Source organism: Hydractinia symbiolongicarpus, chromosome 4 (genome assembly GCF_029227915.1).
Source record: "Hydractinia symbiolongicarpus strain clone_291-10 chromosome 4, HSymV2.1, whole genome shotgun sequence".
NCBI classification, from domain to species: Eukaryota; Metazoa; Cnidaria; class Hydrozoa; order Anthoathecata; family Hydractiniidae; genus Hydractinia; species Hydractinia symbiolongicarpus.
The window spans coordinates 1,930,009-2,218,366 of NC_079878.1; the positions used below are offsets into that span (position 1 = coordinate 1,930,009).

The 288,358-nt window shown below is 34.6% G+C and overlaps 21 protein-coding genes and 1 long non-coding RNA gene across 32 annotated transcripts; 6 read left to right on the top strand and 16 right to left on the bottom strand.

The window, feature by feature from the left end:
- Positions 1–9,705: 9,705 nt before the first annotated feature.
- Positions 9,706–14,383, bottom strand: LOC130640817 (protein-L-isoaspartate(D-aspartate) O-methyltransferase-like). Its single transcript, XM_057447378.1, has 8 exons — positions 13,546–14,383; positions 13,142–13,246; positions 12,478–12,509; positions 12,127–12,231; positions 11,706–11,826; positions 11,355–11,440; positions 10,646–10,814; positions 9,706–9,901 (listed from the first exon to the last, which is right to left on the bottom strand). The coding sequence occupies exons 1-8, from the start codon at positions 13,646–13,648 to the stop codon at positions 9,894–9,896; spliced, it is 729 nt and encodes a 242-aa protein (XP_057303361.1). The 5' UTR covers positions 13,649–14,383; the 3' UTR covers positions 9,706–9,893.
- Positions 14,384–14,687: 304 nt separating this feature from the next.
- Positions 14,688–19,024, bottom strand: LOC130640818 (protein phosphatase 1 regulatory subunit 14C-like). Its single transcript, XM_057447379.1, has 6 exons — positions 17,912–19,024; positions 17,334–17,573; positions 16,647–16,730; positions 16,526–16,558; positions 15,736–15,773; positions 14,688–15,545 (listed from the first exon to the last, which is right to left on the bottom strand). Exons 1-6 carry the CDS (start codon positions 17,942–17,944, stop codon positions 15,488–15,490), a joined length of 486 nt encoding a protein of 161 aa, XP_057303362.1. The 5' UTR covers positions 17,945–19,024; the 3' UTR covers positions 14,688–15,487.
- Positions 19,025–24,070: 5,046 nt separating this feature from the next.
- Positions 24,071–26,713, bottom strand: LOC130642426 (kelch-like protein diablo). Its single transcript, XM_057449516.1, has 4 exons — positions 26,619–26,713; positions 26,240–26,508; positions 24,929–25,247; positions 24,071–24,360 (listed from the first exon to the last, which is right to left on the bottom strand). The coding sequence occupies exons 2-4, from the start codon at positions 26,502–26,504 to the stop codon at positions 24,210–24,212; spliced, it is 735 nt and encodes a 244-aa protein (XP_057305499.1). The 5' UTR covers positions 26,505–26,508; positions 26,619–26,713; the 3' UTR covers positions 24,071–24,209.
- Positions 26,714–30,535: 3,822 nt separating this feature from the next.
- Positions 30,536–46,020, bottom strand: LOC130640819 (uncharacterized). Of its 2 annotated transcripts, none has more exons than XM_057447381.1 (27): positions 45,507–46,020; positions 45,326–45,411; positions 44,763–44,997; positions 44,301–44,423; positions 43,804–43,910; positions 42,973–43,047; positions 42,717–42,770; positions 42,015–42,136; positions 41,641–41,744; positions 41,397–41,554; positions 41,042–41,148; positions 40,703–40,786; positions 40,470–40,580; positions 40,170–40,317; positions 39,838–39,887; positions 39,573–39,621; positions 39,421–39,483; positions 38,517–38,836; positions 38,178–38,259; positions 37,546–37,746; positions 37,150–37,257; positions 34,774–34,810; positions 34,378–34,495; positions 34,052–34,169; positions 33,700–33,738; positions 32,768–32,853; positions 30,536–31,858 (listed from the first exon to the last, which is right to left on the bottom strand). In XM_057447381.1, exons 1-27 carry the CDS (start codon positions 45,836–45,838, stop codon positions 31,817–31,819), a joined length of 3,159 nt encoding a protein of 1,052 aa, XP_057303364.1. In that variant the 5' UTR covers positions 45,839–46,020; the 3' UTR covers positions 30,536–31,816. The 2 variants fall into 2 exon arrangements, with proteins under 2 accessions (XP_057303364.1, XP_057303365.1); XM_057447382.1 differs by lacking the exon at positions 30,536–31,858 and adding an exon at positions 32,497–32,540.
- A 3,843-nt stretch (positions 46,021–49,863) lies between these two features.
- Positions 49,864–50,412, bottom strand: LOC130640820 (NADH dehydrogenase [ubiquinone] 1 alpha subcomplex subunit 12-like). Its single transcript, XM_057447383.1, has one exon. It carries the CDS (start codon positions 50,377–50,379, stop codon positions 49,966–49,968), a length of 414 nt encoding a protein of 137 aa, XP_057303366.1. The 5' UTR covers positions 50,380–50,412; the 3' UTR covers positions 49,864–49,965.
- Positions 50,413–56,406: 5,994 nt separating this feature from the next.
- Positions 56,407–62,868, top strand: LOC130640821 (uncharacterized). The gene is made up of 5 exons (XM_057447384.1): positions 56,407–57,304; positions 57,826–58,494; positions 59,293–59,448; positions 60,853–61,517; positions 62,093–62,868. The coding sequence occupies exons 1-5, from the start codon at positions 56,746–56,748 to the stop codon at positions 62,387–62,389; spliced, it is 2,346 nt and encodes a 781-aa protein (XP_057303367.1). The 5' UTR covers positions 56,407–56,745; the 3' UTR covers positions 62,390–62,868.
- A 4,582-nt stretch (positions 62,869–67,450) lies between these two features.
- On the top strand, positions 67,451–68,330 carry LOC130640824 (myosin-2 essential light chain-like). The gene has a single exon (XM_057447389.1). It carries the CDS (start codon positions 67,728–67,730, stop codon positions 68,184–68,186), a length of 459 nt encoding a protein of 152 aa, XP_057303372.1. The 5' UTR covers positions 67,451–67,727; the 3' UTR covers positions 68,187–68,330.
- Positions 68,331–70,854: 2,524 nt separating this feature from the next.
- On the bottom strand, positions 70,855–82,498 carry LOC130640822 (F-box only protein 11-like). Of its 4 annotated transcripts, none has more exons than XM_057447385.1 (15): positions 81,990–82,498; positions 79,208–79,332; positions 79,058–79,130; positions 77,146–77,323; positions 76,742–76,946; positions 76,518–76,632; positions 76,226–76,438; positions 75,900–76,144; positions 75,575–75,792; positions 74,933–75,236; positions 74,667–74,752; positions 73,918–74,273; positions 73,466–73,549; positions 71,830–72,037; positions 70,855–71,431 (listed from the first exon to the last, which is right to left on the bottom strand). In XM_057447385.1, exons 1-15 carry the CDS (start codon positions 82,066–82,068, stop codon positions 71,170–71,172), a joined length of 2,751 nt encoding a protein of 916 aa, XP_057303368.1. In that variant the 5' UTR covers positions 82,069–82,498; the 3' UTR covers positions 70,855–71,169. The 4 variants fall into 4 exon arrangements, with proteins under 4 accessions (XP_057303368.1, XP_057303369.1, XP_057303370.1 ...); XM_057447386.1 differs by having other exon boundaries at positions 81,837–82,497; XM_057447387.1 differs by lacking the exons at positions 79,058–79,130; positions 79,208–79,332; positions 81,990–82,498 and adding an exon at positions 78,480–78,877.
- Positions 82,499–84,433: 1,935 nt separating this feature from the next.
- On the bottom strand, positions 84,434–102,008 carry LOC130640826 (glycerol-3-phosphate dehydrogenase, mitochondrial-like). Its single transcript, XM_057447393.1, has 16 exons — positions 101,890–102,008; positions 95,941–96,045; positions 95,772–95,842; positions 95,583–95,689; positions 94,551–94,675; positions 94,148–94,245; positions 93,269–93,432; positions 90,196–90,312; positions 89,723–89,915; positions 87,973–88,166; positions 87,270–87,583; positions 86,787–86,939; positions 85,887–86,027; positions 85,483–85,624; positions 84,835–84,974; positions 84,434–84,545 (listed from the first exon to the last, which is right to left on the bottom strand). The coding sequence occupies exons 2-16, from the start codon at positions 96,022–96,024 to the stop codon at positions 84,456–84,458; spliced, it is 2,133 nt and encodes a 710-aa protein (XP_057303376.1). The 5' UTR covers positions 96,025–96,045; positions 101,890–102,008; the 3' UTR covers positions 84,434–84,455.
- Positions 102,009–102,955: 947 nt separating this feature from the next.
- Positions 102,956–126,334, top strand: LOC130640825 (golgin subfamily A member 6-like protein 25). 2 transcript variants are annotated; one of them, XM_057447390.1, is made up of 15 exons: positions 102,956–103,945; positions 116,135–116,153; positions 117,713–118,281; positions 118,920–119,004; positions 120,092–120,168; positions 120,372–120,469; positions 120,810–120,912; positions 121,273–122,015; positions 122,091–122,338; positions 122,976–123,008; positions 123,659–123,781; positions 123,905–123,967; positions 124,688–124,873; positions 125,004–125,291; positions 125,407–126,334. In XM_057447390.1, exons 1-15 carry the CDS (start codon positions 103,763–103,765, stop codon positions 125,412–125,414), a joined length of 2,826 nt encoding a protein of 941 aa, XP_057303373.1. In that variant the 5' UTR covers positions 102,956–103,762; the 3' UTR covers positions 125,415–126,334. The 2 variants fall into 2 exon arrangements, with proteins under 2 accessions (XP_057303373.1, XP_057303374.1); XM_057447391.1 differs by lacking the exon at positions 102,956–103,945 and adding an exon at positions 106,666–106,781.
- LOC130640832 (uncharacterized) lies at positions 110,002–156,001 on the bottom strand. Its single transcript, XM_057447402.1, has 2 exons — positions 155,199–156,001; positions 110,002–110,162 (listed from the first exon to the last, which is right to left on the bottom strand). The coding sequence occupies exons 1-2, from the start codon at positions 155,716–155,718 to the stop codon at positions 110,128–110,130; spliced, it is 555 nt and encodes a 184-aa protein (XP_057303385.1). The 5' UTR covers positions 155,719–156,001; the 3' UTR covers positions 110,002–110,127.
- On the top strand, positions 150,097–156,985 carry LOC130640830 (proline-rich transmembrane protein 1-like). The gene is made up of 4 exons (XM_057447401.1): positions 150,097–150,256; positions 152,064–152,344; positions 156,529–156,666; positions 156,752–156,985. Exons 1-4 carry the CDS (start codon positions 150,244–150,246, stop codon positions 156,929–156,931), a joined length of 612 nt encoding a protein of 203 aa, XP_057303384.1. The 5' UTR covers positions 150,097–150,243; the 3' UTR covers positions 156,932–156,985.
- A 15,809-nt stretch (positions 156,986–172,794) lies between these two features.
- Positions 172,795–173,876, bottom strand: LOC130640833 (uncharacterized). Its single transcript, XM_057447403.1, has 3 exons — positions 173,460–173,876; positions 173,188–173,238; positions 172,795–172,927 (listed from the first exon to the last, which is right to left on the bottom strand). Exons 1-3 carry the CDS (start codon positions 173,694–173,696, stop codon positions 172,841–172,843), a joined length of 375 nt encoding a protein of 124 aa, XP_057303386.1. The 5' UTR covers positions 173,697–173,876; the 3' UTR covers positions 172,795–172,840.
- A 556-nt stretch (positions 173,877–174,432) lies between these two features.
- Positions 174,433–197,410, bottom strand: LOC130640829 (steroid hormone receptor ERR2-like). 5 transcript variants are annotated; one of them, XM_057447397.1, is made up of 4 exons: positions 193,821–197,410; positions 176,438–176,817; positions 175,756–176,301; positions 174,433–175,292 (listed from the first exon to the last, which is right to left on the bottom strand). In XM_057447397.1, exons 2-4 carry the CDS (start codon positions 176,802–176,804, stop codon positions 175,036–175,038), a joined length of 1,170 nt encoding a protein of 389 aa, XP_057303380.1. In that variant the 5' UTR covers positions 176,805–176,817; positions 193,821–197,410; the 3' UTR covers positions 174,433–175,035. The 5 variants fall into 5 exon arrangements, with proteins under 5 accessions (XP_057303380.1, XP_057303379.1, XP_057303383.1 ...); XM_057447396.1 differs by lacking the exon at positions 193,821–197,410 and adding an exon at positions 187,448–187,466; XM_057447400.1 differs by lacking the exon at positions 193,821–197,410 and adding an exon at positions 186,082–186,148.
- Positions 197,411–199,562: 2,152 nt separating this feature from the next.
- On the bottom strand, positions 199,563–204,624 carry LOC130640828 (mitochondrial potassium channel-like). Its single transcript, XM_057447395.1, has 4 exons — positions 204,304–204,624; positions 201,697–201,895; positions 200,954–201,115; positions 199,563–200,694 (listed from the first exon to the last, which is right to left on the bottom strand). The coding sequence occupies exons 1-4, from the start codon at positions 204,484–204,486 to the stop codon at positions 200,051–200,053; spliced, it is 1,188 nt and encodes a 395-aa protein (XP_057303378.1). The 5' UTR covers positions 204,487–204,624; the 3' UTR covers positions 199,563–200,050.
- An 80-nt stretch (positions 204,625–204,704) lies between these two features.
- On the bottom strand, positions 204,705–206,372 carry LOC130640827 (histone deacetylase 8-like). The gene has a single exon (XM_057447394.1). It carries the CDS (start codon positions 206,255–206,257, stop codon positions 204,962–204,964), a length of 1,296 nt encoding a protein of 431 aa, XP_057303377.1. The 5' UTR covers positions 206,258–206,372; the 3' UTR covers positions 204,705–204,961.
- A 3,637-nt stretch (positions 206,373–210,009) lies between these two features.
- On the top strand, positions 210,010–211,710 carry LOC130640834 (uncharacterized). Its single transcript, XR_008982391.1, has 2 exons — positions 210,010–210,090; positions 210,174–211,710. It is a non-coding gene; the product is annotated as an uncharacterized LOC130640834 (long non-coding RNA).
- Positions 211,711–231,096: 19,386 nt separating this feature from the next.
- On the bottom strand, positions 231,097–253,130 carry LOC130640835 (SOSS complex subunit B1-like). The gene is made up of 5 exons (XM_057447405.1): positions 252,984–253,130; positions 244,752–244,890; positions 241,933–242,004; positions 234,537–234,609; positions 231,097–231,925 (listed from the first exon to the last, which is right to left on the bottom strand). Exons 1-5 carry the CDS (start codon positions 253,066–253,068, stop codon positions 231,602–231,604), a joined length of 693 nt encoding a protein of 230 aa, XP_057303388.1. The 5' UTR covers positions 253,069–253,130; the 3' UTR covers positions 231,097–231,601.
- A 2,512-nt stretch (positions 253,131–255,642) lies between these two features.
- On the bottom strand, positions 255,643–261,408 carry LOC130640836 (serine/threonine-protein kinase Nek2-like). The gene is made up of 8 exons (XM_057447406.1): positions 261,267–261,408; positions 259,689–259,906; positions 258,199–258,439; positions 257,900–258,109; positions 257,651–257,751; positions 257,054–257,136; positions 256,867–256,921; positions 255,643–256,008 (listed from the first exon to the last, which is right to left on the bottom strand). Exons 1-8 carry the CDS (start codon positions 261,363–261,365, stop codon positions 255,801–255,803), a joined length of 1,215 nt encoding a protein of 404 aa, XP_057303389.1. The 5' UTR covers positions 261,366–261,408; the 3' UTR covers positions 255,643–255,800.
- Positions 261,409–266,925: 5,517 nt separating this feature from the next.
- Positions 266,926–277,784, top strand: LOC130640837 (serine/threonine-protein phosphatase 4 regulatory subunit 4-like). Of its 2 annotated transcripts, XM_057447407.1 has the most exons (22): positions 266,926–267,150; positions 267,429–267,502; positions 267,579–267,823; positions 268,264–268,337; positions 268,441–268,547; positions 269,128–269,235; positions 269,416–269,537; positions 269,946–270,074; positions 271,209–271,315; positions 271,657–271,728; positions 271,911–272,030; positions 272,191–272,268; positions 272,433–272,501; positions 272,804–272,983; positions 273,133–273,238; positions 273,336–273,463; positions 273,589–273,753; positions 274,565–274,606; positions 274,681–274,746; positions 275,600–275,738; positions 276,236–276,317; positions 276,833–277,784. In XM_057447407.1, exons 1-22 carry the CDS (start codon positions 267,046–267,048, stop codon positions 276,873–276,875), a joined length of 2,361 nt encoding a protein of 786 aa, XP_057303390.1. In that variant the 5' UTR covers positions 266,926–267,045; the 3' UTR covers positions 276,876–277,784. The 2 variants fall into 2 exon arrangements, with proteins under 2 accessions (XP_057303390.1, XP_057303391.1); XM_057447408.1 differs by lacking the exon at positions 276,236–276,317.
- Positions 277,785–281,751: 3,967 nt separating this feature from the next.
- LOC130642167 (uncharacterized) lies at positions 281,752–282,891 on the bottom strand. The gene is made up of 2 exons (XM_057449252.1): positions 282,822–282,891; positions 281,752–282,715 (listed from the first exon to the last, which is right to left on the bottom strand). The coding sequence occupies exons 1-2, from the start codon at positions 282,889–282,891 to the stop codon at positions 282,099–282,101; spliced, it is 687 nt and encodes a 228-aa protein (XP_057305235.1). The 3' UTR covers positions 281,752–282,098.
- A 248-nt stretch (positions 282,892–283,139) lies between these two features.
- LOC130642427 (zinc metalloproteinase nas-4-like) lies at positions 283,140–286,436 on the bottom strand. Its single transcript, XM_057449517.1, has 8 exons — positions 286,126–286,436; positions 285,395–285,541; positions 285,006–285,129; positions 284,646–284,821; positions 284,131–284,349; positions 283,777–283,827; positions 283,585–283,701; positions 283,140–283,255 (listed from the first exon to the last, which is right to left on the bottom strand). Exons 1-8 carry the CDS (start codon positions 286,184–286,186, stop codon positions 283,251–283,253), a joined length of 900 nt encoding a protein of 299 aa, XP_057305500.1. The 5' UTR covers positions 286,187–286,436; the 3' UTR covers positions 283,140–283,250.
- Positions 286,437–288,358: the final 1,922 nt, after the last annotated feature.

Genomic DNA, 288,358 nt, shown 5'->3' on the forward strand with positions numbered 1-288,358 from the left:
AAATACACACAACGTTTTTCTCTTTACTTAAGAAAGTTGAAGTTGCAAACGTTTTGAAATTTATTTGTCCAAACGACGTTTTATATGTGTCAGTTTCTTTCGCGCTAAAATCGTTGTGTGTTAATTTCAAGTATTTGTTGGTGGTACAGTATTATGGACTCTATTTTTACGAAGATATAGAAGAAAAGAAAGAAAGTGGAAATATTTCAAAATATAATCAGAATGATTAGTAAGTTTTCTTAATTCCCTGTGTTACCCTGAATATTTATATGAAATACAATGTATACATATTTAAAGTTTATTTAGGTCATTATTTCGTATAAGCTATGGAAAAATGTCTTTATTTTAGGTTGATGAAAAAAGCGACAAAAAGGAATTGAGAAGATTCCCGTTTTGATAAGAGTAATTCTAGTTACTTTACAACTAACTTTTATATCCAGGCACATCAATTGAAAACTGTACAATCTGTTAATATATATTTCTTTGAACATCTAGCTTTACAATTACACATCTTGTCATTTCCGAGAAATGTTCTTATATAAAAACTGTGTATTTTCGCTATATGACTGCAATTTATATCACTAGTTAGATCATATTTCAATACCTTTACTTTCTTTCTATAGCAAACAGAAAAAATGTTGATGAACAATCGTTTCAATCCTGAAGACACACGTGAAAAATGCAGTGGTGATGAAAATGGTTTATGCTTGAGAACATAAAGTTATTGTAAAAAATATGAGTTATCAAGTGTCTTCTGATACTAGTGTAATTTTACGAATGTGAGTACTAGTTGATTTATAAAAAAAAATTTTAAAAATCACTTTTTGTTTTAAAGAGCCTCTTTGTTACGTCTGTTAACATCGCAGCTAAGTCGATGCAACGTCGGTTAACTTCGCAGTTATACGTCTGTAAAAGGTCGGCGGACGTCTTACAACTTAGGCACGACGTCGATAGGACGTTGTGCTCTGACGTCGTACAGACGTCGCAGTCCGATGTCTGCGCGACTTTCCATTCTGATGGTGAGCGGACGTCGCACCGGTGTAAAACTCGACGTCGCTACGACGTCTCTGCGACGTTGGTGTGCCGGCTGGGACGTGACCCTTGAAAAACATAGACGGCCAAAAAGGCGCTTTAAATAGCGCATGTTATTCAATTATTCGGTTTAGCGTTAAGAAGAAAAATGTCATATTTTGCTCCTATTTTACCTAGCAACGGGTAACCATGGCAACCGATCAACTAAATTTTGGACTTAATTTTGTCGTACTGTTGCGTACTATGATATCCTCATCAAGTAACTTTCAAAAAGACAATCCTCTGCGATATAGGTTATTTGTTGGTAAGCCACTTTAAATCAAATCAAGATTTTAATCTTGCCAGCATGTTTACTATCCTTTTTTTGTTCACTGTGAGAAATTTTACAGCAAAAGGACATTCTGAGACCAAGAACTGAAAATATCAAAATATTTTGATTACGATTGACAGTTCCTACAACGTCAAAATAGTAGCATTAATAATTTTACAGAAATGGTTAACTGCAGAATAAGGTTTGGCCAACATAGCAAGTTCTGTGTGGACAACCTTGAAGAAAAGACTTTCTTATAGCTACACACCAATGCGCCTAAGCACACCTTCAATCAATGATACATTTGAAATATTCTTCGGCAAAAAAAGGTGTATAGTCAGGGTGTGTAACATTTTAAAATTCCAATTGAAGGGACCGTTCCGAAATTTATTCACAGCACTGCAAATAGTATTATGCTGACGTTAAATATTTTATTAAGTAGTTGGTATAAAAGCGACCAAGGTACAATTTATGCGCATAACAACAAGCAAAGGAAAAAGAAAAAGACGGACAGGAAAGCTAAATACATTACTGTACACAAGCAAAAGAGGACCGGTTACCTCCTAACAATTTCTCTTTACGTCATATTGCTTAAGTGATTCCTTTTGCTTAGAGAGTTTTCTGGCGTGGTCAATTAAAGAACTAAAATGGGAAATTGCGAATTCCACGATTAATAATTACCTTGTGCTCTAAACTAGACAATCTAAGATTTTAATTTCAATAAGAAATCGTAAAATTTCAATAAACTTGTTTGGTGCAAGAACAAGAAACGTAAGATTAACAACAATTTACATAATTTTTTTTACCAAACAACTATAGCGGCATCTAACGTATAGTATAATATAAAATATAGTATAAAATAGCCCTTTAATTGTCACTTATTTCTATAAAGATTTATATACATAATTTCCAACTTCACCTTAAACGGTTAAACATTGACCAATTAAATCCTCGCAGAATTAGGGGCGAGGTAGCATTTATTTATTTTTTAGATAATTGATTTTTTAGAAAATTATTGTCTCTTTGTGCGGGCCTTTCTTCTTTTAGGACTTTAGCTAGAAGTCACTCTATCAAAGTAAGTTTACCCAATTTTTATGCTTTTTCATTTAAAGTAAGTCCAAAAGTATTAACAATCCAAATTTGGGCGAGTCATGCGCTCCAATTTACATCGAAGATAATGTTATTGTTTTTGTCTCTCTTTCTGATTTTTTGTCAAATAATTTGGAAATATATTTTTTAAAATCATGGGAAATCACCATGTAGATAAATGGATTAAATATGAAGTTCACAAAAGCCAAAGTAAAAAACACATACTTCACGTCTAGTGTGTTTCCACCCATCCAGCACACTTATTAATGCAAATGTAATCGCGGTCAAATAATGCAATGAAAAAACAGGTTCTTTTCGACCAACCTAGTGTACTCCTGCACAGAGTTCTTTTGTTAGAAGCGTTTCATAAGGAACTGAGATTCGTGTCCAAAGTTTACAGGAAGTCCTGAGACTGACTATATTCTTTTTTGTTACAAATACCGTTTCAATTGACTTTTGTTTGATATGCGTCAATCATATTTCCTTGGATTTCTTTTGTTCAAAAAGATCTGGAAATAAACGTTTATGCTAATCTTAGGAATGTTTGAGATCAAGTATTTACGGACTTTGATAGGAGAAAATTAGGAAACGTAACTGCACCAATCAGGAGCAATATTAATGTTCATTCTTCTTAAATCTTCTTTTTGGTTCAGAAAATCTGTTGACATTCATCGTGAGTCTATTATAGAACACATTAAAAAGAGTTTATTATTGGTATAAAATTACAAATCTCCAATTAACATTCGGGTGTAATAAAATTTGACCTAGAAGGGCCGGCTTGATATGAATCCCAATACAAGTACATAAGACGCCCGGGGAGGACTAGTTTGACGTAATGAAACTAAAAATTGAAAAGCAAAATTTTAATTTGAGTTTTCAATTTTTTTTTTTGATCTTTTCTTAGTTTTAAATTTTTGTTTTTTCAATTTCCAATTTTTAAATTAAATTAAAAATCAAAATCATCCGCTAATTTTAATTTTTGACTAAAATAATTTTGATTCTTGATTTTCAATTTAAATTAAAAATCAACATTAGCAACTAATTATGATTTTTAACTTTTAGTTAAGTTGAAAATCAAATGGCCCTAGGGCTACATGCATTTTAGAGGATTTGTAGTTGCAGCAGCCAAGATGTTGTATTTTTTAAGGAGCAATAGGAAAGGAAAATAACAAGGAAAATTCTTACGTAGATAAACATAATCATTCAAATCAATTTAAAATTGCATCAATATACAGCATAGGTTGTTTTTTTAATTCATCCTTTTGAAGAAATTAATTACAATTTACCCTTTTGTATCCATAATCTGGGCCAGGTGATCATAAAGCGTAATACTGGCCATTTTATAAAAGCGTGACATAAAATCCTTTTTAAATTTAATACGAATTTATTTCCTTGTTTTGTTTTGTCTTGTCTGAAGAAAAGAATAATTATCTTTTCTTAATAAAACTTAGAAAAATCAGGTTGTTTTATTAAAGGTTGTGGTGCAAATTTTTTCCTGGTACATATTACAATAAATAAAAAAATACGATAATGAAAGAGGAAGTATTCTATGAATTTTTTTTATTACGGTTATGATGCAATGATAATACATGGATTGAGATTATAACAAAAGTTATTACCTCAATCGTAAAACTTATTTTATTTATTTATGAAGATAAAAGAATTACAGAGGAAAAAGATGTGTTTTTTTTCACGATTTCCATCGTGTAAACGAATAACAAATCTGATAACAAAAAACGGTTGTATCAACGAACGGCTGGTTTAAGAAAAAGACGTTGGATTTAATTTTGTTTGTGACATTTCGGGCAAATTGCTTTAAAAAATATTATAAGGCTTTGATAAAAACTAGGTCAGACCATATACATATAATGGAAGAGAAAGAGACACAACACGATAATTTCCCTATTATTCAAAAGAACAATGCGGAGGAGGCTTGTCACTGGGTTCCACTAATGACCGATTCTTTCAGTGTAGAATGCTGATATTTTTACTTGTAAAAGATTAGGAAACAACCATAATTCCTCTTTTTAGTCCCCAGGGGAGGCTTAATAAATTCTGAAGGTTTCAAACAGGGGCTTTATAGAAGGGGAGGGATAAATAAACGGAGGGGGCTAAATAAAAAATAGAATTTTAAACACAATATCTATTTTTCAAATTATTACATTGTGTTAACTTCATCTGTTTCATCATTATCTTTATCTAACAAAAGAAGTTCTACGTCTGTAGCACGTGGACATCATATTTACAAGAATAAGCTCTTCTTCACGATGATTAAGCCGTTGGAATATATAAACATGATCAAGATAATTCGTTGCCAGTTGGGAATATACCAATCGAACTTTCATTTCTAATTTGCAAGTTCTTATCACAAGAAGAATCGACAGGTTTTCCACTGAATTAAAGTTTATTGTTTACATAGCTCTCACCTCAGGGGTTTATCCTTGCCCTTGAAAATTTTAGCTGCATAATTTGAAAGAGAATTATTTGGAGAAAAAGCTTGAAGGTCAAGCAACCATATTTGTTGTTGTCGTATGTATATAAAAAACAAATGTATTTTTTGTAAGAAATACTGAACGGAATATGAATCCTTCATAGATGCAGGAGGGTAAGGATTTATTCTTCATTTTAGTAATAACCTTTTAATGAAGAGCGATGGCTAGTGAAAGTTTAAGGACAAGATTCAACTGTTAATTTTTGGTGTTGATAAAGTGAAATCTCGTTGCTTTACAAACTTAATAGGTTTTGTAAAAAAACGAGTTGTGGCTAGTTATCTAATTTAAATGTTATATAAAACAGTTTTAGCAATATTCTATCTAATTTCTATTTAAGTTTAGGAGCTGCTCTAAATATGTAAAATAGATGGATTGCAATGAACCTGGTAGCTAAATAGCTAGCTTGTACCCTCGATGAGGGGTAACGGAATTGAATTTAAATCGCTACTGGTAGCCATATGAAGGGTTTCAATCACAGCTATCAGTTTTGACGTGCTAGTATTTAGACCACATTTAAGTGATGCAAGCTATGAATTCAACTGCTTTCAAAGCAGACACCTAAAATACGCACTGAAAATTAAATAAAATTCCACAAAACTCATTTTAAACACACGTTTTTCGAAAACCTTGATCAGTATTCGAAAACCAGATCAGCATTACCAGGAACGTTGCATGGAAGTGTCGAATCACGGTATAATTAACACAAACATGTATATGGGAGGCAAGTTACTTATAAAAAAAAATCCACAAGTCATACCAAATGAAAATATCGGTTCCATATATCGATCGAGTACAACTACTTATCGATATACGTTAGACCTATTGAATTTATTGTGTTGCACAAAAGTATTGTCTTGAAAGATCCATTTTTGATCAGTAATAACTAAATTGAGCTATGCAAACACTTTCAAAACATATGGAAAATACTGACACATAAACGGTTATAAATTGACATTGATTTGGATTGACAATATTTAAAAAAAAAGAAAATGAACAATCTGATACCCAGAAAGTTAAAAAGGTTTTGGTTTAACATAGTTTAATGAGCATATAATGCTAATGTTGTTACTAGCATAGTCATGGAGGACAATTGAAATGCGCTAGTCCGTTATGTCCGCATTGTGGAACAATTAACGTGCCCGCCCGCGAAAGTCCAGGAAACTGAGAAAACAGGATATGCTGACGTCAACAAGAATAATCGTAGTTCAAGGTATCAGATTTAACCAAGTATGCTGTAAACATTTGATAAATTTAAGGTGTATAATATTGAACCGTCGTGAAGGCTGATCTCCATTAAGCGAATTTTGGTTGCTCTAGCTCTAGCGATTGGTGTGTGAGCGTTCGCTTAAGGTTTGTCACATAATATTGCGTACCATGGGCTGTTTGCTGAGATTGTCAAAAGAGTTCAAACAATTTGAACTTTTTCAGCGATTGTTTGATTTTAAAAATGTTTAAGAGCCAATCAGAATCAAAATTATAAACATTATGCTAAAAAAATGAGCAAATATTTTTTTTGCATAATAAAATAAAATCCACGTTTTTACTTCAAACTTTTGTCGTTTACTTACTTCGTTATGGCATATGGAGATTTATTAGGCGCTTGCCATTTGGATCGCTGAAGCCAGGGCGACTGAAATTTGCCTAATGGGGATCAACCTTAAATCAATGCTCGTTGGTTTAAATTTTAAAACTAAGGTGCTACGAAACCGCTATCAGTTTACGACTTTATTTACTTACACGAAGGTCAAGCTAATGGCAGTTAAAATGTTTATGATCAATAAGGACAAAGCAGCATTCAAAATCATCTTAAAATCTAAATATCAAAATGACAGAAAAGTTTCCTACATATATTTTATATCCATGATTTTTTCGACATAAACACTTACCAATTGTTTTATTTTAACCAGCTAACTAGCTATATCCGAATTTTACATAGTGACATACGAGTTTATTCACATAAATCCAGTCGAAACAACAACACTGATTTTTGTTTTGTATCGACAAACTTGTCCGGAGCCGCTTTAGCTGTAAATTTTAGGTTGAAATAGTAATTTTTTTTCGAACTAATCAATCTTTTTTAGAAGTAAAAATAAGTTTGTTTACTCAAGTTAAAAGCACAAATCCAAACCGTGCATGTAAATCTTACATTAGTCACACGCGTGTTGTTGCAATAAGACCTACTTTAGCGAGCAGAAACCTTTTGATGTAGAAGGTTTGGTACAGAAAAAAGAAATTTAAGACTTTGATGTCACATCACAAAGGACCAAATTCAGATTGTTCACATTCACTTCACTTTTCACGGTATCGATGAAAGGATCATTAAAAGAAATGACGCGAATGTTCAATTCAAGCTTTATTGGATGCGATACTTGAAGGTTCTCACTTTTGAATTTTTTATTACCTTTACAAGTCTTAGCCGAACTAACTTTTTTCTTTTAAAACTCAAACGTGCACTAAGAACAGATTGCAGTCAAGATGTTTGAGAGAAAGGTGAGGGATTTATAAAATCATCAAGTTTTAGAGTGCGAGAGATTAAAAATATTTAACAGGGGCAGAAAAACTGTAAAAAAAAATTTGCGAGCACGAGATCTGTATTTTAGTTTTCGCATTTTTTTTTAATTTAGAGTTTTTTAAAACATAAACCTTTATACTATCCAAAAAACATTATCTAGAAAATAGAAATAATAACAAAACTTCAAGGAGCTATGGAGAATTTTGCCAATTTTTTTTTATTAAAAATGCTGTACCTTATCATTGCATACGAATCATGGCAAAAAAAAAATACGTCTTGTTGTGACGCGTCAGATTTTAGCGGAAATTTGAGTTACACGGGACGTATACTAAAAGTGATTTCTTTTCACAAAATCGATGACATCAACACAAGTTTTCAGGTATATTTGTGACTCCAAGGGTGAAGAAGGATGTCAGTTAATTATAGGGATTTTACCGTCTGGTCTGTTAAAGAAAAGAAGTGCTGAGCAATTTTTCTTCCATTGATAAATATTGCTAAGTTAGAAAGTAAAAAAATCTAGCTTACAATAACTTTTTAGGGCATAAAAAATAGAATACTTAGGTGGACAGTTTTAACTGTTCACTACTCTCCAAAGCGAAAAAGACCCTGGAAACGAGGCTCCCTGCTCGTAAACAGATACTAACACAAACTTTTACCTTCGATACGGTTTGATGTTTATATAGAAGAATCTGTAATTGATTTTTTTTGTATATACTTTATATTTTATAAATTAAACGTTTCCAAAAATTAATTAAAACCGTTAAGAAATAAAAACATATCAACACACAAATCATAGAGTATTTACACTACGTTCTTATAAGGTTACTTAAACATAAAAACTTACGTTACAATCATAAAATACTATAAAATAATTAATCAGACTTTGACGGTTAATGTGTGGGTTATTCCTCTGGCTTAATGTCTTTAATCCAGAGCGTTTCCAAAGTCATCAAGTGTTACACAGATTTAATATTATCCATCGTAAGGGCACAAGTGCCAAAGTAACTGCCCACTGGTGTTCTCTTACGTGGTTTAGTTAATGACGACTAGTTTGGCCGATATAGCACGATGTAGATCGTAAACAAGAAATTTTATACACTATACATATTCTGGAGGCTTTATCCACTGAAGGCTTCAAAGATCGTTTTCAACTTTCTCAACGTTGAAATAACTTTGAATGGATCGTTAATTAGTTTAGGTGAGGTTTAAAATTTGTAAATAAGGATATTAATATTATAATATTGTTTAAGCTTACAAATCCTGAGCTGCAAAGAGTCCGTTTGTTATGTTTTTAACATTTTTTTCGCCCTAACGCACCTTTCTCTTCGTAGACAACTTAAGGATAAGAGCGGAGAAGATCGACTGATTATTTTCTGAACAGCTCGTTATTTCCATTCGAGGAGATATCATCCTCCTTTAAATATATTTGGGCAGCTTGAGAGCCAGTGTGAAAAAATAAATGCGTGATATCCACCCATTGTTCATTACATACCCCCATTTCTAAAAGATTTTAATCCGCCCAAGTCTGTTTGCAAGATTTAGAAAACATTTCCTAAATTTACAGAAAGATTTCATCAGAGATTTTCGCTGATTTTTGACAATTCCAAAAGGCGAATTAATAAAGTTCGCACTTTTCTACTATAATAAACCATTCAGCTTTTGCGACATAGATCATCAAAGATAAAGAATTTTTACACTTTTTTTCAACATTAGAATACAATTTCATTAACTAACAAACGTCCCCTATTCTTAGAATTGTGACAAAATTTAAAAAGATTCTCTGATTTTTCATGAGCAGATTTGAAGCTGCTTCGATTTCTCCAAATTCCGTGATTTTGCTGAAACCCACAACTACATTTGCAAATTCTTTTTTTCGAAGAGAAATACAGGAAATGCAAACTGAAGTTGCACATCGAGGTTTTCTGTGGTCTCAAAATTCAAGCCTAAAAATTTTTAGCTCTGGATTCATATATATCACAAAGCATGCATCTCCCCCTACAATTTGTATCTCTCATCTAAGCCAAAAAATTTCGCTTCCCATTTCTGTGAAATTTGACATTTCAACATAATTTTTAAATCCAACATTAAAAGGAATTTATTTATTTTCAGATCACAAAGCTATAAAAAAATCTAAAAGGAAACTCGAACAGTATGTCTTCCGAATAATCGCGTCAGAGTGGTTATTCCATGTTTGTAGTAAGCGCAGTAAGTGCAATGAGCTGTGACTAATAAGTGGGGGACTAACGGCGTTTTTAAATGAACAAAATAAATAAATAAAAGCATCTTTTATAATCAGTAAGATATAGATACAAACCAGTTGTATCACGAAAAGTTTATAGTAAACTACGCCAACATGGATTCAACTGTAAAGACTATCAGATTTTTGTCTTGTTACTCTTCCGATAGGTAGTTTATTCTCTTCTTTAAACCGTCATTCTCTGATACATCTTTGCAGATGTTATGGTCCTAAATACAAGAGAGTCAATCAACTGTCAGGAAACGGTTTACTTAGTTTAGGGTCACAAGCTGTCGCAAAAACTTACCTAGTTTAAGAAAAAGTAGGCGCATACAGTAAAAAAAAAGTTCAAAGTCCTGAGCTTGTTGCTTCGTAAAACCTGAGTTTTCTTAGCCGTAAAATAAGTTTTCTGCTTGCATTGTATAAAACCTTTCTCAAACTTTATTTTTCATTGAGAAAGTACAAAAATAATTACTTTAGATCTATAACCATGTGCGAAAGATAGTGGGGCAAGCTTGCAACAAATTATATAAAATGTTTCTATACAAGGTTGACGCAATTGAGTTTGCAGCGGCGAACTCAGGTCTTAGGATTTTAGGTTATTTGGTTAGATAATAACTCCTAAAATGTGCTAATTGTTGCCGACATATTTTTTCTTAAATTCCTGAGCCTTTCTTGACTGTGACAGAAAGTTTTTGTACGACAATCGTGTTAGAAAGAGCGACTTGCGCATTTAAAAAGGCTGTTTACGTAACCTACGCATGTGCAAAAATAGCACTTCGACGACAGGATGCTTTTTTCAAGTTCGTGAAATGGCCGAAAAAAGTACCGTTGTTTTTATATTTTGTTGTTGTTTTTCAGGAGGGGGTGGGGGTTAGCTATGCGCTTGCGGAATTTTTTTTTTTAGATTTGCAGAAGCCTGTCGCCTACGAAACCTTCTAGTTCACAAACGTATTGTATTATAATATCTGCACCTCTCCACTGGCGGTTTTTATCAGTAAGCGGAACGTAGATAACACCCATGAGAACTTGCTTTTTAATCGAACCGTCTGCTTGCTTGTCATACTGGACCAACTCTTGGTTTCCACCTTCTGGTCCAACAGGTATTATCAAACGTCCTCCTCTTTTCAATTGGTCTATTAACTACAGAAAAATACTGTCAGCAAATATAAAGAGTATACTGTATCTTACTGAGACTGTATTAAGACAAACTTATTCTATATAAACGTAGATCAGGTGCGTGCGCTGAACACACTAAATGCTACTTCTTAAAACCTAAATGGAAATTTGTATTAAAAATGGTTGCCTTTAACAGGTTAGAGTCCTATCACCATGGTAATGAATAGCAATTTATTCCGCCAAAATTTTCTTTCGGCCAAAAGCTTTTCATCTTAAAGTGATACAAGTCTTGAGACCCTCTTACTTTTTTGCATTATAAAGCCTAAATAAATTCCAGAATGTTCCCAACTCATTGAAAATTTCTAATCAATAAAAACCTTTTGAGGTTAATGGATTATCAACTAACAGAAACTTTTAGTTCGTCATCAAATTTTTTTTGATCACTTATTGATTCGGAAATCAATATTTTGTTACTTTGAAAAATTTTTCTTTTGTGAAAAGTCACAATGAAAAATACACATTGGACTAAATATTGAAGAACAGAAACAAAATTTAAAAACATACAGCTTGTGGAAGAGTGGGTGCTGCTGCTCCGACGTGTATTGCGTCATATGGTGCACCTGGTTCATACCCCTGTCGACCATCACCAGCTAAAAGATAGACAGGATGTGTAGATTAAAAAATTCACCAAAAGCATAATACACCTTCTAAAGATCCACAGAGCCTGCCTCTATGTTCAGGACACATTTTCAAATGGTGGTCGGTTTGTTAATATAATTTGATATTAAATTTTTCAGCGATTGGGCCAGGAATTAATTTTCGAGAGAATTAAATGTCGCAGAGCTGGTAAGTTCTATTATTTGGTTAGAATATAGTTCGCGAATTTAGCGATAGAAAAAATTGATGGCTACTTACTATGAAGCTCCACGATACCACTGGATAACAGATCTTTATTCCCTTTCTCAACATTAGCTATTGATTCTTCAACAAGTTCTGAAATATGATCAATTCCATGAACCTTTCCTGTTGAACCAACCTGTAGATCGCATAAAAAAAAACAATCTTTTTGTACTAAAGCAATTTTACTTTTTACTAAAATAATTCGTTTAGATCGACCATGAGTTAAAACTGCTACACAGAATTTACCTTACGTCACAAAAAACGCTGTTGCAGATTTAAAAGGCAAATCAAATTCCAGGTAAATTTCAGGAGATTTTGAAAAGGCCGGTTAATCTGTTGCCAATACATTAATAGTATAGTTAAAAGTTTTAATCACACCAACAAAAACGACTAAACAAATAACAAATAATTAACGTTTTTTGAGAAACCACTTTACCATATAACCCATACAAGCAGTAAGATAACCGCTACCAGAACCAACATCCAACGCAGACATTCCTTCTTTTAGATGATTTTCCAAATGCTGCAGAGCATGAACATGCTAAAGACATTTGCAGTATTTCATTGGTAGTACTAACAGTGACATAACATCGAAAAAATTCAGATGTCTATCAACACGTCTTGAGACATAAATTGCTGGCACTCACTATTTAACAACAACAGCAATGTTTTGAACACAATGAGAATCTTTTTGGCAAGAGCTTTAATTTAAACATCAAGAAATTGTAAAAAAAATGTAAGTAAAACTAAAAAAAACTGATAAAGTTAAAAAACTCAAAACTCTTACCATATGTGGAGCACTGATAGTCACAGAGTAACCTAAAATTGAGAAAGCGTTGTTTATAAGGCCTAGGGAAGTTGATATCTGTTTTGCATACAAACATAATGCGTTTTATTCTGCTTGACATTGCAAACACGCTCGTACTGTAAAAAGTAAAAAATCAAAGGTCATAGTCAATTTTTTTTTGTTTTAAAATGAGGCAGAAAAATAGCTACTTTAAATAAAACAAGAACGTTGAATGCGCACCATAAACAACAATAACTAAAATAATAAATCCAAACAAACAATTCAACTTAAAAATATTGCTAAATTTGTTATGGAGGGATTTACAAACAGTGAAGTATGCTTGAAAGATGAAATGGAATGGGAAATGATGGAAAATAACGAAATTAGGTTCCTCTGAGTATCAAATCAAGAAGTAAGGTAAAAAAAACGGTAGGGGGGTCAACCAAAACCGTTAATCAACTTTCTTTGGCCAACAGCTTGAACAAGGTCATAGCTACGATTTAAGCTACGAGGAGTAGGAAGGAATGTGATCCAGCCCCTTGACTCCATAGGGATACATACTGTTTATAAAGACCAAAAAATTTTGATTCTTGAAAATCGGAAGTTTTCTCTGAAAATTTAAAAACACAAAAAATTGTACATAATAAATATATGAGCCACTCACCTATTGGCTGTGGTGAGTCCACAAATGGATTTCGATGACTATAATGTTCCCGATTTACTTTTCTCATTGCATCCTCCACTCTCTTTGATGTCAACACGTCGTACTCTAGGTAATATAGATAATAAGCCATGACTTAGGTGCTCGGGATTTAAGTTGCCAAAGAAAGCTTGAAAAAGGCTCATTCAGTACCTATATAACATGGCAATCATTTTCCCTTAACTGAAAAAGTCTCCAAACTTTAAACTGTTTAACAATATCAGTGCAATGCAGAGAACAAGAAACAAGAAACTGAATTGAACCTTCATGATTGTTTTTTTATTTTTCATATTATTTATTGAGCTGTAAACGAACTAACCAAATTTCTGCAATTAATAAATACAATAAATATGCAAATCCCAACTTACTCCTCAATTGATTAATCAAGTCATTGTTGTCTCTTCCATGGGAACGCCAAGCCATTGTTCGAATGAAAACACAAAAAGCAAAGTAACTCTGGACTGCTTTCATGGAATAAATAATATAATTTATTCACTAAATGTCCATGTATATATATTTGACATTGTTAATATAAACTGAGGAATAACATTTTCTCATGTGCAATAATTACACCAGTGCTTTTAAGTTGATAGGGTAAAGAAAAAATCAAGCAAAAAATCATTTTATATCCGATTTTCAATCCTTCCCGAAGGTGTGGCAAAAGGAAGGTAATTTTTTATAAATTTCGGAACTGGACTTTTTATAATCCTTAAGATTAACTATAACACAAACCAATGTAACCACATATACATTTTTACACCCTAATGTTCCCAGTTTTTATTTGATAACTGTCATGAAAACAATTTTTCAGGTTGTTTTAACAACTTTTTGGCGCGGTCTCAAAAAAAATTTTAATTTTTAGCATTGTTTTAACTCTGTATTGCTTCAAAAGATAATATCATAAAGAGTAAATTATAAAATTAACCTTCAGTAAACAAAATTTACATGATAGTCACCAGTGAGAATACGTGTTCTTGGAATAACGATGGCATCATAACAACTGGCTGACGTCAGCAAACACACTAATCAATTTCTTTTATGGCAAGTTTCATTAATATGGCTTGAAAAACTCAAAAGTTGTATGAGGTGATTAAATCCATGGTACCAAGAATCCCAAAATAAATAAGGTAAAACGATAACATTTTAGCCTTGTTGGACATTTTAGCAGTTCTATAAAAAAAAGTGATTAAGTGGTGGAATACAGCACAGCCCACCCTACCCCCACCACACCCCCTAACAGAGTATCATTTCACAATAAATAGGGTTATATAATGTTCTTTGCTTCCATATTTAAAAGTAAATTACAAACTTAAATTTTTTTTTGATATTTTGTCTTAGTTCCAAAAATATCCCTTTGTTTGTTTGTTATTAACAGCATAATTGTAGATTATTCGAAACAGAACATTCATTTTTTCCTGTTAGCAATGTAATTTACAGTGTTGGCAGTGAAAGACAACTTAAATACACACTCGGATGGATGGACTAAAAAATCAAAAAAAAATTAAATCAGTACATAAATTTTCGTTTACATTTTTAACTAATTTTTGTACAATTTTATAAATTTGGAAGCATAATATATTAATGATTTATGTTACTCATATATCAAAACTGACTAAATAGGTACTAATGAACATATTTAATAAGATTTCTAAAAAGAATATAATATATAAACATAATTAATTAGGTTAAAAATTCAAGATTATAAATATTGCATAAATTATATGGTAAATAATTTATGCACATAAAAATGGTTAATGTTATTTCATTCAATATCACCCAGTATGAAAAATACAAATGTGAAAATATACAAAGATATTAAATATTTTTAGAAAATGCTGTCATATTTTTTTACATATCTCAGAGGTTTTCTTATTTTATTTTTTCTGAATATAATTAAAATGACCAGGTCAACTTTCCTATGAATAGCAAAATCAAAGGAATAATAAAAATTTAATGAGCAAAATAACACAAGAAAATTGAATAACATCTTTTTGCTAAAAAACATAAGTGCATCCCGAGTAAATTTATTTGCTTCAGTAGATATAATATTTTTTATAGAATGCTGATTGCTAAATATTGGGCTGGTTAAATCTTTTGGTAGCGAAGTTAAATATTATGCTAACAACTGCGATTTTTTTTTATTTATAAGCTATAAAATCACCCGCTTATACATATGCTATATGTCTCACTAAAATTGGGCTTGGTCATCAAAAAAGTTGTTGTTGACACTTGTAGTGAATTTCAAAGTTATCACTTGCACTATGCTTTGCCAAAAAAAAATAATAAAAAGTCAATAAATTTACACTTTAGTTAACAGCTAATTGATGGCTCCTTTGTATCAACAGCTGTACCTCGGATATTCTTGTCTCTATAATAAGTTTATGTATAAAAAACAAAAACATGTATTATATATAGGGACTTTTATTTAAAACATTACCATAGGAACAAATTATTACACAATTGTATTTTGTTTTTTAACACAGAATATTTATATAGGTAAAATAGTATAATCTCTATGTTATACTGTATATGAATAGGAAGGAATAAAGTCTACTTACAACTCTTGCATCCTGATCAACAGCTCCTTTATAAATTCCTGTAAAAATGTCAAACTTGATAAGAACTTTGATTTTAAAAAAATCAAAAGAAAAAAAAACAAATACTAACAATATAATCAATATATTAGTTAGCAATACCATCTAGTATAAAACCTTATATATTTTAATACTTTTAGCCTAAAGTCCTGCAAGATGTGTTTTCAAAAATGAATTAACGCAAAATAATTGAAGTCAATCAATTTGCAAAAATAAATCCTCATGAAATCCACAAAATTTCACAAACCACAAGCTTTGTGAAAATTTACATAATATGATAGCTTTATGTTACCATATTTACTATTATTTCCAGCAGCAGGTAAGGTTGGGTTTACTAGAGAGGCAGGTTTTTTTCTTACCAAAGCATAGAAATTTGGTTAATATTATTTCATTATTTCCGACAAAACATAAATCCGCAATTTTTTAAGTCACAGACTTCTGATGTGTGAAAAGCAAAAAGCACATACAAATTTAAGACAAATATGCTCCATGCAATAAAAAAACAACTTTTACATCCTTAACATTCAAAATTTAGGCCCATAGTGAAGTATATATGGTACAAACTCAACAGAAATTACAGCAATGCTGCATGCAGATTAACGGAGGGACAGGATTATTTTTTCAAACTATATATACATATATACCAAAAATGCGAGTTTTTTAAAGAGAGGGTAATAGTATAGATGCAGGAAAAACAGAGTAAATACGTATATAATAGAGTGAATACATTTTTTATGTAATAAAATTAACATACTTCTACTGGGTTTTTTGCATCCTTTAATAGCTTCTAAAGAAAGAAAAACAAGCCTGCACTATAACTGATTTAACTTACATATATAGTAAGGACATAAAGCAAGCCCATATTAGTTTAATACCTGCAGCATATTTGTACATGTTTCATTATCTTCTTGTTCTAACAGGATGTCAATGTCAATCTCTACATCATATGATTCATCATCCTAAACACATTGATATGTTATATTATTTCAGATCACCCTCTAAAAAAAGTTTCCTTTTCAATGATGGCAAAAAATATATATTGGAGACTGCAGTCATTTTTAGGCACCTTAAGCATCATAATGTTTTTTAAATCTATCAAAAAGCTCGAAGTCTAAATATTGACATATTTTATCGTCAGAGTATTTAAAGTAAAAATGACTTTGCTGGTTTCCAGTGCAGGAATGTTATAAAGATCAGGCAAAAAGAAAATTATTTGCATACCTACTGTAGCTATATCTATTAAGGTTTGCAGATTTTTGTACATGCACACATATTCTTGAATGTATGAAAAAAGCAGCATATGGGCTGAAATGGCTATTATTGAAAGAAATTCATACATATTCTTTGGAAGCACAACATCTGAAACACACTGAAATTAATTTATTTTATGTATGCTCTTTTTCAAAAGAACATTTGCCAATCTTGATAACCAAATATATTTTTTTAAATTAATTTTTTATGGTCTGATTTTTATAATTTATCTTTACAGGAATAAGTGCACATGTCGATTGTTTAAAACAAAACTACATATCAAGTGCAAAAATATCTATAACTAAGCTTACTTTACAGTGAAAAAGTCTTCGTAACTCAGAGTCAATCCATCCTTCCAGGGAAATCCTTTTGTTTAAAGCTGTGCGGTTATATTTTCCAGTAAACTGATATTTTGCTTTGTTGGATGCTGTATGTGTTGGACTAGATGTATCAGCATTGAATCGTAGAATTTTTCCTTGAGAATTTTCTGCCTCGCTCATTTTTTTTATTGTTTTATATTTCAAAGCATGAATTGGTCCTAAATCATTACACTAAAACATAAAAGCATATGTAAAATTAGTTGGCTAGCTAATTTGACCAATATATACATAAATATTGACCAACAAACTGGCTTTAATGTTTAGAGGTAAACCTTGGTTGTCTAAAACGCAGTTATAACTAAGGCAGAAGGAAGTCACATATAAGTTTCCTGTTGAATGCCTGCATAGTATTGAAACATTGCTTTAAAATATTCATTATATATATACATATATATGCATTTTATAAAAATTCATTATTTTGTAAAAAAATCGAAACCTGGAGGAAACAGCATGCAATAAAGTGTTCTGTCTTGCATTATTTATGCAAAATACTAACACTCGAATAGTACCTGCTTAATCATACCACCACTGACCCTGAACATCTTTATACATCTGCCATTTTACTGATGACTTTGGCCTGTGCATCATGAACCAAAGAATAATCTTGTTCCTATAGGAATTATTGCCTTGTAAAAAAAGAGAGTGCTGGATTCCAATGAGTCATATTATAATTGTAAACTTGTTGATTTAAAACTTGATATATAATATAATAAAAATGTAAAATAGTTATATTTTTTATCTTATATATATATACTTTTTTATTGTTAATTATGTGTGCATGTTTTCTAACTTAAAACATTAAATAGTGTTATATTAAAAGTTTAGCATTTGTTACTTGGGGTTAAAGATGTACAGGTGTGTCTGTACTGACTCCCAGTATGAGATTAACCTGGTTCACTAGTCTTGTTTGGCATCCAACATTATTAGTTTTACTGATGTGATGGTGGCCTAACAACACTACACTGACTAAATCAAAACAATAGACTATAACTTAAGACCGTAGCTTTATAACAACAAGCATGGTGGGTATAAATAAGGAGTGGAACACAATAAACCTCTTGCTCTTGAACGGTTCACACATTTATTTGAAGCCGGCGTGACATATGGTATGCACATGCACTTATTAATCTGATATTATTTCTGTTTAGTTCGTGTGGTTTGGTTAGCTAAAGTATATATCTTCCTAGATTTAACCATATCAAATCTGATGTTTTATAGTTAGATTGGCTGAAACTTGGATCTACCTTGGTTCACATATATATATTTAAAATAGTCAACCAATACATTAAACTTGACAGAAATTTTGACGTTTGGGATACGTTGTTTTGCCTGTTAGCTATATGCAGATTATTTATTGTAACCAATGTTGGCTGTGGATTCTGAATACAAGAACTACAAGATATTTATGACAGGCGAGCTTAATTGAAACTGGTATATGTATAGCAGGAGCATTTCTTGATTGTGGTAAACAAATATGGTGGAATAAAATAATCCAAATCACAGAAGAATCCATTTTGTGTATGAATAGCTAGAGCAAGAAGCAGCAGACAAAAAGGGGCCTTGCTTTACCTATCTCTTATATCTTATTGCCTGCCTATAAAACCAAATGTGGTTAGATAATTAAATAATTAGATAACTCAAAACCTAAAAGATATTTTCATGCATGAAATAATAAAGTAGCTAGAACTAGCTAGATAAAGCTCCCTGCTAGAAAGCTTTAGTAGCTTAGCTCTATTCAAACTAGCAACATTATTTTGACCTTAAAATTTGTTTCAAGCTAAATAGTATATATGCATATAGCTAGACGAAGATAAAAAATGCGAATTCTGCAACAACGAAATAAAAATATCTTCATGCATAAAACAACGTATCCAATCCAAAACCACAGGACGTTTGTTTATTTTCTTTTTCTAATATTCTCGATTAATTTTTCAGCTAATCGAGGCGGTTATGGAAGGAAAGGGGGTCGAGTAAGAGGGGCGGAGTGTTTAAGGGGTAGGCTACACGTACTCAGATTTGCCAAATTCTGATAAAATTTTGTGTTCAAATGTAAGTTTAAGTTGAAATAAAACTTTGCTTCAATTAGATTCAAAGAGTTAACTGCGTTTAAAAGAGTTAAACCCTTTTACAGTTTTGAATAAATTATCAGGGATGACTCACAATTCAAAAAGTGTATGCAGTAACGTATCCGACGTTTATAGATTTCCATTTGACTGCATTTTCTTTAATAGCGCGAAAAACTTACAAGCTTTTTTGTTAATGCATGCGCACTTAGACTAAAACTTATAACACTTATTCTACCTTTCTTTTAAAACTAAAACAAGCTCAAGACTGGACAAAAAACATTGAGATATTGCTTGACTTTGCGAAGACAATTTAATACCTTCCACATCAATGACTTTTGAAATTACCCAAACTAGAGTTTCTTAATTTTGTTTCATTGAAAAATTTAGCAATTTTTCCACTCTAGAGAGATCAGTTCCAAGGTTAATTTCAGTTGGGACCTTGAAATGATGTCCGTTATATAGAGGTGTCCGGTATAAAGTGTCCGTTTTATCCGTTCCCAAGTAAAGTGCTCGTTGTGGAGAGGTGTCCACTGCAAAGGATGTCCACTATAAGGTGGTTCACTGTACTCACACACATGCGCTCCATTATTTCATGTGTACAGTGTCTATGCCTGGTATTGTAATTGACCATTTGTTGATAAAAAGATACAAACATATGGTTGAAACACTTTACATGGAACTGAGGAATTTTGACTTCCTATACTGGGAGTTTAAATAAAAAGACAACCTCTGAAATGTTTTTTAAAATTAATCTTGCTGAACAAATTATGGAAACAATCTTCCTGAAAAACATAAAAATAACTACTTCTTCGGTGAACATTTGTATTTTGCACTGTCAGAAATCAGAAGTCCTGATATCCGTAATGTACAAGTACGAGTAATACAAGTAAAGTTTACAACGAGAACATCGACGTGATGTCATTGCACAAAGAATATTACTTTTATTGTAATCGCTTCCTACTCTAGGATAACAACCACCGTATTCTGTAATAGCCAAACTAATAGCTCTGATGCTTTTTTCGGTTGGGAAAGCTTTTAAGATTGTTTTTCAATGACGACGTAAGAAATTACTAACATAATTCCTTATTTAATAATGTTTAGACAGATTAATAAATATTAAACTATCGTTGATAGTTGCATCATTCTTTATCTCCAAGGTTTATTTTGGGAGATGTTTCATGCTTTTGAATTGATTGGGGCTTCTTGCTTTCGTCGAGGTCGACATAATATAAAAAAGAAAGAAAACAGCTGTTAAGTACGTCTTATTTATAAAGTTAACGATAACAGCTTGTTGTGAGAGGGAAAGAACAGTATTGAACCATTGAATTTATATTAGACGCGCTTTTAACAGCGCATGCGCGAAATTTACGCACTGATTGCAGCGCAAAATCCGAAAAGAACCCTTGTTTCCCGAAATCTTCGAAATCGGGAAACATCGCTTGCTGATGGAGTTTGGCATTGATAACACTATCATTCCGTACTTGAATAGTTGCACTGTGTAAATTTAGCGTCATCCTAAAATTGCTTCCTTGACATGTTATGCATTGTTTTTGAGAAATGTAAGAAAGGCTTACCTAGAAATAAATATTATTTCGCCTCGGTATTTACTTATTGTCAACTCCTTCTGCTTAGTGTACAGCCCTTCAACCCTGTGTGAGAAAGGAAAACTATGACATGTGACAGCAAATACAACATATTTGTACTTTGCAAGTTGAATATAACATAATGCTCTCATATTGCATGATAATCGCAAAATGTTGTAGTAGATTATTTGCTCGTTAAGCGATTATGGCTATGCTTTACATGGATTTTGTTCTACCTGGATTTTTTTCTTAACTTATATAGATTTTTGTAAAATTGGTGGATCCTAAACCCTGTTTCATATAACTTCAAAATGCCTTTAACAAGAGCCATTTCAATAAAATAATTTAACCCCAAATCTATATTATAATACCCGTATACGTCCGTCCGTCCGTCCGTCCGTCCGTCTGTCTGTCACGCAAAATGGTAGCTAAGCTGCGCAGGTAGCGAGACGCACGCAATGCGGTATAAAAAGGACGGGCGAACTCTTGGATTTTCCCACGGACTAACGACTAGTTTTAACGACAAATTTGACAAGTTTGGAGTTTGAATTATCTATAATCTGGCCCACCTGCCTTTTTCAAGACATTTGTTAGAACTGTAAATTTTTTTAAAAATTTTAAAAAAGGCCTTTCTTTTTTTAAAATTCCTGAAATTTTATTTTAAATTAACAGACGCAACCCCAGCGTTCAATGGTATTGCGTCCCATTCTAACCGTCCCAATTTCTTATATCGCATAGTCTCTTATATTGCGAATATCACAAAAAATAAAGAGCTCTTTATCAACTGAGATTTGGTTAATGTCTTCGTGCATCTTGTAAATATTTCCTATTAATCATTGGATACAAAGTCGTTCCTTGATCCTGATATTTTTTGCATTCATTACTTCGGCACCTCAGTTTTTAGCCAATGAAATTGTTTTTCTCTTTAGATCAAAAGATATTGGACGACAAGACATGCGCAGATGAATAATTGTAGCACTTGATAAAGAGATTACTTTAGATAGATTTGATTGTTTGTAAAAAAATATGAAGAAAGTAAAGTTATATATAGGTCAGTTCTTTAATACTTCACATTCGTGAAATGTGCAATGATAACAAATGACCTATATATAAGCTATCCCGATAAAATATCTACATGCATCACTAACATATTGCAGCACGTAGTATAGTGGGTTCATCTGCGGCTCCCAGTTCTGGGTACCGTGTAAGTTGAAATACAAGGTGCTACAAGACGAATTTAAAAACAGAAAAACTTAAGTGTGTTGAAAACGCAAGAAAAGATTGCGCATCTTATGTCAATTATGATCAAAAAGAAATTTGCTGAATGTTCCATGATGAAATTGCACACACTTATAACTGCCTGATTTAAGTTTTTCAAACGACTAACTAACTAACTAGCTAGCTAACTAACTTACTTACTAACTAACTAACTAACTAACTAACTAACTTTTCTACAAAGTGGCGAATTTGTTACCCAAAAACATTTCTCTGCCATGTCTTGTGTCTCCCAAAAATGCAGTGTAACTTGAACACACACAGTTCTGGAATTGGAGAGGCATTAGCGGCGGCATCCTGCGGCATACCCGTAACGGCTATGAAAATTCTAGGAAGTTGGTCTAGCGACTGTTATCGCAAATTTATTCACTTAAGTGACAATGTTTTAAAAAACTTGTGTAGTAACATTGCTGATGTTAATAAAAGTCACTATGCTATGGGATGTGTTGGCTCTGTAGTGTAATATATTGGGTGTAATTTGTTGGAACATCTCATTTGTCTTGACTCTCCTTCGCCAGCTGTTTAGGAAAGTAATCTGTAGATACAAGTCATTATAGTCATGGTAACGTACCTGACTCTCAGTTCATCACAATCAGCAGCACTATTATAGAAAACATGCGCCTTACCCTCAGGGCATGTCGATTCGCTGACGCTCAGAGCATGTCGATACGCGTAAGGCTCACAGCATCTGAATTGTCTCATACACCTGACTCTTAGGGTATGAATGAAAGTACCAGTAATTAGCATGTGCCTGACGCTCAAGGAATGTTGATGTGCCTGACGCTCAAGACATCTCATCTGTCCCAAATGCATGATGCTCAAAATATGAATTATATTTGGGTGCATGTGTGTGAAGGAGGCAGTGGAAGCAGAACATGTTGTATCGATTTTTTCTAATTCCAATACATTGTTTTAGATCAATTTTATGTCATTACTCAGGAACCCAAACCAATTAAATGGAGTGCAACTGCAAGTTGTGCTTAGGTTAATTGTGGTGACAGGGAGGATAATAAGCACTGTGGTCAGTATACATTTGGTTTACCGTGGCTATTGATAATGCCCAGTAGAGCCTTGTGGAGGTGGTTTCTAGCTATATACAAGGTCTTAAAAGTTACAAGGACTATCAGTCCCACTTGCCTGCAGAAGACATGAACCATACTCAGGTCTTCAGGAATAATTTGCATTACGCAGATGTATCTTGAGCTGAACATTTACATTTCGCAGCAAATTTCAAAATGTTTTAACGATCACCTGCCTGTTGCTTCTTGATTTGTAAAAATGTTCTTGATTTGTAAAAATGTTCGTGTTCGTGTTTTTGTATAACACGGGATGGTTTCTGGATAACTAGGTTGTATTCTGTATTTTGCAGACCAGAATTTATGAAAATTAACTCCGTTCGATAATTCGAAAGTCACTTTTTCAAAAAACTACTTGTACCAAATTTGCTTCTTGCGTTATAGAGTTATGGTTTGCAAAGTGTCAAAAACTCTAAATTATCTTTTTTGCTGATGTCAGCAATTCTGTGTTACGTTTTTTAACTAAATGGAATCATTGGAAAGAGAAAGTGTTTTGAAAAAGTATGGCTTTATCTATCACGATTGGTCGTTGAGTCAATGTCTTACTTGGCCAGGATAGTTTTCTGAATTTAATTTTTTTTTTCCAAAATTTCCTTGAACACTCTGAAATTTCCGAAATGTATAACACATTTAGAACAAGGTCAAGTATGAGAAACAAGAAACACACATATACGGATATATGATCATAAAAAATAATTTATTTTACAATAAAAATATATAAAATTACTTAAAATATACAAATAAATAGAGTTTATTTTCAGCATGTACAAAGATGGAACTGTAAAGATTTATTGACAATTGATTGATTTATTTACTTTTGTCTTGCCCTAATTTCCAGCTCTCTTCTTTGATGAAGCTCCTAAGAGTGGAAGCTTTGCAAACTTGACATATAAAGTGTGGATTGTTGCAATTTTTCGGTTTGTGTCCACAGTGAATATGTGTTATGATGGGCATAAACCTAACAGTTAAGAAAAGGAAAAGTTACAACGGATTACATTTGCTTCCTTGTTGATTCTTGCTTAAGATAATGCTCGTTTTCTAAGTTTTTTGCTACAACTCATAGAAATTTTCAGAGATGCTTTGATGAAATGTCAAATATTAACATTTACTGTATGGCATCTAAATTTTATATTCAGATCCTCCTATCTCAGGAACAAAACTGGGAAAAACAATTGGCCGGGGAAACAATTAGTGGAATAACCTAAGAAATCTGTAGCGAGAAGTACCTTTTGAACCCGATTTACTGACCGCTTTAGATGTCAAAAGCATCCATGCCTTGGCTTACAAATCATCCTCACTGCACCAAACCTTCGTCGGTCAAAGTTTATCAACATGCCTTTTTCGTCACCTCTTCATAATTTAGTAGTTTGGGGACGACGGAATTTAGACCGAGAGGTATTTTTAGTATCTTATTAGGAAAAAAGGAGCAGTTCATTCTCTCCCCCTGAGCTCCTTGAGATTGGAAACCTCGAAAGTAGGTTTATAAAGAGCTCTGTGGTCGAGAATGGGAACAGCTCTTTATATACCTCATATCGGATGCTTGCGCAATCTGCGAAATCTTCTTGCAGTAAACTTGCAACTTCTTTAATTGTTGTTCCATTATAAGTATGCGATTTTTATCATTGATTTCACTGAATCGAGGATGATCTTGCAAGCCATTTAAAGCTTTGTCAGAAAGTTGCTTCAAACATTTATCTTTAAGAAGCGGCAAGTCGTACTCTTGTGCTATAATGAGTTGATCAATCGTGGGTACTTTTCGAAGTAAGTACGCTTCACACAGGTCTTTGATTTTCTTTATTTGGTATTCTCTGGATAAGTTTAACAAGCTTTCAACATCGGTGTTTTCTGAAATTAAAATAAAAACATTGAATCTCGGGCCTTGCTACTGTTTTAAATAATTAAATGAATCTTATCAATTTGTTTGGAACGCGTTCACTAATTAACTAACTAGTGACTAATTAACAAAAATTAATACAGCGTTGTACTGTTTTTTTTTTAAATGCGAGGCTACGCTCGCTCACTGTGACAAAATGGTAAACACTTTACAAAAAAAAAATGTTCATTCAAAGTCTACGCTTATGATATTCTGACGGGACTGCCGTCACAAAAGAGTCCTGGGGACGAGGTTGATGTGCTTTTAAGCCGAAACTCGCTCTATTGACAAGTTCCCTATCGCAGGAGGGATTTGATGGTGCATATAAGGATCACAGTAATTCGGTTAACAGTTTAAGACTAAGCAAGAATAATCATCAATCAGAACGACATAACTAGTCAACCTTGTCCCTAGGGCATTTTGTATCTTCTGACAGTGGACGGCGATACGTCTCGCCGTACCGGTTAGAGAAAAGAGAAACTGACGCTGGGGACGAGTGCGAACTAGTGGAAAACCTGAATGAGTTCTATAACAGCTAAAATATTATTTATGTGTTTTATGTTATAAAATGATTACCGTTGATGAAATAATTTTTTGCGGTTATTTTGCACAAGTTTAAAGCGCTAAGCAAAAAATGTTAAAGTTTACCTATTGCCCAGAGTAGTTTCGGGTAATGGTCAAAATCTAAGGCTCTGAAAAGTACAGGACCCTAAACATTTAGCAAGCGCATAGATAAATATTAAAACTCAGCAACAATGATAGCTAACTATTATTAGAAAATCTAGCAAGAGGAGGATGAAGCAGCGCCCCTTGAATTGAACAGAGTTAGACAACCTCATGACAAGAATTGCTTTATAAACCATTGTTGGGCCTGTTTGCTGTAAAAAGGTAAGGGGGGGGGTCGTTTTTGATTTGGAGAAAAGTGTCAGATCTGCAAAAAAGAGACTTTACATGGAAGTGGTACCTGTAATTTGATGACCAAAAGGATAAATGAAGTTGAGCAGCTGTTGAATATCTGCAGAGTTTTTGTCAGGAAACGTTATACTTGTTTGGTGTTTCTCGATGAAGTGGTCCGATTCTAACATCACTTGAAACACAGGTGAGCAATGAGACAAGATAGAACGGTGAACATAAAATTTCCTTCCTTCTACCTGCAAAACCAAATCTGCGGACTGAGTGAAATCCCAAAATTGTCTGTTGGTTTTGTACGGTGAACGAAATACACTCATGTTTCTAAAACAAAAAACAAATATGGGGTAATTCTCGTTTGTTACTGCGGTTTCTTGTAACACTAACTTCCCATTCAAATGTTTTTATAGCTACAAAAAAGTTTATCTCCTCACCAATTTTATTGATAATTCACTGCTGCTGCAACTTTCTCAGCATTCAAGATGATGCGAACCACTTACAAAACGTGGAAAGTAAATTTATCGGTTAACCTTCGTCCCTCGGGTAAAATTTTACTTTTTATTTTACTTAGTGGTAATTTTGGGATTACTGAACCGTATCTTAAGGCTGGTTTCCATCAGCGCTTTCATATGCAGCTTCCAGCGTTTGGGTGTCGACGCTTAAGATGCTTGATTTCTATCATCTAAAGAAATGACGGCGTTTTCTGATTTTATTTATTCCTTAAAGAAATTTCTGCTATAAAAGTGTTGGGAAATGACTCGTCTCAACTTCCAAAGTCTCTAAAATACATGCGCCATAGCCGGAAAATGCATATGCACGGAACACTAAGTTGCACGAAAATGGTTGGTCAAAAAATGGTGTTACAAAATTAAGAACGTAAATAAACTTTGTGGCATCTCAGAGCAACGACGTCCAGAAACAGCTGACAAGCTGTTCTGTTGGCACATAAAGGTGCAGAAATAAGCCTACAACTTCAAGACACTCCTAACCGACAATCTAGGATTGTGTAAACTGGGATATTGGTCTTTTGCAACACAAATCTTATTCTGCCACAGTTTTTGTCCCCCCGAAACAGTTTTGGAAGGTCCCGACGTCGTGCTCAATCAACACTGTTCGTGGGGAAAGGGGGGATTGGCAGGGGGAGGAGGCCGTAATTATTTTAAATCCCATTAACACTGTCCGAGATAGCCATTTCCAACTGTGTAAAGAAAAAGGGGGGATGAGAAGACTTTTTTCTTCTTCTCACTTAAATTGTAGTTGGGCGTGTCGTTTCCTCTAACTCTTGGGTGTCTTGGGGTCTGACAATTTTGCTTTCTTAAACAAAAATTTTCTTTGATGTTGTATCTTTTTTCGCCCGCCATTTCTAAACTTGCTAAGGCGAGCGCCAAATTTGCATCTCATTATCTTTGGAATTTCAAAAATGCTCAGTATAACTGGGCATTTTTGTATCAAGTGACCAGCCTGTTCCAGGGTCATTGTTGCCCACTCCGTAATAGCGGCTTAAACCACAAGACCCTGGGGACGACGTTGTTTCCGAAGTGCTATTGTTTTCACGGTACATTTTGCCGCATTTGGCTGATTTTGTTGCTTTCGATTCCTTTGTTTTCATTCGACTTCGGTTGCCGCAAAAGTGTGGACTTTTGGACCCTCTTAAAACAAAAAAATTATGACGTCAAGAACAATCCAGCCGACTTTTGGAACTTCCTTAAAACAAAAGAATTTGTGACGTCAAGAAGAATCTCGCCGAAGTCGTCGAAATTTACGGTAAAAGAAAGATTGATATTACGGGATGGGTGCCAGGAAAATTTTAATCTTTCTATTGCTTCTGACTCGTGGTAGCCGGTCTGTTTGATGGGTTCGGCCAACTTCGGCGAGCTGCAATTCCGAAGTTTCCTTTCAATTCAACATGTCTACTAAAAGGAATCGTTTTGTATTGACTTGTAGCAAGTAAATGGAAGTTTTGAATATATGATTGCGGCATGAAAATCGAGCAATGGTGGAAAGACGGAACATTACTGGAAAACATTTATTCTCTGTGCCGCTTGTGATTGCAGAAGGAAACAGTTTCGCAGAAAAGCAGGTTTTCACTTAACAAAAAATCATAGCTTCAACTCAATGACTTCGCTTTCAGGTACATCTGTTTACTTTTAATTCCATTGATCTTAGAGAAAGATACACAATTGCTTATCATTTCTGTGTCAGCAAGTGTGAACATAAAACTGTTTCTAGTTTCACTTTCAACAAGTTTGAAAAAGCGGAGCGAGTTTAGAATACTTCCTGCAATATTTAAGAATTCTAAATAACGCGACCAACGCGTGCTATGTATTGTTAACATGGAAATCCTGCAATAGTAACCAACGTGACGAACGCGTGCTATGTATTGTGACGATGGAATTCCTACAAAAGTACACTACGTGACCAACGCGTGCTATGTATTGCGACCATGGAATTCCTACAACAGTAACCAACGTGACGAACGCGTGCTATATATTGTGACGATGGAATTCCTACAAAAGTAAACTACGTGACCAACGCGTGCTATGTATTGCGACCATGGAATTCCTAAAACTGTAAACTACGCGACCAACGCGTGCTATGTATTGTGACGATGGAATTTCTACAAAAGTAACCAACGTGACTAACGCATGCTATGTATTGTGACGGTGAAGTTCCTACAAAAGTAACCAACGTGACGAACGTGTGCTATGTATTGCGACCATGGAATTCCTACAAAAGGAACCAACGTGACCAACACGTGCTATGTATTGCGACCATGGAATTCTTACAAAAGTAAACTACGTGACCAACGCGTGCTATGTGTTGTGACGATAGAATTCCTACAAAAGTAGCCAACGTGACCAACGCTTTATATTCGTATCGGGAATTGCTACAAAGGTACCCTAACCCTAACCCTGACAGACGTGATTGCAATGCATTTCTTTATGCGCGACTTACGTAGGTTCATATAATTGTAAAGTTAACATTAGAGGTGGTATTCTTAAGTCATGTCGAAATAATTTTGTGTCGAATTCAAAAGAGCTTTGTGTTGTCTTGGGTTTCATTTTTAGTTAATAACAAGACATTTTATAACAGCACAAACCGAATAGCTGGCCAGCTGGTTATTTTTTGTAGCTGGTAAATGTGTAAGGTATAACAATTTGTTGACTTCATAATAACTTTGTATGTTAACTTTTGTAGATTCAAAACTTCTGGCAGTAGACACTTTACAAACGATTTTTTCACATGCCACAAGGCCAATAAAGAGAACACTAGTTTTGGGAGGAAGACTTTGACAAGACTAGGTGATGTTTTGGTTTAAAATCTCTAGCATCATACCAAAAGAATTCCTGGAAATAGTGCTAATTACATACATTTGGAAGAAGATGGGCATAGAAATGTGTAATAATGTAGTTAAAGATATCTGTTCTTGAATAATTTTGTTTTGTTAAAAATTTCAAGTATTTATAGTAATTATCGCATTTATGCGATAATTACTATAACTTGACAGCTACAAGGTATTTTCAGCTACAAGGTATTTTCAAGTTTGATTCTACATTCTAAAGGTTTGTGCCAGAAACGCTTGCTGAAAAAAAAAGTCTTTTTCTTGTTATTAGGCTAATAGGGCTAAATATTTTATGATTGAATGTTGTGCTGAATTAGTGTTCATTCTTTCGTTTTTGTAGGTTGTTGTGTTGTAAACTTGTTTCTATTTCTACTTGAAAACTAACTTTCAAGTAGCTGTCTTTACCTATACAAAATCCTGACATAATCTTGCCATTTTTATTTTATTGTATTTATCTGTTGTTGTTTATGTTGTTGTTACTATGATCTAATAAAACAAACAAAGCCTATTCACATAAGTATTTTTGTGTTGTTGTTTTTTGCTTATTTTTCTCTCAGGCCTCCTTTTTCATGTTATTAAATGTTTTGAATGGATTAAATGTCAAACGTTTTTATTAGTAATAAATACCGTTTTGCATTACTTAATTATAAGAATTTTGTACGTCTTTTTACTGAAACTAGTTTCCGAGATCTTAGCCTCAAGATTAGCTATTATATTCACCCATAACCTGCAAAAACGAAGTTTACCTTTTGCAAAAATTATTAGAAGAGAATGGTGTTTACATAAGGTTTACTTTCAGAGTGTTTGGTAATAATGTAGCAATGTAAAAACTTTCTATTTGGATATGTTGTCATCTAATCTTAAACAAAATGATTTTTCGCAATGTTGCAATGTAAAATCCAAATTTTTTTCTTCATTGAATGACTTTTTTTGGAAAATACTGTTTTCGTCATACGGCAACTCACAACAAATTTAGCAATGCAACAAGCCAGGGATTGCACTAAGATAAAGAAAATTTTTAGTTTTTCTTTACGAAGAATTAACAACATATAAATTCAACACAAATTACAAAATAATTTATTCTTACAAAATAACTATTCTAAAAAATTCTTGTATTAACAACATCTGAGTGCAAAAAAAAAAAGAATAGAAAATAAAATCGAACTAAAAATTTATTATTGAAGGGAAGAACAATGTAAAGGAACAAATATATTTGTAAGTATGAGTTGGAGAGGGTACGACCAGTTGTCATTAAATTCATTAAAAATGTTGAAATTTTACTAGAATTTTTAAATACGTTTTAAAATGCATCTTTGTGCTTATTGCTAGTCTTGTTAATAAAAATCTACGTTGAAAAGAAACAAATAAATTTATAGGTATGAGATGGAGAGGGTACGACCAGTTTTAATTAAATTCATTAAAAATGTTGAAATTTTACCTTAAAATTCCCTAAACTGATGATTCCCTAAAATGACTGATTTTACGCCTCTTATTTATAAACCCATTAAAAAAATAATTCCTAATAAACGCCCCTTTTAAACAACCCCAAAATTTATCAGCTAAATAAGATAAAAGCCCAAATTTATCACCTAAACAAGATAAACGCCCATTCATTGTTACTTGCGACACAAAAGAATTACAATGGTTTTCCTACTTCTTAAAATATTTTTTATTGCTATTTCGTATTATTGGCCCTCCAAAGTAGATATCCACAGACGCCTAATTTTAGCGCCTAGTTTTTTTGAGGATCATTTACATTATCAAATTTTTTCCTCCGATTATTCACCTATTTTGGAAAAGCGAATTTCAAGTTTATTTTCAGAGTTTTCTTACCTTTTCCTAGAAGTAAAATGGTTCGAAACAAACAGAAATTTCATTGAGAAAAAAACTTTACAATTCCCATGGGTAAAAAAAAAACAAGTTAACCAAAACATATGCAGAAAAATTATTTAAAATTGTTTCCAACTTTCAAGGACCTTTTTCAATAAGCATATTCAATTTCCAGGTGTTTCCAGTTGCGGTGACTCCCCTGACTTGAGAAAATATAGACTGCACGTGACAATGCATGAAAAAGTACGATAGATCTCTGTAAGCAAAATTTATAACAACAAAATGCTATAAAAATATTAAAGATTAGATAATGCGTTAACAAAACTGAATTGTTCAAGACATTTGAACTAATAAATTAAACCTTCTATACATAAAATGTCGAAATTCCTCACAGAAGTAAGCTGAAGCATAGAGATATAGTCCATTCAAGTGCAGAGATGGAGAGCGTTGAAATTTTGACTATGGTGCACTCTCCTCTTTGGCTAACGAACGGCTTTTTCTCTAAAAACAAACATGTGAATAAGACCGTGGACATTCTTTACACCTAAGGCGGAGAGAAAAATGAAGCCGTAATTTTTTTTCACTGAGAACACCCGAGAATCAAAACAATAGAAAATTTTAAAAGAACTTCTAAGCAAAACATGAATTTTCTGAGTCAACGAAAATATTTTCTGATCGTTGCAAAAGATATAGAGGTGATGGTTATTGGTTTTGCAGTTGCTAAGGGACGATTCACAAATCAAAAATTGAACGTTTAACGCCAGTTAGGGTCGGAGCGGTTAAATAGGTTGACGATTGATTTATTTGTCTACGTGTCGTAAAGCGTATAATCGAGTGCGCTTAATTTGAGAGATCGATGATCTCGATTACTACATCTTTTTTATTCTGACGATCAGGGAGGGTGGGCGTCAACTCTAAACGTCGGGTTGACGTCCAATATAAGCTTTTGAGTCATTTCTCAAACAACTAAAAAACCATTTTCAGGCTTCAAATTATGAAAAAAGTAACAAAGCCCTAAAGCATTTCTGAAACTCCTTGCAATGTGTACAAAACCGTGCATGGACCAGATGTTTTGTGAATGCTACATGAAGGTATGTGCATGCTGGGTACGACATAAACAAAAAAACGTGACGGCTTACTTGTATGTGCGTTAGTTGGTTTTCTAAATATATACCTTTGGAACCTGTAGAACAAAATAAAACTCCATCAACTAACCCAGCCGAAACTTACCATTCATAACGACGGTATTAAATCCATCGGTTAAAAATGACGATTTTTTTGTTAGGTAACGAAACATTTTTTTACCGACAAAATTAGTGACGGACGAATATTACTGGCAGACGAACATTTTTATCCGACGAATTTAATCCTCAAAGAAGGAAATCAAGCAAATTTAGTAAGCCTTCATACCGAAGAAAAACGGCGAAATCTTTTTCGGAATATATTGTTATTATCTTCTTCCACGACATGATGCAACATCAGTTTCATTTTGCCGCCTAAACGAAAAAAATAAACAAAATAAAAATAGCATACGTATACAAACTCAATGATTTATACTTTCTACTGCAGGCCTTTTATAAAAATACGAGAGGTAGATGTTTGCAGTGAAAATATTATTGCAAATTTCAAAGCAGTGGTTCGGAATATAGCACAGGCGTGTTTACCAAGTGATGTTACGAAAGCTAAATGTCCCGTAAAAATGAGAAATAAAAAACTGTTAGACCGTGGAAAGATGTGTTCGTCTTTCAGTAAATAATTTACTTTGTGGAAGGTTTGTATAAAGCTGCGATTTTGAATATACAGTATAGGTATATTATTATAAATCTGTTTCATAAAAAACACACTATAATGGCTTGATTAAGCGCATGGTACTAGACTGGTCGCTTCTTAAGGGAAAGGGGAGGGTTTTTTTATTTTTCCTACTAAACTTGATTAAGTGTTAAGTCGCAGTATTCAGGAGGGAAGGGCGTATTTTAAATTTTGAGCCAAGAACAGGCGTAAATTCCTGCTCCAGGCACCTCTTCAAGTGTGCTTTTAATCGAGGTTAATAGTAAGTGATTATGATACAGTATGTCATTTGGCATAATGACAAAATTTTTAAAAAGTCGGCGAATTTTAAAAAGATTAAGTAAGTCATTAAAAATGGCCTGGTAATAAATTTTATTGCAGACCATTTTTAAAACATGTAACATGTGACATTGCCAAAATGTCAATTTTTATTGGCAAATGATTCTAAACCAATTCATCCTTCCTGAATTTAATTCATATCATTTAAAGTAACGAACATTCTCCAGAATAGTATTTTTAACAACTGTTTATGATTTCGTAGAAATTCGTCATACCGTTATCCAATTCAACAACCCTTGTCACTGGGTTTTGTCCTAAAAATGAAAATAAGCGTCAAGATAGTTACGTGGGTCTGCTATTCTAATGTGCTGAAAAGATGTCATGATTTTGTCGTATAGGTTTCAAATTTATAATACGTTGGAACAGTGTAGTAAACTATTATCTTTTCGTCAACCTTTTTTGTCAACTTTTTGATTTACGGGGACAGGATTTCCTTAGTTCGACGACGAGAAAAAACTGATAAATGCTAATTTAAACTATGCTAGGCATTCATTTTTAGTTATCCATGAAGTTCGTCCCTGATTTATGCAAACATAAACGGTGATGTGAACGTGGAATCACACATACCTCTGAAGAAGTTTCGTAGTAACATAGAACGTGAATCAATCACATCTTTTCCTTTCTTATCGCTTTTGACTTCCAACACTAAGTACAAACACGGGGAAACACCGACGTCGCTTTTCGTCTGCAAAGAAAAATGGTGACACAAATTGCAAAGATTAATCACTAATGCGATTTTAATACCACCGACTTGCAAACATCGCTAAGGTAACGATGGCAACGCTGATGTAACGATGGCAACGCCGACGTAAACAATAACATCTCTGATACAACACAGCTGACGAAACGACAACACAACGACATTACAAAGCTTTACTGTAAACACAACAAACCTGAAAAGATTCGTCGACGATTATTTTTTTCCCAACTTTTAAATTTGTAGTTCGACATAACATTCGATCGCTTCGATTCAATATGCTTCTCCTTGCTGGTTGCTCAAATTTTGCATGCCTAAAAAAGGTAATAAAGAAGTTTAAACAGATCCTACATTAACAGGGAATGGTGCTTTGAGTTTCAACGGTGGTGGTGGTGAGGGAAGGGCAATTTTCAATTGTTTATGATAGATTTGGTTCGAATCAAGCATTACAGAAACCGCCCTTAGATAACACCTTATTTTAAATCAGCATTGTAATTCATACTACAACGTTTTTTCGAGGAAGGTACAGAAATGTAGTGTGGTGTTATCGAATAACCACAGAAAGTTTTTACAGAAAAATAAAGAATTATACCGATCTAATTTTACTTTGACGTATACTTCATCAATGTCTAAAAAATAGAAAGTAAAATTTCTGTTGAGAATGAAATACGGATGTACTATGATAAATATTCACCTATAAGTAAAATTTTTGTTTATAACATCAATTAAAAATAACCACAATAAAAATAATATGAATGTTTAATAAGACTGACTCTTGTGATCATTATAAATATATGAGACTTTGAGTAGAAACCTAAATTTTGGAAAAATGATTTTAGTCCTCAACTCGAGCACTTTCTGTAATAAATACAAATCTGTCATTCTTGAGAATTGCAACTTATTTATGATTATATGCTATTTTATACTTAGATTATATGATATTTTATACTTAGAATTTATGATATTTTATACTTAGATTATATGATATTTTATACTTAGATTATATGATATTTTATACTTAGATTATATGATATTTTATACTTAGATTATATGATATTTTATACTTAGATTATATGATATTTTATACTTAGATTATATGCTATTTTATACTTAGATTATATGATATTTTATACTTAGATTGTATGATATTTTATACTTAGATTGTATGATATTTTATACTTGGATTAGATGATATTATATACTTAGATTACATGCTATTTTATACTTAGATTGTATGATATTTTATACTTGGATTATATGATATTATATACTTAGATTATATGCTATTTTATACTTAGATTATATGCTATTTTATACTTAGATTGTATGATATTTTATACTTAGATTATATGATATTTTATACTTAGATTATATGCTATTTTATACTTAGATTATATGATATTTTATACTTAGATTATATGGTATTTTATACTTAGATTATATGCTATTTTATACTTAGATTATATGATATTTTATACTTAGATTATATGATATTTTATACTTAGATTATATGCTATTTTATACTTAGATTATATGATATTTTATACTTAGATTATATGGTATTTTATACTTAGATTATATGATATTTTATACTTAGATTATATGATATTTTATACTTAGATTATATGATATTTTATACTTAGATTATATGCTATTTTATACTTAGATTATATGATATTTTATACTTAGATTGTATGATATTTTATACTTAGATTGTATGATATTTTATACTTGGATTAGATGATATTATATACTTAGATTACATGCTATTTTATACTTAGATTGTATGATATTTTATACTTGGATTATATGATATTATATACTTAGATTATATGCTATTTTATACTTAGATTATATGCTATTTTATACTTAGATTGTATGATATTTTATACTTAGATTATATGATATTTTATACTTAGATTATATGCTATTTTATACTTAGATTATATGATATTTTATACTTAGATTATATGGTATTTTATACTTAGATTATATGATATTTTATACTTAGATTATATGATATTTTATACTTAGATTGTATGATATTTTATACTTAGATTATATGCTATTTTATACTTAGATTATATGATATTTTATACTTAGATTGTATGATATTTTATACTTAGATTGTATGATATTTTATACTTGGATTAGATGATATTATATACTTAGATTACATGCTATTTTATACTTAGATTGTATGATATTTTATACTTGGATTATATGATATTATATACTTAGATTATATGCTATTTTATACTTAGATTATATGCTATTTTATACTTAGATTGTATGATATTTTATACTTAGATTATATGATATTTTATACTTAGATTATATGCTATTTTATACTTAGATTATATGATATTTTATACTTAGATTATATGGTATTTTATACTTAGATTGTATGATATTTTATACTTAGATTATAGGATATTTTATACTTAGATTATATGCTATTTTATACTTAGATTATATGCTATTTTATACTTAGATTATATGATATTTTATACTTAGATTATATGCTATTTTATACTTAGATTATATGCTATTTTATGCTTCAGAGCTAATCGAAGATAACAATTTCCAACACAAATTTAGAATTATGGAGAAAAAGGTGACTCTCTAAGCGGTGAAGCCAACTCAAAATTAACAACAGGGAACCTGGATAAAAATATCAATCAGTTTTTATATCGAAAAATAAAACAATAATAAACTTGGTTAGAAATTTCATGATATTTTATGATTTTGACCTAGTATCTGGAACCGTTATCCTTTTTTAAAATTGTATATAGATAGAGAATCTTAGAAAATATTTGCTTGTTTTTGCGAGATTAAAACTGCTTGTCCAGTCGGTTCGCACAAACAAATAATACACGCTAAAAGCAAGTAAAGCGGATCCAGTTCTTTACTGTGAGAATATGCTCAGAATCTCTTCATCAATGAAATAAAAAGAATGAGAAAATACCTTCGTGTACGTACAAGCCAGTTACTTCAATGATTTTTCCATTGATTCCAAAATATTTGGACGGTTCACCAGAGAAGTCTACATGATCATCTGCTTGTTCCGTACTTACTGAAAAATAAGTTGCATACAAAGTATAAGTACCCCAGAGCACCGATTACCTCCCCCACATACTTTTTTATTTACAAACCCAAAATGATATTTTTTTTCACCCATCCTGTAGGCTATTAATAATCCTCCATACATTTTTTAATTTTCCATTTCTCCGTTACTCGAGAGATTGTGTAGACAGAATCAGACAGAATAATTTATCCTGAGCTAAAGCAAAATCTTGGAGCCAATAAGTTATTGTTGCAACAAGAACTAAACCAGACCATAACAAATTAAATATCGCTTCACCTGCCAATTCTTCGTTTTCTTCGCTTAGTGAAGCTAAATCTACGGATTTTGATTTTTGCGGCGGTTGATATTCCGGCGATAGTGATGCATGATCGACTTGCATTGACTGTGTTTTCAACAACTTGTTTCTATTTCCGACACTTGATTTTTTATTTCTTTTGTCAATAGTGTCAACAGGACTTTCATTTAGGACCAAATATTCTTAAAAAAAATAAAAAATAAACATGATTAAAATACATTTATACATTTTTTAACCTTAATAATTTTTCGGGAGCCATCTTTGCAAAGGGTGGCTACATATTTAAAAATTTATAATTTTAGGAGATTCAAAGAATCTTAGAAAGTAGAAAAAACTAAAAAGTGGAAAAATAATAAGCAAGCCTTTCCTTGTTCGAATAACAGAGAGGCTGTTGATTTCAAATAGAGGTAATACGTATCATTTATCAGTTCTATTACAAGATAATGCTCAATTTTCTGTAAGATAAAACGGAACAGCAAAAACTTAATTTTTAAAGGAAAATGGAGTCGGTATAAACAGTGTTAGGAGATTTGAGGCTAATCATTTTAAGATTTGAAAATGCGCACAAGATTTTTTATAGATACCAAAACAATTTCATAATGCTTACACATACCTTCGCTATTATCACTACCATAAGAAAATGAATTGACCAGCTCTCCACCCTCTGTAACAACTTGTAAACCTTGGCTCTTATCCTGCAACAACAACAAAAAACAACGGTAACCACAGAAAACACACAAGTTTCGTCCCTAACCGCAGAGCTAAAGTTATTCAAAATACAACAGTGACATAAAAAGGACACAAGTGACTGAAGATGACCTTTGCTTGACATTAGACGGCACGTAATGTATTATATTATATTCTTGTAATGATTTTAAAGGCTAAATTTACTTTTTCTGTTCTGGTACACGTTTTCTGTTAAAGTTGTAATTCAAAGACCAAATACAGATACCTCATCTGGTAGGACAGTTTTAAAAGCCAACTGCAATTCACCAGACTTGGCTTGTTCCAAATCAAACCAATGCTTGTCGGTAAGCCCACCTTCACCAAGACTGATCAAGTCATCAAAATGAAATCTAACCACGCCCATTTTCTCTTGACGAAAAGGATCCTTGTCCCAGACCTCGATGGATATTCGCTGATGTTTCTGTGGCATGGCTAAAGTGACTTGCTCGTTCCAGACAGGGTTTAAAGTTCGATATACTATTTTCGTTTTATATTTTTCTTGTTTCGCATCTCCAACACGCACGATAACAAATGGATCGCTCCTTCCTGTAAGCAGAAATGTAAAGATAACTATTAAAACCTTATTTGTATTCAGTTTTAATGAAGAAAATGTCTGTTCAAGGACATTCAATAACAGTGCTTATCGCAGTGACGTCACTATACATGTGCTAAGAACAGGTCAATTTTATGTCCAACTGTTTCCCAAATCTTTGTCCTTTTTAAGTCTTTTTAAGCCACTGTTAGGCATGCTTCCCTTAAACACAAGGACAAAAGAAAAGTCAAAATCATGGCAAATGTAAGAAGCACCTAAAAATGATAGAACAATTTGATTTAACGGAGAGCAACGTAATTAACTGGGTGTTTGCCGTTTTCCCCAGTGAAATGATTGATAAAGGGACCTGATTGAAATAGTTTTGAACTTCCGCGTAATAATTGTGATAAACTGCAAACACAAATAAACATCTTTGTCAAATTTGGGACAGAGACACCAAAATAGACTAATAGTTCTTCGCTATATTCAACCTATGCCTTGGTAATTTTTGATTTTCCTGATTGAGGAAAAAAAAGTGATTTCTCTTAAGCTAAAGAAAAATGCCAGCAAATGAAACTAGAGTTTGATATTCCCTTACCATTCAAATCGCAGGCAACAAGATTTCTTGCACGAAGAATGCAGATAGTCAGGCTTCCTCTTTCTACAAAAAAATACAATGGAGGAAAGGTATGACTGCAAAAAAATAACATGTTTCCAACATATCCTTTCTTTATAAGTCTCGGCAATTACCTGATTGTAATATAGCCTCCATGGTTACCGAATCTATCTTGTTTCGTTTCTAAACAAAAAACACAGAATAGCAATAATAAAGTACAGAATCGAGCGCAAGGGTGCATGTCCCAGGTGTTCTATTCATTGGCAAGGAACACTATTTACACTGACGATGTGTATAAAAACCTGTATTTGGACAATCTTAACAGCCAAACAAAGAAAATGTAGAATTTTATCAAGAAATACATTGAATACAAAATTAATAATGTGTCAAACATTTTACCTGGTGCAGTGGTTCTCCTTCATTCATACCTTGGTTTATGGTCGGTCGCACTAAATTAAAATAAAAAATGATTTAAACATTAATGAAAATTGCCACTAATATGGAAATTTTGCATCAACATTTTTCATTTTTTGAATCATAGATTTCCACTCGTAATAATTTTAGAAGTAATATTTTCTAGGCAATAGCAGCTGCTCTAACAGCTTGTTCTATTAAGACAAATCTTTTCAGTAGTAAATTAGTCACTTAACAAAGGTCAGAATAAAAGAAAAACAGATCCAATCAATTTACTTTTTTCAAAACGTGAATTTCAAAACGAAAACATGACATACCAGATGCTTTAATTGACGAGATTGGTCTGAAGATCACTGACACAACTATTTTGCCCACTTTTTTCAAGCATTCTTGTCTCCCTTTCTTCAAATCACCTTTAAATTTGAAAAATAGATCCAATTCTTTTTTAAATGTACACCAATCCGGCTAAAAAATTGAAAGTCTGGAAATTTGCACTAAATTTCTAACACAGTTAACATGTACACCAATCTGGCTAAAAAATTGAAAGTCTGGAAATTTGCACTAAATTTCTAATACGGTTAACAGTATATATAACACTAGGTGAAATGATATCCTACCTTGGATAAGGGAAAATTACAGGAGCCCATAAAATCATCATTATCATCAGCCAATAGTACATTGGGTAAAACCATTGGATTTCTGTCATGGACAATGAATGATAATGTTGTCTGGAATATTAAAATAATTATTAACAATGTCCCAGAAAAAGTTGTGGTGTAAAGACATACGCCATAACCAAAACTGGTAAATAATTTTCTTTTTAGCATTTTAAGTATCTTTAGAAGCTTACTTGGGTGTAATCCAGTGTAAAAAATTCAATCATGGTATCCCACTCTGGATTCAAACTTTCCTCAACTACTTGTCCAACTTGAACCTAAAACAAACAAAATTGATATATGCAATTTTTAGACAATAAATTTACCCGCAGGCCATCACCAAAAAAGGTAAATAAATAGTTAATTCTAAATGGCTGATAAAAAGTGCAAAATACGCACGATTTATGAATATGGTCTAATAATTGTAATGTAGGCCAAGCACAGTCAACATTTTCAAAGCAAGAAGAGTGTCAAAAAATGATTTAACAAAACATTATGCATCTTATGTATAGCAAAAATGATAAATAACTTACCAGTTCTTTGTTTGAAAATATCATCACATATGGATCACTTGTACCGCTACTATCCATTGGGATTAAATTAATACCTTTGTGCACACGGACATATAACATACCACATACTAATAAAATGAAAATACAATCAAGATTAAGAAACCACCAGTAAGAATTGAGCCTTAGACTTACAATAAACCATTGACAATACACTAAGTTTAACACAGATAACATAAGCCTTATTGTATACATAACTTTGTAGCTATGTTCACATAGAATTAGTAAAAGTTATCCCAGGGGACGAATACACCCACTACTTCCATTAAGTCTGAAGATTTTCACTTTTATTTGCAAGCACTATACAAACCACACATACACTCATCTGGTTCTTCTTGTGCGTTTTTCTCAAGGTATTGTGCATGAAATGTTTCTTCATCTGTTTCATTTGAAACATCGAGTAAAGGAAGTTCTGAATAGTTCAACAACAATTGCAAGGTGGATCCTTCAATATTGTCATCTTGCAGGTCCAACTTTCTAAAAAATCACAGTGAATAAAAAGTGAGAACATTTTACGATACAGTCTAAAAGCAACTGTCATGCAGGTTGGGTTTTTCACTTACTGTTCACTGTTTTGTTCTAGATTCATTCGGACTAGTGGTAAAACATATTCCACCACGGTATAATTTGGACCAAATCGTCTTTTACCTTTGATTTTAATTCGCAACTAAAATTGAAGGTTCTTAAATTAAGAAGTTAATAATGCCAATGTCTTTATACTCAGATAACAGTGATAAAGAAAAGGCCTGTAGGTAAATAAAATGAGTAATTCCAATTTCAAATAATTTGTGCAAAAAAATTGCCTACCGCAGAATATTATCAACAATTAAAATCAGAGCAGAGAGATATATATCCAAAACAAATTTCGCAGATAGTCAGGTGCTTTAAATGCAAGAGCTCTGAACAGTGTATAATTTTCATACGCATCATTGCTAACCTTATCAAACTGAAGACTTCGAACAACTAATGATACTTGTTCTTGCCAAAGCACATCTGAAGTTATTTCTTTCGTTCGAATCTTTTGTTTATCAAGTGTCACAGTACACCACTGCTCATCAGCTATTTATAAAAAAAGCAATACAAATATAAAACTTGATAAAATTTAGGTTAATCTATCTTAGCTGGTATGTAATCTAGAATACCCAGCTGTTTTAAACCTCAATTTTATTTTACATCTACAAAAAACTGTTGAAGTGAAATGCTGTTTACAACCACTTCAGCAAACTGTTTCATGTCCGCAATTTATAATTTGTTTCATAAATGCATGCTTCCATAAACGAACAACAGGTAAATTTCTAAAACAAGGCTTTGTAAATCAAAGTTATATCTGGCATAAAAAAATCACGTTGGCAACAAAATTTTGAATATCCAGGTAAAAAAGAGGCTGAATATCCTAGCTCTAGAATTTTTAATTTAATTGAAGTTTTTAATTTAAGTGTTGTTATCCCCGACTAACTCAAGACTACCTGAGATCAACACTGAAAACATCTATTTGGGGGGGCAAACCAGTTTGTGGCCAATAAATTTTTAACACCAACATCTCCTTTTATTGAAAAAGCATAACCCTATACATTATTTTGATCAGGGTTTTTAAAGCTCTGTACAGTAGAGATATCTTTTTTTATATATGGATACTCACAAGTAGCTTTTCCATGCATTCCTCCCTTTAATGTTATTGTCAAAACACCAGCAGCTAAAGATAAAAGTTTCATGTTGGTTATGTGACCTCACATTTTTCCACTACGATGGGGAATCCTCACAGAGTAACAAACTTTCCTATGTTTGTTAACTTTTTAAGCCCATGCAGACCCTTTATCACATCAAAGTATATGATTAAGACTTTTGAATTAAAAATTATATAGTTATATAAATTATTTAAAAACATTCTAACATACCATATCCACTTTGCCTTCCCATCAACTCAGGGTCATTGCATAGAGGAACAGTGACGTGACCAGGATCAACAAGACCTAGAAAAAGAATTATCAAATAGTAATTAATTCAAATACTTATAATAACTAATACAACATACATTCTCCATTAAATAAGAGAGTGTGTCACGCCAGGGTGTTCAGAAAAAAGAGTTGACAACTTAATCAAAGTAATAATAATAAGACATCTTCGTGCTTGAAAAACAAATAATTTGCCAAATGGAATTAACAGCAAGAACAGCTATATTAAACCACAACATCTGCACAATGTTGATAAAAACTTTGAAATTCATTAAAAATTATATTTCAGTTAAACATGCAAGTAAATCTGAGATATAGTTTGACATAACAATTTATTTAATTTGATGCTTTAGTTGTCAGCTATATGACTAGGCTTTAAAAATAACGTTTTTCCTTAACTATCCTCTAATGCAAAACATGATACGAAAAAGTAAGAAAAAGTAAGAAAAAGTAAAGCACTCACAGACAACATCGAAAATCGTTTGGCAAGAAGATAAAAAAATTTGTCTGCAAGGATTGAGAAAAGTAAATGTGCCTTAAGTGAATAAAAAGGAATCTACAGTAGTTTCTACAGTACTAAGAAGAAATTCATAGAAAGTTACCGACATTAATGTGCGAAAACAACATGATTCATTAGTTCTGGATTAATTAACCATTAAAAATAACTCTATAAAATAAACTAAATGCATTTTTTCAGCTCTTTTATTATGAAGTTAATTTCCGGTTAAAAGGTAATCATAAATACATATAAATAAGTAAGTATCGTAAACTTACTTATTTTTAAAGAATCATTAACAAGTTCTGCAATCCATTCACGAATGAGAGGAAACTCCATCAACTGAATTTTTTTTAACAAACGAATCTCAAAATCAACTTTTGGTCTAAATAAAATATATTTTGTGAATTATATTAAATTATCAATTAAAAAAAACAAATTATGTCACGATTTGGATTATCCGATTACAATTTGCAAGTCACTTAAATGTTTTTTGCAGAGTGAACCTACTTGTACTAAACATAAAATTTCAGAATGTAAGATAATACACCACTATTGCAGATTCTTTGTAAAAACAAACAATTTTATAACAACATGGGGCAATGTTTGAGCTGTGTAGAAGAGCTCTATGTGACCACGTTTAAACTTAGTTAAAAGATATTCGCAACAATTAAGCCTTTGCTCATTCTTCTAGCTTTAGAAGAAGAAAAAGTAGAAATTTTTGGTTTTATATTTGCAGATAACTTTTAACATTTCCTTTAAATGAAATACTTACGGACTTAAAAAGCTGATTGAAAATGCTGCCAAATGTGGGAATGGTATATTTTGATTAAACATGAGGACAAGTTGTATCTGTCCACGAATCTTAAACTTCTCAATCACAACATCAGTGTCCCCCCTAAGAAAAAAAGAGGATTAACCGATATGAATTTTTGTCATTGCTAGGTTAGGATTACTGGAACATGAAAAAAAAATTAAAAAGGTTTTTATAATTTTGAAGTTTCTTAGACCTAGCAGAATTCGGCAGATGGGGTAAAGCTTCAGAACTAAAAACTGTGTAGCTTTAGCAGAATTAAAGTATTTTTTTTTTATGTTTCTCATGTATATTCTTCATTTTAAAAATATTGTAAAAGTGCAAATGCAAACTTAAAATTACAAGGGGCTCATCTGAACCTACAACAACAGTTGTTAAATGCTTTCCAACTGAAATTAGAAAGGCTGCTTTCAAAATACATACATTCTACTATTTAGCTTTAGCTGAATGATCATCTGTGACTCTGGAGCATCGAGGCCCATATCAGCTTCTAGTACAACTTGATACTTTGGCCTGACAGGAAGGTCTTTTGGTGGATTACGATAAGTCACTTCAGATGCTAGGAGCTTTCTTAAATCATCTGACATGTCAAAGACGCGTAGGTATTTCAGATAAGGTGTACGATGACCCAATGTGAACTTGGCAAGTTCAATGTTATCTATAATGAAATTGAAAAACATTTTTTTTTTATTTACAAGTTACAAACAGAAATAAATTATTGAAAAGGAACCGAGAATGGTTTTTCTTATCTCTTTTTAAAAACAGCTTTTAATTATTTCAGTGCAGGTTGTTGTTTTTAGCTTGATTTATTTGATTGTTCAGTCTGTTATTTTGCCTGTCTATGTACACATGTTCATTGTTCTTGACACTATTAGAACATCACGTCAGGTTGAAACTTGTCTATACATGTACCTACCTCCCTGATTAAAAAATCTAGAAATAGATTTCTTGAATTTCAACTATGGCATATATATAACAATTATTACCTATAATCTTTGGCTTGCAAGATTCTAATACTGGATCTAACGAACGCTTTAAAATGTCATTAATAGTCTGATCGCTAAAGTACCACCTAAATATAAATCGATAAAGCGAAAAGTTTAGTTTAGGTTAAAAAATATTTAACATAAAAAAATTTGTTAAACTATATACAGAAAAAAACTTTACCATCGATTCAAAAGATAGTTTAGCCATTCAACTGTTTCAGATTGATTTAAAGCTCTTCTCCGATGCTCTCTCATTTCGTGTTCATTGAAAAACCAATCATGAATGCGATTTGTTTTTATTTTCCATACCCATAAGGCATAACCACAGAGAACGATTGGCACAAGACATGATGTTTGAAAGTAGCCTAATACATACGAAATCACAATAAGAATGCATATGGTTACTGTCAACCTGTAGAGCTCTTTTTCTGCATACTTTTTAACAATTTTATCATCAACATCAATTGTTTTCTCTTCCTCTGTGTTCATAGATTTCTTTGTTTTCGTATCCATGTTTTATAGAAATTGTTTTTTACCAGGTTTGTGTCATAGACAATTAACTGTATAAGCATCGCGCTTTTGGCAATTTTGGATAGGATTCATCAGGAGTTGTAAGAAAATAGAAATACACTTCCAGCATCCAAATAATATGCTCTTTTTGCTTTCTTAGCCTAAAGAAAAGCATAAATTATGAATCTCCTTGTTCAACTTTGTTACCAATGTTTGTTACCATCACTAAAAATAAAGCATATAAAGTATTGTATATATATATATATATATATATAGTTCCAAAACTTCGTAGCAACACAAGATTGCAAAGTATTTTCATAAAAATTACGACACGTTTTATTTTTAACATGTTTCGACTTTACCAAAGTCATCTTCAGAATATTATACAAAAGTTGATACATACACTCTTTATACAAAAATTTTTTCGAAAGTTATTTAAATATTTCCCAAAAGTACAATTTTATATGAATTATACACAAGCTAATCCATGTTGACAAAATAATATTAGATAAACTAACAAAAGTTAGTTAAATAAAATTTATATACACAATTTGTTTAAGACAATTAAATATTTCCCAAAAGTACAATTTTTTAATTTTATTAAATGAATTTACACATGCTAAATCAATATCTAAGTAACAAAAACGATATTGAACAAGCGGCTAATACAAAACATAAAATTAAACGGATAAATTGATGATGCAATGCTTAACTTGTTTATTGAGGTCTGGTTTCAACCAAGAAATATGCATACCCTCTTTGAGTTTCCTCTGCCAATCCGTGTCTGCATGATCCAAAATAGAAAAACAATTTTTGTTACATAGTAATTTACAGTTAAGATTTGACTGCATATGCTTAAATATTTGTGAGTTTTTATCAGTTTTCAAATGTTCTTTAACTCTACTAGAAATGTGTCTGGTGGTTTCACCCACATAGCTAGCATTACAACTAGCACAAACAAATTTATACACAAGTCCAGATTTAAAAGATTCAGGAACTCGGTCCTTGCAAGAAAAATAATCTTTAATTTTACACGACTTAAAAACGAGGCACACATTGATTTCTTTACACATCTTATTGACAAGTTGATTGACTTTTTCTTTGGCAGTATTAGAGTACTTGCCAATAAAAGGCAATTTAAAATACCTTTTTTCTAATACATTAGTTGTCTCTGTACTGACAGCTGTAGAAAAATTCTTATCAAGGTAATTTGAAATATGGCGGTTTACTAGTTTTGTAGGAAAAAAGTTTTTTCTCAAAATTTCAGTCAGAGCCTTAATATTAATGTCAAAGTGTTTCCAACTGTTGTTAATTTTGAAAGTCCTGTCAATTTTATTTAACTAACTTTTGTTAGTTTATCTAATATTATTTTGTCAACATGGATTAGCTTGTGTATAATTCATATAAAATTGTACTTTTGGGAAATATTTAAATAACTTTCGAAAAAATTTTTGTATAAAGAGTGTATGTATCAACTTTTGTATAATATTCTGAAGATGACTTTGGTAAAGTCGAAACATGTTAAAAATAAAACGTGTCGTAATTTTTATGAAAATATATATATAGATATTTAAAGCATAAAATAAAGGTAATGTGTAATATATTCATAACTTTATAAAAATTTTAAGCATTTGACGCAAGCTAATTCTACTAAAAGAAACAAAAATAAATTTCGAAATTGCACACGACACAACAATTCTGCAATATCCTCATAGCCATTCATTAATTTTTCAAGCAATTAAGACAGGTCTACTCATTCAGGAAGTAAAAATTTAGTTAAGGTCAATTGCAATTAATTAAAGAAATTTAAGTAAAACCACTATACAAGAGAGTTTAAACTTTCCTGTTTTAATGTGAATACAATACTTTTAAAGAGAGTTAGTTGCAAAAAAAAAACAATAATTGTGCTTGTACTGACAAGTAAAACCAAATAACATGTAAAAACATAAGTTAATAATGTCATAAGATCTTTGGATATGAAAAGCTTAGTTAAGAATAAAAAAGTGTTCTCTTTTGTAAAAAATGTTGTTGTTTTTTCATAAAGGCATTCTGTTTCATTTCAGGTTTTCTATGAAAACAAAATATGAAACTGTAGTATTGCTCACACATAAAAAAAGATAAAAATATTTCATTCTAGAAGTAGTTATAAATTAACATACATGTAATGAATAAGCTGACTTAAAAATATAAAAACTGTAAAATAAATCAATTTTAAATTTTTTTTTACTAAAAGTTTGTTTTCATGCCATTGTGTACTGTTAAAAACAACACACACAGCAACGTCCATCACAGCATATCTAACTGGTGCAACTTGTTTCATCCGTACCACATCTTTATACTTGCATTTCTTCTTCTGAAACTTTCTGATACATTGATCTGATACAACAAGAGTGTGAATTACTTAACATTGTTTCAATGACCCATTCATAAAGGCTAAATGCATTATTATACAATCTATGTCATTGAGCTTATTATACATAATAAATTATTTTAAGAAGAATCTATGTGCAAAGATACAAGTAAAAATATTTCACAAAGAAGGAACAGATAGCCCACAAACAAAGATTTCAATTATGAAATTATTTTTATGGTAAATAAAAAGAGGAAGAAATAAACTCTAACGTACATTTGACCCACTTAGGAAGAAAAATAAATTCTAGACAAGAGATTATTAAGCAAAAACACACAAATACACTAACACTAATTGTTATTTGTATATAACTGTAAAACCTCCTCCTTTGTGTTCTTTTAAGAAACAATTTTTTTATAACCAAACCTTAAATGGAAGAAAAATTGGCTCTAGACATTGTAAATTTAACAAGTTCAGACAGTTACGAGTTAATTGTTTCTATGAATCTTGAATTGACCTGCGTCACAGGCTTATACATTTAAAATTTATTGTTTGTGTGTTTCACACTATGATTTTTTATATATTCCACATGTTATTAGTTTATTACAAACATAGATGATAGGTTGTAACTCTTGATGTGTTGACTATATCTTGCAGTAAAGTGAACTCCACCTTTTATTATATTGTCACTATCATGTTTTATCTTCCTAAATCCCTTTTTATATTATATTTACTTCGATTATGTAAGTAAATTTTAAACGTTTGAAGAAAGAATTAAAACACAATTAAATCTTGGCTATACAAGTCAAAATGGTTCAAACTCAGTCCTACCTAGAAATGAAAAAAATTTTCTTAGCAGAATTACAGATCAAAACAATTGCAATAACATAAAATTCTTAAATTATATTTAATAAAAACTACACTCCATTTGCAAAAAAAGTTATAAAGACGTTCCCATATTCCCATTAAATAGGCGTTCCTTTGAAGGGTAAAAATGGCCCTACTATCAAAGACCGAAGCTATCAATGACCTAAGCTATCAATGGTCTAAGCTATGTGGAAAACATCCAACTTTAGAAAGGCCCAACAGGGCTAGGATTTTGCTAACCAAATAGTTATTCTTAACAGGCTTAGATATATCACAATGGCAATTTTTGCAAGCCCTTATTTATGTGGTGGAACTTTGCTGGGAAAATGGTCTCTTGGTTTTTGTTGGGAAAATGGTCCTTTGATTCAGTAAAATTTTAGAGAAAATCAGATTTACATTTCAGATTGCCTATTATTAAATATGAGATCATTGCATATACCATAACTTCTGTGATACATTGTAGAAATCTGCAGAAAATGCAATTACCTTTGCCAGTCACAGACATATGCACTCGGAAATAAATTATTATATTAGATAGAGTGTAAATTTTAGAAGAGATAAGGTAAAAACCCTAATAAAAATAAACTATATAATGCAAAACAAAGATAAAAATATGTATTTTTTGTGTTCCTTGATGGTATAGTGATAACATCAAAATTGCTTCTGTTCAGATTAAGAAAGAATAAATATGCTTGGATGCAACTAAAATTAAGTTCAACAAAGTGAATCTCAAAAAATTTAAGCACCCTTTAATGCAAGCTAATGCTTTAGCTGCATATGTGTGTCTATAACATCATAAAAAAAGACAAAATGTTTTTGATTTGTTTTCTTTCACCAACACACTCAGAACAGAAAAGAATACATCACACAGATTTTAATATACAAATAATCTAAGATACACATGTAATAATTGTTATTTTAATAAAGGTTTCCATGCTTCAATTTTTGGTTTTGTTGTTGAATAAGGTACATAAGCATCTTTAGAGCCAGATAAATTCCTCTCGTGGTCTAGAAAAAACTTCCTTGGAGTTGGTGGGTGTGTTGAGGGTGGCTGATCTGTAGAGTGTTGCATCCAACGATGCCATTCAGGAGGAATCTGGGAACCATCATATTCCATTCTTCCCTCATATGGAAAAACAACAAATCTGTTTCTTCCAACAATGTAGCTATCATTTTCATAGTATTTATTTCCATATTTGTCCTCTCCAACTAGAGTGCCTACCCTTACATTACATTCTCGTAGCAAACGACGAAATGCATTTGAGTATCCACCAACATGCTTCAACACATTTTGCTGCTCTCTTATCCACTGTACAAGTTTAGACATTGTATCTTTAATAACAAGAGAAGGAAGTTATATAAGAGATGCAATGTGTTATTAAATGTACACACAGTACCTACAACCCATTTTAAGATTTTAGGTAGGCGTGTAATGAATTGCACATCTCGTGTGTGGTGTGCATGCAATGTTAAACAAATAAAATTTCAAGATGCAAAAGTAAGAACAAAACAGGGCTATTGTTTGGACGTGAGGAGCACATACGCAGAGTAAGTTCCATTAAGTTCACGACTAGGAATTTAAATCCATGTACCAAAAATAACTAGTGAAGTCATTGATTAAACTTTGTAAATACTTGTGGAATAAACAATATTTTATTGTAAATTAAAGCATGGAAAGTTGAACAGCAGCTCATAACGATATTATTACAATGCTAAGAACGCTAAACGATGGATCCTTACTTACTTACTTAAAATAATATTCCGTTGTTGTCAAAAAAAAAATTTTATTTCTTAATTCCATCTGTGTGAAACGGAGTATGGTTTTATCTCAGCTCTCGATCTCATCGTACGATTTTGATTTCTTTTCAGTCCCTTAAAGTTGGATTTCAATTTGGCCGGGGCATCCACGCGATCCGCCAACTAAATTTTGTTAGCTGCACAGGGTAATGTTGGCTGTTTCCTGTGTTTTTATTTAAACCGTTGTGATAAAGTTTTATGAAAAGTGGTATTACCCCTATCACTCAGGTGTGACACGGTTTACCTGTAATAAACGTTCAACCTGGTGTTAACAACGGGCTGTTTTGTGTATATTTTATTTAAGCTGAGATAAGTTTTTTTATGAAAAGGCCATTACGCCTATAGACATGTGTGGCACAGTTTAGCTGTAGTAAATGCTCAGTCCAGTGTCATGAATAATTTGATATTTACTAAAACTTATTATGCAAAATAAAATAATATTGACTCTTTTTTTTGCTATGACGGGGTAACAACAGGTTGTAAAATGTGCTAAAAGGGTATTAAGCATAAACCGTGTGCAACTCCGTTTATTGTACCAAGAGCTCAGTGCAGTGTTAACGACAGACAGTTTCCTGTGTTTCTGTTTAACCAAAGTTGCGTTAAAGTTTTCGAAAAAGGTTATTACACCTATATGGATGTGCAACATAGTTTATTCAAACTAAGCGCTCAGCCTGAAGTAAAATTCATTATTGAATTTTAATCGGGAACATTCTCCGAAAAATAAAAAAGAATGGTGGACTGTTTGTGCTGTGACGGGGTATCAATGAGTTGTAAACTGTGTTTTTATTTCAGCTTAAGTTATATTTTAAAAAATACATTAACACTAAATGAATGTGTGACACTGGTTGAGGTTCTTATTAGGCGCTGCACTGGGTGTTAAATTTTGTTAAATTTTTTTATTAGGTGCAAATGGTAACTTTAAAAATTGGACAATCAGATAAGCTGGCCTGTCCATGATATTTCTATGTAGATTTTTATAGTTGTTCCTTTTTTACTATTGTTATTAGGCCTACATAATACAAGGGAGAGAATAACATATCTCTGGCTATGTGCTTTAAAAAGTTTGACGTTCATCATTTTTCTTATATTATTTTACTAATATTTTTTTATTCTATAATGTTTTCATTGTTAATAAAAAATAAACTATTTTTAACCTATGTTTAAAAATTATCTTCAGTGGCCCCCAAAGCAAAGAAGTAATTGCTGCCTAAAAGTAAAGTGATTTTTCTGGGCATGCCACTAAAAATATTCGTTATTATTATTATTATTATTATTATTATTATTACTATTACTATTACTATTACTATTACTATTACTATTACTATTACTATTACTATTACTATTACTATTACTATTACTATTACTATTACTATTACTATTACTATTACTATTACTATTACTATTACTATTACTATTACTATTACTATTACTATTACTATTACTATTACTATTACTATTACTATTACTATTACTATTATTATTATTACCTGAAACTGATGTACTTGGACCCGCACACTACCGTCTAATACGAAAGTTTATGGTCCATGAGAAGTCGCAGAGAAACATTTATGGATAGGTTATGTTGTTTTATTTTATTTACATGGGGCATGCATGTGAGTTTGAGTGTCAGCACTGCTTATTTCAAGACCAGAAGATCGCCAAAAAGCGCAAAAAATTCTATATTTGTTGCGATGCGTTTTTAGCAAAGATGAAAGAAAAGCTTGTTCAAACGAAGCCAAATGGAAGCTAACGGGGGAGGGGGAGACGAAATGTAGACATTATTTATGTGTGTTTTTGCTGAAGAACAAAGACAATGAACTAACTATAGTGGCGCCGTAGATTAGTGGTTATAGCTCTCGTACTCTGTGCGGGAGACCGGGGTTCGATTCCTCTTGACGGCGATTCAACATGGGCGAGTGAATGTTACTATAACCCCGGGTTAACCCAAGCCATGTGAGGGAAATTGGGAAGATGGCACACTGTGTGGGCCGTTGGATGTTGCCGGGAGTTGTCTAGTAGAGCGCGGGCTCTAATTGGGTCTGCGTAGCTCAAAATGAGCATTAAATACTCTAGGACTCTCCATCTACGCCATGGCCCCTCCTGGAAATAATAGACAGGGTATATCCCTCGATATTTGTGAGGCTAGCCATGTAAAAATATGCACATCTACATCTCCCGTCATATATAATTGTTGCTGATAAATCCAAATATGCCACTCAATTTCCTCAAAAGTTCTTTCTCTCTTTTAAAATTTGATGATGTTAACCTTCATCCAAGAGAATAGCATAAACAGTTATAGGCTCAACCTACAAACGAGAGATCATTTGGTACAGGCATCAGATGCACCGAACCATGTTTCTTGATTAGAGGTAGTTTGTTGTATAGTTTGAATCAGCTATAAAGTATCTATGCAGATTTAACCTTAGCCTAATCAGTTGTTCTGCAGTCAGATTGGCTGAAACTAGCATTCACTTTGGTTGACATGTATTTGAAATAATTAACAAAAACATTTAGCTTGACAAACATTATGTCACACAGAATTCATTGTTTTGTTACGCCAATTATTGTTTTGTTAGGCCAATTATTTATTGTAATCAATGCTGGCTGTGCATTCCAAATACCAGAACATATATACTCATTCTCAGGGTCGGAATGTCTTTCCATTGAGAAAAAAACAGGGACATTTCATGATCGAACTCTCACAAAAGAAGCTTGGATTAAACAAGAACTACAAGTACCTAAATTAAACTAAAGTTAACAGGTATATAAAAACTCTCTGAAACCTCCACAATGTCAGGTTTAGAGTTAGATTGGATAAAAAAAACATCCCCTCTTAAATGAAGAGGTAACCAGGGGTGAATTGTGCATTCCCTCAAATTATAATGGCTACCATGAAAAATACCAACCTGTAATTGGTTTAAAAGTATCATGTACTATTTGTCGACCGGGAGAATGACGAATAAGCTTGGTTTGAGCTGGTATATTATAGCACAAGCATCACTTAATTGTAGTAAACAAATATGACAGAACAAAAAATCCCTAGAACACAGGATTGTTTGTAAGTTGAGCCTAACTCAAAACTGCTTATGATCCCTTCCAGAAAAAATTGACGGGTATTTTCCTCAAAATTAGTAAGGCTAACAACATTAAATATAAATCACTACTACTGCGCACCAGGTAGCCACAAAAACCTGCAAAGTTCCGTAAACTTTTGTAAACATTGCTGGCAACAAGTAATCTAATAATTAGCTTATAGCTAGCTAGCTAGCTAGCTAGCTATACACAACATCTTCAGATGACAGGGAGTGAAGTTATTTGTTCCAAAATTCAAAATATAGACTGTGGCTAAACATTAGGAGACATAAAGCAGATAAAAAAATAAAAGTTCGAGGAAGAGAGGAGGTAGGTTAAATTGTGCTACTTCTGTCGCCATTATTGTTTTAATTTTTTTATAAATACAGGACCCAGGACCCCAAAAAACATTTCTAGTCTATTTATATGGCGTAAATAAAACGCATTGCTTTATAGATACTAATAGGTTTATGCGATTTACCTAGATTGGATGTGTGCAATTTAAAAGTATTAATATCGCTAAAGGAGTCATAAACACTTATGGGTATTTGCGCTAAAGGACAACGTTACACCCACAATTCTTTTAGAACACATTACATTTGCACGTGTTAGTTAAATTTATTAGGAATTCCAGAGCAAAGAAAGATAGCAATAAAATCGCAGACCAATCTCGTTCCTCAGGATGTTTGCTTCTGGGATTCACATTAAAAGTTCTAAGTTAATCGCAAAAACAAAAAATAATTAACAGAGAGTTAATCATGTATAACGTAAAAAAATTATTTGAAATTCCTTCACACTGTCTACAGTGTGCTTGGTGCAACCTCGATCCCAGGGCTCTTTGTCTCTTTTTATAACGGGTTTCACCGCCTCGTTATAAAAAAGACTAAGAGACCTGGTATCAAAGTTGGGCTGGGTGTACAACTTTTGAAGAAGTGAAAAACACTACTATTTTTGTGTTTTCAACGCAAAAACTTCATCTCCATTTATCGCAAATAGCTCTCAGTAGAAGAATGGCAAACTATTCGAGCAACCGTCCTAAAATCTACAAAATGCGACTTTGACATAAGAAATATTGAATATATACAGCAAAAATAGCATCGATAGGAGTATATATGTTTTGCAAAGGTGATTTAAAGAATTCATTATATCAAAGCAATGACAAAAGTGCTCAAATGTTCCGTTTTTTTCACGAAAAATTTACAGGCTTGTATTAAACACTTCTTTTCCATTTTCTGCCTTAAAACTGGATTATCATTTGCAAATTTTCTGTATCGAAACCTAATTTATAAGACCTATGAAACTTGGATTTTTCCAAAGAAAAAAGAACCTTATTAAGAACGTACTGCATTCTCTGGTAGATTATTAAAAAAAAATAATGAGAGTCTAAAATTAATATGTAACATTCTTTCTTCTATTTTACTGTTATGTTAGTAACTTTAACATATGAATTTCTTTTAATCCTTAATCTGACATTTATATTTCCCTATCTTTGGAAAGAACATAAAGAACACAGGTTGAAAAAGCTTTATAAATGAGCACATCCATCATCAGTAAAAAACGTATAGAGTGATTTAATGTATGCAAAAATTTTAGTAATCTCGCCTCCCCTAAACTTTATTTGTCATATTTCCCTAAGATTAGTCACCTATAGGAAAGTAGGTAGTATGGTGTAGAAGCGTGTATAGTGGGGGAGAGAGTATAGTCAATTGTTGGCAGCAGTCTGGTATTATTTTTGTTCTTTTCCAACCTCGTCCCCAAGGTATTTTTTTCTTTTTGATTAATTTGATCGCTCCGTAATAACGGCTCAGGAGCGACAAGGCTCTAAGTATGGGGTTAGTTCTTTTCCTGGTTTTAAGAGTAGCGTTTAGCAGATGTTGAAACTTATAAACTCTATTCTGCAGTTTATAATTTAATGAGAAAAATATTATCTTAATAAGACAATATTATCTTCCCGGGCTTATCGTGCCTATCTCACAATCCGGTAATTTTAAAAGGGTTTGAAAGTTTTTAATGGATTTTTATTGAGACAAAAACTAGGAATTTTCAAAATTTGACAAATGAACGTTTACATTTAGGGTCTGAAATACCCCCAATTCCCGTCACCGCAAGGCCGAAACACCGACATGCAATCTAAGTATAAGCTTTTTCTCTGATAAGAATATGCTTTATAAGAATATCAGGCTGGGATTTCAGTTTAAAAACAATAAGCCTATTGCTAAGAACAATACTGAAATAAGAATATTGATCAGTTTGGTTATAATATTGATATGCTTATAAAAGTGTGTATCAATTAACTCAATGATTCAAGAACTAAATACTCGAGTTTCAGACCTTTTAAATTTATTGCGAAGTAAATAAACGTCTAATTCGTCATCTAAATAACAAAGTTTATATTCTGTGAATTAACAATTCATTCTTTTATAATTAATTCGTTAGTAGGGTATCTATAGCAACCATTTTCAACTTTAAAAATGGTAGCAGATAATAACAGATCTTTTTTATGAATGTAAACATTAATTTCTCTTGGAGCAATTAAAACGTAATGAAAGTAAAGTAGAAGTTGCCATGGGGGAAATAAATGTTAGTAAAATGGTAGCGCTGTGGCAAAACAACATGTTTGTTATCTGTTATGTGAAAGTAGGTAAGGTAGAGAAAAGTTGCCAAAAGTTTCAGTTCTAGAGATATTGTGGCTACCAACGATAAAGCCGCGTTCATTGTTTAAGTGTATAGTATATAAAACCTTAAGCAAACACTTCTAAATTCAACCAGTGGTTGCGCAAAGTGTCTCTTCCACAAATTTATTAGCAAAGCACATATAGTAAAAATGGGATGTGGAGCAAGTCGGGTGAAATGTCCGAAGTGTGAAAAATTTGAATCAAAAGACGGAGAAAGTTTGTTAAATCACGTCGAAAAAGAACATACTATAATATGTAGCACTTGTGGACTCAAAGGATTCTCGTCAATGGATGCGCTGTCGAACCATTTCCAAAAATTACACATCGGTATTGACGATTCTTATGAAGACGGAGATATAAATACGGATGTCGTCGACGTAGTTAATGGTTCTTATAATGAAGCATCAATAATGTGCCCTAAATGCAACGATGTTAGTTTTAATGATGGTGAAACGTTTTTGGAACATTTGCAAACTAGCCATGAGCTTGCATTACATTCTGTTTGCGAAATTGCTAACAACAACAATAACAACAACAACAACAACAACAACATGTCGGCACCGAAACTTAATAAAAACTTAAAAGTCGGCGACAAAATTCTTGCTATGTGGTCTCGGTCGAAGTGGCAATATTTTCACGCTACAATAGTCAGATGCATTCCAAGTGAATTGAAATATGAGATTGACTGGGATGATGGAGATACCACAGGTGTGTGTAAATCTTTGTGTATTTTTTTCGTTAAGTAAAAACATAAGAAGAGGGGGTCGATTTAAATAATCACACGTACGTCCAAGGATAATGTCTATTAGGCGCTTGGACTCATCTTTTTTCTTAAAACTGTCTGTGCAAAATAAAAATCGGATTCCTGTTACTTTCTAATCGTAATGGTGCACAACCTCGCACCCAGAGATTCTTGCTTTTTTAATATTGAGGCCTTTTCAGGCCGGGATTTGTGGGGCTCTAAAAAGCCGGGGGCGGGGGCTTAAAAAAACCTTGTTTCCAAAAGCGATGGAGAAAAGTTAAAATAAAATTGGGTAACATTATCCAGAATGTCTAGAATGACGTCATCATAAGTTACTATGACAACAACCGTGGTTTTACACGAAAATATTTATATCATATTTTAATCCAGAAGCTAAGTAAGTATGATGAAAAGTCACCCCATTTCAACCCCTGATACAGTATGCTTCCGCAGTTGTTACATCATATTATTAAATTTTCTTTCGTAGGTCGCATTGTAGACTATTATAACGTAGCCGTTGATAAAGTCCCAGATGTAAAAAATGTGGGCATTGGAAGTATCATTCTGTTCCCACAAGGACAATACCAAGCGAGCGGCACTCAATTAACCGGCGGTAAGAGATGGCACCAGGGAAAGATAACCAACATATACAAACGAGACAACACAACGTACTATGATGGCGTACATACGAAAGGTACCGAAGATGGAAAATGGGTGACGCATAAAGGATTTTCAAAACATTTTACAAGATACCAACTAGAGGATTTCCGAGTGGGTCCAAATGTTTTTGATATAATAGAAGACACGAGTGATGCTACTAAAACTGAAGATATTGATATCTATTTTTCATTTTCTGGTAGCGACGGCGGATTTACGAAGGTTGATAGCAATATTTGCGATCCGGCTGATATTGTTGCTGATTTGAAAGTAAAAGGGTTGAATGTAGTGAATGGTTCTAAGGATAATAAAAATGAGGAGTTGAAAGTAAAACTGCAGAAAATGAAAAATTCTAAGGTTTTTGTAGCGTGCATTACAGACGAGTACGCTTTAAACGATGATTGTCGAATGGAGTTTCAATATGCTAAATCAACGTTGAAAAAACCGGTTGTGCCTTTAGTTTTCGGCGACGGAATGGAATGGATGATGACCGTAGTAGGTAGAGAGTCAGTTTTTTGTTAATAATACGTGCACTGTTTTTTTACTGCTTATGTGAATTGTTTATGGTCTTAAGAAAGAACTGAGCTTTTAGTAATGAAAAGCTTATTTGGGTTTTTTTTAAATGCCATACAAGTTTAGTGTCTCACTTCTCCAATTGCTTACAAAATAAACAAAGAAATCCATAATGGCTGCAGAAACCAAGTTGTCAATGAAACAACTTTTTTCATTGTTATTATAAAACTTCTTTATATAAAGTTTTTACATTCCTACAAACCTCCTCTCCGCGGTATTCAATCTGTTCAAAATAAAACCACTGCTGAGTAATTTATTGCTGCTTGCAGACGGAATCGTGGGTTTACCACAGATTAAGAACTAGTTTAACTTTAATGCTCCTTGCTGTTTTTAAACTGGTACCGAAGAATTGTGTTTAAATGATGATAAATTGGAACCATGTTTTTAATCCATTCTTTTTTGTAACCTATCAACATTTCAATTCTTACTACTAGTGTTTATCCTGTAAAAAAACAGCGGGTATTCACAACAACTGGGTTCGATGTTGAGGTATTCATTCACCCGCTGTATATATATGACTATGTATAGGACTACTTCGTGCAGTTTTAGCAAAGAGTGGCGTTTTAGCACAATCTCGTCCCCAGGGACTATTTTGCGCCAGAATGCATACTAGAAAGCAACAAAGCAGCTCTGGAGACGAGGTTGTGATTTATCAGTCATTTCAGACAGGGAACGTGTATTAGTATAACAGATTATACTTTTTATAACTATGATTATTCTTTAGGTATGTTGTTGGCAGGAGAACTGTACATACATTTTAAGGACAAGAGTGTTCAAAAGCTAAAATTTGAGGAAATGCTAAAGTCACTGTCACAGCATATATCGAAAAATATTGATTCGACTGTTGACGAAGACGAAAAGCATTCAAATCTGCCCCCGGGTATGTACTTCATAACATAATGATTAGCTGAAGTTTATATATGAAATCACATAGGGTTCTTTTTAATATCGAAACGGCGAATTGTTTAGTTAATTTTAAAAAATGACGTAATTCTCCATTAGTATTCCGCCAACAAATTTTAACTCGCTGGTAAAAGCCGGAAATGCAAACATTGCGCAATAATATAACTGCGCATGTGCATTTGCTGAATTTTGTTGCGTCTTGCTTTTATGGAAATTCGCTTCTAGAGTGAAATGAATTGATTATATAAATTTATCTGCTATTATCTTCCCCAGGGGTTCTTGCCTCTTTTAGTATTCAGACCGGCGGCAAGGTAAGCGCTGGCGGCTTTAACATCAGGCAACAAAGCCTGTAGACGAGGATGCTATTATTTGCTTGATATATACAAGATAAAGGTATATGCGCGGAAGTGGCTTAATTTGTGTATATAAGTGTACCTTGCTGGACATATTTTGTGATTTAGTGAAAAATGTTTTACGCTTTGAGGGATTTATTTTTTGCGAGCACGCCAGAAATATATTTGCAGATTCGTATTTTTGCAAATTCGAGGCCTTCAATATTTCTGATATGTCTAATTTTTCAACCTCGACTTCCGGGATCTTTGTCTCGTTTTTATAACGGGAAGGCGAGACGGAATAGACCTTAAAGCCTGATTATATAAGGCGAGTTGGCTCGGTGTTGAATCGCCGCGTGCTAAGCATGATAAAATTAAACAGCTCCGCATAATGGCAGATTGCTACTAAAAAAGATTTGAAATTATATGAGGTGAGTCAACCTGCCTAGGCGGACTGGCTCGTTTTTTTAACCCGGAACGGGTTGATTAGGCGCGTTGACTTGGTTCATATAATATCACTTTGCCGAGCCAGGGCCGGGTTAAAAAGAAGAGCATGCGCATTGTGATTTAAAACAGAAAAAGCACGATAATGGCGAGCGAAGCAGCAGACAAGAAGCTTAAGTGGACTTCAGAACTTGTGGAGCAGCTTACGCGGATTTTCTTGTTTGTGCTGTAAACGTTTTAAAAGTTCGTCTTGTTAAAAAATATGTCAATGACAAATACAGAACACCTTGGATTTGGAATAACAAACTATTGGCGGCCCAAATACTTAATGGTAACTTCCCTTGTTTGTTTACATCTTGCATCCGCCATCTTCAAAAAAATACGCACATTTTTTTTTTAACCCGGCAGCAGTGTAGGCTTGACCCGGGTTTTTCAAACGGGCTGGCCCGCCAACCGGGTCAACACCTAGCCAACTCGCCTCATATAATCAGGCTTTTAAATAAAAAAAAATTTTCTTGACGTCCCTTATATTAAAAAGAGAAAAAAAAGAAACCCTAGGATCGAGGTTGCTAATTTTTATTAATTTGTTTTATATTTTTGCATAGGTGACGTTTTTATATCATACTGCTGGTCAAATTCGTACCTAGCCCAGCAAAACAAACAAATAAATACATTCTCAGGTACAGAATTTTCAGATCCGAGGTTGATATCATCTCATCTAAATGAAGAAGGTATAGTCACCTGGCTTGATATTGAACGCTTAAAATCAGCGGACAAAAATGCAGGTCTATTTGAACAACTGACAAAAGCCTTAAGAGAGGCTAAAGTTTTCGTGCCGTTTATTAGTGACGAATACGCGAAAAGCGCGAATTGTAGGATGGAATTGCAATTTTCTTTGAAATATCTTGGCAAAAGAGTTATTCCAGTTGTTGTTGGGAAAGGAAGTATGTGGAAAGAAACAGCAGTTGGAATGCTTCTGGAATCGAACGATGTGAAAATCATAAACTTGCAAAATGAGGATAATGAAACAAGCTTCAGGATAAAATTAAAAGAAATAATCAAAGCAATAAAGAAGAATTTAAATGTCAAAACAAGTCCAAGAAAACAAAAGCTTTCTCGCGCTCCGACAATGGGTGATCATGTTATATGCCATCACGTTAATTATTGCTATTACACTGCTACTGTGATCGGTTATAATATCTCCACGATGGAGTACACTGTCAACTGGGATGATGGAGATCCTTCAGGAAGAGTACAAATGTATAATCAAGTAAGCTAAGATATTATCTCCCAACTTCGACCACAGGCCTTTTTTCTCCTTTCGTCCCGTTATAAAAAAAATAAAAAAACCGTGTGGTCAAGGTTGCTTATTTCTTTTGTCAAACTCCTTCTCAGATCCCAAAGATATTTATCTTTGCGAATCTGATGTCAAAGCTGATCTTATTTTTTTGCAAAGTTGCAGTTTTCTGGAGAAGCATTTGCAAGGAATAAAGCTTCTGTTCATACTTCGCAGTATTTATTTTTGCATGTTGGGTCACAAAGAAAAACATTTGTGTACATACTGCCCAAAATCGCAAAGATAAACCTAGGATAACATCAGCAAAATTAACCCCTGTTGATACATCAATTCTGGATTTTTTAACAACCTTATTCCTAAAGCCCTTTATTGCTTATTTGGAGCCTAAGAGCATAAAGGTAAAAGTTTAATCGAGATCATTTCCATCGCCTGCTCCCATTTCTTTATTAGGACAGCGCCGATGTCAAAATAGATTCAAGATGCCCTGGGGACAAGGTTGTGCAACATCTTTTTAATATAATTTTTATAATACCTTTTTTCAATTTTAGGTGGCACTAGATGTTGTACCAGATCCAGATGACGTGGGAGTTGACTCAATTATATTCTTTCCGCAAGGTTCTTATGGTGCAACCGTTGGCAACAATGATGGGGGTATCCGTTACCATGAAGGGATTATCACCAAGGTGACCAAAACAGCAAATGATATATTATTTAACGGACATCACACACGTGGCGTAGAAGATGGTAAGTCCTGTAGGTATAGAGGATACGAATATGAATTTCTAAATATTAGCATTCAAGAAATCAGAATAGCGCCATCAGCATTAGACGCCGTTGCAAGATAGTTGGAATTTTGGGAGAAATAAAGATCCTACAAAACGAGTCAGCTACATGGTGGATGCCATAAAGAGAGAAAATGAAGCGAAGCTGTCTTATTAGAATAGGAAAATACTTTTTCAAACATAGCTATAGGAGACTTGGGACAAATCCGTTCATGCAAAGAGATCCCTATAAAACAAAGAAAAATTCAAGGAAGAATTTTTAAACGCATATGGATTGCGGTATTCCAAACCATTCGCTCTGCTCAAAAGATTATGACATGTGCTATGAACTGTGTGTATTCTAAAATTAGTAGTGATAGATACTTATTACAAGTCATATTAGGTAACTTGTAGTTTGCATCTTATGAATATTAATATAACCAATCAACAGAATATACACATCTATATACACAAGAAATCCATTTTGCTATCATATTTGTTTTCCATGGTAGCTAGTATGTGTTCAATGCTTAAGACTTTATTTTAATACACACACTGCGCAAGTTTATTTGTTTTTGTTTCATATCTTTTAAAAAAAGTTTTTTACCTTTAGTGAAGATCTAGTCTCTCATCTTCAAGAACAGCTTGGTCATTATGAAAATAAAATAGATTTTTTATATGAACAGGTGTGATCTATATAGTACTTCTTCATACATCGTTCCTTAAAAATTTAAAGCAGGGTAGAAATTTTTTCTAAGGCAACTCCAATCAAAATGGCCTCTCCTAGGTGACCATTTATTGCTCTCTTAACTGTCAAAACCAAATCGTTGGCAGTGTTTAGTTTTCTGCACACATTTTATATTAGTTATTTAGCTGGGGGATAGGGCTTTGTGCCTGGGGGATAGGTCTTCCCTTTTGGTATCGCACGGCCTACAAAGACGAAAATTATTATAATAAATCACGAGGCCCAGGAGCTTGAAGATTTCCGCCATGAAGTTTCATAATTTCTATGACAATTGCATAAAATACAAGTGAATAGATAAAAAAATTACATATATTTTCTAAAAAAGTTTAAAAATTTAATGCACAATAGCTCTCTGAGTACTCCTTTAATTAAGATAACAGAGTTTTTTGGCTCAGCCAGGATGTCTCTTACTTTAATGGAGATTTTCTGAACATTTCTTAAAATTCATTTCAGCAAGATCTCTGTCAATCTATTTGCGATTTAGTAGTGACTACCTATAATCACAGCCTTATGTTAATAACTGTGTTTTTTATATAAAAAAGACGTGCATTATTAGCATTTATAAAGCAGACAAATCCGTTAACATAAATTTTATTCAAAAAGTCGCCTAAATTCACTTAGATACTCGGATTCTCCCTTCCTTAGGGTGTTAGGGTTAGAACCAATCTCGTTCCCAAGACTTTTTGTTTCTCATTAGCGTTGCGCTTATTGATAGGTCTGACTTCGTCTGATATCCAGAAAGAGACAACGTGTCCTGGGATCGTGGTTGGGCTAGAAATTTATTGGGGGAGTGGGATAACTTACAAATACCCAATCTTATAATATGAATATTTCACAAAATTGTAAGTTAAGAAAAATTCTTTTAATCCAAGATTTGTGAGTTCTGTTGGCTACTCGCTACTACAAAAAACTTTAACCTGACAAGTCTAGGTTGAATTAGTATTCACTTTTGTTTCAATGGATTGGTTGAAAATGAAACGATGGAAATTACCATGGCCTATGTTTAGCCTAGGTAACACTAATTTTGCGGTGTTCGGGTTCCCATTGTCCTCCTTCTTTTCATTTATCGTCCATAGGCACATTTAGTTGCGCAACGGAAAGGTTTATACGGAACGAAACGAAAATGAAAATATTCTGTGGAAAAAAATCTTGTACGGAAAAAAAAGCATAAAAATAAAAGTGAGTAAATAAGAATAAACAGACTTGGCTTCCTTGGGGATGTGAGCGTTGATTTTGACTTTAAGTCAAAGTGTGCGTATGCTTTATTTGCCTAGAAAATTCCCTAAGATGAAAGTCCTTAATCCGCCCCTGTTGACAACTATATACTCCAAAAGACGCAATAAAAATAACGATAGTAGCTAATAATTAAATGAAACAAAAAGCATCCAGTCCAGGATGCGTGAAAGGCGAATTTTATCTAGCTATTAATTGACGATTTTAAAACTTTGACGGCCAATACTTTTTCAAGCATTCCTGAATGCTGCTACTACCAACCTTATTCTATCCTCTAGCACCACCTGAAGAAAAATGGAATTAAATAGCTCTGGAGTACGAGGATAAATGAAATTTTCCCTGATATATGTAGTATCAAGGATATAATCAGGGAGGTTTGTACAATAGATGGAAACATGTGGTGATTCGGGCTCCATCTCGGTTTGGTTCTTCTTTGTCTTCAACTGCTATAACTGAACTGCAAGAATACAGGTTTTGATGGCAATCTGGGAGATTTTAACTATTTATTTTCTTCAATTAGGATGGTTAAGCGAATTTTAATCTTGGATGCGCCATTTAAATGACAAATCCGCAAAATTTATCTAAATTATTTATTTATTTATTTAAAAAAAAAAACGTAATTGAAAAAATACATTTTGAGGATAAAACTTTTTACACTTTCAAATAGGTAGAAAATACTAAAAAATAAGAACAAGTTCTGTCGGAGCATGCCTAATCAGAAGAAAACCTCTCTGGAAGCATTTTTTATGGTTGCGACTAGAAGTTTCAAGATATGCCTATATAAGCAAACCGGAAAATCAACATTAGCCAAGATACTTTAGTTAAATTTTTACGTCATGGCAAGTCCAACGTAGCCTTGTTAACTAAGCTTTCTTCCAGGATATCATATTCAGGTTTTAACCGAAAGCTTAGACGCAAACAAATGTCAGAGCAAATCCCTAAAATTTAAATCCACCTCATAGAACCCCGAATTACAATCAATCGATCAGCACAAAATTGGCGTGACCACGTCTTACCCTCTTAAACAATTCAAGAATTCAATATATTTATGCGGGTGAGCGAGGCCATTTCCGCTCTAAACAAATGATTTCCTGATAGTGAGCAAAGAATAATAGCATTAACCAATCAGGAAGTGCGGTCAGTTTTCTGGCCGCAAAAAAATCGTTTGAGAAACTCAGCATAATTTTTCTAACCTTTAACTATTCTGATTTTCTGTTGGTAAGAAAAAATTATGTTTTTGGCTAAGTCGAACGTGTCTTCGGTGGCTAATCTAATATTAGTAACAGGTGTTTGCAACTGTTTAGCGTGAATTCGACATTATATAAGTTAAATTACATGATGGTTAATACGATGGACCCTCTGGCTCACGTTTCTTCTTAAAAAAAACACTTCTCTTTTTTTCTCTGCAATCTTCTCTTCTGTTCGAAACACTTCTCTTCCAAAGTGAAAAAAAAACACATCTCTTTCAAATATATTGATTAGGCTAGATTTATGATAACTCACGTTCTTAAATAAATAACCACCCTCGTCCCCAGGAATTTTTGCCTTTTTAAAATATAAAGAGATGACGGCGAAAATTCCTGGGGTAAATGACATCCGGTCCCCAGACAAGAAAAAGATCAAGTGTTCTTACTAATTAGTGAATCTCCAAAAATTTTATGTGTAGTGGACTATTCACCTTAGATAAAAATGTGGTATTGCATTGGAGACATTTTTTTTCAATACACACTTTTTTTCTAGGAATAAATTGCTGGTCATTATTCTATTTTTTTATTGCTCTATACAAAATAACTTTTGTTTTTAACCTAAAATTAACATTCATTATAAAGAAAAAGCATGTGATTTGCTTGGTGGACATTACCATGATTTTGAGGACTATGGACAGCCATTTAATTTATTTTGTCATTTATTGTGTGTCTATTAATATAAATTCGGCCACTGATCTGATTTGATTCGTGATATTATTTTATTTATGTTCATTTTAAAAGACCTGCTACAATAAGCTGTTGGGAAATAGAGCACGTGTTAACAAAGTATAGTTCTTGCGAAAAGTGACAAAAGTAAATGTCAGGAAGTTTCGCGGATTGAAAAAACCGCTAAATTTTTGCATTTCGCGGGAAAAAACTTTCGCGGGTGGCCTATTTTCAGATATTTCCCGGGAAAAAAGTTTCGCGGAGAGAGAGAAAAATCAAGACAACTCTTTGATTTATATATCCATTTTTTTTCTTCATTTTTTAATCAATTTTTACAAGTTCTTTTTTTTTCTTCTTGTCGTTTGTTTCTTGAGACATTTCGTTATTTCTAGCGACAGGATTAAAAAATTACAAATTTATTTTTATAGAAAAATTTCGCAGGAAAAAGCTTTTGCGGTTGAACCATTTTGAAATATTTCGCGGGAAAAAACTTTTGCAAAAAGGCCGCAAACCGCGAAACTTTCCTCTCGCAAAAATTGCGAACCAGATTTTAAATTTGGTTGCGAAGAGAAAGTAAGGAGCCACATGTAGAGAAGTGTTAAGTGTAGAAGAGAAGTGTCAAAAAAGCAGAAGAGGAGCGTGAGAATACAGAAAAGGGCTGCTTGAATCATATAAAGAGAAGTGAGCCATAAGGGGCATCGTAGATTAAGAGATAGTTTTCGAGACAGGTTAAATATACGGAAACTTGATTTTTGTAACTTATTTGCTGAAGTCACACTCATATTTTAGATTAGTTAAAATTAGTAGTTAATCTATTCGTTCAACTGAATTAGAATAGCTGACGTTATAATAACAAATCTGAAAGTAAATGATGAAGTATACCGAAATCACACATGGAGCAGTTAATTTATGACGCAGAGACTTTAAACAACTATTTAGTTTTACCTAATCAAAACTAATCTCAGTGGGACTTCGGCTGTTATTAAAAAATCATATACAAGCATTTTTTCACCTGTAGTCTTATTAACGTCCGCAGACCAAAATCATAACAGGGTCTGGGAACTAAGTTGGAAGGCATCACGATTCACCGTTTTGAGTTATTTAATTATAACGGGAATTGAAAAACAACATAAAAGGACAAAATCAGGTATAGAAATCAGATATAATCTATTTTTTACAATGCAAAGATAACAGCACGATGCTAAATACTTTATGAAAACGATTTTTACTTCAATATATCCCTTTGACAACGAGTTTATTGAAGCCATACCATTGCATTTATGAATTCTCATGGGAGCCTATTATGATGAAAACATCAGCCATCGAATACGTGAAAGAAATGTTTTATTTATAAGTTTTCTGTATTGAAATGTGCAGGCTATGAGTAGCGTTCAAAACATCTGGCGGTTCAAAAACAAGCAGAGGAGAGCAAGATAAAAGTTTATAAATAAAGTTTCTCGTTTTTAATTTAATTTATTTCAAGAGACATTTAAACACGTATTATATTTAGGACGCAAAAAATTGACAGAGAATGGATTCGATGACTCAACGCGATCGCGATTTATTGGAGGAATCGTTTAGCCTTTACGACACTGTTGGCGATTCTAAAATCGACATAGGAATTTTGGGTGAAGCACTTCGAGGACTCGGTTTAAACCCTACAGAGGGAGATGTACAAAAAATCGTAAAAGAATTAGATTCTACTGGTTCACGACGTGTCAGTTTCGAAGAGTTTTTACCAATGTACCTGTCGTTATCAGCGAAAGCTAGCGACCGACACAAGAAAAATGTAACCGATTTTATTGAGTGCTTTCGTGTTTTTGACAAGGAACAAAATGGCACGGTATCAGCGGGAGAGTTACAACATGTCATGACCACTTTAGGCGAGCCGCTTACTCCAGCCCAAGTTGATTTGCTCACAAGTGGAATTGAAGATAAAAATGGCATGGTTAACATTGAAGAATTTGTTGCCATCGTGATGCAGGGTTGAATCTTCATCGTGGATGATTCGTAAATAGTGTAGATATTGTCAATTTCGTACGGTTTTAGTTTTTTTTTGTGTGTATTTTTTAATTTATAGCTAGCTACAATAGCTATTGTACGTGTTTTAGCTGCATACGCTGTTCAACTTGTCCTTTTATTGTTCTATAATGTTCTATCCAAATTTTACTTCCTGTGTGTGTTGTTAGATAATACTGAAGGCTTAAAGTCATACATCACAACAACCTGATAAAGTTTTCAAACTTCCTGTTCGCGCTCACAACGCTTTTAAGGAACAATATTGTAAGTATTCGAGGATAAGCCTGACCAGCCGATAGCCCTATCTGCGGTTAAACTCACTCTGCACTGGTAGGCAAGGGGGCGGAGGGATCAAACTTCAAAATTTTCACAATCTTTCGGGGGTGCCGGTAAAAAATTACAGAAACGTCGTATGGGGCGCGGATAATATTTTTTTCGTACGTAGACACAGGGTTTTTGTTTTTCATTTATTTTATTTATCTAACTTAGTTTTAAAGTAATGTCAATCCAGGGTTCTTGTCTTTTTTTACATTTGGGGCCTTCGGCTAAGAAACTTGTTAGCTGTCAAGTAAGCGCTAGCGGCGTTAATATTAAGCAACGAACCCTAGGAATGGGAATGAGAGTATTGTAAGAGGGAACAAGTTTTGGTTGTTGTCTATCGTTATCAACACAAAGAGCAAAGTGTATTGCAAGCAAAGCAACGTTGTTGTATCAACCTTAACTGCAGTTGCAAGATACCTTGGCTATGGTACCACAAAAAATCCAATATGCACATGGCAAAATGCTGAAAGCAGAATATTATTATTATGTACAAACGGAAGTGTAATATTTCTAAAATTTTTCTATTTTAGCATAGAAAAACAGAACAACAAAGTCTGTGACCTATGTGCCTTCGTCCCGAGGCTCTCCAAGTTTTCTAACCACACACAAAACAAGTTGCATCCTCTCTGAAGTTCAATGTTTTGCGGAAAAGCAAGACTGCATATAATAAGATCCGTTAATTACGTAATGCCAGTTAATAATTTTCTAACTTTTAGCAAACTAATTGCATCTACCTAAGTTTGCGTCATGACATTTGACATTCTTCCTTAACCGTGAACATGACAAGTGAGAACGGAAATGAGGGCTTTCACAAAAGACATTGTTTTGCGACGTGCTTTGATTTTTCCTGAAAAAAACAATTAGAGAGTGCCACTAAACCTAACCTCCTGAAAATGGTAGCTCAGGATGTCATTGCATTCTATGTCGTGAAGAAATATATTACAGATTCAATAAATACCAAACAATGTTAGATGGCAGTGCAAAACGAAAGTCGTGTATCAAACATGGTGAAGAAAGAATGGATTAATACAGTTTATCCATCCAAATAAACAACTTGATTTATTCGTAGACTTCTTGTGTCATAAATTTCTTACAATGCAACTCATTTCAACTCTTTTACAAACATTCTTTCTCTTGTTAGGCTGGTTAACTAACCTTTGTCTGAGGCTACTAAAATTGAGTTCAACACCACCGTATTATTCCGATTTCCGATGGTAAGTGTAATCTGGGAACTCATGGCCTAAAAAACTCCGCTCTAAGCATTTTATTGGAATGAAGTCGTCACATGAACAGGATAAAATGCATTTAATTGTAGTATTGGTCGCTACGCAAAGTTAAAGTGGATACACGCCCCAAATAGAACAACTGGTCTTGCCATTCTCATATCGCAAAATATTATTCTGGTCTTGGATAAATTTAGGTACATTGCAGTATAGGTACATTTTATCAATTTAAGCACCTTAATAAAGTTATTCCACATTGTAAGGATGTAACAAGCAACAACGGATCACATAAGAAAAATGATGTTTCCTCATTCATTTTCTGTTGTAATTCCCTTTATTCGTAATGAAAGATGAGAAAGGTATAAATACCAATGTAATGTTCTCAAGTTAAACATATGTTTTTGTCATTAGAATAATTTACAACGTTGAAAATCTATTTTTTTACACAGTAGAAATAAATAACATTTGATATGAAAATCTAATATACTCTAACTATATGATAACTGAATAATTTGATTTTCAGACCCTTTTTGTGTAGATCTACAAACCTTGTAGATCTACAAAGCTAAGTATAGATCTTCTATTGGGAGTTAGAAAATCAACTTTGTCAGATTTTCGACAGGGGCTTCAAGAAAGAAAGTGGAATAACATTTATATCGCAACCACGTAAACTCCTTGGGCAACTTTGATCCCATTTTTGCCTGGTCCACAAGATATTGAACCGAAAAGAGACCTGGGAAATAAATGTGAAATAGTACTACTACCTCATAAATAAAATGCTACATATATTATATACATTTAAATAGTAACCCGATGGTATATTTAAGAGGACCTACTAAGAATAGTTATAGAGTATTGAAGTGACCAGATCATTTTTTTCATATTTCACATATTTTAATGACACAAAAACGTAAAGCCTGGTAACAAGGTTGGCGTGTCAAAATAATTTAAATATGCGTAAAAATAAATTAATTGTATAAATTAAAATTTGTCTATTATTTTTATATATATATATAATTATAATAATCCCTTAAAGAAATTTTTTATGTACGAATCTGAATCGAGCTCCCCAATAACTCTTTCTAACGTGAAAAATTTTGGAAAAAATTAAAAGAGAGAATTTTGAAACAAAGCGCATATATAATACGGCTAAGAGGCCGTTTACACGAAACCAAAGTGAAATTAAGGCGAAGTATAATTGGACACCGCAGTAAAAAGTACGACTGTGTTTACATGTTTCACTTCTGGTTGCATTTAATTTCGGTTACCCGTGAGTGCCGAATTTTTTTGTGACTTTCAAGCATGCGCACTGAAGGAAAACCGCTTTTCACTCCTGGATAGTGCTAACATGGACCTCGCACTGGTTTAAAATTTCACTTGGCTCAATATAAAAAGTAATGTCACAATAAACTATAGTGACCTAGTAGGCGAGGTTTCTACTTCCATATTGTGTTGTTGTCTCTGCTCCTCCTCTTCTTCCATTTGTTCTAACCTCCTCTGGTTTCGCGTTCTAGATCGACTACATCGTAACGTCCCGCCACGCCTTTTGGGCGCGCGAGGAGAACGGCCCGCGCGTGGCGATTTGGATTTTGTTATTTGTCCAATCGTGTCGTTTGACGAAGTGAGCTTGCAAGGATTTGAGGTCGTACCTGCTCCACAGTCGCAAAAGAATCTAAATAAACAATAAACTTTGATTTATTCTGTGGAAAAATATTAAATCTACAAAGAACAATTGAAAGAAGAATAGGTTTTTTATAAGCACCAATTTTTAGACGCAAACTATTCAAAAAACAAAACAACAAAAAAGAAATATGAGCCTTGGCTAAAGTTGCGTATAAAAAAGTTGATGTACAGCCGTTTGCAGCAAATTTTTCATTTCTTAAGGGCTTTTAGAATTCTTGTATAAATTCTTGTATAAATACTTTTTAATAAGCCACAGGTTAATTTTTTACTAGTGCCACGTTGAAACATAATATCTAAATAAAGTTTCGAAAACTAACCAAACAACAATAAAAAAAAACGGCAGACGAATCTTAAAGCATGACAGACGAATCTTAAAAGCTGACAAACCTGTCATGTCGGACAAATTCAACGTCGTGGCCTCCATGACAATTCTTGATGCAGTTTACACAAATGGCGAAATTTTCGGTTGAGGAACACGTTATACATCGATAGAAATCATGCATAGGATAGCACACACTCCCAGAAACTTGATACAAACATTTGCCAGCTTCAATCGCCTCGCTAAGTGCTCTTTTGTTGTCATGGCAATTATTGTCTAAAAAAAATTAACATTAACATATAATTAATATTTTCAAATGGTGCGGATTTGGCGAAATCGTTCGCGAAATATGGGAGTAGCTACTCATATATGTATAAATTCCAGATTTTTTTATTTCCAAATCTACTGGATTACTAAGCGATTGTATGTATCTACCCGTACGACCCTAAAGTTTCATTTTGTCGGTACGACTTTACGCTAAAAGATGCCTTATTTGCAGGCTGCGGTAATGGAAGAGTAAAATCATAAGTTTGGAATTGCTTTAATTTCATCCATATAAAAAAGATATCGGATGGTGAGATTATGGTGAGATTATTCTATTATTACTTTACTCAGAGTGCGTTTAAAAAAACCTCATTGTTATTCTTAAACACGTTTTATCTTTTGCAGTAATAACACCAGCAGAAAATGTAAAGCAAGCTGCAGATTTGTATAAAAAAAAAATGAAAATGAATGTTTGTAAATAAAGTAACAGGACACGTGTTTGGTACCTATTCATAACACTTTTATGTAGTCGATGTCACAATAAATATTTAAAGTTATTATTAAAAAGGGTTATTTTTTACGCCTAACAACACATGGCGGTGAACAACAAAGAAATAAAAACCAGTTTGTTATTACAAGTTACAATCACTCTCTCTACGTGTCTTTACATTCATTCTTACTATTCTACACTGGCATATTGCTTCATATTTTCTGGTGGTGGTATTGTTGATAAAGTTGAAGGGTGTTTAAGAATAACCACGAGGTTATTTTTAAATACAGTTTAAAACAAACGGGTGCCGAAAATGATCAAGTGAAATTATCACAAGATATATATTACCCATGCATGGCAGCGGGTTATTTATTTGCAGTGTGATTTTAAATTTTAACCAATAATCAAGATTTGCTAAAATCAATTCCAATAGCAGTTTAAAAAGAACTCTTCACTTTCAGAATAATTTCAAAAAAAATGAGATAACATTTTTTAATTATAGTATTTGAAATAATGTAAACCAATTTACTCGAAATTGCGTGGCAGCCGCAACATTTGCCCATTTTGTTATACTCTGATGGCTAGCCAGCCATTTCCATCAAAACACCAATACGTATCATAATTTTAAAGAAAATGAAACTTTTTTAGGGCTTGGTGGTGTCAACCGCATGCCATGTCGACCGCAAAATCTGCCCACACTTTGAAGTACAATAAAAAAAAGAATTAGGTACCAAAATGGACCTATGTCCCAGCTTTTACTCATAATTATGTGATATGAACGACAGTGTAAACCACATTTTGGTACAAAGCGATTTCACAATTAAGTGTTTAATTTTTGAACGCGACCACAAATATATCCATCTTTACTAATTTTTTTGTCAAAGTTGCGGCAAATTAAAGAAAAATGGTACGGTTTATTCGCCTCTGTTAAGGAAATTTTTATAACTCACCTAACATCTTGGGATTAACACCAGTTGCAAGACATATCCCATCAAAACGATTGTTGAACACTTCATTGCGTTCGAAGATGCCTCCTATAAAGAAAATTAAGAATGAAATTTGAATAAACCTGTTAAACTTTATAAAAAGAGGTGTCGACAACCCAAAGATAAAAATTTTAGTGGGCGACATAATAACTTATTTTATTAAAACAATGGCAAATTTAGACAATCACTGCCAAAATTTTAAACAAGTAAAACGAAAAAATGATAAATAATAGTATAACTGGTATAAATAAAATAAATGCTTTAAAAATAAACAATCTACCCCGTATAATCTTACAATTTTAATTTTTTTGGCCATATTTCCTAAGCACCTAAACAATGTTTGGGATGGAGTGTCAGAATATTTTTTTTATAAAATGGGTGTAACATAAAGCAGAAGAAACATTGCACATCCTTACCTGCTCCGTTCGTTATTTCGATGCCAGCAGCTCCTCCTTCAAAGATACGATTTCTCCGAAGCACCGGCATACTTGAAGTACTTATTAAAACACCTGTGAGTGAGTTTCTAAATATATCATTTTCCTCTAGCAAACCTTTTCCATTGTTAAAAATACACACTCCTCCTTCGTGTCCATCGTGGATTTTATTACGTCGCAATATTGGATTACTTTCAGTTTTAATCCATACACCAGCCATAGCGTTATCAAATATTTCGTTGTCCTCCAATATACCTTGTCCACCATTATAAATTAAAACACCGCCATTCTTACCGCCCCAAATCTTGTTTTGGCGTATGACAGGATTACTGCCACTTCTGGAAAATGAAATTAAAAAAAATAGTCTTTAGACTTGTGTTCGAATCGAACACAAGTGCACAAAATTAGTTGTGCGCAAATTTAAAAGATTTTATCAACACTTAAATTCAAAATTGAGCGGTACATTGTGTTCACGAAGTTCCTTTTTTATAATTATCGGTAAGAAGTTCGCAAAAATCAAGCGTGCGCTTAATCTCAGAGCGCGAAAATTAAATGAACGCTAAAAAAAGATGCGCGAAAATTTCATGAATTAAGCTATTCCAGATATTTCAACGCGGACGTACATCAATCAGCTGTAAGGTTCAGTTAAGAAAGATGTTCTACATGAATGCACACACTGCTTTCCACCCTATTGAAATCAACAAGGTTGCCAACAAATATAAACTACATACCTTATTTGAATTCCTGAATATTTATGGTTGTAAATTTCATTATTCTCCAGGGTACCACAACCTTTATCATAAAAATACACTCCGACCTATACAGTATAAAGAAGATATAATATCTTTATTAAAACTAACTTCAATAGTATATCATATACAAGTCATTTGAGTTACAATGGAAACAATGGAGATTGACTAATGGTACGGTTACTTTTTTGACGGTTAGTCGCTAATGGTTAGTCAACTAAAAATAATTTTATGAGATATAATTGTACCTGTTTTCCACTGTGTATGCGATTGTGTCTTAAAATTGGCGCACTTCCTGTGGTTATCCATATCCCAGCTAGAGTGTTTGCATAGATTTCATTATCTTCAATAAGTCCCATTCCACCTTCATGAATGTATATGCCACCATGTAAACCATGATGGATTCTATTCTTACGAACAATTGGATTACTGTTTGAACGAATTTGTATGCCAGCCAAAGCATTGCCGTGAATGTCGTTGTTTTCAACTAAACCACGACCGTCACCGAATACGTAAATTCCACCTTGTTGGCCATGATATATTTCGTTATCTCTATAAGAGGAAAACATAATGCTTGTAAGGCAAGAAAAATACACTATCAGGGCACAGCTAAGAAAAATATGCTGACTTGCGGAATATCACCTGGGTGTCTAAATACGAATCTCCACGGGACGATTTTTACGACAATCGTCATCAATACTCGAATTTGATTGGTCGCAATTTTTGCCACGACGAAAAGTTAAATTGGTTTCTACTTTTCATCACAAAAATCGTCCCGAATATCGTCCAGTGAAGATTCGGCTTAAAGGCCGTCTTTAACTTAATGAAATGCAGTAAGTTTAATCAAAACCAATAGTTTTACTAACTTGGGTATCAAGGAATAGACTTACTTAATTGTTGGGTTACTCCCCGATGTAACCCACACACCAGCAAAAGTGTTAGTATGAATTCGATTGCACATAAATTCCCCTCGTCCATCGTCGTGAACATAGATACCACCGGTAAAGCCATGATGGATGTGACATCGAACAACAGTTGGGTTCGCTCCAGAACGAACTTCGATTCCTGCAATTCTATTACTATGGACATCATTTTCTTCGTAATAACCCTAAATATAGATACCAAGACATTTTAAATTGAGTTAGGACGAACAGCAGCAAATGACATTGACAAGTAACAACAATAAAAAAAACCATTCAGATAAACACTGCTTACCATTCCGCCATCAAAGATAAAAAATCCTGCATCTTTCCCATGATGAACTTCATTTCTTTTCATAATTGGATTTGCCCCTGACTTCACCCAGATACCTGCTAGTCTATTCGCGCATATGTCATTGTCTTCATAGGTACCTTGGGCACCTTCGCTGATAAACAGACCCACATTTTCACATTCAGTTATTTTACAGCGCAAAATTTTTGGCGAACTTCCAGCACCATGAATGTGCACTGCTGCAGCACCTAAAGTAACAAGTGAATAATTTAGAACTCCCATTTTTTTGACATATTTAAGTAATTATTTTATAATCTAACGCATCTTACAGCTGCTTTTTGATGTGATGTGACAATCTTGAATAGTTGGTGAGCTATCATTACAAATTTCGATACAGTTACATCTTGCTGAAGTATTTGGCTCAGTTCGTTGTACTGAGAACCTTACAAAGGCAATATGACTTTTCGAACCACCTTGAGAAAATTTCATTATTGTTTCATTGGTATGTGTGAGATGAACTTCATGTTTACCACCTGGTACTCCTAAAAAAATAAAAATATTACTTCACACTTTTGACAAAATATGATTTGCAACTTTACACAACTAGAAAGCTATGTTTACCTGCACCAAGTAAGGTAACGGGTTTATTAATTTCCAAACTTTCCTTGTAAGTTCCTGAATGAATGATAACAAGCCCACTTGAATTGTCCACAGCTTCTTGTATGGATTGATAACACTGTAAAGAAAACACTTATTGGATCACCCATTAACCATAAACATGCAAATATTCTTATTTCCACAGGCCTCGAAGCTACCGAGTACTACTACTTTCTAATAAACTGTACCTTTCGTCCTAAATTTTGCAAGCAAAGTACCAGCCTTTCATCTTGACAAACATGTTCAGCTTTATTGAGAAGAGGATAGTATTTTCTCCAAGAAATCTCTGGCCTACCAGGGCCACTAATTATATTAACTAGTTCATATAAATTATTTGTAGGGGATTTTTGTAAAGGATATTCAAGTTGATATGATAAGTGATATAACCTCTTCCTAAGAATAAAAAAATAAATATTTTTACAAAAAAAATATATTGTAAGGAAGAAGCATGATAAAAATATGTTGCAAAACACAAAATCTGGTGCAGGGCCTATACATGGTGATGCATATTTTTAATTCAAGCTTTAACATTTGTCTTCTTAAAGAATTTTAATAATTTACTGTATAAAAACTTTGGTTAACTTCTACATACCATAATGATTCATCGCGACACAATTCTTGTAAACGTTTACATGTGCATGCCAGATGAGCGAGATCTTTAGCAGCAGAAAATGAACAAATTTTTAATAGCACTTCATCTGGTATAAGTCTTTGCATATAGCCAGTTGAATCCTTGGGTTTAACCAAAGACTTTGACTGTGTAATTGAATCTGAAAATAAATTAAGTATCTAGCTATATATTTAAAATAGTAAAAAAAAAAATTGACCAAAAAATAATAAACTAAATTCTTACAAAAGATTATTGGATGATTCATCTTACAAAATACACACAACTTAAATAATCTATTTTTTTAAAGTTCCCACCATTTTGAAACATTTTTAGCACCATCATCATTTGAGCCATGATTACATTCAGAAGTTAGTATGCTGTATACAGGTATGACACCCAGTGTTGTATGCAGAATACAGGTCCTGTTTCACATACACAACTGTTCCTTCACTTTGTGTATTGTAGAAAACATACAGTATGAAATTTTTATAAAACGTATGAAGAAAAATTCTTCTTTTTCCTCATTCTTCTAAGCATAAATAAATAAATAGTCAAACTGAAGACTAGTATAAAAAACTATATACTTATTTTAAATGTATAATATAAAATCAAGTTGCTTTGTAGATGTTTACCAACAGCCATATGTTTCAGGTAGAAATAGAACTTTTTGACACTTTCATCTGTATAAAAACTGTTTTGAATAACAGGGAAAAGAATATCACAAGAGAACAGCATAAAGAAATAAAATGCTGTAAAATTTTAAAACCATTTAAATTTTCAAATTCATAATATCATTGTGATTTTAGTATTAGCTCACACTATAGAAACAATGTAAAGCTTCAAAAAGTGAAATTATTTTATTTTTATTTTTAGAGCAATATTGTTTTCTTAGCTTAGTCTCAATATGCCTAACAAGAATTTATTTCATAAGCTGAAACAAACAACATCCTTAACATATATAAACTTTCATGTAATTTATTTGTGCTTTCTTCAAGTATAACACCAAACTAGCTAATAAATTTATTTTTGTAATATATAAACCTTCAAGAACTATTTTAAGTATAATTTAGGGCTAAGGATATGTTTAAATCATCTCGAAAAAAAATTCAATGTTCAACTATATACGCAAGTATTTTGTTATATCCTAGAAATATTTATTCCTTTGTCCCTGAAAAAAAAGCCTCTCTGGGTTTCATTTACATCTATCCTATTATTTTGCAGTTCACATTGATTTTTACATATAATGACTCTCCTTGTATTTTGTTGCTGTAGTCAAGAAAAAAGCGAACAAAAGATTGATGAAATAAATTACTTACTTCTGCTTAACCTGCCCTTTTTCATATCGAAGGCCAATTTATATAAATAATTGCCAATCCCTTATCCCCTTTATCATGAGCTTTTTATGCAAGCATTTCACAAAGAACTTTTATATATAAAAAAGTTTGAAGTTTAAATTTATTCACAAAATATTTCCTTGGTTAAAGAACTAATTGGTGTTCATTGATCTCCAGCACCATAACTCATATTGGGCATGCTTTTCAATAAGCAGGTAAGAAAATTCACTGAACTTAATGCCATAGACTTATATAGGCTAGATGTTTAGTTAACAATCACAGCCTTGTGTTAGATCACATAGAAAAAAAAGCAATTAAGTCAATCATTCAACTGTAAAAATGCATTTCATATCTGAAGCATAACACTAAAAAGGTATACCAATTTGAGTAGAGAAACACATATGTCACCTGCATAAAGTTTTTTACATGCAACACACAAGGTGTTTGAATAAAAGGTTTATATCTTTAAGGACGGTTTATTTTTGACAGACTTACTATATTCACTTTGTTTCTTGTGGCTTATATTCTATTTCAAAAAAATTACTAAAATATGAACTAACCTATATTTGACGTATTATCTTTCACATTACATGGTGGTTTACTGTAAAGCTTATTACAGTTAACAGCAAGGACCTAAATGAGTAGAAGTGTTGTACAAAAACAATATAAGTATTAAAAAGTATTAAATACAAATAGAAGTGTTTACTGACCTCTTGTGTCTTTAAAAGTGTAAATGAGAAGCAATGTGCTGTAGTAAATGATAAAGTTGATGATTCTTTAGAAAAAAATTTGCTAGCAGGTGAAGTTGACTCTACACATACTTCCATGTCCATTTCTAGGAGTAATCACAAAAAGAAAATAAATTTAATGAAGATCGTAATAACAGTTATTAGATGTTGAACGATATTTCATATAAACATTGTCATGACAGTACTGTGAAGAAGTGTGATGACAAAAAGCCAATATAGTTTCATCGTAGTTCAGAAGCTAATAATATTATAATATAATATAATTTTTGAACAACAGTTATTTGCCATGGATTCTCTTGGATGAGTTTTCACATGATACTGTTTAAGGCAATCAAGGGTCAGTATACAGATTATTTGTTATTGCAGCTGCCATTATGACCTGGGGTAAGCATGTCGTAAGCATGCTGTTTATATAGTAAATCCTTCTTAAATTCAAGACTGGATGATTCAAAAATATCTTATACTGTATATAATACTGTTTATTCTTTACCAATTGGCTACATTTTAAAGTGCATTTTCCTGTAATTTTCTTTTTAATTAATTTTTTAACTGTAAAGATTTGACCATGAAAAGTCCTTGTTTTACCCCATCTGGAACATCATGTGACTATGTGTCTGCAAGAATTAGAAATAAAAAATATCCAAATCATTTTTGATAAATCTCTTTCCAAGTATAATCGTTATTTGATCCAAACCAGGTAAAAGTATTATGTCACCAGTTGGCAAAAATTTCTTGTTGTAGTCCCACCTTAGCGCCCAAAGTATTTGCATCAAGTCATTGGTTTTATATTTAACTTTTTAGTTGCTTATTTCTTACAGGGAACCCGAGGTATAAAATGATGTTGAACTTATATATAGAGCTTAAAAAGTTGATTAACAAGTCTTTAAAATTTTTTTAAAAAGCTCTTTTCGTTATCAAGATATTTACATTTAAAGAATTTCAGATTTAATTATGCTGAATAAATTATAACGTCATATTTAAGTAATAGCAAACTTTGACATTTTCTGTCATTAGTAATTTTAGACCTGTTAAGAAATGTGCATTCAAACTTATTAATGAATACATAATATATGGGTGAATTGACTGACATAAAATTTTTTGCCAAAGTGACACTCGTTTGCGTCTCACATCCAATATCATTTTATACCTCAGGTTTCCTTTAACTTAAACTTGGTCAGCAGTCACGTAATCAGTTGCTCAAACAAGTCCAATAAAAAAATCTTACACATAACAAGCAATGGCACTTAAAATACTGAACGAGAAGTCTTTTTCATTATTAAAACAAATTAATGACACTAAAGGCACATTTCACATTTCATGTGGGGTAGTAGTTCAAATTTTTGTGTGTATTAAGTATTTTTTGTAAATTTAGAACGGTTGCAAATTCATGCCATAAAAAATTACATTGCACAGAGAATTAAAGAAGTGCATTAAAAAATTCCATATGATAAAAAATATCACTTTCATTGCAGGAAGTTTTGTTACTCTTGGGAAAATATTGCTGGTTTATTGCTCTAAGTACAAAGTTAACTTCAGACATAGGCAAATGTGCCATAACATAAAAGGTGCAGTAGATTTAGACTAGATCGAGTAGCCCAGCCAACCCGCTATCATGAATAGGGTGCTGATAAACTGTAAACGCCTGCATATACAGGGGCGAGTTAAGGTGCCTTTTTGAATTAAATTGGTGGTTGTCCTCTGCAACCGCCCTCACTATCCCGAATTTGCCTGGAGCATTCCCGAAAAGCAATTTGTTGTGCCATACCATGCGGACAGTTGGAAAAAGGCACTTGAAGAAGAAGGAGTAAAAAAAGTTATATATACATAAGTTTTTTATAAGTACATTGTATCAAAGTTATTTTAAGAACTTCACTACCACATGGGAAGTTTATTCTAATTTTTTACCCGTGAGGAATCTTTGAGTGTTTTTTGTGGTGAATCTCTAAGTGTTTTTTTTTTGTGCCATCTGTATTTTTGTTGCTTGTTATAACTATCAACTAAAGCTAGCAAACTATCAAGTTAAATATTACCTTTTTCAGGGATTGATCTGGGTCTATGCTGGTTTTTCAGTAATGTAATGCTTACACTTTTTATGGTGTATGACCTTATCAGCCCTCCGTACTTTCACATAAATTCTGCAAGGTCAAATTATACCCTCCACTCTAATTTGACGGTCAATAATATAGGCTGTAACTGCAATAGGAACGCACTTCTTTAATTCAGAATTTAGCTTCAGTAATTCAGAATTTAGCTCAGCATTCTCAATGGCAAAAGATGAAAAAAGGTAAAAAATAATAAAAATAGTTTTTTCAAACAGCTAATTTTGGTCTCAATTAGCCATAATATTTAGTGATTTTTCACATGGTCGTTAAAAATTGTGGTGATATTTTTACAACCAAAACAGCATTCTTGAGTGCTACAACGTGTTTTCAAACGAATTATTTACAAATATAATTGACTATCAAAACTTATTATGTTGAAACAAACACAAACTAAGCATGAATACAAAATATTATATATTTGATATATATACATGGTCAGCTCATATAAAGTCACCTATTCCATACTTAAATACTTAATTCATGCCTACCTCTAGTTAGGTATTGTTGTAAAAAATACGTAGCTAAATTGTAACAAGCCAGCTAGGTAGATATGTGACCTCAGACAGCTTTGTTTGGTTTGGCATTTGGTGCAGCCACAAATTATTAAAACTTTGAAATAAAATAAAAAATAAACCATATACCACTTTTAAAACGATTTCTCTCCACTAAGTCTTTTATTTGACATGCTGTTAAATCAACGATATTTCTTCGATCCCACATTTCATAGTAATATAAAAAAAATACTGCTTTTTGAAGTATGGCCAAACTGGTTGTTTTTGTTTATACTTCACTTCTCAGCTGTCCTGTTCGATTACGATAGACCATCTTTGTTTACAAATGTTATGATCTTTTGACCAATCATATTCATTTGCATAATTTACTATTTGATCAGCAAACCAATCAAAACAATGAAATTAGTTTGGTCACGGCTATTGAGCAGGATCTAAAGAAACAAACACCTGAGCACATTGACAACAAAATATCGCAAGTACTTTTATTATGACGACAACACGCTGCTATAATAATTTCAATCGACCACGCGCGCATCTGAATTCGGCTACCTAATTTACAAAATAATAATTCTATGCCCTGTCCACGCGCCAATTTTTCCCTTTAATTGTCATAAAATCTCACCAGGTTAAGGTACCTGTCTATTAGGAATTAGAAAGGAACCAGACAAGTTGTTTTTGATTTGAAAATATAACGAAAACCAGTATACTTGACACCATATTCACAAGAAAGAGATAATACACTTTTTTGAGCCTAAAACTCTGGTTATTTACAACAAGACAAAAAATGATCTGAGAGACGAAAAGTATAAAGCGGCAGGAGAGGGTGTCAAAAACAATCCGTGCCACTTTGAACTGACGCTTAACTTTTTGCACGTGACACAAAAAAATCCCTGGAAACCAAAATTTATCCACGATTCCGTAGTTTTTCCAATGTTGGAAGTAGCAGAACAGGCCATGGCTTAATTAAAAGTAATCATCATAAAATTTTGGGCACATCCTTACCTACATATCGGTTTTCTAAGCAGTAACTTTTATGAAAACACTTCGAGTAATGTTTTATTGGTATTTTTATTAGTTTTACCGATACTTGGTCATTATGTTTTCACAACTGGTTTGTAAAATACACATTTTTATCACGTGATAATCTTTCAGAAAAATTTTGGACACATCTTTTATTTACTATATTGATTTTCTAAGCAGTAACTTTCATGAAAACACTCCGAGGAATGTTTTATTGGTATTTTTACGAGTTTAATCATATTTGGTCAGTTCCATAATGGCAGAGTTGTGACGTCATATTTTAATTATTAAAAATGATGATATAAAAAATATAAGTGTTTATTAAATTTAAAGTTATTCCTAATTTTAAAACAAAAGATATAAGAATGTCAGTTCACGCGATTTTGTCGTTAAAACGGGCTTATTTTACCCTGTGTATTGTGCCATTTTGTTTCCGCTTTTCCTGCAGTATATTTTCGCAAGATTCAAAAATTTACGATAACTAGTTTTGTATAAATTTCAGCGCATTAGATTCGACAAAATTAGCGCCTTACTGCAAATAATTACAAATCTGATCATTTTATCATCAAACCTACGCCAAATTAAGTCTGATAATTTGATTTAAAGCAAACTTTCTTTTAAAATTTTATTTTTCACTCAAACTAAGATAACCACGGGTTGTCTTTTCTGCCCTATCCCCTGATAAAATTTCAGTCAGTCTATTTTTAGCCTAGAAATCTTAAAAAATCACATGTGAAAAAAGGAGCTCTGCCAAATTAAATTCACAACAAATTTAATTTTTTTTCCTCCATCGCTAAATTAAATTCACACTAAAAAAAAAACATTTTACCCTATCGCAAAATCAAATCCGCGCCAAAAATTGTACGAATGAGCCTGAGGTGCATCATCAACTATGATTTTATAAGATCAGATTATAAAATCTTTAGAACTAAATACCTCAAAAACAAAGAAATTTTTTAAAAAAGAATTATCAACTTTTTATCCTGTAACATAAAAATCATTTTTCGTTGTCAAAGCAAGGTTAGTGCAATAAATAAACGGCGTAACGTACGGAAAAACAAGTTATTGTTACCAAAATTTATTCCACCCAATAAGTTACAACTGGTCTAATAAAAATATTTTTATATACATTTTTCAGATATTAATAAAAATTCATTAAAAAAAAGAATGTTAGTTTTGTTTGTTGGTAAAGATATGGTCAATTATTTGAAGTTATACACGGTTTCAAGCAACTTTTTTTTAATCTCACCCAAGTATAACATAGAAATTATCCGGGAGATAAAACACTCCGCAATGTGCCAAAAGCACCGACTATTATGTCCAGCTTCTTCATCAAGTGAAAAAACAACTCTGGTTTACCTAGGTTTTTTCGTTTACACGATGTCGTTGTAGCATCGGAGCAAAATCACTCTACACATCGGAACGAAACAATTTCGTTTTGTAAAACAGATGGGTTTGGTTTGGTATGAACAGACACCAGATCTGGTATATCATTTTGGAACGATCCCTATCCGCAACAAGTAAACGTGGTTGGTAAAATGTTGCTTATAGTCAAATGTTAAGATATACATTACATTACAATACAATGTTTTCTTTCTCTTTTCTGTTTACAAGTATTCCTAATGCATTATTAGAAATTACACCCGTCTTCATGCACATCATCAGCTAAAAAAGTAAGCAATTCTTAACACGTACGGGTGTTATAATTTACATGGGCATTACTGTTTAAGTGTTAACGATCTGATAGTTACACTATATACGTTGTGTTTTAAAGAGTAGGGGGAATGAATCTGCGTTCTTAACAATAGAGGAATCCAGGACAGGGGGTATAAAAAATCGATCATGTTATTTTGGCGGGTATATACTTCGCCGTCCTGATTTTAGATTTGCGGGAGTTCAGAAATTTGGTTTTGGAAGGGCATTAGGTGTGTTGGCCACAAATTAAAAGACATACGTGTAAAAATTCATTAAATTCTATCGTTGAGCTTGCATCTAGATCAATTTCTTTTAGGATTCTTTCTACTTCCGTGTCTGATACTTTGGTTTTACCAAGACGTTTGAGTATCGTCGACAATTCTGATCGTGTAATATGTCCTATGTAAAACACATGAAAAGAATTTCAAGTTAACGTTGCACAGAGACAAATTCTAACAAAGGGCAATTAAAGTAACCTGGTTTATAACTTTCACAAACACCTACTATGTATAGAAATTGTATAGGATAAAAACTTTGGTAAGATTTTTTGTCAAATTCGAAGAGTATCATTTCGCGACAGTTAATATTCGCGACAAAAAAGATCACTCAAGTTATACTTTGATATTAAATAAATACCACGAATATCGCGAAACATAATTTCTGGAATTTTCCCATTGGCGAAGAGTTTCTACACTTAAGGTGTATAACAACCATTCGTTAACATACCGTTTAGCTTAAAGGATAAAAAAAAGAGAAGCAAATGTTAAGACAACCCTGACCAAATTTTTCTTAACATTGTCAAAGAAGTCGAGAAAGGTCCAGACATATTGTGTACATTTGATATTTGCTTTCCTGATATGTAAACTACAAATATATTAAAAGTAGTTTATATGAGTTAAAGTTTCACCTTTTTTCCTAGAATCAAAGTCCTGAAACACTTTAGCATATTTCTCCATGTCTTCTTTATCTACGTTATAGACAGCAGTTTGAGCTGGATGGTGGTTAGAAGCCATGGTTAACAAAAATTTGTTCGCTTCTTCTATTTCTTTCTAAAAAAAATAGCTAAAATCTATCGAGAGCTACTCATTTTTCGTTTAACCTAATGGCTACTTTGGTGTTTTTGATGCTTACGTTATTGCTGACTGTCATAATCTAAATCACTAACAGAATCTGTTCCACAGAAAGGAGAGGGTGGGGTCCCACCCACTACCCCTTCCTTCCCTACCCCACCCTTTCCTATTTTTCACCAAATAAATACTTTGCGATGAGAAAAAGAGAATTTTGATCACGATTTAACATTAACAGACGTACCTTTCTTCTTTTGTTATCCCACTTGAGTTCATCACCCATTATCTGCACAATAGTGGGAAGGATGCTCTCAGCTGCTTGCGTGTCCAAGAAAGCAACACGTAAACGCCTAGCAATCATATCAGTCGCGGTACAAGCGTATTCCTAGCAAGTAAATTAAAAAAGTAAAAACAATGTACATGAAGCGTACATACAGCGGTCGGATGCAGACAATACTCCAACTGGGTATTGTCTCTTAGTGGATTTTAAATTCCATGGAAAATGTAGAAATTTTCTCAGAGAATTCTTTCTAACTCGGTAATATCATAAATTAAAGTAGCTGAGCTACCTTTCGTTGACTAGCATTGGCAAACACACAATCCATTTAGCAAATTTCGAAAAAGGTTAGGAGTTTAAATAACCTAAAAAGGAATCCGAGGTATAAAATGATGTCTTGGTTTGCAATAAAAATTTCTTGGTACACATATAGATCCTACATGTTTACTCACAAAATTTGATTGTAAACCGACATGCAGAACCCAAGTTATGGGATCATCAGCAAAAAAATAAGAAGCCTGGGGCGAGCAAACGAGTCTCACTTTGACAAAAAAATTTATGTTAATTAATTCACCTTTACAATATCAATGCATTGATAAAGTTTGAATGTCTATCCTTTATCAGGTCGAAAATTACTGAGGACAGAAAATGTCAAAATTTGCTATCACTTAAATGACATAATAATTTTGCACCATATTTAAATCTGAAATTAAGATTGAAAATGTGAATATCTTAAGAACGAAAAGGGTATTTTACAAAATTTAAAAAGACTTTGAGCTCTATAATATAAGTCCAACATCATTTTATACCTCGGATTCCCTTTAAGCTATGCACGCTGTACAATATTACAAACATTGAAATACATACCCGTCGAACACTATGCAGAACTTCTGCTTCTATGTAAGGATGATCGTCACATAATTTCCTACCAATCACAGGCCAGCGATTTCCAGTTAAGGCAGCGACTCTTGCCACTTGTGGCGCATTCACGCCATATGCATGCGACAAATGAATCGCAACCTAAAAAGAGAATCTAGATGAGTTGGAGTTATATTTTTCACGATCTACATACTTTATTATCTTAAAAGCGTTAATTGCAGCCTCCTAAATTTCCCACGACGGCATTGCTGGGCATTGTTGGGCGTAATGCAAACAATCTGCTTTTATCAGGTTAGTTATTTTAAATGGTGACCACCACTTTTTTATGGTTAACACACTGATTGGATGTGAGCATAAAACAATTCATTACTGATACTTTTAAAGATGAAACTTTCTAACTGTTTCATAGTTCTTGCAGTCATCAAAATTTAGAAAACATTTAGAAGATTTGGCATTTCCAATTAATTTTACCTCAGGATCGAATCCATAATCTTGGACCAGTCGCAAATAATACGTCGGTGTCCAGCCTTCGGCACCTTCGAGTAAAGCACCATCAGTGGCGCTTTCTCCACTTGGATTTAAATTACAAGCTTTCACTGCGGTATCAACCGTGTCTTGAGCCATTGATCGGTAAGTTGTCCATTTACCACCGGCAATTGTTACTAATTTGCTGTCACTCACATTGATCATATGATTACGAGATATTGACTGTGTATCAGCAGATGATGGATCTACAACTAAAGGTCGGATACCACTCCAAGCTGACAAAACGTCACCACGACGAACTGAAGTGAATGAAAGAAACGCTGCTTAAACGCGGTGGACGGAAGTAAAGAAACGCTAATTTTAAATTTATTTCACACGAAAATAAAAAAATGACTGAATGAAAAGTTGTCATAACATCTGAAAGCAACTAACAATAGGGTTATCGAGTTTCACGAAAATTGAGTTTTACCATTATCGAACTTTTAAGTTTATTAAGATTTAAGGTTATAGACTTTTAGGTTTATCGTGTTTTAAGTATGGAATTTTTAGGTGTATCGAGTTTTAAAGATCATCAAATTTCTAAACTTATCGAGTTTTTGAGTTTTTAATTTTATCGCGATCTAAGGTGATCGAAATTTAAGGTGATTGAGTTTACGTGGAAGCTTACGAAGCAACAACAATTTTATACCTTGTATATCAGGATTGACATATCGTTTGACTTCATTCAAAATGAACTGTATTTCTTCTTCAGACGGTTCTGGATTATACGTGACGTCACATTTTTTGTCAGTGGTTCCAACAATGGTTTTACCTTCCCATGGCAAAAAAAATATAACACGCCCATCGCTTGTTGATGGGTCAAGCAATCCCATGTCTTTTGGGCTAAATAAAATATATTTGCAATACACATAAAACGAAATCTTCAGCGACTTTTAAGATTATTATGCGATTTTTAAGTGTTATAAATTACCCAGGAATGAACGTTACGTTTGTATAATCGCTCACCCTTTTACCATAAGCTTTCAATGAGCACCCATTAATCAATCAGGGAGTCGACTTAAGCGCTTACTTCAAAAGCGCCAAACAAAAACACGTTATTTTCAAATATTATGTCACAACATAGCATTTTGTTAGTGTTTGTAATGACTCATTAATTGTTGTCTTATTTAATAACAATGACGTTTTTCAAGCTACACCGGGCTCATGGTATAATCTGACGATGTCGAAGGCGTTTGTATGTTTTGTGTTTTCTATTATTATAGTCGGTGGCCCGTAGAAAAATCGCCTGTCCTTTTTATACCGCATTACGCGCGTCTCGTTACTTGAGATAACAATTTTAGTGACAGATAGACGTATGGGTATTATAATATAGACTCTTACGTTATAACTATTAATTTGTTACCATTTGTGTTACTTTTAATCTCGGAAGTTGTTGTTAAGCACTCAGAGACAAAATAAGAAGCCAGTTAGAGTCCCTGGTACATTGATCGAAAATTTCATAAGTGCACAGGGCGATTAATTACTGTTAAGTTATATTTAACTTTTTATTCTTGCTTAACTAACTTATTACACCGAAAATAATTAGTGAACTTAATAAGCGGGATTAATTATGATACATGAAATTAACAAAAAATTATAAATTTCGCTATTTAGGTGTGTGGTAATTAACACTAATTTTAAAAAACAAATATTTAAACCGCATTATATAACGCGAATTTTTAGCCATTAAAAAATTCCTTTTCTTAAGATTAAATTAATTTATTCATTGAAATAGAGCCATGCCGTATCCATTTGTTCAAGGTGGATTAGAAATCCCAATTAGGGTCACAGTAACCTGGAGTGACCCTGAAAAACTGTCAATTTTAGCTGACTGGGAATATGTAGATGACTCTAAAAAAATCTTGCAAATGTTAGGGATGGAAAAAGACGAGGATGACGAAAATGACGATGAAGAAGATGAGATTGAAGATGTGGAATTTTTATCTTAATATACTTGAAGTATCACTTGTAAGGACTTTTGTTAGAAATAAGAAAAGAACACTCCATCTCTCTGTTTTATATTTTTTTGACCACTTTCTAGATTAAAAAAATGATCTTGAAATCATATATTTTTGAAAGGTATTTTGCAAAATATACATATAAAAAAGATGCGTTGGAACATACAAATGTTTTTTTTTAACGCGAACCATTAATTAACGGAGAACAAATATATGTAGGTATTAAATTAACATGCTTTTAACTAACTCGAAATTTTCAAATTAGCGTCAATTAGTTGACTAGTTATTTTCGTGTGATAAGGTATGATGTTAAAAATTAAGTTCTTCCAATGACATCCTCTTGTTATTCCCTTTCAGAATTTACATTTCTCAGGGTCAAAAAAAAGAAGTACTAGCTAACAAAAACTGTCACCACTCAAACGATGGTTGACCAAGACTTACCAATAGTAATCTGGTAAGACAACATGCACACCAGAAGCAGGCTGACAAATATTCATCGATTCTTTGTTATCTAATTTTCTGATAGCGTCGGTGAAAGGTCCAGTAGCGTTCACAACACATTTTGCTTTCACATCCCATTCCTCACCAGTAAGCGTATCTCGTATATGCGCACCACAAACCGTTTCTGTATGATCTACATAAGCAAAAGGTAAAACAACCTAGCAATTTCTAAAGAGCTAGGTAATTATTCATTTTTTGGAACGATATTAAAACCAACATCCTGTAACTCTTCTTTAGGCTATTTTTAAAAGTGACAATTTTGGCTTTTTTTAAAAACTGATTAAAACCGATGGTCTTATAACAACTGCAGTTTAGCAAAAGATAAGATCTAAAGTTTCACTGCTTTTTTACTAAAAACATACATTGACTAAACTTTTAAGCTTAATTAAAAATTAACTTAAGCAAAATCATACTGTTATCATCTTTCTTGAATAGTAATCTTGTTACTTCAACATGATTGACGCAAGTTGCACCTTTTCGAATTGCAGTCATTGCAATCGCTAAATTCATTCTTGAATCATCTTGTTGACCTAAAAAAAACCCACAAACAGTGATTGCTTTTCTACAGTTGCAACAGTACATAATGTTATATATTAATTCCCTTGCGTGAGTAAAACTGTGAGTCCACGACACGGAAATCACGGGTCACTTTCTTATGACGTGGCTGTACGCTAAAATTTAACTAAAAAGATTAGGGATGTACTTCATAGAAATCGAACATAAACATACAAAAAACTCTATGTTAGCATATATATATAGGTATCGCTACATATGAAACGGTATTAGATATTCACAAAGCATACGGACTGTTAAATGAAGTTCTAAATGAAGTTCCTAGCATAAAACGGAAATTGTGTTTACGAAAAAGATGGCTGTTCTTTTTGAGTATTCTCTACTCTTTCATTCAAAATAAATCTTCAAAAAAACATTTGAAGAAGAGCATGGTTTTATAAATTAATCATAGCAAGGTTCTGTAAGGTTTTTTCATGTTTTATTTTCAGTTTTGATTATATTATTGTTGCCAGACATGTTTTATAGCTAGCATCATAAAAAGCCAACCACCACCAACAACTAGCTAGCTAGCTAGGAATATATATATATATATATGTAGCCATGTTCTTTATACCTAGCTAAGTCTCCAGTTTATATTTAAGTGACTAGCTATTAGCTGCTGTAGCTAGCTAATGCTAGCTTTAAACTAAAGATTCCCAGTATATATATTCCCACAAAACACATCAAACGTTATTAACCCTGAAAATTTTATACATTTTCCTGGGTTTTTTTTGGTTTGCGAAGTTCTTTTCCTCCAGATATTCTGAAAATAAAGTTCAGAAATTTCTTATTTTTAAAATGTAAATTTAATTTGTTTCAAATTGTGGGCAAAAACCTTAATCAGCATGCTAAAAGAACTGACTTTTCTTAATTTAAAATTACTAAACACAACCATTTTCTTACATTTAGTGTAAAGTTTTGCGCGTATGGCTTATATTTAATACACCAAAAGAGCTACTTTGTTGATTTCAATTTTATACTCTTTGTAAGCTATTTTTTTCTTCTTTTTGACATTTCTGTTTTACCACTCAATTTTTACATTTTATAAGTTATTTGGAACAGAATGGTATGAAATAGACCAAAATACCTGATCTTAGTTGTTTTTAATTTACAGGCTGTGTCTGTGAAACTTTAAGGGGAACATTTGGTGGAAGACAATGGCATGACATATACTGATAGAACTGATTTGTGTTGTGTTAGATGTTATATCTGAACCTTTTTGACATTTTATGTTAATTTTGCGAGGAAGGACCATATATATATACACAGAAGAAGAATTCAATTTTACACCTTGCAAGCTTTGTTTTTTTATATTTTGTATAAATTTTTACTGGGGAGGACTCCGTGCAATATATCGAAATGACTGATCCTTCTCGATTTAAATTTGATGTGTTCTAAATCGTATATAGTTTTGGAAATTTTGTGTAAGATTTAATGGGTAAGGGCTAGATGCAATATGTCAAAAAAACTTTTTTTGTTGAATCAGAAGCACTCCCTACAACCATTCTTTTTTTTACAGTTTGTGAAGCTTTTGTGAGGAAAGAGTGTATGCAATATTATCGAAATAACTGATTTTTGTTGCAAACTGTTTTTCTTTGGCATTTTGGATTAAAATATTGTTTTAGAGGGCATATGCAGTAGATATATGTACTGAAATAGTTAAATTTTGCAAACTTTGATTTTGTCGTTACCTCTCATTTTCTACATTTTGATTAAACTTTTGTGGGAGACCGTCGGTATGCGAAGGACCAAAATAAGAGATTTTAGTATTATTTAGAATTTGTATTTTGTGTTGCAAAATTGGTGCAAAAATTGACATAAAATGAACTTATATACAGATTGATTGCTGTTGTTTAACATGACTCATTATGACTTATATATATATTTTATGAAAATTTGTGACAGAATACTATGTGAGATTTGAAATTTTGTTTACTTTATTGATGGTAAAACAGCATGCAAATTGCTAAAAGGACTTTATTAATTTTAGATTTAAAAACCGTTATTTTGTTGGCATTTTGTCTAAAGTTTGGTGAGGAAGGACTGTATGCAATATATCAAATAATGTTTTATTGCATTATAATTTGTCCTTGCAAATCCCTTTTTTTACACCTTAGATAAAAAATTCTGTCAGAGGCACAATTTATTGTTTATTTTTCACATTGTGTGTCAACCTTTGGCAGGGTTTGCAATAAACTAACTGATTTTAACATATACAATGAGAGAGATTTGTGTTTGACATTGATCAGCTTTTTTGTATATATGTGGCGTTTTGAGTGATTTGAATTTTATGGGTGAGATGTATGTTGAAATGCTTTTGGAAACTTCTTTCCGAATAATTTTCGCATTTGTCAGATGGTCAGAGCAAGTAATTTTAGTAGATTTAGATTTTAAATGTCACATAAATACTGCAGTTGTTGAAAACCTTTAATTGTTTTGGTCATTTATATAATAATGCAGATGTAAGATGCGCACTGCTGTATTGTTTGTTTTTTGATGGACATATATCTGCTACATAAATTAAATGGAATACAGTGGATTCTTCCACCGGAAACAGCTAGTATATGTATTAAATAAATTAAATTGTATGAATTAAATTTTGTAGTCTTCGTTTTTAAAATATTTTTTCACTAATTATTAAAACTAATTTATTAAATTCACACGGAATAAAATTATAATAATTTGTTAATTTCATTTAAAAAGCAGTAATAGAACAGGCAACAGTATACAAAAAAAAAATTAGAAAAAGAAACAAGTTATCGTCTACTGATTGTGTTCTTACTTGTTATATGAAAAAAAGAGCACTTTGTGGTGAAAATTTACAATTCGAATTTTTTTATTAGTGGAACTTTTTCCTAGCAAAAACTCTTCAATTACAATATTAGTCATGGAATTAGTGCTTCAAAGCATAAAGTGATAGCTTTTATCACTCACCGTCATAATAAATTATAGCCCCACACAGATTTTCTGATTTTAACATTGGAAAACTTTCAAGAGCTTTTCTTTTTCCCATAAAGTAACTGCTTTTGACCTGCTGTCTTCCCGCTACAAGATCATACATTTTTATACCAACCCAAAAGTAAGGAACTTGCCACCACCTACACAGATGTTAAATAAAAACAAATATAAAAATACCACGAATAACAGATGGGCTTGTTGCTCGTTGTTCCAAAAAAGTCTTCAAAAAATGCTGACTTCTACATTTTTTATGGCAGCAAAAAACTGTTGGCAAGAAATTGTGAAAACTGAATTCACATAGCCAAAGTATTAAATCCCAGCAACAATTTTTTTTTCTGCCTTTTATTAACTTTACTTGTACGCTAATTAAATCTCTATATACAATAGAGATTTAATTAGCATACACCACATAAAGAACATCAATGAACACAAAAGACCTTTCAATGTTATGTAGACAGGTGGAGAATAAAACGACATTCGTTTTGACGCATTTAGGGTGTCAACACCTAACTATTTTGGCTCACGGGAATAAACCTTTTGACCTGGAATTAAAAGAAAGCCTTCTCATTATGCGTGATATAAACATTTTTAAAACATACGTTCTATGACGCTACTGTTTTTCGACATAACATAACTTGCAATTAATACTTTCACGCTTTATTGAAGGTCATACTATATAACTTTCAAATTGTAATCATTAGTTATTCTTGATAATGGGTGTTGACAGCCGAAAGGCATCAATAATCTATGTTAAAAAGTTAATATAGATTGTTGATCACAATTTGCTATTCATATGGTTTCAGTTAATAAATTCATCTCTGAAACAGTTACACCAACACAGAAATAAATGCCTACTTGTATACTGGCAACATGATTGGAAGAGGGGTTGCTATGTGTGGTGCGATAGCCAGTAAATTTGCTCTCTCGTGTAAAGCTTCTTTCACCATACGGTACTAAACAAAAGTGATATGATAAAGTTTTAGAACAATCCTTACAATGATAAAGATTCTTGTCTTCAGAGCAAAATTTGCAGGACATAATCTTCCACAAAAAATTCGGCCAGGACATTGTGAGGATATAGTAACATTCCATAGCCAGTCTTTAGTATAAGTAAAATATCTAAGGCCAGAAAAATTATCAACACTAATATAAACTTGATTTTCATTTTTCGTATTCAAATAAATATTTTTGTGAAGAAATAAGCATATTTATGTAAAGACTTTTATTAAAAATGACTGAGATTTGTATTAAAGCTTACTTGTTCTCTGTCCAGTTTCATGATTGCTTTTTGCAAGTATCTTACTCCGCCATGAATGAGTTTTGTGCTTCGGCTACTTGTGCCTGCTGAGTAATCATATTTCTCAACTAACGCTGTTTTTAAACCTATGGTATTAAATTATCTCAAATACAATAAGTTACTGTAACTCAACCAGCCAGTCCAAAGGCATGAAATACGTTTAGGCCAGTGGGAGTTTAAATATTTTTTTTCGGAGAGATCAAAAACTGCCTTGTTGAAAATTAATGACAATGCACTTTAAAAATGTAGTTATGCAAGTGCCTTGAAATTTCAGTTAACCATCAAAACAATTTCAGTTTTGTAAATTATTATTACTAACAAAAGAAACGTTTCCATTATCTCTACAGATTTAACAAGGAATAAAAACAGTGTAACAACCAGTGTTCACAGAATGACCAGAGAACCACCAGTTAACAACGAGTTAAACAGCAATCTACCCAGAATGACTAGAGGGTGATCATAGAACCAACAGTATAGCAGCAGAACAGGCAGCCTAATTAATCACTATTAGAGAAAAAGCAATGGGGAGAAATTGGCAAAAATAAAAATCATTTCTAAAAGATTCACATTGTCCAAGAGCAAGGTTTCTAAATGTAAAGTAAAGGGAAATAAAATGTAGGAAAGCCAATTTTTCACAGAAGCTAAAAGACACAAAATAGTTATTAAATTACTGTGTTTATATGCATACTGCTGGTTTTCTGGTCGTGCAGTATACACTGCAGTCATTTTTTCTTCTGTTGGGTTAATAAAAGAAGTGAACAAAATCAAAAGTTTTATTTCTCATTTGCAATGATATTAATCAGGGTTAAAAACACAATACAACAATGGAGGCCGAACTATACTTAGAACCAACTTTATGTCACTAAAAAAATATAATTATAGAAAATCATACTTAAAAAGAGCAACAAAAGCTGCTTAAGTTGAAGTAAAATAATAAAAAGAACAAAATGTTTTAAAAAGAACTATGAACTTTGCTAATAAAAAACAACATACCTCGTGAACATGCATCCAGAGCTACACCACACCCTGTAGCACCACCACCAATGACAAGGACATCATACTCTGTTTCTCTATCTTTTAATGATGTTAACAGATCTGACCTAAATTTAAAGACCTAAAATAACTGCAATATACAATATAAATAAAAATAAAAACATATTTTCATGATGTTTGTCACAATACCTTGATGGTAGAGGGGTTTGATATGGGTTTATTGATACATCAGGAGATGCTTTGACATGCTGTAGTTGACCCTGAAAAATTTGATTTTACAGAGCACCAATATACACATGTAAAACATTGTGCGAAGAAATATTAGCTCAAAAAACAAGCCATTACTTAAAAAATCTACCTGGTCTAATAAATATGATTTGACTGTCCAAGCACTGATTACACAAATTCCCAAACCAATACCTTTAGCAGCAACTCGATTCATTGTTTATTGTTTTAATATACACTAACAAAAATCAGGAGAAAATAACTGGGTGCTAAACTATAACAAAAAATTTATTTACTAACTCTTTCTTTAACTTTGAGGATGGTGAAGAGGGATTTTATATAATATGCATTAGACACAACTGAATTCAAAATAAAAACAAAGCAAAGATATTAGGTAAAAACAAAACAGGTGGAAATCCCAAAAAACCATTAAAATTGCACCTAAAATAAGAGCAGTAACACCTGTCCAAGTATAATTCACTACTTCATCTCAACAGACAATCAAGGATGCACAAAATGACAATGTGGGTAAATAAGATATGCCCACATGGCCACATGGAATTTTCAAAGTAGTGCAAAATTTAGATGTACGAAAAAATTCATAAAGAAAATAATAACATGGAAAAGGTTATGTAGGAATTTGGGCTATCTAGTTTAAATGGAAAAAATAAATTTGGTAGCCCACTAATTCTCAAGTATTTGCTATTGCAATGAAGACCTATTATTGATGGTAACTTCAAAATTAGCTTGTTTTTTGGAAATAGAAGTGTCATATGGGGTTGGTAACAATCGTGAGACTTACATATTAAATTTTAAGTAAATAGAGCAAGATGTTTTCTATTTGATGCCAAAACCCTAAAAAACCTCGTTTTGGCACTTTCAAAAAATGTCACACTATTTTTGAAACTGATCTCAGGCATTGCTTCTATTGTGCAAAGATTAAAACACTGGTGAAAAGAATCATGTGTATTGATAAACAGTTCAGGATATAAAGTACCGCCTGAATGTAACTTTACATGTACGTAAGTTTTAGGAAGTCATGTAACGATCTTATGTCTACAAAAAGAACCTTCATATATCTTTTGTTTATACACGAACTTAATTGCTTTCTATTGCATCGTTGTGCACCAGTCATAATAATAAGATTTGATGAATTCTTTTTTTGTCACATGTAACATGCATGTTATTTTTTAAAAGTGGTAAAGATTGAGAAGGTGATTGAAATATATTAATTTAGAAAACTGAACGAACATAACTAATTAAATCATTAAATTGATTTTGTGTTTTTGAAATCCAATGGTCTTACTATTTAAAAAAAATATAAACTAATGCTGCTACTTTTTAAAACTTGGTAATATTTCTTTATCATCGAAACATACTTTTTATCATGCAAAACTTTTAAAAGTTCTTCTTATAAAAGGTAACGCTTAACAATACAAATGGAAAAACCCTACGTTCAGGACTTTTCTGTTCATGATAAGATTTAAAAAACAAATTAAATTTCGTTCTTAAACTTTTAAAATACAATCTAATAAAGCATTTCCATCACTACTTTTTGTTTAGAATGCAATCTTAAAAAGGTTTTCTGTCGCCATTCCTTATTCTTAAATTTTTAAAACGTGATGAAAAAAAGCATTTCTGTCACTACTTTTCGTTTTTACACTTTTACAATGCGATCTAATGAAGCTTTTCTATCACTGTTCTTCGTCCTTAAATTTTTAAACAAGACTTAATTGTCTTGGTAACTCAGTAAAAACACACTCATTAAGAGAGAATACTGTATTATGACACAATTTTTTGCAAATAAAATCATTCTCATGGAACGCAATTTGTAAATTTATCCCTAAAAATTAGCGTCGGCAAAATAATTAAATTCGATTTTTAGTAATTTAAGTCATTGTCACTAACTAAAATCACTCAGGCTACTGAAATACTGTGGTACCATTTGATTCGTAATAATAATTGAAAAAAATTGTAACAAAAAGATGTCCAGAAGTTCTTTCTCCCACACAACACAATAAGTCAAGCCGGCAATATTTTGGATTGAAATATTTCGGGAAATATTAATATACCAAGTAATTCAAGTTTTTATATTTTTCTTTTATGTGTTTTTATCTATTAATTTCTTATATTATGAGTATAACCTTTGGACTGAATAGCTGATTTTGTATGACTTAACGAAAAATGTTGGATTTTTTTTAATGTTTGGTATCCCTTTTTTCCCTGGTGTACTTCTGGAATGGCAAAGCAATTATATAGTTTTAGCGTATTTCCCTTTTCACGTAATGGTTGTTAGACACCTTATATTATTTTTGGACATTTTCCATTTTTATTTTATAATTTTTTTTGTTGTACATTTTTAGACGTTTTGTTTCAGCGGTTCTAAACATAGAAAAATGCAGATTGTGAGCAACCTCGATCCCAGGGATTTTTTCTCTTTTTGCCATCCTGTTATAAGAGACAGGGAGGGGTTGAGGATAAAATGTGTGTTTTGAAAATTCAAATTACTATGTTGTATGTTTTTGTTTGGTATCCCTTGCATCGGTTTAATGAGAGATTTAATGGATTTTTTCTTTTTCACGGGAATTCAGATAACTGTTAATTTCTTATATTTTGTTTAAAACTTTGAAAGTGTTGCTGTATCCTAGTATTTCTTATTTATTAATAAAATAATTAGTGTCTAGGCAAAAAATTTAATATATATATGTTATTGCCACTTAAAACATAGCTATGTAATGTTAGGAATTGCAACTTTTCTTTTCAAAATATTTTACTTGGACGTTGATATTCTGCCGGTGCCAGTGGAATAAGTGAGGGTATTTATTCCGCCGACACTAACCAACTACTGATATTAGCCTGCCATTACTATATAGAATAAATCTGCCGGCATTAATAGCGAAAACACGATAAATACACCAAAAAGGTATTATTTTCCAAAAAGTAAATATTGTACATAATTGTGGCATAAATACAAAAAAACTTAAAACATTTATTCCTATCAGGATCATTTGACTCTTGCACAATATCCATAAAACTTACGTCATGTGCCATTTTTCCTAACAGTGGCCGCCAATGACAAAACCACCTTTCTTGTTCTTTTTTTTTCCATACAACTGCATTTTCCACTCAAACGTGGAAAGCTTGGTAGCATTTTGCTCTTGAGCTTGAACTTCATGGAAATCAATTTCCCGCTTGAGAGAAAAGATGTTCAGAATAAAATGGCTGCTGAAACAGAAAAAACCTTTGGCTACAGGTACTTAGCCGTTTTTTGACACGCCTGTATTCGAAACAGAGCCTCGATGGTGGCCCGCCCCAGCAACATGTAACTGAATTATCCTCAAAAAATGCAGACACCAGCAATGCCTCTGGTGAGGAAAATCCTTTGCTTCACAAATCTACCTTTAAAAGTTCAGAATAAACGAGTCGTGTTCAAACGCAAAAATAAAACTTTTGGCAATTTAAAAAAGGACTCATTGGATTTTGTCTGCACAGAAATTAGAAGCCAAGTACAGGCTAACCAAGTAAATAACTTGAATTTACTGGAACAAACCATGTGATTAAGGAACCATTATTTCATGCCATCTTTGTTTTCCTTGCGCTCTTGTGTTTGGATTGCTGGCTCTTTGGACCCATTTCTTGTTCAAGATGACGCGAATGCTACTTTGGGTGTTTTGGACCCAGTGCTGTTTTGGATAAAATCAAGCCTTTGGAGTATGTTTACTAAGAACTACTCCCACTATCCTTAAATTCGTCATTTGTCCCAGACACAGAGGGTAATTACGATCTTAATGTCGAACTATAGACAGCGTCCCACGACTTTCCTTAAGTAGGAATGTCTCGGATAGATCTAAGATTAAGGACTTCGCCTTTTTGTGCCTGGAATGAAGCAACTATCTGTTTTGCCTCCTTTATTTTTATCCACATCATGCCACACAGCTGGTCACCTATCAAACTCTAGTCACCCAGTTTGCTAACAATGACGTCTTCTCTGCTGTGTGTGCCTTTGACTAACTGCATATACTGCAGTTAGCTAACATTTCTTTGCGCCAATGAGACCAACTTATGATTTTCTTGTTACCCAACACTGAAGAGGGGCTCCCTTGTTACCTAAGTCGTATGCTTTTTCCAACCCTGTATCGACACATCTTCGTATGCATGTTTCAATTGTGGTCAGCGAGGACATTTTGCCACCAATTGCACTAGGCTTCCCAGTTTAGGTGGTTGTGGCCAGAGTCTCGGAGTGCTTTTCCAGTTTCCTCCAGACAGCACTTCTAGCAGGTCAGATTTCCATCCACTTCAGGGTTTGTTGGCGGTTTAATAAAGGTATGACCTGCTCCAATAGATACGTGACCTGCTCCAATAGATGCCCTTTTCCACACCTGTTCCCGTTGTTTAAAAAACCATCCGGCACACTATTGCTCATTTAGGCTCTCTAAGCCAAGTGCCCTATAATTTTTCCCTATTCAAACCTTTTTTTATGACATGCCTAAGCTCTGGGACATTCGATCCATATTAATTTAAAAAGTGATTTGTGTTATTTACTGTAGTCATAATTGCTAGACTAGGTCCTGTGGTTACGTACACACTTTGTGTTGTAATATGGATTTTATATATGTCAAATATTTGACCTTGTGTTTATTTTGGCTGTAATAACTATCATAAATTAGTTTGTATGTGTATCTAGGCTTCTTTGCATGTATGTATATCGTTGACGCATATAAGCTGGTACTCCTGATGACTAACTTTTTCATACAAAATACCCACACTAATTTGGGGAAATATGGAGATGTTGAGATTCCTATGTCAGCCATAAAAAATTTGGACAGATGCGTGTGTGAGGTGTGTGTATGTTATTATTGCTTGATATTATTATCACTTATTATCATTACAGTGAGGCACACCCTTTTATAAATCCTGATATTATTATTATTATTATTATTATGTGGTAACACACGCTAGGCCAATACTGGGCCAGCTTGTGCATACCACCTTTAGCTCCTGATTATTGATAACGCATGTTTATTGGGTGCAGAAGACACCATATGCGATTATCTGTTTATAGTGAAGTGAAAGTGTACCTTCATGATTGAAGAAGAAAGAAAAATAAATATCCTTTATGCATGAAAATAAATGAAATAAGCAAATAATTTACAAAGTAAATAATAATGAAGTTAACAATTACTAGTAATAGATAAATGAATGTATTAGTAGTGTAATGTACCTCGTGAATGGAAGAAATGAGAATGTAATTCCTGCATAAAGAGATATGGGTAATTCCTTTGAAACCATCCACAATATATGATCAATGAGGACATTATTGTGAGGAGCAACCATTACATGCATACTCCTGGGTAATTATCCTCTTTGCTTTGGGCAAACATTTTGGTGTGATTACCTTGTTATGATTGTGGGCAGCATCCCGATCCATTCTCCAAATTTATAGTCCTTAAAATTAGAATTTTTTTACGTCGGCAGTTTTATTGCCAACGTAAAAAAATTCTAATGAGAAAATATTTTTTGTAGTAAAATTTTTCAGCTGGCAATAACTTTCGTCATTCACTTTTCATTAGGGCTAGACCTCTCATAAATTCGATGCATTGATCTCCTGAGACGATGACAAATGGGAATAGATTACAAGTCTTATTGACATCCCTGCCTACCTTTCGTTGGGTTAATAGTTCACTGCCAACTGGCTTTTTATATTTCAAGGTGAACTCATTAGGTTAGGGCAAGGTTGTATATGTATATAAGGCTCTATATCGCAGAAGTTGCCGGTGTCATGCTTCAAAAAAATGTACAAGAGACTTAATTGTTAGAGTCTTCGCAGAACAACTCTTGTAACAAAACCGAGACCCTGGTAATGCAAATGCAAACCGGGTTATCCACATTGAAGCCAGGTATGAAAAAAATGATGTGGCTTCAATGTGGTTTATTTCTGGCTTTATAATTTTTGAAAATATATAAACTGGCTTCAAATTAGATTCTTCTGGCTTCAAAAGATTGAAAAATGTATGAACTGGCTTCAAGGTGGATTCTTAAGGTTTTAAGAATCTTTAGGAATAATAAAATTTAAAAGGACAACCTTCTGAATATTCATAGCCTTGGAGGTGTAAAAGTAGCACCATCATCTTGAGTGGGACGAGGTTGATTTTCCTCCCCAAATCACGTTCTTGTGGATTTTGTTTAATTAAATCTCCTGTTATATTTATTTATCATATATGCATGTTGAACATCCTATTTATGGCGCCGTAGATTAGTGGTTATGTTCTGCCCAGATTGCGAAAACGACCTGTTTACAACCGGGACAGCCGGATTATGTACGCACGGTCCGATTATGTTTTTTTGCACTGTTATGTCGTGGTGACCGGATTATGAACGCTGATATAAATAGCTGGGAGACAGGCTGTGATTGGCATTTTCTTCAAGCTTTTGTAAATTAAACATTCTCTGGAAGATAGAACACCCCTAAAAACTAGACATGGCGAAACAAAAAAGTGTCGACGTAATTCTTAGTATAAACTACCCTTGTAGTAAATACATTTCAACATAATATACTTTGAAGCAACTAAATTTCACGGAACCTAAATTATTCTTTTTGCGGGAATTAATTTTGGTGAAAAGTTATTAAACTTGCGAATCCCAAAATTTAGTATTTGCCACGAATGATATAAAAGCAGTCAGCCCCAATTATATTTGTTTTATTTAAGTCCTATAATTGTCGAATAATATTTGACTGTCATACATAAGTCGGCCTGCCCCAATTATGTTCGTTCTATAATAAGTGAGAAATAATATTACACTGTCGTATATAAACTGCCCTGATTATGTTCCTTTTATAAGTGCCAAATAATATTTTTTGAGTAATAAGCCGGCCTGTCCCGATTATGTTGCCCTGATTATGTATTTTCTGCCCTGTTCTTAACCGGGGCAAGCTGCCGTACTTAATCAGGCCAATGTTCATTATCCGGGCAGAACAGTTATAGCTCTCATACTACTTTGTGCAGGAGACCGCGGTTCGATTCCTAATGACGGCAATTTATCATGGAAGAGTGAATGTTACCATAGCCCCGGGTTAACCCAAGCCATGTGAGGGAAATTGGGGAGATGGCACACATGTGGACCGTTGTCTAGTAGAGCGCGAGCCCTAATCGGGTCTGCGTAGCTCCAAAAGAGCATCAAATACTCTAGGACTCTCCGTCTAAGCCATGGCCCCTCCTGGAAATAATAGCCATGTAAAATATGCACATCTATCTATCTATCTATTACACATGACGTATCGGGAAAAATACATTCCAGGAGATTTAACCCCACTTCCTTTTTTATTTTAATTCTGAAAACGCTGATGTCATTTTATCAATGGTGGTTAGTGAGCGAGTTGGCAAAAAAAATTTTTTTTCTTTGTGACTAACAATAGATATACTTCAGTCTTCTCTGGTTGATTAAAGAGGGCATAGCAAAGCAAATTTGTTTGTTCGTAGGTCGTAAGGTGAGAACCACTCTCCACACATACATTAACATGCACGTTGAACAAAATTAAGTAGATTAATCTTTAAATATGATATATAAAAACTCATGATATTTCTTATTTTATGCACATTAATCATTATTTGTTTAAACATAATAAAAATAGAAAACAAATAGAGGTGCAATATATAACCGTAATCAACTAATTAGTGGTGAAATACTATATACTCATTTAATAGCATGTTTTATACATAATGACATTAACAAAACATTAGAAGCTTTTGTGTAAAAGATGTTCAAAAGATTAAGATAAACGTTCTCACAATCAATAAAACATAACATTTAAAATATTTTGGTGGTTCTTGGGGTTTCCCTTTCATGTTATTATGAGAAGAGAGATGTTTTTATTTTTTTAAAGACGTTTTTAAGCGAACGTTATTCATTGCGAAGGATGAAATTTATACAGGTTTCAGTTGAAGTGTTTATACGTAATGACAAGAATAAAGAAAGAAGCGAGCAAAAAACAAGATAGAATTCGTCGTATTCCCGATCAAAAGAGAATTGTCAACAATAAAAATATTAAAATAAATGACATCAATTTAAAGAAGTTTTTAGATACTGTAAAAGAAGATTTACAGCAAGATTGTACAATACAAAAAGACTGCGACGCAACTGTAAGTATGGACACTACTAAAAACATTGTGGTAATTTATATTCGAGTCCTCGATTTTTGTCCTTAAATTTATGTAACAAAGTTTTCTCTCAATATTTACATAAAAATATACATGCGGAAAATAACATATAGCGTCATGTTACATGACAATGTGATTACTAAAAAAAACAAATACTTCGTATTGACTTGCCAGTTCGTTTTTAATGATTCAAAGGAAACCCCCTTATTACTAAATATTACGAAGCAATATTTGTTTTTGGATTTTGTGACTTACATAAAAAAGTAGCGTAGGTGGGGGCAAAACGTTTGCAAACAAAAAAATATCTCATTTCTATACCTACATGGTACAGTATATAAAAGGGATTATACTTTAAAAGCCCTCTTATCACTGCACCCAATGTTTGGGGTAGAGTTCTATTTTTATTTCTTTTGTTTCTTATTTTAATTTATAAAGATGTGCGCTAGATTTTCTGGCATACACAAAGTAGGGATTTCACACGAGCTCGTTAAAACACAACTGTGTTCAGATATGATGGTGTAAAAGGAACAGTTATTGAACATTTAAAGAACTCCTATGTTATATGCTTTTGGTAATAAAATTTTAATTATACAGTATCGCACCCTATTCTTTATTGTGCAACGAACTCGTGATTAACATCTGAGTTAAACCATACAGTTCCTCTCGATGCTAACAGCTTCTTTCAATCCTAGGGCGTCTGGAAGTAGTCTTATAAAAATTTGAGAATTGTAAATGCACAGAAACCGTTTAACTAAGACATCCCACTATTCGCATACCGAGTACTATTGATCTCTATTTTTATATCCGTAGTATGTCTCGACTAAAAATAATTTATCTCGCAGTAAATATTCCCTAAAATATTTAACCAGAAAGCAATATAATTGACTAGAATCTTAAACATGAACCGAGAATTCCAATTTTAACAAATGTAAGGTCAAGACCATAAGGAAATTATTTTTCTGCGAGAAATTGCTGCAAAATAAAATCTCATTATCGTATAAACTAATTTTCCCGAAGTTAGCAAATAATTTATTTTTCAATTTATGTCGTTTTCCATAAGCTTATATGCAGGAGACAGCATTAAATAAAGATGGCTGAAGGTAAAACTCACATTTATATGTAGAAGAATAAAATTGGTGTAATTTTTGTTCCAACTAGGTACTTTCAAATCTTTTCAATTTTATTGAAACGAAAAATGTTTGAGAGTTAAATGACCCCTCGTCAAAGCTCTTTGACACCGACAGATTAACTTAGTCAGCAACCCTTAACCCTGTTAAAAATAGCCTCAACAGTCTATGGGCACAAGAAGCAAATCGAATTTTTAATTCGATTAACCTGTATATTACGCCTTCTGTTTCTCTGGTTAATTTGTTGCATATGAAAAGCAGGAGAAAACAAGGCAAACTTTTCTTTCGTTTCTGTCTTATAAATGCTAGAAATCGTTGTGTATGCTTGGAGGAATGGCAAACTGTGCAATGTCCCAGTTTGAAATAAAGTGGGGTTTGTAATGTTTACAATGCTCTAACAAATGGAAAGTACAAGTTGTATTCCAAACTAGAATAATGTAAAACAACCCAAGATAAGAAGAAGCTCCAGGGGCAAGATTATGCTTATTTCTAATTTATATGACATATAAAGTGTTTCGGTATAAAGAACACGTGCACTAAGAACTTTGATTTTTAAATCGACCAATTGAGGCAAAATAGTTTTACACACACATCTTAGCAACTTAGAAACAATTTTGTTTTCAGGGATTTTTTACGCCTTTTATGCGACTAGCGCGCAAAGGCGATGAAGAAGTTGCTGCGTTTTTATTAAATACTTTGCTTATCGAGTTTAAATTTCCCTTAACCCTATTCGGTCCGGGGGGGGGCGGATTCCGCCCCCCCCTGACGGTTTTTTTTTAATAACTCCTGATTGCTTTCTTATATGGCTATGATACTTACTGAGTTTCAACATTTATCTATAAGACACCTGCATGCTAAATTTTTAGGTCCCATACCTTTCGGAGGCTTTGATATTGGCCATTACTTGAAACTACCCCTAAAATCTCTATGAAGTCCTTATAATGGGGAAAATATAATAACTCCTGTTAGGATTATCCTTATAACTTGAAACTTGCAACACAACTTTGTTTCATCAAGAAGAATCATTTTGAATAATTTTGACACGTGACTAATCCGATTTCCCGATTTTGTCGGATTTTACCCGAAAATCGGAAAAAAAAACGGATTTTCGGACAATTTTTGGCAATTTTTTATCCGATCCATGTAAAAACCGGAAGATATGTTAAAAAAATTTTATTTAGCTTTCAGAAACTTCAAACAGAATGTAAAAATTCGCTCTAGAACAAAAGTAATTATATTTTAAGCCGATAGTGGCATATTAACAATTTTTAAGCTTCTGATGACGTCACAGAAAATGTGCTGACGCAAGCAAAAATTTATTGCCGCTATTTTGTTCCTTTTATGACGTACTATGAGTGTGCCAAGTTTGATTCAATTTGAACAATCCTATGAAAGGTTATTGAGGGGGGGCGGAATCCGCCCCCCCCCTCCCCCCGGTCATAGTGTGTTCTAAAAACCCCGGACCGAATAGGGTTAAAAGATTTCTTTAAAAAAATTAAATTATCAAAGAGAGGCGTAAATAATTCCTTTCCGGGGCCTTACTTCCTTAAATTCCTGTTATACGGGTCGGGGTCAGTTATCTACATCCTATTCTATAATGGCAGACAAGAACATGATGCAGCGAACGAATGCGATTTACTGACCCCGAATGCTGTGCGCTGTTGAACAACACAACAGAAGTGAGAATGGAAGTAAGATATTAAACATTGAAACACTTTACTTTTATTAAGAATTATGCGCAGTTTTTTAATGTTAGGTTTCTTATTCATTGTTTAAGAAACAACAATTTTGATGACAGGCACAACCACATATTAGAGACTATATCACGCCAAATAATTATTAGGACAGTAGCTTTAGTTAGGAAAACTTTATGAATACTCAACAATTGACGCAACTCAGCAGAATAACGGGTTTATTTTTATTAAACTCTAGAAAAGTGCTAATAGATGAATTCCATTGTTTATATTTTCAGCAGTAGCTAAGGCGTAGTCACAAATATTTGGTGTTAGACTCAGTCAGAGAGAAAACAGCAATTGGGTTATGTAACCTTAATTAGGCTATCATCTCTTAACTAAGCCATGCTGATAGCCTAATTAGGATATGAAATCATATTTTTAACTGTTGCAAAAGAAATGCGCACATTCGCGTCCATATTACTAGTTGCTTTGATTCTCTACCAATGACTGGGCCTAACTCATCAAAATGTCAACAAAAAATAACGACTGGTCGACGAAATATTTACATTTAATAAAATTCCTGTGAAAATGACTTAATTAGGATACTAAATAGCCTAATAAGAATGTCGAACAAAATGTGGTTTTCAAAATGTCACTAGTGGATGTTGTGGGAAAGAATCTCCTAGTTAGGCCATGATAAGATAATTAGACTATATGCAAAATATTTTGCCGACTTTGGTCAATATCTTTTAGTTCCGTCATACAAATGCGACAATTTTTTCAGTATCAAAGTTTGGAGATTTGGCTGCACACAGAAACAAGAAGCCCAGCGGCTTAAAGATTTCTGCCATTAGCAATAATCTGAACTTTGAAAAGGACTGAGTAATATGGGGGAGCAAAATCTTTCAATATTCTAAAATTTTGAAATCGTGATTGCAGCGATGGATTGTGAATAACATTAAAAATATTAAACAATAGATGTGTATAGCTAATCTTGTGTCTTTGTTTTTGTTTTTTTATATTTAAAAATTCTTTTACATCTTGTATTTTTATTAGAAATTAGATTTTCGAAATAAGGTGACTCCAACCTAATTCTTGTTCTACGCGCGAAGCAGATAGTAGTTTACGGTCTGTCGGTCAGCGAAATAAAAATAATTTTATTGAAAATGTATAAAACCCTAACAACAAAAAAATAAAAAAACAACAACGGAGGAGGGTGTTACGACAAGCATATTTTTCTATGTATGTTTTGCTTGTATTAACGAATGTTAAATTAACGAATGTCCGATTTAATGAAAGTTCATGGAAAAATAAGAATGTATGGTCGGAACAACAACAACAAAATAATAATAAAATAACGGAGGAGAATGGTACAGCAACTGTTTTCTATGTATTTTTGCATAACGCACACAGTTTATATTTTTTAGTTGCGAAGGAGAAATAATAATAATTTATCTCACTAAAAAAATGTAACTAGTACTCAAGGTGAAAAGATAAAAATGCTTGCATGTTAAAAAAACTTGTTTTCAAAAGTTATGCAGCAATTTTTTTTTGTGTTGTTTTGAAAGCGTACAACAAGAATTATTCTTGTGCTGTTTCGAAAGTTATACAGAATCTACCTGCGTTGTTTTGAAAGATATACAGCAGATTATACTTAGGCTGTTTCGAAATTTATACATCATCATCATCATAATTCTCGGCTTAACGTTCGTTTTCCATGCTAGCATGGGTTGGACGGGGTATATTAATGACCCAGGAACTATCAAGTCTCTACACTTTCTTACCAAATTATCTCCCTCCATTCTTTCCAAGTGCCCCAGCCAATTCAATCTTCTTATCTGGATAACATCTTCAATTCTACGGATACTTAGCCTGCTTCTTAGCTCATCTGAACTCTTTCTGTCTCTCAGACTGGCGTTACACATCCACCTAACCATTCTCATACCATTCTTTTCTAAACGGTTAAGATCTTCCTGCTTCACTGCCCATGTCTCACTACCGTTCAACATACAACCTTCCTTTTAACTCAATTCACAAGACGCTAGTCAACAAAGGAAGTAATTCTCTGAACTTTTTCCAAGCAGAACCTATCCTGAAAGTAACACTTCTTCCAACACCCCCTTCGTTGCCCAACATATCACCTAAGTAACAGAAGTTCTCAACTAACTCTAACGAGCCACTGTTGTACATCATTGAAGCTGGAAATACTTCAATCTCTGTAATCTCACCTTTGCAACGCTTGCATACAAACTGAATGTCAGCTCTTAACCTTCCACCAATACTACTGCACTTCTTATGTACCCAATGCTTGCATGTCTGACAAAAAATTAAGTTACTGCTAACCCCTTTCCTTGGCTGCAATACTACCAATCGTGACTTTAGACTTTGCTGTGTTCACCCTTAGACCTTTCTCTTCTAGTCCTTTCTTCCACTTCTCAAACTTTTCAACTAATTCTTCCATCGACTCTGCTATGAGAACCAAATCATCTGCTTACAATAACTCCCATGGACAACCTGTTCTGAACTCTATCGACAGCGCTTCTAAGACTAGAACAAAACAAAGGACTAAGAACAGAACCCTGATGTACACCAACATTTACACTAAATTCATCGCTAAGTGAATTGTTTGACACAAATTCTAGCATTGCTGTACATAGACTGTACCATCGTCACTAGCCACTTATCCACACCTAATTTTCTCATAGCCCACCAAATAACTTTACGTGACACTCTATCAAAAGTTTTCTCTAAATCTACAAAGGCAGAATAGAGATTCTTTCCTTTTCCTAAATACTTTTCCTGAAGCTGTCTGAGTAAAAATATTGCATCTGTAGTGCCACGCCCTGGAACAAAACCAAATTGCATCTTATCTATATCAATTCTTTCTCTAAGTAACTTATCAATCACTCTTTCAATAACTTTCATTACTTGATCAACCAACTTCAAACCTCTATAGTTACCCCTTTCCAATGCATCACCCTTGCCCTTGAAACAATTCACTATTACACTCGACTGCCTCTCACTCGGAATAGCACTATCCTTTATAATCTGGTTAGCAAGACTTGTAATAAGCTCAACTCCAATAAATCCAGAGGGTTTTACCATCTCTGCAACAATACCTGATATTCCTGCAGCCTTGCCAATCTTCAATTTCCTAATAGCCTCCACTACCCATTCTGTCTTGATCTGCATAGCTGGCACTTCTACAACATCATCATCAGACAAATTATCCTCGTCCCAATCAAACTCAGTGTTAAGCAACCTCTGATAATGATTCTTCCAAGCTACCCTTTTCTCCTCCTCTGTGCTAGCCAAAACACCTTCATCATTACGTATACACTTCTCACCTACAACATCTTGATTAGTCTTCTTCATTTGCTTTGCTATCTTGAATACCTCATTACGCTGGTCTTCTCTTCTTAACACATCTGCAAATCTGTTTCTCTCTGCTTCTGATTTTGCCTTATACACTTCTGTACGAGCATAGTTTAGCAATAAACATTGTTTAAAAACAATACTCTGTGCGAGAAAAAATTAAACGCAAAAGCCATTGAATTTTTATTTTTTTAACAACGAAAGTAATTATAGTAACGCGATTTTAATCTCGATGTATTTAAAAAACACAAGCTCTTTTAAAATACAACAAATCCAATGATCTAAATATTTAAAAAAAAACTAATGCTACTTTTAAAACTTCTAGTAATATTTCTTTATCGTCGAAATATATTTTTTAACATGCGAAACTTTTAAAAGTTCTTTTTTTAAAAAGCAACGTTTAGCAACGCAAACGAAAAAACCCTACGTTCGGGACTTTTCCCTTCGCAATAAGATTTCGAAAACAAATTAAATTTTAATACCGAAGAAAGAAAAAATCTAAAAATATAACTTTTGACGTTTTATAGTATCACGCTACATTTTATTGTTAAAAAACATTGTCTTTGTTTTTTCTGGCGCGCAACAGCTCTATCTCTTAAAAGATTTAAGCAAAGCATCTCGCTGTCTATTTAGTTTTCGCGCAAATCTTTTATTTTATAAAACTATCAAACAATGGCTCGCCATGTCACATTGATAGAGTTGATAACATTTTAAATACTTAAAACACTATATAACAAAGCTTTCTTATCGACGTTCTTCCTTCTTTAACTTTCTAAAAAATCATTTCTATCGCCCGTCTTCGTTATTAAACTTTTAAAATGTGATATAACGAAGCTTTTCTATCGCCGTTCTTCGTTCTTAAACTTTTAAAATGCGATCTAAAAAACATTTCTATCGCTGTTTTTCGTTTTTAAACTTTTAAAAAGCGATCTAAAAAAACATTTCTCTTGCCGTTTTTCGTTTTAAAACTTTTAAAATGCGATCTAAAAAAGCATTTCTATCGCAGCTTTTTGTTTTTAAACTTTTATAATGCAATCTAAAAAAACATTTCTATCGTCGTTTTTTGTTTTTAAACTTTTAAAATGCGATCTTAAAAAACTTTCTATCGCCGTTCTTCGTTCTTAAATTTTTAAAATGCGAGCTAATACAGCTTTTCTATCACCGTTCTTAGTTCTTAAATTTTTAAAATGTGATCTAAAAAAGAAAGATTAACGCTAGCTGTGTACCCTAGATTGTTATGCATAAGTTTAAAAAAATATAACACAAAGGAAGTATAATTACCCTAAATCTCCAAATAAACGCCCCCCATCTTTTAAACGCCTTTCTCTAATAAATGCCCCCCTTAAAATCCGAAATATTTTATAAACGCCCCCCTCTTTTAAACGCCCCCCTCTATTAAACGCCCCCTCCCTCGAGAGGGGCGTTTTATAGAAGCACTTTTAATAAACCCCTTAATAAATCCCTACTGGCAAACGGGTCAACCCCTTTTATGTAATAGCTTATAGATGATACAAGAGAAGGAAGAGAAACCAATTAATGATGAGAATTTTTTTTTTTAAGAAATTACAGGATACTTCTGGTATAAAGACTTTTTTTGGTTAATAGGTTCCAAGGTTTTGTGTCCTTTCGTTGATGTAGCTGCTCGTCTAACACACATGAAATCCGTTTGAATTTGGTGAAACAATACAGTACCCAACTTTGTTCTGTCGGTGCATCAGTTTTGGAAGATCAAACTAAGGTGGTAAATAATACTGATGCTAATGAAATTAACCCATTCGAACCTACCGATTCTGACATCGAGGATGCGAATGATCCTGGTAATCTTCTAGATGAAGATGAAGAAGAAGATGATTTTTTAACTGTTGTGTAAAAGAAATATAACTAAAATTAAATAAACGCCTCCCTCTTTTAAACGCCTCCCTCTAATAAATGCCCCCCCCCTCAAAACTCGGAAAATTAAATAAACGCCCTGGGCGTTTATTTGGAGATTTACGGTATATTTAAACATCTACGATCATTGTTGAATACACTCTTATTTTTAAAATAGTTCTATTATGAAAAAGTGTTAATGGCCTCAATAGCTTCGAGAATGATATCGAGACGGATGCAATTTGAAAGTAAAAGACGTCTCTCGCGGATCGAGAATACCATCGTGAAGCGCGATGTTAAACAACCTTTTCCCAGTACTGTATGCTGGGAAACACACTATTCCCCCGATATAACTTTCACGTCCTTCACCACTTTCTTGTCTGACTTTCTAACCAGGAAGTAATCTATCTGTGTCTTACAGCCACCTGACTCATATGTTATCGGCCTACTCTGTCTCTTACTGAATAATGTGTTACAAACCACCATGTCCTTTGCCATTCCAAACTCAAGAAATCTCTCCCCTTCCTTATTTCTGCTCTTAAATCCATAGCCTCCATGCACACCTCTATAACCTTCAAATGACTTCCCAACATGATCATTAAAGTCGCTGCCCACCATGACAAGTTCAGTGTCTCCAAACTTTGATGTGACTGCTATTAACTCATCATAAAACTTATCTTTGTCTTCCTCACTGAGTCCACACTGTGGAGCATAAACTGACATCAAGAAGCCCTGGGGGCTCTAAGAATTTCCACTTGCTATTAAAACATTTGATGACAACCTGCTAATTCGTTGTGTTATCGTGCCAAGCATTCAAAGAGTTTTGGTGCATGAAGCTCTGGAGATAAAGCATACAAGTGACATTATATCTTACAACAAACGCAAACAAAACGAAACATGTCAAAATAAACTCACATTTTAAAAGAAATTGCTAACATGGTTGAAAGTCTTGCGATTGAAACGTTTATAGTCTTAAACGACATTTATTTGACAAAAAATCAAAATTTTGATGTGACCATCATGTTCAGAATACTTTTTTATTAACTGTGCCAAATTTTGTCGAAAACAGATACTAATTTGGCCTGAAACGTCATTTAGATGACTTCCCAGTACTTAGAGAGTTTGGGTACAAATTTTAAATCTGACGTTGCAATTGACCATTTGGGACAGGGTTAGTTAGTCAGTCATACTAATACTATCCTCCTCTCAGAAGAACGTGAAATCAGAGGGTCAATTTTTTCTTAAAAAATGCTCCGAAAGAAAAAAACGACGGTTTTAAAGAATTTCCTATACGCCTTCGGGGCGCGGAAATTCAAAAAGTGACAATCATATTACCTATCAAAAACTTTATCACTATAATACGACTATTAACACGCATAACATCTATTACTTGTTCTACCCACTTCTCTGCATCGAATATGCCAACTCCTCCATATCCATCACTACTACCAATCCAAAAAAGCTTGTACCTTGCCCTCCTACCTTCCGCAAATCTCACTGAAGCTTCTCTCCACCTGACTTTCTGAACACAACACATATCAACAGATCTATGTTCTAACATTTCAACTACTTTGTCTGCTCTACCTCTCAGAGTACCAACATTTACACTAGCCATCCTCAACCTAGTGTTATCTGCCTTGTGATGTGATAGCTGGGTAACGGTCTGACGATGCTCACACCTGACATATATCCTACCGTGCGCAACACCTTCACTCCTTAGAGTTCCAGCCCCGTTTACGCAGTTTGTCTGATCAAGTTTTGGCATTGTTTTACAGCTGGATGCCCTTCCTAGCACCAACCGTTCACAGACCGCACTGGGTGTTTTTTAAAGTCACGCCATCACTATGTGGCATTTCATGGGACTTCCGACTACCAACTTTTAGCCATTTTATTCTGATATTCGCAAAAAGTTTCCATATTTAAAATAATTATTGTATAATTTATGCTTGTTGCGTAGTAACATAATTAGTATGTAATATAAACTTCATCAATTTCTTCCAATACCAGTGCGTAACTAGGCCATGTTTGTTTACAAACTAATGTATTCGTATAATTTTTGCAAATAACAACGGAATAATTATTTTATTTTCGAACTATCCATTTTCAAAATGGGGAACTAATGTGGTGGTGTTTGTGGCCAGATGTCAGTTCTTATTTTCATAATTCGTTACGAAAGGTAACTTTTCTTTTATAACACACTTGTCACGATTTTATAGCTATAATGCATTATCTTTCACCAAAAATGTTCAGCCTCAACAAATCCTTTTTAAATTAAAATTCATGAATAATTAATTAGTTCTGCTGAATATAGCTTTAGTCTATATGCTTGCAAAATTGTACAGAAGGAAATGACGTAATTATTAAAGGGAAACGTTAATAACATCAAAGATGGCGTATTATAAGACAGTCTTTTATGCTACACTGCACAAGCTTTAACTTTTGATAGTATATAATTTTTAAAATAAAGTATTGTTCATTGGATAATAAAACAATTTGTTGCACTGTTAGGATTCTTATTGCCTTAAAACTCATTTTAGCCTTGTTCTCAGAAAAAAATGTATCAAAACGAGGATTTAGGCTTTAGCCTGGATAAGTTTCAGGTGTCTGACCTAGCTGCGCTGTCTCTATCTATCTTTCTATCTCTTTATCTATCTCCTCAGGCAATTTTAAAGATTCCACCTTCGCTGAGGGAAATCAATAAGATGCGGAAAGCGCGTTATATAATGTTAATTTTTTTGCTTTTAAAAAATTTTTATGGCCTAAAGGATAGAGGCAAGTTAGGTTAGGAATTCCTCTCCTAATTTGGTAAATAACCTAATTAGTTGATATCCTAATTTGCTGTTTTCCCTGACTGGGAGTCACCCGACCGACCTATTTTTTGATCAAAATTTTTGATTTACTCAGTCAGAAAAGCTAGAACGACAAAAAAATATTATATACATGCTTGTCTCCCCACAGACATTACCCACCATTATTATTGTGCTCTGCTTTAAAATGCAAAAAAGGGTCCGTAGAACTAGTTCAAAACGGCGCGCAGAAAATCCATTTAAACGAAGTGCCCAAGTTATTATTAAATATTGGCAGTGTAATGGCGCGCGGTGATCTCTGAATAGTTGATACAATTTTTTGAATTTTTAAGTTACCATTCACCGACCGACTGACTCTTTTTTTCTTAAATGACTCTGTGACTTCCGCCTAAGCACTTTCAGCATTTGCATGGCAGTAAAAAAGATAAGGGCACTACTAGCAGTTACGCTTAAAGGATCCTGTGGTACTTTTACAAGTTGGACTTGCATGAGAAATGCTAAATGATATATTCGCTTTTTGTTAAAACTTCATGTAACTCCAGATTTAGCTTTTAAAATATTTTTTTTTTGTCGCTTGACCGCTATCTTGGTTATCTTCGACCTTTTTCTTCGTTAAAAATTTTCATTCTAGCTCCAATTACAGCTAATTTCATTGGCTAACCAAAGACGCGTACTACAATCAAGACTATATATTTTTTTGTTTTTTGCCTTTTTCGAAGTGAAAAATATGAACATCCATAAAAAAGGGAAACTGCAACAGTCGATGATCTATTTCATGCTTCTGCAATATTTTTACCAAAGCGAAATCCTATAACTTCTAATACTTTGGCAATTGCTGAGTGTATAAGCGAAATTCAAAAGCTATGACTGGTTCACCAGATCCTTGGTTTGTAGGTTGAGCCTAACTGGCTAGGTGAAGCAAAGTCCATTTGTCACACAAAGGCATTCTTTAGAAGTCTGGATTAAAAGGGGAAAACTAACTTAAAACTCAAGTCTAACTCAAACGAAGTTTCCTTAAGGATACTTTAAGGGGAATTAAACATGATTTGTTTAATATGCTAAATTACAGGCACTTTTCAGGCTTCAATTTCAATAAATTAATACAAAGTTTTTTGACACTTAACTATATAAAATTATATCAAAGAATATTCTTTATTGCTAAAATAGCAATTTTTTTTACATAAATTAGTTTAAACTTAGGAAGATGTATGTACGCTTGACAACTGGAATTATTAGGCATTTTTATAACTTGACATGAAATATCATACTGAACAGGTTTTATCCAGATTGTAATTATATTTCTTTTACTATTTTTAGGTTGAAGAAGAAAAGCAAGGTAAATATATGTACAAACTAATATGTCTATTATATATCATTTGAATGTCACCCAGGCATATGCAAAATATTTTTTAGATATTTCCATTTGCATGGATTTTTTAGTTTTCGTTCAGCTAAAGTTTTTTTTAAAAAAAAAGGGTGCACTAGTTGGTTTCTTTCATGTTTTCACGTTCTTACTTGTTACCTGGTGTAAAAAAGTACATCTTAGAATCGTAAAGTTTTATGAGAGTTTATTCTGGGTAAAAGTTATTGTCTGTTCAATAAGGGTTTAACGGTGTTTCATTCGTTTTTGATAAAAGAATAATTAATCATTATTTAGAAGTTAAAATGACAAGGTTTTTCATGTCCACGTCAGAGAAAAAAGTTTTCACCTAAGCGAATATTTGAGATTTGACATCAGGAAAACATGGAGTAGCTTTTTCATGCTTATTTATTTTATCCAAAATTGTTATTGATATTATTTTATATCCACTAGGAATGATTTTTATTCATATTAAGGTGGCAGTAACCCTTAAAAATCGAAATTTTTTTTTTACATAATTAGTTACGAAAGGTTATTTTCAGACTATGGTATGGATATATACTATATCCATATTTTTTCTGTTATAACACACTTAAAGAGAAACGTTAATAACAACAAAGATGGTGCATTATGTAGAAATTTAAGACGAGCTTTAACTTTCAATACCATTTTTGTTTTACTTTAAGATTTTCAGACATGCTTGGTGAATCATGCAGCCATGATACAGTGTGTGGAAATCTTTTTATTTGGAATATTTTTCTTTTAACAGCGTTTGATGCAGCAGGAGATGCTAACAAAGAATCTTTTGAAAAAAACAAAAGGCTATTGTTAAAAAATAAGAATGAACAAAAAAAATCTGCACACCGTTTTAACAGGATTAACCCGAGGTTCATTTAAAAACAGAAGCTGATGAAAAATAACGATATTGTAAAAAGTTGAAGCTCGTAGAAGCTGATTCTTTTCTTGTTTTTGCTACATTTTTAAAAAGAAATTTCTGCTGACTCAGCAATTTTTGTGTTAAGTTAAAATCATTTTATTTTGTATTAAGGCCTATATTTCTACGAAATAGTAAAAAAAATAGTAAAAATAAAACACTGAGTAAATAATTCAGTTATTTGGACAGCTAAAAAAGGGTTACTGCCACCTTAAAGATCTACTTGAGTTCTTTCATATGATACATCTTTACCATGCTGAATTGTATTGATGTTGACCAGAACAAAAATCTTATTACTAAATTTCTTTTGTTTAAGTTCTTATTTGTTGATGTCATTTTATAATCAAAAACAAAATCAACCTTCAAAGTAGATTTTTTTTTACCAAAAAAAAAAAAAATTATTTTAAACATTTTTGATAAAAAAAAATACCTGTGAAATCTGGAAAATGAATTTATGTACATATTATGTTCAAAATTTAAAATCAAAAGATCTCTGCAAGCATTCTAAATTTATGGAAAGAATTAGCAAAATTTAAAAAAAAAATAAAAAATCCTATGCAGAAAAAGACATTATCTACATAGTTTTGTATTGTATTTTTAGAAGCATTGGCAGTGGAGAAATCTACAACTGATGATAATAATGTGAAGGATGAGGAAGAAAAAGCCGAAACAAAGGTGTTATTAGATGAGGATGCTGCTCAACAAACATCTGAGGATGCAACAAAAGAAACATCTGAAAACAATGATTTAACTCAGCACAGTGAATTAGATGAAAAAAGTGTCAAAGACACTGCTGATGGCTCTGAAACAAAAGATGAGGAAGTGTGGAAAGGTATTGAACTTGTTGGGCTGTCTCCCAAAAGCCAGAAAGTCAAAGAGAAAGAAGGAAATGCTATTGAGCAGGTGAATGATTCAAAAACTGAAAACGATAATGTATTAGAGGAGGCTCCTGAGACTGAATCGGTGAAGAACGAGAGGGTGAAAGTGAAAGGTGTTGATATAAAAGATAAAATTGTCAGTGATGTTATTAAGGATTTAAAAACTGCTGATGAAGCTGGCGAAACCACTGAAGATGGGTATAAATCTGGTGATGAAAGGGAATCATTATCTGAATCTGACCGTGAAGATTCTGATGCTGTGGAGGGAAGGCTACGAAGACAAGAACCTAAGGTTTGTAAATCTTTTAAAATTATTTTCAATGTTATACTGCTCTACTGAAAAGCTAGTAGAATTAATTTCAAAATTAACATAAATTTTAGCTAAGTACAAATCATATATAAATTTATTTTTAAGTATATATCTCTAGCCACAGAGACACTAAGTTTAGAAAAATAAATCCATGAATAGTAATATTACCAGTATTGTTATGGTTTTAATAACAATAAAAGGTATTGCACATCTGCTGATAGGGTGCAAATGATAGGTCATTTTGGTCTGCACCCTACGTTACTTATACTCTAAAACTAAAATGAATTTAAGGTAGCTTAACATCACAGATTGAAAAACATAGCAATGTAATGCATTTTTGTTAGGCTCTTATTACTTTGTGAATGGCTATATTTATGAAACTTTGCAACACAATTACAAAACATTAGGATGAAAGAAAATTCGTTGCCCAAGCCACCTGACTTCTTCCATTATCTGGTTGTAAAACTTGCTATCTACTGATTTCTATCTATTATAATCAGCAGTGACAATGGAACTGCTATGCCAATAATTTTGTTGGCTTAGACCAGTCAAACAATAAAACGATAAAAGAATATATTTGTTCTAGGCGATAAGGCGATTGATTAGATCTTTCTTTTTAGGATAATGCTGAAAGTGAAGGGGAAGGTGGTGATGCGCCTGTTGGAGCTGAGGACAATATTGATCGAAATTTTAGTCAAGAATCAGGTGAGTTATGCTCCGTCAAAAGAAACTGCACTCTAACTTTACAATTATCTGTTCATTGGCAATGCTGCCATATCATTTTTAACGTCCGTCTCCCAACCTGGAGTAATTCAGTTTTCAAATGCTTTTTAGAAGAAATTAATGATTAGTTTACACTTCATACTGGAAAATACTTTACTAATCACATCAACACTACGGAGGTCTATGACTGCAATTGTTTATAAATTCTGGGGCAAACATATATTTTTCAAAATTGTAAAGTATTATAGTAAAGGATGCAGTCTTTATTAGAATAGCAAAAGCATGGTCTAGGATAAAATGGCAATTCACAGACCACATTGCCCTTTAATTTCCAGAAGTATACTAGAGTTCGCATAAATAAATTTTTTTTCTGATTACTTCAGACTTTTTGGGGAGATCCACAGATTTGTCCCACAGATTAGATCTTTATTGTGGAGGATCTTGTTTTAAATTCCTACTAAAAGAACTAAAAAAATAAAAAAGAAACACACCCTAAGGCCACTTTTTATTGTCCGTGGTGCACAAGCTAGCTACAAAATTTAAACAGTTGTGTGGTTAGTTAAAAGTTACTTTGCTTTTAGTTTTACTTTAATGAATTGATTTATTTATATTATGAATCTATGTTCCTATACTTTTAAGAGATAATTGCAGCTGTTTTAAAGTAGAACTAATTTGTCTGCTTTAGCACATAAAGTTTGTGCATAGCAGATAAAAAAATATTGTATAGGTTTTATTTAAGTATGCACAGGCTTTGGCGTTGTGTACACACATACACGTAAAGTCAGGCCTAATGATTTAGCTGGAAAGCAAGTTACATGTCGTAATAGGTTTTGTATCCCTTTTTAAGTGATACTGATGTTTGTGAACAGTTTCTGTCGATTCTATTCTTTTCAAAAATTCTTAGAAGCCCCAGGGACATCTTGTTTTCATATTTCCAAAAATTTATTTTTAACTAAATACATCATAATTGTATTCACTTTTTCTTGTTTTATTGTGTTTTTTATCGTGGCAGTGTCTCTGCTTATATATCCGAAAGAAAACAGATCCTTATCATAACATTTGTATTTAGGAGGCTATTCAGATGACGAACACGAAAGTGGATCGGATATAGTCATTGAGAGTGAAGAAGATGAAGCAGAGGAAGATGTAAGACCTATTTCATTTATATTTTTTATGTTTTTGTTTATTCATCCATTACTTCATTAACAATATGTCCAGTCTTGGGAGAAATCTGTGAATTAACTTTTTTATTAGCATGTAAGCTACTTATTTATCTTTAAATGTGCCTGTTTGAGCTAAAAACGTCTCAAAGTCAGTAAAACGTTTTTTACTAGATTTATTACCTTTAGAAAGAGGAAGCGGTTAAAAGTCCTGCTTTTGTTCCAAGAAGAACTGGATTTTGGGACCATGATGATAGATTTGCAGACATGTCAGTTGAAGAAACAAGGTCAGTAAAAATCTTTTTAGTCCTTTTGCGTGTCGCTATAAAGCACCAAAGCATGGTAGTAGGGGGAGGGGCAGGGTACGCCGCTGTGTTCCTACATGGGGAAAAGGGCTCGGTTAAATACCCAAAATTAAAGGTCAAAGAAATAGCTATTCAACAGTAGTTAAATAACTGCATGCAAAGCAATCCTGAAATCGAAGCAACGATTTCCCATGTTTAAAATTTGCCTTGAAATTGTCGAAAATTTTTAGGCATCGAAGGTTTAATAATATCGATTCTACGTATGTGTAGAATTATTGGATCCCTATATATTTTAACTATTCGCATAAATGATTCATCATAGAGAACCACAAGGCGGCCGCAAGTTGTGGGACAAAAGTGAGGTTGCTAAATGGCGTAATGATAAATACGTGGAGTCTGAACAGGGACCAAAAGAAGAATGGGAAGTGAGTGTATGATTGACATTTCATTTCTGTTCTTTGTTGGTCATTAATTTTTGTAACTTCACGAGAACCTCTTTTTTATTTTTTATTTGTCAAATAGACTTTTAATTAGAACCTAGTTCATATGAATATGGCCAACATCGTAAGAATATTCTGGCGTTAAAGTAACTTCAAAGTAACTAATTATATAGAGTTTCGTTTTCAAGTTAACATTCACATTTGGTTTTCTTTTTATGGCTTCAATTTGAATTTGATTCACAGTAATAAAGTTGTAAATTAAAAAGGATTATAAACACGCCAGACATTGATATTTCTTGACCACATACTGTGTAGTTTGGTTCTTCATTTTCAACTCTTTTTCAGCGAGTTCGTCAAGGCGAAGAAAGAGAACAAAGACGATCTGGTGATCGCGGAAGACGCGAAAGAAATTTCAATGATTTTTTACAGGATGCGAGTCGTTCAGGTAATCAAGGCAGGGGAGGACGTGGTAATAGAGGTCGAGGAAATCGTGGACGCGGCGATCGAGGTCGTAGCGATCGGGGGCGACGGCAATATCAAGATGACAGATATGAGAATAAAAGAGATGCATCTCCTGGGGAAGACTGGGAATCACCGGAGAAAAGCAAAGCAAGATCTGATAGTCCAAAGCGCGACCACAGCGAAACGTCAATGAATTGGCAGCAGAAACAAAGTTATCGAAACGAACGAAGAGAACAGAATCGGAATAAACAATCGGGCAAGAACAGGTATGAAGAAAGTTATCAGCAAGGCTATCCCTACAGAGATAATCAAGACAGGAGTAGGATTGATGATAGACAATATAGAGAAGAAGGAAGGAGTAGAACTAATAGAGAAGTGGAAGAAAACCGCAGAAAAGGAGGAGAAGAAGAAGAAGAGGAGTATGATGAAGCCAGTAGGGAACGGATGTTAAGGGAGGAAAGGCGTAACATAAGAAATCGAGATTCGGAACGCAGGGATGAGAGGCAAAATGGTAGAAGAGAGCGTGACTGGGATGAAAATAAAAGATCCCCAAAAGAGAAGAAGCAAATAGAGGATACTAGGAATAACAGAATAGTTGACAGAAAAGACCGTGAACATGAAAATGTGTAAGTTTTAATTTTTCATAGTGTGGTCATATTCTTCTAATTGTACCAAGTATTTGTATGTTTTTCATTTTTAAGTGACGAGGGAGGTAAAAGAAGGGCAGGTAAAGGACGTGGTCGTGGTCGTGGCCGAGGCGTGATTGATGACAAATTCAAAGACAAAAGGTCTGATAACGTTGGAAGAGATAAGAGCAATAGGGAGAAAAGGATTGAAAATCTTCCACCAAGACTTCGTGATAAGGAAAGAGAAAAAATGGAACATCATGAGAAGTCTAAAGATAAACATCGTCAGGATAGGGATGATCATGATAAAGATGTGTACCAAGGTTTGTGTTGCTCGCATGTTCATTTGTTTGTGTGTTTTTTGTGTGAGTATCCACTCTGTTAGAAATGTCAGAAATTGTCAGGAATTACAGAAATTTATCTCCACTAAGTCCCTATATTGCAAATGCTTTTTATTTTAATGTCAGTTTTTATCTTGAGCTTGTATTTCATCTTTTATTTTTATTTTATCAAATTTTATTGCAGCGGCTCGGAATTCCTTTAATCATAATCAACTCGGTTTTTTTTTAATTTAATTAAATAAAACACTCAAAAAAATTCTTTAACTTGCTTTTAGGTACATTCCATTCTTTTCGTTTAGTATAATATTTATATACACAGTTCGTTATATTTTAGTATATAGTTAGGTTGAATGAGAGTGAAACCTGAACGTAAGAAGTAAAAAAAGAAAATAAGTTGCTATCAAATTCCATAAAATTAACAAAACAAAAGTAAAGAAGAAATTTTGAAAATTTCCGGATTTTTAGCTAAAGAGTGTCAAGAATGTCACGAAAACTGTCAGGAAAGGCAATGTCAACTTTTAAATGGACACCCTGTTTGTTCGTACGTTAAGTGGGCACCCTTCTTGTTCGTATGTTGTTCTCTCGCTTGTTCGTACTTTTATTGTTTGGTTTTTTTCAGACGCTGAAGAACCTCAGTCGCCAGATGATGGAGGTAAGAGCCATACATTTGTCAAACTTTAAGTTAGCTGAAGCGTTGTAATACGATAAACTGCTACAATATTATAAAGGCAAAATCTGTTGTGATTCTACGCGGGTTGGCTGTATATACGATGGCATAACTTTTGGCAGAGGTAGACATTGGGCGAAAATAGAAAAAGTCATAGCGAAACGTTCTGAGCTTTTAACCAATGGATAGTTGTCAGAGAAAATAATAATAATGGTTTGAACATCTTTCAAACGGCTCCAAAAGTTTCAAACCCAATGTGCACCATTACAAAGTTAGTCCAAGGGTGGGGTCCTTTGAGAAATTAATAGAGCTCCCATGTTGTTTTTTTTTTACGAATCGATAAAAAGAAAGAGCTACTTTGTATGAGACTAAAGCTGTAAAAGAGAATAAACAAAAGTTTACTTCCACACTAGCTTCACAAGTTTGCACTCAGTTGTGCTTATAAATTTCCTGGTGTTTGCATCAGTGACATGGGTGAACTTATACTTGTGTGAACTTATGTGACCGTTTAATATATAATTCTACGTAAGATGGAAGGAAGGATAGTAAAAATTTGTGCAGCGCAGACCTAAATTAAAATCGTTTATGTACGAGAATTGTTTTTGTACTAATATAACCAACCATGTTTTTTAAAGCTCCACGAGATAAACCGAAGCGATATTCTTCGCAACGACAGAAAACAGGAGCATCATTGTTGGACATTCCAGGTCAAATACCGGAAGATGAAGAAAGTAGAACGCAATATTACAACCAACTAGGTAGGACTTTTGTTTCAACAATTCCAACTGAGATATACTACTTTGCGTTTTTATTTTTATTATTTCATAGAGTTGTATTCTAGTTTTAATTTCAAGTAAAACGTAAATTAATTTTGTTTGCAGGTCTAATCCAACAAACGATGTTCAACACGCAGCAGCTCACTGCACTACAATCGCAACAACAGGGTAGGTGTCATTTTAGGGGTGCGGGTTAATGTGTTGGAGGGGTGTGATTCTTGTTTTTTGAATGCTTTGTTGCATTTTTTTGCAGTTGATTTTTTATTTTTTATCTCGATTTGATATATCTGTCGCGAATTAATTTACTAGAACAGCAAACCGCGAAGGAGTATTTCGTGTTAGTCTACATTAAAAGTTGCAAAAACAATTTGGAACTTTTCATCTTCGAAAGGCGGAGCCGCGAAGGACCAGTGTTAGAGAGAGCTCTGTCAATTTAATAAGGGAATTAAAAAATTAAAAAAAAAAAATAGAAAGAAAAAAGTGGACCAATAAATAGAAAAATATATTTTTTCAAGTGTTTATATACCAAGTATATAATCTATTTTTCTTCCCTCTAGCAGAGAATCTTAAAAAGAAAACGAATGTTCTCGACGTTCTGAACATTTGTTGTCAGAATAAGATATTTGCAGAACAACGTTTTTTGGCATAGCGTACCATAAAGCCTAAAATTGAAAGTTATCCTAAGACCGTTTAAAAATTAACAGTTTGAAATTCCTTTAAGAAATCAATTTTTGCAAGGAGAACTCATTTTCTTAAAGTTGCAAGTTCTAAAAATGTTAGCGAAATTTGCAAAAACTCTAATATAATTTCCTTCAGGTAATGGATGTGAAGCATCGAGATGTGTAATAGTTCCAAAGGGTCTTGATTTTTCAGCTTTTTCCATTTCAGGACTAATGTCCAACAAAAATATTGCGTCGCTAGAGCAACAAATCTTACACCTGCAAGGTCAACTACAACAACAACTCAACTTGCGCTCTCAACCACAAGCTGTTCCAAACATGATGCAGGCGCATCCCAACATTCAAATGCAAATGGTTCAACCTATCGTACAAGGCGTGGATCAACAGGGCCAAGGTAAGCTTGATTTATTATCAAGAAGATAAGAAACCAAAATTAAATCAGTATTGTAGAAATGTGTACCCGCATAGCAGTATTTCTATTTTCTTTATTGCGCGTGATTAAATAGTGTTTGCTTAAACCTTAGTTTACAGCGGAGACTCAATGTACAACAACATGAATCAACCTATGATGGCCAACACTTCAGCGGAAGGAATGCCGATGCCGAATCCGCAAATTAATCCGTTAATTCTTAATCAAATAATGGCCGCTGCAGCAGTTCAGCAACATCCTGTTCCAGGCGGCGGTCTGTTTGTCGCTCCTCCGCAGACGTCGCACCAGCAGCAGCATCAGCAAACGCAAATTAACGACGCAGAACAGCAACAACAACTTCGGAAGTCCCGACCAGCAGCTATTCCAATTAAACCTCCTCCTGGTATGTTTTGTTGTCGTTTAGTTTTATTAAAAGCATATTAACTGGCATGTCCAGTTAATATGCATGTATTTAATATTATTTGTAAACATTGTCATTTACTGTACTTCTTTTTTAGGGCTTTGATTCAGCAACATAAATACCGACAATACACGAAAAAGAAACTGAGTGGAAGTAACCACTACAATCAAAAATGCATTTGACGGGTTAAATTAACTAACCGAAAGGTTTTCTTCAATGCTCCAGTAGTTTTAAGATAAGCAGTCAGGTTTGAAACCTCGCATAAGAGTTATTATGAACTGATAGTTGCTTGTAATGTAGCAAAGTTTGTGGTGAAAATTGTGTTCAGAACACTTGGAAGGGATTTTCAGCTGAATACAACTTGTGCAAACGTCTCATTTAATGATTTGCATAGGGCCTTGGAACTTTGCTAGTTTTGGCTAAAGTCAGGGAGTTCTAATACTTAATCTTGCTTGAATAGGACACGCAAATAATCAGCAAAAATCGTCTTATATATAAAGCAAAAATTAAAGGGAAGCAGGGAAGTTTTTTATGGGAGAATTTTCTACGAAGTTTCTTTTGTTAGAACTGAAAAACTAATTATATAACCAGTGTGTAACTTAAGATTTCTTAAAAGTGTTAAAAAATAAAAATGTCATGCTTTTTAAGTGATCTACAAATGTCGATGACAGGGGGAGAGGTATTTTGTTGGATGTATCGTTTTATTATGCTTCTTGTAAGATTTATGGGTGAAGTTTGTTGTTTTTCTTGCGTAGTTGCACTTGCATAAGAGGAAAGAAACTTCGAGTACATTTAGTTGCATTTTGTGTTTTCTATAACGAGGGTACGCATGTGACGAATGACACTTATTTTGCGTTTTTTGCAGCATGAGAACGCATCTCATATAAATTTCACTAGATATAGACGCACCACAATTTGGTTGTAGTTTAATTTTAATTTATTGAGGCTTTTCAAGAAAAAATTTCTCCATTTATTGTATTAAAGTTTTGTAATCATTTAGGTGATAACGAATTATAACTGAGCTATTTTTATGATTTTTATTCTTAAAAAAAAATAACCACTGGATAAACCTTCCAGCGTCTGGCATTGGAAACTTGCACAACTCCATAGAGAATGTGAAACAAGAGCGGTTAATGATGACATGTGTTAATATATGGCGAAGAGGATCTCAGCGCGCTGATGTCAGTGGCGTGGATGCTCGGTTAACCCTATTCAGTCCAGGAGTTTTGGAACATATTGTGTCCAAAAACTTTTTATATGCTTTCCTAAATTGAATTAGACGGCACAGAAAAAAATTGGTGGCAATAAATTTTTTACTTATGTTAACACTTTTTCTGTGACTTCATCAGAAGATTGAAGTTCATCAAAAATACCGCTCTGTTTCTAAACATAATTCTAAATAATAATTATAATAATAATTCATAATTCTAAACATAATTTAAATAAATTAAATCAATCAATCAATCAATAATGTTATTAGAAGTTTATTTTCTATTTTTTGGTTATAAGGATTTCATAAAATTTTATCAGGGTGTATTTGAAGTTTGTGTCTTTTTGTAGCTTTAAAGGTACTGTCTGATTAAAAAACAATATCTTTTCTTTTGTTTTATTAAGTATCAAAAATAACGAAGATTGCACTCTTAAACAACAAAGATTTATCCAATACTTAGCACCATCGTTTGTTTGTTTTAATCTTGCTGCACTAGCCTACCATCTTCACGAACTTTCGAACGCGGCAAAAGGACTGGGTCAATTCATTATTCAGCACATTTTTGCTTGTGACGTAGTTACCTGGCTTCTTATTAGGCGAACCCCCCGACTTGCGCATCGAACGACTAAATGTTTATTTATATTTTTTTTCCTTTGTTTAAAAAAGTTCTTCATGAAGATAGCAATGAATGAAAATAATTCGCAGGTTCTAGGATTTCAATTCGAGCCGGAAAGAACAGCGAATGATGAGCTAGTTCCGACTTTTCAAGACGTAGACGAACCTAATATTGGAAACCTTGTTGCTCCTACTCCTAAATGTGAGAGGATGCCCTCTGAAGTGTAGAATGTTTTTGCTGTCACGAGACAGACTCTCAGTCTTTTTCAGGAATATTTGAGTAGGTGTGCGATGATTCGCACGTGTAAATCAAGTAACGCGTGCGATGTAAAACGCACGTGCAAAGAATGTTACGCCTGCGATACGGGCTCCGAGGTTATTTTTGTTGCGCATTCATTTTGCGGTAGAAAAGTGGGGGACGTTTTAAATCGTGAACCCCAAACACGATGATCGAGCGTGTACTGGTATAGCGACTCTCTCAATCTTAACTTCCTTTTCTACATGTCCGAAATAGTATGCATGACTATACTGTCATTTTTATATTTATTGTTTATTTTTCACAAGCAAATAGGCAAAAATATGCTTTGTTTTCAAATTAAAAAAAATCTTTATCCACGTGGCTTAAATAAAACTTCAAAATTTATTCAAAAAGTTCAGCTACACTTTAACAAAATTTTTACAGAAAAAAATTTATACCGCCCGTGGGTTTCGGTTTTACAGGCATAAAGAAAAAATCCATTAAATTCGGACCTGCTATGGTTTCCAATTATTTTGTCAAATGAAGAAATTATCTACAATTAAATCCATGATAAAATGTCTATTCCGCCTGTAAGTGCAGTTTTGCAGACTTGCTTCATCCGTGCTCCGTCGGCGTTCACCTCCGCATTAGTTAAGAACCGCATGGCTGGATTTCTTGTGTAAGACCTGGTTACCAACGACGAAGGGGCCAGGCAAAAGAGATTTATGTCTACGTAGTTCTTTTAACTAAGTCAGGAGTCGGTGAATTAGCTAGGATGGTCAGGTTGGCTATGAATAGGCTTGCTCGTGGATTAAAAGGACCAGGACTATTCAATAATTTCTGAGATCTATGGATTTTATAGGTTGATTTTGAAAACTCAATATTTATTTTTCAGGCGTGCGATTAATCACACGCCTGAAACGATTTAGCCGTGTGCCAAGGCGTGCGCGTGCGATCGCACGCCTCTCCTGAAAAAGACTGGACTCTATTAAATATTTTCAATTACATGGTATAAAAGTTTCTACTCCTTCATGAGTAATTCTTAGATGCGAGTGTGATTGAGTAATATTGTAATATTTTTCAGATAAAAAATGTATTACGGAACACGAAGAATTCCGAGCGGTGGTTTTATTGAAGAGTACGCTGTGAACATCTTTGGTGGCACTCCATGACAGAGAGTTTCGAACGACCACCTAGTTACCAGCCCCCACTCACCTCCTTAACATCCTTTTCTTTCCTCCGTTCAGATATTTCTCTGACTTTTGGTTTTTCCTTATACGGAAGATTTTTTTTTGGATCCTTGAGCAGCGAAAAAAAATTTTTATCCTGTTTTTTTCGACTGTTGTTAGTGCAATTCACAACAGCGCACCACGACATTATTCTGCCTCTCAACCTTACTGAATGTGCGATCTGAGTCTAATCTCTCTGTGGCGGGACATCTAGTGAAGAGGAAACTAATTTTTAATTATTGATTGGTTGTCTTTAGAGTAGCTGAAACAACTATGCAACCCTAAGGCTAAAGTCATATTGAACTTCAAGTTTTATTAGCGAAAGCTTCTTACTTAGGTTCGTAGAGAATTAGCACAGTGTGTGTTTACCTTAAGGTCTAGACACATCTCTCGCTTTCGATTTTTTAATTCCATATGAATAATTCATAAAAAGCGTTCTTTCACAATTCAGGGGGTAAAATTACCAAAATTTTTAAACATATAATAAAATATCAGCCCTGGCCCACGTTTTATCTATTTTGGTCAGTTCGGCGCGCTCCAGGTAAATACGTCACACGCGACATATTATTTCAGCCTCGCTTTAGTGCCTATCATCCGCCATCCATATAAACAATCGAAGTGAGAGACCGCATGCTTTTTTGTAAACAAGAATGAGATGTTGTTCAGTTGGTGTTAGGAAAGAAAACAAATAATTATTTAATTATTTTATAGAAATTAGTTTCAAATAAGAATTTTTTGTCAAAATTTTAGTTGATTTTTAATCGGACAGTACCTTTAAGGTGGCAGTAACCCGTTTAAAAATAATAATTTTTTTTTTATAATTAGTTGCTTAATGTTATTTTTGGACAATATATTCAATTTTTTTTGTTAGGCCACACTTGTCACTAGTTCATAGCTGTAATACTAATATCTTTAAAAAATCCTCTTTAAACTAAAACATCGTGAATAAGTAATGAATTCTACCAAATTCAGTTTCGGAGCTTGTGACATCATACAGAAAGAAATGACGTAATTATTAAAAAAGAAAACCGTTATTAATCGAAAGATGGTGCATAAAGTAAAAACAGGATGCAGTGGCTGCATAAACTCTCTCGCATGTCGATGTCAATTACACATTCCTGCAATAATATCTTTCTAATTTATTAACGGGGTCATTTCAAAAAACCTAAAAATTGATTTACAGCTGTTCTTGACGTGAGGGATGTGATGCATGGCTAGGATCAACCTCGCTCCCAGGGCCTGTAGCGTTTTTTGATATGAGGCCCTGGGATCGAGGTTGGGCTAGGATATTTACTGACTTTTTATTCTTATCTATTACACACCTGCATGTAAATTTTTTAGGTCCCATACCTCTCAAAGCCTCTTAGCCATTTCTCGAAAAAACTGCGTAAAAATTCTTATAAAATCCTTATAACAGGGAAATTCATTAAAATTTGCGTAGAAAAAGCTCGTTGATGACGTTGCAATTGACCGTTTTGGGACATAGTTAGTCAGTTAGGAGTTGAAAACCAATACTATCCTCGCGGGCAAGATAGCAATAAACTCCGATCTTCATAACGCCTCACCCCAAGAGCTCTAACTTCTAATAGCATTTCCGTTTCTCTTTAAAATGTTAACACGAGCTACTTTGTAAATCATACAGCTTTTAAAACGTGTGCAGATTTTTTTTGATTTTGAATTAATTGTTTTGGCAGCGGCTTGGTCGAGGTTGACAGCATGATATGCTAATGAGACTTTTTTTAAAACAAGCAAAAGGCTATTGTTGGGGAAATATAAAAACAAAAAAGTTCTCCGCACACACTTTTAATATGACCAAATCAAGGTTGTTTTAAAAACGGAAGTCAATGAAAAATAATGAAGTTGTAAAAAGTTGGACCTCGGAAAACCTAATTTTCTTCTTCTTTATTTCACATCGTATAGATAACAGACGGACTGAAACATCCATCCATTTGAAGGACTAAAAAATAGTTACTGCCACCTTAAATGTAGAATAGCCCTGGGGGGGGGGAGGACTGGGAAGGTTGGAATGCGGTGGATACATAAATTAGTTGCTAAAATTTGATTCTTTTTACTTGTACTGCGGTAGTAGTAAGGAGTGAGGATAAGTACACCGACCTCCTTCCGCACCTTTACCCCCCCAAAACCCCGCTTTCACCATTTCCACCACCACCTCCACCCCAAAACAATTAAAAACTAAATCATATGCTGATATCAACACATAATAATATTAAATGTAAGATACATGACGTCATCAACGCATGCACAATAGCATATACTCATATTATACAGATGTGAGTAAGGGAAATTCCCCATTATTCAATCCTTGACCAAATCAAAAATTTTTCTAGTTGGAATAAAATGTAGCTATAATAAAGGGTCAGGGATAAATTTTCAGGAACACCAACTCTCCACGATGAGGTTCAACGGGTCACCATCGAAGATGAATACCAAGGAATTGAGGACCTCAAACACATGTTCGGGAAAGAATCTAAGCATGCCACCAATACTGATGTAATTGAGGATATCCATAATATTTTTGATGATGAAGCGGAAATGATAGAAGACGGAAACCGCATCAAAACATGGAGGTTCAACAAAAACCTTAACCAGCCATTGACAGATACCATTATGCGAACAATCACACCACACGTAGACATGCGTGTGAAGGTGGTATACAGTTTTAACTGTGATATTTACAGAGCCGGTGGAAATGTGGCCAATTACCACAAAACAAAGAGCTCCGGGTCACTCTCAAGCATGGCTGAAATCGAGGCTTTTATGGATGAATGCGAGATGAAGCGCCTGGATCTGGAAGATGCAGAATTTTGGACGAAAGCTTATTTACCACCCGACAGAACCATCGAGACCCCAGGAGCATATGAAGGCAAAATAGTATTCAAGCACGTACAAGTCAAGATAATCTCTACTAGAGAGCCCCTACTTGGATGTGGACCTTTGCCAGACTGGTTGCGTATCAAGAGGTGCATTTATAGTTTTGACAAGACAGACGAAAAAACGGACAGCCTATGCTTTTGGAGATGCTTGGCCGTTCATTACCGCGAGAATCGAAAGCAACGTGTAAAACATATTACGCAAGAGGCCCTCGAATTAGCACGCGAGTACTACGAGAATCCCATGCTAAAGAGGGAAGAGGTACGTGCCACGAGGCTCGTGGATTTGGAGGGTATTGCCAAAAAATTCGAGATTAACATAAGAGTCTTTGAACCAAAAACAAACAACGATAAGGCCCCATGGCGTCTCGTATATGGACAAGGCCAATACAAAAAGGGTTTGGATAAAATCAATATTGGTATGCTGCAGGGTCATTGTTTCTATATCAAGAAGATGGATGTATTGACGCAGCATTGGGAATGCGATCTTTGCACGCAAAGATTTACTAGATCGGAGAACCTCACACGACACAAGAATAACGAATGCGAAGGTATCAAGACCAAGATCATTTGCAAAGGTGATAGGGTTGAGCGCATGCAGAGTAGCTCTGAAAAGGTATTCAATCCCGATAAGGGTTTCAGTTACGCGGCATGCCAATGGATTGAAGCCATGTCAAAGCAAACAGGTAGGCATATACATCATGCTCTTTGTGTGCATGGGAGAGAACGTGTGATACGCGACGGTAGTAAGACAAAAACAGTTACCACGGCTGCAAATGGCATGGATGCCCATGTCAACCACAGCTAACCAACGCCGATAAAAATAATTTCAATCGTACCAAATTTAAAGAAGACTTGGATGGGAGTGTGAAAATCCTCCCAAGGTTAAGAGGGTATTTAAGAAAGAATTTCGAGGATATCCCCACTTCATCGTTTTTGATTTCGAGGCTCTCCTGGCACCATTGAAACAGCAGCAAACGTCTGATTTAACATATATCTCCGAGCATATACCTGTAAGTGTAGCCATCCACGATAGCTTACAAGAACATCCTACCTGCATTCATGATGAAGACCCAAAGCTGCTTGTGCAAAAATTTGTCGAGCAGCTAGAGCAGAGACAGATCCGGATTGTCCAAGAAGTCGAACTGATATATCCCAAGCCGGATGATTTCGATATGCTCCCGGAACTAAAAATACTTGGCAGGAATGGGTAAATCAAGTGACGGTGATAGGCTTTAACAGTGGCAAGTACGATATAAACCTGATAAAGCGGTATTTTGTCGAACGAATTGCGGATGATGATAATATCAAAGTGGCGAAAAAAGACAACGACTACATGTTTCTAACCACATCAAAATTCAAATTTATCGATATTAAAAATTTCCTCGCACCAAGCTTGAGTTATGAAAAATTGTGCAAGTCATTGGATTGCAATCTGAAAAAATTAGTGTTCCCATACGAGTGGCTAACAAGTTATAAGAGGCTGAACCATGTGGATCCAGTCGATCATGAGTCGTTTTGTAGCACACTCAGTGGTAAAAACACCCTATCACCCGAAGATTACCAGGCTTTCCGGGATGAGTTTTTTAAAAGAGAATGCGTCACGATGCTTGATTGGCTGGCCGATTATAATTTGGCGGATGTAATACCATTTATCGAGGCTGTAGACAAGACCCGCAATACATACTACGAGGATGAGATTGACATTCTAAAAGATGCAGTGAGCATTCCGGGTGTTTCGATGCGGTGTGTACTGAACAAGTCTCTGCAGTTGAACCCGGATATAAAGCTTTATGCCCCGGGTGATCCCTGTAAGCATAAATTTGAGGCTCGTTGCACCAAAGCCCGATGCGAGGATTGTAAACAGGTTCAAAAAGATTGTACATCTTGTACAAAGAACGAGGCGTATGAGCTCCTGCAAAATGGCATGGTGGGTGGCCCCGCAATAGTATTTTGCAGGTACCATGAGAGTGATGTGACGGGTATTCGGTCATATATTTATAACGAACCGAAAAAGTGCAAGACTATCCTGGGATATAACGTCAATATGCTCTACCCAAGCACACTGCTCCAAGACTTCCCTTGTGGGAAGGAGAAGCTGGTAAAAATGGTAGATCCTGCTGAAAAAATAGATGATCTGGTGTGATACATTCTTGATGGATCGCTCTTCGGGTTTGCGCAAGTTGATATTGAAGTCCCCACCGAGCTGCACGACAAATTTAGCGAAATGTCACCGTTATTTGTAGTCAAAGAGATACCCGATGAAGCCATTCCAGAGCACATGCGGGCGTATTTGACCAAGACCGGGCGAAAACGTATCCCTGGCACTAAAAAGCTGTTGGGAGTGATGAGAGCCGAGAAGATCCTGCTTTGTACGGACCTTTGTACGGCTTGCTATCAAATACTTAAATGCAAACGCGGTAAACCATTCGCGTGGTTCCCGGAAGAAATCGCGTATGCGCGTCGTCAAGCTGATAAGAACCCTGATAAACGTATTACGGGCGATACAGAAAAATTGAAAGGGAATAGCTTTTATGGGAAAATGATAGAGGATTTGGCGAGACATAACAATACCACATTTACAAAGGATGAAAAGGTAGTAGATGCCGCTATGAGGAGCCCTTACTTGAATGATCTTGAAGAAATTAGAGACGCGTACGAAGTAAGACGAAGTAAACAAAGCATTTCCATAAATAGAGCGTATCAGTGCGGAATTCTTGTATATCAATTGGCTAAGCTGTGCATGCTCGAATTTTATTATAATTTTCTCGACAAATACGTAGATCGACGAGTTTGAATATGTGTATATGGATACCGATAGTGCTTATTTTGCAATCTCTGGCGATAATCTACGTGATGTTGTTCATCCCGAATTAATCGAGCAGTATGATGAGGATGTTAAAAACTGGCTAATTACCGACAAGCAATCTAGCAGAACAGGAGGGTTATTTAAAGAAGAATTCATCGGATTGAGAATGAATGCTTTAACAGCCAAGTGTTATTTTATCGAAGGTAAAGATGGCACTAAGTTTTCGTGTAAAGGTATGTCCAAAAGGCAGAATGAAGTGACATGGTTGAGATATATGGGAGCACTGAAGGGAGAGTTGGATACCGCTAAAAATGTAGGCTTCCGCGTATATAACCAGGGTATGGTGACGTATCAGCAAAATAAGCTGGGGCTTTCGGCGTTCTATGATAAGAGTGTTGTACATGAGGATGGTGTTCATACAAAGCCGTTAGAATTATAAGTGATGACTCTTGTCTCAAAGTTTGTATATACCGATAGTATATACAACAAAAAAAATGGAGGATACTAAATGCTGTACAAGCTGCAAAAAACCTTTATCTTTTGATAATTTTAAGATCCAGCGGAATAGCGAATGGACAAAATGGTGCATCAAATGCCTCGACGGCATGAAGGCGACAAGGGAACGCAATAAATGCCACCATGGGAATCAGCATGGCCATTGTAAGGAATGCGATTTCACTGGATATATGCATCACCTCATTATAAATAGGATTCGCGATGCTCTAAACAGAGACACCGAGATAGCCTCCACCGAATACATAGGGTGCGGTATCTGCACATTCATTGGCAACATCCAAGATCAATTCAGAGACGGGATGTGCTGGGGAAACCGAGGGAAGTGGGAGTTCGATCACAAAATCCCTATTAAATATCAAGAAAATGGTGCCCCACCCAGTAGGGAGATACAGCTCGCGCAGCTACATTATACCAACATGCAGCCATTGTGGAAAAATGAAAACCAATCGAAAGGCTATCGATTCATATCAGAGTAATTTAGCGCTGTATCCAAAGGTGGTGTCTCACAACACCTTTATACACAAAGCTGCAAATAAATGGAGTTATTGTTACTGATATCGATACTCCTCCCATACGTAGTAATCATTGCTTGTTTCTATCGATACAGACGTCTAATAAACATGGCTCAAGATTTATCGGAGATATTTGATGTTGTAGATACACCAGCAGAGGCCGTTGAACAAAAAAATAGACAAACGTCAAACATTGAAAGATATACGAAAGACCAAGCCACATTTTTTGCCTAAAAAATGTAGCGAGGCATTTTTGGATAAAGCATCACCCGAGGCTATCGAGAAAATTTATAATGATTTTACTGAACATGACCTCTATGAGAAAGGAGAGAAGACTGCAAAGGCATCGTCAACTCACGCCCTTGAGCTATATAGCAAAGCTATCGGTAACCTTATACCACTTGATAGTCCCTTATCTCTTCGTCATGATTTAGAAAATAATCCGCGAATCCATGGCTGATCTAGGAATCCTCGTCTATACGGCATTCGGGAAATTTTTAGCGCCTTTTTTGGTAGCTGTCCATACGATTAATCACACAAAATTGTCTAAACAGGGTTCCCCCGATTCGGAGGAACTGGTGAATGATACAAGCTTTCCATCATAAAAAGAAGATTTTATAAGCCCTATGGCTTATAAAAAATGAGTGAAGAGACTACCCAAGTAATTACCAAGAAAAACGAAGGACGTGTTGCTGCTGGTAAGAGACTTGCGGAATGGAATCGCAAGAACAAGGCCAACAAAAAAAAACTGCAATGACTTCGAACATGGCGGATGTTTTTCCCCTAACGGTTAATTGGAAATGTGAAACAAAGCAGTAAATGTGAAGTTTTTGTTCGTGACTAAACGTATTAAGCAGATTACTTTTGCCGCGAAATTACTGGTACTTGTTATGGCCACTTTAAATCGACCGCTAGTGAATAACGAATCGAATCGAAATTCAAACGCAAATGGCAGTTCCGCGCAACCAATTCAATTGGCGACATCTTCTACATCATTCAGATGCAACTCTTGTAATACGAGAACTTTTACCACATATAAAGGTTTACGAAAAACAAATGAAGCGACAATTACAACCTCGAAGAAGCTGTGTATTGAATCTATTCCAGAATCTGATAGATCTCCGCTTGGAGCTTTTGTTGCTTGCCGTGTAATACCGTTAAACAAAAATCCTGGTTTGCGACCAATTGGTGTTGGTGAGGTGCTTCGTAGAATAGTTGGGAAGATTGTGATAAACATATCTAAAAATGACGTAATTAAAGCAGCAGGTTCGTTACAAGTTTGTGCTGGTCAAAATGCTGGTGTTAAAGCAGCCGTCCATGCGATGCATGACATTTTCGACAACGATGATACTGAGACTGTTTTTCTAATCGATGCTGAGAATGCCTTTAACTCAATTAATACAAAGGTAATGCTGCATAACATTTCGAAGTTATGCCCAATGATTGCTACGTTCATTAACAACTGTTATGCTGTGCCTGCACGTTTATTCGTGATAGGCGGAAAGGAGATTCTTTCGAGGGAAGGCACCACACAGGGCGATCCGACGTCGATGGCTGCGTATGCTATTGGAATCATACCATTGTTGAAAGCACTTTTCAACAATACACGTTCGAATGACCACACCCTTAAAGAGGTTGCATACGCTGACGATTTTATTGTTGCTGGAAAACTTTACGAAATTAAAGAATTTTGGTCGAAAATCGTTGACATTGGTCCGAAATACGGCTACTTCCCGAAGGCGACTAAATCCCATCTAATTGTGAAACAAAAGTATCTACTTAGTGCTGAGCAAATCTTTGCAGATTCAAATATTTTGGTAACATCGACTGGTCAACGTCATCTCGGTGCAGTCTTACAAGATTAAATATGTTAATAGCAAAGTTGCAAGTTTAGTTGAGCAGCTAAAACTTCTATCAAAGATTGCTGAACTAGAACCTCAATCATCTTATTTTGCGTTTGTAACTGGTTTTAAAGCTAAATTGACATTTCTTCTCCGGACCGTTCCTGACATAAAAAAATTACTTCAACCGATAGAGACAGTCGTCAGAAACGAATTCATACCTGCGATAACTGGTGGTCATCTATGCTCCGAAAACGAAAGGCTTTTACTATCACTTCCCACACGACTTGGAGGATTGAATCTCACTATTTTTCCTGACGACGCACAAGTACAATTTAATAATTCGAGAATGATCACAAAATGTCTTGTCGACTCTATCAAAAAGCTAGACATAGACGGTATCTACGATGATGGAAAAACAAAAACAGCTAAAGCACAAGTTAGAACTTTAAAATTGGATATCCAGAAAGAGAATCTGGCCCTATGCAGAAATAACATGACGGTGAAGCAAGTTAAGGTAAACGACATCAACCAACAAAAAGGAGTCTCCAATTGGCTCAATGTATTGCCAATAACTGAGCAAGGTTTTTATCTCAACAAGCAAGAGTTTTGGGATGCTATGCGTCTACGCTACAATTGGAGCATTCCCAACTTACCCAGCAGTTGCTTTTGTGGAGCTCGATTTGACGTTGAACACAGCATGAAGTGTAAGATGGGTGGCTTTGTTACGACACGTCACAACGACATTTCGGAAATGATAGCGGATAAGAAGAACATACCCATTTCAACTGCAGTCACACATATACGCACAAAACTTTGTTTTGCTCTGTTGAGATCTGGTTTAATATGTTTAAGAGGTTCGAGAAGTTTATATAAAAAGTTCGATGTAGGAGATGATATTGTGGTTGATCATGAAATTTCAAAGTTGAACTGTTAAATCGTTAGCTAGGAATATGTTGTGTTATGTAGTAAATTAGTCCCTTGTAATCAAAAAAAAAAAAAAAAAAAAAAATTACAGTAAAAAAAGAACAAGGCCAACTTGAAGAAGAAAGTGGGTAAAAGTACTTCCCAAGAAAGTCAGTAACCTGCCACAGGTACCTCCAAGTCCATGGGAAGTGGTGTATATATTGGTGGAGGCCTACTCGCGATTGCATGTATTGGTGGTGTCATATATTTTATCCGTAAATCAGCGGTTACCCAGCAGCTTCCTGCAGTGGCTCAGCAACCAAACGTGAGGCAGGAGCCTAAGGCAGATATTGATATTTTTCATATGCGCTAATATAATAAAGGATAAGCAGTAAAGAGTATCAGAAGGAAGTTGTTGATAGCCTGTGGGGGTCTGTCAGACTAGTATCATATACCATCGTAATAGCATTAGGTGCCAAAAAGGCGCTAGGTGTTTCTAGACCAGGTGCAAAAATGGACATGGAGGATGGATTAAAGCTCGCCGGATATATGACGGGGGCTATCTTTTTTGATGATTATGCGATAAAACAGGGTTGGTACAAGCGTTCGATGATGCCACCTAAGTAAGCACATGCAAATTTCATGCATACCACGTGGTATACATGAAGAATAAATGATATATATTGTCAAGGAATCTCATACAGGTATTTTTACAGGCCCTACCTCATGTGGAAGAACGCAGCGTGTTCTCGATCTTTTGGAGAATGAATACAAGGGTCAGTTTCATAATATCGTAGTTTTATGTCCTACTCTCCGGTGGAACACCACTTACTTGGAGAGATCCTCGCTTTGGAAAGATCCTTATGTATTTCTTATTGATTCAGGTGATAATTTGTTTGATTCGATAAGCAAATTTTCAAACCTCATTGCCGGTGAAGAGAGCTTGTTTATCATCGATGACATGATAACGGACGAGACTCTGGATAAGCGACGACAACCGCTATTGGGATTGGCTATTAGCGGGAGGCACAGGAAGCATTCATTGTGGCTGTTAACGCAATCGTATACGGCAATCCCTAAAAACCTCAGGAGGCAGAAAAAAATGCTATTTACATGGTATCCCTGCGAGAGATCGAACCTCATACAGATCGATAATGAGAGCAACCTTATCGAGGATTGTGATACAATTAAAGCTCAACTAAAAATGTCAAAACACGCGTGTTTGTATATTAGGTTAGCATACCCCAGATCCTGGAGTGTATTAGAATAAATATGTCATATATCAGAACATTGGAAAAACAGCTGAAGGCTTGTCATAATGAGATGGACAGAATACCCTATCTGGAGCGGAGTCTGGAAGCCCTTCAGGAGGAGCTTCGTGAATCACTATATAGGGAAAGGATCCACAGGAATATTAATTATTTTGTCATATGAACTGTCCTAATTATATGGACCCTGGTTGAAGTAATGTAAACAATAAGAATGTCCTCACTTGCGTTATTTAACATATTGCCCGCTGGCGCTATCAAAACTCTATTCAATGATCAAAATCAGATTCTTTTTAAACGTGCAAATCTTGGAAGGTTCTTGGGTATTGCTAATATTGCAGAGTCATATCGAGATATTCCAATCATTTTTACGTAATGAAATAGGGTTTGGTTTCAAACCAACCCCTTGGCAAACCAAAAAATCCTCACGATGCTTTCATTACATTGGATAGTGCTTTGGAGATTTGTGCACGTTCCAGAAAACCAAAGGCCGTTGAGATTATAAGATGGCTTGCGGTAAAGGGTATCGAAAAATTACAAGAAACCATCGAAGAGCATCGTCAAGCCCTGGCAATGCTCACTGATGACCTGAACGAGAGAGAACAACAGCTCTATCTTCGAACCTTAGAAAATGCGGAGCTTCGTGATCAGTATGTACCCACAGGTTATCCATATGATAATGTGATATGTATTATTGACAAGAACGATCCTAATGAATGTGGGAAAAAAGGCCAACATCCCCATTGCATTATTCGTTGCCAACGCAGATCTTTACATGATCAACTCCGCAGCCTACGGGAGATATATCCTAATATGATAGAAAGGAATCCAATATGTGACGATCCCAACGCCGTACATACATGGAATAGGTTCAGGGATGATAATCTTGCAATTCTCCATTCATGCCGTATTTATTTCAGCTTACCCGATGACGCCACACGTGAGTTATTCGAAGGGTTGTATGATAACGATATGTCATAATGTTTTTTGTAGCTCATAAGAGCTACAAAAATCGAGAAATATTACCAATTTTTAACATGCTCGGGAGGTCTATCAATATTCTCGGGTACTAGCATGGGCTCCTCTGACACAAAACTCGTATCAGGTCCATCTGCCAAGTAGTATAGGAGACGGGCACCAGTTACGATACGATCCAGCCTGTACGTCTTTTTGCTCCACCACGCATCCGTTGCGCGTCTCCGAGCATCCTTGTATTCTTCCCCAGGTTGTAGCAGATACAAGTATAATCCATCGTCAGGCAAAGGCTTTTCCTCCGGGTGCTGCTCATTTTTTGCAAGTGGGACTTCATCGAGTTTAATGGCTTTTGAAGGTTTCATATCTATCATACCCGTCTTACTATTGTTCATAATTTTTACAATATCATATAGATGCCTGACCCAGGTGGTACTGGTTTCGTCAGTAACCAGTTCCTGCGCATCTTGAGGCTTTAAGAGTTTTTGTGCGAGTAACTTTGTTATAGGACTCCACGAACGCTGTGAACGTATGGTGGTATTTAGTAGTTGCCCGCTTGATCTCGACACCTTTGGCTTCCAACAGCTTGGTCACATCTGATTTGAATTCACTACCATTTTCGCACTGAAAGATGCCCGGATAACGCAAAGGTCCCGCTTTTTAGATATCCTTCAGCATGTCATCTACTTCACTAGCTTTCTTAGTACGTAGCGGTCTCGCCACTTTGTAGCGAGATGCCACATCTACGCCTGTGAGGATGTATTTATAAGTGTTTCCATACAGCTTGTCATGGGTAATGTACAAGAGGTCGAATTGATGCATTTCGTTCGGCCTCGTAATGGTGAAATGCGGGTAAATGATCTTTTTCGTGCCCTTGATATGTCGGAGCCAGAGCAACTGGCGACTCAGCCAATGTATAACTTTCTTTTTGGAAAGACCAGAGTTTTCAACGAGTAATTTGATGGCTTTTTTTCCGATCCATAGATTTTCTGGTTGATAGTAAATTTTGCTTAGTTTTTCAGCTTCTTCTGGAGTAACAATATGCTTTGACATTTATTAGATGTCAAAAAACGATTACATATATTTATACGCCATATAACCGAGGAGGGCCAAGGAGCCTGAAACGAGCGTCAGCTCCCCTTGTTGTTCCTGTTTGGAGGGTGTGTAAAAATCGGAGAGCTTTGGAGCTTTCTCAATCGTTGCAATGTCTCATACCCTCGTCGAGCTCCTTTAAACTCTGACCTGCAGCACGCTGTTCTTCTCGTCTCCTATTGTACCAATCGATCTTCGCTTGTCTTTGCCTTACCCAGGCAGCCTGGGCTGCTTGAAGCTTTTCAACTGCCTCGTCATGACGTTTTCTTTCTTCCTCACCATGACCTGAAAGTTTACTGAACAAAAAATTTGACCCGACCCTGAAGGCAAGGGAATTAATTGTTGCTCCACCAGCCATAATCGCGAGAGTTGCCATCTTTATTCTATAGTTTATGAGCCATAGAATAATGCGTGATACTGAATATCTTAATATTCTACTGAATGAAAACGACCGTCGAGGATATTCAATTGGCCGTCCATAATCAAATAGACGTAGCAGCGGATGTCCCCCGTACCGTCGGTCTTCTTGGTCATATGCAGCGTAATCCCATCGCTAAGCCTTTGTAAGGGGCGCCCACTTCCGTGCAGAGTGTGATCAGGACTGCTACGAAAGTCAATGAACAAAGCGTACCCTTCAGTGAAAAACTGCCCAATGGTTACTATGAAATCGTGGAATCCCATGAGTTCAGCGACTTATTCCATATGATCCTTAGGCACCATGGCATGTGAATAGAGCTGATTGGGCTCACCCTCTATGACGATACTGACCGACGATATGCCAGGATTATAGAATTTTTCATTGTTACCAGCATATGCCTTAACCACTGCAGGGTCATGGAATAATAGGATGACTCCCTTTAAGCTTTTGGCAGGGGTATCTAATTGTAGGTTGTAGGATGTGTCAGCCTTTTTCAGGGTTACCACTTTACTTCTGAGGATCCTTTCATATGGTAGAGCAAGCCTCGAGTATCTCGACATCATGGCACCTGCCAATTCTTCGTTTGTCACTTTATCAAACTCTAAGCAGATATTGCTGATCTTGTAGGAGGAATCCGCTGCCTTTGCCGCTGTGCTTCCAGATGCCGCAGTGCGGGAGTCCTTCATCACGTCACCGTACGGTGCAAAATGGATGACAAACTGGAGTCGATCATGGATTCCAGCCTGGTTAAAGGGGAGCTGCCTCGTCAATTCAAAAAGCCTCCCAAGGGGAATGGCGAAAGTATTACCATACACTGAGGCTATGGCCTTCTCTTCATTATTTCCTATATGGTCCCTGGCCTTCACCTGGAGGGCTCTGATAGTCCCATCGTTAGGATTTATCCCCTCCAGGATCAGGGTATTGTTGCGCTCAAATTTTGGCAGCCACAAATCCCTATACACTCCGAGGGTATTAAAATCTTGTATGTTTTGTATTTCGTTAGCATTCAGCGTAATACGTAAGCTCTCTACCAATGGTTTGCCGATATTGCTGGCGATGGTTCGTTTGCCATTAGTTCCATTCAGCTCCAGGTCGAACAGCAACTTGATTGAGCCGGGGAAAATTACGTCGTTCTCCCCCATGTTTGGTATGTCCACGTAGAGATCTTCATTCTGATTAATTGTGGATGGCACGTGTGATACCTTCACCCTTTGTTTTCTCCCTTTCATGCCGAGCATAGTCTTGACTTCCTTGTATGGATTTAGCTCATTTCCGAATATGTTAGACATGTTTATTTATAGCAGTTTGGAGTTGAAATAAACTATGGATAATTCAGGATACGAAGGATTTACGGTAGAGGAAGATTAAAAGAACCTGAGGAGTTTAATAGCGAGAGCGAAATTCTTAGACGCACCCCAACACCAGAAGAGCAGGGTCAATCGTCTAGCGGAGATATCACAACTTACGCAAGGGGAGAGTTGGTCAAATCGAAAATAAACGATCTTTATGATTTCCTAAGTGAGGAGCTCGGTCAACCACTCGCGAGACATTATGATGACTTTACAATAGAAAAAGAATGGTGAGCTAAGGAGTGTTGTTGAGATACGGAGAAGGTTGGGGATGAATCGCATGCGTGCCTTAGGTTTTGCCAATTATGTTACACCCAACAAGGGCAGTAAAACAGCAGCCCAAAATCTCATGGATAATATTGATACCGTCGCGAATAACACGGGTGACATCGAAATGTTGCCGCTACTCAAGAACGTGCTCGATGACACGAGGATCCTCATGGAGGATACTTCCTTTACCGAAGCATTAGACAAACGCGAAAGACGGAGGCTTCATTTCTATGTTAGAACGCTCAGGGACGACTTGAATAATGTGAAAAGTAGGATGATCTACTACGATGGCGAGCTTTCCAATGCAAATGACAAGATCAGGAGGCTTGAGGCGAAGAAGGCGTATCAGAGGAGCAGCAAAATATATGGGATGAGAACCTCGATAAGGCCAAGGAAGATCGTGAAAAGCTAAAGGATGATTGAAAGGCGATAATAGAAGAACATGGTCTCTCAAAGATCCATAGTCAGCTGAAGGCAATTAAGGAAACCCTTATGAAGATAGCTGGAGATGATACATCCCTACGTGAGAAGCTAAGCATTTTCTTCAAAGAGCAGGGGATCACTATTGCTAGTATCGTATCAGCTGTTGGTCTACTTATATCCACATTGGTCCTTGCACTCACGGGAGGTAGTGGGGCAGCAGGAGGTGCAGGAGGAAGTGGTGGTACCAAAGGTTTCGTGCAAAAACAGCTGAAGAGACTCGGGAAATTTTTAAAATATTTGGCAGGCAAAGCGGGGGCAGCTCTTCCTGGAATCATTGGCAGTATTGTGTCGTTCTTTTTTAGAGTTGCAGCGAGGATTGTCGAATATATAGCGAGACATCTGTACATGGCCATCGCAGGAGCTGTGGGTATCGTCGTTGCATACGTGGGGAACAGAAAGAGTGGGAAGAATAGATGAAAAGTCTAATTTGTTGATCAACAGATTACACCTATTTCTTCATCCATATATACACAAGGATTAGTCCTACTCCCACCATAACCAGCGTAGCTTTGGTATCCTCGTGAACAGCAGCTTCTTTGGTATCAGGCGTGGTTTTCTTGATATGTTGCCTCGGAGGTGTGGTGAAGGATGTCTTGACAGCATGGCCCCTGGTATTCAGATTTAACTCTACGCCTACACCTATGTTGCGATTAGAACGTTGTTGTTATATCCCACAATCTTTCCAATGCGGAGGTCCATATTGGAGGAAAGCATGTAGACGCTTGGCATGACTGCAAAACTTACTGGAGTTTGTGCGTACTGTAACACCTTTTGAAACTCTGTTATGTCTTGACCTACGTTCTCGTCACGTTGAACCAGGGCCTCGGATTTCTGCAATAAGATTTGCTTTGCTGTATAGTTATCAGAACCGAGTAAGGATGCCTTGACACTCGCTTGAGATCCTAGCAATAAGACAACATAGACGCGTATACTTTCACTCAATTTTGTCAGGCACTCCGATGTCAGACCTTGGGAGGTTGGTATGATGAATTTGTCCCAATCCCCATCAACCTGCGGCCACCATCTACCGTTTGTTAACGACGACATGACAGCCTTAAACTTGTAAGACCTATTAGGATCTGCATCATACTCACGACATACTCGAGCATACCCCGAGGTGGAGTAAGGATTCTTGTAAAGCCTCCTTCGTATGGCATAGGTACCTTCATTCTCGCTAAAATACGTCTCATGTGTTAGTACACGTGAAATCTAAAGATCAAGTTAACGAGGAGTACGGAGTCACTCATGTGCTTGGCAGAGATCCCCAACGCCGTTGTCGCGCAATGACAAGCAAAATTCACCTGGATGTTCCAATAGTCCAAGGGTTGCCCTCCCAATTTATACTCACGGGATCGTTTAACAGGTTAGTAGGGATTTTTATGGGGTATTTGGTGAACTGTGGGAATGCCACGGAAATGTGCTGAGTCGTAGACACGTAGAGGTCCTGATGCTCTAAGTTAGTTATACCGAGAGGCCACTCGCCTCTGTTGGACTTGTACTTTGCCTTTGGGTTATAGCTATAAATGTTCATTGTTTCTTTAAAGAAAGACGCGACAGTTATATATCACAAGTATACAGAACCCTACGATTTTTGATGACTACCTAGATCAGGACACGAGGATTGCTCTGAAATCCATCAGTATCCGCGGTACGTGGCTGAATCTTTTCGAAAAAAATAATGATATCAAGATTTATAAAGCGACGCCGGGATCGTCCAATGATGGGGATTTTAGTGTTTTTGTAGTGATTTTGAAATCCTCATCACGATCGAGAAAGGTCTATATAGAATAGAGGATCTTGCTGTCATAGTCAACGAGCATGCGGGAGGAAGGATAAAACTTTTCGTACTCAGGAACGGAGTATGTAAAGTCAGAATTAGTAAAGGTTATGTTGCTATAGTAGATAAAACATTGACGGATCTTATGGGATTTTGATACCAAGTCAATGTTCACAGCGGGCGATCATGATAGCTTCTACAAGACTGATGTCTATAAAAGATTGCGGTTATCATGTGATCAATTAGATGAAGATTATTGCTTACTGGATGGTAAAAAATCAAATATATTAGCAATACTCCCTATCAAAGAGCTTACTGCTTGGGGAGATGAGGTGAGATGGAGTTTCGACACTCCTGTATATATCCCTTTGAAGGGCTCCACGGATCGCCTCGATTTTATGTTGACTGACGAATATCACCACGATAAGAATGTTTTATTCATGGGTATAACCATCCAATTGATTATAGAATAAATATGACAGATATTACAAAACTTTACCCGAGTTTACCACCAAGTGCTCCAGATCATGAGAATAAAGAGGGGCATGTATACAGGCTTAAAAAGATAGAAGAGATCGAACATTTTCTACGAAATGAATTTAAACAACGTGAAAAGCTATCGAAAAAATTTGGTATGCATTGGACTTGGGTACACTACATGGATCATGGATTGCTCGCAATAAGCGTGATCACTAGCGGTGCTGGTATTGCAAGCATGTTGAGTGGTATTGGAGTACTATTAGCCGTGGCAATGGGGGGGATCAGCATTGCCGTTGGAATAGGACAGACTGCCTTAGAACAAGGTGGGAAGAAGCTGAATTATAAACGTAAAAAGCATGATAGTATAAGATTATTGGCGGAAACGAAATTGAATTCAATAGTTGATTTGATATCAAGGGCAATCGAGAATGGAGTGATAAGTGATTATGAGTTTAACCTGATAATGCAAGAGAAGCAAAAATATCTCCTATTGAAAGGGCAAATCCGTCAGCGTACTAAAAAGATTGTGGAAACGATTAACAATCAAGAAAGGCAGCAGCTTGTCGCACAAGGTCGCGACGAGGCGAGGGCTAAGTTGTTAAAAAACTTGCAGTCTGCGCAATATGTAAGAAATACCTAGATGAACCGCCATCGTATTCATAATCTAATGTATAGTAACAATACATTAGATGGTACCAAGTAGTTCACCGGTATCTTTATCGATCATAAAACCACTGTCATAGATGATATTTCGTTTTTGTTTTACCTCCAAGCCTCTGATATATTCATCTAGGATCTTCATTGATGTAATTTCTAGGCATGATTTACATTGAGTCCCAATAGTTTGCGTTGCAATATCTCTATATTTTATCTTGTTAATTGCGGCTATAATTTCACCCTTCTTCATGATGGAGTATCCACGGATTCCCAGCCCCCTCGCTTCTCTTTTCAAATTGTTCATAGTTTATTTTGTACACAACATTGCATACAAAAATCTATCGAGCTTATTAGACCACAACGAATGGTTCTTCATCATCTGAATCAATAAGGTGCGGTGTCCTTATGGTTACAGGTACCGGCTTGTATTTACATTCTTCGAGTAGTACCTGTAAATAGTGCTTGGAGCTTTGCTTATAAATGCTGGATAGCTTGATGATAGCCGTACATTTACACGGCTGCTTCACTGGTACTATATCATCATAGAAATCGGTCGTTACCTCCCCATCCCATTCCTTGACTTTTGTGTTCAGATACCGATAATTCTTTACTGGTGATGCTGTGAATTCACTACCATATAGTTTCTCGATCCTGGTTAGGATGATCTGATATTTTTCCAGCCATTCAGGATGTTGATGCATATCAAATGACATGGTAAGGGAGGATCCATCATCGTATCTGGATGCACCGTTTGAATACACCCCTTTTGGCGTTATGATCAATAGTGAAGATATCTTGCTGTCATATTTTTAACCGATCACAAATCGCTCATCCTTGTTGGCTTGGATGGGATCGCTTAGTACAATGTTCTCAATTTGAACCTCCTCGATGTTTAGTATATATGGCTTACTATAGAAATCCCTGGTTTCAATATCATTTCCATAAAATTTGAACATTCCTTTATTTAATAACCGGGGCCCCAACTAAGGAATTTTACAAGGACATATTCCACCGTCGTACGTTATATACATCATATAGTGCTGCCAGCACAATATCCTTCCTTTTATTATTAGTCTCCGTCCACACTTGCATCTATCATATTGATCGAGATCAATCTCGCACTCATCGCAATATTCAGTCATTTATTTTAAGGGCTTCAGGTAACCATGGCCCAAAAACGATGTGGAACGTACTCGATGATATTAGGATATTCACGAACTGCTCGGTCACACATTTCCTGCGTTTTGAAATGATCGGGTACGAACATTAGTGTCCATGAATTAGCACGGACTATTCGATCAGGCATTATGAGATGATCATTAATTGACATCTTTATTATATTTCTGATTTCAAGCAACAAATTTTTCTGGCGCGGTCATATTTTTGAGTAAGGGAATTTCCCTTTACTCATATTCTGTATAATATGAATATATACTATTATATATGATTTTGTGTTGGTGACTGGCATTTATATATTATTATGTGTTGGTGATTGGCATTTAGTATTATTATGTGTTGATATCAGCATATGATTTAGTTTTTAATTGTTTTGGGGTGGAGGTGGTGGTGGAAATGGTGAAAGCGGGGTTTTTTGGGGTAAAGGTGCGGAAGGAGGTTGGTGTACTTATCCTCACTACTTACTACTACTACTGCATCAAAATATATCTCATTTTCTCTGAAAGTGTTTCTTGACATGATTTCCTCACAGTTTTTCTTGTTACAAAACACGGGTTTTAAGGAGACAAGGAAATTAACTATTGCGAATTCCCATGTGGTTGTTCTAGTGGCAACGCACGCATTGTCTAGTACAGAATTTTGTGGACGTTTCCCGAATTAAACGTCACTGACGAAGTTTTCGAGCGATGACGGTATCATCACGGAAGAGCCTACCAATATTTCACATTTTGTTTTCTGATGGAGGTTGAGTAAAGAAATCAACAATCCCAGACTTAATTTATTGGAAAAAAAGGCCGAATTTCATAGTTCGTCTCACAAGCAGTTATAAACACTCTTTCTACAAAAGACAAAGGCATTACAAACTTGTCAAAGTTATTTGGTTAGTTTCAAATTCTTAACCCATACTTATTTTTGCTGACGTCAGCACACCCCGTTTTCCCGAATTTTAGCACCTTAGCGGGCCGTCGTGTGAATTGTTCCGAAATTGTTCAGACATGGCAGAAATGCCAGTAGCGCATTTTCGACGCTATTTACGTGGCCTACACATCTCCCAAAGCGAAGCTTTTGCAGCCTGCCTGCAGAGTTTTGACAAGTTTGACAGTTCGAGAAATAGCTTTTTCCAATAATATTACGATTGAAGATACAATTTACGCACGTATAAAACTGTTCCAACGATACGAATAACTAAAAATGAATTATTTTGATGTTAGGGTTAGGGGGGCAGCTCTACCATGTTTCCGCCATTACGTTAGTTCCGCAAACACTCACTCTCGTTTTTTGATAGAGGAAAAACATTTTCCTGGGAACGAAGATGTCAAACACTTTATTTTTCCTCCTTGGTGGGAGCGACCCTGTTGCTTTTTTTAAAAAAAACATTGCGTCATTAAAAATCGACCACGGGAAATTGTTAAAAAATTGAAAACAAAATTTAACCTTAACCACGACTATGACTTTATTAAACAAATGGCTTGTGTTATTTTGGTAGCCAATCTTGTTTGGCTCTTTTTTCTTCCCTTTTTTCAACTATTGATAATTACTTTCGTGGAAGAGAAAATGTTTCTTCTGTTGACTTTCTTATGTTTTTATCTCCCCTTCTCCAAAGGCTGATTTTTTTATAGCATATTTAGAGGTTTTATGAACTTAAAAACATGATGTGCAGCCATGTTATTTCAGACAGTCTAGGAAAGTTTGAAGAATGTATTTATTCCAATATTCAAGAATGCTTATACTTTTTAATTGGTTAGCTAAGATATTGTTTTAATGACTTCTTGCAGGAATTAACTTTCATGATAGGCAAGTGTTGATTATTTAAGAAGGACCTAAGAAAGCGTACCAAGCTATCATAGAATGCCATCAATGATAAAAAATCACATGATTTTAAGGATTAAGTGATTTATTTTTTAACTTTAAATTAGAATAGAAAAAGGTTGTGAAAACTTTTTCAAATGTAATACTGAGAAAATAAACTTTTGCGATAAAACCTTTTTAATTTTTTTGGCGGGCCTAACTTTAACGATTTCGACAAAAAATTGTGAAAGCTTCTTTTGCACAAATGTTTCTTCTTTTAAAGTAGACTAAACTAAAAATGAATTGTAGCTAAAGTGTATACTGTTGTGTTGTCCTTGCTGACTTTTTTGGAAAGTTGTTGAATATTGTACATTTCATACTCCTTAGAAAAAGAGCTTATTATTAACATTAAATTGTTGATTTTGCATTGTTAAGAAATGGAAAAACAAGGTATGTAAGTTTAAGCAAGTGTATATAATTTAACTTTCGTGATTCTTGTTTTAAAAAATGCAATAAGTGGGTTTATTAGTTTATATATCTGTTAGTTGCTAAAATATACGTCACTTCATTTCATTCCATTTCATTTCATTTATTATATACCTGTCACCTCTTTTTTATATACAAAAAAACTAAATGTTCCTTACAACCATGCAATACCTGACCGATATTCCACACTTGTTTTGGTATTTTAATTTGCAATGCAATGACTTCTGTAAAACGTTCGAATCATCAATGCAATGATACAACACAAAAACGAAATCAAGATATTGTTACTCCCTTTAATGGGCCTTCTATTTGCCGAAAATGCAATAGAAAAATAAAAAATGTCTAACAAAAAAAGAGATTTTAGGTACATAATAATGCATATATTGCATGTCTGTTTGTCGAATATCAGATTTATCCACTTTTGATGAGGCAATAATGCTCACCTTGAGTGGATAAATCTTGATCTTCAACGAACTGTCCTGCAATATCTGCTCATTACTTTTGTGTCTGACGAGCTGACAACAATGCCCGAGCAAAACATAAATAATGGCTAGTAATTTTTTAATACGTCACTATTGAAAAATAATTAGTAAATAAAAAATGATAGATTTTTCAAAAGGCTGATGGACGCCCAAAAATATAAGTCAAAAATGGAATGTCTGCAAAGTTACCACTGAAAACACTTTTTGCTACCAGTTATGAAAATTAAGACCATCTTTAAAACATACCAAGCCAAGTCTGGGGTTAGAAGCAGACATGTAAAGGGTTCAAATTATCAAATTGAAATACTGTCTTAAAAATTGTTAAAATTGCAATCTCATTTCTCATCAATCATTTGTATCATCTATTTTACTAATGGTTGTTGCAACAAAAAAACATTAACAACGGATTAATGGCAAGTTCCCTACAGTGCTTCCAGACAATAGCTGCAAACTGAATATGGAATTTATATTTTACAATTCAAACCCAATTATGTAAACTAGATAGATAAATAGGTACTATGCATTATAATCTTGATATTATGGTGGGAACAACGCATTTTAAAAAATTTACACCGCATTTTGATTTGCTAAACTGCCCTCACCATTTTAAAAATGTGGAAAATCCACCTCTCCCTGTTATTAGACCCCTTGACCTGCCATAATTATGTTAAATTAAAGTATAAAATAAAATAAAGTGTGCAATTTTCAACGAGTCAGACATACCAAAATTAACAGAGTGAAAATCCACCCACTTCAATTTAATAAGGTTCTCCCAAACTATAGATTTGAGAAAAGTGATCTCTCTCCCACCTTAATAACCTGCCTTATTAAACCCCTCACCCCCTTCTAAATAACCCCACCTTCTCAACCTTCCTGCAATTAAGTTGTCATGAGTAATATATTTAAAATAACGCGAATGTAATTTTAAATAAATATGAATCGCAAAGCCGATGTTAGGATTGTAGGTAGACAACCAATAGTTATTGTATTGTGCCCATCTCAGACATTTTGTTATAAAATGCCCTTTCTAAAATAAGTTTTTGTTGACCAAATATATACAGACAATAGGGAAGGGGGTGTATATAGTACGAAAATTTATTTTTTCATATATGTTTATATATGTTTTTTATATGCAAGTAAAGAAAACAATGGTTTGTATTTTCTAAACTAATAGTTTCATGCCGCCACACAGTTTTATATGCAAAAATTTGTGTTTCTTACCATGTATGATAAGTTGTCCAAAATATGTGTAATTACATGTTGTTCTCAACAATTTCTTTTTTCTTCAGGACCACCTCCTGAGTATCAGCCACAATGGACTGCAGGCCCAGAACCACAACCTACAGATCCAATAAAAGGTCAGCCTGAAAACCCACAGTTCCAAGCTGGTCAACCAATTCAACAACAACCCCCAGGCTATCCCCCAAACCAGGGTTATCCCCCACAACAACAAGGTTATGCCTTACAACAACAAGGTTATGCCCCACAACAACAAGGTTATGCCCCACAACAAGGATATCAACAGGCTGGTGGTTACCCCCAAGGATACCAACAACAAGCTTATGGCTATGTAAGATTATTATTGCATTAGATTATAATTTTCCAGCTGTGTACTAAACCTAATGTATATGCAAAACCTTAAAGCAGTTTAAAAATCCGTAAAATTTGCAAGAAAACAATTGAATCAACATTTGTGTAGTGTAGCTCTGATACCTCCTACTTCTTGGTAAGTTATTCTTAAAACGTAACATAAAAAACTTTTTTTTGAAGGCATAAAAATTTATCCTTAAACGTTTTCCCTTAACTTCAGTTGCTTCTCCTACACCTTATTGCCATAATCTGTGAAAAGCGACGAATTTCTGTCACTTTTAACCGACGAAAAGTTTTAACCCCCTCTCAGAAGAAAACAGTTTTTTTTACTTATATTTGACAAAACAAATGCTAATCAATAATAATAAAATCTTTTTTTTCATTTCCAAGTCATTCTTCGCTTTCCTCTTCCTCTTCTTGTACCTCAGTACTAGTACTTTCTATTTCAAGGTCAATTTTAAAATCACTCTCGTCAGAGTTTTCGTCGTTTTGAATAATCCCAGTGAAATCATATAAAATCTTTCATTGTATCTCGAACCCATCGCTTGGGACAGGATTAAGTGATGGCTTGTAGTTTAACGACTTTACATTACCTGTGATTTTTTTCATTCTTTAGTTTAATGAAGAAGTAAGTGAAGCAAGAAATTCTTCTCGACACATGACCAACGGTTTTCCATCTATCGAAGTATCTTTCTTGTGCTTTTGCTGCACAGGCATATGGATCAATTTTATATTGGATCATGATATTCCCCAAGGTCTTGTTTTAAATCTTGACTAGTCCCCTCTCTCCCGTGTACCTCCTGGGAAGTATACATTTTCATTGAAGGGGGCAAAAAATGTCCCAATCAAAGGGCTTGATGACAAAAGACAAATTACAGCGCCTTTTGTTGTTTCTGCCACTAGTGATTTTTCTACCTGTCCAGCTTATTTATCAAGGGTAGTCGAAAAGATGTTTACCAAAATATGCATTTTCGACCAATTTTCATGTCACGTATACTCCAAATCATTGGTCTAATTTAGAAAAGTGTAAAGATCTATTTAGAATAATCATTTTCCCATATTTATCTGCCAAAAAGAAAGAGCTTGGTTACCCAGAAGAACAGTAGTCCTTAATTATCATTGATACTTTGAAAGGTCAAGACTACGACGAAAAGAAGCGATTATAAGCGAAAAACAATTTACTAAAAAACTTTACTAAAAAAGTTAGATTTCTCCAAGATCTCGCAACATAGTGACATCTAAATAACTTTGCCGAAATTAAGAAACATATTAAACAAACAGGAGAAATCCAAGGCAAGAAAACAAGTTTTTTTTGTTATCGTGCATTAGCTTATACAAACTATCGTCGGTTGAAGATTATCGAAAATTTTGCCTGTTTTCACATCATTTTTCATCTTATTTCTCAACATCATAGTTGTATGAAATGCCATTTGTAGTATTTCTGAACATCAAAAAAAAATGGCTCTTTTAAATCATCATCATCATCATCATTCTCGGCTTAACGTCCGTTTTCCATGCTAGCATGGGTTGGACGGGGTATATTAATGACCCTCTTCCAATCTGATCTAGACTGTGTTAGATCTAAACTCAACTTCCTCTCTATCAAGTCTGTCCTTATAACCTCCTGCCAAGTCTTTCTCGGTCTGCCTCTGGGCTTTGCCCCAGGAACTATCAAGTCTCTACACTTTCTTACCCAATTATCCTCCTCCATTCTTTCCAAGTGCCCCAGCCAATCCAATCTTCTTATCTGGATAACATCTTTAATTCTACGGAGACTTAGCCTGCTTCTTAGCTCATCTGAACTCTCTCTGTCTCTCAGACTGGCATTACACATCCACCTAACCATTCTCATATCATTCCTTTCTAAACGGTCAAGATCTTCTTGCTTCACTGCCCATGTCTCACTACCGTACAACATAACACTTCTTACACAGGCCTCATACAACCTACCTTTTACCTCAATTGACAGGACTCTGCTAGTCAATAAAGGAAGTAACTCTCTAAACTTTTTCCAAGCAGAACCTATCCTGCAAGTAACACTTCTTCCAACACCCCCTTCACTACCCAACATATCACATAAGTAACAGAAGTTCTTAACTATCTCTAACGAGCCACTGTTGTACATCATTAAAGCTGGAAATACTTCATTCTCTATAATCTCACCTTTGCAACGCTTGCATACAAACTGTATGCCAGCTCTTAACCTTCCACTAATACTACTGCACTTCTTATGTATCCAATGCTTGCAAGTCTGACAAAAAATTGAGTTACTACCAACCCCTTTCCTGCAAACTCCACAAGGCCACTTTCCAACTACAAGGTCACACTTGGCTGCAATGCTACTTATCATGACTTTAGACTTTGCTGTGTTTACCTTCAGCCCTTTCTCTTCTAGTCCTTTCTTCCACTTCTCAAACTTTTCAACTAATTCTTCCATCGACTCTGCTATGAGAACCAAATCATCTGCATACAATAACTCCCATGGACAACCTGTTCTGAACTCCATCGACAGCGCTTCTAAGACTAGAATAAACAACAAAGGACTAAGTACAGAACCCTGATGTACACCAACATTTACACTAAATTCATCACTAAGTGAATCGTTAATCCTGACACGACTTCTAGCATTGCTGTACATAGACTGAACCATCGTAACTAGCCACTCATCCACACCTAATTTTCTCATAGCCCACCAAATAACTTTACGCGGCACTCAAAAGCTTTCTCTAAATTTACAAAGGCAAAATAGAAATTCTTTCTCTTTCCTAAATACTTTTCCTGAAGCTGTCTGAGTAAAAATATTGCATCTGTAGTGCCACGCCCTGGAACAAAACCAAATTGCATCTTATCTATATCAATTCTTTCTCTAAGTAACTTATCAATCACTCTTTCAATAACTTTCATTACTTGATCAACCAACTTCAAACCTCTATAGTTACCCCTTTCTAATGCATCACCCTTGCCCTTGAAACAATTCACTATTACACTCGACTGCCACTCACTCGGAATAGCACCATCCTTTATAATCTGGTTAGCAAGACTTGTAATAAGCTCAACTCCAATATATCCAGATGCTTTTACCATCTCTGCAACAATACCTGATACTCCTGCAGCCTTGCCAATCTTCAATTTCCTAATAGCCTCCACTACCCATTCTGTCTTGATCTGCATAGCTGGCCCTTCTACGACATCATCATCAGACAAATTATCCTCGTCCCAATCAAACTCAGTGTTAAGCAACCTCTGATAATGATTCTTCCAAGCTACCCTTTTCTCCTCCTCTGTGCTAGCCAAAACACCTTCATCATTACGTATACACTTCTCACCTACAATATCTTGATTAGTCTTCTTCATTTGCTTTGCTATCTTGAATACCTCATTGCGCTGGTCTTCCCTTCTTAACACATCTGCAAATCTGTTTCTCTCTGCTTCTGATTTTGCCTTATACACTGCTGTACGAGCGCGACGCTTAGCTTCTCAGTAAATATTTTTACTACCACCTGACTTCCACTCTTTCCAAAGTTTCCTCTTTTCCTTTATACACTGGTCAACCTCATTATTCCACCACCAGGTCTGTCTATGTCTAGCTGGTCCTTTCGTCCACCCACAGGTATCATCAGAAGCTTCTAGAAGACAATTCTTCAAAGTAGTCAAGTACTTTCAACATTGTCACTATCACATTGACTATTGTAGGCTAACTGCTGAACTTTTGCACTAAATTGTCTTGCTACAATCTCTTCCTTCAGCTTCCAGACTTTTCGACGGGGCCTGTACTTTCCCTTGGCTTCTTTGACACTCTTCAAGATAATATCACAAACCAGCAACCTATGCTGGGAAACACACTCTTCCCCCGATATAACTTTCACGTCCTTCACCACTTTCTTGTCTGACTTTCTAACCAAAAAGTAATCTATCTGTGTCTTACAACCACCTGACTCATATGTTATCAGCCTACTCTGTCTCTTACTGAATGATGTGTTGCAAACCACCATGTCCGTTGCCATTCCAAACTCAAGCAATCTCTCCCCTTCCTTATTTCTGCTCCCAAATCCATAGCCTCCATGCACACCTCTATAACCTTCAGATGACTTCCCAACTTTTTTTAATAAACATATTTTATATAGACACGAAAAAGTGATGTTTATTTGGAACTGTATGTTTTAGACTGCGAATACTGTTGTCATGCCGGCACCAACTCCATACGTTGGTACTGTTCCTGATAACCACAGTACACTTGCGTGGCTCACATGTTTGTGTTGTTGCTGGCCTTTGGGACTTATCTCAATCGTTAAATCCATGGAGGTATTTGATAGCCATATTTTTAACGTTATGATAAATATATTTTTAATGTTATGGACAGTGTTGATATTGATTGGTGTTATTTTAGGTAAATAACGCGGTTGCGCAGGGAGATCTGTTTCGCGCAAGAAGCGCTTCAGATATGGCGAAAAAGTTTGGATATGCCGCACTTGGTTTTGGCATTTTCGGTTATGTCTGTACGGCAATCTACTTGGTGATTTACTTTGCTGTGATATATCCGAATATAAGCAAGAATTATTACGATTGAAATGTAAATATTGAAGTGTAATTTTGAAGTAATATAGAACAGTTAATTTTGTAAGACGAAGATTTAATTACTATACTAAATGGCACGATAATAATTTTTATAGACGCCTGATAATTCGATTAAGCGAGGAGTCTAGTATAAAACATTAGGTATTTTTCAAAGATATACTTAATACGAAGGCTAGATATGATTTGGACAAGTCCGCCTTACAATATTTTTTCACAAACAATAACAAACCTTATTGCTTTTTTCTGTTTTGTTATTTACGAAATCGAATCCTCGTGTAATGAGAAGTAAGATTGATCATACGTGAATTTTATTTGGCGGGAAAACTACTTCAAACAGCGCTGCACCAATACGTCGTTGTAAAAGTAAGTACTATAAATCTTGATCGAATAATTATGTTTTTTTTTTTAATTTAGAAAATTGATGTAAATAAAAAATACATTCACTGTATATAAAATACAAGCAATTTCTTTTTTGTTCTACGAATTAGCCGGTAGAACTTTAAATTAGCTTCTTTTTTGTCGCCGTTTTTACTATCGAGAATAGTGGAGCACGGAAGGGTACCAGTCTAGAGTAGCGGTAGTAGTAGTAGGGAGTGATTATAATCAGGTTTTCGCTCCTCCTACACCTTTACCCCCAAAAACCCCGCTTTCACCATTTCCACCACCACCTCCATCCCAAAACAAGTAAAAATAAATCATATGCTGATATCAACACAAAATAATATTAAATGATATATAATAGAATATACTAATATTATACAGAATATGAGTAAAGGGAAATTCCCTGAAATATCCAATCCTTGACCAAACCAAAAAAAAATGCTGGTTGAAATTGAAATCTACCTATGATAAAGATGAGTTGGTTCAAAAATGAAATCAGTAAAACATATAACACAGTATCAGCACCAGCGACGTGGCAAATTACCACAAAACCAAGAGCTCCGGGTCACTATCAAGCATGGCTGAAATCGAGGCTTTCATCGATGAATGTGAGATGAAACGCCTCGATCTGGAAAAAGGCGAATTTTGGACGAAAGCCTATTTGCCACCGGAAAGGACTATTGAGACACCAGGAGCATATGAAGGTAAAATAATATTCAAGCACGTACAAGTCAAGATAATTTCTACGAGGGAGTCCCTACTTGGATGTGGTCCATCACCAGATTGGTTGCGCGGAAAAAGGTGCATTTATAGCTTTGACAAGACGGACGAGAGAACAGACAGCTTGTGCTTCTGGAGATGCCTAGCTGTTCATTACCGGGAAGAGCAAAAACAGTGCGAAAAGTTCCACACAAGGCCAGCCCTCAAATTAGCTCGTGAGTACTACGAGGAACCCAAATTAAAGAGGGAAGAGGTAAGGGCCACGAGGCTCGTGGACTTGGAAGATCGCCAAAAAATTTGAGATTAACATAAGAGTATTTGAGCCGAAGACAAACTCCGACCCATGGCGTCTCGTATATGGCCAAAATCAATACAAAAAGGGGCTAGACACGATTAATATTGGTATGTTGGAAGGTCATTGTTTCTATATCAAAAAGATGGAGGTCCTAACGGAGCATTGGGAATGTGAGGTTTGTACACAAAGATTCAACAGATCGGAGAACCTCACATGACACAAGAATAACGAATGCGAAGGTATTATGACCAAGATCATTTGCAAAGGTCGCCAAGTAGAACGGATGCAGAGTAGCCACAGCGAACCAAAGCCGATAAAAATAATTTCAATCGTACCAAATTTAAAGAAGACCACATTCGGGGGCTGGGGTACAATCTTGTGACTGCATAGGAGTGCGAAAAGCTTCCCAAGGCTAAGAGGTTATTCACGAAAAAATTTCGACCATATCCCCATTTCATCGTTTTTGATTTCGAGGCTCCCCTGGCGGCATTGAACCAGCAGCAAACGCCTGATTTAACATATATATCCGAGCATATCCCCGTAAGTGTAGCCATCCACGATAGCTTACAAGAACATCCTACCTTCATTCATGATGAAGACCCAAAGGTGCTTGTGCAAAAATTCGTCGAACAATTGGAGCAGAGACAAATGAGCATTGTGGAAGAAGTCAAAAAGATGTACCCCAAGCCAGATGATTTCGATATGCTCCCGGAACAAACTCAAAATGCTTGGCACGAATGGATAAATCAAGTGACGGTGATAGCCTTTAACAGCGGTAAATATGATATCAACATGATAAAGCGGTAATTTGTCGAACGAATTGCGGATGATGATAATATCAAAGTAGCGAAAAAGGATAATGATTATATGTTTCTAACCACCTCGAGGTTCAAATTTATCGATATTAAGAATTTTCTCGCACCAGGCTTGAATTATGAAAAATGGTGCAAGTCATTGGATTGCAATCTTGAGAAGCCCGTTTTTCCGCACGAGTGGTTGTCCTGCTACGAAAAGTTGAACCATGTGGGCCCAGTAGATCATGAGGCGTTTTATAGCACACTCAGCGGTAAAAACACACTCTCACCCGAAGATTACCAGACGTTCAGGGAGTTTTTTAAAAGAGAATGCGTCACGGTGCTGGATTGGTTAGCCGAATACAATATGGCGGACGTAGTATCCTTTGTTGAAGCCGTGGATAAGACCCGCAACACGTACCACGAGGATGAAATAGACATTCTAAAAGATGCCGTGAGCATTCCGGGTGTGTCTATGCGCTACGTCCTGAACAAGTCTCTACGAGTAAACCCCGAGATCCAGCTTTAAGCTCCGGGTGATCCCTGTAAGCATAAATGCGAGGCTCGTTGCACCAAAGCCCGATGCGAGGATTGTAAACAGGTTCAAAAAGATTGTACATCTTGTACAAAGAACGAGGCGTATGAGCTCCTGCAAACTGGCATGGTGGGTGGCCCCGCAATCGTATTTTGCAGGTACCATGAGAGTGATGTGACGGGTATTCGCTCACATACTTATACCGAACCGAAAAAATGTAAGACCATCCTGGGATATGACGCCAATATGCTCTTCCCTAGCACCTTAATGCAGGACTTCCATTGTGGGAAGGAGAAGCTGGTAAAAATGGTAGACCCTGCTGAAAAAATAGACGATCTGGTGCGAGACATTCTTGATGGATCACTCTTCGGGTTTGCCCAAGTTGATATTGAGGTGCCTACCGAGCAGCACAACAAATTCAGCGAAATGTCCCCGTTATTTGTAGCCAAAGAGATACCCGATGAAGCCATTCCGCAGCATATGCACGAGTATTTAACCAAGACCGGGCGAAAACGTATACCGCGCACTAAAAAGCTGTTGGAAGTGATGAAAGCTGAGAAGATCCTGCTTTGTACGGATGGTATCTTAATCATGGGTTGAAAATTACGGCTTGTTATCAAATAATCAAGTACTCAAGGGGTAAACCATTCGCATGGTTCCCGGAAGAAATAGCGGATGCGCGGCGCCAAGCTGATAAGAACCCTGATAAACGTATTGCGGGCGATGCTGCCAAACTTGCGGATGCTCGAATTTTACTATAATTTTCTCGACAAGTACGTAGATCGTCGAGATTTTGAATATGTGTACATGGATACCGATAGTGCTTATTTCGCGATCTCTGGAGATAAACTACGTGATGTTGTTCGTCCTGAATTACTCGAGCAGTACGATATGGATGTAAAAAACTGGCACCGATAAATATTCAAGCAGAACCGGAGGGCTATTTAAAGAAGAATTCATCCAGAATAATAGCGCTAACAGCCAAATGTTATTTCGTCGAAGGTAAAAATGGCACTAAGTTCTCGTGTAAAGGTATGTCGAAAAGGCAGAATGAATTGACATGGTTGAGATATATGGGGGCACTGAAGGGAGAGCTTGATAATGCAAAAAATGTGGGCTTCCGCGTATATAACCAGGGTATGGTCACATATCAGCAAAATAAGCTGGGTTTATCGGCTTTTTATGACAAGAGATTAATGCTAGAAGATCGTATACATACAAAGCCATTAGATTTATAAATGATGACTATTGTCCCAAAGTTTGTATATACTGATAGTATATACAACAAAAATAGAGGAGACTAAATGCTGTTCAAACTGTAAAAGATCTTGTTCTTTGGATAATTTTAAGATTAAGGAGGACGGACAACGGACAAAACAATGTATCAAATGCTTGGATAGTCATAATGCGTCAAAGGAACGTACCAAATGCCCGCATAAAAAAGAGAGATCACACTGCAAGGATTGTGATTTTCCTGGGTATCAGCATATCCTTATTCTAAATAGGATTCGTGCTGCTCTAAACAATGACACTGAGATAGCATCCACACAGTGCCTAGGGTGCGGTATCTGCACATTTACTGGGCATATCCAAGCTCAATTTAGAGATGGGATGTGCTGGGGAAACCGCGGTCAATGGGAGTTCGATCACAAAATCCCTATTAAATATCGAGTAAATGGTGTTCCACCTAGTATAGAGACTCAACTCGTGCGGTTACATTATACGAACATGCAGCCCCTGTGGGCAATAGAAAATCAAAAGAAGGGTTATCTAAGGGTGTTGTGAGACACCACCTTTACACAAAGCTGGAAATAAAAATGGAGGTATTGCTATTAATCGCATTGCTACTACCTTATGTCTGTATCATCCTCGGTTATTTAAAATATAAACGAGTATTAATAAAGATGTCTGAATTAGCTGAAATTTTGATGTTGTAGATACACCAGCAGAGGTCGTTGAACAAAAAATAGACAAACGTCAAACATTGAAAGACATCCGTAAGACCAAGCCACATTTACTGCCTAAAAAATATAGCGAAGGTTTCCTGGACAAAGCATCGCCTGAAGTTATCGAGAAAATATATGATGAGTATATAGAACATGACCTCCATGAGAAAGGAGAAAAAACTGCAAAGGCATTGTCAACTCAAGCCCTTGGGTTATATAGCAAAGCTATTGGTAACCTTATATCACGTGATAGTTCTGAAGCCCTCAGTCATGATTTAGAAAACGATCCTATTATTAGGGAGAGCATGACTGATCTTGGAATCCTCGTCTATACAGCGTTCGGAAAATTTTTAGCGCCTCTGTTGGTGGTTGTGCACATAGTTAACCACTGTCAACTACCCGCGTCCAAGATGAATGAAGATAAGGTTGATGTAGAGCAAGAAAACAATGGAGAATACTCTATCAAAGATACACATGGAAAATCCTGAAGTGTTTGAAATGGGAAGTATCATAGCAGATTCATTGGGTAATAGCAGAATAAAATCGCGGTACACGGATTGGTGTGGTATCTACAGTGACTCCTACTCACGTGCTTTGGAAATCCTGACACTGCAGCTGATCGATTTCCACCACAAGCATGTAATTTAATAAAGGCCCCACATATGCATCAAATAAGATACGCTGGCAGAAACGGTTTAACGCCCTCCGTGATATATCAATACCTGAATGCGTGATCAAGATCTTTTATGTGTACTCCTTGGTACACATAATAAATGAACGAATTCAATCACAAGAAGAAAGCATGGCCCAGAGTGGCCCAAGGCTACAAGCTAGCAGCACTGATGAAGAAGAGGAAGCAAGATCTTAAACAACAAGAGGGTGCTGTACAGCCTCCAGTCAAAAACTCTTCTGGGGTGAGTTCTGTACAGTCAGGTGGTGTACTATACATTGGTGGAAGCCTTATTATCCTCGCATGTATTGGAAGTGTCCTATATTTTACTCGTAAAAAATCCGCGAGTACTCAGCAGCCTCCACCAGCGGTTCATCAAAAACCTACCACGAACCACGATATCGAAAGTATGAGTTCTAATGTTACTCCCCAACAGAAAGAGATTATTGAAATGATATATGAGACCGTGGTCGACCTGGGTTTTACTTTCGCTTACGCGATGGCTGGAAAAAAATTCCTAGGGATCTCGAGTCCTAGTACTAAGCTGGATGGCAGCGATGTTATGAAGATGGTTGCGTATTTCACAGCTGGTAGAGGAAGCCGCGAAATGGCAGTGAGCAGAGGATGGTTGCCCGCGAGTATAGTCCCAAAGCCTAAGTAAGCATATGCAAATTTCGTGTATACCACGTGGTATACATGAAAAATAAAATGACTCTAGACATCGTTAAAAACTCCTGCACTACAATCTTCACGGGTCCTACCTCATCTGGAAAGACGCAGCGCGTGCTCGCCCTCCTGGAAAATGAATACAGAGGACACTTTCATAACATCGTGATCCTATGTCCAACGATCCGGTGGAACAACACTTATCTTGATAAATCATCACTTTGGAAGAGTGATTATGTGTTTTTGATAGAACCGCAGGATCAATTGTTTGAATAGATAGGCAAATTTTCGTCGCTGCTGGCAGGTGAAGAAACATTATTTATTGTCGATGATATCATAGCTGATGAATCTCTCGACAAACGAAGGCAACCTTTACTTGAGCTCGCAATCTCTGGGAGACATCGAAGGCACTCGTTATGGATCTTGACTCAGAGTTATTCGGCAGTGCCGAAGAATTTAAGACGACAAAAGAAGCAGCGGTTTATGTGGTACCCTAGTGAACGTTCCGATATGAAAATTATTGATGAAGAGACGAACCTGATGGATTACTGGGAGCCTATAAAGAATCAGTTGAAAAAGTCTAAGCACGCGTGCCTATATATTCGTCTCGAGCACCCTAGAAATTGGAGCATATTGGAATAAATAAACATGTCAGATATCAGAACCTTGGAAAAACAGCTGAAGGCTTGTCACAATGAGATGGACAGAATACCCTATCTAGAGGGGAGTCTGGAGGCCCTTCAGGAGGAGCTTCGTGATGTTCTGGAGAGAGAAAGGTTCCACAGGAATATTAATCATTTTGTATTAATGTCAACCGTCCTACTCATTGTGACCCTGGGTGGAACCATTATTTAAATAAAGATGTCCTCACTTGCGTTAAACACATTGCCCGCTATTGAGATATTGGTAAACAATCCAGGCCAACCAATGTTTAAGCGTTCAGATCTTGGAAGGTTCTTGGGTATTGTTGATATAAAAACATCCTGTAGAGCGCTTAATATAACGGAGAAGACGCGTATGGAGCTAAATGTTCAGGACCAGGCATGGTATGCCGGATCAAAGGAAACTAAAAATATTCACGATGTATTCATCTCTTTGGACGGTGCTCTTGAGATTTGTGTACATTCAAGAAAACCAAAGGCTCTTGAAATTATGAGATGGCTTGCGGCGAAAGGTATTAAAAAATTACAAGAAACTATCGAAGAGCATCATCAAGCTCTTGCAATACTCAAAGATGACCTTCAGGAAAGGGTCCTAACCATTGCCAACCTTCAGGATGATCGAGAGAAACAGCTCGACCTAAGAACATTGGAAATTGCGGGACTTCGTCAAAGACACGTACCACATGCCAATGATGTGGTCAAGGATAATGTGATCATGATTTTTCGGAAACATACTACTCCTGACGACGATAGGTATCATCATCTTACACGCGACGACTTATACGACCTGGGTGATACGGCATTAGAAGATTAGAGACGCGTGGTTTTGTGTGTTATGAACACACAAACTCGAGAAAATATTACTTTGGAAATCAACATTAATTCCTCTAACACGAAATTCCGATCAGGCCCATCTGCCAAGTAGTATAACAATCTCGTACCAGTTACGATACGGTCGAACCTGTATGTTTTCTTACTCCACCAGGCATCCGTAGCGCGGCGTCTTACATCGTTGTGCTCCTCGCCGGGTTGAAGCAAGTACAAATAGAGCCCGTCCTCAGGTAATGGGTTTTCCTCAGGATGCTCATCGCTTTTTGCGAGTGGTACATAATCAAGCTTGATAGCAGATGAAGGTTTAATACCAATCATAGCCGTCTTGGAATTGTTCATGGTTTTTACAATATTGTATAGGTGTTTTACCCATGTAGTACTGGTTTTGTCAGAGGCAAGCTCCTGAGCATCTTGGGGTTTAAAGAGTCTCTCCGCGAGTACCTTATTGTAGCTTTCGACAAACTCCGTGAAAGTATGATGGTATTTGGTAGTTGCCCGCTTGATTTCCACACCTTTACCTTCCCGGAGCTTCGTGATGTCCGATTTGAATTTGCTACCTTGGTCACATTGGAAAGTCTTCGGATAACGGAGAGGTCCCGCTTCATAAATATCCTTGAGCATCTCCACAACCTCCTTAGCCCTCTTGCTACGTAACGGCCGCGCTACCTTATACCTCGAGGCAACGTCAATACCCGTGAGGATATATTTGTCTGTGTTTTTATACACATAACCGACGTCGGGAGGAACAGCGTGCTGCTGGATAGAGTTTAAAGGAATTAGAGGAAAATATGAGACAGTACTGTATTGCAACGATCGAGAAGGCTCCAGAGCGATCGAGAAGGCTCCTTGGCCGTCCTCGCGTTCGTAGCGTACAAATACATGTAATTGTTTTTTATATATAATAAATGTCAAAGCATATCATTACTTCAGAAGAAGCGGAAAAATTAAGCAGCATCTATTACCAACCAGAACATCTTTTGACTGGACGAAAAGCCATTACGATACTCACTGAAAAATCTGGTCTTTCCAAAAAAAGTGTTATTCACTGGCTGAGTCGCCAGCTCTTGTGGCTGAGACATGTCAAGGGTCCAAAGCGCATTAATTAACCTCATTTCACTGTTACGAGACCTAATAAGATCCACCAATTCGACCTGCTCTATATGTCTCATGTTCCATATGATCCTTAGGCACCATGGCATGTGAATAGAGCTCATTGGGGCTCCCTTCGATTGTGACAGAGATCTTCTCGATCTTCGGATTATAAAATTTTTTGTTCTTCCCAGCATATGCCTTAACAACGGTAGGATACTGGAATAATAGGAGGACTCCCTTTAAGCTCTTGGCAGTGGTATCTAATTATAGGTTGTAGGATGTGTCAGCCTTTTTCAGGGTCACCACTTCACTTCTGAGGATCCTTTCGTATGGTAGGGCAAGCCTCGAGTATCTCGACATCATGGCACCTGCCAATTCTTCGTTGGTCACTTTATCAAACTCTAAGCAAATATTGCTGATCTTATAGGAGGAATCCGCGGCCTTTGCCGCTGTGCTTCCAGATGCCGCAGTGCCGGAGTCCTTTATCACGTCACCGTACGATGCAAAATGAAGAATGAAGCTGCGTCGGTCATGAATTCCAGCCTGGTAGAAGGGTAAGTCTCGTGTCAACGAGAACATCTTACCGATAGGAATAAAGAACGTGTTACCGTAGGCCTCAGCGATGGCCTTCTCTTCGTTATTACCAACATGGTCGCTGGCTTTGACTTGGAGGGACCTAATGGTACCATCGTTCGGATTGATACCCTGAAGGATCAGGTTATTGTCCCTATCAAATTTTGGCAGCCAGAGATCACGATAAACCGCGAGCACGTTGTAATCTTGTATGTTTTGTATTTCGTTGTTGTTAAGGCTAATTCTAAGGTTTTGAACCAATGCTTTGCCGATATTGCTCACAATTGTATGCTTGCTGTTTGTACCAGTCAGCTCAAGGTCGAACATCAACTTTATTGAGCCGGGGAAAATGACCTGATTTTCACCCATATTAGGAAGATCCACGTACAAATTTTCATTGGCACCAATGGTGTAAGGCAAGTGGCTTATCTTTACCCTTTGCCTTTTGCCTTTCATAGAAAACATAGTCTTGATTTCCCTGTATGGATTTAGTTTATTTCCGAATATGTTAGACATGTTTATTTATAGCAGTTTGGAGTTGAAACAAACTATGCATAATCCGGGATATGATGACCTTACGCCAGAGGAAGATATTCCAGACGAGCCTGAGGAGTTTAGTAGCGAGATCCTTCGACCCGAGCCTGATGTCAGCCTAACACCAGGACAACAGCAGGGAGGTGCGCGTAGGCGATTGGATGTTGGGCTTGAACTTAGCGAGCATTTAGTATTAAGGCTGTCAACCGATAAAAATTATCATTATTTTAGGGTCGATGAAGGTAAAAAGCTTGTTTTTAGGGCGGTTACGCTGGGGAGTAAAGAATATAAAGAGATAGCGCTTACGACTGCGACCGGTGAGTTAAGAGCTATTACAGCTATAGAGACAGACTTAGGACCTACGCGTCTGAAGGCCTTAGGTTTTGCCGACTATGTTACACCCAACAAAGGCAGTAAAATGAGAGCTCAAAACCTCCTGAATGATATTGATACAGTCGCGAATAACCCTGGTGAAATCGAGATGCTGCCGCTACTCGAGAACGTGCTCGATGACACGGAGAGCCTGATCGAAGATACTTCCTTTGGTGGGAATATCACAGAGAGTGAAAGAAGAGGGTTAAACCTCGAGCTTCAAACGTTACATGGTAACCTCAAGCACTTGAAAGGCAAGATGGTCTTTTACGGCTCTCAGATCTCCGAGAGAGAAGCCAAGGTGAAAGAGCTCGAGAGCAAAAAAGCCACACCTGGGGCATCTGATGAACAGCTAGCTATCTGGGACAGGGATATAGCGAAGGCCAAGGAAGACCTGGAACGACTACGTGATCAAAAAGAGGCTACTGCAAAAGCGCACGGTTTACTATCATCCGACACTCAGAGCCAGCTGCTACACATTAAAGACACATTAATGAAAATCGCAGGGGATGATAAAACTTTGGTTGAAAAGCTCAAGATTCTCTTCAAGGAACAAGGCTTGACTATAGCGAGTATCATCTCAGCCGTGGGCTTACTGATATCAACCCTAGTCCTAGCGCTCACGGGAGGTAGTGGGGCAGCAGCAGGTGCAGGAGGAAGTGGTGGTAGCAAAGGATTTGTTCAAAAACAGCTGGAGAGATTGGGAAAATTCCTTAAATATCTAGCAGGGAAGGCGGGGGCAGCTCTTCCTGGGATAATTGGTACCATCGTATCATTTTTCTTCCGGGTAGCCGCCAAAATCGTGGAATATGTAGCGAGGCATCTGTATTTGGCCATCGCGGGTGCTGTGGGTATAGTTGTAGCGTATGTAGGTAACAGGGGGAGTAAGGGTAAATCGCACTGAGAGTCTAGTATGTTGTTCAACACATTAGACCTATTTCTTCATCCATATATATGCGAGTATAAGTCCTATTCGGAGGTGTGGTGAAGGATGCCTCATGCTTGACAGCTTTGGTATTCAGATCTAACTCCACACCTATACCTACATCAGAGGGCGCGATTAGAACATTGTTGTTATACCCTACAATCTTTCCAATGCGTAGGTCCACGCTGGGCATTACGGCGAAGTTTACTGGTATAGTATACTTTCGCTTAGCTTCGTCAGGTCCTCCGATTTCAGGCCCTGGGAGGTTGGTATGATGAATTTGGCCCAATCCCCATCAACCTGCGGCCCCCAACGGCCGTTGGTGAGTGACGACATTACTGCTTTAAACGTGTACAAAGTGTTGGGATCCGCACCATATTCACGACATACTCGCGCATACCCCGAGGTACAGTAGGGGTTATCGTACTGAGAAAAGCCTCCCTCGTATGGCATGGGTACCTTCATTCTCGCTAAAATACGACGAATATGGCAGTACACGTGAAACTTGAAAATAGCGTTAACGAGGGGTACGGAGCCACTCATGTGCTTGGCAGATATCCCCAACGCCGTTGTGGCGCAATGACAAGCAAAATTCACCTGGATGTTCCAATATTTTAAGGCTCGCCCTTTCCAATTTAAATTTACAGAATCGTTCAACAGGTTAGTGGGAACTTTGATGGGATAATTGGTAAACTGTGGGAATGCCATGGAAATGTGCTGAGTCGTAGACACGTATAGCTCCTGATGCTCCAAGTTAGTTACGTTGAGAGGCCACTCGCCTCTGTTGGACTTTGCTGTAGGATTATAGCTATAAATATTCATCTTTTCTTTAAAGAAAGGAACAATGAAGCAACTTTACGTTATTAATATTGATGAACCAATAGTCTTTGATGAATATCTGAGTGAAGGAACCAGGATCGCTCTGAAATCCATCAGCATTAGAGCTACATGGCTGAATCTTTTCGAAAAAAATAACGATATTAAAATTTATAAAGCGACGCCTGGTTCGACCAATGATGGGGATTTTATCGTTGGGGATTTTGAAATCCTTATTATTATCGAAAAGGGCTTATAGAGAATAGAAGATCTCGCTGCCATAGTCTACGAGCATGCGGGAGGAAGGATCAAACTTTTTGTACTCAGGAACGGAGTATGTAAAGTCAGAGTTAGTAAAGGATATGTTGCCATAGTTGATAAGACATTGACGGATCTTATGGGATATAATTTTCATACCAAATTAATGTTCACCGAAGGCGATCACGACAGCTTATACAAGGCTGATGTCTACCAGAGGCTTAGACTCACTTGTCACCAGCTAGATGAGGAAAGATGCCTTCTTAACGGAAAAAAGTCTAAGATACTAGCAATACTCCCTATCAAAGAGCTTACTGCTTGGGGAGATGAGATGAGATGGACTTTTGATAACCCTGTTTACCTTCCTTTGAAGGGCTCGACGGATCACCTAAATATTATGTTGACGGATGAATATCACCATGATAAAAACGTTTTATTCATAGGACTAACGATGTGCATGCTTATAAAATAAATGTCGGTTATTATAAAACTTTACCCGAGCTTACCGCCGAGTGCACCGGATCATGAGAATAACGAGGGGCACGTGTATCGTCTAAAGAAAATAGAGGAAATAGAACATTTTCTGAGAAGCGAGGTCAAACAACATGAAAAACTCGCTAAAAAATTTGGAATGCATGGTACCTGGATCCATTATATGGACCACGGATTGCTCGCAATAAGCGTGATAACATAAGGCGTAGGTATCGCTATGCTCAGTGGGATAGGAGTTCCTCTAGCCGTCGCTATGGGAGGAATCTCAATAGCCGTTGGATTGGGACAGACTGCTTTAAAACAAGGTGGAAAGAAGCTGAATTATAAACTTAAGAAACACGACTCAATAAGACTCCTTGCAGAGACTAAGCTGAATTCAATAGTTGATTTGATATCAAGGGCTATTGATAATGGAGTGATAAGTGACTATGAATTTAGCCTGATAATGCAAGAAAAGCAAAAATATATGATGCTCAAGGAGCAAAAAGACAACGTACGAAGAAGATCGTTAGCGAGATCAATGACCAAGAAAGACAAGCACTTGTCGCGAAAGGTAGAGATGAAGCAAGGGCTGAGTTGTTAAAAAACTTGCAATCTGCACAATATGTAAGAAATACCTAGAGGCACCACCTAAATATTCATAATCTAATGTATATTAACAATACATTAGATGGTACCCACAACCTCACCTGTAATGGCATCAATCATTAGGTGACCTTCATATATAATGGTGCGTTTCTGTCTCGCTTCGAGGCCTGTTATGTACTCATCGAGTATTTTGATAGACGCGATATCCGAGCATGGCTTGCAATATGGCCCAAAGGTTTGTGTTGCAGTATCTATATATTTTACTTTGTGAATAGCAGCGATAAGATCAGATTTCTTGAGAGTGGACTAGCCACGAATACCCAGCTTCTTTGCCTCTTTTTTTAAATCAATCATGTTTATTGCACTACAACGAATGGTTCCTCGTCATCTGAATCAAGGTGTCGTGTCCTTAGGGTTACAGGTACCGGCTTGTATTTTCACTCTTCGAGTAGGACCTGCATATAGTGCTTATTCCCCTGTTGATAAATGCTGGATATTTTTAGTATACAGATACAGGAACATGGTTGTCGCATAGGTATTGGAAGATCGTAGAAATACGTGTTTATTTTACCATCCCATTCTTAAATTTTTGTGTTCAGGTATCTACCGTTCTTCACTGATGAGGTCGTGAACTCACTACCATATAGTTTCTCAATCCTGGCTAGGATACACCTGTATTTTTTCAGCCATTCAGGATGGATATACATATCAAATGACATTGTAGCTAAGGGAGGATCCATCATCGTATCTGGATGCACCGTTTGAATACAGCCCCTTTGGCGTTATAATCAATAATGACGATATCTTGTCACCATGTTTATAGCCTATAACATATCTAGCATCTTTGCCTTTGTTGGATTTAATTGGATCACTAAGTACGATATTCCCAATTTGAACCTCTTCAATATAAAGTACAGTCGGTTCGCTGTAAAAATTCTTGGTATCTATGGAGTTATTACAAAATTTGAACATCCTTTATTATAATAACCAGGGCCCAACTAAGCATTTTTACAAATACACCATCCACCGTTATACGTTATATACATCATATAGTGCTGCCAACACAGCATTTTCACACATATAACTAGCCTTCTTCCACAGGAGCATCTATCATATTTATCGAGATCAATCCCACATTAATCACAATATTCCTTGGTCATATTTATTTGATAGAACTCTGGTAACTGGCAATTTGGGAATTTCCCTTACTCATATTCTGTATAATATTAGTATATCCTATTATATATTATTATGTGTTGATATCAGCATATGATTTCGTTTTTTACTTGTTTTGGGATGGAGGTGGTGGTGGAAATGGTGAAAGCGGGGTTTTGGGGGGTAAAGGTGTAGGAGGAGCGAAAACCTGATTATAATCACTCCCTACTACTACTGCGGTACGTAAAATAGCTAAACTACCCTGTTAAAAGTCTACTTTTGGAGGAAATTTGCGAAAAATGTGTTTTTACAATTCTCTTTCGAATGTGAGACTAAAAAAGATCATAAACAATGGCAGATGTCTTTATTCCTCGAGTTGAGGGCCACTTATAAACACTATAGGTACAGCAAATCTATTGGGAAAATACTGCCAACTATGGCCTATGGAATGCCTGAAATTTTAGTTTTTGGCTTGCAAAAAGTTTTAACTTTTAAACAAACTTATACCAATCCTCTGAAGCCGTTGGCAAGGACGGGGAATTCCTGTGATTTTCCTCTGTGACGTTTTTTTTTAGGAAATTTGACATTGGTTGATGTATTGATTCTTTTTATGTATTTACCCCAACCAGGGATGTATATCACACAAAGAGTAACATCTTTTTAAGAACAGTAGAACAATTGAAATCATGCTTGATCCGTAAAAAGGTGCCTTAACCCAACTCAATCTCGTCCCCCAGGGGTCCTTGCCTTTTTGACATCAGGCAACAAACCCTGGAAACGAGGGTGAACCCAACCTAATTTTTTTTTAAAGATGCAAGTGTTATTATCAGTTGGTCTTGCCGTTCAGTTCACAAAAGTGGAGTCATTTCTCCAAACTTGATAATGGCTATTCTATTCTAGAATGGCAGGGATAAGCAGCGGGAGACTATGCAGCCTACACCTCTCACTTAGCTCTCATTAGAGACCTTTCAAATGTATATTCAGAGAAAGTATAATCAGACCATCCTACTTTTGTTAGCTATCACAGCACATTTTAAGAGGGTCTTAAAAACGCTATAGACACTGGGACCGAGGTTGCAACACATTTTAGTCGGCTTTTTTGATCCATCGTACTATAATCCATCCAGTTAATGTAAACAGCGTGGTATTGTCTACCATTTTACCCGTCTTGTAGGAGAAAAGGGGTAACACTTTTTTTCGGAAGATTTTATCACCCATTTCAATTTATTAATCTCCCCCTTCTATGTTAAAATATCGAAAAGTTTACATCACCCCTTTTACTAGACCCCCCCCCCCCCGTTCCCCTTAATTATATAGATTAAGAATCTTCAGTACGATTGAGAAATAAAAAAAATGACATTTTCAACAAAAAAATCAGAATTTATTAAATCTACTACAAGTCATTAACACCCTTCCCGCATGTAAAGACCCCCTTCTCCCTCCCTCTCTTTCTCTCCCGCAGGACTGAGAACTAGAATGGCGTCTAAAATATTTATTATGTTTTCGTTATTTCAATATAAAATGTAACGAAAAAAGAAACGAGACGCGGATGAAGAACTTTTACTTCGTCATTTTCGTAACTCATTATATACAACATCAAGTAAAGTTTCTCCTCATTTCTTCTAAACATGCAATCGCCTGCTGGCTCAACTCTGGATGGGGATGTTCAAGAAGAGAGTTTTTCTGAAGTGAAAAAAATTGTTCGTATGAAATGGCACCACTGTGAAAACACAATTCAGAAAAAGGCACCTTTTCAGTCAACCTTGTCCCCAAGGCCTCTTGTATCCTTTCTGATACAAGATGTCAGAATATCACTAAGGAAACTTAACCTCGTTTGCAGAACCTGCTGGTTAAAAAGAATTAACTTGCGACTATGCCCTACACGAAAAGCAGCATTTGCCACACTCAGTTAAATTATCACACATCGTTTATTCATAACCTACCAGGATTTCAGCAAGGTGTTGTGTCGCATTTCTTGTTGTTTGCCTCCATACCTAAAAATATTAAAATTTGTTGTTTTGTTTTTGTTGAAAACACTTTTCTTTGAATGGAACTGTCTTCCTTGCTTTGAGCAACTTTTAGTCGTAGTTTGGTGTTACCCTAATGCGTGTTAATTTTACTATCGTTGAGTATTTTCGCTATCGTAGTTATAAAATATCGTCGAAGCGATGTTAAAAAGTAAAATTTTGTATTTAAAAGGATCTTCTAAACAGACCTTTTGCGGTTCCCTGCTCTCCATATTAATGTCCTTCACCAATGTCCACTGGCCAGGATGCGGTTCTTGATGGGTGGTACTATCATTTCCAATCACAGTAGATGCACCCAACGCCATTATTTCCGCACGAGTGGATCGTCTTGTCATGTTTTGTTGTTCATAATGCAACACAACAGGGCCCTTTGATTGAGGTGAAACAGTTGAAGTTCCAATATTATTTGTTTCATCGACACTCATTTTTGCCGTGTTGAAAAATCAATTATACGTCACGTAACACTTATAGTTCTGTAGACGTCACTACCATAAGACGGCATTACAATAACACTGTCATAAGACGTCACTACCATAAGATGGCATTACCATAACACTGTCATAAGACGTCACTACCATAAAACGGCATTACCATAACACGTCACTACCATAAGACGTCATTATCGTAACATTTCCCTACCATAACACGTCACTACCATAACACGTCATTATCATAACACATCACTACCATAAGACGTCATTATCATAACACATCACTACCATACGACGTCATTATCATAACACGTCAATACCATAAGACGTCACTTTTCTTTTTAATTTTATGGTAATTTTGTTCAGTTCAATATTTCTTATGCAAAATATATTTTGAAAACCCGAGGAACGTGAATCCAAATTTCAGTAATCCTCGACAAACTAAGACTTCACAGTGACACTAACGCATCCCAACCAAGTCGTCGTTTCCAAGGGGAGTAAAGGCGACATTTCAGCTGTAGAGCTAAGTATGTTTAGAACTGAACTACCGATATCGGGGAAACCTCCTGCGAGGCGGGGTTTTTTAAAATCCTTAGGATATCTAGAGTCCACATTAAAGCCAAATTGGCGACGTAAGTATTGTCCAGGCTATTGTTTATATAAATTTTGCCACATTTTAAGACTCAAAATAAATTTTACCATGAACAACACGCCGAAAGAAGAAGTAATATTATTTGTCAATATTTTATGCCGTTCGATCGTCAATTAATATATCCATACAGAAAAGTTATTTACATATTTTACAGAGTAGCTACACAGCCAAATCTCTACTGGGCGAAATATTCCGGACAAAATAAGCTTTTTTAATTTTGCTGATCGTGTTTGAATTGACTCTTTAATACAACAATTAATTTTCGCACAAAAAGCGTGAGAGTTTCAATAAGTTACAGTAACAGTAAATATTTAACCAAATGGTGACTAAGCTTCGAGGTGAAATCATTCGATACAATACACATGAAAAATTTCGCCAACCACAAGCAGAATTTTTGCTTATTTTGATCCTAGAATTTAACTATAAAATAAAAACATTAAGTGTCGCTTAAAAGAATATTAACAAGTTCCAGCCAGCGAAAATTATTGATACATCTCTTGTGTAGAGGTTTCTTGTTCTTCTTGAACACTGTCTCTGTGTCAAGATTAATACGAACCACGTATTGTTTAAACAGAACTATTTGAGTGTATAGTACATATAAATTCCATATTGCTTCTTTTAAAAACTGTATGTACAAATTTAGAAATTATTTTGATTGCATGTGAAATAACGGCACGGCTATTACAGCCGCTGCTTAGCTTCGAGCATTTCAATGACCAAATCCGACAAGTTCGATTCACTTGAATTGTTCATTTTCATTGTATATAAATATTCTATGACTTGATTAACCATGTATTTCAGTTGAGGGAGTATTAACACAAGCTTTGCAAATTTTTGCGGATTTTCACGATGGCGACTGTTTGTGTAGTATTGAAGAGTGGATGAAAATGTTGTGATCAAATCGTTCACTTTTTCAGGCCCAGCTAAACTACTTGATTCTAAACAAATAACATGTGGAATTATATGAAATTTTTCTGTTTTTTGCAGTTACTCATTCATACACCAGTTAAATACACAGATAGATAGATAGATAGATAGATAGATGTGCATATTTTACATGGCTAGCCTCACAAATATCGAGGGATATACCCTGTCTATTATTTCCAGGAGGGGCCATGGCGTAGATGGAGAGTCCTACAGTATTTAATGCTCATTTTGAGCTACGCAGACCCAATTAGAGCCCGCGCTCTACTAGACAACTCCCGGCAACATCCAACGGCCCACACAGTGTGCCATCTTCCCAATTTCCCTCACATGGCTTGGGTTAAAAGTTCAGTTAACACACTGAACCTTACTAGTGATATTCTTTGAAAACTTCTCTCCCTCCTTTCTTTTTGCGGACAATAAAAATTCGGACAAGTAAGATCGTTATAAAGAATAATAAAAAAGTGTGACACTTACCAGCGTTCGTGAGACTAATAGCTTTTAGACAAGCAATCTCCTCTTCGTCCATATTGTATTTTTTTGCTCGATTTGCCAAGGAAAAAATTTGACAATATATATTCTCACAACCAAGTTCTCTGGCTTCATTGTACGTTATGGAAAAGAATTTTGAAAATTTTATAGCCTCTTCAACATACAACGAATGATACACCCAATTTAATGCGAGCAAATCCACCCACGCTGCTTGTAATAATATAGCCTGGTCGCTTATGACCAGATTGCAGTAGCCTGGCAGCTGTTTTGCCCAGTCTATTATGTGAACCAGCTGTTGGTCGACCGTCCAACTAAATTTCTGAGTGAGAGTTCTCGTTTCAATGGTACAATCTTCAGGCTTCAAATACAACTCCGCATGAAGAGAGGTTAAACTTTGAATAGCATTTTCGATCTCAATTTCTTGAGCATTCGTAGAACTTTCAACAAAACCTTCCGGACTCGATTTATCAGATTTTCGACGCGGTTTTTGTTGCTTTTCTTGTTTTGGTCTTTTGATTTTGTTGCCAAGAACTAAGGTGAAAAACAAAAATCGTCAAAACTAAGATTTCTCTTTTGCAACTGACATGGTAATAACATTGAAGTGCCTAACATTGAGCTAGATATCCTAACCTCCGTCAGCCGTTAATGTCAAACAAAAAATACGTACATTCTTTTGACATGCCAACGTCGTGGCATTTCTTTAACCGACAGGCTTGACAACATTTCCGACTCATTCGATCGATCGTACAATTACTTGATGCCGGACATTTGTAGTTCAAGTCTTTCGACTGAAGGCTTCTTTTAAAGAACGCTTTACACCCCTCGCATGCAGGCACACCGTAGTGGTATCCAGACGCCCGATCCGTACACACTACACATAAGAAGGCTTGGTCGTGCTTGTTCGATTGTAAACGGCTTTGTAGGTTTGCACGTGGTTGAGGTGGGCGTTCACTTTCTACTTTCACTTGTTCTTCTATCTTCACTTCCATTTTCTCTAAGACGGGCATTGCAGTGTGCGATGCTTCTGAATCCATTATTTATCGCGATCTAAAATCAAGTCGAACTTATCAGCTTATTCTTACTTAACAAGACGAACCGTCTAAGATTTTTAATTGGAATACATTGATTAAACAAGGCAAAAAGCTTCATTTGCAGTAACATCTGATGAAGTAGTAATAATTATTAGTTAACATGGCTGGCACAATTACATTGATTAAATTTCGACGACGATATTCAAGTATTTTTCGAAAAATACAGTGAGAAATAACTTGACACAAATATTAAGCTTAGAAATAAAACAACGACAACATCAACACTACCACCACAACCGCAACCGCCACTGCCATTACAACAACAACAACAACAGTATATATTGGTAAGATCATTACACAGAGAACTAGACAATACCATGCACTTGTCAAACACATTAAATAAAGGACAACACCCGCAATAAAAAGCAAGGAGAAAATCTTGCTCTGAATTTCTTATTTCTTTACTTATTATTTAATAAGAAAACAAAGATTAAACTAAAAATGCATTTTCGTCATCAAGAAATAAATTCGTCATTCAAAGAATAGGTATGATGCAGTAAATTTTTTTTAAAAAATAGTTTTCTTACATTTTAAAAGACATGTATCTATTATTCTTTTGATATCTTATCTATGAGACTTGTTCGTACCTATAACACGACGCATGGTAACGTTGTTAACAGAGTTCTTTTATTGTTTCTGTTTTAAAAAATTATAAAATAAAATTAGAATGAGACATTACTTGAGTCTAAAAGTCGACAAATTAAAGACGATATTTTTTATATTTTTATCCCTTATAACACATTCATAACACAATGAAAATAATATCGAAAACAAACAGACGACTAAAGGTCAGGAATAAAGACAAAAAAAATAAATTTTTCCACACATCAAAAAATTGTCACAAGAAGAAATATTAAAATTTCGAAAAAGGAAATCATTAACACACAGTCAAAAGTAAGCGTGCCGAATTTGAGAAAAAAAAATAACACAACAATAACAAAAAGTACACTAAACTTGACATTTAAAAACAATTATCAAAAAGTAAGACTAAAATTTTATTTTGATAAGCAACCATCCAATAAGAGTTTAGTTTTGTACGTTCAAGCAATAATATTTTAAAAGGATTGTAATAGTAATCTCCTTCATTACCTCACCGGTATTAAAAAAAAATTTTTTTTAATTTTTTAAGTATAGCTGTTAAATAACTAGCTAATGTTGATATTATCGAAAAGAAAAGTAAGTAAGTTTTCGAGTTCCTAGATGCTTATTAAAAACAGTGTTTGGTCACTCATTAATTGTATTTTCAAAGAATGTCTCAATAACATTTTAAACTTATCAGCACAAACATAAGAAAGTCCTATGATATTCTCGATGTTCGCTGTTCTTAAAAACGTTCTAATCAAGTCAACACATGTTTAAAGGCACTATAATCCAAGTAATTTACTAGCACCCATAAAACATAACGTCCACATACCTTTTAACGCAAAAAACGTGTTCTCAATTTTCAACCTCCCACTTTCTGTGAAAAGCCAACAAAAAGTTAATACAGGCTACTGGCTTCTAAATATTCCCAACTGATTTTTGTTTCAATGAAGAAGTCTAATGACATCAAGTTATAGGTCATTGTATAATTAATCAAAAGAAAAGTAATTAAAGTAACATGGCATCCTTAACTATGCGTGGGGTTCCTTACACGTTGCCAAGGTAACCAGAAATAACAAGATAATGTGATCGGGTTTGCAGCAAAAAGTGGTCGCGGTAATACATGGAATAAAACTAGGCGCTCATGTTGGGCGGAGAATGTGGGGTTAGGCGACGTGAATATAAGTTGCAGGCCGAGCTTATTCTGATGCTTTTTGATAAAAATCATTTCATTTTGCTGGTCAGGGAGGGGGGGGGGGTGTGAAGGGGGTACCGTTGCAAATAGCGCGGGAAAAATATTTTTAACGAAAAACTAAGCTCTCCCTGTGCTGATTGTGGCATATAGATTTTTTAAAGCTTTTATTTGAATAAGAAACATATGCATTGCGGTAATTCCTACAACATACTTATTACATATTATCATTTATCTGCATTTTGCGTCACGTTGGACTCTGTAATTGCTTTGGTTTAAAAGGAAGAAACTTTATCGAAATAAATTTTCAAGCTCCATCTTTATTCTAATACAAAACCACTGAAAGGTCTCAAGAATATTCTCTATCGTAGATGATTGATTTCCCAAGCTACGATGTAACTTTATTTTCGGTGTCCAGTATTATAATCCATTGGATGTTTAAATGCTTCAAAATTTTGAATTATTATGTGGGTCAGATCTTGCCTCATTTAACCAGGTCAAAAATGAGTAATACTAACTCAATTAATGCTTCTTTATATTCAATATCATTACATTAAAATAGAACTAATGAATCACCATGGCAACCCACCCCCAAACCATGGTAACACGCCTTCGAAAGATAACAACAAAAACTCATGTGTAGGCATTATGTAAATTAGCTGGTATTACATTAAATTATTTTAATTCGATAAACCAGAAGTTATTTTTTCCACAATTTTGAAATGTTTTCGAAATCTCATCATTAAAATCAGACAAAGCAAAAAAATTATGTTAATAGTTTTTGACCTCGCATGGTTTTAAAGTATATTTATGTACCAAATCAGGCTCTTAGACCAAATATAGCACTACTGGGATATTACCATATAAGGTAATCGAACAAGAACCACAAAATAATCGAAGAAATGGTTGACTTATCATTCCAGGTAAAAAACTCGAGAATCGTGTAAGTGACTTTCGAGTATCCTACCTCGAATAGTCAACCCACCAAATTTAAAAACGACAAGAAAACCCGGATCAGCTTAATGATCACGGAAAATCTACAAATCATTTTGATCGATGAGCGTGGTTTATAATACATATCTTAAAATATTTTATGCTTGTATGATTCTTACATTCACAGTTTTCCAGGTAATTCTTTCTTATAGATATGTAAATATGATGAATAAAATTATTTTTAGGAGGGGGGTTAAAAATAAGAGGTAGCTAGTTCATACCCAGTCTAAGGAATGCTTTTTGGCAGGAAAGACGGAAAGAAGAAAGCATTCATGTCTGCAGTTGTAATCGCAATGCGTTGAAAAAAGAAAAAAAGGATAGGTCTCATTTTGATGTTATCTCCCTTTGAAATTGTTTATCCTCGAAATAAAGAGCATAGCAATTCAAATGCTACGCTAACCGACTTCAAAATTTGTGCATTCAATTGTAATCCTAAGATTGGGATCATGTAAACACACAACCTTCAATGGTAGTACAACACCATCGTAACACAACTATTTTAACACATCGTAAATCAGCCGATACCTACTTCGTTCTAATTTTTACGCAGCGAAAAAAAGTCTATTTCGTGTGTATCAAATTTTTTGCGTATTAATTTGTTTGCTATTATTTTCTTATTCTCACTAAAAGTGTATTCTCAACGTGTGTGTTTGCTTTCTTGCAACGAAAACACTAAAGAAAAATGGCGCGAATTTGACCTCTCCAATTTAAATACCCGTATTCTATACAAAATGGTAGCCGAAAAAATAATTTGTTCTAAGGACGAAACAACGACGTTCGGCATATTGTGATAAGGTAAAATCTTAGGAAAAAAAAAATCGAATTTGTGGATTTTACAACGAGGTTTTTAACTAGTTATATTGCACCAGTATTTTGTCCTTTCAATACTCCTGAGCGTAGCTTTATTTCGGGTCCCCATAATTTCTTGCCTAGCATAATTTCCGTCGTCCATAGGAAGGTTTCTTACCTTGTTCCCGACATTGGGGCGGGAATATACAGAAAAAACACAGTGATAAAAAGTGGAGCGGTTGCCATGGTAACTCCCAAAATGAGATTTTTAAAAACATTCAATAAAAAGTTCCCAAACAGACAAAATATTTGAAATTTTAAGCCCTGTTGGTGCTGTTTTTTAAAAACTTTAATAAAAAAAGGTAGGTGGTATGATACATTTCATAAAAGAAAGGAGAAATATTGTATCCACTGAAATATTATCTTGAAGCGATTTGATTGGCACATACATTTTAAAGTTAGCGTGGAAAGAAATCAAAGATCATCTACATTTTTGCAGAAAAGGAATTTTCTATTTTGTGGTATGCGTAGCGAATATGCATGATATAAATAGGGAACAAAAGAATAAAGAAGAATAGATAAAAAAGAAAGACTGTACCAAAGCTAAGTTTCTTTTTAACAACTGTTGCTTAATTACGGCAGCAAGGGGAGTAGCATAAGGACGGCAACCGTCGTTTTAAAGTATGACCTTACGCAGAAAAAGTAAAAGCGCGCGTAAACTTTTTATGTATATTACGAATAAAGTGATATGCCTTTTCCATGACAAGTAAGAGATGTTTTTTTTCTTGCTCGTGCGAACAACATGATTGACGTTGGAGAATTTAACGTCCTAAACAGATTACAGAATTTAAATTTTCTTACTCAATTAAATTCGAAAAAAATATAATTCTTAACACACCAATACAAGAAATCCCAATTTGAGTGAACTCAAAGAAATATATTTCTATTAAAAGTTAAAAAAAATTGCAAAGAAATCTTGAAATGCCAAGGTTTAATCCATTAACAGCGGGGTGTTCAAAATAGGTTTCCCCTGTAATACGCATGCGCAGTAAAGTTAACACTGTCGTATTCTATCGTCGAGTTCTCTTCACCTTGTTGGCTACGCAATTGGGAATACTAAATTTTCATTCTCGCTAGATGCACCAGTCGAAATCCAACTCTATTTTTAATAACCGCAGTTTTCATATGTAAGAGGTCGTACAAAACTTTTATAACTTACATAAAAAGGAGAGAAATTTTAAAAAACGGAGTTGTTGCCTATTGACTTAACTTTTTATAAGAAACTTAGGTTTTTAATCAGATCTCACGTCGCTTAATATCTACACGTAAAGTTGTTTTATGGTTGCTAAGATTTAATCAAATAATTTTCGTAATTTATGTAAGGAAAAATAAGTGATATTTTTAGTAAAAGAAAGTTCTTGAAAATAAACTGAAGTATGCAACAAAGAATTTATTGTAGTTTTCCTTTTCTTGTAGTTTTATTTCTGATTTTTATTTGTATTCTATTTCTTTTGTTTCTATTTTCGCAACAAATAACTTTTTTTCTCAACACCCAACATTTTTTAAAAATAGTGCCAAAATTATTGGTTATTAACGCATCTCTTTAGTGAAACCGAATTCACATGTTTGCTAGCTAGCTATCTAGCTAGGTTGATCTAACGATTTCTATCCTTATAGGGTTGATGCGCCAATAGTAATCGAACTTCTTTTTTAATCCAGTTTCTCATTGTATAAAACTAATCTGACTGTCTTAGTCTCAGAAAATATTTCTTTTTATATAATGTAGGTTATTGCTACATATATATATATGTATATATATGTATATGTATATGTATATATATATATGTATATATATATATATGTATAGTGGTGATTCGGCAACTATAGGAAGCAATACGACATATTGAAGTCTAGAACATTAAATAAATCAACAAATAAATAAAATAAATTAATCCCATCAACTTAAAGTGACATTTTCACAGTTACTCTGCCACAAAAACTAGTTACCGCCGGACAGAGCTTAAAGAAAAAAAGAAAAAATGGTTTTATATGTCTAATTTACAAGCTTTTTAAAAGCGATGATTTTTTCCGACTCAGCCACACTGTTGTTACAGATTTTGTTGACTCCAAGTAATTCTTTTGATTAGATGTTTCCCATTTAAAAAATAAGGACAGTTAAAATAAGGCTTTACAGCAGCATCAGAGAGCTTGAAGTTGGTCCAGACTGTAGCGACAACAAAGTTGATACAAAAATAGTCGAGGTACTAGCGTAAGGAAAACATGAAAACATCATCTTTCCGTGTCTAACTTTTGCGACTGCAAGATAATATGAACTGTTGATATTTTAAAGTCATACTAAAACTAAATATATATATCTTGTTACTACTTTTTTTATAACTAACACACCAAATAAAAACATGCTACGTAAAATATATATTTTTGTTGTTATTCTTTAGTGAATCTGCAATATTTGTTTAAAAAGAAACTGCTGTAGTTGGCTGAGAAATTAATAATTTATTTGAATACAGTTTCACATCTTCGACTTTCAACAAAGGCGATGCAGCAGAGCGTCTGAATGAATTATACAAAACTGATTAAAAATAAATACCCCCTTTTTTGGGGGGGGGGGGAGAGGGGGAGAGAATCGATAAAGCAGAATTTAAAAAGAAAATTTTTAACAGGGTTTAGCGAGCAAAGTTTCATTTTTTCCCTCGCTCGCTTGCCAAACAATATTGTTTATTTCCATATTCAGTGAAGCGTAATATTCCCAACCAATTTTAACCAATCAGCGTTAATTATTATATTTATTTCCTGCGTAATACTATTGTTGACATTTGGTGCGTAAGGTTAACGTCAAAACTAACATGGCAGATCAGTTACGAGGACCAGACCATCAATCAATTGTCATTGCTAAAGCCTAGTAAGGGGTTTCAGAAGTCAGAATTCCGTTTTATGTAAATTTTTGCATGTAGAAATAAAAACATTTAAAAAATCAGCTTAAAATCTGATGATTTCAGCCTGGAGTTGCTTAAAAGGGTTTTCTAGCTGAGACAAAAGCGTGATTCTCTAAAGAGAGTTCTAAATGAAATATAACTAAATTGACTATGTTGTTATTCATTCATTCATTCATTCACTCATTCGCTGTCCCAGGAAGGTTTTAGTGTTTTAAATTTCATAAACTATTTTTAAAAAGACAATCTTTCTTACCTTGTTTCAACGTAGATATTTCAACATATACAAAATAACTTTTCAGACATTATTTTCACACCCAGAACTTCACTGACTACTCATTTCGAGGGTCACAGTAGATGTGCAATATCTACTATGTGAACATTCGAATCCCTTTTATGTAGTTGCTTGGCAACAATTGTTTATAATAGCTAGGACTAATTCATTATGACTACGCTGCCCACGATAAAATTACATCCCGTCCTGAAATAGCTTGTATTTAACGATAAAATTACATCCCGTCCTAAAATAGCTAACTTACAATTGACATGCAACAACACCCTTTTTAAACAAATTTTGTGTGTCATTAAAACTGACTAAGAAGTGATAAATAACCCATTGTCTGTTGATATCCACGCGCCTTTTGAATCCTCCTGTTTCTCCCTTTACATTTTTTAGCAAATTGTTTCTAGATGTGCTTTTCCACATCAAACAACATTGATTCATTGACTTTCGTATTTTAAATATGCTGACCGATTTCGAGGAACAAAAAACACCGATAGGCGTTTCCTTTTTTTTTCTTTTTTTGTTACGTGCATTTTTTCATATAGTTATTTTGCTCATTTTTTTTTTAAAGAAAAACAATATTGTTAACAAAATGCTATTCTACGCCTTCTATTTAACCATTCCCTAATCCGACAAAAATAGCTTTAGTATGCGTTTTTAGCGGCGTCCGAAATTTTAAAAGTATCTTAGTGACCGGCTTCGAGTTATCTTATACAACTTAGTTAATTGCTATGACAACGAAATCAATAAAAATTAAAATTAATTTTTTTAGTTTTGTGATATAACTTCATTGATTGTAGTTTGAATGTCAAAAAATTCTGTACGCATCTTCCATCCATTTTTTATCTGTTTTGAAGTTGTATTTTAGTAAATACTCTTGGTAACTCAATTATATTTATTAAACCAAACAAGAAAATAGAACATCCGCCATTTTAGTAGAATCATGTACAGTGGAACCTCTAATAGCGGCCACTTTGGGGGATCCAGCTTAGTGGCCGTTGCATTAGAGGTGACCGATGTATGGAGGTTTTATATGAATATACTTTTTTTGTCAAAACGTCTGGTCGGGAGAGGGGCTTAAAGAATGATTCATGATCAAAGCAAGGGGACATCTGGAAGCGTTAAAGTGGCTAGAGCAAGTTACGAAAAAGATCCTTTCACATGCTACTGACCTCGGTAAAAAACAATTGTTTTTATTTTTCCTTTTATTTGCTTGCATAAAGATTTTTTTTGACCGTTAATAGAGGTGGAATTAGACATTTGGACAATAGAAAGTGGCCGTTTGGCCGTTGATTGGAGGTGACCGATGTATGGAGGTTTTTTTTATAAGAGTTTGACCATGAATTTGGCAGGGATTTTCTTTTCTGGCCGCTTATCAGAGGGGACCAATGTATGGAGTTGACCGTTAATAGAGGTTCCACTGTATACAGAAATAATGATAATAACTGAAAAAAAGTCAGACTTTTTTTCGAAATAAGTTCAACGTTATAAGAATAAAAACAATTAAACACGCATGCCAGAATTTCTTTAAATTAACCACTTCATTATTTTGATTATTGTTTCAAATTTTTCTAATCTCTTATAAAAAAGTGTAACAAAAGGATTAAATGAGAAGACATAGGTACGAAATGAAATTAGGTAAAAAAATCTGGTATTAAAAAAAACACCATGTTCGTCAGTATGCCCGAAACCATTAAGGTTGATAGGGGTTTTAACCTATAGCTTTTATGCAGTGGGAAAGAACATTCTGCTGAAAGATATACGCGACGATAAAAGTATTTCGTTGCGCAGGCACGCTAGAGAATACTACACGCTATTTTGCACGCTCTCTCTACCTGGCCAACGTATGCGAAAAAAGTAGCGACTTTGTAGCCTGCCAAGTTAGTGATCATTTTAACCATTTGTCTGTGTTTGAAAAATGACAAAAAACCGTGTCCATGATTGTATATAAATTTTCGTATCTGAAGAAATTTGCTTCCCCGTCTTAAAACGTCTTGTCAGTCATAAAAAAAAGTCAGGGAAAAGTGACTAAATTTTCTGCCCGACCAAAATTTCCCCCCGATTATTTTTACCCCGACTAGTACTTTTACCCGATTTTTTTTATACTTGGCTAACCTCGGCTATTTTTTTTCTGGAATTTGTTCAAAAAACATACATGGATAATTAAAAAAAATTGATTCTAATTCTCTTGTGAGGTTATCTAAAAAAATGTTAAAAATTAGTCGGGGAAAGTGACTTATTTTTCAAAAGTGACTAAATTTTTTCCCGATAAGGTATATAGTTTTCAAATAATACTTCAACCTATGTACAACACAAGAATTTTATACCTAAGCGACAGTATATTCAAAAAAGAAAGAAAAGAAAAAAAATATGAAGAGAGACTAGGATATTATGTTTTCATAGCATAACTTTTAAACATAATTATTTTACCTATTTTGATCTTTTGCGGTAGATCCAAGTTGCAAACAATAAGTTTTCTTAAAAAATAGACTCGTTTTATAGACATTTTATTGTATCAATAATTAATTCTTGCATCAATAATTCTTTATTCAAACAAACTATCAAGTATACACACACGCGACTAAATATGAATGAGTAGACCTCCATTGCTTAAGGTCAAAGCTAAAAATAATTTAAAATCGTGAGCTACCCTGCGTCAAGCTTTAAAACCACATAATAAAATATACAGTTTCTAATAAGTTTGATATATCTTTCACTTAATTATTTTCTTTCGTACACGGCAGCCTTTGATAACCTCCGAATAAAATGTTTCACTGCAACCACCCAACCATGGTGGAGCTAAATTATCGCTTTAGTTAGCTTAAGTAATGTAAAAACCAAATAGAAAGTGTTACCTGTGAGAATTTTTACGTGCAGTGTAAAATGAAACAATTAAAACACACCTGTTTTCCCCTTATTTAATACAAAAAGCGTATCATAAACAATCGCAGAAATATAGGAGATAAACGATAAATAAATAAAATAAATATAAAATATTTTCTGTCGCAAAAAATAGGGATGATAAAGTGTGACAAGGGGGGGATTACAGAGTGCCGCGGGTCAGGGGATTAAACATTTCGATAGGTTTGGGATTAAAAAGTGAGACAAAAATAGTTACAAATGGCAATAGGAATAAAAGTGCAACAAAATTGGATTACCAAGTGCGATGGGATTACAAAGTGATACTCTACAGGGACATTATCATTTGTTTCCCTTTTTAGGATCACAACAAGACAATACTAGACCCGCAACAACCGCAAAGGCTACAATTGCCCAACCACTGTAGTTAACCATCGGGGTTAAGTAGCTGAAAACACTCCCATGCTGAAAAGCAAAATCAGATATTTCATAGAAACTATAAAATCTATCCACAAGTTATGAAAATTATAAATAATATAATCAAAACATGTTTTCACAAACTTTTGCTTCTTTCTGTGTTTTTTGTCCCTCCTGAGAGAAAACCTAGTGGAAGCGAAACAGCAATGCTTCGAAATTTCAAAACCCGTAGGAACAACCCTTAAAAAAACAATCTAAGCTTCGAATCTAAGAACAATGATCAGATCATCGTTTTCAACAACTTGTTAATAAAACATCTTTATGCTTCTTAATCTTTCCTGAAGTTCACTGCTCTTCCAGGAAAAGCATACATTAAGCCAAAATGGAGGATGAACTTCATCTTTTAGGGGCTACAAAAGTAAAGGGATACTACAAAAAATAAAGAAATACTACAAAAAAAACAGGGAAACTAAAAGAAATAATACGAGAGTAAAGGATATTCAAGTGAAGGTAAATTTACCTGATACTAAAATTTCGTCAATAATTTTTTTAGAAATAACATGTTCTTACAAATTTCGTGCATATCATGTCTAATAACTTCACCCTGTCATTAAAATTAATAATTAATCCCAAATTTGCGTCTGTAGCTAAAAATAAACCATTTGATTTGACAGTGTGGCCAGCGGAATCACTGCACAACAGAGAAAGCCAGTGACGTGAACCGTTTAAAAACTACGCTGAAACAAAATATGAATTAAAAATTTGAAACAATAATCAAAATAATGATTGGATAATTTAAATAATTGACAGACTGAAAGTGCACATAATTTATTAAACCCAAATAATATTATTAAATTAATTTATTCCCTACGATCCGCGAAGACCTGGAAATATATGAGTAAACGAGACATGCTGATGTCAGCAGAAATTACATGGTTATTTTATTAAGTCGAAACATTTACTAAATAACTAATTGAAATTGATTATTGATTATTATTATTATTTGAATTATCTTATTATAATTAACGTGGAATGAAAAATATTACTTTTTTACAGTTAGGTTGTAAAAACATTAAAAACAACCCTAGGCTAGTTTTCAAGTGAGTATTCTAAATTTTTGTCAGTCAAATATTTTCGGAGAGTTAAGACTTTTAAAATTTCAATTGCACAGCGAGTAAAGACTATAAATTTTACTTTTACAAAAGGGAAAGGAGCACGTGAGTTAATTTTCGTTACTTCATTCTGTACAGAGAATGCTCTTCTTTCAAGTAAATTGCAACTTTTGAAGCACAAGTATTCCTCTACTTGTAATAAATACAAACGGCAAATTATTATAATTTATCCCTATTCTACAAAAAAAAGTATGCTCACTCAAAATTCATCCCTATTCTACAAAAAAAAGTATGCTCACTCAAGAAACAGGGTTGTCACAGTTTTTTTACAGTCACATTGGAGGAGATTTCAGGACTTCTGAAGAGGGTTTTCAAGCTTTTTTGAAAAGATGAGGGTGTTTTCATGAAGGAAAAAACTGTAGTAAATTTCCTGCAAATTAAGAAAATTTCGCATATGCGCATGCGCAATTTTATAAAAGATAGCCTCCCATAATTACGTAAACTATTCTTTTCTAATCTATACAGTTCACAAAATTATCAGTTTGTTTTTAGAAGTTTCTTATCATTTGGGTGATCTAATGCAGGGTGGACTATTACAGGCATTTTCAAAACAATTAATTTGCACAATATGATTCTCTTTTTCTTTCGTTCCCTCTTTTTTTCTTCACATACCAGAAAAAAACAATCAAGGAGCTCAAATAATATCACGTCATTAGATTTATTTATATATTTACAGTATTTACTTACTTTCCTGTTTGGAATTGAAAGTAATTCAGAGTCTAACCACACAAAAATACAGATATTAAAAAGCAATCAATCCTTGTCTCCTACTGCCTAATCATTAGTACCATTGATACAATCACAGGTATTCCCAGATCTCCCCCGCACAACAGTCTTTATATTAATTCTTTTAGAATTTTCTAAATTTGTCAATTTTGATGAATAGAATTTTAAACTATGACCATCCATGGCACAACTTATGCACTGGGTGGGGTAACATTAATAAACACAATCCCTGATTGCATCTGAATTAAACAAACATCTCTCCTGTAAAAAAAATTATAAAGAAGTTTAGTCCAGTCCCTACAAAACTATCTCGTCTATATTAATGTACCCAGAAAATTGAAACTGAGTCTTTTATTAAGATGCATGCAATAATAATAATAAATAATCTTTTTTCAGGTAGATTAAAAAAACCTGTCCTTTATGAAACCAACAATGCTGAAAAACAACCCTAAAAGTACGATTTTTTTATGTTTAATCTGTTTGAGACAGTTTTTCATTCAACATTTTCGAACTTTTAAAATTTTTTAACAAAACATAAATATATAAACTTGATGTTGTGGAGAAAAACACACGTAAGCTAAACAAACTACTGGCAGCAGAGGTAGGAAAGCTGCCCTCTAAGAGTTTATGAAAGAAAAGAACATCTGCTTAAATTCTTGTTGATCTTCTACCCTGAGTTTCTTAATAAAATTGTTAAAATAACTATTTTGACTCCCGCATTTCACCCGACCACGAGGTTATCCGTTTTCAGGATTCTCATTATCTGAAATAACCAACTCAAACAAGAGAATCATAGTATCATAGCTTTAGTTGTTTTGCACTGCCATTTTGTTGTTAACAAAAAAAAACTTTTTAATTCAGAATGAACATCTGAAAATGTAAATATTGGATCAATTATAAATCTATGTTGGATGAAACAAACCGATTTTATCGAACATTGAACTTTCCTCCATTATTAAATTATGTTGGACGAAATTTTAAATTTGTTTGCTCCTCGCCAAACTTTACATAAAACGTATCAGAAAATTTATTTCGCAAAATTCTCAGATTCAGCATGCACAAAAAGTCATTTGAAACCAATTGACCAATAAAGCCACCAGTACTTTTCGGTGATATTAATTGCAGAGACCACTTACAAAGACTGGACAAAAGAGGTTTAACTATGGCGAGCACTTACAGAGTTAAAAGCAGATAAAAATTACCTGGATGTTTCTTAAAGGAAATTTTCTAAAGAATTATGAAGTCTTCTTAATTCTTGTCACTTTATCAATAAACGGTTTTAATTTTCTCACAATTTTGCAAGAAAGTGGTAGAAGTACCTATAATCTCAGCTTTAAGTGAGTCCTACACAGCGCAACAAACTTATCAGACCACAAAAATTTTTACCAAACCAAAACCATAATCCCTTTGTCTTCACTGATCATTTACCAGGCATGAACTATACAGTTTGAAGTAAAACACATAACCTTGCATGCATCACAAAAAGCAATAAGGTATAATGCCAGTGTTATAATAATGCAGAAAATTTATAAAAAGGACTGTAAAAAATGACATAAACCAGGCACTCTTATTGGACAGGAAAATAAGCAAGTACTTGTCGAGATGGTGAAAGTTATGTTAAAGTTGACATTCGTCGGTAGCAAAACAGTGAAAGTAACATTTACGCAGTTAGGGGCCATTCAATAATTAGATAACATTTTTCACCACCCCTACCCCTTGTTATGCATCGAACAAATCTAGTACTACCTACAGACCCTCTCATCTTGTTAGGTAATATTTCGAATCTTAAGACCTCATCTTTTCATACTAAAAACCTTCATGTAACAGATAATCAGGCAAACTAATGCTACATGAGAAAAATATATACAAGGGCGATTTATTTAGCACACAAGATGACATTTTCGGTACTATAACAAAAGAGCTCTTCAAGATAAGGACTAGAATCATATATAGGCTATAACAAACTTCACACAATAAATGGACTAGTTGATTAATCAACACTAGAGCAAAAATTTAGCAGATATTGAAAAGAAGGCAGAACATATAGTAGCTGCATAAATGTATGAGTTAAAATCTTTTTACAGACCTTTTTTATAAAAAAGATGAACTTTTTCTGACAGTTTCCAGAAAAATTTGCTTACATTTTTAAAATTGCTGTCACGTAAAGTTTTTTGGTGGGCTATGAGAAAATTAGGTGTGGATGAGTGGCTAGTTACGATGGTACAGTCTATGTACAGCAATGCTAAAAGTCGTGTCAGGATTAATGATTCACTTAGTGATGAAATTAGTGTAAATTTGTTCTGGGTTCTGTACTTAGTCCTTTGTTGTTTATTCTAGTCTTAGAAGCGCTGTCGATGGAGTTCAGAACAGGTTGTCCATGGGAGTTATTGTATGCAGATGATTTGGTTCTCATAGCAGAGTCGATGGAAGAATTAGTTGAAAAGTTTGAGAAGTGGAAGAAAGGACTAGAAGAGAAAGGGCTAAAGGTAAACACAGCAAAGTCTAAAGTCATGATTAGTAGCATTGCAGCCAAGTGTGACCTTGTAGTTGGAATGTGGCCTTGTGGAGTTTGCAGGAAAGGGGTTGGTAGTAACTCAATTTTTTGTCAGACTTGCAAGCATTGGGTACATAAGAAGTGCAGTAGTATTAGTGGAAGGTTAAGAGCTGACATTCAGTTTGTATGCAAGCGTTGCAAAGGTGAGATTATAGAGAATGAAGTATTTCCAGCTTTAATGATGTACAACAGTGGCTCGTTAAAGAGTTGAGAACTTCTGTTACTTAGGTGATATGTTGGGCAGTGAAGGGGGTGTTGGAAGAAGTGTTACTTGCAGGATAAGTTCTGCTTGGAAAAAGTTCAGAGAGTTACTTCCTTTGTTGACTAGCAGAGTCCTGTCAATTGAGGTAAAAGGTAGGTTGTATGAGGCCTGTGTAAGAAGTGTTATGTTGTACGGTAGTGAGACATGGGCAGTGAAGCAGGAAGATCTTGGCCGTTTAGAAAGGAATGATATTAGAATGGTTAGGTGGATGTGTAACGCCAGTCTGAAAGACAGAAAGAGTTCAGATGAGCTAAGAAGCAGGCTAAGTCTCCGTAGAATTAAAGATGTTATCCAGATAAGAAGATTCAATTGGCTGGGGCACTTGGAAAGAATGGAGGAGGATAATTGGGTAAGAAAGTGTAGAGACTTGATAGTTCCTGGGGCAAAGCCCAGAGGCAGACCGAGAAAGACTTGGCAGGAGGTTATAAGGACAGACTTGGGTCATTAATATACCCATGCTAGCATGGAAAACAGACGTTAAGCCGAGAATGATGAATGATGATGAATGGGTGGTCACCCTGATGACCAAAACAATATGTGGCAAGGGTTGAACACAAGTCGGGATTCTAAGCAACAAAGAAAAACATAGGCAACTCTCATATGAGGAGCATTCATGTCAGTGAGCAGATATGTTAACAAAAAAAATAAAAAATAAGGGGTAAATGAAGAGTATTACTGCCGAAATACCACTTGACACTAAAAACAACACATATAGAGATAAAAAAATTTGAAGTTTGTAGTGACAGTCTGGCCAAGATTAGTATCCTCAAGGTAAATTCATGAGTAAAAGTCATTATAAATTCCTTAATTATCTGAACATCATGTAGAAAATAAAAAAAAGAGAGATAGTTATAATCTTCTATTCTAGACAATAACAAGTAAGAATCAGCTGTTGATGGGTTTTGTGTTAACGAATATCATTGGTAATTTATTGTGTTTAATTTAGTGGAGTTCTAATGTGTTGTGTTGGAGTAATCAGATCCATCATCACTGTTATACACAGAGAAGAGAACTGTTGTGAAGATAACCTGCAGGTTAGTCTGGTGTGCATATTAAATTAACAGGCATTAACTCAATCTTTTGTCAGACTTGTAAGCATTGATATTTCAGGAGGGTTTAAAGTTGACATTCAGAATTCCACAAAGTTATTGCAAGAGTGAGATTAGAGACATCAAAACGTTTTCAGCTTTAGTGAAATTAACAGTGACTAGATAGAGATAGTCAAGCACTTGTTTTGCTAGGATATGTGTTGGATAATGAAGGTGGGTGTTTCATTAGTGGTATTTGCAAGATATAGATTCTCCTTTGTTGACTAGCAGAGTCTTGTAAATTGAGGTAAGAAGTAGGTTGCATAATAAGAGTTGTTGTTAAGTAATGTGCATGGACATTGAAACAGGAAGATGTTGACTGTTTAGAAGTAAAGATATGAGAATGGTTAGGTGGATGTGTAACAAAATGAGTTCAGATGAACTTAAGGAGCAGACTATAGGTTTTACATTTAGTAATGTTATGAGATGAGAAGAATAAGTTGGTTTAGGCAGTTGGAAAGAATGAAGAAGGTGGGTAAGAAAGTGTAGACGTGATACTGAGTTAACAATCAATTTTTCAAAAACGTGACACTAAAGAAATATTAATGAAAACATCACATAGCTGTGGAGATAAAAATGTGTAATATTACAAATTACAGGCATGAAGAACAGTGGTGATAAGCATAATAACTAAAACAGGTAACTAGTCTCCGCAGAACCACTGCAGAACTAGCAGAGAACCAAAGTCTCCGCAGAACCACCACAGAACCAACAGCAAACCACTACAGAACCAGCAGCAAAACACTACAGAACCATCAGTTTTTTTAGTTATTACGGGTAATAAGTCAGAACCTTGGAAGTTAAAGTCTATCACAAGTTGAAATGCCTTATAAGTTCAATGCAGTTTCACAGTTTCATCAATTTGAATGCTTGTAAACTAGACAAGTATGACAAGACCCTAAGTTTTCACAAAATTAAGTTTAGGACAGATAGAAGTTGACATGTTTTAGCTAATGTTGTCTAATTTGTTGCTTTAAAACTTTAACAAATCTGTTGAAAGCGAGATTAAAACTACAAAATGATAAAGATGGTATATTAGGAGGATTATAGTACATATTTTCTAAAAATTAAAACAACACTAAAAATCTAACCTTCAGTTGAATCTTTAAAATCTTCAGGTTAGTTGGACTTCATTCAGCAATACAATGTTTACGTTCTAAACAAGTTACAAATTTCTATAAGCAAAATATTCCTAAGTATAACGCAACACAATTACCATTGTCAAGCCTTTTTCTTTCTCTTCTTGAAAATACAATTCTTAAAAAATGTACATTTAATTATTTTTTGCAAATAGTTTTTCAAAAAAATTATTTTTACAAATCTAGTATTTTTTGCAATTCTAATTTATTCCATGCTTATTTATAAAGTAGTTGTCATTATTTTTATTAACTTAAAAATAAAAAAAATTACCAAATATTTATTAAAACTAAGAAAATAGAAAAGCAAGTTTTTCCAAAAGTTTCACAAAGTTAATTTTAGCGAAAAGTAATTTTACTATATTAAGTACATGGCTTCTATTGCCCACCCATTGAGTATTTTGGCAATAAAAGATTTTTTATGAAACATTGTTAAATAAAGTAGGTTTAACCGCTCGTTTAACCCTGCCAGTATCTCTGGTCATAAACATTTAAGAACCACTGTTCTAGTTACATTACCCTTTAAAGACCTGAAGGCCTTGACAGAGAACGTTCAAGAATGGCTAATGTATTTTGAACTGTTGAAAAAAACATTAGTCCATCTTGGTATTCTGGATAAACCGAACTAATTTTTAATTGTGACAAGTCACAAAGGGATGGCTGGGTCATTTGCAGTACATGACGATCTGTTCTGATAAAACTAAAATGCGCAATACGCTCATTATCCATTATTTTTGAAAATCAGAGCAATTATATGTTTTTTGTAGTAAAATAGTTAAAGGTTGAGGTTAAACAAAACAAAGTTTAATAGTTCTGCCGCTTTAGCCAGTAACACTTTAAAATGGGCTCCATTTTTGTTGCCATTTTTACTACCAAGACTAGTGAAGCACAGAAGGGCACCAGTCTAGTGTAGCGGTACATAAATTAAAAGTTTTTGAGTGTTAATAACAGAACTACCCTGTTGAACAGTTTAAAAGGTACTAAGATGTATTATTTTGACAAATAAATCATTTTGCTTTATTATTTTATGTTCAGTTGGTTTCTTCAGTACAAAGCTACAACCGTTGTTTGTTAAATATAAAACAAATACTCCTCCATAGAGGTTGGAATCATTCAGTAATTTGCCGTAGTTATGCTGTAGTAACTTCCTGCTGAAATTTTTTTTTATGTATTTTTTATGTATTTTTATGTAATTGATAACAAAAATTAGCTACTTTTGCTAAAATATTTATAATACAGGTGAAAAACAAGACAGATCATTATTGCCATAACACCCTCCTCTGTTATGAATTTTTGCTGCAAAAGACTTTATATATTGTGAACTAACTAAAGCCTGTAAAAAGATTTTGCATTTAGATTTACATTTTCTTATAAGGACTGCAGAAAGAAAAAACATTACAATTTATTATAAAAATAATTTTTCTGATTTTTTTATCAGTTTATTTAGTTTTTATTTAATTTATCATAGGGAGGAGAATAACTTGCTGTAAAAATTTCTAAACATCACAAGCATATTCTGCATAACTTTCATAACAACACAAGTATATTGTATAACTTTCAAAACATCAGAGGATGTGAGGAAATGGTTTTGTAATCAATGTAATAAATACTTTTTTGATAAAACTTTTAATTCTTTTTTTTTTTAATTTTTTTTGTAATGAATCAAAATGTACTATATGTTTGCTGATGATACAAATGCATTGATTTACAATGAATGAAGAAACAACTGCAAGTGGCCTTGTCATCTTAAAGTCTACTAAGCACCCCTACCCTAACAGCAAAGAAATAGAGATCACATCACTTCCTATGTATCAGCTGCTGGAATATTATTGCCTCCAATTATATATATTTTTGACCGGGTTTTCCGTTTTGGTCCTAATGCCGTGGAGTCGTAGATTAGTGGTTATAGCTGTCATATTCTGTGCAAGAGACCGGGGTTTGACTCCTCTTGACGGAGATTCAACATGGGCGAGTGAATGTTACCATAGCCCGAGTTAACCCAATCCATGTGAGGGAAATTGGGGAGATGGTGCACTGTATGGGCCATTGGATGTTGTGAGGCAGTTGTCTGGCAGAGCGCTGACCTTAATTGAGTTTGCATAGCTCAAAGGGAGCATTAAATACTCCAGAGCCATAAAAGCCATGGCCCCTCCTGGAAATAATAGACAGGGTATATCCCTCAATATCAGCTATCTATCTACCAACATTCTGGTGCTCTCATACTCATCCATTTATTGTCAACACTTTCGAAAGATATTGTTCTTCTCTCTCGCACAGGGTAGGTTTTTAAAATATTAATTTTTCTCTATTTTTTTTTTACTTTCTTTACTTTGTCTTTTCTATCTTTTTTTTTCGTCTTCTTTTGCCTTCTCTTTTAACTATATATGGTAATATTCAATTGCCCATATTGAATCCCTGCCAAGGGGAATCCAACCCCGGTCTCAAGAGTGATAACCACTAAACTACAACACCAAAATAAACTATGGCGCCACAATAAACTACGGCACCACATGTATGAGTGTTGCTGCGCTATATGTTAAGGGTCGAACCAATCAGTTGAAACAGAATCACCTAGATTGGTTGCGATAAGTGATAATGTTGGTTCCATGGCATTTGTGCAAGCCATCAAGGAGGAGTTGTTAAGTAACACCTATTTATATTCCACTTGTTGGTTGAATAAAAAAGATTACCGCAAAAATCTTTTGTTGCCATTTTCCTCTAATGATTTGTAACGCCTATGAAATATTCTGTATCCAAGTTGTATATGTTGAGTCGATTTGTATACATTTAATAACAGACACTCTTAAGTTAGACCAAAACCTGTTAGGAGTCTAAAGTAACGTTTAAATACTCGAAATGAATAAAATATAGCTAGCTGCCGCCTACCATCTAAATTACAAAAAAACAGTCCGTAATTGGATGTAGTCAGCGCTCCAGAAAAATGGTTTGACTGTTAAGCTAGCCAATAGATATATCTCCTGTTTTAGCTATTGTAATTGCAAGACTGTACAATTTTGTGTATCCTAATTGTACGTTTATACGTTAGCTAGCTAGCTATTCACAATTTTCCAAAACAGCCATTTTATATCAACACAGGTAGCTACACAGTCTAAAGCTACAGAGCTTCCAAGATATTTTTTTTTAATAAATATGTACACAAGATTCCTTATTTTATTTATACCACTAACTACATACCACTAATTGTTAATATTGCTGGCTGATGAGGGAAGTCAATGTCTATAACTAAAGGACAATGTTGACAAAAAAAGACAAAACTTAATTGTCAACAACTCCTCTGTTTCTTCGACACCCTAGTTGGTTTATATGAAAAAGATGAAGACATCTGAAAAGCACTTCTCAATATTTCTTTAAAAAAGAAAAGGTGGCAAAAATTAGGTGAATAAAGGCAAACGAAAGGCAACTTTTTTGGGCAAATGTCTTGCCCGCTGCCAAGCCAAGTAACCTTTGCCATTTGTCTGACATGCAACCAGATTGTATAAAGTAAACAAACAGGCTTTTCTCTTGATCGGAAAAACTGTTGTGACAAAACACTGTGCTCAGGAATTGAATAAAGGAGCAAAATTCTTCTCTAACAAATTCAGGACCGGAGAACCTTGTACCGTATCGATCAGGGATAAGGCAGTTTGTATTGTGTTCTATAATTCTTTAGCATTAAGGGTCACTCAATAATTACGTAGCGCTTAAGGGGTGTGTGTGGGGGAAGGGAGGTTTGTTACGTAATTATTAAAAGATCCCTTCTATATGGCTAGTTAACATAGAGCAAAACTCACATCATTTCATAAAAGCTTCTTTCTTTCTTTGCAGAACCACTTTGCTAAAAAAAATTCATTACAACGCGTTTCTGCTGGCAGCTTTTGCAATTCATTTATAAAACAACTTGTTAGCTTGCAGCTACTAGCAGTTAAGATAACCTCGTTCCCAGGGTTTCTTGCCCAGATCAAAACTGCCAAGGCTTTCTTGACGTCGATGTCAAAAAGGCAAGAGGTTGCCATTTAAGAAAATAAGACTGAACTTGTTTCATAAAAAGGTCTTTTTTCATATTTATGCTGTTTGTGTTATACTTTTCATATTTTTTAATTTATTTACATTTTTTATAAATTTTTCCACATAAAATAGAAATAAAATATAATTTTTTTGTTTCTACGCAACACCGCCACCATATTTTATTTTAAATCGTCGTTTTATAAACACATTATCTTTTAATCTACGGCTCACGTAAAAATCACTTGATTAATTATGCAATATCTAATAGCCAATCAATTCGCCATGGGAACCAGGAACTAGGCCTTTTTCAGGCTCCGCCCTATGTAAAAAAACAAAATCGACCTGGGGGAATTGATTGAAATCCATCCTTCCATCTTAAAGAGTGCTTATTTTTACTTTAGGTAACGTTGTGTATCGAGTGCTCATTTTAATCATAATATTTTACAGATTTACCCAGCTACCCTGTGGATTTTTTCCCGGATTGACGACTAGTCTATATTAAAATACCCGTATCCCTGTATCTATATTAATCTGTATTAAATCTATATTAAAATACTCCTATACGTCTGTCTGTCTGTCGCGCAAAAAGATACCGCAAGAAGTGAGACGCACGTAATTAGCCAAATTCATACGGCGCGGTCAAGTTCGTCTGAATTTACTTGTAGGCAAAAAAATGAAGATATATTTAAGAACTACTGCAAAATGAAAACATATAGTAGTTTAGGCCAACAAGAAAAAGCTTGTTAAAACTTTAGTTGATAATTCGTGTGCATACGCAAAAGCAATGGTAAAAAAGTCATATGGTACTGAAGCAAGGCCAGCAGTGCTTGTTTTTGAAAATGGGTACCCTCAAAAAGCTCAATGCAGTTGTCCAGTTGGTGCAAGTGGCTTATGCTGTCACGTTCTTGCAGTTTTGTTATTTTTAAAACATTTCCACGACACTGGCAATCAAATTTTGGAACTGACTGTGACACAACAGTTACAAAGAACAGACGAACCCGTAGATTTTTTCACGGGCCACCGACTACTATTCTATGTTTGTGTAAAAATTTTAAATGTTTAGCGACACTACTCCATTGTATTTGTAACCACCAAAATATATTGACGATTGTTCGTAAACTATGAAGTGGATTATTCCGTAATTTCCGAATTGCTTGGGAAAACCTGCGTAGTACATGCGGAAGTTGCATTTTTGCAGCCTCGTTCCCAGGGCGTTTTTTCCCAGCTTGTCAAAATATCTTTTTACAATAAAAAGTATTTACATTAAAAAATAGAACTTCTTAGTATTTTAAGTCTTACATGTTCTTATAAACATATTTCTTATTAAAAACACGTGTATCTGTGCTTTTTTAGTTGTGTACCCCTTCTAAAAAAGGCTCGTTTAATTCTAAACTACTTACAGTGATGAAACTTAACACAGTTGTCGAAAGTCTTAATACAAACTCATTCCACCTAAAACAATTATTTTGATGACACTTAAGTTCTCACGTGCTTCTGATGCTACAACCTTTAATTATTAGTATATTTGTGCACTGTGGACCACAAAATGACTTGATTTTAAGAAAAAATAATTTTTTTCGTGAAGTAAGTTATTGCATTTACAGATGTTTGAGGTAGGAAAACAATATAATGACGTCATTAGGGTCAGCAATGACGTCATTCCGCTGAATAACATATTTCTTGAAACCTTGATTTGATTTGATTCCTGGTGACGATATATTTGTGCTTAGCAACCCCTTGAGAACCATCTGGTGACCAATATACATGTCATAAATATTTACATAACAAGTACATTTTGCAACAACCACTTTTCAAAATTCACCAAAAATACCCTGTTCCCAACAATCCAATCAGTCCACCCCCGCAAAGTATAACAGCCATAGTAAAAGTTAAGAAAAGTCACAAAATTTAAGCACTCAATCACATGGCGAACAAAAGTTATGCCCAGTCAAATAGAGCACTTTGTGCCCTTCCCTCCCCCCTCCAGTTACACAAGGGCTAACACCCGGTTTTCACTATATTTTAATATTTGCAGGAATTACTTTCCTCTTTGAAGCAACATTTAGGGATATATTTAAACAAGTCTAAATGAAGGGATTTAAACTGGCTTATATGAACAGAGGTTCAAGATATTCATTGACAGGTTTTAATTTACTTTGTTATCCTATTTTAAATTTTAATCAACTTTTACCAACAGTGTTCCACGCAATACAAGCAAGTGTTAGTATACCTACAACCAAATTTAAATTGGTAATATTTACATAGTCAAGTATTGAATGCTGGTCGTTTAATGAAGTTAACGAGGAAGTTGGAAATTGGTTATCGTGTAGTGTTGCCACGTTGTTGTCGCGGCGTGATAAGTTTTGTGAATTGATTGATTGATTTTTATTTTCTTCTAAAACAGTGACTTTCCTGTCTACATCAGCATTTGTAGTTTCTTTTTGTTTTTTTATTGTTAATACAACTTGTTGAACATCATCACAAAGTGACAGTAGACTCTTATTGATGGAGGAAATGTTTTCCGAATATTCCATCGCTACAGGAGCTATGCTTTTGCTCAATAACCCAACATCTTTTATTAGTTGTCTAAGCAACGTCTCAGGTAGTAAGCGAGTTAAAGTTCCGGCTTCTTCTTCTTCATTTTCACCAGTGCTGTTATTATTCAGAAACATGTGCTTTAAGACTTGTACTTGTTCGCTTAGAAATACTTTTTGTTCGTGTAAATCATCTTGTACATGCGCAGTAGCTTGCGATATAGAAGATGACGTCATCTCTCTCATCATACTTAGACGATACTGCGTAAGTAATGAGGAAAACATAAGTCCTAAAAAAAATTACACAAAAAAATTAAGGTAATCAAACAAACAAACAAACAAACAAGCAGAAAAACAAGCGCAACTTCAGATTTCGCAATTGTCCAGAAAAGATAAAGGTTGTATATCACATAAGTTGCCTGTAAAAAAAATAAAGGTTTTCAGAGTAATCCGATATCATCATGATTATAATATTTATGTTTTCTTTTAATTTTAAACACAGAACAAAAATACAACGAACAAACAAAAAATCCGAAAAATCAAACACACCAAACACAGTTCCAGTGATAGAGCCGATAATAGACCAGTACTTTGTGCGCTCAACCCGTGATCTTTCTTTTTCATGAGACAACCTGACGGCAGCCGAATACGCTGAAAATCTTTCTCGCTCAACGTCTTCAGCAGAATTGTGTTCACGTTGCAAGTTGCGCACTAAAAAGTTCAATTACATTAAATAAATATTGCTAGATCAGTTGGCAGAAAAAAAACAATGCCTTTTACAAACATGCTTCGCTTCGTATACGCTTATAAAATATTTGTTCCATATTTCGAGGTATCTTTCGCTTTGATTTTCAAGATATAGACACTACATGCCTCTAGCAATTTTATTTTATTTATTCTTTTGATGATACACGGCTGGTCCTATATTTTAACGTAAATGACAAAAAAACGCTCACTTCGGAATAAACGCCAAGGTATACTGTCAAAAATCTTGAATAGGTTTAAAAGGATAAAAACTGTAGTTTTTCGGTACTTCGTTTAAAGTTTTTATTTTGTAACATTTCCAGAAATACGGACAAAAGTATGAGATAAATTCCTTGACATAACTTCCGAAAATTAAATCCAAATATTCGTTTCTGCCATCATATGCGCCATGTGAAAAATTCTATTTTTTTTATTAAACCCCAAGGCACTTAAGCGGTAGTTTTTGGTGCCAGAGACAATGAGATTTTCTGCCATCGTAAACGCATTTCAACTCCAAAACGCTGCACACTGAGACAATGAGATCTTACCTTCTAACAATAATGTATGTTCTTCACCCACATATGTCAAATATTGTGGATCAGATCGATCACACCTATCCAATTGCTTTCGTGTTTCATTTAACACGTCTTGCCTTTCATCCAACACTGCTTTTATATTCTGAACATGCTCACGCGCGTTTAAGAAACATCTTTCTTCGTGCGACACATTTTCTTGTGCCTCGATTACCTGAACATTACAATATCGTAATAAAATCACCTTTAGAAGAAAGGAATTATTGGCCTCCAAAAGTAATTTGCAGGTTTTAATTTCACGATAAAAAATATATTTCGCTTTTTAAAAATTAAAACGCCTTTAACATCTTTTTCAAATTTAAAAAGCTTTTCGAAATCAGTTTGCGTGCGCGTATGAGGAAGGGCGAGAGGCCAAGATCGGGTCCAAATTTAATTTTCTTGTTATTAAAGTTCATCGTTCTTTATATTCATGTTTACTGTTTTTTTTATTTTAAGTTTTTTTTTATTTTCGTAATTAAGCGTGTTGTTTAGACCTGGTAAGTCGTCCAATTAAGCTTGGTTTCCACCTAACGCTAACGAGCGGTAACTAGCGCTAACGAGCGGTAACCTTTTTGAGCGGTAACTAGTGGTAACTAGTTATGTTTCCACATAACTATAGCTAACAGTAATTATTGTTAATCTTTATGTTTATTATTTGTTAACTTTAATTTTTTGAAGCTTCCGTTGAAAGCATGGATTCAGTGGAGAAGATTTACCTGGATATTTTTTTATTTTTGATGAAGAGAAAAAGTAAGAGAAAATATCGTTTTTTGGATTTGTCATTAACATACCGTTGCATACAAATTCTAGCTGATATACAACTTCATTCCAAGCATTCTTAACAACTGCTCAATCTTTATACTCCTTCTTATATTTGTCGTGCAGACACGGATATTTTCGAACAGCTTCAGATAACTCTTCGTTTTCTTGAATAGTGAGAGCTTGTCTTCTTATTTTTTAGCCATTTTTTCACAAAAAAAGTTATTACATTCAAAAAACACTTTATTACAATAAAACGTTACTTCTCTTTCCATTACTTTTACTAGCGGTAAATATGACAAAATTTTAAAATTTAGCGCTACTTATCGCTCGTGAAAAAGTTACCGCTAGCAAGCAGTAACTTTTTTTTCCAGTTTTCACTGAAGAAAAGGTTACCGCTCATTTTTTATCGCTAGTTACCCCTCAATAGCGCTAGGTGGAAAACAAGCTTTAGTCACAAATAAAACAGTCAGCGAATTTGTTGATTTTTATCCGCATAAATCGTTGATCGTTTTTGCCTTGTTTAGCAATTCACTTCTAAAAATATATTGGTTTACAATCATTGACCAATCTGCACTAAAATAAACTTTGATGTCCATCTTTATATGCCACATGCTATTAGAAGAAACGACTGAATACTATTCCCGTATTGTAACCAGTCATGACTTTTTAAAAACGATATCTGATAGACTTTAAGATCGAGCACAATAGAAAAAAAGAGTTACCAGATAAAAAAAAATAGATAATAAAAAACAATGCTGAACCTGAATACAAAAACCTTAACCTAAACAAAAAAATCCTTGTGTAACGCTTGAAAAAAAACCGTAACCCTGATCCGTAACCCTGATTCGTAACCCTGAGCCGTAACCCTGATCCGGAACTCTGATCCGTAACCCTGATCCGTAACCCTAATCCGTAACTCTGATCCAGTATTTTGACCTGAATTTTGCTACAATAAAACAACCATAGTGTATGTGTAAGTTTTCAACTCATCTCAGCATTTGGAAATTTGGAGTGACATTATTACGATCGAAAACTTTTTGCGACTTGTGATAAGTCTTGTTTTTAACTGTTGGTATACTAAGACATTAAATTGAATAGTTGAACCAGATTGTGTGCTCACTACTGTGACTCTGAAATATTAGAATTTATCAAGTTTTAAAGTTAAAAATAATCAAAACCGTAAATTTCACTAGCTTAGTTGATATTACGTAAAAATGCTAATCAAAGCTTCACTATTTTGTCAACCATCAATGTCAAGATACGTTGTTGTGTTTGTCCATTTATGCAAAAGTTCTTATTCAAGACGGTGGAAATGCTGAATCAAACACGCATGTAGCATGTTAATGTAAGTCCTGTTTGTATCAATATAAATCAGGCAAAGGAAAATATATTTCCTCAAATACTAATGTTACACAAGTGTTTTGAAATTAAGTTGTTTTGAGGCAAGCTTTAATAAGGAACAAAAATATACACAATTATCAAAACTCAGCAAAAGTTTGCTGTGCCATTTGCATTTACAAATCACCATGGAAACTCAAAAAAAAGGTCCTAGAAACAACATTTGGAATAAAGAAGAAAAAGTCATGTTTTTTACATTAAAAGGTGTTTTTAAAGTCATGAAAACATAAAAACACCCTTAATGTAAAAAAACATGATTTTTTCTCCTTTTCAAACGTTGTTTCCAGGACTTTCTTCAGATAAAATCAAATTATTGACTTCTTCATAACTTCTTGAGTTTCCATGATCCACGGCTAAACTTTTGAGTATTTTTCTTGAAAAACAATTCTCCCAGAAATAAATAGATAAAAATAAAGTACAAACCTGGGTGACTCCAATTGATTCATCAATGAATTTCACTGAATCCTTCACACGTGTCTTTACAGGAACAGATAAGGCTTTTCGTACGTGTCTTGCCTTCTCTTTTCCAATGCGTAAAACAGCAGCTGAATTTTCTTTTCCAGATTTGATTAAGTTTTGTGAATGTTTTTGTATTTTTGAAAACATTGAACAAACGTTTTGACAAAATGTACTCTGTGAAATAAAATAAACGTATTTTTCACATTAAACTCTGTACTTTATACTTGCTTTTTTGTTTTCCTTTTTATAAAGAATAAATTCATCAAGCATTGCAGAGACAAAAACATTTAATAATAATAGTCTAACATAACACATTTTTTAAAAGAAGCTTGCAGGGAGAAATTATAGGTAAAACATGTTGAAAATCGTTTTAGATCAAAAATATTCTTGAAAATGATAGTTTTCTATAAATTTTGTTTTAATGAGAGCAAATACTAAAAACAATGACTAAATTTGACATAAAAAGTATTACAAGTACATCAGTTTAAAAATAACACTTTTTCGTAATGAACAAAACTAGATCTAAAATATTTGTAGGTATCTTAAATTCTTTTCAATTCAGTCGCGTGATCAAAAAGACTATGCACTTCGAACCATTCAAAAAGACACGTTTTAAAGCATGTTAACAATTCTTTTCCATCAAGGTCTGCTTTTTTACCAGTTTGTCAGTAACAAAGTCCTTCTCAGTTCCACTTTTTAATGTGACATTTTCTTTGTTATCAATTGTTTTACTACTGTTTTCTTTTTTTATTTTCATTTTTATGATATTTGTAGTTACATGCTCCAATAAGTCTTCAATATAGGCATCAGTGTTTTCATTCTTTCTGTTACTACTAGCAACATAAACACTAAAATCAGGACCATAATGTTCCATGTAATCATGATCAGGTATATCCCCAGATATTTCTTTCCCAACAACCATTGCAGTAAGTTGAGTCCAGCATCTTGAAGTGTTTGCAAGATTATATCCACCACCTCCTAATATCATGACAGGTTTATTGCATGCACAGATATCTTTCACGCAGCCAATAATACCTTGGCTTGTCAAATTAAAACCACCAAGAGGATCGAGGGACAATGAGTCTGCACCACACTGCACAACAAAAACATCAGGCTCGAAAGACAAAACAACTTGGTTAAAGAGCTTATGAAAAACAAAGTAATACATAATGTCATCAATACCATCTTTTAATGGAACATTTACAGAAAAATATTTACCACTGCCTTTTCCTACGTCTTGTTTGGCACCTGTCCCCGGAAAGTAGCCATTTGAATGTTTATGTAAAGAAAACGTTAACACGTTCTTAGAGTATCGAAAAGCTTCCTCAACTCCGTCACCATGATGAACATCCAGATCAATGTACAAAACTCTTTTAAACCTACTTGTTAATTTTAATACACCAATAACTATATCATTTACATAACAAAAGCCAGCTGCTTCATCAACATGTGCATGATGCCAACCACCATGTAAGTTAATGGCAACATCTGCCTCACCATTAATTAATATATCAGCAGCTGTAACAGTAGCTCCCACCACCATCTTTGCATAATCAAACATTCTTTTAAAAACAGGGCAGTCATAGCCAAATCCATAGTCACTTATTTGAAATTCTTCCTCCAACTCATCTAGATCAAAGGTTTCTTCACAGGAATCTTCATTTTTATTGTGATCAATCATTTCACATTCTAAAATGTTTTGAATTTTTTCAAGACAGTTAACGTAGTCTTCTGAGTGGAATAGCATTAAATCCTCCCGTAAGACAGGTGTAGGTGCCACAACAAAGACTTCATTAAGTAAATTGTATGCTTTAATTAGCGAATCCACCACCACAGCTCTGTTTTTAGTCTTTGGATGTTGATTGCACAGTGCAACATAACTCGGTGAAGTAATGTAGGCTACCTTTTTCTTGCTCATTGTTCCGTAAAATGTTAAATATTACGAGTTTTTGTCAACTACGTATTTGTTTTTTTATTTATGAAATTTACTATTTATTACATAATTTACCTGAAATATAAGAAATTTGTGCAATTCAATTTTGTCTTTATTTTCCGTCTCTTACATAAAAGCCCTTGAAAAATAAGGAAATACTTGCAAAAAGAACTATATATCATCTAAAAAATGCTTGTCTTGAAAACAACATAAAGGAAGTGGTAGATTGCCTTTAATCAGTGGAAGAAAATTAACTGAGACACTATAGAATGCTAAGTAAAAAGCGATGATACATTGACATAAAATATTTGGAATTGTTAACAAGAGAGCAGAAAAAACCTTCATAATATTTTTGTAATAATATTTGTAATAAATATGTTTAAAATAATACTTAATGCATAAGCTTTTCATGCGCAAAGACTTCACAATTATTTAGTCTTTTTGTAAAATTAATAATCATTTGCAATGGAAGTATAATAAAAAACTTACAAAATCAATTTTTGTAAATCTTTATTATAAATAGTTTCCTAGACAGTCAATACAGTATTTTGCAGTATTAATTAGAACTATCATTACGGAGGAGTGTGTTATTTTTGCGGCAAACACAACAGCAGTTGGCATATGGTCGTGAATTTTAGAACCCTTTTTTTAGGCAGCGCTTTTTTAAAATGGACACTGCAAACTGCAACATCAATGTCCACTATGAGCTACACCAGCTCTTTCACTCATAAACAAGAGTATTAAGTTTCTTCAGAAAGTTATTTATATTCACCTTTTTTCATTGCACTTTTCAAGCTATCACTTTAATAAAACAGGAGGGGAGCTTGAAAAAAAAAGACAAGTAACATTGTGGTACCAATCAACACCTTAACCGTGCGCTTTGAAAGTAAAAACAGTTTCAAAAACTACATTTTCTTGCCTTTTTAACAGTACTAGGATAACTAACAAACTATAGTCAACAAGGACCCCCAATAAAAATCAGTTGTTTTGGGGACTTTGTTTTTTCAAAAAGATGTTGAGTTAACTTTGACAAAGTGGAAGACAATGTTGGATACATATTTTCTCCATTATTGGCGTTTCAACTAATTGGTTTATTAGATTATATATATATATATTTTTTAAAGCATTGAAATAGGTTTAGTATTATTTTTAACATAAAAATCTGCAATTTTTAAAAAAAAAGTCATAGAATCATGATGCGTAAAGGGCATAAAAACACTTAATTTAGGATAAATCTGTTCTGTGCAGTGGTACAACTTTTTTGTTGAAATCCCAATTTGTTAGACTAGGTAACTAAAGCTTTTTTCATGGATACCAAATTTAGTTTCTCTCAAGCAAAAGGTTAAATGCAAACAAATTTCAAAGCAAATCCCTAAAATTCAAATTCTTCTTATAGCAAACACCAAATTACAATCAACCAATGAGCACAATGTCAGCGTGGTCACATCTTACTCTCTTAAATAATACAAAAATTAAATATTTGTTCAGGTAATAAAGTACGAACCTGTAGTTTAACTAGGCAACAAAACCTACTGTTGTTGTAAATACGTTGAAATCATTGTGTTCCACACTACAATTTTTATGCCAATCATATCTCTTTACTTTGCAGCAGATTTTGACTAATTATTGTCTCATTTTCATCTTGCACTGGCAACTTATGGCTTAAACCTTCTGTTTCAATCTTTTTTGCTCTAAATAATGGACCTCAGTCACCCATGCCACATCCCACAAATTTTCGGAAAGGGAGATTTACATCGTTTTATTACATAGATTAACGTTATTACCTGCCCGATGGCCATTTTCTAACAAGTGGCGGAACAACAAGAAAATAAAAAAATAACAACGAAAGAGGGTGTTGCGACAAGCATATTTTTTTTATGTATGTTTTGCTTGTATTAGCGAATGTTAAATTAGCGAATGTCTGATTTAATGAAAGTTCATGGAAAAATAAGAATGTATGGTCGGAACAACAACAAAAAAATAATAATAAAAAAATAACAATGGAGGAGGGTGTAAGGACAACCGTTTTCTATGTATTTTTGCATAATGCATGCAGTTCATATTTTTAAGCTGCGAAGGAAAAATAATAATAATTTGTCTCACTAAAATAATGTAACTAGTACTCAAGGTGAAAAGATAAAGATATGCAATTTTTTTTCGTGTTGCTTTAAAAGTTATACAGCAAGAATTATTCTTGCGCTGTTGCGAAAGTTATACAGAATATACCTGCATTGTTTTGAAAGATATACAGCAGGTTATACTTAGGCTGTTTCGAAATTTATACAGCAAGTTCTTATTTTCCCATTTAAAATAATAAAACACAAAATTTATTTTAATAAAAAGTTAAGTGTTCTTTTAAATTTTTTTTGCGCAGTCTTATACGAAAATTAAAATTTAAGTGCAAAAAAGTTTCACGGACTATAGTTTAGTTGAAAAAATTTAAAGTCTTTCGCGACATTAAAATTTTTATTTATATTCATAACGGAGGAGGGTGTTATGACATGTGTATTTTACGATGTTTTAATTTTTTTCAAATATCATTGATTAAGATTTAATGATATTAATTATTTTTCCTGAATGATATCGACTAAGAAATTTAAGATTTTAGCAAGCAACGTAATTCTAAACATATATTAATCACAACGAAGGAGGGTGTTACAACATTCATAATCTGTTTTTTTCACGAGATGGGATAAGAAAATGATTGTTTGTTGATATTTCTATTATTTTTTTTATTGTGAAAGTTAGGGTCGAGTGAGCCCGTAGAACAACTAAATAAGTTAGAGTCTAAACAAGCAAAAAGCTTACGACAAAATATTTTTGATTTAAAACAGACAAAAAACAATTATTCATATTTAATTGCGTTATTCTCTCATGACATTAATTACGTGATTTTTATAATGTTTAAAGATGTATCATGACGGTCGCGATATGGATCGCGAAAGTCACGATGCATCGTGAAGGTCAACCCAACGATGGATTTCACAATGCTAAAAAATTTTACTATCGCGACAGCATCGTGAATCGTGCGTGACACGCATGATATGTGATCCACGATGTTAGGTGTCCTGATTCCAGTACTGTATGTTATTGATGCTTGGAATCAATGGCTTTATCTTTTTTGTTTCCCTAATTACGAAATCTTTCGCACTTACAGGAGAAACGACTGATTTGGCACTGAAGCAAGCCTTGATTATATCACGTTGTTCGTCATGTGAAGGGTTTTGGAATAAAGCGCAATTTTTTTGAGTAAATATATGTTAGTTGATATAAGCCTTCCTTTCTGAAAATTCAACATGGTGTTCGATTTTTTCATAAGAGTGTGTGAAAAGCCATTAAAGATTGTCATGCCCTAATTAGATTACATATGGCATAATTAAGCTACCATTAGTCACCTAAAATCTAATACACCTTTACAATAATTCAATTATACATGCATTCCTACAGCTTTCCATCGTTTTACAAATTCAGAAGAAAGGAGGTAAAAAAGTTTTTATAAAAGTTTGTTAGAGACAAAAGCGCGTTTTCTCCACTTCTTTAACTTCCTTTGTATCAATTTCTTTCAAATTTTCAACAAACGTTAATAATTATAAGATACAACTCGGTGTGCTTTTCATTAAAAATAGAAAGCGACAAGAAAAATAATCACTAAAGAATGTGTTTTCTCCTTAATAAACTCTTATAAAAGTGTGATGTTTACCTCCTCCAATCGGGAAATAAGCTGCGATGGAGGGTTAAGTAAAGCTAGCCGTACCTAACAGCCGCACCTTAGCCGTACCTTAGCCGTACTTAAGAAAATTCGTAATTAGCAGCTCTGTGTAAGACCACTTGCTTCTAAGCTTAAAATTAGTAGTTAATGTATATCAAAGTTAAATTGTCTAACTTTTATTTCGTCTTTTAGGTGAATATCTATGCCGATAAAAATGATGAAAAATGGAGCACTCCATCGTCGATCCCCAGTAACCCCCAGGGAATCCTCAATGATGAAATACCGATAATAATATATCTTACATGTATTATAATTTTTATAAAATGATTTTAATACAAATACAAAAGAGATTTTTAAATTTGAATGTATGAAAAACATTAGTAAAGTAAGATTGAACATTATTACGCTGCGGACAATATTAGAGCTAGCGCTAAAAGTGACTTCAGCTGGCTAAATTTAAATACGGTTGCCAAAATAAGGTACGGCTAGATAATATTAAGGTACGGCTGGGTCTTATCATATAAGAAACAATTTCAAATGCTAAAAACGTTCAATAAAAACGAAATTATGTTAGGTACGGCTAGCCAAAATAAGGTACGGCTGGACAATATTAAGGTACGGCTGGGACCTATCATATAAGAAACAACTTCAAATGCTAAAAACGTTCAATAAAAACGATTTTGAATTGTTTGGCAATTGGGTTAAGAGTCACACTGACTGACTTTAAACAGAACTGGCCTGTATCTATCCCAGCTACCTCTAAATCACTCTTTACGACCTTTGATTTTATCGACATCTTTCTTTTACAGTTGTTAGCGTTTCGATATATTGCATCAAGATCGGATAGATCTGTTACAGATTTGGTTCTAGAAATGGAAACGTTAGAGAATGTAAGCAATCAATCTGACACTGATAGTGATATTTATTAAAATATAATTATATATTATCGTGTTCGTATTTTGTTTCTTAGGTAATATTTTTTATATTTTCAGCTATACAATTTATTTTACTTTAAATAGATGTGCAGCCGTACTTTAATTTTGATCAATGGTAGCCGTACCTAACCTAATTTCGTTTTTATGGAACATTTGTAGCATTTGAAGATGTTTCTTATACGATAGGACCCAGCCGTACCTTAATATTTTTCAGCCGTACCTTATTTTAGCTAGCCGTACCTAACCTAATTTCGTTTTTATGAAACATTTGTAGCATTTGAAGATGTTTCTTATACGATAGGACCCAGCCGTACCTTAATATTTTTCAGCCGTACCTTATTTTAGCTAGCCGTACCTAACCTAATTTCGTTTTTATGAAACATTTGTAGCATTTGAAGATGTTTCTTATACGATAGGACCCAGCCGTACCTTAATATTTTCCAGCCGTACCTTATTTTAGCTAGCCGTACCTAACTTAATTTCGTTTTTATTGTACATTTGTAGCATTTGAAGATGTTTCTTATACGATAGGACCCAGCCGTACCTTAATATTTTCCAGCCGTACCTTATTTTAGCTAGCCGTACCTAACCTAATTTCGTTTTTATGGAACAATTTTAGCATTTGAAGATGTTTCTTATACGATAGGACCTAGCCGTACCTTAATATGGTCCAGCCGTACCTTATTTTAGCTAGCCGTACTTAACTTAATTTCGTTTTTATTGTACATATTTTAGCCTTTAAAGTTGTTTCTTATATGATAGGACCCAACCGTAAAATATATGTTGTCTTATAATTTTCATATTTTTCCTCTCTTTTCCTTACCTATCCCCTTTATTTTACTTTACTTGATAAGTCGCATTGAAGTTCACCGCTCGTACTAACCACCTTTTTATTGCCAGCCGTACTTAATTTGTCGATTTGGGAATCACCTTCCCGCGCTCTCCCCCGTTTGGTTTCTATAAGAGCAAGATGTTTCGTTAACATTTTTCGTATTTTGCGGGTTCATTGGCTATTGAGAAACAGAAATTCAGTGACACAACAAATTTACCACTACGATTAGCTCAGTTTTTTCCATTAAAATACATTACCTCACCTTAAAAAGAAAAGTGTAGTTACGTACGGCTAAGGTACGGCTTAGGTACGGCTGTTAGGTACGGCTAGCTTTACCTAAGCGCGATGGAGTGTTAGTTTTCCTGAATTATCATAAAGGTGTATTATAGGTGTTTACCTTTGCAGCTATAGCTAACTTTGTCTAAGATTATTATTCTTTTTACAGAATATAAAAATCTTATTTCGTTCTTGAGATATCCTGTTTTAACTAATAGGGTTAATCAAATTATTTTTTTGTAACATTTTTGTCCGCTACGAAACAGGGGTGTGAGCTAGAGTAGTTAGCTAGCTAGATAGCTAGCTACCTATAGCCATAAGAAAAGCCTAACTAGATATTCATTTTTTGCTTGCAAAATAGATAAATTGTCCCTTCACCCTCTCTTTCTGCAAACCGCTCATACATTGATCTCATTAGCTAACACACCCACAGAAAAATAGAAACAAAAACGTAAGATGCCAAACCAGTTTGTGTACCGCCAGGACTATATTGCTTCCTGATCAGTCCGAATTTTTACCTCTGCGTAAAAGATATTGCAGTACTACAGACCCGCGCCCCACGCGCCATTCAATTGCCGAGAAAAAGGACCTAACCTTGCTAGTAGAGGACCTAAACTTTGGAACAAATTCCTATGCCAATTCAAACAGGATGTAAGACATAAACTACATAAACTCCACTATCAAAAGGTTCGGTTTCAACACTGCCAAAATCTTTATCGCGCATACACAAATCGACGACGACGACAAATTGTCGATGGTAACAATGCATGCATTTTTAAAGTCCAGCATGCTTGCATGGTCGCAACAAAAGAATACCTTAGTGTCAACTTCTTCTCTTGACTATTTCTCATCGATACCTTCTTCACAGTACCATACATCTTCCTTGCTGTTCCGAACTGAAAGAATTGTAACCTCTTACACATGAAAATCTCAATCTCCACATTTTTATAGCTCATAACATTCCGCTTCTTCCCCACGACTTGTGTCTCGCATTGGCGCTGCGATTATTGATAGACCTGATGAAAACGTTCGAATCACAATCCGATATGGAAAAAGAGACAACAGGTCCTGGTCGCATAACCTTAAGATCTTATTTTTTGAGTAAAAAAGCTACCTGTATTAGTAAAAGTTTCTTAAATTTGCAGAGCTTTTTAGTACTTAGTTTCTTATAAACGGTTTTCACCATAAAAGGACAGAAAAAATCGTTATAATTTAAGTATGCTACATTAACATATACGTATAGGCATCGAGAAAAAACTGTGATTTCTGTTAGGTTAATGCAGGAGGACTTATCTCAAACTTTTCTATAGTTTAAGATGATTGTAATGCATGTATTTTCTTTATTTGTTCATTGCAGATACAGGGATAAGGCTAAGCGTCTGTGGAACAGGCTAAGGAATGAAAACTTCTCGACAAAATAAAAAAGTCTACCAAGAAGATAAAACCACACAACAGTTTACCTATATAAGTGTATGAGGTGGCATAATATGCTATCACCAATGGCCACACAACCCACTGGTGGCCTTGTGGTAGGGCGTTCGCCTTCACTGCAGGAGGTCTTGGGTTCAAACCCGACCAAGTCATGCCAGAGACTATAAAATTGTGAATCGATTCTTTCTGCTCAAGGTTCAGCATGAGAATAGGATTAAACTAATTAAGCTTTAAATGCAGTAGGACCCCCTTCGCAGGACCCTCATTGATAACAGTTCCTATAGAAACTGAAGAGGCTATCCTGGGTAAATAATAATAATAATAATAACCATACTGGTCATATGGGCACATTATTTCTGGCTCCTGAGAAACAAGTACTTGCTAACAATGCTGCTCTTTAATTGGGCATCTTGCAGTTCACTTCAATTCTAGATACGCTTAACTGATTTTAATAATCGATAGAAAATGCTGCGGGGACATACAAAACATTTTAACCGAGTACCCACAAAACTTTAAAGGGCTTGATAGGTTAGCTACACACAAAGTCAAGTTACACACTGATTGTTGCCACGCAAGGCAAGTAAGAAAATAACACTTTATTGTCACGTGTCATTTCGGGATAAAAGAAATTACGTATTAGAAAATGATTTAAAGTGCAGATAATTTTCACCTTGGCCCTGAAATTTATAACTACCCCTTACAGCAAAGCATAGGTGGTTAGTTTTTTCTTTATGATACAGTCTAACGCAGAGTTTATTCCACATTTTTTACATAAGTGAGACAACCTTCATAACATGCCTTTTAGATGGACTAAAGAGCAACAGAACTGTTTTGAAGAGCTCATATTAGCATTCAAGATAAAGACTCTTTTGCTATACTTTGACATCGGCAAGCCAATTTCCATCATAACGGCTGCACGTATCAGTGGTATGGGAGCGATATTGGGACAAGGAAAGTCAACCGAAACTGTTTCTTACAGAGTTGCTGTTGTTATATTCGTTCCGATTCCGTCGTTAAATTACGTAGTTATAGTACAAGACATAGCATCAAGATTCCCAGCAACAAAGTTAGTGAAATTAGGTATAATCCACCAGTTTCACACACGAAGCCGCATTTAAAATAACCTTCAGATTCAGAAAATCTAATCAGTAAGTACAAAGTGCGGACGAGCTAGAAGATAAACGTTTAGTTTCATACCAAAACATGTTTAACTGTACCAGGCTGAGTCATTTTAAGGGGGAGTGGCAGGGTGCTAGGCTACAAAGGCCCCCAAGAGTCACAAATTTAAGTGTACTGTTTAGATTATCTAAAAACAATGAAGTCAACTGATCTGTTTCTTTCAAATTACACTTAGTTGTGTAACAAAATAGAAAAAAAAAATCTTATCATGTATGCAATGTATTAGGCCAACCTTGTCCCCGGGGCATCTTGTATATTTTCTGACTTCGAGACGGCGATACGATGTTCGTCTGGCCGTCCCAATGTAAAAAAGTGACAACATGCGCTTGGAGCGAGGTTGGTATTAGGCGTAAACAAGAGACGTAAACCAAAAGCCTATTATAAGAGTGCATAAACATAATTGAGGCTGACGCAAAATTTTTTCATGTTCTTTAAAAAATGTATTATAAATATAGCTAGTAGAACTTTGCCTTCAGCGCAACACAAATGCTCCACTAGAGATAGGGAAATGTATGTTCTAGCGCAGTTGCGTGCGCGCAATGCCGTGACATCACGGCAACCCACAGGAACCCCCAGCAAGTCAAAAAACAATCCCCTAATAGTCATCAATCCAAGACCCATCCCATATTAATCATCAAAGACCTAATCCCTAATAGTCACCACACCCATACTGACCCATATTGATGACGTCATGTCGAATAAGAGGTCCAATATTTTCTAGCGCAGTTCCCTAAAAATCAACGCACATCAAAGTAGACAGCAAATGAGTAAAAAGGGACTTTCCCTTATATTCATCAAAAATCACGCATGTGCAGAGGGAATTTCCCTAAATAACCGCGTTAGATTTGATCGTTATGAAATCTTCCGACTTTGTAAAAAATTCTATATAATAAAGAGAGAATGGAATCAAAACTGTTAAACAATCACATGATATTGCAAAAGGTCGTGGCCTTAAAAGGTATTATAGACTACGTAAAGCTGAATTAAGTGACTTATTGGACTTACCACAGAGGCCACCCAGAAGGGCCGGAAAACAAAAGCCGGTCAGGCCTGTAAAGATACAGCTGTCGCTATGGATCATGTGGAAAAAAAGAAGATGAACCCGGAGGAGGCCAATGATGGGGAGTGCATTGAGGCAGAGAAGGTCTTTCATAGTAATATGGCCTGGGTATTCCAGGGTAACAATGTAGACGACATGCTGGATGTGATGTTTGCCCGGGTGAAAACACATGTGGAAAATCCTGCGTTACCACAATACTATACCTCGACATAAACTTTCACAAATTGAGACTAACAAGGGGTTCATCATATATACAAGCACCTAAAGGGATAGCCTCCAAGAAAACCATTATTAACCCAAAAAATGATGATGGGGAGTGTTTCAAATGGGCCATTATAGCATCACTGCATCATGAGGAGATTGAAAGGGATCCACAAAGAATTAGCAAGCTGAGACCCTACGTAGGTCTTTATAATTGGGATGGTATTGAGTACCCAACCGCTATCAAATCAATCTATAAATTTGAGGTCAATAACCCTGACATTGCGATAAACGTCCTTTATATAGATGGAAAGAGAATCAATATCCTACGTCAACCGGCGCATAACGGGCGTGGCAAGCAGATGAATCTACTGCTTATCACCAACGTTAAAAAGAGACATTGCGTAACCATCAAAAGTCTCTCGCGGCTCCTGGGTATTGAGACCTCAAAAAATACTGCAAAATGCACTTTTGCCTAAACTGTCTACAGGCTTTTCCAACAATTGAATCGAGGGAAAATCATTATAGGTACTGTAAAGACCACTCTGCAGACAAGAGGGGCCATTAAATGGTTGGCCAGGGCAGGTGTCCAAAAACTACAAGATGTAATTAAGGAGCAGCGTCAAGCCCTGGAAGATAGGGATGGTGCCCTTGCCTTACTAAATGATGAAATTGAGGACAGGGATAGCCAACTTATGGTATTGGGGGATGAAATTGAGGAGCTAAAGCAACGTGCTGTGTCCCACTTTGAAGATCTCGGAAAGTAAAATAGCATGGTCATCATCCAGAAGAGTAGTGGCGATCCCTTCCAATACCTTGCCATTTGCGGTCAACAGGGGTATGTAGTACAGAAAATTCGGAATAAACTCGTTGATTAACACAAGGGCGAGATCGTGGTACTGGCCGAAACCCCCAATTCCATTGTTCACTATATTTGGCTCAGGGAACGGGGCTGTATTGAAGTAAACCCGGAGAGGGCTAGACATTTTAGGCTTGGTGAGAATTACATGCAAAAGTGGGTGGAGTAGCATCCCACCCCTAGATAAACCACAAAAAACATTACCACTTTTTGATATATTGTGGAGGCACTTCAACGTCTTCAGGTATCAGCAACAACGAAACAAAGTTTCTTTCGGGACCGTCCTTTAGGTAGTATAAAACACGACTACCTGATACTATACGGTCCAATCTGTAGGTATGTTTGCTCCAAAAAGCTTCCATTGCGCGTTTTTTAGAGTCACTATGCTTTTCTTCTGGTTACAAGAGGTACAAGTATAAATCATCTTCGGGTAGAGGATGGTTTATACTTGTATCTCCTTCTCTTCAGGATATTGCTGACTTTTTGCAAGTGGGATATCTTTGAGCTTGATGGCCTTGTTAGGTTTCATCTCATTCATGGCAGTCTTGGTATTATTAAGGCTTTTGACGATAGTATACAGGTGCTTGACCCAAGTGCTACTAGTCTCGTTAGAGACCAACTCCTGGGTATCTTGAGGCTTGAAGAGTCTCTCCGCAAGTACCTTGTTGTACGATTCCACGAAAGCCGTGAACGTATGGTGGTATTTCGTGGTATCCCTCTTGATTTCAACACCCTTATCCTCCAATAATTTCGTTACTTGGGATTTGAACTCACTACCATTGTCATATTGGAAGGTTTTGGGGTATCGTAAAGGTCCCGCTTTATAAATATCTTTGATCATATCCGCGACCTCGCTAGCTTTTTTCATTCTTAGAGCTAACGTCAATGCCTGTTAATATATATTTACACGTATTGCCATACAAGTGATCATGAGGCATATAGAGCAGGTCAAATTGATGCATTTCGTCGGGCGTTATAATGGTGAAATGCGGATAATCAATCCTTTTAGGACCTCGAATGTGCCGTAGCCACAAGAGTTGCCTGGATAGCCACTGAATTACCTTCTTTTTGGAGAGACTGCTCTCCTTCGTAAGTAATTTGATAGCCTTGCGGCCGATCCACAAATGCTTCGGAGTGTAGAAGATATTACTTAGTCTTCCCATCTCTTCTTCGGTAACAACGTGCGTTTTTGACATTCTTCTTTATTAAAAAAACGCACGTTGTTACAAATACTTGTAGGAAATGAACCCCAGTATAGACAATGAGTCAAGGACGAACGTTAACTCACCATCCTGCTGTTGCTTCGAGGGGGTGTAGAAATCTTTCAATTGCGGAGCTTTTTTGTCCGAGTTGATGTAATACTGATATATAGAGTCATCAAGCTCCCTCAAACTTTTTCCCGCCTTAAGTTGCTTCTCTCGTTTCTCGTTGAACCTAATTTTTTTCTAATTTTTTTTTGTCAATCCCATATCCACTCCGCCTGAGCTTCATTTAGTCGTTCTATCGCACGGTCATGTCTTTTCCTCTCCGCCTTGCCGTGCCCCAAGAGCTTTGAAAATAGAAAGTTAGTCCCACTGAACGCCAGTGCGTTGATTCCCGCGCCTGCCCCGATCACGGCTATAGTTGCCATTTATTTAATACTCAACACAATCGAGCTTACCATCCAAAATATTAATTTGCGCGTCTTGGAGGAGGTATACATAACACCCAAAATCACCGGCCCCATCAGCTTTCTTTGTAATGTGCTGGGTAATGGCATTACTCAGACGTTGTAGGGGTCTTCCGCTACCATGCAAAATATTGTCAGGAGATTCCATGAAGTCGATGAACAACGCGTACCGTTCGTTAATAAATTGGCCAATCGTGACGTGGTTACCAAAGAGGTTCACGACTTGTTTTAAATGATCTTTGGGAAGCATGGCATGGCTATACAATTCGTTGGGCTCCCCCTCGACAGTGACGCTAATCTTTTCGATTTTGGGGTTATAAAACGTTTCGTTAACACTGGCATAGAGCTTCACTTTTCCAGGGTCTATGAGCAATAGCAGGACACCTTTGAATGATTTTGATGGAGAGTTGATCTGGAGGTTGTAACTGGTATCTGCCTTCTTCATGGTGACCCCCTTTATTCTCAGGATGCGTTCATAGGGCAGGGCGAGTCTTGGATATCTCGACATCATAGCACCCGCCAGGCCTTCATGGGTAATCTTGTCAAATTCTAACCTAATATTGGTGATGTTGTTTGATCTTGCTTGGCTGCTGTAGACCCCGAGGCCGCTGTCCCTCCATCTTTAATAACGTCAGCGTAAGGTGCGAAATTTACGATGAATTGTAATCCGTCATAGAGTCCTGCTGGATAGAACGGAAGTTCACTAGTCAATTCAAACATTTGGCCTAGGGGCATGCAAAAAGTGTTCCTATAGGCTGCCACGATTGCTTGTTCTTCATCGGCCCCCACATGGAAGCTAGCACTTACCTGTAACGCCCTAATGGTTCCGTCGTTGGGATTAATACCATGCGAGATGAGATTATTGTGCCGGTCAAATTTGGGTAGCCAGAGATCCCGATAGACGACGAGGATATTGTAGTCGCTTATGTTCTGCACCTTTTCACCATTTAGAGTAACACGTAGGTTTTTCACCCGACTTTTCCCTATGTTCGACACGATGGTTCTTGTTGTATTGGTCCCCGTCAGCGTCAGGTCAAATAGGAGCTTAAGACTAACCGGAAAGATGACATCATTTTGGGGCATGTTGGGTATATCAATATAGAGGTCTTCATTCTGATTAATGCTTGATGAAGTGTGTGAGATTTGAACCCGTTGACGGCGTCCTTTCATACCCAGAATTTGCTTGGTCTCCGTATATGAATCTAGTATGTTTTCAAACACATTCATATTTATTATAGGAGGAAAAATGTTGTAAATAAATGGATAATCCAATATTCACACCGGAGGAGGATATTGGTAAGCATGATGATAAGGGTGACAAAGAGGATACCCAGCAATCAACGCAACTCCCCGGAACATCCAGGACCTCAACGCCAGGACAGCAGCAACAACAACAGGGAGGTTTACGTGATAGAATGACAAAATCTATACTACAGAAAGAGGTAAGTGATTTCTATATACATATTAATAATAATTGGAATCTGGGACCTCTGGATGAAACCCAGGTAGATATAAACGTGACCAATGGAGCTTCGAGTTTGAGGATGAGCAGCTCTTTTTCAAAAATATAAGGCTTACCAAGGGGAATGGGACCGGCTTCCTGGCATTAAGTACATTAAAATATAATGGTCTTCCTGCTCAATATACTCGAGATATGGGCTTTACCGACTATCGCTCTACACCCAATAAGATGGAGGTAGTCCGGAAACTTGCGTTGGAAGTTAGTACTATTGTTAATGAGGGCGAGGAGGATCCGGGTGAGATAATTCAAATGAAAACGATCAATAATATCAGGACAATTATGCATGATGTTGAGACCCTTACGGAAAAAACGCCATTCTCGATGCGGGAACCCTTACGGAGGATACTTCATTCTCAGGCAAATTCACCGAATGTGAATTAACAGGATTCGATCTTGAACTGCAAACCTACCAGGGGAATATTAAAAGTTTGGAAAACAAAATAGCTTCATATAATGTAAGCATTAGAAATTCGGAGGATAGTATCAAAAGGGTAAGTAATCAGGTAGATGCCGATGGTGAGATCCACAAAGGCGCAAAGGAAGCCATTGAAAAGCTTGAGAGGGGTATTAAAAAGATAAATGATGAAAGGGATGCTTTACAGGAGAAAGTTAAAGAGCCAATTGAGACATATTAAGGACACGCTGTTGAAGATCTCCGGGGATGATACAACTCTGCTTGAAAAATTCAAGATACTCTTCAAGGAGCAAGGCCTTACCATTGCAAGTGTGGTCTCTGCCGTAGGTCTACTAATTTCCACCATCGTACTCTCTGTTACAGGGGGAAGCGCCGGTGGTGCTGTAGGAGAAAGTGCCGCAGCGGGTGGTGAAAACGGGTTCGTACAAAAGCAACTTGAAAGGCTCGGGAACCTCCTGAAATATCTGGCAGGTAAAGCAGGTGCCGCATTGCCTGGAGTTATCGGTACGGTGGTCTCGTTCCTTCTGAGGGTAGTCTCAACCATCGTTACATATGCGGCTAAGCATCTGTATATGGCAGCCGCTGTCGCTGTTGGGTTTGTCGTGCTATATGTTAAATAAGATCTATTTTTTCAACCAAATATAGGCTAAAATGAGACCGACCCCTATGGTGATTAATGAGGCCTTGGTATCCTCGTGTTGATTTTGTGGAGGTTGTTCAGGTATGCGGGACGACGATGTGGGCCTTGGAGGTATGGATGATATAGCCTGTACGGTATAATCTGGGGTATGTATAGGAGGTGTAATAGGTGTTGTATGCTTTAGAGGTATGGGTGGTATGGCATGAGGCATGGCATGCTGCACAATAGGCTTGCTATTCAGGTCAAGTCGTATACCGATCATTGCATTTGCGGGTGCGATTATACCCGATAATTTTGCCTATACGCAAGTTCATATTGGAGGGTAGCATGTACACGTGATACATGACGTCAAAGTTCACCGTAGTTCTAGCATATTGCAATACCTTCTGGAATTCGGTGATTTCATGGCTTTCATTCTCTTAACGTTCTACCATAGCCTCAAATGTTTGCAATAGGATTTGCCTTGCTGTATAATTATCGGCAGCAGTCCCTAGAAGGGACGTCTTGGCCCCTTTTTGTGATCCCAGTAACAAGACCACGTAAACCCTGATACTCTCACTCAGCTTGGTCATACCCTCTAATGTTAGACCTTGGCTTGTCGGCATGATAAATTTGGTCCAATCACCGTCAACTTGAGGCCACCATCTACCATCTGTCAACGACGACATGACAGCCTTGAATTTATACAGGGCTTTAGCATCTGCACCGTGCTCGCGGCATTCCTGTGCATATCCAGAGCTCGTAAAGCATGGGGACCTTCATCCTTGCCAGAATACGACGCAAATGATAATAGACATGGAATTTGAAGATGGAGTTGATAAGGGGTACAGAACCCGTCATGTGTTTGCTACAGATGCCTAGGGCTGTGGTTGCACAATGGGTAGTGAAATTAACCTGGATATTCCAATAGTCCAACGCTTGCCCTTTCCAATTCACATTAACGGGGTCATCAAGATAAAATTGTTGGGACCTTTATAGCGTTCTTCGTGAATTCGGGGAATACCACAGAAATATGCGAGTCTGTACTCACATACAGATCCTGATGCTCCAAATTGGTTACGCCAAGTGGCCATTCTCTCCTGTTACTTTTATACTTTGCCGAGTGATTGTATTGGTATATGTTTATTTCTTAAAACAAAAAGATATGAAACAACTCTATATAACCGACATAGATAAACCTACCATATTTGAAGACTACCTTGGACAGGATACTCGTATTGCTCTGAAATTCATCAGCATTAGACCCAGATGGCTGAATTTATACAGCAACAACGACAATACGATCAGGAAAGTGGGACTTGATCAGAGGGTGACTCGCATCTCTATTGTGAATGGTTTGTACAAAATCGAGGATATCGCGGCTATTGTCAACAGCCAGGCAGAAGATAAAATCAAACTGTTTGTTTTGAAAAATGGGTACTGTAGGCTCCGTGTCAACGAGGGGTACTCGGAGGTGATTCATCGACCATTACAGGGGCTCCTAGGCCTATCCTACGACCCAAGTAATAAGTATTATATGAAGGGCATCTTATACAAGATCGATACATAGAGGAAATTTAGACTTGTTTGCCCCTAACTTGATGAGGACAATCGCCTGCTTGATGGTAAAAAATCCAAGGTTCTGGCCTTGCTTCCTACCAAGGAGTTAAACGCCTGGGGAGATATGCTAACCTGTACCTTTCACACTCCTCTTTACCTTCCACTGAAGGGGTACACTGACCGTCTGGATTTCATGCTAACGGACGTCTATCATCATGAGAAGAACGTCACGTTTTTGACATCACAATATGCATTCTCATAGAATAAAGATGAGCGATATCAGCAAACTTTATCCGAGTTTGCCGAGTGCACCCGCACAGGGCTCTAATAAAGGATGAGGGACAGGTTTTTAGGCTCAAGAAGATAGAGGATATTGAACAATATCTCCGGGATGAAATAAAGGAGAGGAATAGATTGGCGAAAAAATTCATAATGCACAACACGTGGGTCAGGATGTGCGACCATAGTCTGCTTGGCGTAAGCGTGATTACGTCAGGGCTGGGAATAGGAGCCATGACCTGAGGTTTGGGAGTACCCCTAGCTTGTGCCATGGGGCGACTCGCGATTGCCGCCGGAATAAGCCAAGTCGGTCTTCGAAACGGTTCAAAACGTCTGCGTGTTAAGTCCAGAAAACATGAGGGTATAAGGCTACTCGCAGAGGCAAAACTAAACTCGATTGTAGATCTGATCAGCAAGGCAATGGAAAATAGTATAATCAGCGACCATGAGTGTAATCTGATATATGCTGTTGAAGGAGCAAATGCGTCAGAGGTTTAACAGAATCGTGAATGCTATCAACGAACAGGAGAGAGCCCAGTTTGTTACCAAGGTAGGGAGGAGGGGAAAGACGAAATTTAAAAAAAACTTCAATCTGTGCAATATGCAAGCACTATGTAGAGTCCCCACCTGAATATAGGCCTTAATTTTAGGAGAAATAGAGGGTATAACAACCGTAGTCACCAACTACAGTTGCTCAGATAACAGTTGTACCCGGCGGTTACAGACGGTCGGGTATATATTTTATATGTCATACGGAGCCTATGAAATAATATGTTTTTTCTAGTCCTCGCTTAGCAATCATTCCTTTTTAAAATCCTCGTACCGGCATTCCGTGATGTGTGTCTGGGGGTAGTAGTTTCTACCTTGTACGTATACGGACGAAAGGGCCAGAATAGCACCGGCTTGGCAGGGTTCATCATACGGTACCGGCATACCGTAGAATTTAGTGGCAATTGTATCCTTGTAATATCGGAGCTTAGCATTCACGTAACGGTCCGTTTTTACAGGCTCCGTTGTCAACTGCTCGGAAATCAACTCTTCGACCTTTGACCAGATTTGACGATATTTAGCAACCAAAACTGGATACTCCTCGAAATCTAGACTCATTGCCGGTGACGCATTAGCGTTATGCCTAGTCAGCCTATTCGGGGACCAGATTTTCGGTGTCTTTACCCTCAAGGCCACCACAAGTCCTGTGTATGGTACCTTGCCACATATCGTTTGTACATTTGTCATACGCATCGAGTACCCTTTCACAGCCATTGCATTGTTCATTCATTTATTAGGACATCAAGACGTGCCTCCGGATCCTTAATTCTCCGTTCATTAGACCCCTCCTTCTCCTCCACATGCTATGGTTACAAGTGGTGAGGATAGACCGATGGCGGTAAGGAAGGTCATAAAAATCATACTTTTCAAGCTATATTAACAGTTGATGCACATTTCATTATAAGTTACACATATTTCAGTACATTGGGATTCCTCTCAACGGCTTTGTTGCACATTTCCTGCGTCTTTAAATGGCCCGGTACATATTCGATTAGCCATAAATTCCTTTCAACGGCCTCATTACACCTTTCCTGCGTTTTGAACCTATCCGGTATATGTATGATTTGCCAGTGATCTTTTTCAACAATTTTGTTACACATGTCTCGCGTCTTGAGGTGATCCGGTACATACTTCAGCAGCCATGGCTTCTTATCAAAGCCTTATTGCACATATCTTGCGTCTTGAAACTTATCTTTATTATAGTAGTATTTATCTTGCAGCAAATGTTGCAAGATAACGTTTTCAGGCCAACCCCCACAGTTGTTCAATATCTGCCCTTTCATCCTCCGAAAAGCAGCAATCCATAACCCTATCTGGATGTCAGGCTAAGAGACCTAGCTCCTCTTTAATCCTAGCCTTTTCGGCTTTCCTCTGGCGATAGGCGGAGAGTAGTTCGGGTCTAATATTCATGTTATTAATTATATCCCTAGTGACAAACCAGTCCGGCATATACTCAAACATCTCTTTATCCCTCATAACAGCCCATTTACACATGTACTGTGCCTTGAGCAAATCCGGCACATGTACGAGTGCATAGGGCTCCTTTGCAACAGCCTTATTGCACATGTCTTGCGTCTTGAACCTATCCGGTACATATTCGATATTTTCGGAATCATCCTCAACCTCATAGTTACACATTTCCTGTGTTTTGAGGCGATCCGGCACATACCTGATTTTATAGGGATTACCTTCAATCAGTCGGTTGTACATGTCCTGCGACTTTAATTTTGAAGCTACATACTTGAACAGATGGGGTATTACCTCAACGGCATTGTTGAGCATGTCCAGTGTCTTGAATTTTGACGGCACAAAATCGAGCATCCGGGGGCCCTCCCCAACAGCATTGCTACACATGTCTTGCGTTTTGAATTTTGAATGTATATACATGAGTGCATATAGATTCTCCTCAACAGTCTTATTAAACATTTCTGGCGTTTTGAATTGATCTGGTATACGTCTGAACATGTGGGGCTTCTTTTCGAATGCCTCGTTGCACATGTCCTGTGTCTTTAAAACGATGCCTCTCCTGCTCAACCTAGCGCGTCTTTACTGCGCATGCGTTGATTTTTGATGAATATAAGAGAAAGTCCCTTTTTACTCATCTGCTGTCTATTTTGATGTGCGTTGATTTTTAAGGAACTGCGCTAGAGAATAGTGGACCTCTTATTCTACATGACGTCATCAATGTGGATCACTATGGGTGTGGTGACTATTAGGGATAAGGTCTTGGATGATTAATATGGGATGACTATTAAGGACTATTGACTATTAATAATTTTTTGACTTGCTGGGGGTTCCTGTGGGTTGCCGTGATGTCACGGCATTGCACGCACGCGACTGCGCTAGAACATACATTTCCCTATCTCTCCACTTCTATTTCCAGGACTGGAGATTTTACCAAATGGTTTCCCCATCCTCATTTCGTCGGCATTGTAGTTCGCAATTCCTTTCTTTGTATTGGGTAGTAACGCGAGAAATGACGGTTTGTAAGGGCGGTTTCTATGTTTAAGGTGTATTGATGGTAGCATCATTTTATTTACATTGTTCAACAACCAGCTTCTCAACTTCTTTTATGTGAATTCAACTTGTTTTTCGTGGGAGGTAGACTTTAAAATCGGTTTGCTTTTTGCGAAGCAAATAAGCTTTGCGAGCAAAGCAAAATTGTGGAGATGCTTGCTACGCGAAGTATGAATTATTGAGATTCCCAAAATTTTGACGAAAATATTAAAATTGCGGAAAAAAATGATATAAATTATAAAAAATTATATAAAATCAGCGTAAAGAAATCTGATATTTTTGCTCAAAAAGGTAAGGTAATTTTTTGTCTAGCAGAAATGTTTTTGTATTCGTGTACTTAGCTTTTAAAACTTTGTGTTGGATGATGTGCAGGCAGTAGACATGTATAATTTCCACTGCATGTATTTTTGAAAGTGTCTAGGACAAGAAACGTGATTTAATTTCCCTTAGCCTTGCATCAATCAAATCCTGAAAAAAAACGCTTTTAGAATTATTTTGAAAGATTTGGAAACTGTTGGCACCCTCGTTGGTTGGAACTTTTCTAAAAATTAATAAAATTAACAATTTTTTTAGTTTTTACCTGCCGATTGAATGACCGAACCTACCTATTAGGAAAGATTGTCAACTTGCCGAAAATGCCATGAGCTTGGACATATTTTAAATAAAATATGTGCTTCTTGCATACTTTCCTGAATTCGCTTCATGTTCCTAAAAAAAACAGCACTTTTAATTCCATTGACTTTACCATAAGAAAATTGTGATTTATAATTTATGTGGTTAGTCTCACTAATTTTGATGGTTATAACCTCTCATTTTCATTTCTGGATAAGAAAACAAAGGCAGTTCTAGAGTGTTAAAAGCTTTTATTTGAGCTACAGAAATAAGTTTAATAAGCAACAACCGTTATGTCAGATTAAACCCACAAAGCAAATTTGCAAAAAATCAGTGTTATGACGCAACGAATTGTTTTGGAGAGCGTTTATTTTACTACTCCGTCCCTAGGGCTCTTATAAATATATATATTATAATATTATATATATAATATATATATTAATAATATATATATATATACATATACTATATATACTAGTCGTTAGCCCGTGGAAAAATCCACGGGTTCGCCCGGGTTCCTCAACAGCCTTATTACACATTTCCTGCGTTTTGAATTGATCTGGTATACGTCTGAACATGTGGGGCTTCTTTTCGAATGCCTTGTTGCACATGTCCTGTCTTTAAAACGATGCTTCTCCTGCCCATCTTTATAGAGAATTTTTAACAAAATCCGAAGATTTCATTCGACGAAAATGAAACGTGATTTAATTTCCCTTAGCCTTGCATCAATCAAATCCTGAAAAAAAACGCTTTTAGAATTATTTTGAAAGATTTGGAAACTGTTGGCACCCTCGTTGGTTGGAACTTTTCTAAAAATTAATAAAATTAACAATTTTTTTAGTTTTTACCTGCCGATTGAATGACCAAACCTACCTATTAGGAAAGTTTGTCAACTTGCCGAAAATGCCATGAGCTTGGACATATTTTAAATAAAATATGTGCTTCTCGCATACTTTCCCGAATTCGCCTCATGTTCCTGAAAAAAAAACCCAGCACTTTTAATTCTGATGACTTTACCAAAAGAAAATTGTGATTTATAATTTATGTGGTTAGTCTCACTAATTTTGATGGTTATACCCTGTCAATTTTATTTCTGGATAAGACAACAAAGGCAGTTCTAGAGTGTTAAAAGCTTTTACTTGAGCTACACAAATAAGTTTAATAAGCAACAACCGTTATGTCGGATTAAACCCACAAAGCAAATTTGCAAAAAAATCAGTGTTATGACACAACGAATTGTTTTGGAGAGCGTTTATTTTACTACTCCGTCCCTAGGGCTCTTATAAATATATATATTATATTATATATATTTTAATTTGTAGTATTCAAATACCAGCTCTATCATAAATGTTGATGCAAATTTCTGATCATCAGCTAAATTTTCTTCCCGCCAAAATTTTTTATGTTGTCAATGAGTCACAGTACCGAAAACAATGGCTCCCGTGGTTAAATTTGCTTTCATGAAATACTTTTTTGCAAAAAAAGTATTTCATGAAAATCTCATCGTGCTTAATTCCTTACCATAACTTTCACTATTTATTTACTATATCTTCATAAAAGTCTTTCCTCAATAAAGTACTGTGTAAACTTTAACACAAGCCGCATAAATTAACACCAAGAATCTTAGCCGCATAAATTAACTCTTCAACGACAAAACCAAAAGATGCGTGACAACAGATTGTCCACAGCAAGAATTTCCACCATGGAGGAACTCGTTTGGAAGCAATAACCTTAGCAACAGCTTTCTTTTGCATAAAGGGGGAAGTTTGGACAAAATATCGGACAAGGAAATCCTTTTTGTTTGCGAGAACTATGGAAAACTGGACAATTAATGGACAGGACATCTCCCCTGGTTACCCGTAAGAATGATTTAGGCGGCAAGACGATTACTCCATAATTAGGGAACGTGTTAACAATAATTCGGACATGTGGATTGACTTTTTTTTCTTCCTTGAAACGCACAATAAAATTCCTGCTGTTTTAAAAAAAGGAATTTTAGGTTCATTGTTATCTCACAGACGCTTCTGCTTGTTTCAAGGCAGGTTTGTTATATCTCGAGGTTTGCTAAATTCAACATTAACGATTCGTAGTATGCTTTGAAAAACGTAAGAATATATTTAGGCACGCCGACGTGATGTAAATCTCTCGTTTTCCACTCTCTACTATTTTTACATGTTCCACAATAACTTATGGAAAACTATAAAACCAATTATATTGATTACAATAACAATTATAAGGTCAAAAACAGAAATTCTGCCATGTTGTCATTGTTTGTAGTTCAATTCAATATTTTAGACACATTACTGCTTCTTATTTACACGGGGATATTTTATCCTCCGGAAAAAAGTCGTAGAAAAACTACTCGTAAAATTTAAAATATTTCCACTCCAAGCACTCCTCTTATCCGAGAATAGGATCATTTGAGAGGTTGCAGATGAAGTCAACACCTTTTGCACAGATCTCAGGTTGTCAGCCATAAAAGTTAAGTAAAAGAGAAAACATCATTTTTAAACTCTAAAGGTTCACAAAAAAGTCCAAATTATTTAAAGGGTTCTCGTTGCACAACATGGTGAGTACAGTATGTTATACTGATTCTGCTCCTTTCACAATTAAAAAACTACAAGATTAAATTTTAGGTAAAATACAAAACTAACATAAAGTTAGAATTACATATTTCCTGTGAAAGATTTTAAAAAACAAATCCATTTAATAAATTCACTAATAACTTTAACATTATTGGAAAACGAAATTTTCATCTGAAAAATCCTGCTGCATTCAAAGGTTACAAAACTTGTCCAGCCACGTTGTCTCGTCTAACCATAACCAGTTTATAAAGTTTTGCACCATCGGATCTTATAAGCAGAAATGATCATCGAGTCATAATTTATACTGGCATCATCACGCGCGATGTTAACATCTGCGAACGAGACGACAGTTCGTCGTATTTATATCTAAAACGTGAACACGACGCAGAAATTTGCTCAGCTTTCTGAAACGAAAGCAAATCATTGTTTGTGAGTTGTGAAGATGTTACAGAGTTCAGTTCGCGGGTTTTTACAGGTCTTGCGCTTGTGCAAGTTAACGCTGCATTGACGGAGGAAAACTCCGTCGCAAGTGAATTTTTGTTTAGCAAGCTCATGTACCATGACGTCAGAGAGAAAATGTTGCTACGACACGGTGCGACTTCATGTAACACGCGGTTATCCGACCAGTAAAACACAGCGCGATTAAATCGAGGTTCAATGTCCACATATTTCGTGCGTTCGTTTACGTAAAATCTTGAGACACCACCATCTTTGTCTCGATTATAATTTTTATTACAGTGATAGACACATGTCAAAACACGTCCGTTATCATTTGGGTTATCGACATGAGGTTTATAACCAAACGTACTCTGTGGAAAACAAGACACTTGCAAGTGAGACTTATGCGTGACGGGTGTGTTGTTTATTTTATTTAAATTTAAAGACATCACAAGATTGTCAAAAGACTGAACTAGTATCTTTATTTTCGGGTGAACTTTCTCCTCCCCAGTTACCCACGTCACTTCGTCACTTCTAAATAAGTTACTTTCATCTGACAGCCTTCGACTCTCCAATTTCACGTGTATAGCCTCGGTTTCAATTAACACATTTCGTGCAATTTCGTCATGAATATAGTTGTCTATAACACAGACTCCGCATTTCATCAATGCTTGTAAAACTTTCACTACAAGCTCTTCATAACATTGTAGTTTCATAGCATTTAAAAAAAAATCATCTGGTCCGCAATTTATCACTTTCGTTACACCAGTTTGCTGGATAACGCTTTTAAAAGTCCTGCACAGCTCTCTGTGTTTACGCCAGTGCAAAGTTTGATGTTTTTTTCCACAATAATAAACTTTTTTACATCGCATACATTTAAACACACTCCGATGTTTACATACAGCACATTTTAAAACGGGATTTTTCATTGTACGTACCCAAGCTTTTTTGCAAGTACTTGTAGGTGATTTACTTCCAGCCATGCTTGACGGGCAGCACGACTCACAACAGCCAACTAAAAAATAACATGATAGAGCGCATGTTTCATTATAACCCGTCATACGCCCGCCAGGTCAATTTTGTTTTCACTAATTAAAAACATACTAGCCTGCCCACACGTACTATAGTAAAACATCACAATTTATATAAACAATCATTTTAATAAAACAGTTCTGCCGGCCAAAATACGATGTTAAAAAAACAAAACAAATATTATGCTGTACGTATAAATATTTGAATGATTTTATTTACACAAGATATAAGAGTGTAAAAAAACATTTTACACTTAAAGTTGAAAGCACATTTTTAATCCACATATGACCATGGCTTCAAATTAAGATACAAACGTTTTGCACAGGAAAACTTTTATTATTAAACATTAATATTATGTAATTGTACAATTGTTTTATTAACCAATCAAAACATCTCAAATCACGTGATCACATTAAACCATTGAATTGTTTAAATTAATATTGATCAAAAACGGGGGTAATAAATTATTTATAAAATATGACCCGAGAAAGGAGAGAAAAGATGTTCTTCGACAACAACAAAAGAAATGGAGCACTATCTCGGAATTTTACATTGGGGGGAGTCTGATTACGTGTTTAAAAATACACGGAAGAAAAACAAAAATAAATAAATAATTTCGTATTAACATTCAAATTTCAAAAAAAATTTACCTAAAGTTGTTATTTGAACCATAGCAAAGTTTCACAAAAATTTTTTGTTGTTGAAAGCATTGAGAAATGGTTATCTACTTCACCTAAAAACATGGATTTACTAACCGCGCAAAAAGATTAAACAAGGTTCTCTGTGAAAAATTGTCAATATAAATATTATTTTTCTCCGCAGATGACACGCTTGCCGAGCGTCGTTTCCCATAGCAATTTGTTTCTTTAATTCGACAAAAGAATATCACAAGCAATTAAAATACCGAACAAAACGGCACAATGACATCACCATAGCAACTAGGATTTCGGACCACCATCAAGCATCCTTTTAATGCAATACATGCTTTTATAATTTAGTTTAGCTGTCAAACTTGGACGAATTGTTTTTCTACACGCAATCCTGCGAGCATCACCTTCGTCTAGGATCTCTACTCAAGTTAACTTGCGACGGCTTTTGTTGCATGCCACTCGCAGGCGACTGTTGCGACGCGGCAAGACGTTGTCGCGGATCACTTGGTGGATGTTTGACGATATTATCACTATTTTGGCGCCGTAGCAGTCTGGGATCACCCTTCTCACTGCCTTGGTTTCGTTGGTAAGGATGAAACCTTTGTGATGTGGACTTGTTACTGCTGGATGGGTGGAGTGTGGAGCCGTCTGGTGGAGGGGGTGGTGGTGGTGGTGAATGAGTGGGCTGGCCCGCGTCTAGGTTGCTTCTTTTGTCGCTTGTTTGCTAAACATAAAAAAACAAACAATTTATAGATAAAATAAAAGAAGTCTTTCCATGAAAAATTACAGACGAAATTTATCGCTAGTAGTATGCGTAAAAAAACAAACAAACAAACAAACAATCGAAAACACGAGAATTTATTACAGATCCAACTTTACTGTGCGTGCCGACATATTATGTCGCATAGCAAACATTATTTTAATTATACATTGCTGTTTCCTTTAAGCTTTTTCTTAAGTTACCTAACTTAAGAAAACGTGACACTTGTCATAATTGTCCATGTTTGAATGTTCGAAGTTGTGTTCAATTGTGGTTCTCATCCAAAACCAAAACAAATCAAACGGATTCTATGAAACTGTCAAAAAATGTCGTAGTTTGTTTTTGTTGTTTTTAAATGTTTGTAAAGAAAACGTGATAGAACGCATTCTTAAATTTTTTTTTTTAACGATGATTTCGTTCTATTTCAACCAGGAATCACTTTGAGTGCGACGTGATGTTTGATAAGAATTTGCTTTTTAAGAATTTCAGGCTGGGATTTCAGGTTAAAAACAACAGGTGTACTGTTTAAAACAACAGAGAAACAAGAATAATAAACAGTCTGATTAGAATTTTGGTATTTTTATCTAAAAATAGTTGAAAATATTAATTACAGCCTTTGTTCTTTATAATAATTTTCATCAATTTTAATAATAGCAGCGGTTTTATCTGACATGGTCTTGCCTTTTAACCTATGTACAAAAAATCCAGTCTTGTAAACATTGGTATTTTATTTATAGGGTGAACTTGCATTCTTGTCCTTTTTACCGCAGTTTTTTTATTTTTTTATTTTACAACAGTATTCAAACTCCACAATTAAAAAAAACCCATCGCACATCAAATAATTGGCAGCAACAATGACGGTCCCTTAAATGGTCTTCGTGAAGGCATCATCAGTTTCAAGTTTTTTTAGACAAACAACTTTTTTGAGCTCGCCTGACAAAACGTGTTGTATACTTTTTACAAAAAAAAATTTCAACACAAGAAAGTGGAACTTCGAAGTCTAAAATCTTGAGAACCAATATCGGTTTTTCCAAAAAAAAATAAAAAGATTCCTCGACAACTTTCCAAGCTCTTTCATATAAAATCAACTTGGAAGGTAAGCTTCAAGGCCACGTTAAACAAATCAGCAATTGAGATCTGACCTACATCCGAAGTTGCTTATAAAAACAAAACGGGTTCTCCAGCTCTTCTCTCATAAATTCCATAATTGAATTTACGTTAAGTCTATTAATCATTATAAAGCCAAGCTACAATAAAGCAACGCTATAACTTGAAATAAAAAAAAGCTAGCAACCACACATTGCTTGCAACACAACGAATCATTTCGTGCAAATTTATTTTTGCATTAGCAAAAAAAAAATTTTATAAAAATACCACGCCGTAAATGACGTCAGCAAGGTTAATTGTTGTTTTCATCGGGTCCAATGAAAGCAAAATATTTTTAAAAACTGAATCGACAATAATTACGATGCGCCGCAGAACGTGTTTATCGTTTCCGCAGTAATTTGAAACGTAGCTGGGTACCTTTCTAATTTCAGACACGGTTGCTACTTTTGTCAAAAACGTTGTTAGGTGCCATTCATTATGACAGTGCTTGTAAACAACGTTAGGCATAGAGTGCATGATTTCACACAATATCTTGAAAATTGTTTTTACGCCCTTTCATCACCCTACACTCTTATCACACTACGCCCTTTCATCACCCTACACCCCTTCATCACCCTACACCCTTTCATCACACTGACCCCTTTCATCACCCTACACTCTTTCATCACCCTACGCCCTTTCATCACCCTACGCCCTCCATTACACTACACCCTTTCATCACACTGCACTCTTTCATTACCCTACACTCTTTCATCACCCTACACCCTTTCATCACCCTACACTATTTCATCCCCCTACGCCCTTTCATCACCCTACGCCCTTCCATCACACTACACCCTTTCATCACACTACACTCTTTCATCACCCTACACTCTTTTATCACCCTACACAATTTCATCACCCTACACTCTTTCATTCCCCTACGTTCTTCAGCACCTTACGTCCTGGGCAAATTTTTAAAGTGCCTTACTAAAAAAAAACGTTTTAAAGTTAGGATCAATATACAAAATTTTTTGATGGACAAAAGAATAATTCTCGTAAAAATAAAGTCTCTCCCGCATTTTACCGCGGTGGCGGTAAGAGCGTTCTGGAAAATAAATCCAGTGAAATAGTAAAGCTCTGACTACAAGCAAACCACACAACTTGAGTGCAATTTTGAAAACACACCACATGCGTGTTATCCCTGAAAAACAGTGTCCTCTCAAAAGGTTTTAAAATTTCATTTAAAACTGCGAAAAGTGTTCATACAAAATCACATTGCAGAAAAAAAAAAAGACGTGGGTCGAGGTCAAGATTACGTCATTGCTATTCTGAGAACGCAAGTGTGCAAAACGACACTTTTTCCTATTTCTTATCAAACGAGACGACTATAACGCAGTATTACCTTCTTAATTCCATTTAAATTACTCTCATTATGGTAGAAGTAATATTAGGAATAATATTTGAGAGTTGAGTGGGTCATATCTACCTGTTTTGATAGTTGGATGTACTCTTGATTTGGTTCGCTGAAGTTTGGCAGTTCCGAGAACAACATGCAAAACCTAAAAAATAAATTAACAAATTGCTTACATACGAAAATACAAAAAAAAAAAAAAAAAGTAAGTTTTAATATGCGCAATTCAGACAAAATTTAAGATTAAATATCGGCTGTTAATTTTCGATTTTAGTGATTTACACTTAGGTCAAGCTAATGGCGGTGAAAAGGCTTACTAAGAAAAACTACACCTTAAATCTTCTTAAATTCTACTTAGCTGGCAATATTTTTCCAAATTTTCTATAGGGACCGGACCTTATCGTGGAATGAAAATGAACTTTAGTTTTTTAAGCATCCTTTTAAAAAAAAGTAACGTATTATGTTTCGAAACAAAAATCTGTATTTTCTTCCTTGTTATCTTCCCCTCTTCTGTAGTCATCAAAGTTTATTAGTTAATATGAAAACTAGTTGGCTGACTTTTAAGTAGGAACAAATTGGCCACTTTAACCCGGTTTGTTCCCCCGATAAGGTACAAGAATACTAACAACGCTGCGCGAGGCATCACTGACAACCTTTTCATCAAGGTATCCATCACCTTTTTCAAGCAAATATAGAATTCAGTAGCAAACACAGCTCCTTGTGTTGTCTTTGCCCCCTTAAGGAAACTGCTATGCACCGTTTCGTAGCGCTTCGAAACTGTCATCTGTGGAAGTTATCCTCCTAGGTAGAAGTAAACTTTCTGAAGGTCTTCCTAACTTTGCATCATCGAATCAAGCATCTTTTTACAATTGCGTCACGTTAGAAATTTTATTGTTATCCTGAATAAATTTTTATTGGCTGATCTACATAGCTAATTAGGTGCAAGCCAATCGAGTCCGAAAATCACATCACGTATGTTTTTAAAGGCAAATATATATTCCATCGGTGCTTAGACTTCCGACTAACTCTATCCATTCTTTGCTATCCACTTTTTTTATTATTCTTGAATTAATTAAAAAAAACCAAACAAAAAGAAATTTTTTATCCACTTTTAACATTTTGTTTTTTTTAGTCCATTATAATCCTGGAAATAATAACATGCGCGACTATTTTTATATATTTGTTTTCTTAAATATATTTCTTTAGTTTCAATATAAACATAGTAATGTTGCCTACTTGGTTTGAATAAACACAATTTACATAATTTAATGATATCGGAAGAGAAAAATCAGGGACCAAAATATTAGTTTGATACAGGGGACTGTTTAAAGCGGAGGGTGAGTCAGATAGTATTTCAAAGTAAGTAAAAATTTAAATTATAAAAAAAGAAAAGTCTATGCGACGGAGAGCAATGTTTCAAAATCACACAAAGCTAAAATAAACAGCGATGGAGAGAGATTGTTTTGACAATTAACAGGCACTTCGAGATGATTTTTTATCATCACATTCAGACGGGGTTCCGCATTTTTGGATGCAGTTACGCTTGTCACCGAAACTACTTGATGTGCTGAACCGAAACAAGGACGTTGATGATTATGGTATTTTCGAATCCTTTTAAAACAAATGGAGGGATGAGGAACCATGCGAAAAGAAGGAGAAAAAGGTTTTGTACACGGAGCTAGAAACTAATGCTAATAATCGATATGTTGTTGAAAAAAAAATCTATTTTTTCAAGAATATATACGTCCGTCTGTCACGCAAAGTGGTAACCGTAGTAGTGAGACAACGAAATGCGGTAAAAAAAGGACGGGCAAACTGGTGGACTTATGCATGGGCCACCGACTAGTGTATATATAATACAGAAGGGTAAAAGAGGAACCTAGAAAATTTTTTAGTTGAATTGCGATCCCCAAAAGTCTTAAGTCTTGTCCAAAATACATTTTCCCTCTGTCTAGCTACCTCTAACAAAAGGAGTGTATAGCGTCATCTGTATAACATCCATCAGGAACATAGTTTGATATGATTGGAATGTCAGGCTAATTTTTCTCAGCGTCAAAAACAAATTAAACCGGTACGAACGTCACTGCAAAATATTTGAAAAGTTACATGGACAAAAAAAGTTTGTAAAGTTTTTCCTCATTACTCCTCGTTCTTGTTTTTTGATTAAGATTATAATCCCCCCCTGTTTTTTTAAATTTTTTTTCATGATTTTATAAAGTGCCTATACTTAACTTAATCAAAATTAAAAGAAAAACTTTTAACTGATAAAAATGATCGCCAATTCCATTTTTAACTTGCTACGGTTAAAAATTTAATTCCAGTCTCGAAGTTGCTAAGAGGTTGTTAGGCGTAAACTTAAATTTCACAAAAGTTTAGCTTTACAATTGCCTTTTGTGCTTTAAAGTTAGAATTTAGTAGAAAAAAAAAGACTTTTTAGCCTGGACAATTGGAGAGCGATTGCTTATTTTTTCAGCCAAATTTCAGATCCAGCTCTTAACAACTTAGGAATATGAAAAATACGACTTATCTGAAAGACACATCCGCTGGTTAGAAACTAGTTTAAACCAGTATGGACCAGTAAAAAAATAAAATTTAACACTGTCAGCGAACAACCACCAATTAGCAGTAATATATCCAAAAAATTAATTTCTTTAAATTTGACAATACCATCTAGTGAAAACAACAACAACAAAAACAAACATGGAGGAAAAGTTTAATTCATCGTACTTATTTTAAGTGAAAACATGATTTTATTCTTGTCACTGACAGTTCAATTTTCTTCGCCAAACTACGTTTTGAATGAAATTTAAGAAGAAATTGGAAATCGGTGGTTTGTATTATTTTTTCATTCTTGATAAAATTGATGGCTTCAGAGGAACCATCAACTTCGTTCCCAGCGCCTGCTGTCTAATTTTTTTTATATCAACACGCTGTACCGATGTCAGAAAGATATAAGATGCCCTGGGGATGAGGTTGAGGAATCATGTTATCTAACCCTAACATGGCGATTCAGTTACAGCTTCCTGCGTAAAATTCTGGGTTAATCAAGACCAAAATTATGAAGCCCAATATATCCAAAATGGAATCAATTTAAAAAGTTCGTCAGCTTGTCAACTGTCATGATTTCAAAACAAATTTCATGCGTCAGCACAACAAATAGAGACAATGGATTGACTTTAATGACAACAAATGTTTCTTGGAAACGAAAATTACTTTACTAGTCGTGAAGAAACCATACAAAGTGCGCAATCGTTCAAAATTCCCCTTTTTCTCTACGCCCCAAAGGCGGCACTATGGCATTGGCTTTGTAGCTAGGTGGCTTTAATTATAAACTCATCTAACTTTTATCTTCAAAGTTTTCGGTTCAAGTAAGAACTTAATTAACAGAAACCTTTTAAAATAAAACACCAATTCGATTTTTTCGAAACACTTTTGTTTACAAAACTGCAGCGTGTTAAACAAGTTTGACAAAAACTTTAATTGACGTAAAAAGGTGCCAAAAAACAACATTGCAGTTTTAAAAAAAATAAAGAATTTAAAACCAGCGCTGATAAAGCCTATTTCTATACTTCTAGATAAAAATTGTTCGCTAAAGAAAAGTATCCGACAAATAGAGATTACGCGCTAAATGCAGGTTCTTTCTATGACAGCTTGACCGTGAGGAAATGTAGTTGAAAATAAAAGTCATGTCAAGATCTATTTAAAAAAAACAGGACTTTGAAATTGCGTGTGGGAGTATTTGATGAGCAAAATCATTTCTTAATTGTAAATAGCTTTCCACGTTATAAAGCTTTTTAATTATGACTAGCAACAATCAATTTCTATGGTAAAAAATTCGGATGGCTTAATTGCACATATCTTTATCACTTGGTGATGTAAAAGCAAGGCATTTCACGTGTTGAAATAAACAGGCTCTATTCATTGTAAGATTCAATATTAGATTAAGAAAAGGATGAAAGACGTTTATGGATTAGTTTTTAAAAAGAAAACAACACAATTCATGTTAAGCTACTAAACCATAATGGCGTTTCATATGACGTTCCATACAATTCGCGCGTCATACAAACGGCGCTCCATACAGATGATGCTTCATACAATTCGCGCGCTATACAAATCGCGATTCATACAGGAGTTTCATATAAAGAGCGCCCTACATAAAGACGCTGCAAATAAATTGCGATTTAATTTCTTTCCTTGTACAAGGCATGATTTTTATATTTTAAACTTCTACCAACGGTGTAATTGATATTTTCATGCAATGTATTCACATTAACTTCGAAACTAATTAGATCATTTTTTAAAGAATAAAAACCATGTGTTGTGAGGTGTCATTACGCAAAATATTTGATAGTTAAGAAGGCGTAGCATTGGTTGGTTACATCACTTAGTGAGTTCCAAAAAAAAAAACTTTAAAAAAATTTGTGATGATGTAAAATTTTCAGACTGGAACTCCAAACACACCGATAGTTAACAGGAAGTGCAACAAACATCTAAAATATGAATTTCTCAATACCTTTGTTAAACGCTACAAAAGATGGACATGCGCTATTTGCTGATGTCATCAACCCCTCCCCCCCCTTTGAAAAAAATATATTGTTTTTCAATTTTTTCATTATTTTAATTGATACTGGTCTAATTTGACTACAACATATTTAGGACGCTCAGATTAAACTTGTAACTTGCAACGCTGAGTGAATACTCTTTTACACTCTTCGTTAAATTATAGTCACTCCAGAAAATAATGATTTTAAGAACAACAATGTATTTTTTCGCAATAGATACAACCGAAAAAGTTGTCTTTGTTTCTTCATCAAAACAAACCTGTAATCTTATCAAAATGTGTGTATTTTGCAGACTAAAGTCTCTTTTCCCGCCAAAATAACATTAATTTACCGCTGAAGACTTCATAAGAAAAAAAATGTGTTATTCTGCAAATCACATTTTATTTTACAGCTACTTAACTTATAACCCCCCTCCTCCCCTTTCAAAAAAATGCATTAACTAAATTGTTTTTGCATTATTTTGAACGCAAAAGCGGGGGTAATGTTGCTATCTGCTACTTTTTGTTGGTGACAAAACTAAAGGTATAATTACACAATGCAAGTCAGATAGTGTGATATTAATTAGACTTATTGTGTATAAAGAATTAAAAAAGCCTGTAAAAAAACACACATTAGAAATATTTACCAAGGCTGAATAACATACTTAACATTTGCTTAAAATCTCCCTATTTGAATCTGAAGACGCTTCTAAGCGCTATGTTTTTAGTTTTTTTAAAAAAGTAAAGCGTTAAATATTTTTAAATTTAAGTCATGTCAAGCTTTCCCCATAATAATTTAGTTGCATGAAAAACTATTTCACAACATAATGATCCCCTTTTTACTTAATTACAAAAAGCGCTTTCTATTAACTCAGGAACAACGTAATTCCTGACAAGATAACAACTTGGCCAACAGCCAAACTTTCAGCATTGGCTTTGCTGAACATAAGGTCTAACAATATACACAATGGGGCCTTTAATTATCATGGCAACAAAATTCTTGTAGGATCTAAATTTAGAATCTCATTCCGTCATAAGGACAAGTATACACTGGGTGTCCAAAACTGCTAAACTTTTAACATCTCTTGATTATCTTTTGACTAATCTACCACAACCCACCCCTCTGCCTGATGTTTGATCAATCCCAGTGGAAAAGCTACGAATATACGCACTTGGTTTGATTGACAAACGTTAAAAAATACTTTGACAAAATTAAATAAAACAAGCCTTAAATCCGCGGGAAAATCAACAAGAAATTTGCCTGTCGCTAGCTGTTACTACCACCACACAGCTAAACAGCTAACATAATAATATATTTGTAGACATTGAGAATTTAATAATTTTCCGACGTTAACTTTTGGCACAAACCTCGCAATCATAATAATGCCTTTAATATTCTTGAATCTAATACTTTTTTAAGATAGTTAGAAACCTCTGTGACAGCTATTTGCGTATTTCCAGCTTATTTGTTTATTTTGAAAATCTTTTTTACACGAAAGGCTGTACAGAAACAGACGAACCAAAAAACATCAAATGCCAAAAAAAAGAGAACAAAGAGATGACCAAGGCTCAGTTACAAATTTACAGGTTTTAAAACAAGGCATGTCTATTTTACTGGTGAAGTTTAATAAATTCTATGAATAAGAAGCAGGTCCGCTGCTAAGCAACAACAAAAATTCCAGGTGGACGGTAATTAGATATTGACGTCACTTAACGATTACCACTCCTTAGTGATCGTGTTCAACTTTTATAGATGTTAACTTGAAGTTACTAACGACAAGGACATGAAAACTTATACATTGTCTAAAGTTTACCTGCAGCCTTTCTAGTTCATATCGGCACTAAATCGCCGATGCTAACGTCAGTTCGATTTATGTGAAGTTGAACTTTCAAACGCTCTCATTTTCCCCTTTCAATTTAACTGTTAATAGTGTACAGGAGCTTGCCACCACAACACGAAATTTTAACTTCCCAACGGTCTCGACTCCAATGCCCTTTATTCTTTGACTTAAGAGAGTTAATAGCGCATCTTGATGCGTCAACTGCCAAGAAGGTCAGAGGGCAAACTGTGATCACACAACAATGTCATCTGTCCAAAATATTTTCAAATATATTCAAAATTTCTTTTTAATCTCGTGTACTATTTAAATTTTTTATATGTAGCAAACTTCCAGACCACATGCTTTAGTCAGTAAATTGTAAATTCATAGCAAACTCTTACGTTACAGGTGCAGTATATTTTACGTGCCTTTTTTTTAATTTGTTGATTTCATGTGGACTGTAAATGCACGCTGTTTGATGTTTAATATGTACCCATTTTAACTGTTTTTATATTTGTTTTTAGTCTAAAGATGATATGAAAATATATCACAAAAATAATTATTATTGCTGGTCGTATTTTTGGAATGTAAATAAAATTCTGATTATTCTTGATTTTCCAGGATAATGGAATCATTCCTAAGGAAAGGCCATGAACATCAGATGGGTATGTTCTGAGCAGTTCTCAACAAATGTGGATTCAACTTTTTGCTCACAATTGGCAAAATTCAATTTTTTAAATCATATAATTACAGAGGCACCCTCAAAACAATGACTTTAGTTCCAAACCTTTTGAGAACTTTAGTAAATTCATAAATATATATAACAATCCCTACAATCCAACAATGTTTCAAGCTTTGAAATTCAAAAATTTTATACTGTTTTTCTGCAACGTGCTCTGTGCTCACAATGCAAGGAACAGAAGTATAATACTTATACGTCATAAATACATAGCTGCTAGGGTGAAGGATAATAATATCTATTCAAAGTGTATACAACAACAAAAAAGAGAAGGCAATTAACTTTACGACGCAAAAATGACTATCAAGAAAAGATTCAGATTGGAACATGTGACAGTCAGGGGGCAGTTAATTTATCATTGTGCCAACTTACTCTCCAATCTTCTCCATAGTGCCAATTCTTCCAATGTACAAAGTTAATTGATTCTTCCAAACTTGAGCATATCTAGATAGTAATCAGAAGTGAAGTTTCAGATGATAACTGAGTCATAGCTAACACAATCTAGATAAAATTGGCAGGTTTTTAATATATCCTAGTGGTGTTGCTTGTGGTGGTAGCGGTAGCAGTGATAGTGATTGTGATGCTGGCTGTGGTGGTGGTGGTGATAGTGATTGTGATGCTGGCTGTGGTGGTGGTGGTGATAGTGGTTGTGATGCTGGCTGTGGTGGTGGTAGTGATAGTGGTTGTGGTGTTTGCAATGATGGTTGTGGTGGTGGTGATGGTTGTGGTGGTGGTGATGGTTGTGGTGGTGGTGGTGGCAGTGGTGCCGGTTGCGGTGACGGTAGTGATGATGATGATTCTTTTAATGGTAGTTCCAATACATTTCTCCTTTCATACTTTGTTGCTGTGGCAACTTTGTTGACTCTTTTATAAAGGCTGCAAAAGAAACTTTGCAAGAAAATCTTCCCTTAACATCTCTAACAAATCACTGTTTAACCACTACTACACAGCGGCTTTCACTTTTTGATCACCTTACACTTCTGATTTTCCTTTTCATGCAAAGCACTTTCTCACAGTTAAAGTCAAAACTTTAAAACAGGTCCCCTGACTTAGCAAAAAGTAACTGCAATTCCTTTAAACTTTAAACTCACTAAATGTCTTAACCTCGATTGTTACGTGGTTAGGCGTGTTTTAAATAGGTTTTAAAGTAATTTTGAAATTAAACTACGATGTGAACACGTCTGTGCTTTAAAATTTTTAACATAAAACCTTTTTAACCACGGATGAAATAAAAAACAACACCTAAAACCTTAATATTGTGGTTTAATGTTTTAGGCACCAACATGTCAAATGAATTCTCAAAAATTTTGAGACACGTTTTGCACATTTTTAAAGCTTACCCATCACTTGTAAACCAGTTGATTTCATATGAGAGCGCATGGAAATTGTCTAGGAATGACGTGGTCATGCATAATTAGTGGATCTTTTAAGTCCAAAATTTTGATAAACCAAGAAAGATTTTTCAAAAAATAAAAAGATTCCTAGACAACTTTCCAAGCTCTTATATATGAAATCAACTTGTTTTAAGTGGGAGGTAAGCCTTAAGTTTAGAGAAGAAAAAAGCAAACGTTTCAAATTGGAAATTGATCTGTTTCAACAAAAAACCTTTGCCAAGCTTAACAGATCTGTTTAACTCCATTTTGCAAAAGTATCTAGCCTTGATTTAGACACTATCTTCCAATTCAATTTGTCAAAAAACACGAAAGAAAAAAATTGAGACTTTTTTAGGTTTGTGAAGACTATTAATCTTATTTATCACTATTTCTTTTCAAAAGCTGAAGCTTTGTCGAAAGTATAGCATGAATTTTTTATAGTGAAACACATACATTTGTCAAAAAAATATCCAATTTAAAGGCGATTGCCAATTCAATGGCATGGGGCACATCAAGTCCGGGCATCCAGCCAAACGCATTCAAAATAAAGCGCTTTAAGTGATTCTCTTTGAACAGAGTGGTCTCACAAATGTAGAATAAATTACAGAACTTTTCCATTTTGTTGAAGTTTTTAAATTGAACAAAAATGGTAATGCAAGTCAAGGAAACAAATAATGAAAATAAATTAATAAATAAAATAACTACTACTGTGAAGCTGCAATTATTTAAACAAAGAGACCCTTAATATAAGAAATGACATGAATATTTGCGTTGCTTTTTTGAAAAATGTTTACCATGACTTTTTTTTAATTTAATCCAAATTCCATTACTTTGCAGCTATCCTGTGAGAATTTCCAGATTTCTTTTGTGGTATTAGTTTTTTTATCAGATTGCGAAGGTAATCCAGAGACAGATTTTTTTCAATTAATCTTAACAACATTCTCATCTTTTACTTCACTACTCTTTTAAGATCCTACTGTTTTCGAAATATATGACACCTCTTCTTTACATTGTTGCATTAGTAGAAAAAGTGCTTGCTATCTAGACTTGCAAAAAAAATTAAAATTTTAGCAGACTGGAAGATTTAATCCATTTTTAAACATATTTTAAATTAGCTTTAAAACTTAGGGTTTTCAGCAAGCATCTCTTTCTGTGTTACATCACTGACCTGTTTTTTTTACACCTGTATTAAAAATATATATAATTTAGAAAATTATATTATAAAACAAGTGTGAGACATATAGAGGTTTCAATAAAATCAGATGAGATACAACCATGCTGTGATGTGTTGACAAAACCACCAAACAAAATGATTCTAATGTTTTAAATACGAGACAGAACCAATCAAACCCTAAACAAACCGTGATATAACAGGAATAGGTTTTAGGTCCGTCATTTTTGTTATTGTTGTTGAAGTTAATAATTATAGCTTCATCACTTTTACACAAAAAAATTAAAAAAAATTCTATTGAATGAAGCAAAAGTCATAGTCATAGGCGGAGTCTCGGTTAATTCGGTTAATTCCGATGAGCCAAAAATATTGACCGATTGGAATTAATAGAGTCAATAACAAAAACAAAAACAAGCCAACCAATGCATTCACTAAGCGTGATGCAATTTATCTGTCCAAGAGAATTTTTAATACTTTGCTTCTCATTTGAAATTCATGTAATTAGTATACACAAAATGATATTTATTTATTGGTTATCTATTGTCTATTAAAATTTGAGATAAATCAAGTAAAAAAAACTTATTAAATAAATTTGTCGATTAAGGCTTGTGTGTGTAAAAGTGTTACTTGCTGTTATCAAATCATACCCTTTTGAAAATCTGATGATGTCACCTGGCTGCATTTGCGCACCAAAGGCGTCCCATGCAGACATGTTGATGGAACCAGTCTTGTCAGATACGCGGACAGTCCTAATTTCATGACCATCTTTAGTCTTGTTTGGCTTACCTGAAAGATGAAAGAATAAAACTAAATATAAAAAACGTTCCATACTTTACAATAAAAAATGGATTTTTAAATTATTTAAAGAAAATGAAAGTTAAAATATTAATTTCTCATTTTATTTCAAGCTAAATAAGTAATTTATGACCAGAGGATAAAAAAGAGGAGGGGTTACCTAAGGGGATTGGGATTCCAAAAAAACACTACCTTTTTGCATAATGAGATTTTTTATTTTTGAAAATTTAAACAGTTTAAAAATTAATTACCACAACTAAATAAGTAGTGGCAAGCAAGCTAGACCATAATGACAACAATCTTAAGTTGTGTAAAATTTTTTGGCAAACCTATTAGAAAAACTTGTGTTCACTCTTAATTAATATTGTTTTTATAATTGCACCCTTAAATATTTGACAAGGCCATATCATACTGCTATTAACAGTTATGTGATGTAACTTAGATAGATTAAGTAGGCCTCAAGAAATAAAAACGTGATCAATGTCATGCTTCCCATAATTATTCAGTCACCTTACATTTAAGTGACTTAACTGACATAATGTGATTATTATGTTGGTATAAAGAAGATAATGATTTTAGGTGATGCAACTTTAGTATACTAATAATTAAATTTTTTTTTTTAAATTAGAGTCGGGTTCTTGTTGTCAGTTTCTATGCCTTCCTGTGATCTGAATTAATTGATAAATGGGACATAATTTGATATTTTCCATGACTAACGTTACTGTCCTAAATCAATCAGCTGACACGGTCCATTTTTTAAGCATGACTGTAGGTCAAGAATTAAGAGTCTCATTTTACCTGATACAGCAGGCGTACTATATATTAGGTCCACTATTTCACCTTTTCATTTGGCAGCATGAAACTCCACTAAACTGGTACAAAATTTAATAAGTACTACTGTTCTTCTTCTGAATGCTTTTGAAATATATACGACTATTAACAACTACAAAATTCAGATGATTTAGGGCCGATAACAATTAAAAGTGGTAGGGGGATAGATGGCGAAATCCAAGGGCTAAGTTAGTCTTAAAATGCACAACCAAATATATACAAGAAGATGCAAGGACAGGGTGAAGAATTCAAGAGTTAGTCTGTAAATTCTTAGCATATGGCCAAAGTAATTTTTTTCATCTTGAGATCTATTGTTTGCAGTAGAAAACGCATTTCCATTAAAGCTTGAATTTTGTAGCTCTTCTCTATAAGATTAGGTTTCCATACGATTAGTTTTTTCTAGCTCATTAAATAACTTTACAAGGCACTCCTTAGAGATTCTTTTTCCTTTCCAAATATTTTTCCTGAAGCAGTCTAAGTAAAAATGTTGCATCTGTAGTGCTGGAGCAAAACAGAATTGTATCTGATCTATATCAGTTTCACTCTAAATAACTTATTAATCAATCTTTTAAAAAAATGATCAACCAACTTGAATTCTCTATTGTTATTTATTTCTAAGGCATCATCCATGCCTTTGAAATAGTTTACTACTACATTGACTTACCATTCTTCATAATCTGATTGGAAGAACTTATAACATGCTCAACAAGTACAAATGTCACAATTCCATGCATTTTGAAAAAAGAACATTGTAGCTTGTAAACAGGTTGTAATATTAAAGTTGACATAATTTGAGGAGACAGTTGTTAAAAAACCCACTTTTAGAGGAAATTTAAGGAGTTTTGAGAAAATCTTCTTGAAAATTTTCTTGTAAATAAGCTTGTATAAGCCCTATATGTTTACTCACAAAATTTGATTGCTAACCAAGTTGCAGATCCAAAGTTACGAGTTTGTCAGCAAAAAATTAAGAGGCCTGGGACAAGCAAACAAGTGTCATTTTGGCAAAAAAAATATGTTAATCAATTAACCTTTATAATATCTATGCATTGATAAAGTTTGAATGCACACCCCTTAACAGGTCTAAAATTAATGATGAAAAAAATGTCCAATTTGCTATTACTGAAATATGACATCATAATTCATGCAGCATAATTAATTCTGAAATTCTTTAAATGTGAATATCTTGAGACCGAAAAGAGCTTTATAAAAAATTTAAAAAGACCTGTTAGCTAACTTGTTAAGCTCTATAATATAAGTCCAACATCATTTTATACCTCGGGTTCCCTTTAAGTAAGTGTGGCACAAAGCTGTGCAGCTGGCCCTTCTACAGCATCACTGTCAGGTAAACTATCATTAACTTTTTTTTTACTTAACAAAAAACATTAATTGATGTCAGCTCAAAGGGAACTGTACTTCAACTGACATGTATATACTAGTTGTTTTAGAGAAAAAATATAAGTGAAAATGGAGACAATTATAATGAAAAGAAGGCTTGATCTACTTTTGGTGTTCATAAATCAGTTACAATAAAGAGCCTAATTGGCCAACTGGCTTCAACTTAATTTTTTCTATTTGTCAACGCTGTATTAAATAAAATTATCTGCGACAAGTTTAAAGTGAATTCTATAAAGTAATCAGAAGTTATACAGAATTCTGGGATACAGCATTTTTGCTTTTCATGTTTTATAAAACTTTAATTTTTATTTCAAAGAAACACAACAGAAGTAGAACAATGAATTTCATATCCAAAATATAATGTTGAGAAAAAAAAGCATTGTTGGTCAATTAATTATATAATCTAAATGCCACAATGTTTTTGGATTATAATAATAAATGTTTGTTCTTTTTAAAACATAGAGGGTGTGTTATCAACACATGCGTCTTTGTAAAACAGAAAAGCTTAGATATTACCAGAAACTGTCATGTAGTTTATGAAAACTACCAAAAAGACAAGCCATTGTCACACACAATTCCTGTAACAGAAAAAACAATATTTCAGTACATACAATTGTCAAACCGAATGATTTCCTTTATCATTTAAAATTTTAATTCTTCTATCAAATCACAGTAACATCTTTTATCGATTTAATTTAAAAAAATTACTTTTCACCTTTTGCATTTTAATAATTTCCCTTTGCAATAACCAGATAAAAAGACAAAACAAGGTATTGTTCCTTCCCCTCTCATAGTCAAATCAAGAGCTGTTGACCATGGATTTCAATTTAACAACAGATTGCCTCTTAGACTCTGACTCCTCCTCCTTTTCTCTGAAGAATCTTTCCTATTTCCCAAAGAATTTTTCTTTTTTCATAACGGAAATTGGTCATTAACAGCCTTAAATTATCCCCGCCCCTTATATGATGCTAAAAAAAAATATTTTTTTTTTTTTTACTTTTTCGTTATATATTAACTTGTGTAAATATTTCCACCTCATCCCAGTTTTCATCACCTTATTTGTTACAAACTCGCACACAAATTTTTTTTGGTTATGTTACAGCCTTTTTTTATTGAAATTTGTTTGTGTTGACAAATAATAGCTGATGTTATTTGTTACTTGTTTGCACACCAGTGTTTTAACAAAGCCTTGTTAGAATGTTCAAGTGCTAATGTGAATTGGAAATACTGTGTTACCTAGTGCCTATTTTCGTCTCAACTAGAAAAAAGCTTACTTGCAACAAAGAATCTGTACAATTTTGCAAAGAAAAACTGATTTTTGTGCAGAAACCTATACATATATCTCGATTTATTGCAGCAATTACTTAAAAATGCTGACAAATATGACTCCTTTTATGAAAAAAAAGTAGAATATATTTTGTTGCATGAATATAAGACAAAGACTTTAATTTTGAAAAATACCCTTGTTTTCCTAGATTGTCAAGCACTCCGTGCTTGATTGCCCTATTTAAAAAGCAAACCCCTGGAATTTGTGTACTTGGTCACACAGAGTTTCTGCCACCTCGTGTTGCACGCTGATTCCAGCATGTTGTACTGGACATCACACAACATTTTGAGCACATGATATGAATGATGCACCAAGTCATTGTTATATTTTTAGTACAATAGTAATGGTAAAATTTTTGAATAGCGTTGTTAGTCTCCTGATGTGCACCTAAACTTTGTTTAACATGGATGAAAAACTATACATGTAAACAACAAGGAGACAAATTTATATAATAATATATAATATATAACATATAAAGTATAGTCTGTCTTGTTTTTTTTAGCTTTTATCCTTTCTATTTAAGCGATAAAAAAGACTTTTTATCACTAAAAATATTTTTATGCGAAATATGTAAAATTATGTAACACTATGTTAACATTTACATGACCTACTATTAGTTCGCAAAGTTTAATTCAATTCGGTTCGCACTGATGGCAAATTTTGATAAATGAGCATTCCAGATGTCGGAAAATGCATTTTCCATTGTATGAGCGAAGCCTTTTTTTTCGAATAAACAAACATTTGTTAACAATGGAATTGAAATCAGCATAAAGCAACACCTATTTTTTGTTATTCTGATATTTAAGCAAAAGCCCACCATGCGTTCTTACAGTCTTTTTCAGGAATATTTAAGAAGGTGTGTGATGATTCGCACGTGTAAATCAAGTAATGCCTCAAGTAAACATGTAAATTAAGTGTGGTGTAAACATGCAAAGGAAGTTATGCGTGCAATACGGGCTCCAAGATTGATCTTTGTTGCGCATTATTTTGCGGTAGAAAAGTGGGGGACGTTTTGAATGGTGAACCCTAAACATGATGATCGAGCGTCTACACATAGCGACTCTCTCAATCTTAACTTCCTTTTCTACATATCCGAAATAGTATGCATGACTATACTGTCATTTTCATAAATTTATTGTTTATTTTTCAGGTTATCACAAGCAAATAAGCAAAAATATGTTTCGTTTTCAAATTAAAAAAAATCTTTATCCAAGTGGCTTAAATAAAACTTCAAAATTCATTCAGAATATTCAGCTACTTTTAACAAAGTTTATATAGAACTTGTTTAAATTGTTTGAATAACACTTGCGGTATAAAGAAAAGAATCCATTAAATTCAGACCTGCTATGGTTTCCAATTGTTTTGTCAAATGAAGAAATAACCTACAATTATATCCATGATAAAATGCCTGTTCCGCCTATAAGTGCAGTTTTGCAGACTTGATTTATTCCTGCTCAATCAGCGTTCACCCCCGCATTAGTTAAGAACCACATGGCTGAATTTCTTGTGTAAGACCTGGTTACCAACGACGAAGAGGCCAAGCAAAAGAGATTTATGTCTCTATAGTTCTTTTAACTAAGTCAGGAGTTGGTAAATTAGCTAGGAAGGTCAGGTCAGCTATGAATAGGCTTCTTCGTGGTTTAAAAGGACCAGGACTATTCCAAAATTCTGAGATCTGAAAGTGTCTGACCAAGACGGAAATCTATCGGACGTTTTGTCCGACGAAAGTTTGAAAGGAGCTACAGAGGAGTCAGGAAAGGTCTCAGCCTTGTTCGCATTATTTGACATGGCTAAAAAACAAATTTTGCCAGCACACAAAAAATCAAAATGGGCGTAATCATGCTTTTCAACGATAATAACATTATTTTAACGCTAATTATTACTATCGTCTTAACATTATCATCATTAAAAAAAATTTGTATTAGCGTTATTAACGTTATAGCGTTAATTGTTAGCACTAAAGCATTAATATTAGCGCTTGAAAACGCTAAGTGTTTGTTATTAAATTCCCCTGGACAGTCACATTTTTCTAAAAAAAATTCTGTTCACTGAAGGTTTGTTTGGGCGGATTATTTTAGTCGCCTATACGTTCTAACGATATCGAAATAGGTCTGAGTATGGCACTGTTTATTTGAAAAACCCTGGGCCAATAGGGTTAAGTAAGATGAGAAAAATTGCTTTATTACTTTTGAAACAGCACTTGCAAAATATAACTTTCTGCATAAGTAAAGATTTTTTTACCTTGACAGCTAGTTGATTTATTAATTAATTAACATATAACCCTCCCCCCACCCTGCAAAAAAAAAGATTACCCTAACATTTTTTTGCCAAGACAAATTTTTTCCTTTTTTTCTTTGCAACAAAACATTATTAATACACCTCTTCACAGTTTTGTTTGGTCATGCGCAAACTCACATTGCTATATAGTATCGAAATTAAATATGGCTACCTATGGTAGGTAAACAAAGCTAGCCACAGTCTAAAGTAATGAATAAGTTAGTAGATTTGATGCAATTTTACTTGTAAATACCATGTCAATTAATCGCTGTTCATTACGCTCCTGTCCTACCATTTATGTCAACGTTTCTTTTTATTATACACCTTAATGCGCAATGTTGGCGATGCTTATTATCTCCTTGAGAATTAATTGGTTTTCAGCATTAATTTACGGATTATTGGCTCGTATTGCGGGTGATAACTAGTTCTCAGTGCATGTTCCACAAAATAAAATTCCCTGGGAAGTAAGTACTAGGCTTATCGAATCTAGCAATCAGATGTTTTTTAATCAAAAGGGGAGCGCCAAAGTGAAAGCAAAACACTCTGCATGGTAACATTTGCTGAGCACATGTTTTTTAAAAAATATGAATGAGAATATTATTATCATTTCCGCTTGTGGTCTGTAAATTCCTTAAAAAACTCCTTAAAAAACTTTAAAAAATATTTACAACTATTTTGTTCTTTCAAAGCTATTGACTGCTACCGCCCTTTGAAACCAAAAGTTTACCTACCAAAGCTATTTGATCACGTGATACATTGAGCAATGATTGATATTTTACGGAATGGAATAGCGCGAAATATTGACACTGTGAAGAGGTGTATTAATTGTATGCCTAAAGTGAATAGACAAGACAAAATATGCTTGCTGTTGTAGCACACTCCCATCGCTGTTGACACAAATTGAAAAATTAAAAATCGCAAACCTGGACACAGCGGAAACAATTTGGATTTTGGCCTATGGCAATTGCTTTTATGACAAGATTAATATATGTAGGTGTTTGTGACTTATCATCACCCTTGTTCCAAGACAATAAAGTTTACAGCATAATAAAAGTAAGTTTGTCACAAAACAATTTTGCAATATTCCATGCACTTTTCAGTAGCTTGTCCTTAGTTGGAGCAAGAAATTATTTACCCAATTGGGGGCATGTCTTACTTATTTAGCCTATGATCCGCCAACTCTGTGAATCCGATAACTCCGTGAAACTGCTTTCAAAGCCTACAACAACTTACCACAGCTCTGTCTACCATTTTTAATGAATAAATTTGATTCAGGGGGTTTGATACTACCACTTAATCATTTTAGGGGTGTCGGAACTCGCGCATGACAAAAACTTGGCGGTAAGTTCAGCTGGCTACACCTTTTTGTGATTTTCAAGTCAAGCGCGATGGTGGTGAATTTTTTATATATATTGTTATCTCAGTTAATTGATTATAACTATGGTCATGTTATATATATATGCCTTTTCTGAGGGTCCAATGATTCGAGAATGTATTCTAATGAAATCTAATTTCTAATGTTTTCTTTGCTACTCATCAGAAAGCAAACGTGTTCTTCAAATTTCTCGAAGTTGAAGGATCCATCACGGCATTATTGGATGATAGTACATGTCGGATCCGGCTTATTTATCCACAAATAAATGTTTTTTTTTCTTGTCATACCCCCCGAACGGTCCGCGACAGATAGCGCTACGATAATAAAAGTTTGAAATAACCAACAATATGGATATAAGGACGTTAAATGTGTTTTTTTCACGGAGTTGGCAGATCATACGCTAAGCAGTGAGGACCCACTTGATCAGGTATGAGTTTACCATAACAATAGAAATTGGTTCTGCTTATATACAGTGTCGCGTTGCTTGTTATGCAGCATGTGAAGAATGATGTATAATTATGCCTCACACAAATAAATAAACAATAGCTACCGCAAATTTTTTGCATGGTTTTAAAAGTTGGGTTGACACAGGACAACTCTTGTGACTTTCCTGCACCTAAATTTGCAGCTGTCCCTGACTGGGCATTGAAGGTTTGAATCTTCCATAAAACCTACTTTTTAAGAAAAGCTTTCAGCTTTCACAAACGATGTAGCTAAACTTGCATAAAAAGACTTCACCAGAAAAACCCCCACCCGCCAACCTCCAAGGCGTAAACATCAGCAATCGAATTGCCATTGGGGGATGCAAGCATTTAGGGAAAAGCTGATCAATATAGTCTCGTGGAAAATAGTTTATTGTTAAACAGAAGCAAAACTTACCAATTTCTATCACAATAAAAACCAAATAGACATTTTTACATCCAGGCCTTAGGTCTTTTAAGTAACTGACCTTTTCTTCTGCCATCTTGAAATTGTCTGATGCGGGTTCTTTTCTCGGAAATGTGAAGATGAGAGAACTCAGGGGCAGACCAAAAGGCTTAGGGGCTGTTCATAGGCGGGCTGGCTCGGCTAGCCGGGGTGATTTTCATCTCGTGTTCATATGAAGTTTTTTACATCTCGGACAGCCGGGATGGAAAAGTTGTTTACATTTCACAACAGATTTATAAACAGACAAAAGAATTTTTTAAATCCATTGTTAATTTCATCTCGCCTGTATAAACACATTTTATTTCTTTATGCGTTTCTTAAGAACAGCGAGATCCCGGCTGACCGAGATCTCGGTACAAACAAGCGAGATTTCGGCAAGGCGGGCTGGCTCGGTTATCATATGAACACATTTTTATTTTCTCATGTGTTTCTTAATAGCAGCGAGATCCCGCTCAACCGAGCCAGCCCGGTCAACTGAGCCAGCCCGCCTCCATATGAACATCCCCTTATAAAGACCCGAGATCCTAACAGTTGACTATCGGAATCCCAATAAAAAACAGTTAGGATGTCCTGGGGACGAAGTTATCACATAAAAAAACATACATTTTCTTTGTTATGATGATAAGAGCCTTCTTTCTTGTTTCTTAAAGTATTGAAATACGTTAAAAGAAGAAACTTTCGCGATCTCTTCCCGAGAGCTGAATATTGCAAAATCAAATGAAATAACTTTTGCGGTTGACCCCTTTTAAAAATTTTTGCGAGAATAACTTCTGCGAATGATCATCGCAATATTTTTTTGCGAGAATTAATTTCTGCGATAAGTATGTATAAATTGTTATATGTAACCAAGCCCCCTAATAAAAATTTGGGGGCTTGGTGAGAAGGCTATAATAGCCTTCTTCTCGCTTCTGCCATTTTTTACCTCTTTAGCTAACCTTTTTAGCATATGCAATCATATCTCTAGATTATACAATTATAATAGCTTAAGATTTGTATCTTATTTTTCCGGAAAACTGTAAATTCTTCAACGGCAAAAAAAAATAAAAAAATAATAATAATATTAACCTAAGAGGTCCTCAAATAGCATGTAAAGTTACCACCCTCGTCTTCAGGTTTTTTGTCCTTTTGTTATAAGATACGTCATCTCTCAAAAAGGCAAAAAACCCTGGTCATGAGGGTGGCAAAGTTACTATAAATGTCATCAACAATAGACATGATTTTAAATCGATTTAAAGAATCACTTAACAATTATTACACGAAACCTTATAAGGATGAAATCGACATATATATAAATAAAATATTGAAATTAAACTTTGGGAAATACCCTAAGAAAAACTTTCCCTATAAAGCTTAATCTTCGCAGGGCCCAATAATCGCGAACATTTCTTCTTTTAAGCAGTCCTCTCGCAACCTCTTCTCTAGGGTAAAGATACAAGATATCCTGAGGATGAGGTTGTTCCTCTCGGGTAGACATTTAAATGAGACGGTAGTTAACCTCAGGACATCTTGTATCTTTAAAGGTAAGTTATTCAAAGAAGGCGTTTATTTATAACCTCTGAAACAGGGTTTGGAGACAAGGTTTATATCTCAAAGAGGTCTGGGTACGAGAATGAACATTAACTTTAAGCATTACGGTATATTTATCCACTAGCTTACCTTTCTTGGCCACCCTTGTGTCCAGGGATTTTTTCTTTTTGATATAAGGGAGGAGAGAGATTTTTCCTTTTTGATATAAGGAAGGACAGAGATTTTTCCTTTTTAATATAGAGAGAATAGAGAAAGGTATTTTCGGTGTCTTCTCTCTTACGAAAAAGATTCGCCTTAATTGCAGTTTCCCTAATATAATCCTACACTAACCTTAAATCCAGGTTTTTTATTTTTTTTATCGGACTGAGAAATAGAAGCCTTAAAAACGAGGTATAACTTATCCGTTTTGGGATAAATTCGAAAACTTCAAAAAGTATGACAACTAATTGAAGTTGAATCTTTTCTTATAAACGAAATAAAATATATTTACAATTTTCAGTCGTAACTGTACAAAAAAATGAGTGATAATACACAGATAGTTTGAAGAGATAAATCTTTCTCTCAGCATTTTCAGTGTAATAATTTAAACATGCATGCAGAGAGAAACTTGAACGAAAAATGAATATTGAAAAAAACTTTTTTCAGGAAAAATCTACCTCCGTTCTCTGCAAAATTTGGACGTTTTGTAAACATCGCAAATTGTATCAAGTAAAAAATTAAAAACTTTACATTCATTCCAAACACGATCAAATTTTTCAATATAATACATACAACGTAAAACATATACATTTGGAATCGACCTAGAGCTGGGTTTCTTACACCACGTGTAAAATGTTCGCTCGATGGAAAAAAAAACAGCGTTAAAAAAATGTTACGTTTATTCCATCTCTTCCAAATACTTTTATCGTGCGCTTTACGACTTTTCATTCTATGCAGACATTTGACTTTATACACCAAAAATTTTGACATAAAAATTTGTACATAAATGAAACATAAATTTTTTGGAGAATAAAAGGGGTAGTCTCCTCTAAGCATGCATTTCAGCGAAACCTGCTAGTAGAATTAGAGTTAGCATAAATACTAAAATGCATGTCGCAAAGAGCTAAACTACTAACCCTTCCAACTCGCGTTTTTGCATGCATGACCAACTGTCCAAAACTCAAATAATAACAAAATAAATTCAAAGTTTTCAAAACAAAAATTTACATTGATGCAGGAATTTCTTGCAAAACCAAACCATTATCACCTTAGTCCTCCATAAGCACCTCTTAGCCGGCTCTCATAACGGGGAAGGGCGTGGTTCTGATCAAGGAATCGCAGCGCACGTTCGTGTCGATCTTCTCCGTAGAGAGCATTCTTAGAAATTTCTTTGTGGAAAAACATGTTCTCTTTGTCTTGAAATTGATCCAGGGTTGTTCTCTTGTGTCCAGTATAATACCTTGGTTCAGGGCTAAACAAAAATGCAGTGAAAACAGTTGACATGTGTTTCTATTTACGTTGTAATTGACGAAAATTTTTTTAAGAGGGGAAAGGGGAAGGAGGCCCTTTAACCTGTGACCTAAACTTCTACATAAATCGATGGTACAAATAACACATATTATAAACAACAGTCCTTTCTCATGTTTAGTCAGGTGATTCGTTTCAGACATTTGCTAAGAGCCAGAATGAACTTAACCCTATACTTCCAGTCTCTGACAGAGCCGGCACAGCGCGTCAGGGGCGCATCCCTATAATTTCTTGTGGAGAAAGGTTAAGACTTAGACTCACACAGAAGTCCTACTAATTCTTTCCCTTAATAAAAAGAGCAAAAATTATAAAAATTCGTAATGACAGGTATTGCTAAAAAGGGTCCAACTTGAGAGGAAATTAAAAGTATTAAAAAAGATCTAGTAGAGGAATTTTTGCGTGGATTTAATTTCACGTTGATTTGATTTTACGATTGGCTGCTAATAGGATTTTTTCGGTGCGTGGAGTAATTGGCAATTTTGCTGAATTTGTCATGGAATTAATTCGGTGAATGATAACAAAAAGATATCTATTTTAAAAATCCTATTTAATGAAGGAGAGATTTGTATGCAGTATCAGCAGCAAATATGTTGTTAAAATCACCTGATGAAATTCTGCTTCTTAATGGATCTGATAAGTTTTGTTCTTTACTTAGCTTGATTTGACATCCCTTTGACAAAATTCACCAATCTTATCAAAAATTTTGTACGCCAAGTAAAAGTTAGGATCAACATGTAATAGACCTGAATGGAGAAAGACACTATAGAGTGTTGATGAAATCAAAGGTAGCATAGATACTGACCGAGTAACTTTTTCATTCGAAAGTCGTTCACGTTCTTCTAAAAGTCTTTCGCGTCCTACAAATTATAATTCCAGTAGAAATTCACAATTTATTTAGCTAGACTGTAGAACTTTACATTTTAAACGATCTTGCTTTCGATGATAAAATCTTCTGCTAAAACATCGCAATAGAAAAATTGACAACTTACTTTCCAGCTCCTTCTCCCGTTCATCCAGTCGACGTTCTCTCAGATTTAAACTTTCTTCCCTTCTTTGTAATACTACAGAGGATCTAAAAAAATACAACTTATATACAGTAAGCAATCGCTCATCAAAAATTATTTCTCTTTTTAATTCCCGGATTCAACTGTTAAAATACGACCATTCAAACATTCTCAATTAGAACAATTTGTGACATTCTCTCCATGTGTGAAATAACATGCCCAAAACAAGTATTACATTAGCATTTTGTATGTATATCACCAACACGTAGATTTAGATATAAATTACATTCTAACATCGAGCAAAAAAACTGATAAAACTAATAGAGCTATGATTGTGATAGCTCTATGATCAATGATCATAAGAAGCAAGGGACAGGGCGTTGTGAAAAACAGGTTCTTTTCTCTTACTTAAAAAAGGCAAAACAAGAGTAAAAACACCACATACAATAATTAATTATTGATTCAGATACCTTTTAATTTACCCATCTCATATGTGAGTTTTTAATCAGTTTTGGCTTTTACAAAAGCATGTATTTTTTATGAACTTTTCAAATACCTTGAAGCCATAAGTTCAAAACTTACGTTTCTGAAGAAGCAGCTATCTTCATATCTCTCCCCATTTTCATATTTTTCTGTACTAGTTGAGAGTTTAAAATGTCTTGAATTGACGGCCTTCTAGATTCCTAAATACAAAAAATGCACAAAAATTACGTTTAAAAACGAAGAAGAAGAAGAAAACACAGCAACCAAAATATCAGCACCTGCAACAGCAGCAACAACAACAACAGCAACATTAAAGACAACAACAACAACAACAACAACACATCTTACTACGACAGTCAGCATCCGTTCTATTATTCTTTGCATATCTTTCGAGTAATGAGATGGAATTGGTTTAAAATGACCATCCTGTATTTTTAATGCTAACATCTTTTGGTTGGCTGCTAAGAACGGTGGTAACAGAGCACATAACTCGTATATTAAACACCCAAGTGACCAAATATCTGATTTTTCATTATAACTAGATCGGTTGACAAGTTCCTTAAAAAGATAAAAAACGTATTTGCTGAAAACAGATGGGAATTACGAAACAAACAAACAAACTGATGCATCAAAAATGAAATACTAACTGGAGACATATAGTAAGGTGTTCCAACAAAGGTTTTAGCAAAGCTAGTTTCGTGATGTAAAACTCGGGCCAAACCAAAGTCCCCCAACTTGCAGTTCTTATTGCCGTCTAGAAACACGTTAGCAGGTTTTAAATCTCGATGGAGGACAGTATTGCCCGCCTTTGAACAATTATGACATTCTTTCAAGGCGGATGATAATTGGTACAGCACCTTCCAAATGAATGGTTCATCAATATACTTCCTAGAAAGAAAATAGTTTATGGACAGTTTTACAATGTAATTTTAGCTACAAATACTAAGATAAAGTTGATCTGTCTGCTTGATCCAGGACCAATTATGCAGCTGTTACTTGGAAAGGGACTGTGCTATGACTACTGCACTACTACTACTAAAAGTGTCATGTCAATAATTTAACTGTGTCCAATAGAGTTGAGTTTATAAACGTGAAAAGGCCAAACACTGATCCTCTACTAAAATGAAGCATACTTCTTTAGGTAAAGAAACAGTTGCGAATCTTATCCAAATTCACGAAATTTTATAATTCAAAATTTTCCAAGAGCATCAATTCGCGAAAGTTTTAAACGCGAAATAAATTTCTCTTTAATTTCAATTCAAAATTGCACATTATGTTTATATTATGTATTGATTTACGTATTGTTTTATATTGCATCGATATTTTGCATTAAGTAAATATACTCAAGCATGGCAAGAATGGTGTATTTCAGTTTCAGTTTAAACTCAACCCAGGATATTTTTAAAGTAAACATTTGGTGATTCGCAAAAGTTTATTTTGCCTAATAGTTTATTTGCGAAAATGTAGGGACGCAATGTGAAGTTGCTAAAGATATTTACATGACTCATAAAGTAACCTTTCCGTTTCTGCACTTAAACTAAACCTTATCTCATCCGGGGAAATAGAAGAAATGAAAACTACTGCTTGGATACACAAACATTGTTTCAAATACCTATATATACATGTACTTTTTGAAAGAAACAGAATGAATTTCAGATGTTTTAAAACTATCGAATCTCTTCCTTTTTTCCCGTTTTCTTTATTATTTTCAACAAAATAAACAGGATATTTTTTCAGTTCGCAAAAAAGAAATGCATCTATGTATGGTAGAGCCTTGAATTTTATTTTTATTTTCTTGTTATTTATAAAGAGATTTAAACTTGCTACTTGATTTAAAAATACTATGTACAAAAATTAATAAGAAAAGTTTCGACAAAACTATAAGAATATCGAGTTATATTTATTCAAAATGACAAACAGGTAGTTTAAAGGCTGACAAAATATTATAATCTTTACAAAAAATATTGATGTATAAAATTATAGTTATAATAGTAACTAAAACGTTTCTTTTTTACTGAACTTTCATAAAAAAAAGGTGCAGGTTCAACAATACAAAGTGGCTAGTGTCTACGTGCTTTTATGGTTGTATATTTTTTTAAAATGTAAAATTCTGACAAAAAAAATATAGAAATTTTACCTTTCTTTTTTATGTTTTATTACGAGAGCGGCAAGATCGCCACCCTCACAATATTCCATTATGATGTATATTTTTGTTGATACTTTATCAATGATACGGTCATGATAACGAACAATATTTTCATGTTTTAACTCACGCAATAGATTTACTTCAGAAACAAGCAACTGTTTTTCAGCATCACTCATTGTGCCATAATCTAATTCTTTCCAAACACGAATCTAAAGTAGGTAACAATTAAATACAAGACTATAAAATCTAAAAAAGATTCTACTTCAAACTGAATTATATCGTCTAAACTAAAGCCTGCATAAAATAGACAATTTTTAGGCTTAGGCTTGTGTAAAATTAAGGGTGTGAAATATTATTATAACTTTGTTAAAAAATAAAATGCAACCACAGAACCGAATAATATTGCTTAGAAATCGCTGATAAAATCATCGAAATGCAAAAATTCAGCTTTAAAACACTACTACACAACATAGTCAACATAGTAAAAGTTTAACAGAATTAGCCTCCAGAAATTTCTTCTTTATAATGTTTCTAGAAACAACAGCAATTGTTCTTCACATAAAAGCAAGACCATTAGTAGCAATAAACATTTGCTTGGTGTATTCCAGCAACAGTTCTGAAGGCTAATTTTTTTACCCAAGTCAATATTAATGGCTTATTAACCGTTTAGCCGGTCTATACGGGAAAATATAGACCGAGGTCATGACGTCATGGACCGAACGCAGTGAGGTCCATGCGAGTGACAGAGGTCTATATTTTCCCGTATAGACAGGCTAATAAGGTTAATAAGTCATTTATTACCCCACTGATTATTTCATAACCATTAATGAAAAAAAGGTTTTAGAGTCCAGGGGTCTTTAACAAAAACAAGGCTTAGGTGGAAACCATGTAACTTTCTTTATATTTCGAACGTACACAGACATTCGATCCACAACTTTTAAAAATAGAATATTTTCAAAACAGTTTTAAAATTCAATTCTTTGTCGTTTCGCTGGTGGAGTGTTCGTATTAAAATTAAATGTACAACTGTTAAAATTTCCTCCGGAAAAAAATGAAGAGAGGGTTGAAGACAGCGTGGAACTGGGAGTATTAAGAGCTGTCGATTGGTTATGTACGTCAAGTTGGTTATAATTTGAGCTCAAGATGTTTGACATTTTGTAACGGTGAGTGGTACTAGCTGATTTGTTATTTCTTAACGAATCAATATTTTTGTGACCACTGTGTTGGGCTACATAAACTTCGGGGACATTTGCATCCGTAAAAGGTGTTTGCTGCAAACGTATTACAATATTTTGTAGCTTTTGACTGTTGTCCTGCTATGAATTCGTCTATTTCATTTAAATCGTCAAATAAACTATTGTCTACCAGACGAAAACAAGGATTAATTGACATTTTTCTACCACTTTAAATTAACTTTCTTGTTTTGTTTTTGTTTTGATGTCGGTTAATACGGCGTCATATAGACTGGTCACGTGAAAAAAAAAACCAATCAAATTTTCCGAGAACGTTCGAATAAACGTAAACATTCGAAAATACTCAGCAGTGGGGTAATAATAAAGAACACAATACCTTGCCATCTGACTTTCTTTGAATCTTCCGACATGTACCATACGCACCAGTACCAATGGTCGAGAGGACTTGATAGTCCTCTAGCTTGTGACTTGGCATACCTCCTAATAATCACTATTAGTGTAGTTTTTATGTTATATAACTAAAAAGGAATATCAATTATATTAGTCAAAAGCAACATTAAGTGGGAATTTAATACCAGATTTGAATCTATATGCATGGGGTTTTGTGTTAATTGGTTAAATAATTAACAGTACAACCTGGTCAGGATGAAAACCATCTTAATTCTTAAAGAGTGCAGAATGAAAGTCATTTTAGGTTCAATATCTTTTTTGGAGGTTACCAAAGGAAATCCCACCTCCCAAAAATGGTCATTTAAACATGATTTACCTGAAAAGAAACTATTGCAAGTGTACAGAACCATTTGGCATGCATACGTAATAAAGGTATTGCACATAAAAGATTACTGCGCATATGCAAATTTATGGTGGATGTAAAGTTGCTACAACACTATAAAAAATCTGCATGTGCACGTTAGAAAGCTTTTTTGTGGTTTGAAAACTAATTTCATGTAAATTGTTTCAAGATATTCACATTTAAAGTATTTCAGATTTAATTATGCTGCATAAACTATAATGTCATATTTAAGTAATAGCAAATTTTGGTATTTTCTATCATCAGTAATTTTAGACCTGTTAAGGGATGTGCATTCAAACATTATCAATGCATAGATATTATAAAGGTAAATTGACTAACACATTTTTTTTTGACAAAACACTCGTTGACTCGTCCCAGGTCTCTTAATTTTTTGCTGATAAGGAGAATGCGTGTGCAAGAGCTTTGTAGTGATTACTAGAAAAATATAACAAATATTGTTACAGGTATTAAATGAGCTATATATTTCATAACTTCTTTAACGTCCTGGATATTTACATCATATTTCAACAGGGGACGTTTAATAAAGGGGGTCATCATTAACGACAATATTAATGCAAATCTGAAGAATTACCGTTTAGGTCTTTCGTGAAGGACGCCCACACAATTTTTTTGATTTTTAATTCCCTTTATTCCCCTCGTCCATACCAGTTTCTTTTTTCTAAAAAAATGTGTGAACAAAAACAACTACTAAAAATTCTCTATTTAAAATTCTTATGTATATGGATAACAGAACAACTTGTCATTAACGTCTGCACCTTAGGGGTTAGCAAAAATGGAGGCAAAAGCAGGTAAAGGGAGAGGTTCAGCCATAACCGGAAATACTTTGGAGAGAATTTTTTTGGCATTTCTTGTTGATTTGGTTGTCTTTACAAAAAGCATTATACAAGTTGTTCTGTTATCCATATACATAAGAATTTTAAATAGAGAATTTTTAGCAGTTGTTTTTGTTCACACATTTTTTTAGAAAAAAGAAACTGGTATGGACGAGGGGAATAAAGGGAATTAAAAATCAAAAAAATTGTGTGGGCGTCCTTCACGAAAGACCTAAACGGTAATTCTTCAGATTTGCATTAATATTGTACCTCTGGTCAATAACCTGGAAAAGGTAACAAAAATCTTAGCTTCACCTATCTTACCAACTTTTTCTGTTTACTGTCATGATATCCTTAGCCATAAGTCTAGAATCTACTATATTACCAATTCTACTGGTACTGAAAATTGCGTATTTTACAAAACAGACAGCCCAAACAAAGCTAGAGTAGCTCACTGATAAGAAAATTTGTGCACTGTAGGGTTATGACATGCTAATCTTTTGTTAACTTTGTAATCAGTCAATAAAGACAAAATTAACCTTCATTTTTATAAAAATAAACAGACTGAAGAAAATTTGTTGCTTGTGTCTTCTTCATAGATCCTCTTTGTTGATTCGCTTCACCGAGTCTTTCTAATGTTGCACCTACATTTTGAGCAATAGAAAAAGAAGTACATGGTGATGTTTAAAGCAGCCACATCCAAGACAAGTTGGAAAGTTTTGCAACCATTTTAATCACAAAATCGAGACTTAAATCACGCAACTAGGCTCTACAACCTTCTATACGCCATGAGTCGTTTTTATTATTTACGCTTTTTAGTTTATTTTTAATATTTTGTTGTAGGTCCACATCAGCTTTTAGCTGCGTTTGTATTTAACCTGCGCAACAAAATAAATTAGTAGTAATAGTAGTAGTAAGACGTTTCAGCCACATACTTTTTAAAGAGGGTGCAGATAAGCCACAAACACCCGCATATATAGGGGCAAGTTCGGGCGATTTTTCGAATAAAATTGGCGGTTGTCCCCCGAAACATTCCCTAAATGCAATTCCTTGTAACAAACCATGCGGACAATAGTTGGGAAGAAGGCACTTGAAGAGAAAGGAGTTAATAAAGTTTATATTTATCAAAAACCATCAAAAACAGTTCTTTTAAGAACTTTGCTACCAAATAGTAAGCTAATTTCAATTTTTATAGTTTTTTTGAATTATATTAGTGTCTGTTTTTCGGGCATTGTTCGGGACTTTGCGGTTTTTTTCGGGGAATACTCAAATTTTTTCCAAAAAGCCAAACTCGCCCGAAAACTCCCACACTTTTTATAGCGTATGCGGCTTATCGGCACCCTTATACTTTTTTGCTTGACCCTGCACAAATAACTCCCACCGCTCAGTTTGAAGGAATTTTTTGAAAAGTTGTTTCAGAGGATGGCTTAGTCAAAACCGTAAAACCAGAGTTTCAGATCGTCATGAAAGCCAATAGTTTAGACATAATATGGATGGTATACATCATGGCCTATCTCTAGCAATAATATTCTAAAGTTATAGCCTTGTGAAATCTCTTGCCTTTATTTTCCTGTTGTATAGCAACCGCTTTGAAAAACTAATACAACACAGTCAAAAAACTGTAAGTATTGAATGAATTATAACTCAATTTAAGGGATCCCTCAAATATAAGTTTTCCAAGACTTTCAGATGTGTAAAGCTAGCTATATAGCTATGCTAGTTATAGTACTGACAATAAACAACTTTTTGCTTAAAATATACTAACTACATACATATATTAAATGACAAGTTTAGGTAGAACTCAATTTGTGTTTCAGTTCTCGTCTGCTTCGCTGATGGTGTGCTGTTTTATGGCTGCATAATATAGTGTCCACGTCTTCATTCAAAACAAACGAATTTCTCTTGAATTTTACCGCGTCAATGGCGCATTGTAGTGGATGCACGAAATGTTCTTGAGAATTGTAAACAAAAGCTCCGTCTTTGAGATTTTTATACTGCACAATATCTTTTTTTTTTAGTTATAAGGTTAAAAACAAATACTTTTAGCAAAAAAATTAGTTTTTACCTTTTTACAGCAAGCTACTTTAAAGGGTATAGTTCGTCAGGATAATTACGAAATAGCTACATTTTCCCCACAAAATTTTTCCCGACGAATTTTCCCCCGAGAAATAAATTGGGAATCCTCTGCGATGAAGTTCCTCCCCGATTTTTTTTTGGTTCGGCGACCATAACGTACCATCTTTGGCGATGTTTAATAAGATTAACGACGAGCATGCTAAAAAGATTGGCTGTGCCTGTGCGATATAGTACATTACGGTTTTATATTGGTATTTAGAGTAATCGCAGCATTGCGGAAGTGAAGTTGTGCAGTCTGTTTTTTTCTGTTGTTCTACAGCCTGGCCTGTACCGTCTGGCATCTTCCGTTATAGTTTATTCGTTATTGTCATATTTTTATTGCTGTGTTTATAGGTTATAACATATTTTTGATATCCTTATTCATTTAGATAGTTAAATTCTAGAATTTTTAGGTTGTTATGCTAGAATCCCTTAAAACAAACCTGGAAACGCAGAATATGTACACTCGCACCGTCTGCGTATTTTCGTTGCAACTTTTATATAGCTATGATGTTCAAAATTTTGTTATTCCTTAAAAGTGCCATCTGTGTATCCTTGTTGCAGCTTTTCATATTATACACCAAGTACAACTGCCTCTATTAGTAGCCAAATTTCTGATGTTTTATGAAGAAATGACCACACAAATTAACTGCAGTGAAAATTTTTCACGCCTAAATCGTTTCAGACGTGTGATTAATTGCTCACCTGAAAAATAAATATTGAGTTTTCAAAATCAACCTATAAAATCCATTTTGTAGCGTGCGATGGCAGCCCTCGAAATAATTTTTGGAGACTCATCAGACAAAAGATTTCCGTCTTGGTCAGACACTTTTAAATCTCAGAAATTATTGAATAGTCCTGGTCCTTTTAATCCACGAGCAAGCCTATTCATATCCAACTGACCATCCTAGCTAATTCACCGACTCCTGATTTAGTTAAATGAACTACGTGGACATAAATCTCTTTTGCCTGGCCCCTTCATTGTTGGTAACCAGGTCTTGCACAAGAAATCCAGCCATGCAGTTCTTAACTAATGCGGAGGTGAACGCTAACGAAGCACGGATGAATCAAGTCTGCAAAACTGCACTTACAGGCGGAATAGACATTTTATCAAGGATTTAATTGTAGATAATTTCTTCATTTGACAAAACAATTGAAAACCATAGCAGGTCTGAATTTAATGGGTTTTTTCTTTATGCCTTTAAAAATGAAACCCACGTGCAGTATAATTTTTTTCTGTAAAAATTTTGTTAAAGTTTAGCTGAACTTTCTGAATGAATTTTGAAGTTTTATTTAAGCCACGTGGATTTTTTTTTAATTCAAAAACACAGCATATTTTTGCCTATTAAAATGACAGTATAGTCATGCATACTATTTCAGACATGTAGAAAAGGAAGTTAAGATTGAGAGAGTCAAGTAGTACCAGTAGATGCTCGATCATCGTGTTTGGGTTCACAATTTAAAACGTCCCCCACTTTCCTACCACAAAATGAATGCGCAACAAAAATAATCTGGCAGCCCGTATCACATGCGTAACATTCTTTGCACGTGTGTTTTACATCGCACGCGTTACCTGATTTACATGTGTGAATCATCGCACACCTACTCAAGTATTCCTGAAAAAGACTGACACTTCTCTTCTGTATTTTGACACTTTTCTTCTGTAACACTTCATTGCACGTGGTCTGAAACTTTCTCTTCACAACTAAAATTAAAAATCTGGTCTTTAATTTTATACACCCATACCACTGCATATCATTGTGAATATTAATTCTGCAGTTTAAGTAAAATATTTTATTTTGCAGTTGTGTATGTGGAATGTGCACCTTGTGCAATTTCCCTTGTTGATGATTTAATACGGGCAAGTGAATGTTACCATAGACCCAGGTTAACCCAGGCTATGTGAGGGAAATTTAAAAAGATGGCACACTGTGTGGGCTGTTGGATGTGGCAGGAAGTTGTCTAGTGGAGCGCAGACACTAAATGGATCTGCAGAGTATAAAATGAACATTAAATACTCTGGAACCCCCTATATAAGCCATGACCCCTCCTGAAAATAATAGACAGGGTACATCCCTTGATATTTGTGTAAAATATGCACATTATCTAGCTGTTATTGTGAGTGTGTGAAAATGATGGCTCTGCTTGTCTTTATGTTTTGATTTTATTTACTGTTATCATTTTTTTACCATAAAAAGTTTTAGAAAAAAAAATCCCTCCAAAATATGATTTGTCATGACCTGTTGTTATTTGTTATTATATTACCTTCTAGTAATGAATCATTCCACCTTTTTGTTATGTAGTTAACAAAAACAAAATGATATTGGAAGACAATATTGTTACAAGTTTTTCTTTTCCATCATATTGTGAAATGTCTTATTACACCTGATTTTAAAGCTACAGCCATATTTATTATGGCATGGGAGAGTGCCTTCTGTCAGCAAATGCTGGAGCTTGCGCTCAGTGAAGAAGATGTTGAGGAACTTCGATCTGAAAGAAGCATAAAACATAATAAAGTGGTATGATGTTTTATATTTATAGAAAACTTTTAATATATTGTAGCTATACCTGGAAAATCTATCAAATTATCTGAACTCAAAGATTTTGTGCTTTGCTTTGTGGAATTAACAAAATATATATTTGGTTATAAAATTTTAAATAAATTTCAAAACCTGACACCATTTCTTGTATTAAAATCCTAATAAAGAAATCCATTGAAACCTGATTTTAAAATTTTGTTTAATTGATTTCAGTTAACAATACTACCTAACATTGTTTGGATGCTTTTGTTGTTTAGACCAATGAAGAGATAGAACAATTGACTATAGATGAATCTCTGCCATTATATGAGCGTACTGTGTTTATCCTCAGGTTGGCTTTATTTGTTACAAACTTGACTGACTTGTTTTTTTTTATTTTACTTGTTTTTATCGATTTACTTTGTCAGCTCAGGACAAGATGTGCAGAAAGTTAGTGCCATCGGTAGTCTGTATGACGTATTGTTAGAAGAGAAAGATGCTTTAAGAATTTTTCCCTTGATTGAAAGTGTGATTCCCAGCACGGTGAAAGATATTCAACTTGCTACTGCACATGTTTTGTTGAAGATGCTGAACAATAAACTTCTTACAGCAGAGGAACTTTCCTCAATGTTTTTGGCATATATCCTTGACAATCTTGGAAGTAAGGATAAAGGTATGAGGAAGCTTGTAGATTAATAGATTTTCATATATTGCTACACTGAAAGGTCTGGTTTATTGATACCTACCAAAAGCAATGTTAAATAGTTACAGTAAATTGATAGTGAGAAAAACGTTCTAGCGTCTACTTTGTATGCCTTTCATAGTGACCAAATGGGACTAAAAATACCTGGTATTTTTAGAACTTTCAGCAAGGTCTTTATTGCATGGATTAAGTCTCTCTAATTTTCTAACATTGGTAATTTTAAAAATTGTCACAGGCTTATGTAGCATAGTGAGTTTACTGATTCTTTTCACATTTCTCAACTTTAAATGATTTTGACAGGCAAACATACTAAATCATTTTTTACAGTTCAATGAAAAAAATCGAATGAAAAGATCTATATCTTAGAACCTTTCCAATATTTAAAAGCACAATGTTTTACTATACTTTAGAACTTAGTGATGTATGGTTGGAACTGTTGCTTGCTTTGTTAGATTCGTACTCAAATAAAAATATTAATGAACAAGTATGTTATTGTCGATTATTTTAGGGGACAGGATACTATACAACAACAAAATTTCTATTTAAACATCTTATGGAGAGGGAATAACAACATATACTTTTATTAGGTGTTGCAGTTTTTGGTGTCAAATGGTTCACTAACACGTTGTTCTCTCACAAGGAAAATATGTTGTCAGTTGGTTAGTTATCTAGCCAAGTGTTTTGATAAAAAAAGGTATGTAAGTTCTGTGCAAATCGCCTGAATCACGGAAATTTCTTTAAACAAAGCAGAGGAAAATATTAGAAACACTAAAATTCTCATATTTATTTTACTTAAGGTGTGCCAAATGATATGAGATTTTTTTAAAAAAACTTATTCTCTAAGCTGTTTCTTGTTTGTTTTTGAGTAGTCACATCAGATTCAGCGTTTAAAATCAAAAGTCCTAATATTTTGTGAGAATTAAATTTCGTGAATTTTGCGAAAAAAGAATTTAATGACTTGTTTCTCAAATTATACCATTTTTTAAGGGCTATTTATGTATAGAATAAAATAAAAATTGCTAAAATTGAAATTTGCATATATATATTATATGTAAATTTTATTATTAATTATTTTGAAGATAACACTACTCCAATTTCTTGCCTTACTCTCTTTATGAATACTGCATTTTAATAATACTGATTTATATCCCTATAATGAAGAAATTCTTGTTTTTAATTGGTTTTTCTTGTTCTTCTTCTTACGTTTTCTTCTTAAAGTTTTATGCATGTATATTTTGAAAACTATCAATTTCTGTCTTTGTTGGTGTCGTTAGGGTGCAGTTAAATCTTATTCCATCAATGAAGGCATTGTGTCAAGATATTGAGCTTGAGGTTCGATCATGCATGTGTTCTCAACTTGATGAAATGGCAGATAACGTGGAGTAAGTATGGCTGTTTTCTTTTCAAAGGTTTGTTTACCAAGTAAAGCTAAGTTTTAATAGTTATTTGATGCGTAAGTAAAAAATGGACAGTCTACCATGCAAAAATAAGTGATGGAGCATGCTTAGTGTTTGTTCTTCCAATTTGAAAGTAACTTTTGGCACTTTTTTCTTTTCACGTAGTGAGGAGATCACAGAAGAGTTTATTCTACCCGAACTATGCCTATTAATTCAAGATGAGGAAGCCACAGTTCGACTAGCTGCATTGTCAACAATAACAAGTCTTTTCTCAAAGGTGAAGTCAGGTAATCCATAAAAATTACCAATGTTGTAGAATGTTCAGCAATTTTGGAGATTAGGAGAAGTTACGTCAGAAGTAAAGGACAGTTAAAAAATTGCATGAAAAAGTCATTGAAATGTCAGAGTTTTTGTAAATTTTTTCAAAAGTTAGGGAATTCAGGTTTAAATTTAGATATAAACTATCAAAATCAAATCAAAGAGTGCAAATTGAGCATTGCCTTTAAAATTTTGTTTTCGAGATTACCAATTTTACATATGCAAGTATTACATCTTAGTCATGGAAAAGGGAAAATAAAAATTGACCAGTTACATTGAGAAGAATAGTTTTGGTGTAAACATTGTTAAAAAATACAAGGTAACAAAAAAAACAGTTAAAATAACTGAAACTGTATGAACTTGATTTGTTTATTTAGAACTTTTGGTGAATAGTGATTTAATATCACTCACGCAAAAATTCTACAGAAAAGCGTTACCAAGAAAATCATTTACAGATTTGCTGACATGTGCAAAATTTATTGGAAAAGTTATGTATTATCTCAAAGGTATATAAACATTACCCCTGGCCATATCTGCTTGGCAATCACTTTGGTTGTTTATGTTTTTTAAATAAATACGAAATAAAAGATTGTGAAGAAAAAAAAGGAAATTCAGAATCAATTTATTAAAAAATCAGCCAAAATTCACTTGATAATGTAATACTGTTCGAAAAGCTTCATATATCTTTAATTTTTAAATAAAGTGTTTTTTTTTCGAGAATACATTAGAATCAATGTTCGTGAATTTGCCTTGTATTCATAACTTATTATTACAATTTTTTACATGCACAGGCATTAGCTATATGTTAATTTTCCCTCAGTAAAAATACTCATATTAATAGAGAATATTGTATTATGAACATTTGTAGCATACAACATCTTTCGCACAGAACGCAATTTGTTAATTTGGGGAATGGATCGGGATGCTGGGTAGGAAAAGTAATCGAAGTAAGGCAGAATAGATAACGTGTGCTGCCCATAATCATAACATATAATCACACTAAAATGCTTGCCTGAGGCAAAGAGGTTAATTACCACAGAGTATGCACGTCTTGGTTTCTAAGGCATGACTCAAATCTCTTTATCATGTATTATTTTCTTATTTCCTCTATTTATGAGCTACACTTCACTACTAATTTGCAATAGAAATGTGTACAGTTACAATTTCTTAATCTTCATTGTACAACACAATTCTAGAAAATCTGTTAGCAAAAATTAACTTTTTCTTTTGTGGAAATATGCAAATACTTTTTATTTATCTCTTACAGAATAAATGGAGACTTAATCAAACATTAAATGCAACTGAATGTAGTTAAAAAACTGTGAATTTTGTGAGACTAGAAAATAGGTGTAAATTTTGAAGTATTACAGGGTGGTCACCACTCCTTGATACTGAAATTGGAAAATGGGAGATAATTTCTTTAAATCTATTTTTTGTGTAGATTCCGGTTTTTTAGTCGTCACAGCATAAAAATTGTTTACATTTTCTTCTGTCCGTTTTTTGTCAAACAAAATTAATTACTCCGAAAAAAGATCAGGAAATACTTAGAATACTCCAGAAAAATTCCTTAAATTTACATTTTGAAAATAAGGGACCACCCTGTGTTATATTCATTGTAACATACACTTCTTTTTTTCAAGATCATCTTGCCAGGGAGGATATGACTTTCTATCTTGATTGCTATCAAGTATTATGTTGTCAAAGTGTTACAGATAAGAAGACAAATTTGGATTCTTCAAAACTGGATGTAAGCAGTAATTTAGTTCTTTTTTTTGTTTTTCTAATTTCTTAACACAGTGTGTATTTTAATACAAAATGTTTTTCACAGGCTAAGATTATTACACTTCTATGAAAATCTAAATTACTATTGTTTTTCCTAAAGTTTGCCCAAAAAAACGAGAAAGCAACCTTATTTTTGTAAAAAATAAAAAAACATTCATCCCCACGATATCTTTCATTTGCAAAATTATTATAAAACTTGTTGTTTTTCGCAATTCGATTAGAAATGATTTTCAATCTCTCATGCTGACAAAAAGATGCAACTCCATTGTTTAAATTCGTTGAATAGTACCGCTCCTTTTTATGTAGACGATGCAACCCACTGCAGTTGAAAATGATTGGGATTCTGAATGTCGATATTGGTGCGCATTTAATTTTCCTGTGAGTTCATAATATTTGTTCTTGAAATTGTAAAATAAATAATCTATAAATGTGTATTTATTTGGTTCTATTTTTGATAGAGTCAGTCTTACTAGGTTATATTGCGTATTCTGAGGTTGAATGGCTGTTTGAATCAATACCTTATTAAAAAGGTGCCTAATTCGTTAAACTTTTTTTTGTAGGCAGTGTTGTCATCTATACCATCAGAATGGTTTAAACAACACTTGCTACCATCTTTTCTACACTTGATGAAAGACAACCACCCTGCGGTAAGAAAAGCGATGGCATGCAGTTTACACGAGGTAAGGCTCTTGACACAAATTTCACAGAGTTTTGTAACTATTAGGGTCGCCTTACACGTGTTGGGCCATTGGACCTGTTTGTCTGCCTGTGTGACTGTTTGTTTTTACTTGTTTGTTTACGTTAGCAAGAATATTTTTTTTTTCATTTTTTACACATTAGGTGTTAAAGTTACTAACGCAAGATGTCCACCTTACATACAATGCTTTGAAATTATGTCTAACAGATACCGATATTGAGGTTTGTAAACAGAGCGATTTTAATATTATCAATTCTTATTTTTCCGTAGCACCGATGATTTACTCGTCCTGCGTTTCAGAACGAAAGTTTGGATTCAGTGTCTTTTATTAACTGACTGCAAAGCTATAGGCATCCGGCAAAATAACCTTTTCCTGTTTTCACAGGTTTTACATGGCGTCCTTTCTGGCTTACCTGCTACATTAGAATGCTTACATCAGTCTTCCTCTCGCCAGGTAGTGCTTTCGTTGAAATGTTTTTGCAAGTGGTAAAAGGTAAATGATTTGTATGAAAAAAGAAGCGTGGCTAAGGGCTGAAACAACCGAATGACCCACTATTGTTGTGGCCAAGGGTCTGAAATTCTACTGGAACGTATATTGTCAGAATCAATTCTATTTGAAGTCTCTAACTGTATTTACATCTAATGATCGAGGGAGCGCCTAACTCCCTACAACATTTTATCTTTCAAAAGTTATACATTCCGTTGTCAAATACGTGCCTCGCACATTTATAACTGTTCTTCTTTTTTTCTTTTCAGAACTATGTATTGGATTTAATTCCTTCCCTTTGCACTTGCGAGCAGACAATAGCAAAGTCTCTACGATGGAGAACACACGAATTGTATTTCCGAAGTATACGTGATTTACACAAATACGTCACATCTGACCACATATACTACAAATTTGTCCCTCTTTTGTTATACAATCTTACCGCGAGCGTAAGATTTCTTTTTAACTAACTAGTCTTATCTTAAAATCCATTAGGGGTATTCCACTAAAGAATTTTCAAATGTTTTTATTTATTCAAAAAAATGTACATAGGTAATTAAGAATTGTAAATATAATGGCATTTTTTGCTTGTCTTTAGAAGGTGCGGCCAGTCAAGCATGCAGCTGGTTGCACACTGCTCGAATTTATTAAATATAATCGTTCAATAGATGAACGAAAAGAAATATGTACGCGGTTAATTACAGGTACTGTAACGCGCATGCGCGATTGTTAATTTTTTTTGCATTTGTTGTTTTTACCTAGCACCCGCAATTCGTTTCTAACATTTTTTATACATTTTAGATTTGGCTCGCTCACCCAGTAGTCGTTCTCGCCTACTTTTTCTTGATATTTGTCATTTCTCCACTCATTTTTTTTCGAAGCGTTTCTTTAAAGATACATTTTATGATGTTGTGATGGATTTGGCGGTTGTAAGTAACGCTTAACATTTAGTAGCCGCACCCGTGTGCTTTGCCCCTCCGTCATGTCTCCTTCCTAAACTTTCTCCTGACGTGTGTAACTATTATTTTGACTTCATTTTATACTTTATTGTTAGGACCCTATAGCAAACGTTCGAATAAAATTTTGTGAACTGCTGCCAGTGTTAAAGGCACAAATTCGCTTGCCGTACGATCGTTTTCTTTTACAAATCCATGATCAAACTGTACGGCGAATCATGGCACTCGAAGTTGACGCCGACGTGTCGGTTGCAATACGACGGGTAAGTAAATCTTGACCGACAATGCTAATTTTTTTGTCGTAAATTATTCTTGGTAGGAAAAAAGCAACTCAGAGAGAGGAGGATCAAGGGCAATTTTTTCTTGCGAGAATACGCCCACTTTTTTAGTACCGCAGAAATTGCACTCCTATAGTAATTTTTTTAAAAATGATGTTTTTTGTTAAAAAAAAGGAACATGAAAAAAAAACAATATCGTTTCTTTTTAAATTTTAATACGTTTTCTTGCAATCTAGAGGTGCTCATATTTACAATCTCCACTAGAGACACTAAATTTAACCTCCCTTCCCCCAAACAAAAAATAATAATAAAATTCTTCTCTACGCCAGTGCTGCGCTATTGGTAGATGAATTAAAATTTCACATTTTCTTGTGTTTTTTGTGCATTTTCTTGTGCATATTTTCTTTTCTCATCTGAAATGGGTGAACTTACAGAGTTCTCTGCCTCCTCAATACTCCTCATTTCTTCTCAATTTCACAAAACCTGCTCAATATTTTACTCTCTTCTAAAGGTAGATTATTCAACAATTTTTTTTTCTAAATTTATAAATGCATGGAAAAGCTGCATGGGTACGGCAATAATTTGTTCTTAATTCGCGGCATCATTTTTAATATCTTCTCAATATCCTCATATCTCATTTTTTTTTGTCAAAAAACTTTTTATATCAAAAGAAAATTTTTATTTCAAAAGTCCTCAAATCTCCTCATATTTAACTCTATATAAGTTGCAAGCGAAGGAACAACAGAAAAAAATAGTTAGTTAACCTGGTAATCTTAAGCTAATATTATTTTCATAGGCAATCATCAAATTAGACAGCGTCCGTTTGAGCACGGAAGGGGTAAATAACTTACTTTTTAAAAAACTCAATCACAATGTCACGTGTTTAGTAAATTTGTGCACGTGTTTGTGTAGATGGTTGCAACAGATGAGGATGTTATAGACCAACAGCGAGAAAAAGAAGAAAACGAAATTATGGAGGTAACTACAATTTTAGTCAAATTATGTTTAGGCAACGGCTAATTTCGAAGTTAGTCACCACAAGTGTTTGTGTAGACTATTCTATAATAGATTCCCGCATTTTAAACTTGTCAAAGTTCACTTGTCAATGTTTAAAGTCAACATTGCAATTTTCCACAAAATTCGCGGCTTGGTGTGCGGACGTGCCAATGAATGCGACCAGCAAGTTTTTAACGCTGTCTGTCTAGCCTACGTGTGTGTAAAAGTAGCGACTTTGCTGCCTACTGGTTGCAGAGCATTGACCATTTGACGCGTTTGTCCATATTTGAAAATGACGAAAAGACTACCCTTGTCTTAATATTTCTGTCCACGATTGGACATAAAGTAAAGGATATTTTCCGTGTTTCCGTTAAATTGGAACAAGCATATTCTGTGAGATGTCATTTTTACAAGAATAAATTATTGGGCATTCTCTTCTAATTTGCGAAATTTATTTTTGTCCTTTAAATATTTTTAAAAACAAATTTATTAATAAATAAAACATACACATGCAATCAATGAGCGATAAAAAAAAATTTTGAAGGGGAGCGGGAAAAGGTCGAAAAAGATTTTAATAGCTATGCAGGTCAATCAAATCCACATGGATTTGATTGCAATAATGATCGCCCTGCTTAAAATTTTCTTGTCTTCGTTTTAAAAGGATAGGTCTATTGTATAGTAATAAATCACGGCTGAAATGAAGTTATTAATGTAGTTCGCACCAACTAGTCACTAGTACCCTAAGAAACAAAAAAAACTGTGAGCATGATGCTTTAAAACTAAGATGCATCGTGTGTGTGGAGGCTAACAATTAAATCGAACATTGCAATTGCAGGAATGTTCACGTCATAAAGAAGTTGAGAGTGGTCACCAGTTGAAACATAGATCACAATCTGTCACAGAGAGAATGGAGCCTCTCATAAGGAAGCCCAGACAATCAGGATCGTTTAGTTTTAAAGAACTGCCGAAGAAAGGTAGTCTTTGTATTTCTGCTCTATATTTTTTGAAAATGTAACTTTGTGTAACTGTGACTTTAAAATATAGTTTTGCTTGATGTGATGAACTAATTTTTTGCAAAAAAAACATTTTCGAAATTTTTTTGGGGCGAAGGTAGCAAATCCTACTATTTTTTGAAAATAAAATCTATGATGACATTTTTCTCTCAATTTTTTTCTGTTTTTTCGAGATTTTCGGTGAAAGACGTAACATAAGAACAACTGAAGTTAAGATTCACATACCTACTGTATAAGAAGTTGTTATAAATAAATAAATAAAAAAAAAAATATCAATCATTATTTAATTAATTTTCGCAAAGTTCGCGAATAGCCAGTTTTCCAATAATTAGCTATCCCAAAATTGATTAAAAGTTGCAAAATTCGCGAAAATCACTCTTGCGAAAGTTAATTCCCATAAAGCATATGAACAAAATGTGTATCATCTGAAGCAACTGAATATAAGGATTAATTTGAAGGTACGACGAAATCTAAAGAATCGTCTCTCACGAAAATCTCATCTCCTTCCAACAGTGGCTCGAAAATTTCATCGAAGAAAAGGTATCTTTTTTGAGTTTTTCATGCTGGAAAAATGAATGTAAAATATGGATTAAAACAGAAGCGGCTACCTTATCTGTAAAAAAAAGTCGGCAAAAATAAAAAGTTGGCAAAAATATTAGTCACTTGGACAAAATTTAGTCACTTTTTGCTGACTAAATTTTTGAATTTAGTCACTTTTTGACGACTAAATTTTTGAATTTAGTTACTAATAAAGAATAATTGCATAAAACTGATAAAAACTGATAAAAGAGTTTGGTCGGTGATAAAAAAGTCGGCAAAAAGTTTAGTCACCTAGCCAAAATTTAGTCACTTTTTGCCGACTTTTTTTTTACCGATAATAATTATGCCATTCGTCAATCCCGAAAAAATTTCGGGGATTGTCGTTTCTTAAAGTCTTGTCTCGTAAATTCTTTGTTTTAAAGGTATCATATATGATTTTATTGTCTCGTTTTTAGGATTCGCAGAATTGTGTATTGTATATTGTATGATCAGTATTAAATTTTGAATCTTTTTAGTTCGTCACATACCACCGCACAGCAAAGACGTACACCAAAATAAGTTCTATTGATCTGATCAAGATCAAAGAAAGTGGATAGCGCTACATGATCAGACAGTGTCTGATAGTTGATTTGTGAGGTACTCAGCTACTTGCAGTGCAAAGTAGCTATGTGCACAACCTCGTTTCCAGGACCTGAGAAGAAAAGTTCTGGGGATGAGATTGGCTATATGTGTTGTGTGATTTTTTCGGTTTATTTGAAATAAACTCAATTAAATGTTTGCCGTAATACTTCACGTTATGCATAGGTTCTGAGTAGAGCAGAAATATGCGCGTTGTGACTGTTAAACCATTTTCTAAACTGATAGGTGTAGTAAGAAGTGGAATAACCAGGCTTGAGCTTAATTATTGTTTTCTTTTTTTGATATCACGTAGCAGCATCGTATATTCGTGTTTTATCTGAGATGTTCGAATATATTTTTCTTTTAACTCTATTTCTTGACTTGCAATTTTAAGATTTAATCCATTCCTCTTTAATTTTTTAATTCATCGTATATTCGTGTTTTATCTGAGATGTTTGATAATTATTTTCTCTTAACTCTATTTCTTGACTTGCAATTTTAAGATTTAATCCATTCCTCTTTAATTTTTTAATTCATCGTATATTCGTGTTTTATCTGAGATGTTCGAATATATTTTTTTCTTAACTCTATTGCTTGACTTGCAATTTTAAGATTTAATCCATTCCTCTTTATTTTTTTAATTTGTAGGTCACCCCTTAGTTACCAGTCTTTGGATTGGCAAATGGGCGTAAAAATTTATGTAAAAAAAGAATTGTTTTATGTTAGATAGATATAATATATTTTTATGAAAATAATTGTGAAAGTTTGTACATGTTATATATGACATATTTAATTTATAAACAATTGTATTGAAAATACGTTCCAAATAATATATTAGGCCATCTAGAACGATTTTTTTTCGGTTGGCGGTTATTAAGTTCGGTTCACGGTTGTGTTGTTTGGTTCACGGTTACATAGTTCGGGTCACAGTTCTGTGCATTTCTTAGTTGTTAGTATTTAACGGAACAAAATTTGATTTTTTATCATAAGTTTGCTTTTAAAAAGTTTATGTATTCCATTGAGGCATTTAAAATTTCGAGTTGCGTTTTCATTGGTTTATCGGTGGGTAAAATGTTTTTAAGTACTTGAAAAGCTTCACACAGGCGTTGTAAACGTTGACGCTCACGATTATTATTCCTCGCTCGTTTCTCTTTTAAAACTTTCTCACAATGAATGCTCTTCTTCGGACTTTTTCTTTTCGCAGAGACGACGTCATTATTTTGCGTCACCGGTTCGTCAGCAGGGTCGAGTTTTCGTTTCTCTTTGGAAAACAAAATATTGTCATCTGGTGATGTTAGAATAGAAGATGGATTGTTGGTGATAACAGCGTGTTTGTTCTTTTCGTTTTTCGATAAATTTTTCGTCACGAGTGCTTGAATTGAGCGGAGTTTTGCAGTGTATAACTGATCGATAGTGGAAAAAGTTTGTTTGTTCTGGCAATTTTGCAAGACTGCCATGTCCACAAACTTTGTTCGCGTATTTTCTGAAACTCCTTGACTCGATGATATATCATACCACTGGTTTGAACATACTAAAACAGCTTTGTTAAAGGGAGGCATTTTCTTCACTTTTTCGATTAACCCTAGAAAAAAATAATTCGTTTGTAATTGATAGTCTTGATTTTATCAGTTCTTTTAAAATTAAGTTTAAACTGTAAACAGTCTTCGTATGGATGGTAGGAACTCTTTGTTAAAACAAAATTATAAAGGAATGTGTTGGCAACAATTGTCTAGTGGGGGCGTGATTTTATTTAATTCCGAATAGTACTTTTTGTCTTTCTCTGGGCGATTGCATAGCTGTGGTACGGACGCACAAAATGATAAATAGAATATATTTTTATCGACTATATTACGAAGAGCGAAACCCCGTGCATTTTTTTTCCGCAGTCTAACAGGCAGTTAATAATTATATGCAAAAAAACTTGACGGATAGTAAATCAAAGTAAAAATACTATAAAGTTATTTCGTTAAAATAAAAAGAAAAAGAAAAGGATTTATTGTCCCTTAAAAATTAATAAAATAATGAAAAACTTACCTCTTGTATGTGGATGTCCAGTCAGATCAAATCTTGCTTTTTCATAGGTACTTTTGGTCCTTTTTATATCAAGCAGGTTGTGACACGTGACTCGTGTATTTTTTCTTTCCCATAATTACGGCTTCCTTTGAAGTTTACTTTTAGCGCTAATAGAAGTGTCAAATTTACTTCTAATTATGGGTCCTGATTAGTATTGAAAACGATTTGAATACTTTACAAAGAAAACCGAAGTAACATACTAATTAATCAATAGATGATAATTGAGTACAAGTTTAAATTTGTCATAGTCTGACATATTATTGACAGGTTTTGTTTGGTGTTTTATACGCAGTTACAGTTGTACAACATCGCGGTTTACCAGGAAGTTTTTATCAATGTTTTTTAAGTTAACTTCAGTATTAGAAATTTCATGGAACTAGAATCGTTTTTTCAACAGCAATGAGGAGGAGATTGTCTTCTTTCTAACATAAATTATATTCAGTCAAGTTTTCTGTTCTTGTATTGCGGCAATGAGTTAAGTGTCATTTAAAAAATCCGAATTTCAAAATTCCAAAACCTTGTGTTGGCAAACATAAAAATCAGTTTTTATGTAAATGAACGTCCCCGAAATGGGTTGATACTGAGAAAAAAAATTAAAACGCGCAAATATTTTTTGCCTTTGCGTCGAAATACGAAACAATAAGCTGGCATTAACAACCTTGTCCCCAAGGTATCTTGTATCTTTCGCATTAGAAATCTAGGTAGAGGGCGCCTGGGAACAAGGCTGGTGTCATTTATGAAAATAAATGTGGCGCGAAACTTTGTAAAACAATAAATACTGTAATTATATTTTGTACTTTACGACTTTACACATCACAACATAACAAACTTTTGGTCCATAACAGCTGCAACCGTTGAAATTTTTTTCTTTGAAGTACTGCGCAAAATAGTTAGTCCCTTTAATCGTTTGTGTTGGTAATTATCACTTGACAATTATTTTCATTAGTTCGCGTACGGGAAGAAAAAAACCCCGCTCGTTTTCTTGTTAGCACCACAGACATTTGTTCTTTTTTAACACGAATTAAGATGACTAAGTACAGCAAGCTTTGTGTACAATTGCAAATTGAATGTTTTTTCTCGCATCTCATAGTTATAAAATGTTTACCCGGATAAAAATGATTAAGTACAGAAAACTTTGTGTACGATTGCAAACTGTACTTGCAGACATTTTGAATGCTTTTTTCTCTCGCAAATTTAACCCTAAACTACATACTTAAATTTATGAAAGTAAATATCTCAAGATGCAGCATTTTAGCACCAAGTCTTTTTACTGCCTAAACCAAGTCTCTTTCACTTCTTTTTTTGACCATATAACGTTTTAAAAGATGGGAAACTGTTATTAGAGGAAATTTCTTGCGGTAATTTTTGATTGCAGAGTGTAACATTGCAAACATTATCGTCACGAAATTTGTAATTAATGGTATAAAAATTAAAAGATGGGAAACTGTTATTAGAGGAAATTTCTTGCGGTAATTTTTGATTGCAGAGTGTAACATTGCAAACATTATCGTCACGAAATTTGTAATTAATGGTATAAAAATCGGAAAAAAAGAAACGCTTAACTCCAAATTTACGCTTGCTTTAAAATCGAGTTTTTTATATAAGCTTCTCTTATTAAACCGAGACCCGGCAAAACAATGCGTAACGTAAAATTACATTAATTTTCTTGAGAAAATTTTCTCAATACCTTCTTAACGTGTTCCTCTTTTTATCCAAATTTCAGTCTGTTTTATAACCTAGGTTCTAATAAAAAAAAAGTACAGGGACAATGAAATCACAGCGGACAAATCGTGTACAAACGTGAATCAGGCACCTTTTAAGATACAAATATGCCCTGAGACGAAGTTGATCTAAGTAGCTGCTTATTTCTTTTACCTCTTCTTGTACCTTAGCTTTTACCTTAACAAGCGGATGTGATGGGTCGAGATTAAACCAGCTTCAAAACATCTACACAAGCAGAAAATAACTACATTATATTTACCGCTCCTCCTATAAACTTGTGTGAAATTTGGGCAAAGTCCAAACTCGACGCCTGGGCTCTTTGTCTCTTTTTTATAAACGGGAAGGCGAGACGAAATTTCTCGCCCGTCCCTTATATCAAAAAGAGAAAAAAAGCCCTGGAATCGGGGATGGGTAAAGTCTGAGCTTTAAAACGAAGATATCTCCTTAGTGAACATTTTTTTTCTTCATTTTTATGTGTACGACGAATCAGTACAAAACACGTCCTGTTCTTCATGAATATTAATATTCTACGGATTGAAATATCCATTACCCTGCTCTCTTAACCTCCCCCATAACGTCGGTTCGGTTACCTCACATCTACCAATTTGCGATTCACCCCACTCTTAAAAAAAGTTTTATTTCGTTACGTTTTCTTTTCTATATTTTGAAAATTTTTGAATACAAGTGTAATTATTCAGTCCCGTTGAAAATAGCACATGCCGCGGTTGTTAAATGTTTCAGGGGGTGCAACTTGAAGTTTGCTTTACCAGCAGTTTCTTTTACACATTTAACTCCTATAGCGAGAAAAAAACAACAGAAATCAAAAATTGTTATTCAAGTGATTACGTTCCTTTACACGTCTGATCCCCACCGGGAATAACAACACGTGGTAAACACAAGGGCCATCACAAGTTGTACAAGTAACACGAATGTAATGAAATTGAATGGCCTGGTTCTAACGTGCTTAAATATGTTCATTTGATACCACTGTAATTTTTTTAAAAGCGCGTGAGGAAAAGGTGGCAATAACTTGTAGCCGCATGCCAATACGCGCATTGGTTAAAAAGGTGGCTTGTAAACAACCTCGTTCCTACATTGTTTTATCTCTTAACGTCTTGCCGATATACCTTGATGATACTAATTTTTGATGGTATTAATTTTCGCTCTTTTCGCAAATTATGGGACTAATACTTTACTTTTTCTACCCGCGAAAATTAAAGTGACAATTTACTGTAGCATAATTTTAAGGCTATAATTGAAACTTAACAATAAATACTCATATATTATAATTTATAACTTTATATATACATATATTTACAATAGACCTCTTCGTACTCTAGCCGCACTGGGTACGAGGTTTGGCACCAATCACAGACAAGAATTCAAATGTGAAATGTAATTCATCGCTGCATTCAAGATGTCAATTTTTCTCATTGTTTTCTTCTTCATTTCATCTGGCAAAGTGTTCTGCAAAATTCGAAAAGCTTCCGACATGCGCTGGATCCGGTGTCGTTCTCTCTCATTGTTTATCGTACGTCGTGTTTGTAAAACCGACTCCGAGACGCTTCTTTTTCGACGTCTCCTTTTAGTCGAAGATTGAACAGGTTTTGCGTCGCAAAAGTTAAGTTTTCTTTTTGTTTCTATACTCGAATTATTATCACTCTCAATTTTCTCAGGGGTGTACTGCATATTAGAACCATTAACTTCAGTAATAGTAAGAAGACCTTGGGTTGTCTCAAATTCTGTTGGTTGGTACGTCGCGTTGATCTGTGAACATTTGGGACTCTGGAAAATATTTTCACCGCAGGTGGTTTCTATCTTGTACGCCGTATTTATTGCTGCATGTTGCGGTAATGTTACTGCGTTTGGTTTCAATCTTGTCTCACCACCATATTGCTCAAATGGACTCGATGACACACAATTCGATAAGTAAGGATACGCCACACTAGTGCCAGTGAAGTAAGACATCTGTGATCTTGGGAGATCTAAAGTATGCAAAAGAAAAATCATGAAGTTTCAATATTTGCACGTAGGCAGTTTTTTAACAAACCAACCAAAAGAAATAATGTACATTGGTAAATTTTTACAAACAACATTTACTTACCCATCCAAAATATAATTTCCTCTTTTTTAAATATGTACAGTACGAACTTGTTTCCATCATTATATCCTAAAACTAACGCGGTGTACCTGTAACTACCTGTATGTATTGTTTTTGTATTGCACGTGCGTTTTATCCAATAACTAATATGGCGTACCCGCAGCCTCGTTTCAAGGACATGTGCTGATTATGTTACTCTTGTTTTATAAGTACAACAAAAACGTTTAATATACGTGTGCCTATGTCCCAGACTTATAATTTGATTTACAACAATCTTGGGGGTATGGAAACTAAATGATCTCAAGGTGTTAATTTTTTTTAAACTTTTTTATTTTTTGCAATCACAATAATAAACAGTACAGTATAATTGACAACTTTGTTAATTTACTGCAGGTTTTGATTCTGTAAATCCTTCGCGATTAACCTAAAAAATAATAATAAAAAAATAAAAAATAAAAACAATAATAAAAAAATATAAGCAAATAAATAAATGTCTTTCCCTGTGCTACAAAAACCGGGAGATATTCACGCTTTTTTTTTCTCAAAAATATGCTTTTTAAGAATTTCAGGTTAAAACAATAGGTAATAAGAATAATGAAAAGCTAAATTTTGATATCGTTATTGAAAAAGCGCGTATTTTTTGTAATGAATTGAGTTTTCCTAACTTGTTTGTCAAAAAATTCGTTTTCCAGATCCACACGAGCTAGCCGTCTTAAAAAGTCTAACAACAATAAAACAAAAAAACTAACTTACAATATTGACAAGATTTATAGCACTGTTTTTTCAAAACTTTCTGTAGGCTTGTCGAGCCAGAATGACAATAACGTAAAAGAGGTGTACAGTAATCCAAACCATTCTCGTCCTCACATACTAAGATAAAACATTAACAATAACACATCAGTTTCCCATAGGAAAGTGTGAGAAACCTCTAAATAATTTGTTTACCTGGTGCTCGCGAAGGGGGTGGCGTTAAAGTTGGCGGCAGCGTTCCTTTTCCTGTAATAGTGAACAAAGAAAAAATTTTCTCTACCTCCCAATATCATTCAATTAATATACCTTCCATCACATTCTTCATGGTAAAAGGGCTTAGAAAGCACGTTCTATGGAATATTTATTATTTTGGCCAAAAAACGGGATCACCCAGAAAAGTGGGCGGAGGGAAAGGGGGTGGCCGTTGAAGCAACTAAGATGGGCCTAATTGAAAGTTAAAAACTAGGTTGCTAACAATCAATTAAAAACAACCAAACAGACTACTCTTTACAGCAGGTAAATAAAACCACAAGTCATGGCCAAACTCACCATTACATCGATACATAGCGTTTAATTGTCGCACATCACTTGCACTCAGGTGAGTGGATGTACCAATCAGATCTTCATATTTCTTCTGCAACGTTTTGATAGTCATGCGGCCACCACCGAAAGTATCCTTGCGATAATGAGAGATGGATAAATAGTCATATGCTTCTCCTCGAAAATCCAACTGACTGTGTGGATACTTTTTGAAATTTTTTCGTGCAGCTGGAAGCAAAAGTTTATATAAATAAAATTGGACTAAATTTATTACATTACCACCAGAGACACGAGAGTATAGCAAGCCCCAGCGTTTTCTCTAGGTGGTTTGAAAACGCTACATTGTGCAGAGTGAGGGTTTGAACTTGGGGTGTTATGATCACTCTAGTTTTATGGCCAGTCGTTTATATTCCTAGCATAGCTATTTGGTGCATTTTTAGCACGAAATCTGTCCGTATGACAGACAGACGTCGGCGCTATTATAATAGAAAAGGAAGATAAAGTGCACATGTACTTTATTTTACCGTTAGGTATATTATCCCATATTATTTTGACATATTTGTCACGGTCAGCTCTGGATTGCTCATGATGAAATCCTAGAGAGTGGAACATCTCATGCATGGCGGTTGGAGCGTGTTGGCATTCTGACGCAAGACTAATTTTATTGACAGTACCAAAGTAGCCGACTCTTGAATGACACCTAAGGCAAAAAAATAGCACATCATTGTATCTCCCAGTCAAAAAAAAGTATTTTCATAAACAATGATATCTCGAAGAAAAGAAGTCTCTCAGATCGAGGTTGCCTTGATTATTTGACGGTACTTAAAAAAATACAATAAACAGAACTGTTGCCTCACGGCTGACCCAAGTATCAACAAACTTACCCCGAGCCCTCATAGAAATAAAAATACGCTTTCTCGTTCGTTCTTCGCACGAACTTTAAACAAGTTTTGGCGTGATACTCCACGATAGCGGCGTTGATCGCTTTCATCGCTTTCGAACTTTGTACTAAAGGAAATAATCGAAATACTGAAGCAGTCGCGCTTACAAATATTAGCAGACATTTAACACGAGGTACCTCACTGGTAGGGATCTAGTTATTTGTTGTCTAGAAAAAACACTTTTTTAAAATATCAAAAATCCACCTTGTTCACAGTTCTTTTCTCGTTTTGGCCGTATGTACCAGAAAAAAAAACAAAGGCCTGGAAAAGAGGTTGCAAACAAATAAAAAAAAGAACAAATTAGACAATACCAACACATTATACGAACATACTTATTTCCTTGGAAGCGCTCCAAGCAATTGTTGTGGACGGCCATCGATTGGAGATTACTCCCGCAAAGCTGTTTCCAGAACTAGCATCTTGGATGCGTCTCATTTGCTCGGGAGATAATATCATATCGCCTTCGAAAAGGTTTGGATCTAAACCAAGAGGAAGATATTATTGTTACGTTGTAGCGAGGAGACGATCATGTGAAAGTGACAACAAAAGAGATTAGGAGCATCTGTTTATTTAAGAAAACAGACCGCGAATCGAACCGTCGATGCGCTGGCAAAATAAATGTTGATTCTAACCCAAGAAAAACTACTTTTATGCCTATAATCCTTTGATTCAGAATTTTTAAACTTTTTATGAAAAAATTTAGAAAGTTTTTTTGGTGAACGGCTACACCGCACGGAGTAACTAAAATTGGTAGCTATTCGCTTTTTTTTCGGATATTTAACCGCGCCCTCTTCTTGCAAGAGAACACAGCAGGGGGTTTTCAACCCCATGCAGCCCCCGTTTGTCTTTTGTATGTTGTCACAAAAGTGTTAAATCATAGAAAACATCTTCACATTCCAACGAGGCACCAACTTCTCTTCGCATACGCGTAACAAGTTCTGATTTCCTGTGGACGCCTAAATATTATCTTCGAGCACATGAAAATTAAAACCTTCATGTAACCGTGTATTGTCTACGCTTAGATTCGATAGCTAAAAAACACACTAAGAAATAGAATATTTACTTTCCATTGGAGGAAATGACATCACAGAGCGAACCAATAAAATCACGAGAAGCGAAATCATGTTTTGGTCAGTGTTACAGCAACACCAAATTTGTTCTGAAGTTGGAGATCGTGTTTAGGATAGATACTTCAAGATAAACAGAAGTATACAATCTTGAAGCGTTACTTTACCATTGTTGAAATCGGGTCAAATCCGAAAGTTAATTAAGCACTTAATAAATCTTCATTGGGCAAGTGTTTTGAAAGACAGGAAGAGCGCTGCAAACAAGGTTGCTTGGCTACTACAGGAGATCACTGCTGCATCAACCTTTTAGTTGCCGTGATTAAAATGCATAGGAGAATTCCAAAAAAGAAAATATAGTCATACAAAAGAAGTCTTTGACGAGAAACACGAAATTTTTAAAACCGAAGAAATTACCCTTGTTTCGGGTTCAAATTTTAGGAAACACAAAAGATGTGAGACGCTTCAATGCGAACGCATGAATTAAACAAAGATTGTTTTTTGTTTGAAAGCTGTTCACACGAGAGCGTTGATATCATTCCATTTCTTTGATTAACCGTCTCGGCTGTTTCAACAAAAAACTTTGATTTTAGAAGTACTCGCAGATAATTATTATCGTGTTGAATATTTTTTCTGTGCTAATTTAAGAAGTTGAAAGTGTTGTTTAACAGATTCGACGTTGTTTACTGGGTATTGTGCTAATCCTGTGATGACGGCTTCAGGCAAGAAGCTCTGATAACGAGGATGAAGATAATCTGTAATCGGATCCACCATCATTTCTAAAGCTGCAAGTTATAACCAGGGAGCTTTCACAAAAATAGCTACATACAATTTCAACATTTGGTCAAATTATGAAATTTCTTTTCCCACACAAAACAGACGAATTGCTTTAAGGATTTTAGCAGTTTTGTTAATTTTTCATAATTTTTTTCATTATATTTTTTTAGTACTTTAAAATTAACGGGAAAATTCTTTTTCGCAAAAATTAATCTCACATAATTTTTTAAAACACCGATACGCGAAAATCAATCCTAATCAATTTAGCGAGTTTTTGACTTTTGTAAAGTTTTCTGGTTTTCTTTTCAATTACAGCTCTTTCCTAAAATACCGTGTGTCTGATTTTTTAGTGAGATTTTAATTTTTAAACTGAGATCTGTCTTGTTTCACAAACTATGCTGAACTTATGAGATAAAAAAATTCTCGACATAACCAATCAAACTCGTCATACGTGGTATGTAATTATCTAGACATTTCTAAGGGCTGGTCCAATATCTCTTCTTCCTGAACCATGGCGTATTTCTGTTAGCTACTACAGACATAATAATTCATTTTAATCCATGTTTCTCTATTATCATGTAAATATTCGCTACGATTAAATTTCGCGATTTCGCAAATTTTCATGCTTTTCGCGAAATGCATTAATTCCCACTGTCGTCATTCGCAAAAATTTATTCTTGCGAATTCTTGCATCTCCGTCATCGCGAATGAAGTGCTTGTGAATTTATTTTTTAAACTTTTCTTTTAGCGAAATTTTGGGATATGATAAATCATTGTGTTCGTGTAAATGGACTACTTTGTGTTCGCGTAAATGTACTATTTTTTGGCTCGCCTGGATTTTATATATTTTATATAAAATTCAGGCTATATTTATGTTTATATATTTTAATAACAAATTAATTTTTTCTTTCGCTAAGATTTTGCCAGCTGCAGAAGTGGAGAGCCGTCAGTTGGTGAATTTCTACACAGGTCCTGAGAATCCTTACATCAATGATAGATAATGATTCCTTTGATTAATCTAATCGGGACATGACTCTCGTGAAATAAATTATCACGGAATTTACTGAAATTATATTCGCGAATAAAAATTCTTTCAAAATATAACAAAAAAAATTATCAAAATTCAGATTTGCGAAATTAAAATTCTCGCGAAAATTTATTCCACAAGGATATTAATAAAGGTTGGTGGAGTATTTTCTTTTAGTGCAGAAGTTGCAGGTTCGCACTCCGCACGAGACAACTATACCTACATCAAGTAACTTGCGCCAGGCTTGTTTAACACTCAGAATATGATATGATTATCGCTATTAGACTATTTCCCGTACTGTCACGGCACGGGGTATCTTGGGGTGTTAAATTATTTCCATAAATGCCAAAGTGGGTGCGCTGATTTCATAACAACTTATTGTAGATGACAATAGAAAACTGGACATTTGCGCAGCGATTGATGTAGCA

Excerpts from the sequence above, each read along its gene's own strand:
- LOC130640817 (XM_057447378.1), bottom strand. The coding sequence starts at position 13,648 with ATGAAAGCAGTCCAGAGTTACTTTGCTTTTTGTGTTTTCATTCGAACA. Across the intron at positions 11,441-11,705 it reads TGGTATCGTGGAGCTTCATA|CTGGTGATGGTCGACAGGGG; the intron begins GTAAGTAGCCAT and ends TCTATCTTTTAG. Across the intron at positions 10,815-11,354 it reads CACCCACTCTTCCACAAGCT|TTAATAGACCAATTGAAAAG; the intron begins GTATGTTTTTAA and ends ATTTTTCTGTAG.
- LOC130640818 (XM_057447379.1), bottom strand. The coding sequence starts at position 17,944 with ATGTTCAGGGTCAGTGGTGGTATGATTAAGCAG. Across the intron at positions 16,559-16,646 it reads CATGTACAAATATGCTGCAG|AAGCTATTAAAGGATGCAAA; the intron begins GTATTAAACTAA and ends TTCTTTCTTTAG. Across the intron at positions 15,774-16,525 it reads ATGCAAAAAACCCAGTAGAA|GAATTTATAAAGGAGCTGTT; the intron begins GTATGTTAATTT and ends ACATTTTTACAG.
- LOC130642426 (XM_057449516.1), bottom strand. The coding sequence starts at position 26,504 with ATGAGTGTATTTCGTTCACCGTACAAAACCAACAGACAATTTTGGGAT. Across the intron at positions 25,248-26,239 it reads TTTTGGTCATCAAATTACAG|AAAACACCGATGTTGAAAGC; the intron begins GTACCACTTCCA and ends TTTTAATTTCAG. Across the intron at positions 24,361-24,928 it reads GCGCAAGCATCCGATATGAG|GTTTATGCCCATCATAACAC; the intron begins GTATATAAAGAG and ends CTTAACTGTTAG.
- LOC130640819 (XM_057447381.1), bottom strand. The coding sequence starts at position 45,838 with ATGGATACGAAAACAAAGAAATCTATGAACACAGAGGAAGAGAAAACA. Across the intron at positions 42,137-42,716 it reads AATGCATGGAAAAGCTACTT|CTGATGAGCAGTGGTGTACT; the intron begins GTGAGTATCCAT and ends TTTTATAAATAG. Across the intron at positions 33,739-34,051 it reads ACTACGAAACTTCTTCAGAG|GACAAAACCCAGTGACAAGG; the intron begins GTATGTGTGATT and ends TTTCATTTTTAG.
- LOC130640820 (XM_057447383.1), bottom strand. The coding sequence starts at position 50,379 with ATGTCTAAACTTGTACAGTGGATAAGAGAGCAGCAAAATGTGTTGAAG.
- LOC130640821 (XM_057447384.1), top strand. The coding sequence starts at position 56,746 with ATGGGATGTGGAGCAAGTCGGGTGAAATGTCCGAAGTGTGAAAAATTT. Across the intron at positions 57,305-57,825 it reads GGATGATGGAGATACCACAG|GTCGCATTGTAGACTATTAT; the intron begins GTGTGTGTAAAT and ends TTTCTTTCGTAG. Across the intron at positions 61,518-62,092 it reads GAGTACAAATGTATAATCAA|GTGGCACTAGATGTTGTACC; the intron begins GTAAGCTAAGAT and ends TTTCAATTTTAG.
- LOC130640824 (XM_057447389.1), top strand. The coding sequence starts at position 67,728 with ATGGATTCGATGACTCAACGCGATCGCGATTTATTGGAGGAATCGTTT.
- LOC130640822 (XM_057447385.1), bottom strand. The coding sequence starts at position 82,068 with ATGTGGGATCGAAGAAATATCGTTGATTTAACAGCATGTCAAATAAAA. Across the intron at positions 77,324-79,057 it reads AGATAATACGTCAAATATAG|ATTCAATTACACAGTCAAAG; the intron begins GTTAGTTCATAT and ends ATTTATTTTCAG. Across the intron at positions 76,439-76,517 it reads CGTTACCTTACTTGGTGCAG|GAGTACCAGGTGGTAAACAT; the intron begins GTAAACATAGCT and ends TTATTTTTTTAG.
- LOC130640826 (XM_057447393.1), bottom strand. The coding sequence starts at position 96,024 with ATGAATCGAGTTGCTGCTAAAGGTATTGGTTTGGGAATTTGTGTAATC. Across the intron at positions 94,246-94,550 it reads TGAAACTGGACAGAGAACAA|TACCGTATGGTGAAAGAAGC; the intron begins GTAAGCTTTAAT and ends ACTTTTGTTTAG. Across the intron at positions 84,975-85,482 it reads CTTTGATTCTAGGAAAAAAG|GACATATTACACGATCAGAA; the intron begins GTGAAACTTTAA and ends TGTTTTACATAG.
- LOC130640825 (XM_057447390.1), top strand. The coding sequence starts at position 103,763 with ATGACAAGAATAAAGAAAGAAGCGAGCAAAAAACAAGATAGAATTCGT. Across the intron at positions 123,009-123,658 it reads TCAGTCGCCAGATGATGGAG|CTCCACGAGATAAACCGAAG; the intron begins GTAAGAGCCATA and ends TGTTTTTTAAAG. Across the intron at positions 123,968-124,687 it reads ACTACAATCGCAACAACAGG|GACTAATGTCCAACAAAAAT; the intron begins GTAGGTGTCATT and ends TTTCCATTTCAG.
- LOC130640830 (XM_057447401.1), top strand. Across the intron at positions 152,345-156,528 it reads AACAACAAGCTTATGGCTAT|ACTGCGAATACTGTTGTCAT; the intron begins GTAAGATTATTA and ends TGTATGTTTTAG. Across the intron at positions 156,667-156,751 it reads CAATCGTTAAATCCATGGAG|GTAAATAACGCGGTTGCGCA; the intron begins GTATTTGATAGC and ends GTGTTATTTTAG.
- LOC130640832 (XM_057447402.1), bottom strand. The coding sequence starts at position 155,718 with ATGAAGAAGACTAATCAAGATATTGTAGGTGAGAAGTGTATACGTAAT. Across the intron at positions 110,163-155,198 it reads TATAGATAAGATGCAATTTG|GTATTCAAGATAGCAAAGCA; the intron begins GTTTTGTTCCAG and ends CAGCGTAATGAG.
- LOC130640833 (XM_057447403.1), bottom strand. The coding sequence starts at position 173,696 with ATGAGTGTCGATGAAACAAATAATATTGGAACTTCAACTGTTTCACCT. Across the intron at positions 173,239-173,459 it reads AGAGCAGGGAACCGCAAAAG|GTATGGAGGCAAACAACAAG; the intron begins GTCTGTTTAGAA and ends TAATATTTTTAG. Across the intron at positions 172,928-173,187 it reads AACACCTTGCTGAAATCCTG|AAAAACTCTCTTCTTGAACA; the intron begins GTAGGTTATGAA and ends TTTTCACTTCAG.
- LOC130640829 (XM_057447397.1), bottom strand. The coding sequence starts at position 176,804 with ATGGATTCAGAAGCATCGCACACTGCAATGCCCGTCTTAGAGAAAATG. Across the intron at positions 176,302-176,437 it reads CGTTGGCATGTCAAAAGAAT|TTCTTGGCAACAAAATCAAA; the intron begins GTACGTATTTTT and ends TTTTCACCTTAG. Across the intron at positions 175,293-175,755 it reads TATTAGTCTCACGAACGCTG|AATCAAGTAGTTTAGCTGGG; the intron begins GTAAGTGTCACA and ends TTATTTGTTTAG.
- LOC130640828 (XM_057447395.1), bottom strand. The coding sequence starts at position 204,486 with ATGTTTTCAAAAATACAAAAACATTCACAAAACTTAATCAAATCTGGA. Across the intron at positions 201,896-204,303 it reads AATCAATTGGAGTCACCCAG|GTAATCGAGGCACAAGAAAA; the intron begins GTTTGTACTTTA and ends TGTAATGTTCAG. Across the intron at positions 201,116-201,696 it reads ACATACATTATTGTTAGAAG|TGCGCAACTTGCAACGTGAA; the intron begins GTAAGATCTCAT and ends TGAACTTTTTAG.
- LOC130640827 (XM_057447394.1), bottom strand. The coding sequence starts at position 206,257 with ATGAGCAAGAAAAAGGTAGCCTACATTACTTCACCGAGTTATGTTGCA.
- LOC130640835 (XM_057447405.1), bottom strand. The coding sequence starts at position 253,068 with ATGGCAGAAGAAAAGGTCAGTTACTTAAAAGACCTAAGGCCTGGATGT. Across the intron at positions 242,005-244,751 it reads ATCATCAGATTTTCAAAAGG|ATATGCTCAAGTTTGGAAGA; the intron begins GTATGATTTGAT and ends ATTACTATCTAG. Across the intron at positions 231,926-234,536 it reads ACATCCAACTATCAAAACAG|CAAACAAGCGACAAAAGAAG; the intron begins GTAGATATGACC and ends TTTTATGTTTAG.
- LOC130640836 (XM_057447406.1), bottom strand. The coding sequence starts at position 261,365 with ATGCCAAGTCACAAGCTAGAGGACTATCAAGTCCTCTCGACCATTGGT. Across the intron at positions 257,752-257,899 it reads AACGGATGCTGACTGTCGTA|GAATCTAGAAGGCCGTCAAT; the intron begins GTAAGATGTGTT and ends TTTTGTATTTAG. Across the intron at positions 256,922-257,053 it reads ACGGGAGAAGGAGCTGGAAA|GACGCGAAAGACTTTTAGAA; the intron begins GTAAGTTGTCAA and ends TATAATTTGTAG.
- LOC130640837 (XM_057447407.1), top strand. The coding sequence starts at position 267,046 with ATGGCATGGGAGAGTGCCTTCTGTCAGCAAATGCTGGAGCTTGCGCTC. Across the intron at positions 272,984-273,132 it reads TATACAATCTTACCGCGAGC|AAGGTGCGGCCAGTCAAGCA; the intron begins GTAAGATTTCTT and ends GCTTGTCTTTAG. Across the intron at positions 273,754-274,564 it reads TGTCGGTTGCAATACGACGG|GCAATCATCAAATTAGACAG; the intron begins GTAAGTAAATCT and ends TTATTTTCATAG.
- LOC130642167 (XM_057449252.1), bottom strand. The coding sequence starts at position 282,891 with ATGGAAACAAGTTCGTACTGTACATATTTAAAAAAGAGGAAATTATAT. Across the intron at positions 282,716-282,821 it reads TGGATGGGTAAGTAAATGTT|ATCTCCCAAGATCACAGATG; the intron begins GTTTGTAAAAAT and ends TGCATACTTTAG.
- LOC130642427 (XM_057449517.1), bottom strand. The coding sequence starts at position 286,186 with ATGATTTCGCTTCTCGTGATTTTATTGGTTCGCTCTGTGATGTCATTT. Across the intron at positions 284,822-285,005 it reads TATTTCTATGAGGGCTCGGG|GTGTCATTCAAGAGTCGGCT; the intron begins GTAAGTTTGTTG and ends TTTTTGCCTTAG. Across the intron at positions 284,350-284,645 it reads ATGGGATAATATACCTAACG|CTGCACGAAAAAATTTCAAA; the intron begins GTAAAATAAAGT and ends TTTTGCTTCCAG.